This window comes from Leuresthes tenuis, unplaced genomic scaffold, assembly GCF_036924035.1.
Source record: "Leuresthes tenuis unplaced genomic scaffold, fLeuTen1.0.hap1 SCAF_2, whole genome shotgun sequence".
In the NCBI taxonomy this organism is placed as follows: Eukaryota; Metazoa; Chordata; class Actinopteri; order Atheriniformes; family Atherinopsidae; genus Leuresthes; species Leuresthes tenuis.
The window spans coordinates 20,316,005-20,557,039 of NW_027325356.1; the positions used below are offsets into that span (position 1 = coordinate 20,316,005).

At 40.0% G+C, this 241,035-nt stretch overlaps 12 protein-coding genes and 2 non-coding genes across 20 annotated transcripts; 5 read left to right on the forward strand and 9 right to left on the reverse strand.

Annotated features, from left to right (window-relative positions):
• Positions 1–21,934: 21,934 nt before the first annotated feature.
• Positions 21,935–56,566, reverse strand: cpne7 (copine VII). Of its 2 annotated transcripts, XM_072380573.1 has the most exons (17): positions 56,418–56,566; positions 55,386–55,453; positions 54,949–55,269; positions 49,974–50,156; positions 49,270–49,344; positions 44,328–44,402; positions 40,531–40,614; positions 40,347–40,436; positions 40,117–40,215; positions 39,837–39,923; positions 39,423–39,482; positions 38,795–38,928; positions 33,143–33,197; positions 29,789–29,840; positions 29,239–29,372; positions 27,776–28,012; positions 21,935–25,898 (listed from the first exon to the last, which is right to left on the reverse strand). In XM_072380573.1, the coding sequence occupies exons 3-17, from the start codon at positions 55,120–55,122 to the stop codon at positions 25,746–25,748; spliced, it is 1,692 nt and encodes a 563-aa protein (XP_072236674.1). In that variant the 5' UTR covers positions 55,123–55,269; positions 55,386–55,453; positions 56,418–56,566; the 3' UTR covers positions 21,935–25,745. The 2 variants fall into 2 exon arrangements, with proteins under 2 accessions (XP_072236674.1, XP_072236675.1); XM_072380574.1 differs by lacking the exon at positions 55,386–55,453.
• A 4,947-nt stretch (positions 56,567–61,513) lies between these two features.
• Positions 61,514–65,799, reverse strand: rpl13 (ribosomal protein L13). The gene is made up of 6 exons (XM_072380575.1): positions 65,712–65,799; positions 65,147–65,264; positions 63,752–63,893; positions 62,700–62,873; positions 62,183–62,239; positions 61,514–61,720 (listed from the first exon to the last, which is right to left on the reverse strand). The coding sequence occupies exons 2-6, from the start codon at positions 65,248–65,250 to the stop codon at positions 61,562–61,564; spliced, it is 636 nt and encodes a 211-aa protein (XP_072236676.1). The 5' UTR covers positions 65,251–65,264; positions 65,712–65,799; the 3' UTR covers positions 61,514–61,561.
• Positions 61,896–61,975, reverse strand: LOC140302671 (small nucleolar RNA MBII-202). Its single transcript, XR_011915118.1, has one exon. It is a non-coding gene; the product is annotated as a small nucleolar RNA MBII-202 (small nucleolar RNA).
• LOC140302672 (small nucleolar RNA MBII-202) lies at positions 62,974–63,052 on the reverse strand. The gene has a single exon (XR_011915119.1). It is a non-coding gene; the product is annotated as a small nucleolar RNA MBII-202 (small nucleolar RNA).
• A 2,593-nt stretch (positions 65,800–68,392) lies between the features above and the next one.
• gcshb (glycine cleavage system protein H (aminomethyl carrier), b) lies at positions 68,393–71,967 on the reverse strand. Its single transcript, XM_072380576.1, has 5 exons — positions 71,777–71,967; positions 70,608–70,687; positions 69,212–69,275; positions 68,999–69,130; positions 68,393–68,825 (listed from the first exon to the last, which is right to left on the reverse strand). The coding sequence occupies exons 1-5, from the start codon at positions 71,925–71,927 to the stop codon at positions 68,728–68,730; spliced, it is 525 nt and encodes a 174-aa protein (XP_072236677.1). The 5' UTR covers positions 71,928–71,967; the 3' UTR covers positions 68,393–68,727.
• A 1,395-nt stretch (positions 71,968–73,362) lies between these two features.
• kars1 (lysyl-tRNA synthetase 1) lies at positions 73,363–81,263 on the reverse strand. 2 transcript variants are annotated; one of them, XM_072380577.1, is made up of 15 exons: positions 81,160–81,233; positions 80,281–80,448; positions 79,796–79,940; positions 79,523–79,688; positions 79,337–79,430; positions 78,927–79,113; positions 77,889–78,014; positions 77,622–77,741; positions 77,329–77,491; positions 76,287–76,460; positions 76,043–76,128; positions 75,862–75,947; positions 75,651–75,777; positions 75,376–75,519; positions 73,363–74,049 (listed from the first exon to the last, which is right to left on the reverse strand). In XM_072380577.1, exons 2-15 carry the CDS (start codon positions 80,418–80,420, stop codon positions 73,972–73,974), a joined length of 1,836 nt encoding a protein of 611 aa, XP_072236678.1. In that variant the 5' UTR covers positions 80,421–80,448; positions 81,160–81,233; the 3' UTR covers positions 73,363–73,971. The 2 variants fall into 2 exon arrangements, with proteins under 2 accessions (XP_072236678.1, XP_072236679.1); XM_072380578.1 differs by lacking the exon at positions 80,281–80,448 and having other exon boundaries at positions 81,160–81,263.
• Positions 81,264–84,822: 3,559 nt separating this feature from the next.
• nfat5b (nuclear factor of activated T cells 5b) lies at positions 84,823–119,233 on the reverse strand. 4 transcript variants are annotated; one of them, XM_072380580.1, is made up of 13 exons: positions 118,905–119,233; positions 102,050–102,175; positions 99,094–99,724; positions 98,102–98,288; positions 96,812–97,002; positions 96,287–96,459; positions 94,641–94,775; positions 94,486–94,538; positions 93,412–93,544; positions 92,875–92,949; positions 92,552–92,655; positions 90,566–92,339; positions 84,823–90,015 (listed from the first exon to the last, which is right to left on the reverse strand). In XM_072380580.1, exons 1-13 carry the CDS (start codon positions 118,975–118,977, stop codon positions 89,777–89,779), a joined length of 3,894 nt encoding a protein of 1,297 aa, XP_072236681.1. In that variant the 5' UTR covers positions 118,978–119,233; the 3' UTR covers positions 84,823–89,776. The 4 variants fall into 4 exon arrangements, with proteins under 4 accessions (XP_072236681.1, XP_072236680.1, XP_072236683.1 ...); XM_072380579.1 differs by having other exon boundaries at positions 90,566–92,408; XM_072380582.1 differs by lacking the exon at positions 118,905–119,233 and adding an exon at positions 100,218–100,280 and having other exon boundaries at positions 90,566–92,408; positions 102,050–102,074.
• Positions 119,234–120,804: 1,571 nt separating this feature from the next.
• Positions 120,805–137,870, reverse strand: LOC140302491 (polycystin-1-like protein 2). Its single transcript, XM_072381309.1, has 37 exons — positions 137,549–137,870; positions 136,776–136,934; positions 136,470–136,658; positions 136,046–136,156; positions 135,518–135,665; positions 135,201–135,430; positions 134,692–135,102; positions 134,460–134,587; positions 132,769–132,910; positions 132,481–132,678; positions 131,975–132,117; positions 131,703–131,882; positions 131,448–131,585; positions 130,505–130,651; positions 130,290–130,414; positions 130,084–130,204; positions 129,689–129,817; positions 129,380–129,605; positions 128,832–129,022; positions 128,511–128,741; positions 128,254–128,355; positions 127,984–128,162; positions 127,754–127,900; positions 127,429–127,628; positions 126,941–127,173; positions 126,636–126,852; positions 125,742–126,214; positions 124,944–125,271; positions 124,669–124,854; positions 123,764–124,094; positions 123,548–123,681; positions 123,339–123,466; positions 123,076–123,236; positions 121,891–122,101; positions 121,646–121,747; positions 121,428–121,559; positions 120,805–121,251 (listed from the first exon to the last, which is right to left on the reverse strand). The coding sequence occupies exons 1-37, from the start codon at positions 137,868–137,870 to the stop codon at positions 121,087–121,089; spliced, it is 7,098 nt and encodes a 2,365-aa protein (XP_072237410.1). The 3' UTR covers positions 120,805–121,086.
• A 1,709-nt stretch (positions 137,871–139,579) lies between these two features.
• Positions 139,580–141,703, forward strand: bola3 (bolA family member 3). Its single transcript, XM_072381250.1, has 4 exons — positions 139,580–139,727; positions 139,862–139,985; positions 140,371–140,459; positions 140,862–141,703. The coding sequence occupies exons 1-4, from the start codon at positions 139,659–139,661 to the stop codon at positions 140,925–140,927; spliced, it is 348 nt and encodes a 115-aa protein (XP_072237351.1). The 5' UTR covers positions 139,580–139,658; the 3' UTR covers positions 140,928–141,703.
• A 1,105-nt stretch (positions 141,704–142,808) lies between these two features.
• Positions 142,809–156,425, forward strand: vat1l (vesicle amine transport 1-like). The gene is made up of 9 exons (XM_072381251.1): positions 142,809–143,249; positions 143,838–143,967; positions 144,180–144,395; positions 144,633–144,775; positions 147,160–147,263; positions 147,923–147,978; positions 148,096–148,290; positions 153,661–153,744; positions 154,524–156,425. Exons 1-9 carry the CDS (start codon positions 143,035–143,037, stop codon positions 154,620–154,622), a joined length of 1,242 nt encoding a protein of 413 aa, XP_072237352.1. The 5' UTR covers positions 142,809–143,034; the 3' UTR covers positions 154,623–156,425.
• A 1,511-nt stretch (positions 156,426–157,936) lies between these two features.
• Positions 157,937–159,200, forward strand: clec3a (C-type lectin domain family 3, member A). The gene is made up of 3 exons (XM_072381252.1): positions 157,937–158,148; positions 158,235–158,321; positions 158,742–159,200. The coding sequence occupies exons 1-3, from the start codon at positions 158,043–158,045 to the stop codon at positions 159,137–159,139; spliced, it is 591 nt and encodes a 196-aa protein (XP_072237353.1). The 5' UTR covers positions 157,937–158,042; the 3' UTR covers positions 159,140–159,200.
• A 2,036-nt stretch (positions 159,201–161,236) lies between these two features.
• Positions 161,237–181,004, forward strand: usp47 (ubiquitin specific peptidase 47). The gene is made up of 28 exons (XM_072380583.1): positions 161,237–161,531; positions 165,872–166,066; positions 167,778–167,894; positions 168,063–168,216; positions 168,318–168,414; positions 168,507–168,652; positions 168,773–168,852; positions 170,652–170,801; positions 170,896–170,991; positions 171,076–171,228; positions 172,252–172,410; positions 173,811–173,942; positions 174,113–174,189; positions 174,319–174,374; positions 174,797–174,909; positions 175,033–175,134; positions 175,304–175,511; positions 175,622–175,737; positions 175,844–175,963; positions 176,079–176,883; positions 177,088–177,263; positions 177,358–177,438; positions 177,665–177,780; positions 177,873–177,991; positions 178,344–178,474; positions 178,994–179,041; positions 179,131–179,261; positions 179,455–181,004. Exons 1-28 carry the CDS (start codon positions 161,487–161,489, stop codon positions 179,627–179,629), a joined length of 4,098 nt encoding a protein of 1,365 aa, XP_072236684.1. The 5' UTR covers positions 161,237–161,486; the 3' UTR covers positions 179,630–181,004.
• Positions 181,005–181,485: 481 nt separating this feature from the next.
• dkk3a (dickkopf WNT signaling pathway inhibitor 3a) lies at positions 181,486–185,950 on the reverse strand. The gene is made up of 6 exons (XM_072381253.1): positions 185,645–185,950; positions 185,232–185,291; positions 184,636–184,728; positions 182,942–183,086; positions 182,693–182,849; positions 181,486–182,564 (listed from the first exon to the last, which is right to left on the reverse strand). The coding sequence occupies exons 1-6, from the start codon at positions 185,948–185,950 to the stop codon at positions 182,477–182,479; spliced, it is 849 nt and encodes a 282-aa protein (XP_072237354.1). The 3' UTR covers positions 181,486–182,476.
• A 1,516-nt stretch (positions 185,951–187,466) lies between these two features.
• Positions 187,467–219,925, forward strand: mical2a (microtubule associated monooxygenase, calponin and LIM domain containing 2a). 2 transcript variants are annotated; one of them, XM_072380584.1, is made up of 22 exons: positions 187,467–187,674; positions 196,683–197,054; positions 203,298–203,505; positions 203,793–203,909; positions 205,025–205,126; positions 206,479–206,634; positions 207,064–207,164; positions 207,755–208,012; positions 208,943–209,058; positions 209,205–209,331; positions 209,429–209,519; positions 210,122–210,269; positions 212,334–212,533; positions 212,853–212,956; positions 213,090–213,158; positions 213,248–213,382; positions 213,706–213,810; positions 214,564–214,830; positions 216,724–216,831; positions 217,596–217,776; positions 217,879–217,955; positions 218,045–219,925. In XM_072380584.1, the coding sequence occupies exons 2-22, from the start codon at positions 196,794–196,796 to the stop codon at positions 218,441–218,443; spliced, it is 3,330 nt and encodes a 1,109-aa protein (XP_072236685.1). In that variant the 5' UTR covers positions 187,467–187,674; positions 196,683–196,793; the 3' UTR covers positions 218,444–219,925. The 2 variants fall into 2 exon arrangements, with proteins under 2 accessions (XP_072236685.1, XP_072236686.1); XM_072380585.1 differs by lacking the exons at positions 213,706–213,810; positions 214,564–214,830; positions 216,724–216,831 and having other exon boundaries at positions 187,471–187,674.
• The last annotated feature ends 21,110 nt before the right edge of the window (positions 219,926–241,035 follow it).

A 241,035-nucleotide genomic window follows, 5' to 3' on the forward strand; every position in this document is an offset into this window, starting at 1 on the left:
TTTGTCCTTTCTTTGTCTTCCTTTAGTTGAACTGTATGTTTTCCTTTACAACCTTCCCATTCTGTTTGTGCTTGCTGCAAACTTTAGACACAGCTGTGTAGGAAAAACCAACATCTTCTGCCAAACTGAGTTGAATTACTGTGTTGAAGGAGTTTTATAATTCGTTCCATTGTTTCCTCTGACAGCTCTCTTGTTGGGGCCACATTTCCTGTCAATCAGTGGGGTGCAATAGCTCGTAAAGTTCTGCAGGCACTCTAAGGACAGACTTAGACTTGTACAGGCATTTGTTTTAAAAATGGAAAATTGGTCTTTTTTTCCATCATGATTAAGAAATTCCATTTACTAAAAAAGATTTCTAAAGACTACAACAAAGTCATAATGTTCAACTGTTAAATGAACAAAAGGCTGAATGAACCAATTGGTGGCTTCATCATTTTTGCCAGGGGTTTGTACGTAGAATCAAGCAGAATCAGTTACTTTGTTATCCATCCATCTGCTGCAGGACTGCAATTGTTGTTTTTGATTACTCTGGCTGCAGGAAAGGGGTCATTGGCAGGTGGAAAAATGAACTGGGGACTGAGTACATCTTACTGACAGTGTGTGATAGGTAAGAGTCCAAACATTTGTCCATCATTGAACAGTACTGTATATTCAGAGAATAATGCCAATAAACCATTTGAGAGACGTACTAATAGCAAGTCATTGAGTGTGAAAAAGGGGATTTTGGATTCCACAACTGTCACAGGTGTTTTTGTTTTCATTTGGACCAAACATTGTTCAACATATTTAACAAAAAGAAAAAGACAGTCAGCTTTGTGACTTTCCTTTGAGACCCTGAAAAGCCTCCTCATAGTTATAATGAAAAACAAAATGCCTTGTCTCTCAGGCCCGTCTTAAATGACTCTTTCATGTTGGGGTATATTCAATGTCTGCTGGACAACGTTCAAGTGCTCTCACCATCCTTTAGAGGTTTGGCCATCTGTCTATCCTCTTTCCTCCATCGGGCTCCTGAGAGCTTTCTTGTCGAATGTTCCATTTCTTTGCGGAAATTGTTATTCTTGTCTTTCCAGCTCAAACCTTTTCCTCCAGCAGCCTGCATTTTGAAGGTTTACCTTTTCCCCACTCTTTTTTTTTTAACGTGCCACCTTTTTTTCAGCTTTTGAGCTCCCAGGCAACCTGATTGGCACCAAAGGACATCATGCACTCATCCTTGTTTTTTCATGTTACATTAAGTGATTCAGAAGAGCGCATCTTCCCCAACCAAATGCCCTATTTCACAATTTCAAAGACTGATCTGGATTCACACCACAATTCTTCTGTGCCTCACGTTTTCTGCTGTCGTGTATTATTTTGCAGATAAACAGGCAGCTTTTAAAAAAAAAAGATTCAGGGTTTAATGACACTATGGGAGAAATTAGTTCTAAAGCTATTTAAGTTAAGTTATTTCACCTTTTTTCAGCTTTTCATACAGAGAAATTTGTTTTTGCCTCCTGATTACAATTAATAGACTCTAGAAAATGTGAAATCTAGCATGTACGTCAGTAAACAAAACCTGCTTAAAATTTACAGAGAGCCAAACAACATGCTTAAGTCTTGTAATAGTACTGACGTAATCATATAATTTTCATAAAATCCTACAGAGTCCCCTGTTGACATCAGTTTGGAAAATAATAGAACAAAGATGTGTGGCCATAACACCAATAACCTGTGGCTATGAGCTTTAGAGGCATGAAAATGAGATAATTACGTTGTGGCCAGAAGATCTGTTTTATTCAGGCAACTATGATTGAACGCCATTAGGCTTTTACTGCACACAAAGCAAATATCATCTGATTTATTTAGTGTTTAAACTTGGGATGAATTATAATGATATCCTGCAATGCTGTTGAGCCTAAAGAATGGAATCAGTGCAGAAAAGAAAGATGTTCTCAAGACATTTATTATGCATCTGACTGTAACAAGGTCAGCAGGTCCTTTCAGCTCCTGGTTGATGAGGTCAGTGACTTGCCTGATGTCTTCATATTGTTTGCTTCACAGCCTGCCCACAAATATGGCTGCGAGTTTTATGTTGTGGCCATGAATTACTCTTTAATCTTCTCTGTGCTTTTTTCTTCTTCTTCTTGAGAGTGATAACATTAATGCCTGTCATATTGGCAATTTAAATGCGATTTTTAATCTCTTAATTTTGAATATAGAAGAAGTTCTGGGGTCAGATGTTGACCTGATGTGTATACACACAAACCACAAGTATGGCTTTTTTTCCTGTATAAAGAAGAAATGTGCTGTGAGACTGGGTGTACCATATATGTCCTTTAAATTCCTAAAACTATGTAAGCTTTTATTTATATGGTGAAGTAGAAATGGTGAAAAAAAATGTACAACATTTTACATAAAAAATTCCCTGAGATTGCTCCTTCATTTGACAGATTGTGTCTTGTGCATATAGCATTAAAAGATAACTGGTGTACAACACAAAGATATTGCTCAGTTTTTTTAAGCGCAAGATAATATATTGCTGCTGCCATGTTAGGTTCCCAAGAGCTGCATAAGAAGACAGCAAACATACCATCCCCGCTCTTTATATTACTGTGTCCCTCCTCATCATCAGTGATTCCAATCAAAGCTGTAGGAGCAAATATGCAGGCTATGGGTTTGTCCGTTACACATAAACTGTGATTGTCAGTTGTCCTTCAATAGCTTTACAGAGTTGATCAGTTCTGTTACTTTTTCCATTAGGAGGATTTTATTTTCATTAGCCCAAAACTAAGACCACCATATAAAGCAGATTACATTTTCTCCACTACACTATTGTGTTAGTTAAAGTCTCTGCTATAGTCTATCGGGCCTGGCCTGGAATTTTACAATGCAGTCATTCATTTACTATAAAAGTTTTACTTGCAGTGTTCCTTGGTGGCAGGATAGAAATTCTCACTGGAAGTCACTAAATATGAATGGCTTTAAATGTCAAGGTATACCTCTCCTTCTTTAACTCATAGAAATAACATTTTGTTGGATTGAACCATTTCAGCTTTGAAACGTTTGATTGTGTAGATGACTGAGCTGAAGAATGCGATGTAATACAGTGACGTGTGCCTCAACTAAAGGAGTCTGTTAAAAAAAACTTTGGTCTTAAGAAAACTTCACATTGAAGTCTTATTATTCACAGCAGGTTGCTGAATGTGTGTGCTGGTGATCTTTCTGACTTAGGGTCAGCCTCATCACAGATGGCTGCTGTTTTTTTCCTTGTCAGTTCCTTGACCTAAAAAAAAAAAAACTTGACTGTGAAATAACATTAAATAATAAATACATAAATAAAAACAAAGTGAATATATTACATCATGGTCAACTAACTATCTCTATTATGTTAATGACTGAAATAAGAAGATTTAGTCAATTTTTTTTTCTCTCCCTAAAACCATTCTTGCAAATGATATTCACTTCTTTGGTGTTTTGATGAGCCGAAATGATCATGATAAAGATATACAGTTTAATAATTACAGCTATGTTACCCTAACATTTTCTTGTTTGTACTACTGATGTTCCCATTTTTACTGTTGACTCTTTTCATGCGTTTCCAGGTATTACTCAGCTTGCTGGAACTCTGCAAGTAAGATAAATTGCATTTTGAATAGTAACCTTTGTGGTGCATGTGGGTCCTCTTGTTTACCTGGGATTACATTGTGTATGAATCACACCATTTTCAGTCTCATCAAGAATAAAATGCTGAGGGGTTGAGCAGTTGTTGAAATGAGTGCTGCTGCCCCCCCTCTTCTGCCGAACCCTAAGGCATCTTAAAAAGTAATTCATAGCTTTCTCTTTTATTTTAAAATCAATACGATTTAACCGTGTTTTAAAATACCATCAGTTTGTGCTCCAAATACACACAACACATTCAAATAAAAAAAATGTGTTGCAACACAACGGATAAAAGATATTGATGTTTTTTTTTTTTTAAAGGGAGTAGAAGAAATTGAGTGCTTAGATGCCTAAAGACACTTGCTCTGTGAGAGTCCTGACATCATAAAGCTGTTTGAACAGAATATTGACATTCTGAGGAATAACTACACCACCATGCAGCCCTCCAAGCAAACATCCACCCATCCAGTTTATAATCACCAATTAGCACAACATGCATGTTTCTGGACTGTGGGAGGAAGCTGGAGTACCGGTAGAGAACCCAAGCGTGCATGGGGAGAGCATGCAGACTCCTTACAGAAAGGCTTATTGAACTTGCTCCAGACCTGATCCTCCCCACAGAGTGTACTTGTGGAGAATCAATGGCATTGATCATAGCTCTGTTCCCCAGGGCAGGACCTATACACTGCTGGAGTTGCCAAACACACAGCTTAACTTTTAAAGAATTAGCTTTTTTTAAATTTTAGTCAGACTAAATGTGGACAAGGCAGACTGTTATTCAAATGTCAGAGGTGTCAAGATGGAAAATGACTACATCACTCCAGGTTAACTGGCCTATATTGATTCTATAGTCATATTATGTCTCTGGATGCCATATCTATCGAAATCCCTTTCAGGAGCTGCTTCTCGCTGCAAACTTTCAGCTGTGCGCAAATTTTATGGCAAGTATAATTCTAAATATATATTTAGTAACTCATTATTGTTACCAACTATGGTTCAACTCACATGCACATTCAAAATGGCAGATGCTTTAGCCGGAAACTTATCCAGTGGTTTAACATTCGATGTCACCATTTCAACCAATTTCTTAGCTTTTTTTTTTCTTTCAATTTCAACTTCAATTTGATTTAACATATATTCTATATATTCAAGTCTCTTAGTTAATTTCATAAAACAACTGGTTGTGGTTACAGATTTGAATACCTGCCTAAGGTTACAGAAGAGAAAAACCATGTCAAGGTAAGAAAATGCCAGTTAAAGAATAGTACATCGGAAAGCTGGTTAAGGAGAGATACATTGAATTCTAACTGGCCTTAAACTATTCAGTTTAAGGACTAAAAGGGCTAGAGATAGCATAAATTACATAAGTTACCACTAGCCGCATGAAAATTGCAGCACTAGCAGTGGTTCATAATGTGTTATGTATACATTTTTAGATTGATTTAGCAATAGAGTTCCTTGCCAAAGTCCTCCTGTTATCATCAGACCAAACAATCTGACTAAATATCAAGCAAAACACCTTCTAACGTAAAAAGGTCTGATATTGGTTGTTCTCTTTTGCCTGATGGCCAGATCAATTCCAGTTAATGCTTACTATGTGAATTTATGAAAGTGGCTGGTGCAATTAGAATACAGGCAGCATACAATTCAAGAGCAGCTGCTGACTATTATAGAATCTGATATGCCACTACAGCCACAGCATCACACATTTTTGGATCTTGGCATCTACTTGTTGTTTCACAAATTGGAGCACTTGAATTTAATTCCATTTCTGTTTCACCACTGAAAATGTTGTTTAGCATGAGGTGTAGTATTCTACACTCTTTTGTAATTTCACTTTCGTCTTACCTTCAGGCATTATGTGGTGAGAGTACAGTTACTTTAAGGATAAATTTCTTGATGTTGTCTGTGGGATACCGGTTAACTACATTAGAGCCCCACACTATGAAGGGAAAATTATATTAAATCAAAAATCAAATAACAGTGGAGGTTTGGGGGATGTCAGAGCTTGTAAAGAAGTTAACATTCATCCATGCAGTCATTTGAGAGAGAGAGATCAGATTTATTGTCATGTACAGGAAAATACACAAAATTTCTCCTCTGCATGTAACCTATCCAGCATCTGCTGAACACACACATGCACAGGGTCACACACTCATGGAAACAGATGCCATACACTGGAGCGGTGGGCAGCCATTCACAGCACCCAGGGAGCAGGGGGGGGCCTTGCTCAAGGGCACCTCAGCCATGGCAAGGAGGTGGACTGACACCCCTCCAGCTGTCAGTTTCACCAATCTTTTGAGTGGTGAGAGTGGGAATCAAACCACCAACCTCTGGTTTTTGTACGACTGACCCTAACCACTGAGCCACAGCTGCCAAACATGTTCTCTGACCAGGAATCCAACCCGCGCCACGGCAGTGAGAGTGCCGAATTCTAACCACTAGACCACCAGGGATGGTGGTGTGAATACCACACCACACTGCTCAATTTATGAAGCCACCTCACACCATCAGTTATTCAGTTAAGTGACCTATTTCCTGATTCCTAACCATCACTCAGCTTACTGAGATAAGGAGTCCTTCCTAACTAAAGGACATTGATTGTCCAAAGTGAGAAGAAATTTCATCCATTGTCCCTTGGCAACACATTGAAATAAAATCCACTTTTAGTTGCTGGGGGCAGAAAAATTACAGCTAGATTGATTTTCCGTCATGTGCTCCTCAGATGTTGTCTGTCAAATTCATGATCTGTTTTTGCGCTTTTAAGATGCTTTTAATGTGAAAACAAAGAACACGGGTTTTGTTAAAAGCATGCAACATGTTTAGGGCAGAAACGTAAAATGTTGCTTTACTTCCTTTATCCTTAAAGTTACTGGTTGTAAATATCTGCTGGACAGTAACTCATGGTGACAACTTGATCAGAGAAGCTTTGACAACATTGACAACCTATGAATATTTAGAGGTTTGTCTGTCTGTCTGATAGTAGATTTAGCTATTTTCCTATTGCTCTGTGTGTGTTGTTTTTTTTTTAATGCAATGACAGATTTCAGTACTCTCTATGGATTTTCTGTGATTGAGGTCGGGATTAATAGGTCACAACAGTTTTTCAGTCATTCCTCTCAGTCATTAATGTGTATGTTTTAGGTCATTTTCATGCTGAAAGACCCAACACCTTTACCCGAAACCTAGTTTTCTGACACTGGCTAATACTCTCTGTTAAGTGTCTTGGCAGTATCCTTGTTTCATTGATCCTTTGATAAATGCAGTGCCCTGAGTAATGGCGGCTAGAAAAAGAAGTCTCAAAGCATAAACAGAACATCATAGCTTACGAGAGTCAGGATGTTGTTTCTTTTATCATGGGATTCATTTAACCACCTTCATACAAACTGATGCGCTTTGCTTTGGTTTCCTACTTCTACAGAACATTCTCCTAAAAAGATGACAGCTTTTACAGAACATTTTTGTGAACATAAATTTAGCCTTTTTTGTGCCTGTTAGCTGTGTCTGCCTTGGCTTTCATCAGCGTACTTTACTTGGTTGGTTACTATTACTGATAACTGCAAACTATTGGAACAGAATTTCTACCATTGCCTTTGGAGTTGTATTGCTTTATGGTCACTGTATTTCTGATGCTAATCACAAAACTAAGAAAACTCTTTTTGAAAATTCTTGTTCTTTCTTCCCAATTATGAGATAGAATCTGAAAATGAAACAGATCCTTTTTAAGCTGCGAAAAATATATTTGTTCTGTTTGAAAAAGTAATTACGGCTGATATTTGATTTCAAGGGTGACAGAAGTTATGTTTAGTACATATTTTGCGTTTGTCATATTTCAACATCTTCCTAACATGAACGCTTTTTTAAAATGTATAGCTTTGTATTACTTGTATTACTTTTTCATTCTAAAAATTACTTGTTGACTTGTTTGGACAACCGGAGAAAGTCAGTGGAGAATGTGCTGACTGATAGTGGTTCAAACAACCTTTGGTGAAAATGAAGATTGACTAGTACCAGCCAGTGCCAGAATTACAGAACAAAACTACATTTGCATGGATTTTCAGCTGCCACAAACACTGTTAAGCCACATTAATTTGATTCTTTCTCTCAAATCTGAACTAGGATTGTTTGCTTGTATGATTTGTTTTTGCATGGATGCAGCAGAGTCTTGAACTGTCATTAAGATAATGTGTATTATCTCTTTTCAGTATTTGAGCAGTCGGAGTATTAGCATTGACTGCTTATTAACATTTATTGCTTATTAACCAAGACAGAAACCGAGTCTTGTTTGTTGACAGAATATATATATGTGTATGCCTCTGGGTCCTTCTGAGTATCTATAATTAAAATGATGGACTCCTTCACCCCTCTGTGGTTGTAAAACAGAGGCATTTAGAAGACAATTAGGATGAGTGTGAGATGTGGAATATGGGCTGGCCACACTGAATCACAACAGACTTTTAGCCATCATTGAAGCTTTGGCTTAGTCTGCACACGTGTAAACATTTAATTGACCAACAGAACCATTACGAAGGTCTCAAAAGATTTGACACTGTTTCAGTGTATTACCCACCACCTCCCCAGTTATATTATGATTGTTAACATAACGACTGTTTGTGTTCATGCAAGAAGGAAACACAATTTAAAAAGCGGTCTCAAGTCTTCTGTATGGATTTATTAAAACAAATCTTGAGAGCATAACTGCATCTCTATTAAAATTCTTGTTGTATATCATTGTTTACATGATCAAAGTGAGATTATTAAAGAGACTTATATGCACAAAGGTACATTTATCACCTGTTCACTATCACCATACCATATTTTGTTACTATTATTTGTTTTTTGTTAAGGGTGCACATGCAACAGGTAACAGTGAGGACCCATAAATTCTGCCACACACAGGAGAGAAAACAGATTTATTTGCACAGAGGTTTGATGATCAGTGGTGGGTAGAGAGCTTCGGGGTTGCAGAATCCAGGAGCAGCGTCAAAAGCAAGCAATGGTCAAAACACAGGTAGGCAGATGTCAGGTGCTTAACACAAGGGGGCAAGAGAAGTCCGTCGTGGGAAAGGCAAGAAGAACAATCCGGGGATGGGAACCTGGTCGGCAACTGGGATAACCGTAGACAGAATGCTGGATTTCAATTCGGCACATGGCTGATGGTAATCTGGCAGGGAAGCAGAGACTGGAGAGAGCTTAAGTAGAGTTATGAACAGGTGAAAACTGGGAAGCAATTAGGCAATACCCAGGTGGGCTGGATAAGGCTGATTGGTGAGTGCAGATATGGCATAGCAGAGAGGTGAACCATGACAGCACAGGTAAATGATGAGGGAAAATTCATATTTACTCCACTCAATTGCTCTCCTTCAAAACGATCGAAAGGGCATGAGCCACGGTGCATGGTACATGTAGCATGCTGGGAGACATTGCCTCTATAGTTTCAGTCAATGATACCACATGATACCATCTGCCACTGAGCCTCTCAGGTCACCCTACAACTGAAACGCAACCCCATTCACATAAATGCACGGGATGTCAGTGTCTCTATTAATCACAATGCCTCCCTCTGCTGCAGGATATATAGCCAGTGTGTGCTACTATAAAACATGATTAAAGCACATTTGTGAGAAGTGGCCATGATATACCGCTTCTGTCCTATAGTCTAAAATTAAATTTATTTCAATTTGGAGAGATTTTTAAGAATAAAAATCACACTATCGGTGAGGAGCTAAACTGATTTTGTGAGAGATTATGGAGATGTGGTTCTCCATAAGGACTTTTTTTGGACTATCACTGTTCCTCAAACTCTATTGAGACTCATTATGATAGTGATTGCATTATAACAACAAATAAATAATCTCAGAGGTTCATTCATATTATCAAGGACAATTTTGCCTTTAGATTTTTCCCAATTTGGGTGCTTATTGCCTTCTGTGCTACTTATTGAATGTGTGCATAGGACCAGCAGGAAAAAGACTAATACTGAGGCTGAATTTACATGACTTTATTCATTTTTTGTTTTCTCATAACGACTGCTTGTTTTGTGGCCTTCAGCCACTTGTTTATACTTAATTAAATATACAACACATAGTGGAAGTCTTTGGCAAACTCAAAGCTGTATCCTCAGACAAAAACAAAATCATTAGAGGAAAGTGAATACAGAAGTCAATGAGAAGTCAAGTCAGTATAACTGATGAGCCTCTTTGTGAACTTCTGTAGGAGCCACTATTGTTGACTATTGTTACTCTTGGCAGAGTAGGATGCTGACTGGTCAGAACAAATGTGGAGAAAAGCACATAACACTTAAAGCACGACAGAATATCTAATCATGACCTTGTGAATCTTGCTAGAATCCAGCTGCCTCACAAGGTTAATAGTTTTGACTAAGTAAGGTAAATTAAGCTTTAAACTACCACAAGGTTATTTGGAATACTTTTTGGAGTACAAGGAGAACTATACGATTACTGGAACGTGAGATAAAGCTGTCCGATCAGTCTCTGACGTTATGGTCCAATAAACATGGCAACATGATTTTTTTCCCCGTATTTGGTGTAAGTTTAAGGAAGTAGAAGTCCCTATCTAAATGAAAATCGTCTTCAGGCTGTCGTCCCTGCTCTTGCGCCCAACTCTGGCAGCAACTGAGTGAGGTCTTCTTTAGTGGTTGGGTCAGTCAGATTTTATCACAACCTACATCTGTGAGCCAACCATATTGGTTTAGAAAAATGAGAAAAAGAACCCACCTTGATCCTCACCTGCTCTTTATTATCACTGTCATATTGGTGTGACCCAGACTTCACTCATGTGGCCTTTCACTAAGCTAACCAACAGTCCTCTTCCATACCATGAGCAGCACACCCAGGTCTTATGTCATTGCCATCCATCTCTTTTTCTCAACTTTTGGGCATATGCTAGCTCTGCATCCAATCTAATTCTTAAAAAATAAAAAATAAATTCAGTGCTAATCTCTCACAAAATCAGTTAAGCTACACACCTATATTGTGATTTTTTCTTAAAAATCTCTCCAAATTGAAATAAATTTAATTTTAAACTATAGGACAGAAGCGGTATATCATGGCCACTTCTCGCAAATGTGTTTTAATCATGTTTTAGAGTAGCACACACTGGCTATATATCCTGCAGCAGAGGGAGGCATCGTGATTAATAGAGACGCTGACATGAAAAATACTGACAGATGTGTTTATCCACTTTGTCACGGCTGATAGATGGTTCATCTGTCACATGCTTGTAGTTACCATTGATGGTCATTTAAACAAATACATCTTATTTTGAATTTTCCCCACAAACACTCTGCCCAAGGGACGTTAAGTGAACATTGTAAGCAATGCATTATGTCCACAACGAATGAGCTTGGTGAGGACAGACTGCTCCATCTTATGGACAGCACAAAATAAATATCACCGAGCTTCTGTTGAGAACCATTTGTCTCACAAATGGTTCAGTGACATCCTTCTAAAAGTTACTTTTAAAGTTACTGACAATGCATGAACCCCATCTCATCAGATGACAAAGACAAACAAAGGGATCTCATCATAAAATACAAATATGTAAATGTACGATTCACACATCTACCATTTCGAATATCAATGGTCTCACTTCTCGTTCGCTTTGAATCTAGTGACACGTTGTCTTGCCCAATTGAATTCTGTGTATGTTGCTTTGTTAACATACACTGATAGCACACGCTCTGCACACTTCTATGTGAGGGAAAAGAATTGGTCCAGTGTTTTACAGCTGCAAAGAAAACAACACTGCTCCACTTGAATCTGAGGTTCAGGTTGGTTCAGTTGGTTTGCAGACAAGTATGAGGCAGACAGGATGAGAATTAGCACCTCCAAGTCTGAGGCCATGGTCCTCAGACTGCGGTGGGCCGGGATATTTTACTAATAAAGGAAAATATCATAGATAGCAATAAGACATTTCACTTTATTATCAAGGTTATATTTAAAAAAAAAAAAAAAGGAAAGAAAAAGGCACAAAATTGAAAAATACGGTTGTCACAGGCTGCTCCCTCCCATCCTCCTCTGTTCATATTCATCCATACAAATCACATTTAGTGCAGCCATATACACATCAAGCGTCACTTTGAAAGGAACTGTGGGACAGATTTATTTCCTTTTTTTTTCCCCATAAAGGATGGTCCAGTGTTCCCTATCCTTATCCATAAAGGAAGCACTTAAGCTCCTTCCCTTAGTATTTGGAGTATTTGACCAACTCATTTCATGGCTGCTATTTAGATTTGTCTGAGTCATTTCACTCGGTTAGGGACCTTTCTAAGCAAAGAGGACTATTCGACCAAACCTTTTATCAATTGCCTGGCGTGGACACACTCTAGCGTGGAGAATGGATTTATTAAGACCGGCCCACTGTTGGGCATTAATGTATCACGTCCATGTGAATCTTGCGTAACTGCTATGTGAGTAGAATTAGTGACATGTGCTCATCCAACGTTGGACTTCTACTGCAAAATATGACCGATTCATACATTAAACTCTATGTTATATTACTTCCATCACTAATGTATAACTATTAAAAAATATTTTTATTTTACTGCACATTGTACAAATACACTACATTACATAGAGACTATACTCAAAAGGTATATGTACAAGTCCTTTCTACAATCAAGGTAATGTATTTTAATAAATGCATATTATCTCATATGATCCTAAGAGCTTGAATACAAGGTAATCCCAATTCTTTTCTTGCCTCTTAAAATTGTTTTACTCTGATCTAAAAGCCTTCTGCAGTTCAAACTACATGGTGGCGAGTTTCAGGCATATAAGCTGTAAACTGTAATGTAGGACGTTTGGCGAGTCGTTAGGGTCATACTAGAGCTTTTGACTGACCCATATCCATATTGTGCGGGGCATTCAGGTCATTGTATTACAGAGAAAATATACCAACATATGTCCTCTGATATGAGTAAGTCGCTTTCCTTCTTCCATCTTATCTCACAATGCTCTTTTAACAACTCTTTACGTTTTACAAAGCTGCATAGTTGAGCATCAGAACAAAAACTGTCAGGAATGAGAATTGCAGGGCAATTTTAATTAAAAAAAAGGTCAGCGGAACAATGAGGAATCTCTGCTGGAACTCTTACATTATCCAATTATGTCTTTATCATTATGACCAAGCTGTCTTGCACTCTTTTTATGTACTTGAATGGAGCCTAGGCTGAAAGATTTTTATCCACTTCACCACATTATCTTGAATGTAGCTCCACAGTTTAAAATAGATTTTTAACAAATTTCCATTGCAGCTTAATCAGTGATCAAAGTTTGTAAATCACAGTTTACTTCATGTGTCCTATGATTATCTGAATAGTAATTGTGGTCCATCCGCAGATGTATACTGTAACAGACTCCAAAGCTCCCTGTAGACACTTCTCCCCCAGCTCTGAATGAGAAAAGTAACTTTCCTTTTTCATGGGATTTTATCTTCTGTTCATGTCAGTTGTAAAGTCCCTTCAGATCAAGTTAACTTTCTTGGTATTAACTTTCTTGATCAGACTTGCAAATGTCTTAATATGTAGATAAGAGACTTAGAAACTGAATAGTGATGAAGATTTGTGTTGAGGTGAAATAAAGAAACGAAAAAAATCATTGATCTGCAGCAAATAATGATAGGGATTTAAGGATCATTCATGATGCCATTTTTGGTCAGATGTTGGTCATTTTTCTTTTTCTCTCCTGGATTCAATAAATTGCTCTTTCTTGGTCCTCTAGCTGCGAAATTATTTTAAAAAAAAAACATAAAGATACTGGACAGTTGATATTACTGAGTATTGAAAATCCTGCACTTTTATTCAAAGTAAGTAATCAAGTGTACATAGTATATTTTACATACTCATGTCTCATGTTCGTTGTACAGATATAGCAGGGTTGACAGAGTTATTTTAATAGATTTCATGTACATTGATAGTAACCAATTTTGAATGTACTGGCAGTTGGCTTCAGAGTTGTGGAGAAGAAAGCTTTCCGATATCCACGTGTACTGTTTACACATTCATAGAAACAACATTATCAGTGTGCAAGTTTCTTTTGTGCTTTTGTTAGTTGGGAAATAGAGTCATGCAGGCCAAGTACTGGACAAAATTAAGCCCATTTATCTCCTTCAGAGACAGGGATTTATGAGAGGCTCTGAATTAGCCTCCTCTAAAACATACAGAATTGGTGGAAGAAATCGAGTTTTTAACTCTCTCACTGTTTTTGCACCAGTAAAAAGTAAACACTCACTTTCTCTTCTGTGTCATTGTTAGATCTCCAAAGGTAAGCAATACAACTAATTTCACCAATAGATTGACCAGAAGCAAATGTAGGAAAGAAAAAAGAAAAAAAAACTCATTGTATGGTTTAGTCTTAATTCTACTTAAAACTATAGATACACTTAATTATATCATTTCAAACCATCTTGTATCTCAGGCCCTGTCCATACGCACTAATTATTTAACATATTCACTACAAAACAGTTGTTTTGTTAAGAAAAACAAATGTTTTCTAAAACTCTGGACAGGGTGAAATATTTTAATCCAGTTTCAGTGTTGTCAAGGTGATGCGGTTGCTGGGGTTTTTTACTTGCCATGTCAGACTGTGAGCCTTGGTTTGACTTCAGAATATGTCCCCATATCTCTATTGTTGCTCAATAAAAATACCTGTGTTTGTGTGGACGTGGCTAAGATATAAATTCTGCTTGATTACAAGATTGTTTTTTCTTCTTTATTTCCAGGAACACTAAAAAACGTTGTTCCCAATCACAATATCTGTGGAGCAAGAAAACCTGTATTCATCTGTCACAGATTTATATATGAAGTTGTTCCACCATGATGCAGTTCTTGCTGGGGAGAGAGGGATAATTATGGACATTTGTTTCATTATTTAAACTGTCGGCTTGGAACCAGTCTGATAATTCAAATTACTTTAGGTGGGTAAAGTAGAAGAAAACAATCAATTTAAAAGGTGGCTGAAAACTAATAATGTGCGTATATGCATATGATCACAGTGAATTTCAGATCACTAAATATACTTGAGTTGCAACTTTGCAAATTATCGACTACGTATGACAATCCATAGGGAAGCAGGAAGACATTACTGAGATCTGTGATCAATAGAAATGAACAAAAGAGAGGGTATTCTACCACAATAAAACACACTCATATGTTCAAAGAGCTGCCACGGGTTAATACAAACTTGAGACGACAGATTGCAATTAAGATCACATTAAACAGCCCCAAGAGACAGAAGAGAAAGAGGGGTGGTTTTAAAAGACATCACCAATCAAAAGGAAACATAGGGACTGGCAAGCAACTTAATATGTTGACAGAACATTATATAAATGCTCTAAAATGGCATTACAACGATTAAAAACTCTCCAATATGTCAGGATCTGATAAAATCATGGAAACATATGAGAGGTTTTCTTTTTAGCCGAATGACTTCACCAGCCGATCATCACAAACCCTCTATACATACCTTAGTGTTGTTTTGGGATTCATCTCACGAGCTTTCGTTGTTATGAATGCAACTTTTGCATATCTTGATGTGAAATTTAATCTTAGGGTCATTACAGCCCCTCAAAAAAAGAAAGGACAGAAATTACTGCATGAGCAGGGTGTTGTTACATCCAACTGCAGAAAGAGATGGGACAGACTAAATCATGGATGGTGGCATTGATAGGTACACCTGCTGCCCATTGGGTAATTAATCTCTTCATTTCTTATGTGGTAGTATGCTCACACACAGGAGGCAAGTAGTTACAAAGACCAATTTAGCAGGACACCGTCTTGCATACCTATATTATAAGAAAAGCATCCTTTGTAAGTGCCGGAAATTGTGTTCACTCTGCAAGCTGCGTAAATCTAAGGAGCACACAGTGTTGTCTCAACAAAAGCTCCAGTGGAAACAAGCAAAGGAGTTTTGAAGAAAGGCTTTGCTTGAAATGGGAGTAGTAGACAAGTCCCCTAGCACTTAGTGTAGCATCATCCTGCTTGTTTTACAAAAAGGATGTGTCTGAACTGTTCTGTGTGGTCTATCAAATGGTGAATGAAGTGCCAGCAATGCCTATCTTATGCCTTGGGTCAATAAGATCCTGGACTGGATACTGCTTGCTTTCTGAACATAACCATCAGCCATTGGCAGATTCCCTTGTTTCCAGTGTCCTCTCCATACCATTTGTACCTGTTTGTGTCAATTCATCTTTGCATTTTCCATGTCCCATCCACTGTCTTGTATCGCAACAATTGGTTGCTGCATCAGTTGCTGCCTGCTTAGATGGTCCAATCATCAGTATATCCAGGGTGATTGCAGTGCTGGAGTCACTAGGGTAGAGGCTGGAGCCTATCCCCAGCTGCCACTGGGCAAGAGGCAGGGTATACCCTGGACAGGCCGCCAGTCCATCCCAGGGCCACACAGAGACAAATGAGACACACAACCATGCACGCTCACACTCATTTCTTGGGTCAATTTAGAGTCACCAAATAAGCTAACGTGCCGGAGGAAGCCGGAGTACCCGTAGAGAACCCATTCATACACAGGGAGAACATGCAAACTCCACACAGAAAGGCCCGGATTCAAACCAGGAATGCTCTTGTTGTGAGGCGACAGTGCTAACCACCACACCACTGTGCAGCCCTTCAGTAAATCAGCCTTTTATAAATAAGAAGCCACTAAATTTCTTGCATTGTCTCAAGATCAAAGTTGCAAAAATATGAACATAGCCAACTGTTCATAGATAAAAGATCAAATAATCTACATCATACATTTTTCAAAGTTAATTTACTGCTGGTTTAGGTTGGATCATAGATGCACCCTAGCCTTTACTTTCACCTGAGAGTCTCCACATAAGATTTTAGTCTACAGATTGTGTCATTTTCTGGTAAGACACAACACAGGTGTGACCTTGGTATTCTAAAGTTGACATTCAGGATTACTTTCACATGATGCAAACACTTTTCTCTCTTTTAAAATGCCAGCATGTCACCAGGTGTCTCCTAAAGCATATATTGACTGGATTTCAATGTAATTACTGTACATTGAAGATATTGCAGACATTTTTTTTTTACGTATTTATCCTGTTTTTTACATCACCTTTACTTCTTACCACTGCTTTATACAAGTTATTTTCAACTATAAAGTGTTTGTTGCATTTAGTCATCAAGATTCGGGGTGCTATCCATGGTGACATTTATTTTTCTTTCAGAGCAGACATGTGCCTGAATGACTGCTAAATGCCATTGCACGGTAGTAAACACAGAAAAAAAACAAGTATTTCCATGTTTTTCAAGGGACCCAATGCTGGTGGCTGGAGATTCATAAATCTCAACTGTAGCATAAAATGTCAGATGTACTTTACATTCTTTGCATCTTATCAGCAAAGACGAAACATTAACCTAAACAAACCAAATAGTGACACTGAAAAAACAGTATTTTTATCGCAAAATGTCTAGATTTTATGGGTTACAGCACAAATTAATGCATTTAAAGTGTAAATTCATACTACTTTGAACAGGCAGTTGCATTCACATATACATCTGACCAAAAATGGCATCTAATTCAATGCACTCTAATCATGATACCCAAATGTTGAACCACTCAACCAACTCATTATACCATTATCATAATTTCTGCCAAAATGTTTGTATGTGTACAGACAGTCCCATTACTGACTCCCACAATTGGCACGAGAATGTGGACACAAGCCCATTTAACCTGGTTAACACATAATTGCCAGTTATCATCATGGATCAGAAAATCACCAATGACCCTAAAGACTCATTGTTGCCCTCATCTTGCATTAGTAACATCCTTTAGCAACCCCAAAACAGTTGGTACGCATAATTATTGCACATCATTACTGCAGCATGTCTTTCTTTTTCGTCAGTGTATATTCTTGTATCCACGTTAAGCTTAGTTTTCCATCCGTCGATGAAATTCTGAGGGGAAAATTGGCCCCCTATTATTCTTGCATTTGGGCTGTTCTGTTGCACTGAATAATTCAGCGGGTGTCACATCTGAACAGCTGCTGTGTTGCTGCCTTTACGCCGTGTTTCTCCCAACATATTCATTACACACAAAAAAATATTTCTTAAGTTGTTTATTGTAACTAAACTTCATTTTCTATCAATATTTTTATAATAACAAATGCCAATGAGGAAACACAGGGACAATTTGAAAGGGATCACGTCCGTAGATTCTCTCCTCAGGTTGTCAGACTTATATACTGAGCTAATTGTTTGTCTAGAAAACCTACAACCTTGTTGTCATGGCATTGTTTTGTCTTTTAAAGCAAACTATGCATTTCCTTTGTCATAACAAAAGGCAGATAAACTGAGCGACTGGCAAGTGTAAATGATGAACATCATGGAATAAAACTGAATGAATCTGGATAATACCAGGCGACCAGAAATTTGATGTAAAATTGAGATCATTGTAACCTCTGGGTCAGAAAATAAACCACCTTCAACACAGATTTAAAAGTTATGCAACAAGAAAAATAGATACCTTTTGATGGACGCTCTTACATAGATTTGCATCAAACTTTAAGGAGCTCCTTATGCTGACGTAATCCACCTATCTAGCAAGATTAATCAAATTTGTCTCACAAGTTTCATGTGTGATTTCCAAACAGTGAGAGTAACAGTCAAATTACTTGGAAAACCTTGTGCTGTGCTTCTACAATCTATAGTCTGAATTAAGTTCAAGTCAAGGAGGACTTGTTGCTTTGTCCATTTGTGAAAATTCCAGATGTGCAACAGTGGTCAGCAAAGACCGTAGCTCAAGTGGTACAACAATGGAAGAGTGGTAGTCATCCTCCATATTTAAGATTGGTGGTTTAATCCCCTGCCTCTCCACATGTCAATATATCCTTGGACAAGACATTGAACCACATAATTACTCCTGATATGCTCATCAGTGCGTGACTGTGGAGGAGAAAAAGAAGCACTATATATAGAGAAAGACAGTATGTATAATATGATAATATATAATATAAGATATAACATGTAATACAATGTGCTTTATGAGTGTATGTGTGAATGGGTGAATAAGAAACACAACGTAAACTTTGTTGAGCCTGGATAAAGTTAAAGATACTATGTATGTGTGGCTCATTTACAATTTAAAGACAAGGTCAGTGAGAGTAGAGTGAGATGTTTTGTCAGTAGGGGAACGTCACGATTAAGTGGTGCAGTTATGTAAAGAGGTTCATGAGGCAGGGACTGAACAAAGCTGCGTGGAGCCAAATTCAGTGCAGCTGGTCAACCAGGCACTCTGGAGCTTAATTAGATTACAACATGTCTGTGGGTGTCAGAGTTGTAGAAAGAACAGACTGGGGATGGGACCCAGAGACAGTAAGATGTATCTGAATGTGAACAGAGAAAAAAATAAATGTCCTTTGTCCTCATGAGTATTGACTATTACTGTTTGTAATAAAGTTAACTATCCCAAACTTTTATCTTATACAGTCATCCAGTTATTTAAACTTGTTTGTTTGGAGATAAAAAAAAATAACAGTACTAATCTTGTGTGGAGCACAGCTTTATCTGTATTATCTGTTTGGTGCTAAGCATACACAGGATGCTAATGCAAATTAAGTTGGTGAATCTGGCAAATGTCCAACACAGCTGCCAAAATAAAAGGTTTAACCTTCACAGAAACATTCGGAACTATGGACATTTTAAACACTACTTTCGTTTGGTAATTGCATGTAATGTGGGGAAATGTTATGTCGATACCATGGAAAACTAATAAGGGACTTTGTTATGGTGGACAGGACAGGAACATTCTGCTGGGCTACAATTCTTAAGTGTTAGGATTGATGCAGAAAAGTATTTGTTGTGGCCAACCCAATATACACTATGTGGGCATTCCATGAAGTTTATATTGTGGGGAGGCCGTGGATAAGTGAGCAGAGGGGTCGTCCTACAACTAGAAATAATGGCAGTTCAATCCACTTGTAAAAGTGTCCTTTGGCAAATGAATGAACCCCAAACGGACCACAGTATGCTCATCAGTCTGTGGTTGAAGAGAAAAAATGTTGCATATATAAAGTGCAAATATTTATTAAGAATGCTGTTTCTGTGTATCTGTGAATGTGTGTTAGAAACACTTTGCTGTCTAGAACCTTAAAGCAAGGTTAAACAGGTCCTACAAGTGGGTTCGAACTTACCATTTAACCCAGCTTTCCCTCGAAGTGTTTAAAATCAAGAAAATACAATTTAAATGAATTTTTTTCATAAATCTTTGCTTCTAAAACAACCAGGTCATTATAGACAACAAAACTTAATTAGGGATTAGGAAAATATAACAGTTTGGTGCGAAATGGGCCAACAATCTTTCAAAAGACTGCTTGTTTCTCACACAGCATCATGTGACAGATGGGAGCACAGACTGTAAATATATGATGGACATATGGTTTATTTAAGCTTGGAAGTCAGAATTTCCAAAATTCAAAAAGTACAACTGGAATGCCCTAGAAAATTGGATTTACAACTCTAAAAGTAGAAGAAATCTTAACGGCCCAGACAATAATATCCAACAAAGCTGCCCTGTGCATTAAAAATGGTGATAGCTGCAATAATAAAAGGCTTTCTTAGCATTTCTGTCAGTTTGTGCCTCATTTAATTGGTCACACATGGTACAGTTCAAGCTCTATCAGTGAACATATTGTTATAGTGTTTGAATGTGTAAAACACTGGTATTGCTCATTTAGCCTGATCAACAAAAAACAACTAAGATTTTTACATCATTCCTGGCTCCAAGGCAGCAAACATTGCAAAAAAAAAAAAAAAACAATCTGGCAGGTTGACATCAGCATTTATCTTAAGCACACAGCCTCACAAATTGATGAGGTACTGAAATACTTGTGGAAATCTTACATTAATGCTTATAATTGTTCTCTCCCATGCAGACTGTTGAATCACATAATGAATAGAAAAACTGAAAGGAGAAGAGAGACATGTCAGTGAAGTGAAGAAGCTGTAAAGCGAGATAGCAAATGAATCCCAATTCTGAGCAGCATTTTCTCCAGGGTCATTTTAACTTAACAAAAAGCACAACTGTGATGCTGTGTCTAATTTTCTTCCATTATCCAGTGTGGGAATATTGATTTCACATGACTCATCTATTGACAATAGCTTCAGTCAAGCTGCCACATGCATGAGCGACCAAGGAGAAAATTCCAGGTGACCGGGAATGCTAATACAGCATCACGATGAAGTCAGGTTTTTTTTCTTAATCATGTGAAGTACTTTCAACTCTGCGTTATTGTTCATAATGTGTTTGTGCATCTGTGCAATTATTTATGTATGTGAAGCACAATATATGCACACAGTGACTGAGGAATGGAACACATATGAGAAACATCAGAGGAGCTTGCTGGAAGCATTTCAAAGGTGTGCAAAGTTCCCACAGAGGAAAGGAGATATGGATAATTACCACTGAGATATCCCATTCTCCATCTCGTATTAGTCATTTCCTCATTACAGATGGCAACCAGCAACTCAGAATAAAACCACTGAGCCATACCAATGCCAGGGAAGCCCTGCTGAGTTTAAAGGCATTAAACGTGATCTGATAACATGATAGCATGCAGGGTGATTCTGCCAAACAACAGGACTGTGGATGCAATAAGCCTGTAGTTAATGTTATTTGTAGTGGCTGTTAAGAGCTTGTGAGCGTTCTTTAATTGGGGCCATAAATCATATTTCTCTGCAAGAAAAAAAAGTGTTTCAAAAAAAGAAGGATGAACCGTCTGTACTGAACAAAGAGCTCACCTGAGGCTCACAGCCCCTCTGGACATTCAGTGGCCTTGCTAAAGGCAGCAGTCAACACAATCAAAACCCCCTCTCTTTGTAATGATGTGCGGGTGACCTCCTCCTCGAGTCCTCAAACAAAAATGAAGGTCTGTGTCGTCTCACAAGTAGGTGTCACCATGGAAACAACCGTTATTCAGTGCTCTCAACAATAGCCGTTAAATGAAAGGAACTGTCTGATGGAATTAAAGAGTAGGCTCAGTCCTCTTGTCCTCTTTCCATGCAAAGTACATACAGCATCTGCAAAGAGCACAATGCAAATGTGTACATGATAGCATTACCGATATTTCAGTATTGCTCTCTCATGTGTCTCTTTCTGTGTAGCTGTGTGTAGTTACGAGTGCTTTGTAAGCTAATCACGGAAATAAGTGAGAAAATCAAGTTTATTGTACATCTGTTCATCTGTAACAAAATGTGTAAATATGATCAATAAATAATTAAACACACAAACGGTTTCAGTTAAATGATGAGATTTATTTACCCAACGGCAAGACAGAGAGCGTAAACCACAGGAGCAAAGGTTTGTGCAAATGCAGGCTTGCATATTAGCATATCATAAAATCCAAAGGAATGACTGCACAGCACGGCTTAACAATAAAAGTAAGCATGCAATAAATCCCTTTCTTCTGTTTGAAGAAATCAAACGACATATGGGCTTCTTCTTACCCACACAGCCTGCAGTTACACCAGTTGCATAAAAGGGCTGAAAACCTTATTCTGGTTATCAATGAAAGGGACAAAGTGACACACACAGAAAGGTAGTGAGAAAGTGGGTTTGTGTGAATGTATGCGTTTGAGGAACCTCGTATATACCGATGTAGTGAGAAACCTCTGACTTGTTCATTTTTGCCTGACAATGGCGCATGAGCAGATAAGAGATAATAAGCAGCTCAATTCTTCCCAGCATATTTTAATCTGCGGGGAAAGATGTCCACATGAACGGCAGACTTAACTGTCTGCAGTGTTTCAGCTCACTGTTGCTTGCACCGCTACGTCCCAAAAAATAGCATCCCATAACAACACAAATACAGATGTTTTCTTCCAAAAGCTGGTCAGAGCTTAGATAAGACTATGTGCAAAATATAATAGGATGCATCGTTTTGTAATTCAAGGAACCCCGCAGAGGAGCATGACAAATTTTCAAGGTTCACTGTGTTGAATTTATGCTTAAAAAAAAGGAATAATTATTTTTAGTATTTCTATAATCCTTGTTGAATGATGCAAACAACATGTAGAATAGCAACTGGTGTTCTATGTCAACAATCACATCTTTTAGAAATATTAAGAGTACACGTTAATGAAGCATTTGAGCTGTTGCAGCTCATGACCTGAGGCAAAGCAGGAATGTAATATTAGTAATAGTGGATAAAGAGTGCATTGCCATGTAAGGCACGAGTCACAGATGGAGGGCTGAAGCCTTTTAGACATCAATATACAAGCTGGTTTGGCCCCAAGGAACAGAGATAATGGTTGATGTCTCCACTTTGTGTCTCATTTAAACAGAGTGAATATCTATGAAAGCATTGAGTAAAAGCACAAGGGTGGTTTGTCACATAAAAACTTTCAAACTTTTTGCCATGGTGATATTCATCAGAGAAGGGCAAGATTTGCATTGTAATCATTTTATAGGGAGATCATCTATGATGCACAAAAAAAGGGCAAAAAAAAGTTGAATGGATATGAAAACAGATTATTCATCACTCAAAATAAATAAGGTTCTTCAGTCAGTCACCTATATTGTGCTGTTCATTCCAGCAGAATGTTTTCCAATTTCTACATCATTCTTGCTGAGCTTGTAAAACCAATACACTTCAGTAACTGGGTATGGCTCCAAATGTACGCCTGTTGGATCAATTGACCTCTTCCTGTGATCCGCAGTGAGAGGGGAATCCTCAATAGTTGATCTTTAAAGCAGTTCAGACAGTAGAAGTAGCTGTGTTTTAGTGCATTCATGAGGAGTCATTAGGCGGTTTCTTGGGAAAGCTGCAGAGGCTCTTGAGGACAAATCAAAGCTAGATAAAAGTTTCTTGCTTATGCAGGATATTTGTAAGTAAGTGAGCCTATTCCTGCTGTGCTGTTAATGGTAGTGACAGCTTAATTTCTGGCTGATTTAATAAGCTTTCAGCGCCATTAGTAGCCCACAAACAATAAGAGAAAAACAAACAAAGAAATAAAAACCTAACACATATACTATAGATACCATGGAAACTATAGAGCCCACACAGCCAATAGTGGATACCATGCTGTATAGTAAACAGTTGCATTTGAGAAGCATTTCTGTTTGACAACAAATTTAATAAAATGCTGGATTTGTAGAATATAACACTTTATTTAAACCTAGAATCTGATCCTCACCACTGTGGAATATCAGTTTACTATTTGCATATGTAATTTAGAAAAAAATCTAAGCAACATTCTCATCAAATATTTTGCAATAATAATTATTAAAACAAGTAAATAGATACTTTCTGGATGAAATCTGTATTGTAGAAATATTTACTTTGTGGTGCAATGGAAACATTTTGTTTTTGATGAGCCAAGGTTCCTGATGAATGATGTATTAAGTTTAAATGTCAGGAAGATGCCTTTTCTTTTAAAGCTGTGCAGGGAAAATGGTCTGTTAAACTATTTTTCTCTTCCTCAGTTGACTCTTCCCACACTTGAAAATGCAATTACTGCTAACTTGAAGACGCAATCTCTGGTCTACTTAAATGCTGAAATTCACACAAGTATTTACAATGAAAATCAGCCTCTTAAACAACGACTTGTTTTCAAGCTGTTCTGGGGAAAGTGTTAACACTTGTTTTATGGTAATAAAACCGAGGAAAATGGGTAATTATCATTAGCAAGAATTTATAGTGTAATGTAAAAGTGATCTACTGTGTTACAGCATTAACTGAGATCGTCTTTGTGCTTTAATCTAATTTAAACTTCTCATCAATAAAAGTTTCTTTAAAACACCTTGTAGAATTACATTGCATATAAAAAGCAGCAAAGGGGAAATTTCAGTATACTTACAGAATGACATTTACAGCAGAAACATGAAGGGTGCTACCTGAATGATGATCGGCTAGGGGATTTCAACAACACTGGACGAGTCAGAAGGAAATAACCCAACATGAAGCATGATTTTCACAGCTCACACCACAGCCACTTGACAAAAGAACTGGAAACTGAGTGCAATCATTGATCATCTCTTGTAGAAAAAGATCTTTCTAGCTGGGCTGGATGATTTTCTGTCTTGCAACTTCAGCTCCATGTTGTAAATGAAAAAGCTTGCAATAAGCAAAAGCGATAGCAAATACTGCAGAATGCTTAACATATTTAGTCAATTGCCGTTTTTACAAATATTTAAAGTTATACACAAGATGCTGCTGTTTTCCCACCTTAAGCACTTGAGCATTGATTTTATTTGCATTTTATACACATTACACAAATTTGGCTGTCTGTATTTGTTAACTGTCAGTCTTCATCACCATTTTTATTTTCGTTGGGGGGGTAAGTTGAGTTATACTAATTTATTGCCGGGCAGTCTTTTATATGTTGAAAATATCAACTGTACATTGGAGTAATTCTCTAAGTTTTACCTAAATTAGAAAAAATATATATATTTACAGTGTCTTCCAATGCTGACTCATTATTGGTAGATTTGAAATGAGGGTCTATGTGTATGTAGAAAAAAAATTACATTTCAAAATAAGACTAATCCTGCAGCCAGACAGACTCTGACATGCGAGGGAAGGTCAGTGTAATCAGAAGTCTGAACCTCAGACTGCAGCATTCTCTGTGATTTGTTTGTGTTGATTAAATATTTTTTATTCAAAAAATCAATTATTGATTGCACTGCATTTCAAAATAATGTTAACATATAAACACAAGGAAAGAAACATGTTAGACTGACGAGGGGTACTGAATTTCATAGGCAATTGGGATTAATAAGCCTGCATCCAATCAGTGGGTGGGCACCGAGGGTATCGGCCTGCATGCATAAGAATTAGGAGGAGAAAACATGATCCAACAGGTTTCATGGTGCTGAAATAGTTGGATGGTCAGTTTGCACAGCTGCGGAGAAGTGTTCCATCCACACTGAGCACAGAAATATAACCCACAATCTCTGTAAATATGTCCTTGTGTAAACATTTTGCTTAGAGTGAAAAATTAAATAAATAAGCAATAATACACTACAAGGGTTTTCTCCTCAGTTCTTGTCCAAAGTAGAGAGGCATGCATCCTCTTCCTTTCTCAGTCAGCCAGACTGGTGCTGCGTGAAAACAAGGCAGGCGGGTTATTCTGTTGGGGTGGTGGCAACCGGGCTAAGGACGGGGCTCAGTAATTCCCTCATTGGGCTCATAGGAGAGATGGCCTTGTGGCTGAAGTACTCAACCACTTGACCTGGTACTTCTGCCAGGACACACTTAGCCAGCGCTGCAGGGGAAGCCTGCAACAGAGACAGAGGACAACTGGAATTGTCAAAGAAACTGCGAAACACTGTTTAATCTGAGATACAGAACACTTTCCAGCAAATCTCAGGGGAACATGGGGAGTGCTGAGACTACTCTCTCTGTTTCAGACTAATTAAAAGAGGTATGTCAGTGTCAGACAATACTGGAACATAACTGTGCTGTGCTATGCATTACCCTGGAAAAAGTCTCTTCTGCCTTGACACCAAAGAGCTACATTAAAATCAACAATATGCCCTGTAATAGCTGCATTTAGAGTTTATTGTTGATTTCTGTTGTTCAGAGAAAATGCACAAGGTTCAAATCTACAGGGATTTTTTAAATAAATAAAGTTTCTAGTTTGAAAATCATTTTCGGCAGCATAAGACATGTTGGATTAAGGTGTCATTTAGTTCATATATGCCTGCAATATAAATGTGACTGGAATTCTTATTCTAGTCTAAGTAAACTACACAGATACTGCAGATGACAAGTGTGATAATGATAAATGTAATGACCATAGAATATGACAGACACCACTGTCACACAATTTATATTATTTTAGTTGTTTACCAAATGTATTCAAACTGCAGCTATATAATGGCCATGGGTTTAAAGTGCAGCTTTAATTTGAAGAGGGGTTTAGAAATTATATCCATCTAATATGTAGCACTGTATTTTTCTAAATGTACATGTAACTGATGGGACTTTGCTTATTTACAGTTTTAGTTCAGTAAGTCAAAGATCTGGTGGTGATTCAAAGTATGGCATTTGCATTTCGGAGCTGTTGCTATAAACCCACAAATGCAGTCAAAGGAGCTGTCAGTACAAGTAAAACAGACCAAACTTAGGCAGCACAAACACAATAAATCCATCAGACTGGTAACAGGGAGACTTTGAGTGGATAAATAATCCATTTGCTCTATTCTGAGTAAAAAAAAAAGTGTGATCAGCAACATAAATAGGTCTGGACATTCAAGACAACCAATTAGATCCAGCCAAGCCAAGAACTCTATCTAAGAGGAATGTAAGAGGACTTCATGAGTGCAATACGGAGGGTTCACCAGAAGGTGCGAACCATTTGTGAAAGGCCATTTAGAAATGTCAGATTAGACTAAGCCACAAAAAAATCTTGAAAAGGCACAGCAGCACTGGAACTGCCTTCTTTGATTGAACTAAGATAAGCCTGTACCAGAATGATGGTAAGAGAAGAGTATTGAAAAGGCCTGGAACAGCTCGTGAAAAAGGCAGAAAGACCCATAAAAAAAACACAACTGAGAACGGCTGCAGTCGAGACAGAGCATCACGAAGGGTTGCAGACTTTCAGGCTGTTAATTCTACTTTTCTTCATGACCTTGCAATGACACACTTTGTTGTGGTTATGTTTGGTTCTGTTATATTCAGGTCCCTAAAAACTGGGTTCAAATTGTAGTCATGAATCTGCACCTCGAGCCACTCTTCATTGTTTAAGTCATTTGTTGCTTTAAAAAGTTAAAGCAACAAAAATAGTGTCCAATATTTCCGAAACCATCAATACCTTTTTTTCTAATTGGAGAAATGATTCTCTCTACATCTGTTATCCATAACAGATTAAGAGATTATTGTGCATCTGAAATGTTGCTGATTGCAATATTAAGATTTCATTCTTGTTTTAATGATTTTCTGGATGTCCTCCAGTCGATGGTGCCCATCTGTAGAACTGGCAAAAACCACCAAAAACACTTTGTCTGTTTACCCTTTTAAATAACAAGGGCTGTGGATGAAAAAGCAGATTTAGTGTTCATTAGCACATTGGCACAGTGGTCAGATGTAGTGTAGCTGAAAGGACAACTGAAAGTCAACAAGTGATGACTGACAGATGGAGAAAAACACTGACCGTTTTGAAGTCTCGGAAGGGCACAAATTGAACAATGTCCCTGAGGACGGGCTCGCCTTTTGGTGAGCGCAGGACTCCATCATCTCCATCCAAAATCTGCATGTCTGTGAAGTCTGCATTTCCCACACCAACAATGATGATGGAGAGTGGCTGGTAGGAGGCTCGGACAATGGCTTCACGTGTGTCAGCCATGTCTGTCACTACGCCATCTGTGAGTATGAGCAGGATGTGGTATCGCTGTAATAAGACGAGAGTTTTTAGTGTTCATTAAGTCATGTGAACTGAGCCCATTTTAACACTAACGTGATAATAACTAAGCAAGGACACGTCTCAGTATGTGCTATGATCTGAAGGAGGACTTTCCTGTTGCTTTGAATGGTTTCGTAGTCCCCACTGAGCAAATAGGTTGTGCAAAACACACCAATATTGGAGAAAAAAAACACAAAACAAAGAAACATAAAAACATTTCAGATAGCACAAAATAACACAACAACAAAAAGAGAGTACTATGAAGTCCAACACAGACAGGCTTTCTTTCCTTGTGCTGGTTTGACAAAAACTGAAACTTTGTTCACAGATTATCATTATCAGTTTGTTTTCTAACCCAAGATGTCTTTATCGGGCTTTGGACAGACTCCCAAAAAAGTGGGCTTTTGAATCTTCAGCATCCATTGCCTGCCACTTAAAGGTGAGGTGTGAAAAACACAAAAAATTAAAAAGAACACTGATGCTCCAAATGAAGTAAGAGATGAATGCCAGCAGAAAACTGTTAATGGAGTAAATCAGTAAGTTAATAAGCTCTTTGTTTCAGCATTTGTTGTTTATTTAAAATGTGACAGCTGCACAGAAGAGTTCCTTAACTTTAAACCGCTTTTAGTTTGGTTTCAGAGTCAGACATCAACACGTATATACAATACTTCTGCCTGACAAAACCTATGTGTTAATCTAATGTGTTAATCTGATCAAATTATGTGGGACATCAACAGGAAAAGAGCAAAGTGGTGAAGGGTTAGCACTTACAGCTGTTTTGATCTGAAAATAAACACTGTTGTTGTATCTGAAATGATGTGCTTTTTGAAATGTCGCAATGTGAGGAACATTGTTCATTACATTATCAATATGGAGCAGTATACTGAAAGCAATTCACGAGCAGCTCACAGTATATTTGTTGATCTGTGTTTGCGTTACAGATGAAAAGACTGACTGGATCATCTCTGTTGGGTGAACTATGTGCAGTTCGTCAACTAATTACTAACACAGAAAAGTCTGTGATATGGAAATATGTAAAAAATCTAAACAGCCTGTATGACTTCCATCTAAAATTCAAAATAATAATAATTCCCTCTATAATACCATACGGCCTCATTAAACTCTATGGTTTCCTCAAGGAACTCAACTGTAGACACAACAACAAAGCCCACATTACATCCATATATCTCTACGGACTTTAAAAAGGGACTCACAGAAGCGTCTTTAATGTTGCCATCGCCTGCTGCCAGCTTGGCTATCCTGTTAATGATCGGAGAAACGTTTGTTGGGCCATACAATTGGATCTTAGGAAGGCAGTTCTGGTAAGCCTCAACCACTCCTTGGATCCCTGATCAAAGAGAGCAGAGCAGACTAAAGGAAGCAACACTACACTTGTTACTTAACTCGATTCACTCAGTAAATGTTTTCTGAGCAACTCAATTTGAGTAAATCCTTAGATTTCAGTTTATCCATTTGAATGTTATGGGAAAAAAATCAAATCCATAAATATAATTAGACTTAACTGTACCACAACTGAATCTTATCAAACTGGATACACAGGCGCACAGAGATGTTATGGTGGATGAATAACAGATAAGACCTGTTACTTAAGACTTAAAAAGACTTACATAAAACATGATAAGGGAGAGCTGTCAAGTTACATTTCTGCTTTAGCAGTTTGTTTGATTGCAGAGGGTTAAGTCTTGTATCATCTGCATAGAGAGACACTTCTGTGGGAAACAGGTGTACAAAACTCTTCCTTACCTTCGCATTCATCATCCTCTGGGTTGAAATTAATGGCAAAGTCATGTGACACCTGTGAATGGAAACAGAGGAGATTGTACTCCGCTGAAAAAAGAAAAAAAAGCTAAACCTTTTTCACCAAGAAGGCTTTGTGCTCAATAAGACTTTTCCTGTGTGAGTATGTGGTGCAATTTACTGCTGTATTTTTAAATGTTTATATTTATAATATCTTATTTAGTTATTGCTTACTGCATTTCTCTTACTTGAACAATGATAAACCCAACAAAACAAAAATAAAAAATGGCCTGAGCTGAGAGACTAAATGTTTGTCTTCCTACAAGCAAGCGTGACATTGTTTTACTGGGAAATTGAGAGTATGGCTCATGAAATGGAATAGTTTGTTTATACTGATGGGATTGATATCCTGTAATGTATGTGCATCACACTGGGCAACACAAAGTAATTAGGATGTACTGCAAGTCTCTTGACTGGTGCAAAAGAAATTGCATAACTTTTCCATTATCTGGTCTTTTCTTATCATCCAAACACCAGTTAGATTTGATCTCAGAGCCGTTTAATTGACTCTTCCTTTCAGAAAAAAAAAAAAAACTGTACAAGCACCAACTGTCAGTCAGATTAGTGACAATTGACTCCTCTCTAGCTGGCAGCCTTTTAAAAGCAACTAAAAGACATGAGAAACCATGAATACATTAAACACAATGTCAAGCTCTTGGTTTTTGCTCTTGTCCACTCTAAAAGAAGCTTATCTTAATTTAGCTTCATGTTTTACAGCTGACCCTCTGACAAATGATTGAAATGCAGCAGCAGGAGCAGGTGAAACTAATCACATTATCAGTGCTCTGTAAGACATGCCAATCAGCCAGTTTGTACATCAGAACGACTGTTATCTAACTGTGTCACTTATGAGCACATTGGACACACCAGTGTGTTTTCTCATGTCACATCGTGTGCCAAAGTACTCAGAGTAAGGTACAACCACAACACTGCACAGTTTTAACTGCTTGTGTTTGTCCATTTGATCAGGGAAAATAATGTACCTGCTGCATTTGTGTTACCATGGTCACAGACTGATTTGCATAAGTATATAAATCACTCTGAACAGCTTGCAATCAGCGGATGAATCTAACAGAATTAAAGTGATGCTAAAATCACAAATCTACTACAATCTACCAGCAATTAGCACAGCATATGAAAACAAATTGAATGTAGTGGAAGGATTAGTTTTAAACAAACCAAGTTAGTTAGGTAAAAACAATGTTGAAATAAGCCCATGCTCAGATCATTTTTGACACTGAATCCTTTTTTACATTTTAGGCCAGCAACACATTCCAGAAAACAGTTGGTACATGAGCAATTTAGAGGTAGTAAAGTCTAAGCTAGGCCCCTATAATTTCTGAATCCTAAGACAGCACTGTAATAAGACTTGTCATTCATCAACAGCTGATAAAACTACATACACAAGGAATTACTGCGGGAAACCTTTGTCAAGCACCACACAGAGTTACACTTACAAATGCCACTTCAAACTTTACTGTGGAAAAAGGTACCGTCGATATCTCTGGGCTTAGAGGCATCGGGTATGGACGATCTCACAATGGAAACATGAATAATGGGCTGACCAATCAGTATTACAGAGCTTTTCTTTTTAAAGAAATGGACGGTGTGCTATAGAACAAAAAAAAACAAAAGAGATCATACAGACTGTTATCTGCACCACGTCCAAAAGTCAGGCTCTGTGATGGCATGGGGTTGTATTAAGGCTCCTGGCAAACAGAGATAACCCTACAGTGCTGCACACCTTAAGATGTGTTTGCAGGACAAATGGAACAAAAGGCCACCTGAAGTGATGTTCATTGCCAGAACATCCTATAAGTGTTGTGAGAAACATGATAAGTGGTCAAATCTTTACTGTCACAATTGTTTTGGAATGTGTTGCAGTCCTGAAATGTAAAAATGAATGTATATTAACAAATGAAAATAAGGTTGACAATATCTTAGTTTCATTGTGCCTGCAATCAGCCTGCAGTGTTTTTCTTTTTTTTGTTTGCTTGTTTATTTTTTGCCTTTTCCATACTTTCTCAACTTTATTAGATTTGAGCTTGGTGGAAGAAAGACCTGAATAAGAAAAAAAAAATCAGCATTTCAGACAATTCAAGAACAGAGTCTTCTCAAAGAGACAATAACTCCCTTTGGTGCTGACTTTCGGCTCTATATTTTTTGCAGACTTTTGCTTGCACAAGACACTATATTACACACTGAAGAAGAAGAAAAAAACTCTTCAAAAGCAAATGCTTAAACTATTTATGAAAGTAAATGTTCTTCTTTCTAAATTTCACCTTGACTAGTATCATGAATTAAAAGGTTAGGACCAAGAGGGGCTTTAGATTTAAACAAAAATGACACCTTCATTGCAGTCAACCATATGGCTTTCCTGTAATTCCCACCACTCTATGTGCGACCCATCCTTGGCCAAATACATATATTCGTTTATTATTTTTGTCTTTTTCAATAACGTGTAATAGGCATGAAGCATAATCAAGAATGGGAGAGCCAGAGGAGCCCTTATCCATCAAATTTGCACACCTGGTGTAAATGAGCCTGTAGCCTTCAAGTTCATGGAGCATATCATGATTAGTATAATGACTTAATTAACATTCAACCGAATCTCCAGCGACAATGTGTCAACTGCACACAGTTGAATAAATAAATCTGACTCCTACAAGGAAGTCACTCAAGATGAATTCAGAAAAGCATAGTTTGTTTTTACTAGGCAGAAATGTTCGAATGATTGAAATTATAAATACGAGTGTTTCTAAATGACACACGGCTCATTGTAGTATGATTTTAAAAATGGGCTGCTCTTACTTACATCTCATCTATGTCTGTCTATGTGCACGCTCACGCACAGTCAGACCTCACATCTCAGACTTCACCCCAGGTCATTGCTTCATTGCTTCATTGCTTTCAGCTTTCGATTCTCAAAGTCCAATTTGCTTAAACAAATGCTTTCACCCTCATGCATTCTTATGTAAATTAAGCATTGACACACTTTCAGCAGAACATGATATTTCTCAAGACAAGTTGATATTTAAGATTTAAGAGGTTTATGCATAAAAGAGGCTCTGTAATTAGTTTTAAATGTGAAATTTTGACAGGATGACAAATTGTGTCATGAACTAGGTCGTGGAAAACTCCTTGCATAACATCCAGTCCCAGGGAACTGGAAAATGCCAAGCCTCAAATGGAGGCTATGCATACAGAGTATGCAAACAGTTGTTCATGTTTGGAGGCAGCTCAGCATCTTGAATGAATATCAAAAAGAGAGGGTTGAGAGATTTGACCAGATACACTCACCTCATAATTTGGAGGGATTCTGGCACCAAATCCCAAAGCTGAAAATCGTTTGTCACTGAAACGAGAAGCATAATAATCAGTAATAAATCAGACTGACTGCAGTTTGGACAGAAATCTGAAAAACGTTGATGGTGTATCCATCTGTTCATGTTTCCAAGGGCACACCTCTGGCTTGTTTGTATTTCATAACATGTTAAAAGCTTGAATAACAGTCTGAAATCTGTTCCACAGTCCCTGCAGCCAGCATTTGCACCTGTTCAAAGAGCTTTTCTCAGGCTTTCATCTCTGTTTTTTTTATTGTTTCATGTAGATGGGCAGATATGACTGCAAGAGATTCTTATGTTTGGTTGGGTACCCCCAGTCAAAGGCCAGGTTAAACAGTTTTGTATGAATAGCAATACAAATCCTGTGCTTGCAGCCACTCACTTTTTGCAAAATAGTGTGCTATATCTTCTCTATGAATCTTGAACACAAAAATGTACCACTGTTACATTTGTGTAGAGGGAGCACTACGCTACACTACACCTGATCCAGCGCACAGCACTTTACAACCATTGAGAACATGTGTAAATATACTGGGCATCGATGCTCAAAAGTTGCCCACTGGATGGTTTAATCCCTACATCCACAGCATTAAATCAATTTTTGCTGCATTCAAAATTAAGATTAACCCACAGAAGACAACTTTACTTCAAAACAAACCTTTTTAAAGGTGTTTTATGGGAAATAACTGAGAGGTGTTCAGGTCCTGTGGCTGCAAAAGAGGCCCAAGTCATCACTCTTTAACTATTGTGCTTGGCAGTTGGTATGAGCTGTTTTTTCTGGTATGCTGTGTTTGGATTTCACCAAACATAATGCTGCACATTATGACCAGATATCTCCACTTTGGCCTCCTCTGTACAAAGAACATTATCCCAGATGTTCTATGGTTTGTTTATATGAAACTTTGCGTTCCTCGGCAGTGCTGCCATGCTCTGTTTAATGTTCCGTATCTTAGTTCTAATCTGTGTGTACTGTAATATGGTTGGATTTGTGGCATTCAGATAAAGAGCAGAGCTGTCACAACTGGTTTCCACTCACATGTGTGACTGCTTGCCTGCAGAAAGCTTTCTCTAATGGTTGTTTCTGCCATCAGATCGTTTACTGTACTTTATATCAGTGTAACAGACAAAACCTCCCCAATTCCCCAACTCAGTTATCACAAATAACATCTCCAGTTCAGACGAATCATAGTTTGGGGCACAAACATTTGAAATGATATCTTTGATTCAGTTTGTCTGGTTGTGGACTTCAAAAGGTACACAGTGAAAAAAACTGTTTTAAGGACATAGTGAGTTATTGGTTGTGTTGACAAGTGGTGATTAGAGAACTGTTTGTGTGCTTGGAGTGGCTGATATTGCTTTGAGGCAGCTTTTCTGAGCTGTCAAAAGTGTTTGATTAAATCTGATGGGTGTGGACTAAAATAAATAGTGGCAGAGATAAGACTGTGTGGTGATTCTCAGAGAGAGCAGTAAGTCTTAGGTCTCAACAGAAGAAACTTAAAACTGCTAAGTTTTCGTTGTGCTACAAAAGAAATATTAGCTGGGGTAACTGCATCTCGAATGGCAGCATTTTTAGTTCAGTAATAATCAAACAGATATGATTGTGACTGCTTCCTCTTGTAAAGGCTCCAATTGTATATTTACTATAGCTGCAAATTGTACAGCCCTGTAGTTTATGTAGAATTGGAGCTCAGCTAGAAAGACATCACTGGTTGATACATGGGGCATTTTGACCTTGTACTTGGTTATAATCATTATTCTCTGAAAGAACATATTAAGGAGCAATTTTTCTTCTCTTTCATGCAACCTCTCCTCATGCTCTGGCTAGCGTGCTGTTCTGTATCCACATATAAATACACATCGATGTCAATGCCCCACTGCAACTAATAAAAATACTGCTCAGTGTATCCTTTCACATGTTCCCAACTAAAGGTTTTTTTTTTCACCTCCTCCCCCTGAACACACACACACACACACACACACAATCCCCTATTGAATTCAGGCCTTCACTCCCACTATTATGACCTTTCAAGCACACAGAGGCATGATTCAATGCACAATAACAAGCTAAATCTAATAACGTTTTTGTTATTGGTTTTACTATATTTGCAAATATGTAAAGTCTACATACTTTTAATGAAAATGCATTAAGTTGAATGGGGAAAACGTTATTAAAGCCTAGACAATTTTCACTGACAAGTCATATCTTTTTACTGTTGGCAGCAGAAAGCAAATACAGACATGAGTTGTCTATATAGAGAACTTAAAACAAATATTCGGATTCTTATCTCTTAAGAGATCAGTAGCTCAGTAAATAAGTAGGATATGAAATATCCGCACATCCTACTAGAGAGCTAACAAACGACTTTCAGGTTATTTTCATTATGAACCGTGCTGTCAAGAGGACGATGGTCTTTGCCATCTTATTTTGCCAGCAAGAGTGAAGAGCCACAGGGAGATGTGCCCAGTGCAACAGCCCTCTTAGCAAAGGTAAATGAGTCTCTACCCACACAGACAAAAGCTAGTCACTCTAACTTCATAATGCACTCCTCTGCAAGGACTCAAAAATCCCACATCACCTATATTCACTAAAGGCTAAAAAGTTCACTTGCCCACGCTTTACACCTCAATGATAATTCAAAGTAAGAGGGAAGGGTTGCCTACCCTCGCAGTACAGAGCGTAGATGATGCTGTCCTGACTCTAAATCATGTAAACAGGAAAACAAGGAAGTTGTAAGGGCATCCTGCTAATTTTCAGGCATGTTTTTTCGTGTCTTCATTGCTATCTCTTTGATGTTATAATCAGCAAGATAGTGCTCCCCTGATACTCAATAGGAGGATCTGCATATCTCAGAAGTCAGAGTGTTAATCCTCACTGGCTTAGTTCTGACAGATGAGAGGGTCTTTCCACCAATCAGATCATACAACAAATACTTTGTCAGCAATTCACAACTGTAAATCTGCCCATGATAAAAAATATCTTTTATACATTTAAACATTGTTTGATGTTTGCTCCCAGTTACAAAATCCGCTGTGTCAGCCAGTAGTTACATTTACAGTAACATGACCTCTCATATGCAAACACGTCAGGCCTCATCCGGCACCTCCTCTGTCTTCACATCAGATTCAACACCCTGCTGTTTTTCTTCCAGCCATAATATCTCCCACTTCTTTTTGGAGTGCCAGTTACCAAGGTCTCAGTCTCTATCTCTTCATGCACTCATCTGTAGTTCAGGGTAATGATCCTATGCAGACCAAGGAGAAACAGCATGACATACACTCAAAAAAGCACTTGTCATAGAGAGCATTACATTTTATGTCGAGCTATCACCTGCGGTTGAGAACACAACCGTTCAAAGCAGATACTGTTGAAATTATGACATAGTGCAGTTTGCCTGCTGGCTCATCTGTTAGCTCTGGGGATATCTAAACAAACCCTGAGCATTGTTTTTCATTTTTTCTTTAAAAAGGAGAACAAATACAAATAGAAGTGTTACCTGCAGGTGCTGGTGTACTGCTGCCCTTTGTAAAAGTACCATTATTTTAACCAAGATAATGTATTTCTGGCAAGTAACAGAGGTTAAATATGAATTTTGAGAATTTGAACACTGTCATCATACAACTCAGCTCAAAAGGGATGGATGGATATATACAGCTGTGGAAAAGAAAGTACAGCTTCTTGCAGTTCTAAGGTTATTTGTATTGGGAAATATATAAAAATGTATCCGGTCCTTACCAGATCTTAAAATTAAGTAAATAAAACCTCAGATGAAAGAGAACGCATAAAATATCATACCGTTTCATGATTAATTTATTACAAATTAAGCAAAAATGCAGAAGCAGTGTGTATTGAAATGTATTGAATGATTTATTGAATTGTTGAACTACCTTTAGCGGCAGTAACTTCTTCTGTATGATGCTATCACGCTCTCTCGTGTTGTGGTGAGACTTCGTTGAACCTTCTTCACAGCATTTCTCCAGTTCACTGAGGTTTACAGAAATTCATTTGAGCACAGCTCTATTAAGGTCCTGCTACAGCATTCCAAACGGGTTGAGGTCTGGACTTTGACTTGATCTTTGCAACAACTCGATTCTTTGCTTTTTCAGTCATTCTGTTGTAGATTTGCTGCTGTGCATCGTCCTGTTGAATGACCTAGTTTCAGCCAAGCTTGAGTTGTCAAACAGATGGCCTTACATTTGACTCAAGAATACTTTGACTAACTGCACGATGTCCAGGTCCTGTGGCTGCAAAACCAGCCCTCCATCGCCGTGCTTGATGGTTGGTATGATGTGTTTGTGCTCATATGGTGTGTCCATGACCAAACATGATAATGTTCATTATGACCAAACTAGCTTTATAAACTTGAGCCATACTGCTATGTTCTTTTAAGAGAGAAGAGGTTATCGCATGCAATCTTCCAAACAAGCCGTATTGATTCAGTCTTTTTCTACTTGTACTGTCATGAACTTTAACATTTAACACGATAACTGAGGCCTGGAGAGTCTGAGATGTAGCTCTAGGTATTTTTTCAATTTCGGTTAGAATTTTATGGTCTGACTTTGGTATGATTTTGCTGAGATGTCTACTCTGGGAAGCTTGATAACTGTCTTGTATATTTACCACATCTGTGTATAAACAGTGGACTGTTACCAGATTGACAGACAGCAAATTTAAAAATAATTTCTAATGTCTTTCCTCCTTGGCATTGCTTAACCACTCACCTGAATGTCTTAGAATCAAAAGAGGGTGTTCTGTCTTGTGTGTTGACTCTCAAAGGGAAACGTATCGTATTATACACTATACACAATGACAATTATTTCTGTATATTTTGCACTATAATACATGAAGTGATTCTTAACCTGTTTAATTATGATACTTGTTCATATCAAATTTGATTAAAGTAGCTTTTACAAGATTGTTATTTTTACAATTTATTGTCATAGCATTTTTTAGAAATCCATTATGTCTTCTGGAGATTTAAATGCCTGTGGCTGATGAGTTACAAAGGTCAACATTTAATCTATCTGGCAAATAAATAGAAGGTTAGAAATGAATGGAACTTAAGAAATGGAAAGAAATGACAAGTTAAAGGACCACGGAGTAGATCCTGAATACTGGGTAAGTGTTCTCAGCTGTTCCAGTCAGCTACCATCATCATGTTGGTGTCTTGTATACGCAGTTTAATTATTATTATTACCTAATAATAAGTTTATCACACATTACAACTGAGTTATCCACCTACGGGGGAAGATCAGATCTTATTTGAGCTGTAGATAAGGTTTGTAGCTCATCTATAATAAGCTAAATACATTTTTGAGAAGAACAAATGTGAGGAAATGGGAGCTGGTGGTCAGCAGCTCACTTCCATTAGCTGTGCAGCAAACTGCTGAGTAGAAATGCAATAACCTGCAGGATTCTGTATCTGTGCTCTGCAAATTGTCCATTATAGTCCTTGTGCTTTAGTTTAGATGGAGTGGCATGTTTCAGTATGAGAGTCCACGAAAATGGCTCATGAAGAGCACTCTGAGTTCTACTTCAAAACAGGAGACGCTGATATTCCTTGCAAGCTCTAAAAAAAACACTTTTCTGAGAAACGGAAGATTGACAGACCTGTCATAGTCCTGACAAATCTCCCCCACTGCTATCAGAGCCTTTAGGTACTCGTTGGGCTGGTATGGGTTGATGTAATGCAATGAGCAGCTGTTCCTGGGGTCTCCGTTGGAGGCTGTGAAATCAATGGCCACCTGATGGAAAGAAAAGGAAAAGTGTGCAACACGTAAAATGGGACAAAGTCAGGTCTTTATTATGCAACCGAACTTCCTGCAAATACTTGGTTCTTATTAAATCACAAATCGTTATGAGCAGGGGAGCAGGAAATATGATTATATGATCATATGATCAAAGGTAAGAACTTGCATTTTTTTACACCCACATAGACTAAGAAGCTACAGCTCAACTGTATCTATCACAGCAGTTCGTCTTCTTATTATTCATTACTTCTGTAATCCAGCGTGAGACAGAGAATAAACACAACAGAGGGCACATCAAAGGGCACAGGTCAAAGAAAGTTTCTGCAAAAACATAACACATGCAAGACATACATTTATTCAGAGTGTTTCATGATTGCAAAATGTAGATCATTTGTAGAATTATTAGGTAATTCTCGCACCTAACTAATACAGTTACAGGGGTTCGATGATAGTGAAGTGTCACAATAAATACCATATGCTCGGTTTACCGTAAAATGAATTTGACATCCTCCCATGATGTAATCTAAGAAGGAGTACACTCTGTGGAGCTGCAGAAAAAAAAAGAGATATTTCTTTCAGGCAAAACCTCAAAAGTGATGCTTGGATCTGTGAGCAAATGCTCAGCTATGCTGACAGAAGCATCTGGTCATTAAAATGGAATTAAACCAAGAAATCTGTTGACTGTAAAGACTTTGATGTATCTTGCAAAAGCAGAGGAAGCACAGGCAAACAGGCATTTATTACCAAAATCAGTTCATATTGCTGAAAGAGGCTCATGTTTCTGGGTCCAGTTTTACAGTGAAAATTATGGTCGCAGGATGAAAAGAATCATTCACAGATTCAGCTTCTCTCAGTGTTGTATATTGTGTTGAATAAGACATTTTCATGCACTAGATTCCTACCTTGAGGTCAGTGAGAATGACAACTCCAGAGTTTTTATAGTTTCTCTTCTTCACTTTGTATTTGGGATTCACACAGTCCCATGACACCTTGAACAAAACAAGATAAAGACAAAAAGTAGGGGCAACAGCTTACTGCATCCCGATTATATAAAAGCAGGAAGGCATTTGTTTTCATGTCAGATTGATTTCAGCTAAATAAAATGAGAGGCATACTGGAAATTGATGACGCGGTTACACAGCCGCCTCTCCTCTGCTCTGTTCTGCCTTTAAATTCACTGACCTTATTTCCACTGGAAATTTTCTGCATTTCCCTGAAAGTGGCATAGAACTCGCCGATGAAATCGTGTTTCCCCCTCGAGTCATAATCCCACACGAGGCACTGTGGCACACACAGACAGCACTGCTTACTTCTTTGATATAGCTGTGTATCCACTATGAATACATTTAGTGTAAAGGCATTTATCCTCCAATGGTTTGTATAGTTGTGGGCAGCTGTCAAACATCTCTTACCTTGAGCTTCCGCTCTTCGTTACAGCTGCACAGAGAGATGAGTGACACTTTGAAGGGCTCCCACACTGGATTCAGGTTGTTTTTAATCACCTGTTGGATTAGGAGCATATTACATAGGAAGCCAAAAGACTTAAAAAATGTATAAATGGCTGTTGATGAAAGTAGAGAGGAAATGTGACAGCACCTCAGTTCTGTGGACAAGCTGTTCGGTTTCATCATCATTGATTCGAAATATTTCCAAAAATGGGTCTGACTTGCTGAAGAGATCCTGCAGATGCAGAGAAAATAAAACTAGTAACCCAGTCCACCCAATGTTAAACATCCCTGACATAACTGGTTTAAAAGATGAATGAGTGTAATGAATTACTTCAAGTACCTCTTCTATTATTTATCAATTTATTTAATTTTACTCTATTCTTTTTTTTTTTACCAATCAGAGATCAAGATCTATTCAGCATGGTCACCTCTAACACTGATCGACAGCAATAAGGGTTTCGTGTCTGCAACCAGTGGTAGAATATCTTTCCAGAATATTGAATTACATTTTTGTCATTAGAGGTACACTATTTTTCTTTCAAAGATACAGACAAGAAGGAACGAAAGCATGCCAATTTTCAAGGTACAGTTTGTACCGCACCAGGGTACAGTTGAACAATTCCTGCACCTTGATTTGTTGGACTGTATATTCTCAGTTTTCATGAGACTCTAACATTGAACTATGAATATTTCTTTTCTGTGTTCAGGTTACAGACTTTTCTTGTTTGTTTTACATTTTTAAAGATTACCTTCTTAAAATTGCAAGATGACATCTTCCTGAATGCTTTTCTGTTGTCAATATACATCTATCCTGATTATTTGTATGAAAAGAAACAAAAATATATGTAGCAGATTGCGAGGGGAGAGGAAATTGTCTTTTTACTTTCACTCTTCACTCACAGCCATCCTGAGAGATTTTTTTTTTATCATGCTTTCTTTCAACCAATACAACAGATTCACCAGAAAAGATTTTTTGTGTGTTCCTTGACTTCTCATGCAATCAAAATAACTCAGAAGGGATGATGTCCATTTACGTCATCACTGTAAGAAAATAAATACATTGCTTGAACGAAAATATGCTAAACATTTTGCATCCTCTGTGGTTATTTGTGGGGGCCTTAAATAGTCTCAAGTACAGGCGTCTGAGAGCAGAGGGCTACACTGATTACTCAGGACAATTGATTCTTCAGGGAGGAAAACAAATAATTACTGTTGTGTAAGTGTGTGTGTCGGCGCGTGAGTGTGTGGCTGCGATGCTTGGGTGGGTAAGGGGGCTTTTGTGCACAGGGGATGAGACAGTTAAGAATGCATTTCCCGCCACATTAGCCAGATAAGTCTCCTGAGGGGTGGGAGTGAAAAAAATCTAATAAATAATGAGCGATAGCATCCTCTCTTTGTTGCTGTATCAACCACTAGCCAGTGGCATTGGTTCCATAAACTAATGAGGCGCGCATGTCAACATTTAATCTCTGGCTAACAATGACATTCATGTTAATCATTACCAGATAACACAATCTATCATATTTCACAGTGAAAACCTGTGTTCACCAACATCTATTTCTGGTTATCAATTAAAGATAGGTTTATTGAATATTATTGTTATATATTTTTTTATTTGAGGACTTATCCTTTATCATAGGACTTTGGGGTATTTGTCCTGAACAGCGACTGTGTTTTTATTGGTTGTGTCCAGGAAACTTAACAACCTGGGCTGAATTTTTTTCTGATTTGAGTTGTTTTACATGGCTAAGATTCCCTCTCCTTTTGTCCCTGCTCTCAGTAGCTGTTGGCTTGGCTCCCTCGTGAAAATTCTTCCCTTCTTCTCCAAACAGAGAGTCCTCTGACAGCTGCCTACTGCAGGTGAGGTTATAACTACTCATAAGTACTTCACACTACCCCACTTCGAAAAAATCTGCTCTACCCCTTTAAATTCAAAAGCCAACTACATAATTTGACTTTTGCTGAGAAGATTCGTCATTAGATATGTGTCAACAGAAGAGAATACTTTGCCTAAATCAGAGACTGATTACTCTCAAACTCGTCTCTGTTGACTTTTAAATATTTGGAACTGTCTTATGTATCAAAATCACCACCGAAATTATATACTTGTTGCTTTTCTTGAAGTGAATGCACAGCGTGTCCAACTTGTCAAATTGCATCAAAATAAGTCTGTATGTTCATGTTTATATCCGCAGCCACCTATAGCCACCTTATAGAATAGGCCAATTAAACTGTTAAAATCAAAATTAAAACCCTGGATAATAATAGAATTAATTTAGATATTTACAGTACTCTTTCTGACGGTTTTAAGTCGCCTCTGTTAGCTCTTTATTTGGTTAAAAGAAAAACTAGTAAAACTAAGTATGTATTTGTGATTTGTCATCTGATACAAACTCCCCTTGTTTTGCATTAAAGTGTTGTAAAACCTGGGCTGACTTACCAAGCTGATAACCAGCACAGGAGTACTGCTAAGTGAAACCTCTTTTGGGTTAGTTGAACCAGATCACCCAAAGATACCCTGGAAATGTTGAATCTGCTTTGTAGTACTTGCTACTGGTTAGGTTTAGGAGAGCATAATAGTTAGACTTAAAGTAAACCCCTGTCCATGTCATTTTAGATGAAATATGATCATATTTTCACTTTTGGTTTCTCTCACTGTTTGCACATCTCAACTACTCAGTTAAAGGAGTAATATATACGACCTTAAAACTATTGCAGAAGCTCAGACTCAAAACAAACCTATTCTTACATTTTATTCACAATGCTATTCTTACATTTTAGGACATAATTTATTTTGGTTGCATATGTGAACAGCTGTTCACATGACCACCTGAGGTTGTGTATTCTTGAAACATAAACATAGGTTGTAATTTGTGACATAATTTTTTGTTTGATGAAATGGAAGACAATAAAAAAAATGCATTCTCCTGGAGTAAACGTGAAGGACATCTTGCCATTTCTTCCTCTCCATTCCCTTGTTTTCTGTCTACTTCCTCACTGTCCTATCTACTAAAATGAATGCATTGCTTTAACATCAATCCTTCATATCCCATTCCAAACTGACAGAGCACATGAAGCAAAGGAAAAATTAATTCTATCAACTCAATGGTGACAGCAAACACAGCGGCAAACATCCATCACTGTTGTTAACTCATTTGCACAGCTCAGTGATAACGAATATTCCGCAGCAATATAACATAGGATGGGTTATTTTCAGTTATTTTGCTAAGAAAGAGTAAAATCTTGTGTCTCTCTGTCTAAATGGCATATTGTTACACACCACTGCCTCTCAAGACAAAGATTTATTTGAATGGGCAGAAACTTCACCAGCAATCAGTTCAGTTCAAGCTAGCGGGTAGATTGTCCTGGAATTAAACAGAAGCTCGAAATTACCAGCAGCAGCCTGGATATCCTCAGTATAACAACTTTCCAAACAGGCAAAGATGAATTTCACAACAAGGATTTTTATTTATAGATTTCATTTATCATTGCCCTCATGTACGAGTTTGGTTCAATTTCACTGGCAGAGTTGCTGTAAATTTCAAACTGCAGTTTCAAAGCTAAATACAAATTCAGTCGATACCATTAGGAATCAAGGTCAAACCGGGAGTCCGGACTCCTGAGGCTTGTTCCTGAGAACATAGTGTGACTTCAGATCATCAGAATTGTAAGTGGATGTAAGCTCCCGCTGTCTTTTTGATTGAAATAAGCCCTCGGCTAAGTTTGAACATGTGAGCGCAGGAGCAGCTGAGGTCAGTGACATCCTGCCTTAAAGCAGAAGCAGTAACATGCATTTATCTTCTGACATTATGTGCTCTATTGCAAAGTAATTTACATGTAAGATCGTTGCGTTTACAAATGTCTATTTTACATAACATGCATAATGGTGGTGTTAGAATCACATTATCAGTCAGCATGTAGGTGAACAACTAGAGTTTCTCTCACCTTATCATCAAGCTTCTTGGCACAAAAGGAGAGCTCCACATATCCATTATTGCCAGAAATCTCCTCAGCGTGCACCTGTAAGGAAGCAGGATTTGTTAGTAATATTTTGGTGTTATGATTAATATATCAGTGATGTGATGTTTATTTTAGACTGGAGATAAAAGTTTTAAATCTTAGAAAACTCATGCTGTGACGTAAACTCTACTCTAAAAATGTTACTGCTCGATGAAGAACAAAGACTAACATGATATGCGAGCATTTGAAACAAAATGTGTAAATAATTTGTTAGAATTCTTTCATTTCAGAAATTACAACAGTGAAACACAGTTCTATATCCAATATATTTTTCTATAAGTGCACTTGAGCTGTTCTCTTCTATTGCACCTGTTTGCTTTTGGTTCAAAAGTGCAGATGAATGAATGGATTGACTGTGAAGCTTTTTAGGTAAAAGCTCATAAATGCTCTCTAAATGGGCTCCATAATGGCCGGCTTTCGTGAAGATAAAAGAAATCTATACAGAAATTGCATTACAAACTTGAATTTAAAACTTTATTTATACTACAGGAGCTGCATTTCATGGAGATCTAATACAGCTGTATCATACTGTAAAACCCAACTCAAAGAGCCTCTGTATTTCTTTTGTATATCTTTTGAAAAACTATCTCATTATTAATACACCTGTCTACCAGGACTGCATTCTTAAATAAATACTTACACATAATTTGATCTTTCTATAGAAGAAAGGAACTCCTACTTTTGCACAGTTATGGGTATGAGGTATTTTTCATGAAGAGGCGTTTACTTAGCACAGGATTATTGGACACATAAAACCAAAAAGGTGAGAGAGCCATTAGCTGGAAACTGGAGGCCACCTCTAACACGGTTTACTGTGTCATATTGTGGATTTAACTTTTTTTCTACATAGAAAAGTCACAACAGTAAAGTTGTGCAACAGCCCCATGTCTGAATAGTTCCTGTTTTGTTTGTTTAAAAAGAAAAAGTTCAGGTTGAAGCTTTTAAGAGTCACTAAACTGTTTCTGCTGTCTACCATTCACACTCACACAAAACTAGTTGACTCTGCTCGTTTCTGGGAGACTGATGGAAACCTTACATCAAACTGCTGGAACTGTGGCTGTGAAAAGCAAGCATGACCACGGCTAGAAAAAGCTTGACAGTGATGACTGGCAAAGTAGGAAACTTTTCCGTTTTATCAGACAGCTTGCCTTGACAAGCATTAAGAGAAGGTGAAAACCATTGTAAAAGTTGAAGACAAAGGGTGTGTGTGTGTGTGTGTGTGTGTGTGTGTGTGTTTGAATGCTCATAAAAGTGAGGTTATGCCTGTGTTTGTGATAAGGCCTGGGATTAGGTTTCGACTTGTCGTGATTGAGGATATGGTTGTCACTGTGAGGCAGAGATGCAGTGCTAGTTGAAAGGGATATGTGCTTGCTGTTGGACTGAAAGCATCTAAATATGACTTTTTTGTTTGTTTGGGAAGGTCTACTGATTCTTATCAACACGTCTCATCAGCAGGGGATCTGACACATTTCTCCCAGAAGCATAAAGTGCTTAAAGATAGCTGACACAGGCATGAAAATATGTCTTTCCTTTTGAAAACACAATTCACTTAAATCTGAGGACAGGCACCAGTGATTTACAATGTATAAGGACGCAATCAGAAGGCAATATTGTAATTATATAAAGGTGATATGACGATTGTATTGTTTGCTATTTTCCTGTTTTCATGAAATTTTGCTCTGTTTGGTGTCTTGCTCCTCCTCAGTGTCAGCATAGGAAAATGTACTGTATATAACCCGTATTACAGCTTTTCTCAATTTCTTACAGACACCATACCCTAAACTGTAAAACATTCTCCTGTTTTGACAAAATATTCTAACTTGTTGGGCTCTCTGTGCGGATTTACAAAGAACTAGCAGTCAGTATTGTTCACTCAGTTCAGCAAAGCTTGAACCCGGTTAGCACACAATTATCCAAGTGGAAACACCACACACAAATCGGAACCTTCAGAAGACAGATAACTTGGGTCGGTTAACTCGGAACAAGACACACAGAGAAAGAGGTTGAAGGAGGAAGAGGAAAAAGAGGAGAAGGAATGGTGAAAAAGGAAAGGCCAAAGAGGCCAGACCCAGACAAAAAATGGGATGCTATATCAGGATAATATTCATATTATGTTATTTGATTAATATAATTATACATATTTACAGTATACGGAAATTGATGGTGGAATACATTAAAGAATGGAACTGTGAAGCCTTTGTTGCATCTTTTTCTTGTGTTCGTCATTCAAATATTTTTTTAATGCAACCGAACCGTAAACAATATTTGACAATGCCGGTTCGCCAGTTTTTAAAATAGTGTTTCGAAATAATCTCACAAGCATGTAAGACAATGTTATAGTGCAAATTTCTATTATGTCTGAAGGCAAACTTTGTCTTTTTTCAGCAACATTGTGAGTTTTTAAGTGTTTGCAGTTATGGAGTTATGTGTAAAGTTTTGGGAAATGGACACCTCATTTTAAGAAATCCATTTTAGCGATGTAGAAAACTGTAATCTATCATCCCAATGTGTGTCCCGGTTGGTGGTGTGAGAGGAAGGTGCTGCTCCCACTGGTTCCCACTCTCCTATCTAAAGAATTAATAAATCACCTGTCAGACATGATTATCCCAAACATCCATCACAGATGTTTATGAACCCTCCTCAACCTTAGAATGATCACTTTTTTAAGTTCCTCAAGTGAGTCCTTTGCACATTCAGGAGTACATCAAAAACCAAGAAATTTTCTTATTTTTTTACATAATTTGATAATATCAAATTGTAGCTTACAGCACAATTAAAAAAAACATCTAACAACATATCTTTCCTCTTTATATCCTCTACATTGCCTGAGGTGGAATCCAAATTGTCAAATACACCCAGTAATTATCTACTGCCTATTACATGCTGCTTTAATGTGACAGATCCTTTCTACTTTATATAATTTATTAGTCCTGAAGGAAATTTAGGCATCCAGAGGCTCGTAAAATGTGAGACTAGAACACAAAATACCATCAACACAAACATTCGGTGAACCGATGTAAAAGAAGGGTTGTGAGAAAGTGCAAAAGAGAAGCGAAAGTCTAACCATACTCACTAAAGAGAGCTAGACTCTAAAAGGCTGTGTGCATGGTACGCTACATGAAGTGGGTATGGGTAAGTCTAAATGTAGGCAGTGCAAAGTGTGGTTACTGCTGAATTATCCCTATTTGTTTAGATGAAATGAGCAGAAAATCCCCCTTAAATCGTAAATCTGAAGACATTCAAGAGCTCTTTTGTATTGGCTCAGGTTTAAATAAAAGGCTGTCTCTGGCAAAGGATAAGTTGATTGAGATTTAAAGTCGCTGAGCTTGCTCATCAAACTTTTCTCACAAATCAACAAAGTGTGGACAGCAGTTTAGGAGAAGCTTCTCACTCATATGTAAGATTCGAGGCTCTTCACTGAGAACAGATATGCAAGAACATATTTACTGCATGTGATAATTCAATATAATTGGCTGTCAGACAACCAGAGGCCTCCCAGTATCTTATTTACAATAGATACATAAGAAGAGGTTGAGACTCTCCTGTGCAGTTCCAAACAAGGTAGAGTAGAGTGTATGATTAAGCTTGTCATGTTTTTATATGACTGAGAAGGTTAATGAACCAGCAGGGCCTCTCTTCCACATCTGAGACATGATTCCTTAAATATGTATAATTTCTTAAAGATGTTCTTGCTCTATGCTGTATGTAACTAAAAATGAACACAGCCATATACAACTCCAATTCCTTAAAAGGTTGGGCTGCTGTTTCACATGTAAATAAGGACAGGACACAATGATTTCTGAATTTCTGAAAGAAAACATCAAATGTTGAAAATGACATGACATTTTACTATCTAATGGAAAATATTAGCTCATCTTGCACTTGGTGGCAGCAAAAAGTCTAAAAAAAAAAAACATTGAGCAACAAAAGGCTGGAAAATAAACAGATGGAGAAAAAACATTAGAACAAATTATATTATTTGGCAACCAGTCTATAACATTACTGGGTATAGAAATAGTATCTTAAAGAGACAGAGTCTCTCAAAAGTAAAGCTTTAGCGAGCAAAGATCCAAAGACTCTGGAGACATCTCTGCCCGTAAGGGACACTGTCTAAAATCAATAATGGAAGCCCATCTTCAGGCTCCCAGGCAGGACTGCATTAAAAGCAGGCCTGATTCTGAAATCACTACATGGGCTCATTGTATGTGGGCACAGTTTGCTCTGTCATCCACAAATCTAAGTTAAAACCCAATTATGTAAAGACAGAGAACATGATCCAGAAATGCCACGGTTCTCTCTGAGCCACAGATCATTTCAAGAAGATAAAGTGTGGAAACAAAAATTGTTTGTTCTGTGTTTCAGACTGTTTAACTGTATCAAATGAAGGAGGTAAACTATGCAGTGGTTAACATGGCCTTGTCCCAACTTTTTTGAGACGTGTTGCTGCCATCGATTCTAAGGTAAGGTAATAGTATTCATATTGGTTTCATATATTGTTTAATTTATAATATAAGAATTTCATATAGTTTAATATTCATGGTTCATGACATTTATAAGTCATTGCATTTTGTTTTTATTTACAATTTAGACAGAATTCAAATTTATTTGAATTAGGTTTTTAGAAAATAGCCAGAATGTTATTACTTTTATGAAATATTCATACAAAAAAGTCCTCATCTTCATCTGAAAATGTTATAACCAAGAAAAACTGAGAGAGCACAAAGACACACTCTGCACACACTGAGAAACCGCTTAAGTCACTTATGGTGCCTGACTACTAACTGTTGTTGTACTGAACAAAAAAGGAATCTCAGATGCATACAGTATACTAAAGCGATAAGGTCACAAGTACAATGTAAAAACCTACTGTGATGGTGGATTTGCCAGCATATTTGCCATACTTCAGCAACAAAGGCTTCACCATCTTCTTCTGGGCCACAATCTGCAAGATTGAGAAAGATAGATGTTGGCCTTAAGCCTTCTGCAGTAAAGAGGACTATACAGAGATCTGAGTCATCAACAGCAGAGGTAATTATCAATCACTTACTCTGCCAGTCTGAGCAGCAAATATGCAGCATCAGGTAGTTTATTTCCAACACCACAAACAACGATAGGCGCTCCTGAATGGTTTTTTTTAACAACACAATCTTATGGGACAACGTGAACTACATACCTTGATCCACAGTGCAAAATGTTCCTGTTTTACTATAAAGACTAAGAAATTGTACAATCACTGTGTTTCCTACACAGATACAGCTTTAGTTTGTTTCATCAGCCAACTGACATCCTATACCTCCGGATGAGCTCCCACAAGACGACAAACACTGTCCATGTCGTGATAGTGTTTACTTGGCCACAAACGTTAATAAGGAGAGAGGTCGAAGGGAATGCACTCATCCATGGGCCCTTGCGACGCCGTGAATACCTTTGTGCAGTAGATGGCTGATTGTATTTTATTCTGATCATTCCGGTTTTAGAAAACAAAAGTGACAAAACTGAAATAGCCCACCTTAGATATATTTTTGGAAAACTAGCAAAAAATGTTCTAGCAAAAGAGTAACATGTTCCTACCTGGCCAAGTGTGCACTCTATGCCTCCCAGAAAGTCATCATCTCGGGTCCCGATGCTGTGAGTGCCATGGATGTCGTAGACTTCAAAGCGCAGCTTCTGCACCTCCTCAAAGTAGTAATCCACAGAGAAAACCTTCCCAAAGACTGGATGCAAGTTACTCTTGATCACTTCCGTCCTGTCCAGCTGAGAGGGAACACGCTCAATAAGACTCTGAACCTTCACACACTACCAGCAAACACACACATGCTGAGATTCGGTATTATAGTCATTATATTGTCATCAAAGCAGTAGTTGACTGTAAGGAAATTAAACCAATTTTAAACCAATTTCCCAGACTGTAAAGCCGCAAATATAACTTGCAGCATATTTATCTTCCTACTTCTTTTGAGGAATACCAGCATATATAGGAGAGCAAATGTCATTATGTTCTGTCCACGGGATGACATGAGAAATGATTGGAGGGCTCTTGCATTTAATCTGAGTGTGGAGAAACCATCCATGCTCATCTCTGACTGCCTGATGAGGGAAAGCTGAGCTCTCTGAGGACCCATCTGCCCGTGATGTTGGATTTAGCTCTCACACAGCTCCATGAACGTTTCTACACTGCCCAATTTGTCCAAAGGACAAATCTTCATTGCACAGAATATTTAAGTCTGCAGGACTTTTCATCTTAAAATAATGGCAAAAAAAAGGTAAATACATAAAAGATGTTGAGGCGTTTGCTGCGTATTTGCTATGAAAATCTAAAACTGCAACAGAAGGGAAAAGACTCAAAAAGAGACCTTATTAGCAGCTCACCTGCAAATGAGAGGCAGAAAGCATTCTGAGTGGTCATCCAAAATGTTGCTTTATTGTCTGTCAGAAATATCAGAGTCATCTTTTCATTGTCAGTGGTGCAGGCTCCAAACACTGTGTCATCATGACTTTAATATTTGGTTACAGCGCTCTCTTTGCCTCTCTTTTCTTGCTTTTGGTAGAGATAAAGGACTGAGTTTCAGTGTCCATCCTCCTAACAGCAGCCAAGAATTTATCTTAATTATTTTAAACTCCTTTGGAGGAATGAATACCATTTTTTCAAATAGTTTTCCCTCACTTGGATTTTTGAAGATGGAGGTTGAAAAGCACTGCTTAACACATCAATCCAAGGATCTGAGGACAGCTCCAGAGGCAGAGGTACAAATTTAAGGCATCCTCCCTACATCACTTTCCAATAAAACACTTAATATTTCCCCCCAGAAACCACTGAAGACTTTTATCAGTATCATCTTAAATGGGATACTGACATTGTTAACGTAACTGTAGGAGTATTATTCTTGCACTGCAATACTGCTCATTCCTTGAAGACTCACTTAACCTTCCCAGTTCATATCATGGATTTTAAGGAAAGAATTCATGTCAAAACTTGGATTTAGTTTAAAGATAATTTAATTGTTTTATATATTGGAAATAAACAAGATTAAAAAAGGAAAAAAGAAGTTTCAAGGAATTCTAACTAATCCTTGGGAGAATGTAGTATAAACACCTCTAAAAATGGGTTTTTCTAAATCTATATTAAGCAGGATATATATTAGTTTCTTTTTAAGTGCAACATAATTTTCATATTTGATAGAATTATATCAATATTGATACTACATCTAAATATTGGTTATAAGAAAGTGAAACCCATTGGAGACATTTATTCTTGAACTTGAGGATTCTTCATTTGAGCAGGTTCACTGTTCACTGTTAATAATTGAATAATGAAGTATATTCAGCAGCAAATTGTGCCTCATTCTTATGAATATAAGAGCAAAAAATAACCCAGACCAGAAATATTGATGAGGCTTGCAAAGAAATTAAATTAAACAATAGGAGCACAGATTTAGGATTTACCAAGGTCTCTTCAACCTTGTAGGATAATTCAAGTGAGTCTGTCAAAGAAAATGCATGACATAGCTGGGAGTGTGAGGTGAGTTTTCACGTTGGACACAATGAATGATGGGTGCTTTTAGAATGTCAATGTGTACAAAAAACAAATACATAACTATATTTCCTATTAACATCACCTTTGTTAAGACTGATCAATCGCACTTGGATTTAGTAAAAGGTTATTTTTCAAACAAATGCCCTTTCTTTCAACATCAGCATTTTCACTCATTTCTTTTATTTCATTTAATCATGTTTGGTGGTGCAGTGGTTAGCCTCTGTTTGAATATCGGCCGGGGCTTAAGAGAGTGTGGGTGGGCTCATGATGGACAGAAGACCCGTCCAGTGTGTCCTGCCTCTTGCCTAATCAAAACCGACCCTGAGCAGGATGAAACAGGTAATGGATGGATGGATCTATTGCGCACATCTTCCATTGTGGCATTAAAATAACGAGGTTTCATTTTTCACTGTAGGATGATGGTAATGACTCACAATAACTGTATCTACTTGTGCTGAGCCTTCCCTCTAAGGAGACCAAAACAACAAAATGCCTCCCACTTGCATGGAAGCATCTGCACATGCTCTGTTCATGTAACCTCTCGGTAATCATACAGTACAGCTAGAAACACATTCCGCTGTCTTTGTTTATTGTGTTTCAGTGGTTTTTGTGGGGTTTTTTGTTCTCGTTTTACACTGTTGCCAGTTTCCATGCTGAGGAGGGGTGTCGGCTCAAAACATCTGTGCACAAAAAGATCTGATTGAAGCGATGCCCTGCTCCTGATTTTTTCCATTTTGTCTTTTTGAACATCGATTGTTATTCTGCTGATGACTAGAAAACATGTTAAATGGTTACTTATCATTTTCCTCTATCATCTATGTTTCTATTTTCCTTATTGTGTTGTCATTTAGTGCTGGATTAGGAAATTATACTACATTTGTTGCTCAATGTGTGTTATTATGGATTTTGCAACATTGTCTGCTTGAACTAAAAAGTGAATAGTTCATGGATAAGGTTGCCAGACTTTGATCTGTATCACAGTACATGATAAATATCAGACTACACAGGCAAACTCTGCAAAGAAAGAAATGAACAACCACCGTCATTTACCCAGTGTTCTCTTTCTAGTCTTTTCCTGCCATCTATCTCGCTCTTTGTGCCATCTGGATGGACAGATTTGGGATGAGTCTGTTTGTTGATAAAAGCTAATCAGAGCTACATAGCAGAGGTTGTGCTGAAGTCTGTGATGCCTGCTTTATGTGAGTGTGGGGGCAGGATTGTAAAGATATCCCTGACATGGGAGATATGATTTTATAATCAGCTCCTGCAGGTAGGTCCAGCATTATTTGTGTAGCCTTGCCATGAGAAGCACATGTAGCTCATAAAATATCAACAGAAACATCAGGTTTGGATGAACTCATCATCACACAGGCGAGTAGAGAACACTTTTATGTAAGACAGAAGTCTGTGGCAGCAGAAAGATCTCATGTCATCTCCACCTAATTTCTGGATTTTTCTTATCTGTCCTAATGAAATAAAAGTGCACTTGCAAGACACGAGGGCCATACAGCATGAGCTCAGAGAAGAGAAAGAGGCTGATATGATGGTGATATGAGTGGGCTCTGCTTCTTACTCAGTTATTGACGTAAGTAAACAATTTGCACAGCAGTGGTGCCTCCCAGTTGTGAGGGATTTGACAGGAGAGTTGGGCAACTAGAGTACACTGTCAGGACTGTCAAGATTTAGATAGATAGATAGATAGATAGATAGATAGATAGATAGATAGATAGATAGATAGATAGATAGATAGATAGATAGATAGATAGATAGATAGATAGATAGATAGATAGATAGATAGATAGATAGATAGATAGATAGATAGATAGATAGATAGATAGATAGATAGATAGATAGATAGATAGATAGATAGATAGATAGATAGATAGATAGATAGATAGATAGATAGATAGATAGATAGATAGATAGAGCTGTTCTGCGCAAATGTAACACTGACTATTTGAGCTATTTCATATGAATTTGCGTCACTAAGTGAGGCTAAAAATAGCCCCTCGTACACTGATGCTACAGTGAACCCAGGTCAGTCATCTCATGTTACAAATCCTACCATATCAAAAAGAAAGAGAGCTGCCCAGTACCATCAGCCAATCATTTTCATCATCCCTGCCTATAAATAGTACCTCAACATTTCCCCATTCATATTGCACAAACATTGCAGCAAGCATTTCCGAGACATTACTTCCATGCGGAAGATATCTGGGATAGGTGCAGTTAATTGGTATCTCCCATTTCCCTGTGAAAAAATGACATGTTTTTTTGTTGGAAGAAGAACTTCAAGGGGAGACATCTATATAATTAGATATCCTCTGCCATATTTTAACACAACGGCGACTTAGTGGAGATCTGAGCTTTTGGCCTCCCCTCATGAACTAAGTTACTTAATTAACATGGAAATGAGAGACCTGGAGCCCAAACTTCAAATCAGCTTAGGAACAAAATAAGACAGGCAAATGTGAAATATACCTGCTGCAACTCGAAGAGGGCAGAAAACACAATCTGTTTTTATATAATTGAATTGTGGAGACAGTGTTGACTGCTAATACTGGCCTCATTTCACAGCTGTAAGCCATGATATTTATCACAAGAGAAAGAAAAAAAGCAGCTGCAGGATCACCAGACAATTAACAGATTGATTTGCCTGGTTGATCTTGTATGACTTCACAGACTTTGGAATAACTGGAGTGAGATAGAAATATCAACCCATTGTATATTATATCATAACTCAGCAGTGTTGCCTCTTTGAAGCTGAACCTGTTCACATTTACTTTATTTACTGTGCAGTGAGGGAGAGTTCAGCACCTGTTCTTGTATATATGTGTCTAAATTTCTAACTACTGATAAAACATGTTCAGATTCTGATTATTCTTTTATAAAGGAAGCAATGTGATTGAAAAAAAAAGATGCATACTGCTACCTGACTGAGGTACCTCATCTTGACCCAAAAATTTCAGCAGCACATTTATCACATTGAAGGGGCAGTAGAAGCAGCCTCACCTCTGTCCACTGTCCATTGGTCTGTACCATGAGTACAACACAGGGATCCGACTTATTCAGCGTGTCTCGGTCCAGCAGAGCTTTGCAAGACACACGCAGCTCCACTTTGGAGACACATGTAGCCGGACCGCTCAGGCTGGTCGCAGGGGAGGTGGCCTCCTGAATGTCATTCATCCTGGCTCAAGGCGAGAGGAACTACCAACCAGCAAAGCAGAGTGATGTGAGGCTGTCGATATAGCTCCGGCGGATGGGGAAATTAAGTAGCTGGTTGCTGGATCTCAGTAAAGACTTGCCACGCTGACAGGAGACAGGCCCCTTTGACTTGACACAGATGTAACAAAAACAGAGATTCTTGTTGAGTCCCAGGGAAACAAACCAAAGCCAAGCTGTTATTACTGCCTGTCAGAGCTATTTGCTTGTAAGGGATGTCATCTCACCTTGGTAATGATGAGAGACGGGACATGAATGTGGTGGGGTTGAGCTTTTAGGAGTCTAGGCCAGATTCCTGCAAAGATTCATTTGAAAAGGCCAAACTGAATTCTGACTCTTTTTAATTAAAGCTCTTCTAAAAAAAACTTTGAAATAAAACCAGAGTCAGAATAACAATGCTGTCCACAACAAAATATACAGATATCAGACATTTTCTGTACTACAAACATATCTAGAGCAACAAATGGGGTATTTTTCCTCTTATTCAACAATGAAGAGAACAAGTGAAAGTAGCAGATGAACCCTGGATATGAGAAGGCGCCTGTTTTTCTTTACTGTCCAAATGATAACATAAACCCAACAGGGGACTTTGATTTGTTTGAGACCTTATATGGACAGCATCCGCCCGGATGAAGTGTCCTTGAGCAAGGTGGTTTTGCACAACGCTCAACTGCTTTGAAAAGGGAACAAAGTATCAGGGTGTGGGTTGAATTTACCCACCGACATTATTGGCTGTTGGTGTCACGTTCTGAGGAGAGAAATAGAACGAGCGTGCTACACGTTTGTCTCTCAGCACCAGGGACAGCGCCCGTGGTTCTGTGAGCCTGGAAATCAAATGTTACCCGAACGTTAACTTAACTCGAGAAGGCTCGAAATGCAGCCAGCTTTAAACCAAGACCGCGGGGTCTATCTTACGAAGTAAAACTTCAAACGTAAAGCAACACGTAGAGGAGCGACGAGGCTGCATATTCAACCGAACAACTCACTGAAAGAGACGCTCCTGAGCGGCTGGTTAATAATTCATCACAACATATTAACTCCGCTACAAATCTTCAGTCCTGCGAACAAAAAAACTAAACGACCCTGGTTTGTCAAACTGCAACAGATAAAGCCTCGAACAGACTACTTTAACAACATCGTACTTGTCAGTGACTGATATCACTCACTTCCACTAAAGGCAGCGACAGCTGAGAAAAGCACAAGCACCCAATCAGAAAACAATAAGCTGATTTATCCAAAATAAATAAATCATTCCCTACCTGCAGCTGATCTTTACTCCCGAAAACACTTGTTTCACCCGCTCCCATAACACACTGCTTGTTCTTGTTTATCAATTTTTTTTTTTTTTTTTGCTTTCTCAGTCGAAACTCATTGGCTCGACTGGTGAGGAGGGAGTGGGCTCGGCTTGCAGGAGATGGGAAGTGGAGAGAGTGCAGCTGCTGATGTAAGGATGGGCTTATTTCAATTCAAAGCCTTGCCTGTAAAAGGGGCAAACGAGTCTGTGGAAGTGCTACAGAGGCTGCCGTCTGACAGTTCCAACAAAGCACTGAACCTGAGATAGATGCGAGGAATATGTGCAGAGCTTTGGTGTGATTTGCTAACAAAGAACATTTTAATTGTGGCCCATGAATAGAATCATGAAACACTGCTGAACCCCGGGGAGATGCATGCTATGTTCCGACTTGAGTTTACGTTAATCTGTTCTCGAGCAGTAATTGTAAATATAGATTTAGACTGATATGTCAGTGTGATTCCCCCCAGCAGCAGAATACTTTAAACATAAATCACACTCTTGCCAAATATATGCAACCTCTGTGCATTGTTGCATCCTACCTGCTTTATAATGACGTTCTGATGTAAAAACACAAAGAGGAAAGCCACCACATAAACAGGCAGCTGCCAGTGTGAAATGTAAACATAAATTATAATATAGATTGCAAAGAAAGATCTGCATCAGGTATGTGGTAGAGCGGCATCTTCAGCCAGGCATGCATGTTCACACAGTTGTTTGACTTGTCAAACACTCAGAATAAGTACTATTGTCATATACTGCACATTTTATTCAATAATAATGAAAAACAAATAACAAAAAAACAACTGTATGAAAACGTCAACATAAAAAGTGAAGTCAGACACAGTTCATTTGAACACAATTGGCCTTTGTCTAACCTTAGTAATAAAATGAGTAAGAAGGCCAAACAGGATCTCAGAAAGTCAGATTATGCAACAATCAAATCGCCACATGGGAGCTCCAGACAACTGAGAACTCTCATAGCCTTTTTTTTTAATACTCACACCTACACATACTAAGCCAGGTAAAATGTCACTGACACATAATACGATCTACATTCACAGTGTAGATTTTCAATTACTTTACAGCTACTGTAGCTATTTACGTTACGCAATGCATTGTTTTTCAAAACTGCGTTTCTGCTTGAACCCTTTCTCAGTCCACCCACAAATGTTTTATCCTCATGAATGTATTTCCAGACATTGCATAACATTTATAGACTGCACTGACAAAACAGCAGCTCTTCTAGAAAACAGAAGCAAAACAGGAGTGAAGGCCATAAAAGACAAATCGAATAAAAACTTTTTTTTTACAAAAGCACAAAGAAAAGCACAAAATCACTGGGGGAGTTCAAGTTAATTAAAGGACAGTGTTAATCAGAAAAGCACAGTTTAGACTTTTCAATGTCAAAGTGCTTTGTAGGTGTACTTATGTGGCACTTTGTGACATTACAAATGTGAGGGTGTCAGCTCTGTTACATCTCATTCCTCAGGGTTTTTTAATCTAAGGTGTCCTTGAGGATGGAAACTTTGTGGGAATTTTTCAGTATTATATAACTTTGTTTTTAAGAGAACATGGATGACTCTTTCAGAGGCTTTCAAAGCAGCCAGGGAGGTCAATTTAATCCATCAGCACAAGAAATAAAACTTGGCTCTCCGTTTTTTAATTATCTGATCTGGTCACACTGACTTACACAGCGAAACGCATAAAGACCACTTAAACTTCCCACACAGCTTGATAGATTTTGTGAGTTTTCTTTAAAGAAAACAAGCAAATCCCTGCCTGGATCTCCACATACACAGAGTACTTAACGTTCCCTAGAGTCAGCTCTCTCCAGCAGTTTCCCCCCCCTCTGCCTCTTCTTCCATGGGAAATTCAGGGTTTGGTAAGAGGCGTCTGCTGTTGGGCGTACACCTGAGCCCCGTTACACCACAGCTCCAAACAACGGCCATCTGCTGCTGCGGCTGTCGGTTCAGCACCCCACAGGACGTTCAGTGCATTTACACATGGATTATCTATTCATAGTCCCCCCTGCTGCCTCTCCCCAATCATATCCACTGCTTGCCTTGTTGCTGCTGACCACACAGCATGTACAATAACCCAGTCAGGAGGATCTCTTAGTGTGGCCTGACACACTCACTTCTCTCATCCCGCACATTTGAGCAACATCATCGCCAGTTTTCCATCAGGAGTTCGCCTGAATGGAGGTATTTTTGTACATATTGTAAGTTCTTGGGAATCTTTTTTTGCTCTCTCACTTTTGTCTCTAAGGCCCTTTCTACGAGCTTGTTTGTCAGAAGGCTCTACTTTAATGATATCGAGCATTAAATAAGTTTTGCGGTGAAATAAGAGCACAGAGAAAGAGCACAACTAGTCCCACTAAACTGTTCCCCATCAGCTCTCAAACTGAATTACTTTTCAAACCAGTGGAGCAGCTGCTAATAATGTATCATAGAGCAGATTTTGCTTTTAAAGTGAGGTAGCTTGTTTAAAGCAAATCAAGCCAATATTCCTGCAAAGCTCTGGCCAGTCTTTTGCGAGGTATGGAGCGGTGACTTAATCTTCTGAGCCTCAAAACGGTGAATAAAACTTTGTTACTGAAAGTCTTTGAATCTTGACTGATGATTCTGCAACATTCATTTGCTTTAAGCATGCAGGAAACATTTCGGAAAGAAAGTAATGCTCATAAATATTGATAGTGTCCTTCCACTTTTGTCTCTGTAAATTGATATTCTGTTGTAACCCCAGTTTAAGGATAAACTGGACCATCTGAGGTCCTTTTTAAGTCATATCAATCACTACTGGTCCACATCACCAAACTGTCTGCCCGCCTTCTTTAACTGAATTATTTATGGCTGTACAGTCTGTTGGTAATCAGGGACACACTCAAGGACACTCGATTTCACCTCCAGCCTGTATATGTTGACATGCTGAACTCTTGTTTGTTTATTTCAATTTCACGTTTTTTTACATTGCAGTGAGCAATGGCCTCGTGACAGCGATCTCACTCCTATATGAACGAGTTTATCTGCACTTCTACACTTTTGATTTGACGTCATATGAACTCCAAAGTGTGTCCAGTAAGTGCATGTTGTTTAAAAATGTGCAGGTCCCCTGCAGTAATACCTTTTTGGCCCGTGTCTGCCAGCACACAACCTTCTGCATGACTAAAACACTGCTTCCATGCAGGGGCCGTGTTAGATTGCCCCACTGAGATGTTTATTACTGTCCACATCTCCTGACCTCTTCTATTTCAATTTGTATGCACTGAATATGTACATATCTTTAAATAAGATTACAATGCAAATGATCTCCATTGTTTTCTCTTAAAATGACTTTCTTTCTTTTCTTTCCTGGTAAGACTAAAAAGGCCGAACTGTCAGAGTAGATTAGTTACACCTGCTTACCGACAGGTTCAACAAATTGATGCAATACATTATGAACTAATTTACCATTTATGTCAGGTATAAATCACAATTCCGAAAACTTTTGAAAAGAATTGATTTACAGTTCCAGTCTGACTTTATGTCTCCATTAAGGAGAAAAGTCATGTCCCTCTGGCGCCCCCTACTGCTGGAAAGATGGGCAATATAAACAGAGGAAAATGTCTATCCAATTTCACTTCATGTCAACAATTCAAAATTAAACACATTATGGAAATTTCAATTACACTGTATTGTCAAAAGATTTCACTCACCCATCCATATAATTAAATTCAGGAGTTTCAATCACTTTCATGGCCACAGGTGTATAAATTCAAGCATCGACGCATGCAGACTGCTTCTACTAACATCTGTGAAAGAATGGGTCGCTCTCTGGAGCTCAGTGGATTCCAGCGTGGTTCCGTTATAGAATGCCACCTGTCTAACAAGTCCTGTTGTGAAATTTCCTCCCTACTAAATATTCCAGTCAACTGTCAGTGGTATTATAACAAAGTGGAAACAACTGGGAACAACAGTAACTCAGACAGGAAGTGGGAGGCCACGTAAAATGACAGAGCGGGGTCAGTGGATGCTGATGCATAGTGCACAGAGGTCGCTAACTTTCTGCAGAGTCAGTCGCCACAGACCTCCAAACTTCATGTGGCCTTCAGATTAGCTCAAGAACAGTGCGTAGAGAGCTTCATGGAACGGGTTTCTGTGGCTGAGCAGCTGCAACCAAGCCATACATCACCAAGTGCAATGCAAAGCATGTGATGCAGTTCTGTAAAGCACACCACGGCTAGACTCTAGAGCAGTGGAGACACATTCTCTGGAGTGATGAATCACGCTTCTCCATCTGGCAATCTGATGGATGAGTCTGGGTTTGGAGGTTGCCAGGACAACGGTACTTGTCTTATCGTATTGTGCCAAGTGTAAAGTTTGGTGGAGGCGGATTATGGTGTGGGGTTGTTGTTCAGGAGCTGGGCTTTGCCCCTTAGTTCCAGTGAGAGGAACTCTGAATGCTTCAGCACACCAAGAGATTTTGGACAATTTTATGCTCCCAACTTTGTGGAAACAGTTTGAGGATGGTCCCTTCCTGTTCCAGGAACCTCGCAAACGTGCTTCTGAAAGAAGGGTCAAAACTTCCCAGAAACACACTCCTAAACCTTGTGGAAAGTTTACCCAGAAGTTGAAGCTGTTATAGCTGCAAAGGGTGGGCATATTAAGCCCCATTGATTAGGAATGATGTCACTTAGAGGTTTTACTTCTGGCATTATAGTGTAGGTTTCTATGACAGTAAGAAAAGCACAAATGTGACTTTAAGGGTTGGATGTACTTGTGCGATCATGATGGAAACTTTAATAACACCTTTGCTTTTCCTACATGTCAACATTTGTGAGGAATTGAATCTGCATTTTTTCCCCCTGGTAGTAATCAGGTATTGTATGTGCCCACACACACACTAACTTACTTCTGATGTTACCATGGTTGTCCCACAGAAACCATTTTCATTCCACTTGTACTTTATGGTAAATATAAAAGCTTTTTTCTTTTTCATGACAGTCTATAAATCATTCCCTTGCATCTAACACTTTAACTTAAGAAAACCAACACTGTTAATTAAAATCATGACATTCTCACATTTCTCTTTTTAAAGACTTTATTTTGCAAAGTTCCATAGCGACTATTTTCACTTCTTCTTTTCCACATCCTGCTCGGCAGCCTCTTTGGCTCTCTTGGCACGAATGCCGAAAAGACGAGCATTGGCGCGAGCCATACGCAAGCTGGCGAATGCCTTGAAGTTTTTCTCGTCTTCGGAGATAACCCGGGCCTTCTCCTTCTTGTGCACCTGAAGGGATAAACGAGAGCAGCTTCGTGAGACAACTTCAACGCGACGTCTTGGGGAATCCAGCCGAATTTCACGTGAACAGATACTAATTCAAGTCCAGCTACCGAAAGTCAATATTCTGTAACAAGCTGAAGGTTTCTGGATAGCAGCAGCCTATTTGGTTTCCAAGCAGCTTGATTTTAAAAGAGCAGTCATCAGAAAAAAGGTTCAAATATTTCATCAAAGAAATACAGAGATTCCGGAGATTTGTCATCATCTGACTGCTGCGATGGAAAATTATCAAATTCTTAAAATTCAACCTTTTACATTTTTTTCAAGTCAAACATTATGGCTCGAGTGATAATACACAAGTCCTTAAAAATTTCAGCATGAAATCTCCCAACTATATATTTCTATCAGCATCACAGTTTTATGTTCTTATTTATCATAATGATGTGAACTCTAACAGGAGCAGACACTTACAGTTTTGATGGGCATGACTGGACCACCGAGCTGGGTTGCCATCTTGAGTTCCTCCTCCTGAAACAATTACACATAAGTTAAGAACTCCAAAGATAATTCAAGGGCACAAATCAACATCAGTGTAACAAAGCAAGACTGTAAGCGAGATGTGTCTGGTTTAAATAACTGATAAAAGTAATATAAACAAAGCATCGGCTGGCAGAGTGGATGTCAGTCTGCATGACTATCTTACAAAAAAAAAAAAGACTACTTAAATATTTTAAGTCCTAATGAAACTCATCTACTAAACCAATAAAAGGGCCCTCAGAATGGCAAATATATCCATGCATTTAATGTGCATAGCTGTTTAATCTAATTTAAACCAGATCACTCTAAAACCCCTCTATCACGTTATTTTAAGAGTACATGATGAAATTGTACTACTAAAGTATTTCATAAGTTTCCTACATTCATCTTCAACTGCAACCAGCAGGAAAATGAATAAATGAAAACATAAAACCGTGCGAGAGGAACCTACAGAGCTGTCTCCCTTCTTGGGTGCAGAAGCCTTTCTGGGGAACAGGATGAGCTTGGAGCGGTACTCCTTCAGGCGCTGCACGTTGGCCTGAAGAGACTCTGTGGATCTGTTGCGACGACGGGGGTCAACAGCGATGCCAATTGTGCGAGCCGTCTTTTTGTGGATGCCGGCCGCCTGCAGGGAGGAGCGCAACACAATTAGAGTTAAACATTTAAACTACTTAGAGTCGATGCAAGGCTGATTTCCAAATGATGATAATCTACTTAGTTTTTGGATTTAACAAAAAGCAGTCATCAGAAAAGGGTTCAAGTTTTTCATCAAGTAAATACAGAGATTCCGGAGATTTGTCATCATCTGACTGCTGTGATGGGACAGAGCACCACTTGAAACTAACAGCTCAGCATTTATTCATACATTGGCAGCCAATGACTCTTCACATGTACAACCACTGAAACTTAGGCTGAACAGCGAGGTATGGTATTACGACTTATGAGTCGTAGAAATGCACATCGAACGCCACAAAATAACATCAATGAAAAATATTTAGTCGTCTAAGCCCACGACTCATGAATAAAAACAACCAACAAGTCTACTTGATCTGAGTTGAAGCACATCATTCTGCCTTCCTCCCACAGCAGGAAAAGTATAGAGGAGGAAAGATGAAGTACACTTTGGCAAGAGCATCAAGTCTGAGCAGCACTTCATGTTTCTATTCAGCTATTGAGTTTTTTTGGCTGGGTGGGTTGTGTGATTCATCACAGAGAATGAGCCCATTCTGTTTTTCCATCCACAGAAACTGTCAATTGCACTTCTGATGTGGATTGGACAAAACTGATTTCAGGGTCTCAAGTCTTTCCAGCATACAAACCAGTTTCTACCAGAGTAACCCATCAACCAGCAGTCTGTCTCTTTTCTTCACTCTGTGGTATTTTGCAGTTTGATAAATGGTGCATTAATTCTTTCAGATAGTTTTTAAACACTTCTCACTTTCATTTTGGACACAAGGGGCCGCAAATGACTCCTTATGAAATACATTTACAAACCAATATTACCTTGAGTTCCTCCAGGGTGAAGCCACGTCCGGCACGAACCTTGGTATGGTACCTGATGGTGGGACACCTGACCTGTGGCCTCAGTGGTCCGGCGACAGGACGAGGAGCAATGCGGCGGGCCTTGGCCTGACGAGCCTTTCGCCTGAGCAAAAAGACATTTTCAGTCAGAACAAAGTCCGGAGACCAAGAAGCGACAGCAGCTTAACAAAAACTAATTCACACTTGACATGTTTTCTGTGCTGCCGATTCACACAAAAAACTATTTCAGACTAATGGGAAAAGATCGGTTTGGGACGGTGTCATAGCTATAATGAACAGACACTGAAAGTATGTCCTATGTACAATCTTCACTTTCAAATTCACTTATACTGGTGATTTAACGGTCCTTAAGGACAGATGTTTTTCACACAGAAGATGTGCTGTTTAGGTGCTAAATAGAAAGATGTCCTTGTTAAGCTATTTACATTCTCCATTGGTAATTTACACATATCCAACAAGCGCTGCTCTGCATCAGTGTGTGCTTACACACAACAAGCTGGGCGACATCATCAGTTGTGTTCCACTATGCCAACGTATCCCTACAGACATTTTCCCTCTGCGATTACCTGTTGCAGACTGAATAGGCATCATCTGCAGTAAAACATCTTTAACCCTTCATTCTACCAGTCTGCGTCAGTCCAGCCTTGAAACAGGTCAATTTAAAAGGTCTGGAGATTTGCTGCCCAGAGGAATAAACTAAGCAAGTTAAACAAAGGCTTTGATGTTTATTAGCTTGCTCAACAACAACAACAAAAAACTAGAGTAGAGTCATGTGCGTGTCATTTCTAAGGTTTGGTTTTAACTCAAATTCCTGTGAAATTAAAATTAATATCAAACCCACTCTAGCTTGTGCGCTATTAAAATGCAAGACTTGTAGCATAACGAATCTAAAAATGTCCAATAATTAGCTGGGTCACCAACTTATGAGGATCCAGATTTAAGCACATCAATATGTGTTCTACTTCAAAAGCAAAGCAGAGTTCAGCAGGACTATAAAAACCAAACCTTTAGGTGAACATAGGTATATGATCCGTTACCAGAAAGCCTACAGATATACTATAGTGCCTTCAAGAAAACTGTACCAGTCAACTCTGTGTGGGGTAAACACCTCTTATAAATGATTACTTGACAGCATTTAAACATAACATACGTATTGGTACATGGCTACGCACATAATATTGACCCACCAATATTATTGATATATTATATTAACAGCCTGATTCAACGTCCGGCAGCCATTACATAGAAGCAGAAAATGCGTATCAAGTCCTTTATTAAACCAACCCTGCAACATATTCATTCAGTATTTGCAGGCTCAGTTAGCTCGTGTTGCCATCTGTCCCGAGCAGTTCTCACCTGCGGATCTTCCTGGCTGGCTGGTTGAACCAGGTGCGCACTCTTTTCTGCCAGTCTTTGTGGAAGTGGGGGTTCAAAATCATTCCATTCCGGCTGGGGGCCATGGCTGCCTACTTCCCTGCAACACAGAGTGGCACAGAAACATCAACGTAAAGTCATGCCGGCAGTGTGTCCGTACCGTGCTATGTGACACATGCTAACACGCTAAGATGCCTCTCGCTCAGGACGAGCGGGGCCATTATAACCGACTGGTACGCGTAACTAATCTTAATCACCTTTGCATTTACTGTTGAAATTAACGTTAATACTGTGGGTCACTGTCGAAATATTACACTTGAGTATTGAGTTATATTGGCAATGCTAACAGCGACCACTTGATCGGGTATAGTCACTAAAAACATCCGCTAATAGGCTATTTGGCGTGTAAATATACAAAAATAATCACCTTATTTAAAAGTTGACAAATTACACTATTTCACACTGTAAACGAACGTAACAAGCACACTTCAAATATAGAAGATTACGGTAGATTAGCTAAAAAACTTTAGGGAATAATTTCTCATACCTACTAGGGAGGAAAATGGCCGAAAGGAAAAAGGAAGTTGTAATGCGGGGCATTGTGGGATATGTAAGAACCAGCCAATAGTAGAACAGATGTGTTATCAAAGAGTATTTGAAGGCGCAGTCCCCTCGCTCTACAAACGCAAGTTAATTCAAAGTAAAATTGAAATACATTAGATTATTCATTGTTGAACCGTGATTTATTTTGTTTTAACGGAACAGTATAACATTACACAGTAACTTACATTTGTATGCACGTATATATGCACCAAATTACAAAACTAAGTAAACCAAGCACACATACACTCGGGATTTGAGCAAAACCCCTAATAATCAGCCATACTTTCACCTTTGTCATGAAGCAGAGACACTCGTCCACGTTTGTATCATTTCGTGCTTTTAAATGGTTTTATATTATTCTGCATGTTTTATTTTATTGCTTTGAAACTATGAATGAAACAGAAAAGGGGCTTATTAAAGTAGTTACAAAGAAAGGAAAAAAGAAAAAATCAATAGGTGCAATTTTCTAAAAAATATGCAAATGTATACCTCATGTTCTCAGATGCCAGATAGCAACATAGTAATAAAACGAAACAGTTTATAACAAATCGATTGTGTTTAATAAAAGTTAAGTGTTAAAACTGCCGGTGAAGTTTTGGTACCAACCACTAGATGTACCCCTACACCTCTACAGTAGGTGTCAGGTGACAGACAAAAAAACTCAAACAAACTCAAGTATGTGGCTGTTCTCATGACATAAAATACGGTGGAAGCGATGGAATGTTTTTATTACTTGATATGAATGTTAATTTTCATATTTAAATGAACTCTATTTAATCAAATTACTCTAGTCTCTCTGGTTTTCGTCACTTAAATACACCTCCTTGAATATATTATTATATAATATATAATATTATATTGTACCTTGTCACCTATTACTAAATTATGTTTTATTTATCTATCTATCTATTTATTTATTTATTAATATAGCCTCAAGTGTTAACTCGGGACAAATCTATGAGATTCATGAGGTCTCTTGATGATTATATTTTAGAATACATGTAGAATGAGTTAGAGTCTGCGTAAATCGGTTTGTGCTGCTTATACCACAAAAACTGTGGTATAAAGTCGGATTGGTGGTTGATTATATTTTACAACATTCTGTGTCGAAAAATGCATCAAATCATTGTGTTTGATGGCTCAGGTGTTTAGACTGATGAACATCTTCTGAGCAGAATCATCATTAGAGGCCTTGTTCCTTTTAAACATTGTGTTAAACACTATAAAGACCAAGATGGTGGGCCTCGGTTGAAGGGGTTCTGTCCCCAATCCGGACCAAAATATCATTACTTATGATGGGGGATTCCTTGGCAAATTTACCGAATAAAAAGATTTCTTTGGATTGACAACACTCTTTTTCACAGCATATCAGATGGTTATAATTGAAGGTTAAAACTAAAATGGGTCTCTTATACAGAATCAATGTTAGACTATTGAGATGTTGCATATTGGTCAGCCAACAAGGTTGCTGTAGTTTTTTGTCCAGATATTTTTTTGTTAGATATCTCTTTTACCTCTTATCAACTTTCATCTAAAGGTTCGGCCTTCTGTCGTGATTTGCCAATTTGTTCCTAATGACTTGCCTGAATGAAAAGAAAGGTTCAATTAAAACCTTATTGATGACACAATAAAAAGTCAGAGCATGAGACAAGTCTCTCCAAATGAAATGAATAATTTTTAACTCAATATTCTGTAAACACACATGAATACATTTCAGAAACGTTTCTGCCAGTTGGTGTTTCTCAGGCTGAAGACATGATTGCGACTAAATCTTTCTTAAATTATTATGGCTCAAAAAACGCTTGTTAAATATCTTTCGCATGTCTGCAGCAGATGCTGTGGATTATTTACAGAATCAATCAAGCACCTATCATAGCTGTCATTGGGCGAGAGGCAGGGTACACCCTGGGTGGGTTGCCAGTACATCATGGGGCCACACAGAGACAAACGACCACACACACTCACACTCACTCCTCGGGACAATTTTGAAACACTAATTAACCTAACATGCATGTTTTTGGACAGTGGGAGAAAACCGGAGTATATTGTTTTAACATTAAGATAAAAATAACTTTCAAAAATATACTTTCACCTTACCATGTGACGACACACACACACACACAATGAAACACTAATACTAGTCAAAAATGTTGAAATACCCAATTGTTAAAAATGAATTCTTAGGCGTGTCTAAACACTTGACTAGTATTGAATATACAAATTATTCATTAGAAATTATATAAAACAGGATGAAGCAGATTTGATTTTGCCATAAATCCCAAGTACAGCCTTCTTTTAGACACTGATTTTCAAACCAATGCTGGATTAATGATTTATCAGCTAGCTTCAGCAATCTCAGTCTATCTTTAACGGAAGGCAAAGGTCAAGGTGTGCTGAATCACAATAATCACAAAGAAACAGAATGCCCTGCTAGCACATGCACAGCTGTGACATGACATGAGCATATCTGTGTGCAGAACATCAGAGTTGAGCTCGTTGCTCTGTGAATTGGCATTTTCTTTGCAATATGACACATTCCCGTATATTTACTGTAAGAAAGAACTGGCAGGAATGTGTTTCAAGTTATTATAATGGGAATAAACAAATAAGTACAGGGACAGCCACTGATATTTAAAGAATAAAATTTTATTAAATGATTTATTTGACACAGCATTTTCCAGTCTTTCACTACATCTGTGAACATTTAAAAAAATGGAGCACAGCACCACAAACAAGACCCAATAATACTGACAGACATCGAGATTAAGAGCCCTTTAGAACTGCCTGTGGCTTTACAAACCCTACCCTTCTACGTGGAAAATGTTACTGAGAATTTGAGATTTTGATAGCACAATATCCAGTATCAACATAAATACCACAGAAGAAGAGTGTCATGCAAGATGTTGGCAACCCTCCCTACTAATATTGGACTGTAATTACATCAAGCAGCACAGTGAGTTTTACTCTTCCAGTGACTTAACAAACTTGTCATATGCAGCTTGATCCATGAGGCCGTCGAGTTCTTCGGGCTTTTCAATGGTCATCTTGATTAGCCACCCTGAAAGACAAGAGTTTAGAATTCACAGACAACACCGGTACTGGTTTCAGAAAAAAAAAGCTGTGGCGGGATTTTAGTTTGCCAACTTGTAACCTACACTCCCGTTTAATGTAATGGGAGAGGTTTCTGGAAACGACTCCTGCTTTGGGAGGGAACAACACTTAGACGCTCACCCTTGGCGTAGCACTCTTTATTCACAAGTCCAGGATTTTCGGCCAGCTCTGTGTTGATTTCAGTCACCTCTCCTGTCAGTGGTGAGTAGAGCTCACTGGCAGCCTTTACACTCTCCAAGGCACCAAACTCCTCTATCAGAAAGACACGAGAGAAACCTCTCATCACACCGCTAGAACTGATTGGTGATTATGGAGTATATTCGAGGATCTTACCCATTTGTTCAACTTTTTGGCCAACTTCAGGAAGTCCACAGTAGACGACATCACCCAAAGCCTCCTAATGTGACAAAAACGTATAGTTTTACTTGAGTACTACTTAGTTTAGCGTCAAACACAACATCAAATACTTTTACTGATAAATGGTCAGTAAATATATACATCTCATTCAAAAATAAGAGTGTATTAGCCATAATTCAAGGTCTGTTTGCTTCTTTAAAAAGCAAAAAGTGTTCTCGTAGTCGCTGTATCATCTCTGGCCTCTTAAATAACGGTACAATTTTACAGGAATGTAGTAGCCAAAAGGAGTGGATACACAGGCTGGTTCACGCTTGGCGTCTTTGTTTTCCTACAGCTACATTCATGCAAAGAAACTGTGAGAAAGAGTTAAACGGATTCTACATGCTGAATTTGCAGGTTTATAAAATGCCAACGCAACAGCTAACGTGCTAATACTCCACAGCAAGCGCTCACTCCAACACCGCATGCAGACAGGTCGACCCGTGGGTCTACTTTGCTCTGTCTGATATGCTTCTGTGAACTGTTGCAAAAGTGCCCGCGCAGTCTCAACTCGTCTCAGCTCCGAACTGCAGAAACACGTTGGTAGATGTTTGCTAAAGAACGTCTACGGCGAGACACTGCAAGTGAATTAGGGGAAGTTCCAAATAAATCCCAATGGGATAGAAATATTAAGCTTCGAAAGTCGATTGCTTGTACTGTGACAATATCTCACACTTGTTCTGCTTTGCACACTTTCTGAGACGTTACCGTTCAACAAAGTGTTAACTATCAAAAAAATTAACCACGTGAAATTTTTCAGAACACGGTTTTGAACACTCACTAAAGCCATCTCCGAAGTTCTTGTGACATTTTGTGTTGGCAAATGTTTAAAGAATCCTTCAGTATAGTATTCTTTACCATGTGTTTCTTTACACAGGAAGTTATAGCAACCTTTATACACCACTCCTTAAGTTAGAACATACTATCAACAGTGACAGTCACTTGTTTAGAAATAAAATGTTGTACTCATCAGTTGGTGAGAGAGACAGTGTGAAAAAGAAGCTCGAGAAAATGACCTTTCAGCATTTCTTATCGTTTGTGGAAATCATTCAAAATGGCCCATTCAAAGACTTCTGCCTTCATTAATAGCTTTTATCACTTAGAGCTAATCGACTGCCCCGCACTTGAAATGTTCTGCTCACCTCTGCAGTTCGGCAGCAATCGATTGACTCAAACAATAGCCATAAAGCTGTAAATAAGCCCGATACAGTAGAGCTGCTGAGAGCAAAGTGCAGCTCTGAACTGCTTTAAGATTAGCAGGTAAAACGCTGAACAAAGAGCGCCATAAATCAATGATTACTAGAAAGATAGATCCAAAAAAAAAAAAACCTACCTGAGCATAATTGCTGATACCAACGGTGCCGATCCCACCCTCCACCTGCACCCACTCATGTTTCTCTGTGAACTTGAGGGCTACGAAGAGAACAAAGGAATAATCGTGACATAAAAATTTGTGGACAGTGTGAGAACACGATGCTATGATGAATCCTGTGAGCTACGAGCACCACATTCTGGAAGATATGTTAACTGTAAAAACAGAGAAAAAGCCCAAAGCAATGTTTGAGGCCAGACAAGAACTGTACTCTGGACCATGACTGGACAGTAACGCAACCCCACATGTTGAACATATGAAATCACCGTGTGTTATTTTATGTAAGTGCATTTTGCCGTTTGTGGTCCTCACTGCTTTGACATGAAAGGTGCAAACAGGTGCAAAAATGTGCTCACGATCGAGTCAAATGTGCAGTTATATACACGCGCAAATAAAAAAGGCCAAAGGCCAAAGCCCCCCCCCCCCAGCTCTTGCTGTCATCCTTAGAACAGACTGAGAGAAGTGCTGTAAAGCCTCAACAGTTTCCAGTGCTGACATCAGACCATGCAGAAAAATACAGGTTTGAACCAGATTGTGAACTGTGCAAGATGCTGATGCATGACAGGAGTCAGTAAGAGAGCTGAACGCCTGAACAGCCTTTAACAGTTCTTAAACCTTTATCCACATTCTTGATTGCAAAAAAATAAACGAGAGTAAGGAGGACATAAACGAAAACTTGTCATTTCAGACCATATTTACGCATGACAACCATCCCTCCACAGCTATTTTTGGCACATGTCCACCATCATGCTTGACTGTGGCTTAATAAGCCGCTACTTAGGGCACGAGACGTAAGTTTACGCTTAATAGTCCCAATTAGGAGCTCGTGGTTTGACTGGCTCCCACTCACAGGGCGATGCAAACCTTCAGCTAACGTAACCTATCAGTGCGTCAGCTATGATTTGGTACAAAAGTTTCAGCTCTTAACTTTTAGCTTCCCTCCCTGTCGCATTCCTCTGCTCCACTGTGGGAAAGCGACCAAACAGCAGTGTTTTGTCACCCATTACAGTCAGACAGGAATGTGTCCGCATGGAGAGTGGTGTGTATGAGTGTGTGCGTGTGTACCCTCCCAGCTCCTGTGGTCAGCAGTGTTCTTCTTCTTCTTTTTTTTTTTTTTTTTTTTGGGTTACCTGTGGACAGGACCGAGGTCGTGCTCAGTGTCCGCGGAGAGCTGCTCCTCCACAGCAGCCGACGAGCTGAGACCTGCGCCGCTGACGAGAGCTGAGGCAGCCTGGTCGAAAAGTTTGCAGAGAGGCATCGCAGCGTCGCTCTCATCGCCATCTTCACTCACTGTGCACCGACTGTTTAATCCTGTGCACATACGCTTGGCCGCGGGAGCGCGCACCATCCCACTTGTAGCGGGCTCTCTCGTTTGGAGTGTGTTGGAGGAGGGAGGGAGGGAGGGAGGGAGGGAGGGAGGGAGGAATGTGGCCCTGGTAGAACAAAAAAAAAAAAATTCAGACTTCGTGATTTTATCACGAAGTTAGATAAAACTCAGTATGGCACACTCCTCCTTCGGTCTGTTTGCATGTACTGTTTGTTACGTAGACCAAAAGTTCTCAAGAAAAAAAGTTACTGATACGAAGGAAAATTTCAGTATCTGCACCGATTAACTCGATCGTTTGATTTTATAAAATATTTATATCTAGAATTTAATGGCAGCTGCACAAAAAAAGGCACAGACAAACACAATAGTTTACAGAGTATACAGGTGTTTTTGGAAGATTCTACAGTCAACAGCTGGTGAGGGTGTCAGGATTGGATATAAAAGAAGCATCCACCGGAGACTTTACTCGAAATCACTCACAACTGACTTTATCTTGGACTGTCCAAACATATAGTGACATTTTATCTACCTTTTATATAATGTACTATATTCTATCCCTCAATGCAGTGTGAAAAGTGCTTGGTCACTAACCCAGTAAATATACAGAGCCCTCCATAAAGTCTGGGACAAAGCCATTTTTTTCTTAAGAGTTCCCCCTCTGCTCCACAGTGTAAAATTCTAAATCAAACCAATTTTTTAAAGAAAAAACTTGATTAAAGTGCACCATTTTCATATATTTCAGTTCTTGTAAAAATGACCAAATCTTTCATACATATCCCTCCTCATTTTAGGACAACATGTTTGAAACATTTGGCTTTCCATGTGTTTGGGATTACTCAGGCGTGTTAAACCCAGGCCGGCTTCTACATTTTGGGGTCTGTAGTTGCCTTTGTTCAACATAAGGAGAGAAGCTGTGCCAATGGAAGTCAAGAAAGCAATCATGAGGCTGAGAAACAACTAGTTTGGCTGTATGCTAAACTGCACTGTGTCACAGAAAAAGGAACAGTATCAAGCACATACAAATTAAAATCAACTCCAAAAACAGATGTCATTTTCTTTTTACATATGTACTCAAATATTTTGTATAGTTTTCTTAGCAATATGAATTCTAGATAAATATATTGATTATAGTTTATAAGACTGGCTGATACAGGACAGGGGTTGTTTTTGCACATGTGCAGATGTGCTTGTGCTCTCATCGTGTCCTTTCTGTTTGTGGGACATGGAATTCAACGGCTAATGATCGTTTACATAGATGCTACATCAGCTTAACATGTAGTTAATATGGAGCCGTTGTCTGAAATCTGTCCCATGAGCAGCCACACATCTGTTCTGTCCTCAATCATGTTTCAACCAGCAGAGCACAAAAATCACAAGAGAATAAAAGAGTTGATTAATATGCGCTTTATTCAGACATAACAATCTTTAAACTTCTTCGCGGATATTGAATTCTTCGACTCCACCTTGAGGAGTTCAAGAACACCTGGTAAAAATCACATGAATATACAGAGAACACCTAAAATATCAGAGGGGTGTGTATCATGTTGCATATTTGGTAGCCAAAAATCAAGGTATCCCTTATGTAGCTCAAAGTATTCCCAGAAGCATTATTCTCAGATTTGCACAAAGCAGCAGATCAAATAACTTTCTTTTTAATTCAATGGTTGGATGACAAAAAGCATTAAAATGACTTGACAGTCAAATAAGCAGGATGCAGCAAATATGAGCACAGAAGTGTAAGAAATACCAAACAAACAAACAAAAAAAAGCCATTCTTTACTCTTTACTGAGCCACCGTGATACAGAGATTGACATCATTTCCCGTAATGACAGAAAAGCTCCAACCCTTTAACATGGTTAGATCCTTTAACAATCCCACTAACATTGAAAAAAAAAAAAACCCCTGCAGACTCCACTGATGACCTCTGTAAGGTAGAGGCTCACTACTTCATACAGACTCCTGCTGAGATGTGACAGTAGGAGAAGCAGGAGGTTGCCTCACTTTTCAGAAGCGGCCTCGGGGGGGGCAGTCCCCTTGTTGTCATCAGGCTTCATGGCTGGGAACAGCAGCACCTCCTGTTCAAGAAAACGACCATCAGAATGACAGATGAACCCAGAGGAGACCACATCTGCGCCACTGACGTTCACAATTCATATTACATTTTAGTGTTTGCTTCTTTTTAAGCAACAGGAGAGAAAGTGATTCAAACTGTTCAACACAACTTCAGAGAATTCAGTTCCAACCTGATAGGCATTTGATGTCCCAAATATAAAGAGAGAAGATTTTTGAAAGAAAAGACTTTCACACAAATGTGATAATTCAGAGGTGGAGGTATGAATACTTCAACAAATTCATGATCAATAAATAAATGGAAACCCAACTAATTGTGTGGTTTACAAGATGAACATTAGCAGAAGCTATACAAGATGCAATGTTTGTTTTTCTATAACATTAGAGAAAATCATTCTATTTATAGTCTGCTTTCACAATGCAACACGGGTAGTGGTGATGCCTGGAAACCGTTGTAACTATGATCTCTGGGTGCAACAATGATGGTTTTTGGGCATTCCAATTTCAACCTGTATGCGTCCGATGCATCTAACAACTGCAATTTTTCCTTCATTTAACTGTCATTAGGCCCCGTTCTGTTGTCGTCTACCACCTCCTCAGTTTTAAGACCACATTGTTGTGGCATTTTATGTGCTGTGTTTTTGAAATAGACATGTCAAGTGGGTCTACATTGCACTTTATTTGAAAGAAGAAAAAAATACATTTTTTCTTTGTGTTTATTTGATCCTAACTATATTTTTAATATAGGGAGTAAGCGTGAATTAACTAGGAAATTTAAAAAAAAAATAAAATGTAATCGTTTGACGACAGACAGACAGAGTTTTCTATAAATGATCCGATCGCTTCTGCGTTTTCATTAATCACTAACCTATCTTTACGGACTGCTGCAGTAGCAACATGCATGTCAGTAACTGGCTAAGCTGGTTATGAAGCTTTTCACAGATTTCCATGCAGATTTTCCTATGCAAAATATTTGTGAGGAAAAACATTCTATGAGACAAATTTAACTTTGTTTTCTGAGTAGATCATCTCATTTGAGCAAACTACACTGAAAAATAAAGAGGTGGAGAGGGTCTGGAATCATTACTGTAAAAGAAGACACAATTACAATCGAAAACCAAGACGATACTAATTCAACCTAAGGTGAGGAGCGATAATGTCCCAGTAACTCTGCCTTCAACCATCTCGGCACACATGTATAATTTAGTTTTATTCCATACTGGTCAAATCGAAAATATAACTCCCAGTAACACCTTATATAAAGGACGTGTAGCAAAACCAAAGAGAAAAAAATGCACCTGCTTGGCTCATGTTTCAAACGACACCTTTACCTTGATGTTGTTGGAGTCGGTGAGGAACATGGTGAGGCGATCGATGCCCATCCCCCAGCCGGCAGTTGGGGGCAGACCATATTCCAGGGCCGTGCAGAAGGTCTCATCAATGAACATGGCTTCATCATCACCCTCAGCTTTGGCCTAAAAAGATCCCCCTCAGATCATTAACATGTAGTGATATAGGGCTCTAACAGTGCACATTTTTTGATAACGAACAATGTACCAAAGTAGTAAAGAAAAATATATAAAGCAGGCTGAAGCTCCGTGCACACCTTGGCTTGCTGCTCAAAGAGCTCCCTCTGTCTGATTGGATCATTCAACTCAGTGTAAGCGTTGCAGACTTCCTTTTTCATCACAAAGAGCTCAAAACGCTCTGTTAGGCCTTTCTGTGTTCTGTGCCTGTAAAAATAAGAGAAAGTGTCAGGATGAACCCGAGTGCTGCTATCTGAAACAAACATGTAGAAAAAGCAATACATTTCCCACCATTTTGCTAAGGGGCTCATGATCTGAGGGTGATCACAGATGAATGTTGGGTTGATGCACGTGACTTCTAGGAAATCTCCAACCAACTATGGAGGAAAGAATCAAGCCGTAAGCATTTCAAATTAGAGGCACGAGAAAAAGCAATTAAGTTCACAGTAGAAGATGTTTGTAAAAAGAGCACCTTGTCCAGGAGGCGGGCAGTGGTCCTGGGTGGTGAGCACTCAACTCCCTTTTGGGCGCACAACTCGTCAAAGAATTTACGCGTCTCTGAGGACAAAATTTTGACATACAGAACTACTGAAAGCCTCGTCACCGATATGATCAGAGCATGATAGGAAAAGAGACCGAACACAAAGTGCTAACATTTTCCTGAGGCAACCGTCTTCTCACCTGAAGTCAGTAGGTGCACACATGCAGATTCTTACCATCACTGTCGTAGCTGTCAGCAGGAGGGAATTTGACTCCCATAATTTTCTCCAGGTCATGCGTCATGCTCACTCTTTTGAACGGTGGAGTGAAGTCAATCTCATAGGCCTGTCCTTCCGGACCATCGGGGTGATAAGTCACCTTGTAACCCCCAGTGATGTGCTTCACCATCCCTGAAGCAAACAGGAAATCACTCAGTACAGTAACATGCACCGCTGAGTACATGTAAGTATTGCCGAATTCACTGCACAGACTTTGTCTTTAAGATAGTTGAATGGAGATTTTGTCACATGACCCCGCAGTTACAAAATTAGGATTTTATTAGAGCAGAGCGACTGACTGGAAATGCATCGACCATGAGTTCATTATCAGTCCCGATGGCCGGATTTCAGTCAGTTTCTGACACACTAAACCAAACGTCATTTTTTAATGGCCCTCCAAAATATGTCCGTAACGTATTTCATCCCTCCAGCACCAGACTTCAACACCGTCACTCTTATTTCTCCCTGTTCATTCTCTATGGCGACTCCAAACAAGTACATGTGTCGCTCCTTTTTTGGCCACTGGTAGGTTTTGGCGCTGCTGTGCAGCCTTTTTCAGAGACAGACTGGCCTATTTATCGAATGCTGCAAATGTAATAAAGCATAAACGCATTTTTGTCCTCTTATAGCCGCGGTATTTAGAATCCTATGCAGTCATAACATAACGTTCACACTGCTCTCACCTCAATATTGTGTGTCAAGAATAACAATAACTATCACACAGTACTGCACTAATCTCGAGGGAAATAATACTTAGTCTTCATGTGGCTTTTTTTAAATTTTTTTGTTTTTAAAGATTTTATTAGTCAGACTAAAATGTTTAAACATCTGGGTTTGGTCTGACCAACACACACACACACACACACACAAAAAAAAACCCCAGTCATTCACGATCATAAACAGGAAAGCTGAGCAAACACCTTCCTGGTGTTAACATAAAGTACTTTAAATCAACACAGTGCATCTTTGGAAATTTGACTGAAACTGTGTTTTCTCTTACCTGACAGTAGTTTCTCTGTGATATCCATCAAGTCGTGGTAGTCGGCATATGCCATATAGAATTCACAGGTGGTGAACTCTGGATTATGAGTGAGATCAATGCCTTCATTCCTGAACTGACGGCCAACCTCATACACTCTGTCCAATCCACCAACCACAAGCATCTGCGGGAAAGATGAATAGTTAGAGTAAAATACAATACTGGAAGGAAAAATAAGCAAAATTCACAGCCCATACTAAACAATTTTATAATCCATCTGAAAATCGTGGCTGTTCCTATGGAAAGCACGTTACCTTGTGGTAGAGCTCAGGGGCAATCCTCATGTACAGGTTCATATCCAGCTCATTGTGGTAAGTAACAAAAGGCCGGGCCACAGCTCCACCAGGGATAATGTTCATCATTGGTGTCTCTATCTAAAAGGCAGAAAAATACACATGATTCAGCGGTCTTAAATAAAGTTAAAAATTATTTATACAATCTGTAGTATGTATAAATTCTTAAAAAAGCACTTTTACACATAAGCTTATCTGATCAGCTGTGTGATGTGGGGAACTTCTTACCTCTAAAAATCCCATCTGGTCCAGGAAGTTGCGTAGGTATGCGATGATTTTGGTGCGTGTTATGAACTTTTGTCTCACATAGTCGTTGAGTATCAAATCCAAGTACCGCTGGCGGTATCGGGTTTCCTTTGGAAGGAAAAATTCTCAGTGGTTATTTCTGTTCTATCAATGGGGGTTTCTGTCTACTTCCCATCAACAGAGGCTATTGTGACCAAATCCACAGTAACGGTAACATCTCTGACACAAAGAAAAGCTTTGGGATTTCCTGTTTCTGTGGCAATGCAGACAATGCTTATTAACTTCACAAAATCTTAATCATATCTGAGTTTGAACTACAATCAAGGTTGTGCATTTTTGTCTGTAACTTTCTAGTCAGACCAGTTTAACTGGAATCCTCTCTCTATACTGATAACTCTCACTGAAAATAAGATAAATACAGGTCTTGTATAACATGACACCACAGACAGGGTTGCTACAGTTTCACTTTCAAATGTTGCAATATGTTCGTAAAGAAAAACAGATACGGGAAAGAAAAGAAATGTAATATCTGCAATAATTCTACACCAAGAATTTAGCGTCTATACAATACAATTCCAACATTACTGTTAAGTGGCTGTAAAGTACCAGTTAAGTAATAACAACACTACTTAAGATTTCTGCCTGTTAGACCTTAAAGCAAATCCCTGTTAAACCAGCAGTGCAATTTTCACATCAGTGATGATGTTTCATAAATAACTAGTCACTGCCCTAAATGTGCAACAAACGCTGAAAGTGAAGAGCCGATGCTTCTCATCTGAACTGCCAAATCTCACCCTCCAACTGTGAGATCTAAATTTCTAAATGGCTTTGTTTCTTTAAGAAAGAAATTCCTAAAAGTGCTAGACACCCCTAACAAACTCAATGTCTCCTCATGTGTTATGTAATTTAACTATTCTGATTTTATGTTTTTAGTCATATACTTATATGGTGTCTTTGAATTCTTTTGAAAAGCGCAATACAAATTAAATTCATTATTATTATTATTATGATGGGCTTTACCTTGTCTTTGAGTCCAAAGTGGAGGTGGGGCAACATGTGAAGACATGGCGACAGCAGGGTCATCTCAGTGGGAACGATGCTCAGTTCCCCTTTCTTTGTCTTCCCTGGGTTTCCGCGGACACCGATAATGTCACCACGGCGCAGTTTGTTGTTGATGGCCACAAAGGCGTCCTCCGACTTGTAGTTCCTGATGGGGTAAAACACAGAAATCAAGTCACTTCTCTCTGAAGTACTCACATGAGATAAAAATTCTGCATTAACATTCTGCATAACACCAAAATGTGATGATGATACATTCGGAATCTGTGATTGGATGATTATGTGTAATAGAAGTTTTGAGTTTTATTGTGCGATAGCGGAAGGAAAAAAAACAACAAACATGCTCTTTAGTTTTGGTTATGATTTCACACCTTGAGTTCGCCATAACTTGCAACTTGACGCCTTCACCTCGCAAGTCATAGAAAATAAGCTTGGCACCGGAAGCCCTCTTGGCATGGATGCGGCCTGTCAAATATACATCAAGTTAAAACAGAGGATCTGCTTCTGGATTGCTCTGGAATGAGATGATAGAAATAAGATCAAACTATTCCCGGTACCTGAGACATTGATAAGAACATCTGTAAGCTGGTCACCAGGCTGCAAATTATTGTATTTCTCAATGAAATCTGTAAGTGACAAGTCTACATGATACTTGTGTGGGTACGGATCCTCTGCCGTGCCCTTCAGTTCCTGGATGGCATGGGTGCGGATCTTGAAGTATTGCTATTGATAAGGAAACAGTTTATAGTTAAACAAGAAGACAATAAAAAAGGTTTAATGAGTAACAGGTAATGCTCATACAAAAAAATAAAATAAATAAAAAATCTCACGTTAGGGTCAAGAGTCTCGTCATCCAATCCAGAGGCATCTTGTGCTGCTTGATCATTGGAGTCTTTGTTTTGTTCAACCTGCTCTTTCACTTTTGCTTCCTTGTCGGCCGCCTTTTTCTCTGCTTTCATTCGCCTCTTCAGCTCACTAATGAAATAAGATGGGAATCTCAGATGCGTCACGGATCAAACATGAAGCTTTATCCGTTCATGACGAAAGCAAGTCAAATCTCGTGGATGTCCAAACCTTTTCAAAAAGTTTGACAACCGCATGCAAATATGTGCTCTCCCACAGAACCACACCTTACACTAAACTATACTGTGATGTCTGAAACACTGAAAAAATAAAAAAAACTAACAATAAGCAGACCACATGAAAATTATATATATATATATATATATATATAAAAAGGGGGGAGGGGGGGTCACATCTATTTGGATGACAAAAGGTTGGTTGTTTTTCACACAGGAATGAAAAAGCCACCAACCTTTTGTCACCTCTCCAACGAATCCCGTGAAACTGAGATGGGACTTCAGCTGTACATGGGGATGCATATTTTAACCACTGTCCCCTGACCGAAAAGGATTGGCACAGCTGCTGCCTGGCTGCCCTGACCAGACACAGCATGCTGAGCTACCACAGTCAGCAGACAACCCTGAGAAAAATAAGACATATATACAAGACAGTATAGAAAATGAAAGTCTGTCTTTGCCCACCAAAGCAAACTAAATGTAGTACAGGTGGCGTGATTCTTGCGAGTCAAGGTTGCCAAGATAACAGTAAAACAAGTCCGAGACGTAAAAAACAAACAAATAAAAAAAAAGTTGACTAGGTAGCAGAAAATAATATGAAAATAGCTTTACATTCCTTGTTAGCAAGAAGCGTTGCAAAATATAAAGCGAAAGAAACCGCGGTGAGCGCAATTTTATGCATTTTTGCCAACGCCCTTAAATGGATAAAACGTATAAGGCAAGCTGGGCTGGTGAAAAAGAGCTACAATTTGTAAATTATCCATTAAACTGAATAAAGAAGCCCCACGATTACATGTTGACTGCATCAGTCGCAGACATTTCGAAAAATTGCATTTTGGCTCTTGTAGTTTTACATGTTGCCAAAATGCATAGACGCGAACGGTTTCGTATTATATTTTGAACTACAACTTCCAGAGTCATAAACAAGCTTTCTGGGAAGTGTAGGCTTCTGGCAAGCCTCCATATGGGACCTACACATCGCTTTCGTTCCGATGCTATGCGTAGCCAAATTGAATACGTTGTTCTTGTAAAAAGAGCAACAAGTCTGAAGAAAGGTCCACAGCATATGAAACAGATTAAAGTTAATAACCAAAATAGGAAATGAACGTGCTCACTTTTTGCTGAGTTTGTCTCCTTCCACTGCTGTCACGTCTGCCATGTTCTTGATATTGCGCTCAGAAAGGGCGACGTGAGTGTGCGCCGCTATTAAAGAAAGGTTGATGGTGCGTTGGAGGACTGTCGGAAACAAGAGCACGGTCACTGGCCAAGGTTAACGGGGAATTTTAAAAAAACGTTACGACCGATTACATATCAGGTGTAAGCATAGTAGGAAACTCGATTTACACTCTAAGTGTAAGCAATAAAGTATCTTCCCTGTTACAACAGCTTCAAATTTACTCGAGCGAACAGATTTTTTTTTTAATTTAAACTGAAGGCCTCGGTTTTTCTGTGTCAGCCAGCCACTACTTAAAATTATACCAAAACATTTTGTAGATTAACTTTTATTATTTGTTTGATAGATATACCTTAAAATGAACAACTATTTTTTGTGAATTAAGGTAACAACAGTATGAGCACACAATTATGATTACAATTATTAGCCATTACAGAAACCCTTGAGGAAACATCGATTTTCTTTGCCAACCTGCACAGCCAAACTTAGTTAAAAGTGTACTCATCTGGATATAAAATTATCCAGTTTGTCCTCATGGTCAAAAGCCATTATCCCTGAAGAGACAGACTGGCGGGCCAAGGCCAGCAGCGCTTTAAATGTTAAGCTCCGCTTCACAGTTGTTTCCAAACGCATCCTTAACTTTGAAGGAGCAGAGAAACACCCAAGTGACCACAAACTGGCACATAACGCAGGGCTAATTCACAGATATTCACCTGCGTGTAATTTTCAACAGATGACCTGTGGAACTTTTTTGCACATTTTACAATTACTTGAGATATTTATAGTGAAAACGTTCTGAGAGGCAGACATGCTGCCCTGGCTGCACAGTACCAGACTGAGACAAAGACTAGCTGAGCCGAAACAGTATGCGCGCCTTTCTCTTTCGTTCTGACCAGACTGCCTGATAGATATAATCTGATCTGATAGTGTTTCAAGGAGTGTTCATTATCTGGCCACATTCTGCAAACATGACTAAAGAATTTAAAATATGGACACATAATGCATAGTTCTAAATGTCATTTATTCAACACACATTTTAAAAAAATCAACAATTCAAGAAGAGTCTTATAGAGAATCAGACAATGTGCATTCTTGAATACTGTGTTTTCAACAACAACAAAATAAATTTAATTAAAATAAAACAATATAGCTATATATAATATTCTAAGGTCTGAGACACATTTACTGCTCCATGGAATACATTTTGTCTCATTCGTGTCTCTAAAATTTAGCACGTGTTTTGGCTCCCAAGAGGAAACTAGCATGCGTTTTTCAACAATTGGGCCACAAAGGGGGGCGACTGTTCCATAGCTACTTGACCCAATATTCCGCTCAACTCAGCTTTAGAGCTTTTCAAGTATTTAAATTTCTGGTATTTGAATTTCCAGAACAAAAAAAATTATACTTATGAAAGTATAAAATACTTATGAAGAAATAAACCTGAGAATGAAAGAGGACAAGATTAACAACACTAATAAAAACAACATGCAAATAACAGTGAGATATAAACATATAAAAAGACACAATGCAAACATAGGAGATAACAAGTAATAGACTGAAAGTTCAGCGAATTAAAGAATTCAAAGAGATACGTTTAAACATAGTCTTCAAGGCCAAAAGTACATCTGAATCTGAAGAATGTCTGAATCTTGTACTTTTAAGTACAGTTTGACTCGCAACTTAACATTAATGTTGGAATTATATTATATAGACACCAATGTCTAGTAGAATTATTGCAGATATTTTATGACATTTCTTTTCTTTCCCGTATCTGTTTTTCTTATTGCAACATATTGCAACATATTGCAACATTTGAAAGTGAAACTGTAGCAACCCTGTCTGTAGTGTCATGTTATACAAGACCTGTATTTATCTTATTTTCAGTGAGAGTTATCAATATAGAGGGAGGATTCCAGTTAAACTGGTATTACCTGAAAGTTAGGTTATCTTTCACAGATGAAAACACACATTAATTTCCTACCAGACAAAAATAACCCTACAGAAATACTTTTTAGAACTAATTGTAGTTCAAACTCAACACTGCAATTAAGATTTTTGTGATGTTGATAAATTTTGTTTGCATTGCCACAGAAACAGGAAATTCCAAAGCTTTTCAGTGTGTAAGAGAAGTTATTGTGACTGTGGATTTGGTCACAATAGCCTCTGTTGATGGGAAGTAGACAGAATATAGATATAGGTCATATAGATAATATAGAGGGAAGGTTCCAGTTAAACTGTGGTCTGAATTTTGCGTCCTGTGAGCCAGTTCCACAGGAGAAGAACCTTAAAACTAAGTAGCTCTGGCTATTGGTCTTGGATATTTTGTGAATAACAAGCAGACCAGTATGTGTGAGTGTCCACATCAACGTGGGTAGATATGGAACAATTAGATCTTTTAAGTATTACGGAGCGCTTCGTATGTGATAACAGGAATCATAAATTCTATTCTTAATTAGACTAACGTAGAGAGGTTAAAATAGGATAAATGTGATCTTTCTAGGTGGCACCAGTCAGTATTCTGGCTACAGCATTTTGGATTCTTAAGGAATTTCATCGACACACAGTTAAAATGTCATTACAGTAATCCAGCCTAGATTTGATGAAGGCGTGGACCAGCTTTTCAGCATCACTTTGAGAGTGGATGCCTTTGGTTTTCGAGATATTCTGCATATTAAAGATGGCCACTTTAGAGACTTGTGAAAAATGTGACTTTACAGACAAATCCCGGTCAAAAGGGACTACAAAGTTTTATCAAAATAGTATTGTAAGCCAGGCTAAGAACATCCAGGATAACTGTAGGTTCAGAAAGTGAATCTCTATATTTATTTGGCCAAAAATAATTATCTTAACTTTGTCAGAACTCAAAAGTAGAAAAATTGCAGATCACCCTGTCTTGAGACAAGCCTGTAAGCTTAGAGACCGATTGCTTTTCTCAGGTTTAATTGATAAGTAGAGCTGAATGTCATCAGCATAACAACGAATTTGCAGGTAATTTTTCCTGATTTTATTGCCTAAAAGAAGCATGTACAGAGAGAACAGAACTGGTCCTCGTACCAGGACCCTGTGGAACACCTTAACACACTCTGGTAAGTGCAGAGGACACAGTAACTACTTATAAAAACTGAAATCTCTCAGATAAGCTTGCCTTTAACCAGCCTAAAGCAGTACTGTTGATCCCAATGTTATCTTCAAGTCTTTGTTGTAAGGTGTTCTGGTTGAGGGTGTCAAAAGCAGCACTGAGATTAAACAGGACCAACACAGAGGCAATAAGGAGGTCATCTGTGACTATAACTGGTGCTGTTTTAGTGTTATGGTGGACTCTAAATCTGGACTGAAACTCTGCAAATGGAAAATGAAGATTAGATATGCATTCACTTTCAGTAAAGTCAAAGTTAGAGGAAAAGTTTATGAGTGTGATCTTTTAGAAGAAATTCTTCTAAATGGGCAGTAAAATGTTTATCAGTGAAGTAAACATAGCACCTTTCAGGAAGGGAGTGTTGGCACGGCAACAACTTAAACTAATAATGTGACAATGCGCATCTTCCTCTCAAAGCACAGCTTACAAAAGAAAAAAAAAATCATGAAGCAAAACTCAACCAAGACCTAAAATAAATGACTTTAATTATAGATTGCAGCAGGTTTACAGAATTGTAATTGCAAGACAATAAAGTATCCCAACAAAAGGCAAATATACATAGATTTCTTTTCCCCCCTAGAATGATTATCTGACAGGTGTTCAAAAAGAAAAAGGCAAATTTCCCCTCTTTTGAGTGTTTACTTAGAAGAGTGGTTGACCTGGTTAGAAGTGAATCCATTTTTAGTGATTTAGATTTTTTTTGTAGTCTGCGATTCCGAAATGACAAATCTCATGTTCACCAATTTTACTGATTTGACAAGGCTAAAAAACATGATATGCTGTCAACTCTGATGCCCTGAGAGAAATCAGAAGGAAGGGGGAACCGTTGCATCAGTGAACATTCAGCCCGACTACAGTGTCCTCCACATAAACCAAATAAGCCAAATGGGGATCCAGCGAGCAAACGAAAACAAAAAAAACACGTCTTTGATCATTGTTGAAAGGAGAAATTTGCTTTTTAACTAAAAGGAATAACATAGTTTATGCTGCACCCAAAGCACGGGAACATTTATCAACAAGCAACATAAATAATAGAAAGAATCTCTATTTTGGTTTCTCCTTTATGGTGAAAATAAGAGAGGCTATATAGAAAAATATATATTCAAAAAGATCTACTTTTAAAGTATATTAGCTGCATAGCAGTTTCAGAGAAAATTGGTCTGCATCTATGTTGAATATCATAAATGCGATGGATACTTAAGTACAAACAAGTTAGATGCATCACAGAAATTGCACAACACATTTATCCACCACAGCCACATTCACCTGGTTACCAATGTCGAGCACTTGGAGCTCACTTGAAGTGATTATGGCTTAAAACATTCTAGGTGATGAGGGCTGGCGATCGCTGGTGATCGCTGATGGTTTTTTCACAAGCAACAATGGTGATTCATCAATCCAGCTGCTCCTACAGTATCTCCTCAGGGCACATGTACAATCTCTACAAGTGTCTCAAGCAACGTTTTAGGAAAAATGTAACCGTCTGGACACCTGTGACTCAGCTTGTTGGTATTAAATTAACAGTGAAAGTTGAAAGAAAAACCCACATCTTGGTCAATTGCAATGAACAGACAGAGATAAATATCTGAGAACTTCTACAAAATCTCCTTCTTTTCCATACATTTAGTAATGACCGTCATATCACAGTCATACATCTCGGATCTCCAGCTACAGTGTAAATACACAAATGAGGAAACAGTAATTTCAAAAAAGTAATAACCTCCCCAGTATGTGCATCAAAAAAAACAAAAACATTCTGGATCTAAGAAAGACCTTTACATCCACGATGTTGAATCACATTGAGCACTGTATTCGTTGTAAAAAATACTGAAATTTGTTGCTCTGACAGTGTGGCGCCAATTTGTCCTGTTGTTAACCATTTTTGTCAGAAAAGGACTTCAACAAGCCTAGAACATACACATGATATGTACATTAAGGTGGAATGTCTCAAGGACTTTCTGTGCATAATAATTCATGTTATAGTGTCTGAAATATATTACTCTTCTTTAAAAGGGACCTCCACCAACATCTCAGGAGATGGCTAACCCTTTTTTTTCTTTCTCCCCCACCTGAACAAAAATATCCCCAAGCTTAGCATCAGCTGCAAGAACTGTGGAGCCATCTGTGAACATCTTTGGGCTCTTCGGATAAAAGGCACTCAGAAGACTTTTGGGAAATGTACAATCGGTGTCCTTGTCAGTGAGTCAAAGAGCAAAAGACTGACACTTTTATTCACACCAAACAAAGAGTAAATTAACAGCCTTGTAGCAATGAGTCAGTAAACACTGATGTAACTGAACCTGTTCTAAAAGTTCTCAGCCGCAACCAGATTTGATGGAACAAAAATGTAAACGTGATACATTTTTTAATTATTTTTTTTCTTACACAGAGGCTGCCTCCTCACCGAATGTGCGTCTCCATGGCGACCCCAGCGCAGGGGCCTCCCAGGTGGAAGGGGGGGGGGGTTAAAGAATAAGCAGGTAAAAGGAGCCAAATCCCATTGTTCCATCCATCCATTTTCTATACCTGCTTAATCCAACTGTAGGGTCGCGGGGGGGGCTGGAGCCTATCTCAGCCGTCGTTGGGCGAGAGGCGGGGTACACCCTGGACAGCTCACCAATCCATCACAGGGCCACACAGAGACAAACGACCACACACACTCACTCCTCGGGCCAATTTAGAGACACCAATTAACCTAACGTGCATGTTTTTTTTAAATGGTGAGAGGAAGCCGGAGTACCCGGAGAGAACCCACGCATACACGGGGAGAACAAGCAAACTCCACAAAGAAAGGTCCAGCCGGTAATCGAACCTGGAACCCTCTCGCTGTGAGGCGATAGTGCTAACCACCACACCACCGTGTAGCACCAAATCACATTGTTGTCATCAGTAAAATTGGAAACACAAATAGGATTGTGGGAAACAATTTCAACAACAAACAAAAAAATAAATTAGACATGTTTCTTGGAAAGAGGCATAGCTATTACACTGATAAAAATGTTACACACACATATATATATATATATATATATGGAAATAATAGTTCTTCTATTTCACAAGTTGAAGAAAGCCAGTCTCAGTGGGTTATCTCCAAAGTTTAGGTTTCCTTCAGGAGTAGGGTCCCTTTAAATACCACGCAAACTGCTCGCACGCACACAATCCATCATTCCACAAATCATGACGGTCAAATTTACAGAATCTCCATCATAAACGAACAGCTGTTTTTGATTTTAAAGTGAATACAAAATGTAACGGTGTTCAGGTTTTTATAACAAACTGTACACAGAAAACAAGACAACAAAGAGACAAAAAGGAAAAATAAACTGAGCTCATTTCTGTTACCGTCAGAGACCAGCCCCTTGTTCGTGCAGACACTTGCAGTAAAAGTACACGTGAAAAACGCGTTGTTTCGCTTAAAAAAGAAAAAAAAAGAAAGAAAAAAAGAGATGGAAAAGTGTGACAGCGAGACACAACATCAAACAATAAATTTAGCATTTTCAGGAGGAAGAAAACATCTATGCAGCTCCTCGGATCAGTAAAAAGAAAAGAAATGTCCACGAGCCATAAAACTGGCCTGTTTTCCGGATCTATATAAAGCAAGATTCGAGTCAAACTTTGGTCCTGAGGCCGCCGGCCGCCTGCAGACAAGGACATCGAGTCTGTAAAACTTAAAACTTGTAAAAACAGCTCTATCCTGCATGTTAATACCGTAACCTGGACGAGATGTACATTTGTAGTCAACAAACTTTTGCTTCTCCATAACATTCACTAAACCCACCGCCTTTATAAAAACTGGTGAGTTGGGCTCTTTTCCAGCTGGTTTGAGAAAACGATCCCAGTTCATGCGTGCCTGACGCAGAGCCAAGTCACCAAAACGACACTAAAACGCTTAATGATCTAACTCCCCTGGAACGATAATGATGCTCAGGGTTACTCAGGGTTTTTAGAAATTAATAGTGGCAACACAGACAACAATTTCTGAGCCGTCGTAAAAATGTTTTAGTTTCTTCTCTGTAAACAAAGAGGTGGGTGAAAATGGGGTTAAAAAAAAAGAAGAAAAAAAAAAGCACCAATCTAAACACGACTGCGCCGTACCCTCGATCAGAAGTATTGTCAAAAAAGTGCGGCGCGAAACGCTTATTTTACAGCCAGATTATCCTGAAAATGTGTTTGCTGACCTACGTCCTGAAATCTGTTCACTGTGGTGGAGATGGCGAGATATTTGATATTGATGAACATGTTTCTCTGCTGCACTGTTGCACCATTTTTCTAGAGGTAATACTGTACCTTCATGAGACTATTTTTACCCGGCTAGTGCAGAATGCAAAATATAATATATATTAGTTCTGTAAGTTACTAAACAAATATATAATACACCTACTGAGCTTCTACATAAGATCCTTAACGGGGCCAAAGTTGCTTTTTGTGGAGACATCGAGACTGAATTTTACTATTATTACCAGATGCAAAACAGCTGCTTCAGCATCAAAATAATCAACTTAACATATTATTGTGATGTGTTGGTTTACCGTTCTTTTCTACGTCTTTTTTTTCTACTTCTCTTTTCTTCATTTCTACTGTTCCTCTGCTTCTCTTTTCTCTGCTTCCAGCCTACTTTCAACACACTTTCTGCATCATCTCCACGGCTGCAACCTTCCATTTCAACCATACATACCACACTCCATCCAAACCTTCCTGTTTTACTGTACGCTCCGTCTTTCATGCACCAAATGAAAACAGAAAGAAAGAAAAAGAACAAAACAAAACAATAAGATAAATATAGATTTTAAAAAAAAGGGGGAGCACAATTCATGGAAAGCAATAAAACATTTTGGAGGCCAATTTAGAAAACACTACAAGAACTGGAAGATACCACAGACAAAATCACTGGAAACCTACTTACAGTCAAAAAGAAGTTCGACGAGATATAAGACTGATAAGTTCATAGTCTTTCGGGAGAGAAAGCGAAAGAAAAGGGTCGATTTCCACTTCTCCGATCAGACTCGCCTGGAGTCCGTCTCTATTATCATGTGAGTTTAAACAACAGGGAGTTATTCAGTCAATAAGTTACATTGAGATGTTCGATTTTCTTGGCCAGCCTGCACAGCCAATCTTAGTTCAAAGTGTACTTATCTGGATATAAAATGATCCAGTTTGTCCTCATGGTCAAAAGTCATTACGCCTGAAGAGACTGGCGGGCCAAGGCCAGCAGCGCTTTAAATGTTAAGCTCCGCTTCACAGTTCTTTCCAAACGCATCCTTAACTTTGAAGGAATAGAGAAACATCGAGTGACCACAAACAGGCACATAAAGCAGGGCTAATTCACAGATATTCACCTGCGTGTAATTTTCAACAGATGACCTTTGGAAACTTTTTGTCCATTTTACAATGATTTGAGATGTTCAGTGAACCTGTAGGAAGGTCAGTATGAGCGTGTTAAGTTGCTGCCCGACTCCTGCAGGCTGACCAGCAGGTCATCAATCTTCTCCATGTTCTGAGAGGCAGACATGTTGCCCTGCACGGTACCAGACTGAGACATGGACTGGCTGAGCAGGGACTGGATGCACGCCTCACTTTCTCTTGCGTTCTGACCAGACTGGCTGATAGCTATAATCTGATCTGATAGCGTGTTCCCAGGAGCGTTCATCATCTGGCCACATTCTGCAAAAATAGACCAGAAAACAGAAACGTGAGTTTGCAAACAATGTTTGTTGAGTCTTAATTGAAATGTGGTTAAACTAAAGGTCACTGGACAATAAAGGTGGGATTAAAGTAAAAATAAATCATACTAAAATATACATATACTGCTCCAGTTGACTTGTTACATGGTGATTAGATACAAAGCAATGCTAACTGTTTACAGCAGCCGACATTTAGGCCACCGGACTAGAATATTTGCTCATTTCAGTTTGTTTCACTTTCCATTTACTCATGAAGAATAGCTAGCTCTTCAGTTGCTAAAAGCATCTTTTTCCTATATCTGGGAACAACTCTAATAAGGGAAATGAGACAGATATTAAAGCTCTGGGCTGTCAAACCAACACAATAAGCCAAAGGTTCTCTAATGCAGTTGAGCTGAGGGTTGAGTGATAGTTGCAGGTTGTCACCTTTCACTGTTTAACTAAAAATACTGATTGCAGCTCGCGGGCACTTCTTATCCTGTTATTTTAACAGTTTCAACAGGTGTGTATCTGAGGAGCAAATTCCTTACCGTTCTGCATACCAAAGATGAACAGGCCAGGTTGCTGAGGCTGGTTGGGCTGACTGATGTTCCCACTCACAGCGTTCTGAAACAACGTTCCCGACTGTTGGACAGGGGACGAGGTGGTTGTCTGGAGGTTTGACACGCCATTCTGTGAGGCAAACATGGCCGACTGTGCAAGCTCCTGGGCAGCCATTCCCCCCTGCAGAGAGGCCATATTGGACTGGGGCATGAAGAGGCCCACAGGCTGTTCCTGTCGGTTGTTGGTGGTGCCACCTAACTGCATGTGTTGCTGCTCCTGAAACATGACTTGTTGCTGTGGATCAGTGGGATTCCCTATAGCCATAGGCTCAGGCCGATTTTGCTGATTTACTGCAACCACGCTGGCTTGGGAAAAGAGTAGAGAGGGGTTTTGGGGCTCTTGTGAAACTAGACTGCTGCTGGTTAGGGGAGGCATTTGACCTTGGCTGGTGAAAAGCAGGTTGGAAGCCTGGGGTTGTGTGGACAAATTGTTGCTACAAAATAGCAGGCCAGGCTGCTGTTGCTGCTGCTGGCCTGGAGAGAGTGTACTTGGAGATGAATGTGGGGATATGGTCTGAAACAGGGACGCCTGTTGGACTTGCTGTGTGTGGGTCTGAGGCTGGGAGGGCTGTTGCTGCTCCATGGGGCTTCTTTGCTGGATGGGGGACATCTGGGCCTGGGGCTGAAATACTGATTGTTGTTCCGGTTGTGCAGATTGCAGAGCACTAAGGAAGGCCAGCTGCTGTTGCTGCTGCTGCTGCTGTTGTTGAGAACCACTAGTTGAAAGCTGAGTTGGCAGGGAAGGCTGTGGGAGGAAAAGTCCAGGAGTTGAGGGCTGTTGCTCTGGAGATGGTAGCACTGTCATGGTGTTTTGGAAAAGAGCAGCCTGTACCTGCTCCTGGGAGGCTTTTTGAAACAGAGCCCCCTGTGGATCTTGTGTTTCAGCCAAAGGGCTGGGACTGTGGAAAATAGGTGGTGAAGAATGAGTGGGCGTCTGCTGCAGGAAGTTGGTCTGCATAGAACAAAGTTCATTTGCCTGCTGGAACAGAGCTGCTTGTTGCTGCTGCTGATTCTGCTGCTGCTGCTGTTGGTCCTGCTGGAACAGTGTTCCCTGGTTTGTCACCACCCCTTGTGGTGAGCCTTGATGCTCTGCATTCTTACCCTGGGAGGCCTCCTGGAATATGCCACATTGCATCTGAATCTGTGACTGAAAAAGCTGCTGCTGTAAATTCTCCAAAACCTGCTGCTGTTGCTGCTGGATTTGCTGCTGCTGTTGCTGCTGTTGAAGCTGTTGCTGCTGGATTTGCTGCTGTTGCTGCTGCTGTTGTTGTTGTAGCTGTTGCTGCTGGATTTGCTGCTGCTGCTGTTGTTGTTGTTGAATTTGCTGATTTTGGATCTGTTGTTGGTGCTGGATGTGTTGCTGCTGCTGTTTGGCTATGGAGTTGTCAGACTGAAGTGGTAAGTTACAGAATCCTTTCGCTTTGAGTTGTCTCACTGCCTCCTCCAGCTGGGCTACTTCATCTGGAGGGAAAAGCGATAGGTGCGGCTGGTTCTGCTGGGATCCAGCGGAACTGCTGCCTGGCCTCTCCTGCCTGAGACTGTCTCTGGGCTCTAAGAGGAACTGCTGCGTTCCTTGCGGGAGCATGGAGTCTGCAGGCAAAGAGAACGAGCTTCCAACAGAAATGTCCTGCTTCTGGATGGTACTTAAAGGCTCACTGTTGGTAAAAGCAGCAGCCTGGCCTTTGTCAGGATCACCTGCAGCCTGCGACAGGTTATTGCTGAATGCTGCTGTCATATCTGAGTTCTGCTGGGTCGAACACAGGTCACCAGTCTGATGGAGACACATGAAACAAAAGACAAAACGTGACCCTCTCCTCAGAACAATCTAGTAGACAGTGAGTTATATTTGACCAAATTCCAATGTAATTGGCTAAATTCCAACTAAAGTGAGTATCACATAGATCAATATTTTACCTTAAATACGCCAGAGGATTGAAGGTTGCTTGTCACCTCCATCGGAGTAACATCCTCTCTTTTTACCAAAGGCAACATTGAAGGCATCAAGGCACTATCTACAACTGTAAGGGTAAGAGCAAGGGTCATTCAAGTTACTTTTTCATTTGCTCGAATTCTCCAGTGCGTTAACGACATAAGCAAACAAACAGCTATTCAAATAGGAGGCAAAAGGTCTTTACGGTGACTCCTGCACAAAGTCAACTTCTAAAAGTATTTTCCTTCTAAAATACATAAAACATTTATAGATGTCTGTACCAGTTAAAAGAAGAGAGGAAACAAACCTTTAATTTGCTCATCAAAAGAGCAAGTCTTCACTGGAGATGGCATCTCTTTCTTCACAGGGACATCGTTTTTCACTACAAAATTGTGTCCACAAAGCATGAAAATAAATGCAAATCTTCAGCGTAATACCCATTTTATTAAAAGTAGCTACATGTGGTATAAAATACTGTAAATACAACTGTTCCTTGTTTCATTAGTCACACATTTAAATTTTTCACTCAGAAGAAAGCAGCAATGAATGACAGCTCCTTATGAGGATTCTTCTCTTAAGACAGTTTAAGTGCTTCACGATTTAAAGCCATTCACTGCCAACACATGCTCTGATTCAAGTGAGCTGTAGGTGGCAGTGTTGACAAACAGTGACATTAGAGCTAAGAGGAGTTTCTCAGTATAAAGACACAAAACGGTATTCAAGCTCTTATTCCTCTAGTACAAACAAAAAGTGTCAAATGAAAAGCTGAACATTACACGATATCTGAACAAGATTTTTATGGTGATCTTCCCATTAGCTGAGACAGAAAACTACTCAAACCAACCTGGATCTGGAGTGTAGGTAAATGTTTGAACATCGTGGGACCTCCCAGCGTTCGTCACCACATAGATCCCCACACACACAGCAGAGGTGATGGCTTGGTTCTGGTATGGGGGCGCCTTCACGATCAGGTGGTTCTTATAGACAATAGAATAAAATAACACATGAGGAGATAAAATTCAATAAAATCATATATTACAAATGAAGTCAGAGTGCATTCAACACCAAGTCTACCTAAACTAATGGATCTGAGGAAAACTGCAAGTCAGCACAACGAGTTGATGTGAAATGAAAAAGGAAACGGACAAAACTACTTGTGCTCATTTCCGTGACTGCAGACTGGGGCAAAATGAATGTGGAGTTTGTTTATGGTGAACTCTGTTGATGGCTGAAGCTTGAGTATGACACCGGTTACCTTTTTGTCTGTGCAATGTTACCAAAATCTTAATAAATATTTAGTTTTTCAAATATTATCATAAGAAGGATAAAAAGAAAGGAAAAGCCACCCACACGGAGCGTAACCAAGAAATTAGTTGATAAAAGATCACCATCTATAGCCATTTTCAGCACTTTTGGTTGGTTGATTTCCTCTTTCTAAAAAAAAAAAGATATATTGTTTTTTTATATTTGTTTAGCATGAGCAAATGCACTGGATAGGGGCTTAAATATTATCTGAAAATGTAAAGTAATGTAGAACACCTTGTTCAAGATGATTGTTAGGCCTTAAAGGTGTATACCGTAAACTTCAGAAATGAAAAAACTGCATTCTAAGAAGAAAATCCCAGGTTTAAACACAAAGTGAAAACTATTTTAAAGCTACATATTCACACGTTCCCTTATTTCTGGCCATTTCAAGGCTAAAGGTTTAATCTAGACTGTTGAAATACACTCAGCAGAGCCTCTGTGTGTAATTAGGTCAGAACACAATGAAACTACTCAAACCTTTGAACCAGCAGCCATTTAAGATGATTACATCGAATGCCCCATACAAAACTAAAATGGCTTCTCCCATCTACTCTTGTCATTGTCCATGAATCCTTTAGTACAGAGAAGCACAATATGAATAACTGCATTTCACCTGGTGAAAAAGCTCCATGTCGATTTCAGCTTCTGCCTTCCACGATTTCTCATCTGGAATAGAGATCAGATGTCAGAGTTCTGGCCAAAAATCACACTCGATTGAAAATGTGGACCCTGAATTGTTCCAGTATGTTTAAAGGCTTGAAATCTCACCAGAAATGTTCTCATGAAATATGACTTTTGTGTCTTTCAGAAAGTTTTTGCCAATAATGAAGACTTCTTCTCCACCCCTCACTGGGCAACTGTGTAGGGACTTCTTCAGTATTTCAGGCACTCCTGCAGGCTGGGCTGTAACAGATACAAGCTGATTAGCCTAATAACTGATATCTTTGTTAGAAAAGTCACCTTTACTGGATAAAAACACAATAGAAGAAACAGGAGACGATGGACAAGAGGCTGTTTCACATTATCAAATCAATTTACACCTCTTTGAAAAATGTGCAGATTGGTGCAAAATGTTTTTTTTTGCAAGATTTTATGTCTCTATGAAACCAAAAATCTGCTCCTCTTGCTCTGAGTAATAAGAAATATAGCCACAAGCAGCAAGGGTCAGAGTCCAAGCCGATTGTGAGCGCACGTTTGAGCTATTTATTGATAGTTTTTTTTTATATATATATCTAAAATTGTTCGGTCAGTATCGACCAGTGTTTTTTGTGAGCTTTGCTCAAATAGTTGCTCGACACAAAATTTAAAATATCTGTATCGGGGGTTATGTTGGATTGTATTATGAGACAGAAACATTCTGGAAGATCAGTAGAAAATGTTAATGAACAAATAAATCGGTCTCTTTTGCCAGATAAAGAAAACATTTACGCTTCATATGATTTACTTCATATAAAAGGCACTTTACCTTCAGGCGTTAGGTTCAAATTCCAGTTTAACTTGTTCAACAAACATTATAATACCAATTCAGTCATTACATTAAGCCACATCCGGCTCATTTTGATACTTTTTCATATACTGTAACTACGAAATGTATCTTGCAATCTGAAAGTATGTATTAATCCTTTTTTTAAAATCTGATTTAATTACAGAATCACACATTTTTACTTATAGTGCTGTGTTGTTCCTTCTTTTTCTTGTTTTTCTTGTTTTTCTTGGAGGGGCTACAGTAGTTGTTTCTCTCAGGCCCTCAGCAGCATATGCTGAACCACAGGACCATTATCCCTTCCCAACACATCTCACTGTGCATCACATGCACATGTGCGCATGCACAAACACACACACACACACACACACACACACACAAACACACATAAATGCCAAGAGGAATTACTATTTTTTCTCGTTTTGTAGAAAGACATTTCCCTGGATTGCATGCTGGCTCATTATAAACAATAGATGTCCACACACCTCTATTGTTTTGTCCTTTCCGTCTCTTTCTCCCCTGCCATTCTCAAAGTAGTTGTTCCAAATACAAACGCACAGATATATACTCATGGCCCTAAGCGTCTTTCCTGTTTGTGAAACTGACCGCACCCTCATATTGTAGACATTATTAAATAAAAATAACATCTTTCCACTCTGTCTCCCAATGCGGGTATCAGGAGACAACTGTCTCCTAACCTGTGGCTGTATTAAAATGGAGAAACGGCATTTGAAAAAGTTCAGTGGTAATTATTAACTAAGTAGGTTTCAGGTCAACTATCTGTTCTCTCTCATTCAAGCTTTCAAACCCTGGCAACAACTGGTTCAATTAACTGGATTTTATATATTATCTTTATATAATGCAGCAGAATGCAGATCTGCAAATAAATGAAACGACTTTTTTCACAGGAAAAACTGTGAGACTAACTTACTGCAAAGGATAGGAGATGAAGGAGTCTGTAGTGTGAGCACTGATCCGTCTGAACGGGGGATGTTGACCCTAAACACCAGTCGAGCGCGTGTACTCTTCTTCTTGGACCCGGCCACGCCTATACGAGCTTCGACGTCAGCATTACGGAGCTTCAAGATCCCAACGCAGTCGACCCTGAGTGAGGAGAAAATGTTAGCTTGGACTTGTTTCAACTTGCAGTTTCAATAACAAACTTTACAGTATTTACTAAACTAGCAGCTCTTCAAAGGACTAAATCCCTTAGCATGTCAGTACAGTAAGTTATTTCCCCCAAGGGGATGAACAAAGCATTTATGTACCTTACAGTTATGTGAAACTATTACGAAACAGATGCATTAAGCAACTGATCTGAATGATCTGAGAGGTATCAGAGCAACGTTTGCTCCCAAAAATGTGTCTTTCCAGTTCAACATGCAAAAATGAAGGTCTACTGGAATAATATTTATCAGTACAACAACCAAATTCAAATCTTACGAAATGTACGTACGCTAAAGTCATTTTGGTGCTCGGATCAAGGGACACCTCAATGACAGTTGTGCCGTCAATGTCAACCTCTTTGCATGCTGTGGTGTTGCGGCCAGTTACCCTGCAAGCTTGGTAAAATCCATGAGGCTTCACCCGGCCCGCATCGTTGCCAACAAACACCTGCAAAACCACCGGTTCACTCACACCCTCCAGCTGTGTAAGGGGGAAAAAGGATGGGATTAAATACTGGTAGCAGTCATTTTATTTTTTTAAATTTATTTGCAACTAGCATGTGGTACAAAACATCAGATCTATTTATGGCGAGGTAACAAAGAGCCTTTTTTGCCCTCGTCAGTCCTATTACGACCTGTCATGGCTGTTCTGAAATCAAACTTGTGGCTCCTCAATTTTATCCTCTTCTTTTAAAGTTGCTTATCCGTAACATTTATATCCGCCCTCCTGTTCTCATCAAGGAATTGAGCTTTAAAGTAACTAAAGTAAGTAAGTCTTTCTAAACTGGCTCATCCATTTTTCTGTCTTCCCCGAAAGACTCTTAGAGCAACAGGCCAGTAACTAATCCGTCAGATTCAGACTGCTTTATGTCATGATCGACAAGCTGGTGAAAGTGACAATCACAGGCGAAACAATGTTTAAATTCTGCCTCCCTTTGGGCTCTTCGAAGACTACGCTCAACTCCTTTAGAGTTACTACCACTGATGCACTTGCTTTAAAAAGTTATCGATTTTTTTGTTTTCCCTCTGCGGCTCTATATCGAAGATCCATAGCAGTGCAGGCGAAGCAGTCTGGACTGGCAGAGTTCCTTATTTTAAAGGCAGAGCAGAGAAGAACTGCATTGCCACCATACTTTTTTCTGTGCTTATTCATTGCGCGCAGAAGATCAATGTGTTGCAGATTCCCTTGACGTCACACCATAAACCTGACGCAGGTCGTTTGTATCTGCAAATGTCAAGCGCTACATTCGTGCTAGCAATTAAAAGCCACTACATTTTTCTTAATAAAACCACTGTAAACCATGAAAATATAAGCTATCAGAGGATGAGACCTTGCATGAGCAGGCAGTCAGTATTAACCCTCCCTGTTCGGGACATCCACCCTAAGCATGTATGTTACTCCCATAGCATAGTATTGACTTTTTGCCTCACTACTCCTATGGCATTAAAAGCAGCTAATTTTAGACTCTGACAATAAAAATATTAAAATTACATTAGACAAAGATAAAATACTCCGGTGAAGGTCATAGCGTTGACAACAGAGCTATTTACTGAAACACAGTCAAGGTTCTTAAAGTTACCTTTACAGTAGGAAAGCTCTGCTGGGTGCGGTCCTTCACTGACCCTCTGCTACCTTCCGTCAGGTAGCGAGCTCTGTGCTGCGTCTCAGGCTGAACGAGGATCTTTAGCTCCTTCCCTTCACACTTCTGTGGGAATTGCATCATAAGAGTTCCTCCTTTCTGATTGGGTGTATGAGGATCATCGGAGCTGCAGCGAACACAGATTTGACAGAGCACATCACCATCTCTGCGATTGTTTCGCGCAACCTTGCTGACAACATCCTATCAATATGAAATATCTATGTATACGATTGTGTGGGGTTTGCCTCAACAAGCTGATCCAACTGTCGCAACAGCAGAAACGCTCTGGAGTTGCCATGGAGCTCTGCGCAATGCAGAGTTAAGAGGCCCTCCATCAGCCAAGCATATTCTAACCCCAGCTCCTAAAACGTTTGGAGTTATCTGTTTATTTAATCTGCTCTGCTTATCCTAGGTCTTTGAGAGAGGCTCTGTGATTCACTGTGGCTGACCATTGTTTGTACTTCAGTATCCTGCCCCTCCCTCCCTTCTGATCTAACCGCTCTCCTTCAGTCACAGTGTGGTGGGAAATTTGGGACTAGAGTAGTTTGTTAAAGATTTCCATCTGTTGGCGAGTGTCAGTGTCAGTGTCTTCCAGATGATACTAACTCTGACAATCAAGATTAGTGCTGAATGGGATTATTTCGAAGAGCCTTTAAAACAGTAGGATAAAAAAAAGAATAATTTTGTAATGCAATGTAACTATCAACAAGAGAGTTTTGAATAAATTAAAAGTCAATAAGTGAGTAAATAATGTTCTAGATTAGACTGAATCACTGACAAATCATCTAAAAGAATTTAAATAAGTCTAGAACAGTAACTAATGCAGACGCTTTCCTTATATTCTCTTGCCATATATTAATCAACATGAGCTCTTCTGAAAACCTTGTGAAAAAGCATTACTGTTATTCAACAGGTCATTGCCAACTACAAACCTTCCCTTTGGTCCAGTCTTGCTGTCATGGCCAAGCTGTGACAGGACAAAGTGTGGCCCTTTGGCGCTGCCTGCATCAAACACATCCATACTGGCTCCTGCTGCAGGAACGGTCTTAGGTCCAGGCCTCTGGCGAGGGGTGCGTTTGCGGGACTTTCGCGGCACCTCTGTGTTGTCATTGTATGAGGAAGTGCTCATGATGCTAAAGTTGGACTGAGAGTCATCCACCCAGATGCTGCTACTCTGCTCCGAGTCCAGGGGTGTGTCATCCTGGCAGGACATGCGGCTATCATCAAACAGGTCTTGTGGCGGTGGGGAGATGTTCAGAATGGTGCGGCGCTTTGACGGGGTCATCTGATGATGTGTCGGGGCATCCTGGGATGTCGCGGCTCTTCCTCCTACCAGCTCACCGTTGCCCCTGCCATTTGCGGCACTGCTGTTGTTCCCGCTCCCACCCTCTGCACCAACAATCTCTGGTACCACTCTGCTATTCCTGGTGTCCTCTGGATCAACATTTCTGTTGTGAGCTGGGTTCAGGTCACAGGCTGAAGTGCTGGAATGCATGGTGGAGCTAGATAAGGTGGAAAAAGCACTGCGAGGGCCTTCCATGGTCAGAGAAGAGGACATGGCATCTACAGTGTAAATAATTAGACAGTGAATACAGGCATCTCAACCAGAGTTGTCTAGCAGTCCCATACAAGCAGCAAAACATCTTCATTGTTCTTAATCCCCCCTTTTTTTATTTCATCCAAATAAAATTCCCCTCTTCCCAGTGGATCTTAGTTGTGAGTGTTGGTGGAACATATAATATCTGAGAATATGTATATATGGAGCATGTGAAGCGCAGTTGAGATGTGGCTATAAATAACAACTTACTTGTACTTTTATTTAATCTGAATGATTATTGCTAGCGTTTTGTCCTTGCTCTAAATTTCTAGCAATCATGATAAAAAATGGTGAGGGAAGCTAAGAACAGTAATATGTACAACATAAGACATGTCGACTATTGGAGCTCTTTTTGCTTTTTTTTTTTCCTTATTTCCTTTTCTATTTTTTTTTTTGCTACAAAAGTACAATCTTGGGACTGAAAGTGGCCACAGAGACAAAAACAAAGAAAATTCTGACCTATGAAGCAGAGAACTGCAGACCATTTAATATGCAGACACTCACTGCTTCAGAGGGAACTTCCTGGAATATAAAAATGAGACAGCGAATAAACAATAAAAGCTCAGCAGCAAAACTTTTTTTCTTTTTAGAGTAAAGAAAATGAATATGATGTACATAATGCTCGGCCCACACCCCACGGAAAAGAAAAGCTTCAGCATGCGGGTCTATGCTGCAATTTCAAGCATCCAAATACTGGTCTGCACAATGAACTAAACCAGATGAGGAGTGGTGTGGGAGGGGGGGGTGGTTAAGCTGCGGATCGTAAAAACTGAGTTAGGAGTGCTGTTAACATTCTGGATTGTAAGGTGTCTAATTTGTTTACAGAACACGCGGTCAGATAGAAAAAAGCCAGAACGTAGAGTGCTGTTGTCAGTTTGAGAACGCATGAAAACTCAAAGACCTAAATGATCACAAGCCAAAAGCATAATGGAAACCCAAAAATATGAACAAATACTGAACAAGGTCCATATTTACTCTCGTTCTCTCTCTCTCTATCTATATATATATATATATATATATATATATATATAGTATTTTTTGTTTTACATTAGTTTAGTTTAGCTTAGTGTAGTTTTCTGAGTGACTGGGGAAGCAGTAGGCAGTGGCAGTAGACAGTGTAAATAATACAGGCCGAATGTGTTTCAGAAAGCTATTCATTTGTTTGGTCTTCAGGCATTGCAAGCAGACACCTGAAGAATAAGGAGTGGGGAGCTTTAGGCATAAGCAATGGGTTATCATGCCATTTGATTAATTGCTTTAATGGTGCAAGTTGCCAAGCAATTTCTGACACACAAGCCTTAAGTTTCTGAGTGTGGAATCAGTTGTCAGCTTTGTAGTAGTCCTGTCTTGATTGCTTTACCATTTTTTGTTTACAATCTTAAAGAAAATCTTCCAACAAATACCTTAAATCATGTATGTATGGGCCCACAGATAAAATGTCACTTCTCAGAGGAAGTATGTAGACGGCACAATGTTTAAAGAGCACAACCAACAACAACTTAAGACTTTGCTGCATTAAGAGTCTCGACAACTTCTCTGATTTCTATGAATTTCTGATATGGTTTAGACCTGTATGCCCTTTGTTGTGTATGCACAGTACACTGGTCTTGTTTTGTTCTTTTGCCTTGTTTAATATCATCATAAAACCAGGTGGTAAAACTGTTCAGTGAAACGTTTTCCGGTGATCGTTCAAAACCAACATCGCAAACATCATGAGAAAGTCTTTCTAAAAACCGCTCTTTGTTCTGCTGCAGAGCCTTCGACAAGCTAAACTCCAGCTAGGTGATAATGCCTGCACAAAGCCACCTGATTAACCAAAAACAAATAAATAAATGAATAAAATGAAAGTAAGATCAGCTTGCTCTGAGTAAAAGCACATCTCACACCATCATGGCACATAGGCCAACTATTAATCTATGTTAAATGCACCCAAGATGATCCTGAAGAATAAGTCAAGTGGAAAATACTACACATACCGCACATTAGCTTCACTTGCTGCAGCGAGAGACAATAACAAATTTATATAATAGCTGGAGAAAATAAGCAGGTACAAGCAGCAGACATGTTAAACTGACATGACTCCAGTGATATTAACTTCCCTCTCAAGCTCTCTTTTTCTCACACGTGAAAAACACAAAGCAGTGGGCTGGTTGTTTGACAGGCTTTCCTGCTGCATGCAGGTGTTTGGTTGCCCTAAGATATAGACTGTTACGCGGGCTATGGCTTTTGGGGTGGGGCAAGATCAGTCCTGCTCACAGAGAGGAGTAAGGATAAGAGAGGCAGGATCCTACCTGATCCTAAAGGAGCTGAAGGGAGACGCCCTGCCTCTCCGCCGCTCGTTTGACTCATGACTTCTGGGGTCTGCTGAGTGGAGGGAGGCAACTGCAGCTCTCTGGGAAGAAGGTCATACACTGACTCTGTAGTGAGAATAGAGGGAACCAATAAAAGGAACAAGAGGGTGACTCATCAACTGGAATTCATCTTTGATCAGAAATCCAACTTAATATTTAATCAGTAATCGGACACAAATGACATATAATCCCAATTACGCAGCTGTACGAGCATACCCAGGACCTGATTGGCAATTCATCTGATAAAATGACCACACAGAGCTACATCTGTGGGAACAATGCATTCCTTCATACGTTTAGAACCCAAACAGGTTTCCACCTCACTGGCATTCTGCAACAGGCTACAGGTATGTGACATCAACGCAACAACTGCGACTGTCCCCTTCATGGTGGCAGCATTGCGCAACACTTATGAATTCATGTCTCGTGGGGGAAAAAGGAACCAAAAACTAGAGCAGCAGAACCAGAGATATTATCTGTTGTGTTCCACTCATTCTTCGTGCTCGTCAAAGCCTGACATCTACTTTACCTACGCCGTATAACACCACCAACAGCACAGTCAGAGGTTTGGAAGTGTTATGTAAGTGGGGAATGTCCTTGCCTTGAGGTACTCACCTCAAACAGAGATGACAAGAAGTCTACAAATGCCTGGCCATCTCTGTTTCTTGTCACTCCACAGGCACACCCTTGGATTTATTTACTTTGAACCTTAATGTCTTCAAATGATTTGACTTGGGGCAATTTAGTAGATTTCACATAGATTATTCTGCTGCTGCAAACAGCTGTATGCACCTGCTTGCATATACATGGTACACGAGACAAAGCTGACTTAAAGCTGGACTTCTGATGACACTTTTTAAGACAGTGAGGAAATGGCACCGGTCCCCGTTAAAAGATAAACAGTGACACGACAGATCAGAGTATAATGTGTAGATTATTCAAGGCTTAAAATAAGCTTCAGCTGCACCCATTTGACGCTACTGTTTACTTACAACTTTGTCCCTGGCAGAACAAAAGGCACCAAAAACAAGTGGAAGAAGAACCCTACTGTGTAAACTGTCGCATTTTATGGAGTTCTTTAACAGCTCAGAACAAAAATGAATCCGATTCCATCGCAACACCGTTCTTTTCTGTAATCTATAATCGTACCTCGGGGCTCGGAATACACCTAGTGGAGAAACAAACCAAATGGAATGAAACTAAGCTACAAAGAGGCTGAATCAAAAGCTGTGGTATACCAAATAAACGCCAGATCTCGTTACAAACACACAACAGGGTTATACAAAGCCTTTTCTCTCCTCTCTGTGCCTGCCTCGGGGGGCCAACAATACGTGGGGAGGGGAGAAAACCTTGGGTCAACAGCATGACAACACTTTTACTAGCAGCCTGATTCATCATCCAAATATTATGGTATGAACTTAGGGCGGCCATTACAGTCGCCTGACTCTCTTCTCTGCCAACTGCCAGCTTTAATTACTTGCAGCCGAGTCCCAGGGTTTGGTGTGTGTATCAGACATTTAACCCTCCCATTGTTACCACTCACTGTGTACAATAGACAAACCTGGGACATACTGAAACCAGCCCATTCCTCTTCCCTCCTAAAGCCCTTCAGTCTCCCAAAGCTGGCTTTTAGAGGAGCGGGAACCCTGGTTCCCATAAACAGAGCTTAAAACTGGACTCTGCAAACTTTTATAACTCCCTCTGAGGCAGACGCACACAGAGGATTCTGCTGTGTTGGTGCTGGTTATTTGCTATGTTCTAAAAACAAAAAAACAAAAAAAACAGACACACACACACACACCCCCCAAACAGGGCCACAAAAAAACCACTCTCTCCACCCATGCACTTACACTTTAACTCTACAGTCTTCTTGGGGCTCACCGAGTAACAGCACATGCAGCTACATGTGCTCTGGGTGAGCAGTCCTTCCAGTAAACAGATTGCCAACCGCACAGACAGAAAATATGCACTCTCCTCTCAGAGCAGTGGTCTCGAATCACTGGCTGGCCTGTTCAAAGTGTTTCCACAGTCCCAGTGACGTTTTTGGAAACAGGAAAAAAAAATATAAAAAAAATGCGTATTTCGCTGCATGTTTGTTTCCTCTTAAGTAGACAGAGCGCAATTCTTTATTTATATATGTGACAACACAGTCCCTTTCACACCAGAGCAGATAAAAAAAAAGAGAGAGAGACAGTCCTCCTTTTTAGTTGGGAAATAAACCATACGGACTCGCACACGCCCCACGTGATGTTTTGATTTTACTCTAAGACTACAGTCGTGTTGTGCAGACCACAGAGGAAAGCCTTTCAGTTTCTGTCCATTTGTGCTCATCTTAACGTCCGACTAAAAACATTCACACTGACACCGTGTGGACTTTTTTATTAGGTCTGCTCATGTCATTAACACAGTTCAACAAACAGAAATTGAACTGAACTGAATGAGTTTTCTCTCGCTCACAGCTAAGCAGCAAACCACATGCATTTGAAATTCTGCTGCATCGTGCCTCACATTTTTTGCTTTTTACGCCCTCATCATGCCATGTGATATGTTTATATTGTAAGTAATGCAGACTAAAGGTGAAAAAAGAAGGCACTCACCATGTGAATGGCAGGACTTACACTCCCATTCATTTCCCTCACATTCCTGCTGCTTGCTCTTACTAGCCCTGGCACCTGGGGCGTGGCACTGGTTTTTGGCTGAGTGACTGATTTAACTCTCTTCAGTCCCCCTCCTCCACTCCACCTAGCTCACCCTGTCTCATGTTTATTGTGCTTCAGACCCATTTCTGTGCTACATCTTGCTCAACAGGTTAGTGGTATTGTCATGTGGAATCCTGTCGAGCTGAAACAAAGCGGTAGTATAACCTACTTGCTGAAAAAAAAAAGACAAAAAACAAAAAACTCACTGTTACACAAGGTGGACTATTTGAACCTGGCCGAATCTAAGAAGATGTGATTATGTGGACAGGATTAGGCTTCTCATGTCTGTGCATTTGGAGATTATTCCAAGCGCTGAAGAGAAAGCAGTGAACGGGCTGGCGCCTGCAGCCAAACATGTACAACAACCCTGAAATGTTTACAACCAAGCCTACACGAGGGCTGCCTGCGACTCCATAGCAACACGGATCAGGGGACAAGTCTTTTGAGCTTTTGTGTCTCTTGTGAGCCAACATCACATAAATGGAGAGATAAAACAGCACGATCCAAGCTCGACTGAAGAAGACAGCAGCGACGAATGTAACATCAATCAAGCAATCGGGCCACAAAATTAGTTTTACACTAATTGTACTTTCTCAACACTTTCGGAAGAATAAAGTTCTAAATCCATTCGCGTTTAGGTAACAGATCACTTCATGTAGCTGTATTTCACCTTTGCACATGGACATGAAACTGGGCAATAAATTACAGACTTATTTTCTAACTGCAAAGTGTTTAGTTCAATCAGCTAATGATTTATCAGTGATAAATATATTTTAGGTGTGTAATAATTGTCTTTCAATATCATAAGGTTTGGAATAATGTTTTTTATTCACTTTGTGCCGCGCCCCCCCCGCCCCTTTCCTGTGATGATTAAATACCCCCTCATGCATTAGTACTGATAGTATTAGTAACGGGCTGCATCTTTTCGGGTTGTTATCCACATAAAATCTGCTCTGTGCCATATTTGTTTTTATTTGTTCACATGTTCCAAATGTCAGTGCTAACAAACTCCTCCTATTCAAGGTGTATTATCAAGCTGTTACTGGGCTTAGGAAATGATAGTGACCTAAAATAAACCAAAAAATAATTCAAAACAACAAAAATAACTGTAACGCATCAGATTTGACACTTTGGATACGCTGGCAGTATCAGTGAAAACACGTCACACGTTAGAGGCAAATGTCAACGGCAACAGAGACTTCAGCTTCAAAATTGATCAAAAGAGTTGAACGATCAACATTCGAAGCGTTAGGCATGACGTTTGCAAACTTGGCAACGCTCACGGATCGCAGGTGTTGATTGAAAATGCTCCAACGTTTTATAACTTATAAATTTAAGAGGAAACATTTGGTATTATTGGTGTATTAGTTGTTGGAGGTTGTCTTTATCAGTTATGAATTACAAATATATTTAACTTAGATACACCTTGGTCATACGTACATATTCAGCCCCGTAAGTTAGAACTTCATTACAGTCGTGGCCATGTGTTACATTAAAATCCGCTTCTACACGGTGAGCTTCATATCATTTTATTCTAGACAAACTAAGAGGGCATACTAAAAGCAGTAAATTGAGTTTCTTTGTGGAGCATATCGAATTCTTCCTCAGTTGATTTAATAGTCAACTTTCCTTTTGACTGTCCGGTCTAACACTAATATGCTCAGCAATTTCCTCAGACATGATGACTCAAGAATGTTGCGTGAAAAGGCTTACAGTCGTTACTTTGCAGCCTATTAAGCAACAGCAGCCATCTACTAAGTCACATCATTGCATTTAACCAATGAGGAAGGATCCCGACACCGATAATGAAGCATCTGCTGATGAGAAAACAGACAGGGATTGCTGCACTATAAAAGATGCAGGAGGTGAAATCAAAGCTCCTGTGTGTAGCTTTTGATTTTTGTCAACAGCGACAGCATCTAAATTCCAACAAGCACACGTGCGCACATAATGGTTGATGTCAAAAGCAAAAGACCGGGTGTAAGACATTCCAGCAGGGTGCTGGTAACGATCAACTGTAGCAGCTGACATCTTCTTTAAATCTATGCTGCACTGACCACGGTTCGGTGTTCCTATTCAGGCCCGTAATCACCTTGTGCTCATCTTGCTGACCAAACAGCAAAAGCTGCTTAGTGGAGCTGTAATCTTACAAAATACCTTAACGGGGGGGCATACACACTCCATCACTTTGAGCAAAAGTATAAAGACAATCGACTGCCCACAGTAGAAATTTAGATTCCCTGAACTGCATCTTTATTTCATACAGGCTTCTGTCAAGTCACGGGTCGATCAACATGTGTGATCAAGCGACTATAACAAACATTTTTTGTCTAAATTACTGCCTTAAACATTAACATTTTGACACCTCCTGCCAACCGTCGGCCTGTCATAATCATAACACGACAGCCTGACCTCAACTATTTCAGTTGACCACATATTTATTTCTGTGTAATAGCTAGAAATCGTTTCCGATCACTTGTATAAAAACAAATGGATTAAACCAACAGATGTCTCATATTTCTCCCCACAGGTTTCAAGACACACATCCTTCTACTAGTTTCTTAATTTTCATCGATTGAGCCCCCTCATTTTGATGAGCTTCTGTTTACTGAGACAGTATGGATGATATTAGCTGCAAGCCAAAAACTTTAGCACCTCTATGGGCACATTATGGGCACAACAATGCATGAACAAACTGTAAAGACGACTTTCAACTACCTGCGCAAGAAAACATAACTCACCAGTGACGAAGGGGGGAGATGGGAGGCTAGTTATACAATAGCCATTAAAAACGGAAGCATAGCAGTGTGTGTTTTTCTGTCATGTCATACACAGCTGGCCTTTCTTGAATCGTTAGTCTTCGGTTTCCTCACTTCGTATGGCCATGTCAGGGAAATTAGGATGAAAAAGGAGAAGAGATTTTGTGCGATATGTTAAGTTAGCCGTTTGCTCTGTGCTGTCACTGCCACCTACAGTAAGTTCTCTGACCGACAGCGATTCAACATGTTGAACTGGCTGAAAAAATGTCGCCAGAAGTCCGACAATGGCGACTGTGCGTCACAGACGGAGAATAGACAGAGAGTCCAGATGTAACAGAAGGCTGATGGTCAGCACCGTGTTTAAGGGCCCTAAGTATGTGTATTTTTTTTAATATTATAAGGGTTAAAACATTAAAAAAGAAACACAATCACAGTGACGCTGACAGCTTTTTAAAAAGGTCATTTGTACATGTGTAGGTCAGGGAGGCACTCAAGCTCAGAGTTTGTGACATGTAGCTAATGCTGAAGAGACCGTGAACAACCTCCAGGCAGCAACTTCCATGACTTACTTTCTACAAACACCCACTACCGTACTGACTTTTCAAAATAGCCCATTGAGCCTCCTGTGAGAGCCAAACCACACCACTGCGAGGTTGTTTTTATTGTATTTATTATCGCCACAGTGTGCAGCGGAGTCAGTTCTAACTGACTGGGAACAACATGGGGAAATAATCTGGCTGTAAGGTTTTAGAACACGAGCAGCTTTTAGCTCGGTTTTTAGCAGAGGACCCGAAAGATGAAACAGTGCCTGAACTTCACATCAAAGCGAAACTTCAGCAAGCAGTGGAATCCAAACAATTTACAGAGGAGAGCACACAAGCAAGTTCCCATACATGAGTGGTCACCGGATAAAAAAAAGAAGGAAAAAAAAAAAAAAAAAAGAAGCCATGTTTACACAGAAACTTTGGAGCTAACTGAACTTGTTCACATCACATCTAATGAAATCGGATAATGACAAAGTTTCCAAGAAACTACTTAATTTCCTGTGAATCAGAGACACGCATAACAAAAGCATACACAAAAATTGGAACTTGTGAGCAAATACAGGCATTTCTGTTCAGGAAAACCATGCTGAGGCAACAGGAAGAGAGTTTGGCAACGCAGCACGCAGACAGTGTGACATCACACAGCTGCTATGATAACTGCATTTATAGCAGAACTGACTTCAGATGCTGCTATATACAAATGACACACGTTGACATACACCAACATGTTTGTATGAGAAGCTGTGGCGGCACAAAGCTCATCTGGTTGAGCAGGTGGCCCGAGTACAGAGGCCGAAAGCCAGCTCAGGTTAAAGTTTACTGTCTGTCCACTTTCCTATAGCAGCTGTTTGATTAAAGAGCCACTGAAGCCCCGAAAAATCTTTAGAAAACTGAATTGCAGATTTCTACAACCGAGAAACAAGTTACAGAAATAATTAAGCTATTTGGGAACCGAGTCCACTCAATGGTGGTCTTATATCCGTACAATGTGACGCCGCGCCGGAAAGAAACAGCAAGTATGACTCAAAACTTAAATAAATCTGCCTTCCAACACCCTCAATAATTAGCATGTTGTTTCTTGTCTCTTTCATCCGTGTGCACTGCAGTAGCTCAGATGATCTTTTCAGTCTTTTCAGACCATTACCAGATTAAAAACAACTACAGATTGCTGAATAAAAAACGGTTCATTGTTAGATAGTGTCGGGCACACATGAAAGCAAAAACCTCGGCCATGTTACAATGCAAGGAATCCTGGCATCCACGTGAACGTTGCCCCCGAGCACCGCGACACTGCACCCACGGCAGTGACCAGGCCTCCAACTAATAATTAATTAAGATAAAATTAAGATAGAAATCTAACAGACTCCTGTCAACCCTCCTCTTAACAGGGCAGCAGCACACGGTGCACAGTCCATTTACAATCTCAGCGAACAGGATTTAAAAATAGCTTCTGGTCTTGTAAAAGACGACTTATGGAGACCTTGTCGACTAACTTCAGAGTAAGTTGTCGATTCCGTTGATAAGAAAGAGGGAGTAAATTGATAAAGAAAAAAAAAAAACAGAAATCAGCTTGCACAGGATTAATATCTGGCACACACTGGGAAGCTCTGTATTAGTCTTGAGGCACTCAGAAATTCACAATAGAGCAATTGAGAATAAGAATGTAGAAATAGAAACCTAATGCCAAATTTCTGTAAACCAAGAAGTCGTTGCAAAACAGTCGCTGCTTTAAAACAAAAACAACCTGCAGGTCTGCTCAGGCCTTGCAAAACTCGTCTCTTCCATCGATGCCTACCCACACCGGACTCTCTGGGCAAGTTTTATTTCTTGCCGTTTTACACGGTTGGGACAATTTGTTGTTGCAGACTGCGGAGCAAGATTACGCCTACACCTTCAGCTATTAATTACTTAAGAAGATTTGTTGTAAAGTCTAATTAAGGATTTGGAATGTCTGCTGATTAGTCGGGCAAAACCAAGGCAGGGAAAACAGAGGCCGAGAGGCAGCAAACACCATGATCACAAAACAACGGAGCTGTTTAGGGCTTTTTTTTTTTTTTTAGGAACTGAAGTCTTTTAGGAATTCAACTGAGACACAGCTGGTTTTGGGGGTGACTATGCAAAGCTCCGGTTTCAATTACAAGTTCAATTTTTTCAGTTATCTGTCTCTAACACGCTCACATGGATGCAAATAACTGAATACTCACGATTCAACCCCACAAGCTAAAACGAGAAAAAAAAAAAAGAAAAAAAAAGGGAAAAAAAGAACTGTCACACTTCTGCTCATCTTTGCTCTAGTCGGGGCTTGTTAAGATTGTAAGACATGAACGTCATCGCTCCTGCTGATGAAGTCTTATTCGACTCATCAAAAAAAACTTCCCCGTATGCCAAACTCTGAATCACGAAGGAGTGGCAAGAGAGGGAGAGCAACCATGAGGCAATAACGCTATATAGACAAATATTGCCTTGTAAACTGCCCAAGGAGGATGAGTTCAGCGTGCGAGCTCAATCAGTACGACTGCAGTTTCATTTTACCAAATTACAACCACTGAAATGATAATGAAACTATTCTTCTGAGTCCAAGTTTACCTTTTCGAGTCTCGACTTGTCCCGAGGCATGCGCTCCCACTGTGCCTTCAGTCCCCACACACAGGTTTTAAATGAAGCTTTGAGAGGGCAACTTGACACGAGGTTAAAAAGACTCTAATGTAGTCAGGAGCTGGACTGACTTCCATTAGTTAATCATTTAAAAAAACTAAAAGAACATGACATGAAGAGGCTTCGCATCTAAACTTAAAGTCGAAAAAAATAATACAACAAGTTTTAAACACCCATATTACTTACCTTCACAAATGAAGGGTTTCCTTTACTCAGTGTTTAATGTGGAAAATGTACAAATACTTCATCTAAGTTAGAAAGTCCCTCAAACTTTTTGCAAATATTAAACCAACAGAAGCTCAATGAGCCACCTGTAGTCAAAGGTCTCAGGCCATCCTTGCTCTTCATTTGGTGTCAAATTGTACCAATGATCCTCTGAGCAAAGGTAAACTGTAGAAGGTTTGCAGTAAATGTGTTACTTTTGGCCCCTTGCTGTCTGTCTTATTGTGTTGAATTTGTGCTGTTGCGCACGGGTCTTTCAACACAACTGGAGAAAAATACAAACAATGACAGGATACACGGGGGGGAAATTGGATGAACCAATGTTGCAGTTCATTCCAGTCTTGTCAGTCAGCCAAGGAAGCAGCAAATGACTCAGAAAAAGGAGAACACCGGACATTGAGACACCAGAGCTGTTAAGCTGTAATGGATTGCTTTACTACTTTATGCCAAAGGTGTTCACCATTTCAGAGCATTTTCATATACCTTTCTGTCATGTGTATAATGTGGAAACAAAACACTCAAGACAGATCCATCTCCTGTAGGCACCACTAATCTGGATCATGTTCTTAAAACCACACCGAAGACACAATGTGTAGCAAAACTCAAACACCTGAGGGGACATATCCTTTTGTCAAGGAGTTCAAGAAAACTGTACAGTCATGTGGACCTAAATAAGCACTGGAACCTCATTGCTCTGCCATATCAGCATAAACAGAGGCTAAGCTAAGGCTGCAGCCGCGGTCAACTGGTACAACTCATCCACAGCTGAGTGCTGCCTGGGGACCTGCATCTTTAATAAACAGCCTTATACGCATTTACCAACAAACATGTCAACACATATGTAGAAGCGTACCCAAACCATGTGCCGCCATTGCTTAATCTGACCAGCATGACAACAGCTAATTTCCCTTCTCGAGAAATGCATCAAACAGGCCGCAGCCAACCAAACAACCACGATCACTCCTGAGTTGTGCGACACTGAAATAGAACATGTGAGAATGATGGACAAGTGAATTACTTTACCAGTTAATTCACAATACCAACAAGAGTCAGTTGCTGTCAGCTAAGACTGCAGACAGAGCAGCAGCACAGGAAGTGGATGGATATCATGAGAGAGGCAAGAGACAGAGCAGTGGTGGTAAAGGTCACAAGAGTCTGTGTTCAAAAAGACCAAAGCACCTCAGTGGGCTTCTTGAAAAACAATTTGAATCAACAGCTCTCTGGCACAGTCGCAACAAAAACTGAATACGATAAGCTTAGCAAAGGGGGGAGTTTATTGTAAGGCTGGTGTATTGGATTACATGGAGTTGCTGCTCTAGTTTCTATTGTTTCTGGGTAAAACAAACGTTCTTTGCACTTATTGTTGTTTTACTATATTGAAAACATGTCCCATGATTTACCATTTAACATAAGCAGATTAGCTGTGACCTTAAATGTGCATTTAAAACCCAACTCAGTCCTTTAAAGTTCATTAGGCCATTGTTCCTCTCATTTTGAGCCGGGGAAATACCCTGGCAGTGGGTAGCGCTCTCTGTAAGGCCAAGTTATGGGCCTCTGACACCTTAACTGTTGCATCTCATCTGCCAATGGAAAGACAGTAGGCAGCCAAGATTCACCACACTTAATATTTAATGTCTTAGTTCAGAATCATCTTGCTCTGAAGAGAAGCACGAGGGCTGGCTGTTAGATATCACAGGTGCTTTGGGCTTCTCACACAAGAGTGTCAGAAATCTTCCACAAGAGTGCAAGCTAAAGCATTGGGCATGATGACCACTGCCCCGCTCTCTTTAGACAAGGCAGGCACTCTGCAGCTGGATCTGAAAAAGTGTCATCAATTTAATTCATGGAAAAGCTTTGCTCTGTTGTCGTGCTCCACTGCAACATTTAGCCACGAAACAATCTGCATTCAACAGGTGGAGGTGTCTTCCCATGGCACAAACTCGGTCAACCCCAGGTACGGATACAAAGGTCTGCTATTCTTTACACTTAAAGAATGTTGCTGGCAGCATGGAAAAACTGCCACGGCAACATGCTTGTAATACTTCAGAGGTTATCTGAAGTATTACAAGCAACTTCAGAGGTTACTTCAGAGGTTATCTGAGTGCAACACATTCAATGCACATCATTAAATCTATCAAGTGCTCTGTATTGCGGGCAGAACTGAAGACTGAAAAACAAGCTTATTTGCACGCAAATGTTGACGCGAAATCCCCGACGTCCAGCGACAGCGGTGTTCGATGTTAAGATGCTACGCAATGTCAGTTTTCTAATCATTTTGAAAACAAGTTGGAGATATTTTTTTGCCATATTATACCGTTTTACTGACAATAGCATTGGTGCAAAAGTATTGAGTTTGACACATAGTACAAGGACAAAGGGGAGTGTGAGGACCTCTCAAATAATGGCAAAATAAACAAGTAAAACACATGTAAAATGTTCAAGACTTCTACCGTCACACAAAGAGAACCCTTAAGTACCAGTTTCAGGCGCTTCAACAGGTTAAACCACTCACTGACACATTGATATGTCGCGGCCAAAACAAAGTCACAAGTGTGCAGTAAATACCAGAGGAGGTGATATTTTGACCTGACCCTGATTAGACGTCTTACTGAAGTTTGGTTAGAGTTAATGATTAATCGGAGAGATTCAACGGAAGATAAAGGAGTAAACAGCACGCCGCATTTATAGGTTGCAAGGCCTGTGCATCACGACATGACTTACGCCGAATGAGCTCATCAGCGCTGACGGCGATGCAACCGTGCTTCTAACTGCGTATGAAGCACTCATTTTCACTCTCTGGCACAAGCAAATAGAAAGGCTCTTCTTTAACACGTGCGCTCTTATTGCTACAAATCAAAAACAACTTCAGGAGACGTTGACAGAGGAGAGATAATCCTGCAAATATTGCTGAAAGTTATATAGAAATAAACAGTTGCATGACTGTGCAATATTCAAAAAGACACCGGTGAAAGGGATGACCAAATGTCCTGTGAGTCCAGATGCCTGTCTGTCTGCATTCTTTCTCTTTCATCACTCAGCCCTTTTATCAAGGCCTTCCCCAGATTAGTTAAAATGACAGCTCTATGCAGCTTAGAGGAAAGGAAACGTGATTCCCAGCTCATACAATGCACTTAACACAACTTCAGTAGGATATTATCACCCAATAAGGAACTGCTTTGCTTCTTGTTAGCAAACAAAGTTTTGGGGATTTGAAATAACACAATCAATTGAAGGCTAGTTTGGAACATAAAATCTTTGTTCCAAAGAAGGGAACGTGGTAAACTGTTGAAAACACCGAACCAACCTGAATGGAGTAGACAGTAGATGTGGTTGCAATGACTTCTTCTATGGTGTCCAAACTGAACTGGTGCACACCAGAGAATCAAACTAGCTCTCAGCTGGTCAACGTGCAGCAATAGTGATGCTATCGTCCTCAATGAGCCTACAGGGTTGATCCATGTTCCCTGGACAAAGATGGCAGCTTACTTTCAGAGAGGGGAAACACAGTTTTTACATAATCTCAGGCACACTTATATGGTTGCTCCTGCAGAGCAAAACTACACCAAAACAAAGTGGCAGCCTGAAGTATGTAGAACAGGTTTGGACCACAGAAAGCTCTGAATGACAACAAGACATTGTATCTGCCTCATGACGTTTACAATGACCTAAGGTTTTTAAAACCACTCTTTTTTTTTATCAATTGTATCAGAATCCACGACACAAACCCATTTCTGTTCCAAAGCACATCTGGGATCGGCGCCCACCGACGCGATGAGTCATTTAGAGTACAGTTCTTATCCTTCTTTTTCCTCCGTGGTACTTTTTCTTTCATCATCTGATATCAACAAGCTTTCAAGGCAGTCAAGTATTTTCAAGCGCATGCCGCTAAGTTTGCTTAACACAGCAGAGTCAATATTAATACAGTGCTATTTAAGCCCAGGTTTATACACAGAGCAGCCAGAGAGTTAATAATTGACCAAGATTTGGTGGGTGTCAATAAAAAACAAACAAAAAAAAAAGAAGAACTATGTCAAGATCTGTGGTCTTACAATTGTTAAATGGACTCCCTAGATCTTATAACAAAGCCATAACATTCCTCATCTTTACTGGGAAGACATTTACTACATCCACTGACCTAAAATCCCTCACCAACCACAAAAGGTAGCATGACATGCCTTCCTATCCTGAGTGCTATTGTTACAGGGTGTTGTTTTTCCTCTGTATTCCCTGAATTACCCTAACGCTAAATATATAAGCTCCTCGTTGAGATTTAACAGCCAGAAGAGGGAAAAACTGGCAAAACACGACAAAAGTTCTAACACAGTCGCAATTTGCTAAGATTCATTAACCCAACAGGGAATAAGTGGGGGTAAAACTTACCCACAGCAATGAGTTGGGTTTGTCTGGGAAACAAAAGGGTAACTCTACAAATGACCCGAGAGATGGTCTTAAGGGCAAAATGTGAAACTATCTTCTCACACACAGCAAAGTCAACAAGCCTGACTCAAATGGAAAGTGCTGGGATTGGCAATCGAACGAGGCCGGCTCAAGATCACATTAACAAAAGTCGATGACTAAAATTGGTTTAAACGGCCGATTTATCTGCACAAGAACTGACATGAGTTGAAATTATTATTTTTTATTTTTACCTTCCATTTTGCATCATTGGTTGAACACGATAATTAGGAGCAGCATTGTGGAAGCCGTACTCTTAGAATTCATTCATTTGTAATGCATGACCGGAGTCTGGTTATTAGAGACACAGACACCATGAAAAATGTAATTGAATTTTTTGCTTACTTTGTTATCGAACTGCTTATAAAGTAGCAAACCAAACTGCGTGTTTTTCATTTTTGCTAAATGAACCCACTTCAATGTTTTTCTTCTCTGTGCCCTTTTTAGGAGGAAAACTGAAAGAGATGTTCGGCTTAGCGCCTAACGTTAGCAATTTTTCCCCGGGTGTCAGTAAAACGACGGAACAAAGTTCAGGAAGGCTAGTTAGAGTAGTAGCTTTTATAGGCTTATCAAGCGCAACACATCCGCACAGGAATTTGCGAGATTTGTTAAAAATTCTGGACACGGGACAGATATTGCATTTCGATTCTTGCATGGGAACCTTTACAGTGGCAGACGTTTTACAAAAGTATTTAGCAGAATCAATCAATCTCTTCACACTAACTTGAAAAGAAATGCATATTTTCCATTTGTTTTTGTGGTTTTTTTTTCAGGTTGAAGGGTAACTTCACTCCCAGCTCTTAGCCTAAATCCAACCGCTGCATGCATTTGAAAAAAACCCTAAGAAGAAGAGGCCACTGAGAGAGCCGCAGGGAGAGAAGGAGAGGGACGGCTGTGGGAAGGTTGCCCGGCTGCAGAAAGAGTCGCTCAGTGCAACAGAGAAAATTGGGAAGACACGGAGTGGACAACTATGGAGGAAGACTGTAGTGATCCCAAGCAGCATCATCGGTTCGAGACAATTGCCCCACCTTCAATAATGCTCAAAGACACTCAAAGCCAAGGCAATGCATGTGCAACAGAAGCATAGTGCAATCTCTGCATGGTGAGGTAACGTTGATCTAAACAAAAAGGAAGCACTCAGCCCACGTAAGAACTACTGTGCTAAAATTGGATTTGCATGTAGATCGCTGGCTAAAACGAGTATGAACTCCTGTCGATTGTGTCAGTCATCATACATTTTGAAAATGAACACATTCACACCCGAGGTGAGAGGTGGGGTAGGTTTTATAAATAGAAATGCAGCTCATAGCATGAGAACATCTTCGCGGGCAGATTCAATGGAAACGCTGGGTTTGCCAGGTGTAAAAACCTCTGAAACTGAAAACGGAGAGTTGAATCCTTTCCCACCACCTGAAACGTCAAGTTGTGATAAATCTTTTCAGAGTATAAATATGCACACGAGCATCGATGTGTTTCATCACAGTAGCTATATGTTAATAAGGAGAGCAGTTAAACTTAAGAAGAATCCTCTTAAGGTGACTTTACAGATTGGCAGAGTTCGGTCAAATGAATTCAAGTTTCTCCACAATGACCATCAACATATTCTGGGCCAAAAGTGTCAGTGATCTACTTTCAGCAGCATGAAAACAACAGGGATAGTTTAGTCCATAATCAGATACAGTGTTCATTTACCATAACAAGTCTAAGCCAGCAGTCTCACACCATCTCCATCTATTTGAGCTGCTTCGGCCTTCAAAGTAAAACCATTTTCACACTCAAAGACTTAAGACGGCCAACTTTGTCAAACTTTTTCCGCAGTTGCTGCCCACAGAAGCACAGCACAACGGGAGGCTTTCTGCTGGAAATGCGCTCTCCCAGCTGGAAACGCAAAGCAGGGCTATGTAAGGCAAGTGGGAGGCAGCGTACGATGGAGAAATGATGGTGTGCAAGTCACTGTTTCCTTTACAGCACGTTAAGAGCAGCAGATGAGGCTCCTTATTGCGTTGATATGAGTGCTGCATGTATGCATAACACCAGGGATACCAGCAGATATCAGCATACAGATCAGCAGCATGGACAAAACTCAGCAGCACACACGCTCGCTCACACAATGGCAGAAAACACTCCAGAATATTTGCTGACACCTTTGCACATTGTCTCATCCGCTGGCGTTCTGGAGATTTTACAAGGGGGCTGGGAGGGGTCAATTCACATATTCGATGACTGTTTATCATCAGGAGCAAGCACAAAGAGCTGCCAGATGGAGCTAAAGCTAGGCCAGGTTTGCAAGAGTCCCTCACAGTGACAAACTGGGGCTACCAGAGCTTTGATTTGAATTAGTGGTCTGCACACAGCCCACATTGCCATTCCTGAAATCAGAGGACTCCAATGGCCAAATGCCTCTTCGGTTAGTTTGTCTGTCAGTAGCTTTGTACAAAAACGACCAAACCAAAGTAAAAAGGTGAAGCATGGGCAAAGGAAGGACCCATTAAATGTCGGTGTTGATCTGAGGAACTTTTTTTGTAAATTGCAACGTGGGCCACTGGCCTCGGACAAGATCTGCATTCACCAGGTGCCTCCCTAGTTACCGCATATGATCACATAAAAAGCATATGTGATCATTTCTTAATCTCAAATCATGATGTTGACTTTGCAGTACCCACACCAAATTGCATCCATTCAAACATTTAATTTCCAAATAGTTTCTGTTCAGACTACCAAGCTGAACGTGGCAAAAAAAAAAAAAAAAAGATTTTCTACATCTTGGAGAAAAGACACTTTCACCTATCTTACTCATGCTTATTTATTTATTTAATGGATAAACCGTTATGCAATATTGACGTTTTTACGTGGGTGAATCATTTTATGGAGTCCATGGAACAACAGTGCCAGCACAGAATAGAGAAAAGTCGTTTTTTTTAAACTGAGCACCTGGTGTTATGAGTTTAGTAGAGTTTGTCTGTCTACACGTTGCCTGAGGCTCCCTCTCTGATGATTACACAGTTTATGTTAATGAGCCCACTCGCGCCACTGTGGGAGCAGCAAAGTGCATGCATATGAGTGCATGGGCGGCGGCATCGACGGCCTATTCAAACAACCCCCAGAAATAAGATATCACTGTTTTTAAACTGACAAGAAGATAGTGAACTGGTCTGACCGGTGTATATGAAGCAGCTGAGGGCTGCGGTTTGGCAAAACGTAGGGCAGTGCGTACCTATGCAGACTTGTGTAGGAGCGACAAAAAACTTGGCCGCAGATTAATACGAGCAGGCATGTGACACAAGGTAGTTTCATAGATGAAAGTCACTGAAAGGGGCTGACCGCCGCCTCTCACATTCATACCACCAGTTTGAGACCAACCACAGGTTGAGGGGTAAGTTACACATTTACAACCTAAAACAAACAAAACAAAAAGAGAGTGGCAAAAAGAAATTAAGAGAGATTGCAAGTGTCTTCTTACCTTTAGAGTACAAGGATCTGGGAGAATTCAGGTCGAGGTCCCCGTTGAAAAGGGAGATAAAGTCAGAGGGCATCGCAATCCCTCAGACTGAGGAAACCGGACACCCTCAGTTAACGCACAGCGTCACGACGCTGAAATATAATATTTTCCCTCTGACGACAAAATATTATTTGGAAAAAGAAAACTTATGTTCAACCAACTGCAGTTAAATGCCCGAGTTTGTCGTTACAGTTTGGCAAACTGTCTCTGTTGCCACTCGGCTGGTGAGTCCCCCCCCTTGGTCTTGCTCCGAAGACTCGTGTTTGTTGTCAACGTCGGACCGGAGCGGCTCACGCGGGGAGCTACGCCCACTCCTATGACGTAACACGTACCAACTGCGTCCGAATTTTTGTGACGATCAGTAGGAGGAGTTGAGGAGTGAGTTTCCAAACATATGGTATTTATTTTCTTTTTCATACCATGTTAATTATACCAGCATTATGCGACTTCATTCCAGTTCATATTATTCTTGTTTAGAGTACAAGATTAAATTGGAGAACATTTGTAAGAATATTTCTGGCTCCTTTTGAACAAAGAAATCAAAATCATGTTGGAGGTACATCAACTTGTGACCCTTGTTTTACAATCAAGTCAAAATCCAGGCTTGATTATTAGAACTAGTCTTTAAAAAAAGCATGTCAGAGGTGAAAAATAGAATAATTTAAAGTAGAAATTGTCAAGTTGAATTATATAGCAAGCACTAAACACAGACGACACAAGGCCACAGTATAGTATGGGGTAGAAAATAAATGGTTAAACTTGATAGTATAGCATAAGATGATGATAGAACACAGCAATACATACATTTTATAGGTATACTATGAACTAAAAGAGTAATTAACAATAAATATTCAATATAATACAACCGAACAATACATGTTTTAATGTATTTCTTAGCTGCATAATTGCAAATCAGTCCTGGATGATTTTAAGCTTGAAACTTACTCTTCACCCTGCCACTCTCTGATTCTCAAAGATTCTCAAAGTGATCACAGAGTTGCACTGATATCAGCTTTGATGTACAATAACTGAATGTACAAGTAACAAAAAAACACAAATGAAACTTCCTGAGTTATGGTGGGACTTCAACACCAAATCACTAACAAATTCTACTTTTGAGATGTGTTGTCGGGTTTTTCTCTCAACTTATTTATGCTGGAGCAACTGCCCAGTGACACAGAAATATTAGAACCGTTGAAAGCAGTCACTCCATTAGCTACACTCATCAATCACGAGACTGACACACAGTGGCACTTGCAACTTTCACCCAGTTTCATTTGAACGTCCCATAACTGTAGAGATCTTTTTGACAGTGACATGAGTCTTCTTCCATAGTGCAGCAGTGTGTATTAGAGCGACAGGTGAATTAGCATCAGTTCATACTGATGTTTCTGGTTCACTGATCTCCAGATCAGATTACACTCTAGTACATACTACTATGTATTTTGACTATATACATAAAGTAAAATTAGATCTTGACGTCTGTAACCCAGTTCTGTTTAATGTAGCCACCTTGTAAGTGTCTTGGGTTTTGTTGTGACCCTCTCGGGGGGGAGCTTGGCCTTGTTTCCTAAGTAACACATTTCATGTGGACTGTCAGTTAGATGCTATAGAAATAGTTGTTCCTGTGTGTTACTACTCCTTCATATTTATTTGCAACAAACTTAATGTTTACTTCACTTTTTCATGCTTCCGAACGTACGTAGTTATTCACTATTAAAAATGCTGCTAAAAAAATACTCAAAAACACATGTTCTGAATTGTTTTATAGCTGATTCAAAACAGTTTCTTGTGATGCTAAAACAACATTTTGCTAATACCCATAAAAAGCATACTATGCAACAGAAGATCTCATCACAGGAGACACACATTTATTTGTTGGATAATATATTGCATCATGAATACAATGTCTCAGTGGATAACATATGCATTATCTTTAGTTATTACTATTTGCTTGTTGCAATTCCTCATTCAGTAGAGAAGTGCATCTGCACAGATAAATGCTACTGATTAACTTGCAAGGACTAATGCTAAGTCACAAAGCAACAACAGGACAACAATGACGCCAGCTGCAGCAGCAATGACTGAAGCAAAGCATTATGTGGTTCTTATAATGTTAAACAATTGGGTTACATGTCATCCCTCATGGATATTTTCCAGTAGAAATTGTTGAGAGTTTGTGATCTGGAGTCGATGAAACAGCTGGCCTCACAGTTACGCCATCAACTCCTTGTTTCTTACATTTGAGTCCAAACAAACTGCAGAGCTTCATCAACATCAGGTCCACAATCTCCTCCTCTTCTGAAGGCTGTAGGAACAGTGGACATTAGGTATAACTTGAGCCACCTGTTGGTGGTTTCTATAATAATGAGATCTCACTTCTTCCACAACATGTTCAATACATTTTCAGATTGTGGCCAAAGTTGCCTGCTACAATGACTGGATACAGCATTCAGACTTTTAAGGCTTGCATGGATAAGTTACCTTGTGATGTATCTGCTCTTGACTGAATGCCACCAGAATGACAGAGATGAAGAGGTTCAGCACCACAAAGGTCATGAACACAATGCAGGAGCCAATCAGGAACGCTCCAAGAACTGGATTATAATTCAGAACCTGAGGGATCACAAGGAAGAAATGCACTGTAGAAGGATCAGCTGTCAGTGTCTGCTGCGCTACAGTTGTTGTAACCTCATACTAACCTCGTCGTAGTTAAAAATGCCAAGCTGCAAGCTGACTATGGTCTGTGCAGCATCAAGCAGAGTCCGATAAGAGTACAGCTGCCACCCATAGATCAGGTTGGACTGAAATAAAAAGAGAGAGAGAAAGTTCATCTCTGTGTTAATAATCACTTTAGAATAGGATCTGTTTTAGAATGTATAGATATAACAGCAAGATATGCAGGGACTCCATCACATGTTTATGTTAAGTGTGGGAAACTCCTCACAGCAATGGAGTAGGCCAAGAACATGACGGTCATGACCACCAGGAAGCCTGAAATATCAGTCCAAGCTCGCTGCAGTGTGGCTGTGATCATGTGCAGCTTGGGGTTCAGTCTCAGCAGGTGCCACAGTTTGACTGTAGCCAGCAGTACCAGAAAGGCAATCAGATACCCGAGCACTGCATCAGCCTTGGCTGTCTCATGGAAACTGACATATCTGAGTAAGAGAAAACAGTCTTGTCTTAACAAGCAACTGGAAAATGTTATTGGTACTTTACAGTTTTTTTTTTTACATTGTCCATTAAATAAAGCTTCAGTCAAAATTTTCACTGTAGTACATCAAACAAAGAATGATGAGGAGAAAATTAACATGACTAGACATTTATACTTGTAATAAGACACACTACACACTAAGGAAAGAATCATTGACTTTGTTTCACTTTTCATTGAAATTAAATATTTCAATCTTGTCTAACTGTTTGATTTCAGTTTTGTTAAAACACATTAGTCATCAGGTACAAAATTGAAGCAACATTTCTGCACGAACACAAATTCTGTAGAAGTGAAAATGCAAACTGAAAGTGCCCGGCTCATTTAAAAGCCATTATTTTCTTGGGAAATGAAGTATCATGACACCATACTGGTTGGTTCAGCCAGTAGAAATCATCAGAGACATTGGCGTCTGGTTCTGCACCGTTGGAGGACAAACAAGCACCAGTGCTTAAAAAAACTTTGCACTTATGAGCTTGTAACAAAGCCGACATAATTCATTTTTCATAGAAAAAGTAACATGTTTAAACTGTCCAACTTACATTTAGTGATAGATACACATTTGGCTATGAGGAATAACAATGCCTAAGCTAGGCTTCCTTAATATAAGTTCCTTTGGTATAGACTTTGCAACTGTGCTAAGATCACAAATACTAGAAAAGGTGACACAAAATACTGTAGCGACAGGGAAACCCATAAACTATAATTTGACCTCTCTAATTTGTCCATTATATTGAGTTTTATTGATTTTTTTAGAAAAAAAAATGGCAGTTATCATGTGCAGGTGAAACAGAACATCTACAGAAGTAAAGAGCAAGGACATGCAGAAAAAAATCATTGCTTAAATAAGGGGAAGTAGTTTCCCTCATTTATTGTATGAATCCTTGATTATGTTCTTGTTGTGTTTATCTTATCACTTACTGGTCTCTGTTGTCCTGATAATAGCTTATGTCCCTCTTCCCCAATAAAGTCCTCTTGATGAAGACAGACAGTGCGCTCCAGCTGAGAATGATGATCGCCAGCTCGAGCAGATTCCACTTACTCTTGAAATAAGCCCATTTCTGTCTCTTCATTAGCTTCCCCTGCCAACACCAAGGAGGAGAATTTGTCATGTGTTCAAGTGAGCATCTTTATCATGAAATATCATCTGTAATGATATTAAAGTAAGGACCGTGGTTATGCACCTGAGCAAACATGTAATAGATGATAAAGAGAAAGTAGACAGCCTCAGAGACCATGACAAAGATGTGGAGGCCACCGGTCGACTGGTAAAGACGAACACTCTGAAGCTCACTGCGGAACTGGAAAGCTCCTGGAGGAGACACCCCATAACAAACAGCATAGCTCTGATTGTGCTTCTCTCTAACACAGTATCTGTACTTGGACTGCTTACCTATGGCCGTGGTTTCCAGCATGAGTGTTACAATGCAGAAAAGGTTGACATTTGCGTTGTACACAGTGAACTCAACGAAGATGGCCTGGGTGTACACATCGAACCAGGTGTTGTCATAAAGATACTGAAGAATTCTGTTTACACACGGATGAAAATATGTTCATACAAGTTTGGCCATTGAAGTTAGAGAATTTCATTACGAATACGAATATCAACCTGCTGGTATTTTGTAAATCCGGCCCTAGATCCATCACAAACCCCCCTCCTCTGTAGAGCCTCACACTGCCCCAGATGGGATAAGCCCTCAATTTCCTCTGAGACTTGTAGGTCCATGGGCTGTGAGGATTCAGTGAGGCATTATGACCCTCAGTTCGACTCCAGCCTGGGCCGTAGGAGCCCATGTCCTCCAATTCCCATGAGTATGGAGCGTGACATTCTGGCACAGAGTGCTGCATGGAGCGAGCAATGTGGCAGGAGTTTTTCTGCACTCTAACCTGGCGGAGTCGAGCGTTACCCACCAGCTTCGAGTTTCCATCCGTGATGAATCCTGTGGAAGATTTTCAGACGACAATAACGTACAAACATATTCTTACTAGATAAAACAGTTGTATTTTTTCATTTGTTTAAGTTAGACCAAATTAATACAAGTCCCTAACTAACATATTTGGAACCATAATAACTCATTGTGACAGGTAATCTTTAAAGGAAATGGAAATTATCATAGCATTTTATGCTTCTTTAATGTGCCATTATTATGTACAGTAGAAAGGAACATAGGCACAAGTTGAATTTAAGTTAAAACAATTAAATTTTCAGACATCCAATCATCTATTTTTGCAATTCTTAACATATTATTGTGGCTTCCACAATAATAATTTTAAATCAAATTAAATAATCAACTCATTGTCTTAACAAACAGCTTTAAATGATCATAGTTAACAAGCACAGACTGGAGTAAAAGTTAAGATTAGATGATTTATCGCATCTACTTTATTCATTCACAAACTCCACAGTCAAAATGATGAAAGCAGAGAAAATACGCATTTTGCTTTTTGCATAAACAGTCAAAAGTGTAAAACCTGCAAAGCAGTGTAGTGCTAATATCATCACAGAACGCTGACCTGGGTGCTCTCCGAACAGGTTGGTCAACAAAGTTGTGTTAGCCCAGCTGATCACATCCTGAATACTCATGGTGTCTGAGATGCCTTTGCTGAAGCTTTGTCGAATGTGTTGGGTCAGAAAATAAGCATTGGGGTTCCTCTGACCATATGCCACCAGAAGCAACATCCACATAAAGCCAATGTAGGCTGCATTGCAAACAAATTCTTAACACCAGCATTTCAAACTCCATCATGTTGCCTCCTACTGCCACTGTGTCTCATAATGGTTACTTTACCAAGAATCTCCCTGATGAGGGCAAAGACTTTCTGCTCTTTAATCATGTTGCTCCGCAACTTCTCAATGTCAGTCGGAGGTGGTGGTTGATAGAAACTGCATGTGCTGTCTCTTCTTGCTATCCGCACTGCATCAGGATCATCTATGGGGAAGAATTTCATATTGATGTGTTTTTGCCATGTAAAACAATGGGGAAATGAAAATGAATGAATGAATGAATAAACAAACGTGCCCGAGTTTCTGAAATTCTCATCTATCTGAGGCTCTCCAAACTCCTCCTGGTCAACTTTCTTTAGAACAAGAGCAAAGAAGGCAGCGAAACCAAGAACCTGTAACAAAAGGTTTTCAAACTTCACTCGAGTAACCCATGAAAATACTATTAAGTGTAAAATCCAGGGAGTTAAGAACCTAAAAAATGTCTCATCAGCTGTCTTGTATGAAGAATTTTACGACTTAGGTCTTGACTGAGGCCCTGTAAATAAACCTCGTTTTCATTTTACTGTCCCTGTGAGGCCTTCGGGTAAAGACTTCCCGACATGGGGAGTGTCGTAGCAAGAGCTGTTTCCTGTTCGCAAATCTGGCTATGACATTATCAAGCTGCACATAAAGAAAGGCCTTTTAGTGCAAACTTTTTGTGGATACATCGTTAATGTAGCGATGTTATCTATCAGTGGTAAAAATCAAATAAACACTGCAGACTGATATAATGTTAGTCGGAAAAGCTAAAAGTTTAACTGGATATCAGTTGACAAATCACTTCCTAAATATTTGCAATGCAATCTCAGTTGACAACGCTCACCTTAAGAGGTTGGGTGATAAAGAGACTTTCAAAAAAGGAGACCACCATGGAGATAAGCCAACTTATAGAGCGGTCTTTCCCGTAAGTCAGCCCATACATCATAGTGAAGTATCCTGACACAGCACTGGTTGCTATCACCAATATCCACCCAACAAACACAAACCACCATGGGAGCCCTCCTTGGTAGCGCTTTTTGTCAGAGCTGCCATCGATACTTTCTGCTGGACTGGGGCTGTGATTGAGCTGGTCTCTGTCCAGGCTGGACGGCAGCAGGTGGACCTCCAAATGACTCTTCATTCCTTGAACTTGGTACATGGCCTTGTTGTAGCTGTCTGGGTTTGGAAAACGAGACGGTCCCAACAAACCGAGCTCCTTCTCAACGTGATGCAGCTGCCTGTACAGGTATCGGCTGTTGTTGCTCTTCTTCTGAACTTCATCAGATGTCTTTTCCAGGCTCCCCCATACACTGTTTTCTGTCCATGTAAACAGGTGTAAGCAGGATATGTTGCATATATATTTTTAGATATACACAAATAAGAAACAGGTTAAATCATGATGTAAATTATACGGCGCTTTTCTAGTCTACTTGACCATTGAAAGTACTTTTACACTACATTCACCCATCCACACACACACACACACACACACACACACACACACACACACTCATACAGCACTTCTTAATCTACATACACAGCACTACAGGTTAAGCAGTACTTTTTCTATCATACACATTCACACAGCGATGGACTCACTGGAGGCAACATAGGGTTCAGTGTCTAAGGACACATTGGGATGTGGTCTGGGGAAGCCAGGGGTCGAACAACCAATCTTCAGATCAGCAGACGACCTCCCCCTGAGCTACACTGATGTACAGGTTGTGGTGTAGTTTACCTTGTAGATTCAGTCCACCTAAGCTGAGGATCATAGCACGATCCCTCTTGGAGGAGTCAGTGTAGAAGTCTCCAGCTGCTCGGTTCTGCTGTCTGATGATGTCCTCCACCAGTGACAGAAGAGTGTTGATGTCAGCCTGCTGACCAGGATGGAGCTCCAGGTGTGGCAGTGGACTCTTCATGGCCTTTGAGAGTGACTGAGCAATTCTCTTTATGTCCTAATTTGCACACCATATCATGCTGGTCAGACATGAATAACAGAGTAACGACTCGTCCGTGATATAATGAGGATACCTGCAGCTTTACCTTTATCACAGTGTCTGGAGTGATGTCCTTCATCTCTTTCTGAGGGGATGAAGTCTGTGAGGGGGAAACTCTAACAGTGTTCCCCTGTTTCGGCGCTTTCTTTTCTGCTTTGGTGGTTTTCTCTCGAGGACGAGTGTTTCTGAAGATACTCACAATAAGGAGATTGATGGGAAACATGATGATTGAACTTTGAATTCCAATCATAACTTGTTGCCAGGTGAACTCAATGTGACCTGCAGGGTAATGTCTTGTTTTAATATTCAGGTCAATCTCGTGATGAAAGAAAATGTCTCTTTCTATGCTCTTTATGTGAGACTTTGGACACCATTCATTCATTGCTGCAGATCAATGATAAAACCTTTTAGAAATATTCTCTATTCTAGATTAAAGGTTGATCTTGGAAAAATATCATACTTTTACACCTTAATGATCAAATCTAGTTCATAACTTCCTGAAAACTTTAAATTATTAAATTTTTTGTTGCCCACCTAGGTCCATAGTTTGTTCAGAGGGGTCTGTGGGGATGCCCCAAAACATGATGCTGGTCAGCATGGTGCATAGCAGAAGGGAAAAGCAACAGGACACTCGCTGCACACGTGTGAAAGTACTGCAGGGAGGCCGACTAACAACAGAGAACCAGATGTGGCCGTCCCTGAAGTCCTTGGCTGTCTTCATGAAAAACAGATTACTAAAAAGTTTGGAAGAATAACAGTTAAAGCAGATTAAACGTGTGACAATAACTGACAATAACTGACAATAACGAAGAGTTAATAAAGATTCATTAGTTGTGTGTTGTAGTATGGCAGGTCTCACCTAAACCTCTTCAAATCCACCTCTGTTGCTACTGGGAAAACCTTGTCAAGAGTGCACTCTGCCACATCTACGGCCAGCCAGGAGTTGCACAGAAAGTGCCATTTCTGACCCGTTTCTAGGTCCTGCACCATCACTTTATTGACATACCTGTGCATTGAATTAATAACTATCCCCCATACTCATCATAATCATTCAAACTCAAACTTGGCTTCAGTCATTCGTCTTCCTACCATGCAGGGTGTTCTCCTGAATTGTCGTGCCACAGTCTTATGCTCTGCAGATCTCCCAGAGAAAAGTGTGTGGTCAGCAGAAACATGTCCACCCCGCCCCTTTCATACACGGGCTTCTCGGGGTCCGTCAAGTGGTGGGGCTCACTTTCTCCCTCTGTTCCCAGCAGAGTTACGGTCACCTGAAACAGACGTGGCCAGTCAGCATGGACAGAGATCCAAAGAGCATCATAAATAGAGTGAAACTATAACACCAGATGCTTTTTTGATGACCTGAGAGGAAGTAGATGCGCCGTGTCGGTGCCCTGTGCTAATAGTCAGCATATAACGATACTCAGCCAAGGGGTCATTGTCCTCAAGAACTGTTATCTTGACCTGCAAGTGAACAAACAGTAAACTATCAGATATTTATCTATCACTGAAGCAGTATAACAATGGCTGCCAGCTGGATCAGTACAAGGCAGGTTAAGTTGTACAGTTAAATTAGATTTAATCAACGATTTAAACCGGCTGAAATATCTGAGAATGACCTTTGCTGAGTCCTGGATGTCTTTTCTGCGTGCCCACACAACCACCAGCAGATAAGCAGCAAATATGGCCCCCACGAAACAAACCACCACGGGATTGTTGGCGAATGTAGCAAAAAGTTCAGCAGTGCGAGAGACATCCACCATGTTCGGCATGACAAAGAAAGAGCTTCCAAAGAAAGTTAAATGGTTACAGAGGCACTGAGTGACTAAAGGTGTGGTGAGAGGACCGACCTGCAGGAAAGAAAATAACAGACCCTCAAATTTCACTTGTCGAGGATGTGTTCATGCAATGACTGTAGATGTGTGAAAGTCTTCGCCCACCCTGCAGCCATCTTCGCTCCAAGAGGACTCTGTTTCATTCCAGTATTTGCACTGAGCAGCGATGGAAACAACAGTGACAGTGGCATTGATAGATTTGACGCCCGGCTCTACAATTGGCTTCATAACAAGGTAATGCACTCCAACATCTCCAGTTCTGTCTTTGGGACTCAGCACCCAGGTAAATTTTTCATCTGCGTTAGAAGAGCTCACGTTAACATACAAAGCACACGAGGAACTGGATTAAGCAAATCTTTCATCGTGTAACAAATGTAGGCTGCCACGAGTTTTGATTGTGGTCATACACTGGTCACTAAAAGGTTGAGATCTTCAATTATTTAATGTGGTATGTGTTCAGCTCTGGAAAGTGGACTCCACTGTATGTATTGATTGTGAGTGTAGAAAGACCAAAGCAGGAGATAGAATGGAAATTAATTAATGGTTGAAGAGCCAGGAAGTGTTTTTCCCACAAAAAGAAACTCTCCTGAATATCCCGGTATGCATTCTAACGTGTTCGCGACAAAGACAAATCAAGCAGTTTTACTACTGACCCTCATTTGCATTCTCTAGAGGGATCTGAGTCTTGGCAACATAGCTCTCATCATTTGGGTAATCTTTATACCCCAGGTATAGCAAAAGTGAAATTTCTACAGAAGGCTCCATTTTCAGCACCAGTGTTACATCTGGAGACGGTACGTCAATCATCAACGTGCTGAAATTGGCGAGGTCAAGGACCGTGCTGCTCTCTTGTTCAGTGTCAAGCCTGGGGAGGAGAATCTGAAAACCCAGATAAGAGTTTGACTACAAATAATTTTCCAAAGTTAAGTAACTGAGAGTACCACGGAAGATATGAGACGCACCTCTATCTCTTCAGGTAAGTTCTCAATAGGTATGAGGGTGCCGTTCGCTCTGGTGAGGGAAAGGGATCCCACAGCTCCTGTGATGTTTCCCTCCTTCCAAGAGTACGGATTCTTCTCAAAACTCATCATCTGAAGGGCAGGCATACACCAATATGTAGAAACCTCATTAGAAACTGCTAAACAGGTAGAGGACAAACCTTATTTTTTTTTCCTCATCTGGAATTTTTGTCCACTTTTTCAGACTCAACTGGCTTAGTCTGAGTTTGCTGGTTTCAGATGTTTGGAACAGATTTGATTTAACTCGTGTTAATGAAAATTACATATAAGAACCTAAGAAAAACAGCAGTCACAATTACTTCATTATTTCCATCTCACTCCTATGGGCACACACTTACTCTAACATCCACTGTCTCCTCTGGAGAGATGATGCCAGCCGGCAGCGAGGGGAGGGTAAATCTGGAGGAGCTGTTCTTCTGGACATTTATTTCCTGCATTTGCATGTCTTCAGAAGATATTCTACAGAATCAGAGTTGAATTAAAACAAAAAAAAAAAGAAGCTATTTGTGAGTTTGCATTCTGTTCAGTGTCTTTCGTGTCTCACCTGTTAACATACACACTGATCTGGCCAGAATCAATGATAGTAGGCTGTCCATTCAGCTTATCATTACTCAGCAAAACACTCTGAATGTTGTTCATTCCAGTCAGAAGAGAATCTGCAACCTTTTTCTGAGGAGACGATATCAGACATTGCTTGTTAAATACTGCAGTAAAGTGAGGACTGAAATTTAGCGAGACTATTGATAGTTATGTCCGTACATTTGATGAAACATTCAAAATATTACTAGCGGCTTCAACTATTGGCGTAGCTGCTTGCATAACTTCTTCATCGTCCCAGTTGAGCTGATTAATACTGACGGTCTTGAGGGAGGAGCTGAGGTCTACCAACAATGCACCTGCTTCCTCCTGGAGAAAAAATACAGACGCGGAAACAACAGAAAAGACTTTAGTTTATATGTTTTTTAAATTTGAGAGCTGACCAGGATGTAGCATGTGTTAAACATTCGAGCTTAAGCAGGCGCTTGATGTAGTTTTGTCTGGTCTTTATAATGATGCAGATTTTTCCTATTCCAAAGCTCAATTCCACAATTAATTGACCTACATGCTAAACAGGAAGCTCTTAAGAATCCATACTCAAATATCTGAGTGAGGACATTCGCCACATTTGTTATTTTGAGACTCAAAGTCAGACCAGAAGCCCCTTAGAATGGTTCCAAACACTGAAACGATGGCTTTAAGAGCTATTTCTACCTGATGGTGTTAGACTCACACATAGCTACAATTTAAAAAAAAAAAAAAAAAAAAAAAAAAAAAAAAGGTTGGGATGCTGCATAAAACATAAAAATAAAAAATCTGAATCCTATATCAGACATGAATCTGACGCTGTTACGCTCACAGAGGTCCAGCAGCTGGTCTCCTCAGTTCCCAGATGTTAAACAGTGGTAAACATGACGCTTTGAGACGAGTTTCTACCGTCAAACTCAATATGAGCTAATATATACATATTCTTTATTTCTGTTCCATATTGAATTAAATATTAATATGCAACATTTGCAAATCACTGAATTCTGTTTTGTACATGTATATATATATATATATATATATATATATAAATATATATAAGTGCATATGTATATATCCAAGGGAGATTTCGAAGGTGCGTGTATGTAGTAAAAGTTTACAGATATCTAATGTACTGTACTTGAGCAGCAGGACTGAGCTCATCTGAGATCTGCGTTAGTCCTGCCACAGCTCTGGCCGTCACTTGCACTTCCTGGGTGGTGTTGCTGGGGGAGTCCAGCAGAACTGTTGTCATTTTGTTCAGCATTTGCTCTCTGAGCTGAACGAAGAGGAAATAAAGATGAATATGATGCCGTGCACTCACTCATAGGACAAGCTGTAGGCCTCACAAACATCACAGCACTTTATCGGCCTCTGTCAGTTACAGCTCGCTTACCTTCGACTTTGCATCCTTCTGATCTTGGCCAGACTCTGAATTCAGAATCTCAGAAACGGAAGTGAATATTTGTCCGACTGCCTCACCAGAGAGTAGGCCTTTCTGCTCTAACTGACTCACGGTGTCCTTCACTGCAGACTGCAGAGTCACTACGGAGGTATTGACATTACTTTTCCGTACCTTGAGGAAGATTGTTCAGTTAATCAGGAGGATTGATTTCTTTGACATACATAATTACATAACAACTACATAAAAATTGGACGACGGCAAACCTGGGCAGCAACGATTGTAGTTGTTGTTGTAGACTCATTTTTCACTGTTACCAAAACAGATAAAATGTAACCGTTTTTCTCATCTCCGGAAGGCAAGAAGACTGATTTCACCTCATTAGTATTACTGCACCGCAGATGTTTGCCTGAAAGACAAAAGAGACAGTTTACTTAACAAATATTACAAATCTTTAAAAAAAAATAAAAAGAATTGAAAAAGTGTTACATTCTTATTAGAGTCCAAAACCATGCATGATAGGTTAATTGGCAACTCTAAAATTGTCCCTAGGAGTGAGTGTGAGCGTGTGTAGTTGTTTGTCTCGTTTTTCTCTGTGTGTCCCCCCCCCCCCGTGACCGACCGACGGATTAAGCAGAAATAGAAAAGGAATGGATGGATGGATGGATTCTTATTAGAAACCGATAGCCAAACTTCTTCTGTCTCTTCCTTTTTACAACAACAGTATATTTTCATTGTAGCACTTATTTCTTTGACAGTGAATAAAATAAACCTGTGCTGGTCTTTAAGCAATAAAGACAGCCTGTAGAGCAGAAGGATGTGGCCTTGCAGGTAATGTCAAAAGCATCAAGCACAGTTCCTGAGCGTGGGGAGATGCTACATGAAGTGACTGCAGGTGCATCAGTTGTCAGTGCGAGGTCAGGAGTTGGTATCGGAAGACTGTATTTGACAAAACCAGACACCATCTTGCCTGTTTGGAATAAAAAAAAGATGTTTATCCAAAATGATCACATCTTTGAAAGGTACAAACCAAAAGAGAGACTGTAGGATGAAAACACACCATAAGCAATGACGGTGATGTTGTGCAGCATGCGCCTGGCAGCTTTTAGGTATTGGCTGTGAACAGTGAATTCAGTGTTACCATCCTGCTTTTCAATAGCTGGCCTGCTTCCTGCCTTTGAGTAGCATTCAGTTAGGTCACCCTGAGGAATGACAAAACAGTCTGTTCCTGTTAAGAAGAAGAGTATCTGATGCCATGCCTTAAAAATGTAAAAAATGTCTTTATCAGGCTCACTGTCAAAGGTTCGGGATCTTCCATAAGCCAGACCACATCTGGGCAGGTCGTCTCACACCTGAGTCTTAGCTTTGCATGGTCGTTCTCGTTTATTGAAGCACAATTATCACAGCTGCAAGACAAAAAGTAAACATCCATTTCATGTGTTTTGAGCATCTATATAAATATAAAGTGCAGAATTACATGAAAATAAGACTGTCAGGAACAGAATGTTTTGAAAATGTATTCTAAATGCAACCTTTTTACCTGATGGTGACATCTGTAAATTCATTTGAAGGTGCAACAGTGATGCACTTAGAAACTGAAGCAATGTCGACCCATTTCCTAAACCACGTCCTTTTCCTCACAGTTAAAGCATATTTGACAAATTCAAACGGATTTGGAAGGCAATCTTTTTCGATAATGTGAGTTTCGTCCTCTGTTGTGCTTCGGCACCTACAGTCTCCATCTGCATAGCAAGAAAAAAACGAAACAGAGTTAACATAACGCCACAAATCAATGAATAAAAGTAATTTACAGTGCTGTAGGTGTACAAACTAAAAATACATGATTTTTGTGCAACACAATGAAATCCAAGGAAACATCGACTGAGTTTGCAAAATCTGCTCTCTCAAATACTAACATTAAGAGTGATTTCTGAATTATTCAGCTTGATTGTGCTTAAATGGTTTCACATACACCAACACAAAATTAATACCGTTAACAGTTGAACTGGCTAACGTGGTTTTTATTTGTTACAATGCAATAATATGCTGGGAAAACCTGCATCCTGGCTAAACCTTTTTGCTGACCTGCCTTTTCTGGAGTACATCGATAGAAACAGGGATTCGACAGCACGTAAACAACCTTTTCAGCTTTCTGATCACCATCTGTCATGTTGCATAGGCATCCTTGACTTTGATTATAGCGTTGTGAAACATACAAATAATAGATAGATAAAGAAAGTAACAGCGATGTACAGCAAATGCTGGAAATAGCGGGAAACTTTGACACCAGCGACAGTTGGTGCACTCATTTCAGTTTGTCAGTACTCAATTTTCAAGCTGGTTTACCTGTATTCATATAAATGATGCATCCCGAATGAAGGAAACTCAGTTGAATGTTTTTAGTGTGCCTAAATGTACCGACACTCACATAATTAACAATAAAGAAATAACATAAACTGCTGCAAATCAAGACAAAACTGACAGTAGTGAGTAGTGAGTAAATAATTACTTACTACATTTCCATTCAAATGCATTTCCATTGCTGGGAAATGATTCCATACCGGTTAACTTCAGTGTGACATTTTGAGTGTGGTCAACCACATTTTCAGGAGAAGCAGTAATTTTCAAGTCAGTCGCGTCGCTGACACTCATTTTACCCGTCTGCACAGGAAAGCAAAGTTGTGTATTTAGTTTTACATATTAGGTATATACCAAAGTGAACAGATGACGACTGTTTATACTTATACACACTGTATTTCCATCTGGACTTGTTGGGGAGTCTGAGTAATTCTGGCAAGCCTGAAGTATCTTTTCTAAGTCGACAGCCACATCAGAGGTCGATATGTCATTCCTCACTCGTATTTTCAATGTAAAAAATCCTGTTCCAGAAGGGTTAAACAAATTTGAGCACATATGTTCAACACTATCATTACCTGTTTTGTTTTGCTTTGTAACAACACAACTTGAGCTTTAAGTTATGCACCTTCAAGTGGGTTGGAGAAGGTAAAAGTTTGCAGGCTGTCATTCAGCATGCTTCTACTCTCAGTCAGTGTGTCCTCGGCTCCGGTGAGATTAAAGAGCAGCTCCACTGGGGCTCCTTGCTCCAGCGTGACACCGATGATGAGATCGGTGGAGTCTGGACAAATGTCTGCTTCTGCTATCACAGACGCCTGCAAGCCATTAACGGGCTCCAGCAGACAGAGGACAAGATCAGTGGACACCACGCGGGTTGTGACCCTGTTAGATGCAGCTACGGTCAAATTGTGGCAGCCGTGTCCAAGCTTCTGCACCACAGTTACACTCAGTGTGATGTTGTGGGGTGTTATTCCCATTTCCACTGAAGAATTTGCAATCGGACGAGCCTCGTGATTGATTGTGTAGGAAACATTTGTACCTATGTGGAGAAAAAAAGAGTGGAATAAAGTAGTTTGACAATAAATAAGAAACGGTTTATCAGAAGCATCTATCAACAGAAGTGTAAGACTGACTCACCTGCTTCGACGTTCAACTGGAGCTGAATAGGCCAGCCATTTAGCGCATTGCATTTAGCGCCATCCGTTGCCACATTCCCGCTATAGCATTTAATGATGTTAAACTCCCCAACTGGCTCCTGAATGATTATGTCTTTCTGAGCCGTAACATGCCAGTCACTGGTACTACACTCCACCTCAACCACGAAAACACCAGGATGCTGGAATTTGTGTATAATGGTGCTCTCCATCCTGTGACAGAGTTCCAGAAAAAGCACCGACGTGAAAATACAGTTTGGGATGGATATTGCTTCTGATTAAGTACAAAGTTTTGCTCACTCTTCGGGGCTGTATGGATCGATAATGTGACCGTCTCCGGCATTCACTACGCATGTTAAGTTTCCCTGAAATGGATGAAGGAGCCACTTCACAGTGATGGTGACATTATCAAAGACAGATGCCAGTTTAGTCATCAGCAAGTGAAGTCCTGCAAATATCACATAGTTGAATTACACATTGAAATAAAGTTTAAATGTCATAGGAAATATATTCAGGTCATGTGAACTAAAAGCATACTTTAGTTTTGCACTTAATGAGTATAGACTGATACGTAAATGAAAGGTCAGGTAAGAAACTTGGTCAGAAAAAGAGCCACACAAAGAATTCAGCTTGGGACCAAAGGTTAACATCAACTAAAACTATATAGATAAAATCTGATGATAATGATAATGAAACATATAAAGATAACGGAATCTATGATGATCATTTAAAGAGAGAAACTGAACTTTACATTATGCTTTTGATGTTATCTTTTAAAGGAAATTGCCAAAGTTAATGGAAGTACGAAATACATATTTTGCATCTGACCATATTTGCAGTGGTACTCTACAGACAGGTAACTTCCCAGCACATGACACGGTTCACCAAAAGAGCTTGGATCTGCTGAAGCCTGGCACGCCTGCAGTCCATGGCAATGAGCTGTAATTACACATGCAGAAAGTAAAGTGAATAACAAGGAAGTGTCCCTCCCCCCAAATGACTATTCATCCCTTCTGCATTAATAAGGAGAAATGCCAACTATTAGCTTTGCTAAAACCCCCTCAACATGACTAAAACCAAACAGATGAGAATAAAAATGTACCTTTACCCCTGCTAATCTATTCTGCTCCTTAGGGTCACTAGACTAGAAGCCAAGTACATAGTGTTTATTGTCATATATGTGAGGAATAAACAGCTCTTTTTCTATATTTTACACATCACATTAATAAAAACTTAAATAATCCAATAGTACCTATTACAGAATCAACCACATTTATCCAGCTGCACTCCTCCTGGGAGAACGTGGGTGAGGCAGTAAGTTTGGACCTGCAGTAGTGAATAGTCTTTCGGCCATAAAAGGCATCTTCAATCTCGATAACTTGGCCAGAACCACACTGCAATGTGGCGTTTTGGCCTTCACATGCGACAGTTCTTCTAGCATCTGTAAATAAGTAACAAATAAATACATAAACGAACAATTAAATGAATGGAACAAAAAAATCATGAATACACTGATTAAACATTGCACATTTTACAGATTTATTAAAGGGGTGCATACCGAACTGGCAAATGAAGTTGTGTTCCTGGCTACAGTTTTCTGTGGCTTCCCACTGAAAGCCAGCACGTTTTAGGATAAGTCCACAGGTTGCCCGTGCTTCTGGCAGGTTAACCCAGTTACTGTAGCTGACATCTGAGCCATCCAACCATGCAAGAGAACCTGGCAAAAGACAACAAAATGACACCTTTTTTTTTTTTTTACATGAAAATGAAATACTGCTTTTTTTTTTTTTTTTTACAAAGTGTGATATTATCTTCTGTTTAGTTCATTTTCGAGATGCAAAGAGTGAAATATTAAGGTGATGTCATTTTGAGTGGAAAGCAGACACTTAATAAATAAAGGCACATTGATAAATCAGGCCCCCTGACAGCTACCCCATTGAGAAGCTGAATAGATGAAGAATTATCTCTCACTACACCTGTTGCTTGAGATATACAGTCTCCCTACAAATGTCAGTAAACACATCGCGGGTCTTTACAATGCACGAGTAAGCTGCCTGCTGAGATAGCAGGTCAAATGATGTCTTCTATTGTTTTGTTCTATTCTCAAGTGTATTCATTCTCGAGTGTATATGTAACTAAGATTTGTTGCTCACATTTGCAACAACATAAAATGTTACATACTTAAAGGGTATGTTTCAGGGAAATATACAGCACATTGTTTTGGACATATGATGCAATTCTTTTAGATAGTCGTTTACACAACAGTAAAAAATGTATATAATTCACAAAAAGCTCTCCACAGACTTTTGTCGTGCTCTAATGACCTCTCACCCTCAGTGGCAGCGACGTCCAGCGTGAGGTTTGGAGCTGCAGGTGCCAGCCCAAGCCACCAGTCCTTCTCTGGCTCCAGGTAGGTCTGAAGGAACTGCTGTATTTCGTCGTTGAGGATGAAGGCGAGGTGTCCGCCGCCTCTCTCGCACCACGCCTGGGCTCTCAGAAAGGATAGCTGCAGACCCACAAACTCATAGCAAGCACCATCAAATCCTTTCTGATGCTTTGGACAGTCGAGAGCTTCTGCATCCTCCACAGCATGACAACTCAAGCTGAAGGAGAGAACCATCAAAGTAAGTTTGGTTAGAGTGATTCTGTCCATCTCTGTGCTCTGGTCAGACTCACTGGTAGCGCCTTGTCTTTAAGGGGTACTGACGTCAGCCGCACTGACAGAAAAGGCTACCCAGCTTTGTGATCTACCCATAAATTCTGAGCACAAACAAAGCTAGGATGTTTTGAGAAGTGTTAACAGCACACTGTCAACAGCCACCGATAGCTTCTCTGCCTCTTTTACTGCAGGGTCCCACAATCTGCAGACTGAGATAAGCTTCTCATTCAGACTGAACATATCAATGTGGGGATTAAAAAGCAGAATTTTCAGTATTCTATCTCCAGTCTCCAATACATTTAAATAGGGTCAACTTCAGCCTTCACCAATTTGATTATTTACACTTGCTGTGGCCTATTGAAAACATAAATGTGTGAAACAGCCTCATGATCTCACCAGCAAAGGCTGTAAGATACCTCTGTGTCATGATGGCTATCCTTCTCTGATCATGTTGCATCTGTCTCTCGATCATGTCATTTTGCACTCCTCAACAGATGAATAGTTAGGCTGTATCTGACTCAAAATGGCCCAGAGTTTTTGGTACAAACCATAGTTATCTCCCACCTCAACTACGCAGGAGCAATGCTTCTCTAGCAGGTCTTATAGAAGCCCTATAAATGGTTAAAGAATGTTGCAGCTTGTTCAGTTTTTAAAAAAAAGTACAATTAGTCTCCTCATCACCTGGCAAGAGCAAAGTCTTATAAAGTCATTCAACAATAAACAGGAATAAAGTCAAAAACTCATTCTGACATCCCTCATGCAGTTAATAACAGCACGCACAAATAAGTAAATCCTAAAACTTAACCTAAAAAAAACACTACAATTTGATGCAACAAAATGGATGCACTGCTATACTAAACTCAGCTCAGTCATAGCAGTACAGGTGACCTCCTCCTCACATTTTAAGAGCTCTAGTGCACTTCCAGGATGGAAAAGATTTACTAAACAAAGATATAACTAGCAATATTGGTAACACATGTGATGATGTCACTTGATAAATGAAAAATACAGATGGAAAATATTATGTGTTGCAGTGTGTGTTCACACTTAGCACCTTTACATTTGAATGCTGGTACTGCAGTCACTATAAGGTTTCATAGTGATTTACTAATGGTCTGGTATTGTTTTCATCTTGTCTGACTGTGACAGTGTGTGGGTCATCGAGGCAAAACATTGTCTTGGTGATACCTTCAGCTGGATGTTTGTGGACATATATGGTCGACCCATTAGCACCACGATGCAAGATCCTTTCCTGAAACTTCACAGCTATATCGCAGGAATTCCAACTGTAGGCCAAGTTCAAAGTTAGTGATCCAAATTTGTGGTACTATGGTGCGATCTCTTTGCGAGATGTTTAGTTTGCTGAATAAAACAATCAATTCTGAAATTTCCATGTTTATGAAAATGGACACTGATCATTATAATACTCATGGTGTGCAAAATCATGAGATTAAAACCACGATTAAATTTTTTTTTCTAATAGACGGCCTTCTTAGTGACATAATCTATGAACATATAATTTACTTTGTCATATATATGTTATTGAGGGCCATTATTGGACCATGACAGTTAAGTGTATTTGTTATTATCTTTTTTTTATGCTGTAGTTGGACTTTTACACTCCGGCTCCATACAGAATTACAGACATAACTTTTTTTTTCTTTCTTATACAAGTACCCGGATGTATGACGTCATAACACAGGGACGAAGCTGTGAGAGGACATGTCATGTTAGGTGACCGGTGTGAGTTTTGTAACTGTAAACGAACCCTTCTTCTTCACAATGTTGGCTTGTAAACGCATTTGTTCCGGCACCATGATCTCTGCTCTACGTGCTCTCCGTGGTAGTCAAGTACGTGACATTTTTAACGGACTTACGCTGCAGTTCTGAGTCTGTCTTTAGCTTCATGCTAACAGCATTTTCGCTAAAACTCCAAACCAAACAGTCATTCCTTGTATGTGCCTCCTCCTCCTCCTCTTTTTCAGGTAGTTGTTTCTGGCCAGGTGCAGAGATGTCTGTCCACGGAAACGGATGGAGAGGTCCGCATCACAAAGACATTGAGGGAGAAGTTCCCGTTAGCTTCATCGCTCAAAGTCGTGGATATTTCAGGTAAATTAAGCTCTTACTGCACACTGACAGTCCACAATCGCAACAACAACAACAAAATCTCTTTGGATAGAATAAACAAACAAAAAATACACTTTGTAAGGTTTTCTGATGAGTAATGGCTTATGGATATTTCTATTTGGTCAGGTCTTGTTTGACTTCACCCCGATTGAGTCTATGGGTGATCTGTCTTAACTTGTTAGTCATTTGTGAAACCCTTTTGATGTTGCTTACTTGGACAAAAAAAGTGTGACAACCTATCTTATCACACTTTTTTGAATAGAATAGAATTTTGGCAGCCATGTAATTGAGCTGTGTGGAACGAGAAGGTTGCAGTACAATCTTTGGAAGTGACAGTGATGCTTTTGTGATCCTGTGCTGTGTATAGGTGGCTGCGGGGCCATGTATGAGATCCATATAGAGTCCAGCGAGTTCAAAGGAAAAAGGACTATTCAGCAACACCAGTTAGTAAATCAGGTAAACCCCCTGCCCAGTATGTCAACTGTGCCAGCATCAAGATATTGGCAAATCCCAACATGTTTTTGTTGCTCTGTGTGATTTTCCAGCCTCGCCTTCAAAATTGGATGAAAAGCTGTTGGCGGCCTAAATACAAACAGAATGTTGTGCAACTAATGTTAACCCTTTTATTTTTGTGAAAAGTGCACACAGATGACATATTAGTTGTTATGAGAAAGTACAACATTGTAAAAGGATCAGAATAGGCATAAGTAGAATGACTGAGCAGAAACATGCACTTGTGTTGTTCACATCTGTCAGTGAACCATGCCTAGTTTTTGCTAGATGAACTAATTTAACATAATTTTGTTTTGGTCCAGCTAGAATTCCATTCACTTGCTTTGTATGTTTTGTCCTCCACAGGCACTCAAGGATGAGATTCAAGGAATGCATGGCCTGCGAATATTTACTGATGTCCCAAAACAGTAGACAGAGTCCCTCTAGTCTTCATCCTGAATCTTTTCCTTTGTTCACAGACAAAAAAAAAAGTATGAATGTACAGAAATGCAGCTGAGTGTTATCAGACAGACGGTGTGAAATGTGAAATACTTGTAAGATTACGCTAAGTTATATATTTTTGTAAGTCACAAGAAATCTTCCACTCAGAGATAATACATACAACTAGTGAAGGCTGTTATACGCACAAAAAGACTTGCTAGAATTCTAACTCAACATTGAGCCACGCAGGATTTTTCTCAGGGTTGATGGTGATGGAAAGCAAGTGGTCCAGGAAGCAATGGATACAGTCATCATGTATAAGCAAGATCATCAGAAGGCCCTTACTTTAAACCTGGAAACAATAGTTTGCAATGTTTGCTGACAATATGACCACAGTGTATGCATTACTGTTCCATGAAACTTTAAGCTGGGTCCCATTAAGAGACTGAACACAAATCTTGTATTTATATTATTCTTGATAGGTGTTGCAATGCAAAGCGGCTGATTGAGTTGATTAACTGCAAAGCTTTGTTGTTTTTCTTTTAAACTCGTTTTGAGGATGTCGAAAAAATGCTAAAACGTCTTTCAAAAAGCTTTCGCGTGTTTTGCTGGATGAACAGGCCAAAACACAAATATGGTCAAGTTACAAGTCTGTAAAAAAAACAGGAAAGTAAAAAAATTCCAATATTCAAAATGTCATACAATGTTTCCAGTTGTACTTGAAAAATGTAAATGGTTTTAAGATAATTAAACAGTTCCAGAAATGATTGTCTGCTTTGCCTTATTTTCAGTATATGGCGACACTACACTGACCATTTGTGACTCATAACTTGTAAATTTAATTGGTTAAACTTCACCTCACTGGTTGCCTGGACTAAGAAAACTTGTCTGACTGTCAAGTTAACTGGGATCTGGTGTTGTTGAAAGAAATGACACTCTGTTAAACCTGCATGTCAGTGGCTGCTCCAAGGCGAACTCGCCAATCATGTGTTAACCCAGCAGGGACAATAAGAGGAGGAAGAAATTAAGATGAAGAACGTGGAAGGTTAGACATGTCCACTAAAACCGGTCATGGTTTGCTTCCTGGTGAGGGCTTCCTGCTGTAAACCATTACAGCAGATTCAGAGTAATACTGACTACACTGGAGTTCATTCTCTGCGCTGTCTGGCCACATTTACAGACATTTAAATGGTAACTGGTGGAAAACAAATACTGTAAAGTGCTGCATTCACACACAAAAATGTTTAAGAAATGTAATATTAGCCTCTAATTTCAAAGGAGCAATCTAATCTCACGTCTAAAATTTAAAGTGATATGAATGGTGCTTGAGGTTAAACGCTTCAGAACCAGAGAATCATCAGGTTTTTAAAGATTTCTTTTGTTACCTATCAAAGTTTTTATCTTTGAGTCCTCAGTGCATCAAATGGTTATATATATATATATATATATATATATATATATATATATATATATATATATGGGTATGGGGTGCATATTTAGCTTATAGATGGTTTAATTGGCGAAAATGTACAAAAATAATTTTAAAAAAAATTTTCAAAAGAGTTCAGCCCAGACTGCACACCCCACCGTATCCATAGCAACATGCACTTCCTGCTTCTCCGTTTATTTTTGCTTAGTATATGTAGCTCCGCAGCTTCAAACTGGTGTCATTTAAAGTCATGTTCAGATTTTAACAGAAAAACAGGCTTTCCACCTTGGTTTTAGACGCGTTGTGGATTTGCGGACTGGAGGAGTTTTACCGTGAGACCGCAAAGTTTTGCATGTTTTCTACCAGCAGATGGCGCCCTTTCCACTTTGGAAAGGATCATGCAAAACGATTGAAATGTTTTGTACATCCCTAAAATAGAAAACTCTTGTTTTCGGAGCAGCATTTCTCTTACGCGCTCGTAAGACTTATATTTCAGACTTTAAGACTGAGTATTTTTTTTATTCATTTCTTTTTGCCATCATGACTGAACAAACCGGCGGACAGTGAGATCCTCGATCGGCTCCTTTGTGGATAACGGCGCCTCGTCTGCGTGCGAGCTCCACGCCACATCACTCCCGACAAGGAGCGGAGAGCTGCTTGGTTTCTGACATGGCTAAAGAAGGTGCAGATATGACGGAGGAGACCGAGTACATGATTGACAAAAATGCGAAGAAAGAACCTGTAAACGTGGACTCCGCTGGGAGTGCGAAAGAAATGCGAGCGGTGATGCTGGCGGCTTTTGGAGGTCTGAACAAACTCCGGGTAGCCAAGAAGGCAATGCCCGAGCCTCTGGATGGTGAAGTGAAGATCCGCGTCAAAGCATGGTAAGTATGAGAGCACCTCGTGTCTTTTATATGCACTTGTAGACTGCGTTGTGCTCCGGTGGTTTACCGAGAGTCAACGCTGAGCAGCACCTTCATGGGAAATTCGCAGTCATGAAGCCACAGGTCCTTTTCTTTTTTTTTTTTTTTCTAGTGGAAGAGGTTGTCTGGCTGCAGCCCGTTCATAACAAACCAAACTGATGTCAGCATCTTTCAGCCACAGAAATAACAGAAATCTGTTGAATGGCTCATCAGGTCTCAAGATTTGATCAAGTCCCTTTGAGATTGCAGCTGGGAAACTGCCAGTGTTGGCAAACCCATTATTAAGATGAAAGTGCACTCCGTTTTATACAGTGCAGAATATTTGTGGGATCTGGCCTTGTATTCACAGAGGACTAACTAGCCTATGACTCGCTGCAGATAATTATGAAAAGAACAGCCACTGGGTAATCCCTAAATCTTTTAACAGCTCCAATTAAATGCGTGTTATTAGATAGCTGCCAGTGGCCAGGCACTTCAGGGCAAGGTTTTCATTCAGACCGAATCAGATGGTCGACAAAAAACAAGTTTAATATTCTCATGTGTTCCCAGTGGCTTGAATTTCCTGGATTTGATGGTTCGTCAGGGGACCATTGAAAATCCTCCAAAACCCCCCCTCGTCCCTGGATTCGAGTGCTGTGGAATAGTGGAGTCAGTGGGTGAGAACACAAAGGGATTTGAAGTAAGTGGAAGTTAAAGGTTGTCTACGTGGTAGGTCTGTGAATACAGGCTGCCTGAAACACAGGAAGGCTGTCATTTCATCTAGAGATATGACAGATACATGTGAGAATCACTATGGAGCTAAGCTATATTATCATCCATCTACTGCCACCTGTGATAGCTGCTCATCACCATCGACTTTGCTGTGCTGCTAACCAGATATGTTCCTTTCAGATAGGTGACAGAGTTATGGCTTTTGTGAATTATAATGCCTGGGCAGAGGTGGTTTGCACACCAGTGGATTTTGTCTACAAGATGCCAGATGAAATGACTTTTGCAGAGGCAGCAGCATTCTCCCTGAACTTTGTGGCTGCCTATATGATGCTCTTTGAAGTTGCCAATCTGCGAGAGGGGATGTCGGTGTTGGTCCACTCGGCAGGAGGTGGTGTCGTAAGTGCATTTCTTCTTCGACCACTGCAAAGCACAACAGCAGTTCAGCCAATTAAACAAACTTGCAGCATAAGTCTTAAACCGCAGCATTCAGCTGTAGATTTAGATGCATAGTTATGATATATACATATATATATATATAAAAAATGTAAGAGCGCTGCTTTGTGTGACACACTCAGTTATCTTTTGTGTTTTCAGACATTGATGAATATTTGTAACTGTTTTTTTCATTTTCAGGGTCAAGCTGTGGCTCAGCTCTGCTCCACCGTACCTAATATAACTGTGTTTGGAATCGCCTCCTGCTTTAAACATGCTGCTATTAAAGACTCTGTGACTCATCTCTTCGACCGAAACGTCGACTACATACAAGAAGTCAAAAAGTAAGCGTGCCTCGTGTGTCTTTCTCGACTACGACAGGGTCTGTATTCAGTTTCTTTGGGTGTATTTTGGAGGCATCCGTTTGTGAAGCGGGACTAAAGCTGAAGGCATCATCAGGTCGCTGTGGCTCGCTTCACATGCTTACCGATGTGATAACGTGGACGCTGCTCAGGGCGGAGGGCTGGGCGAGGATGCAGATGTTACTAGTTGCCTTATTTGGGCTTGTGTGGCAGTTGTCCCCATGGCAACCCACGACTTGTATCAGAGAGCAGCAGCATTGTGTAGGGTGGTGGTCTGCTTGTGGAACAACGGAGCCAATTAGGTGCTGAGCAGTGATACCCTAAATATTCTAATGTCTACATGCATACATACAGCTGTCAGTTGTATCGCAGTGCAAAGAAGGGTTTGTTAGAATTATGCTCTGAACTTTAAACTTATATCATCACACAACCTCTTGTGCTTCAAAAAGCTCTCACAGTAATTTACTATAATTTGTAACACAGGTATATTTGCGTACATATATATATATATATATATATATATATATATATATTTATAAAAGTCATAAGTAAGCTCCTAGTTGTCACTTTATAAGCCTCATTAGCATTTGATGTTCGGTGCTTTCTGCCTACATATCAGCAGTGGTTGTGGATTACGCGTTTCATCTCTCTGGCCCACACATTCTTCCCGGGATCAAGTGCAAAGTTCAGTTAAATTAGCCTTTTTTTTTTTTTACAAAAGGCAAAAACCATGGGAATCACAAGACCACCAAGCAGTCCAGCCAAGCAGGTGCCGAGAGCCGCAAGGCAGAAAGTAAGGAGTTGCGGTCACGGCGTGCCTAACATTCTTTCATGTCTGTTTCCTGTAACGAGTCTCATAATGACAAAAGTTATCTGGTTTATGCTGCTCGCGACAAGCCAAGACCAAAAGTTTTTTGTATCGCAGTGTAAAATGATGTGGGCACTGTGAAATATCCTTGTTTTATTTGTGTAAGGAACCTGTGGGAAGAAGACTGTGGGCTGAACACAACAAGTTTTACTGACAGAAATACCCCAGAGAGTGAATGCTCATAACTTATGAATCCATGATTAGAAAGAGCACGACGCTGCTCCACGGGATGAATCACAGATTGAATGTATGGACCCAGAGTATGTTTTGACCTTCAGCATTCAGTGCCCACAGTTATAATGCAGTTATATCACTTTATAAGATCGTGTCCTCTACTCATACTTGATCTCAATGATTGATGATTTTTCACAACACGGTCAGTGGACCTGTACCAGTTAGACAAATAACTTATTAGGGTTTAGCTAGAAAGATAAGTGGCTGCTATTGGAGCTGAAACTGAATTGAATCTAATTTAGTTGATTAATTCACTCAGTCTTGTTGCTATTTTCAAGATAAATGTTTAAAGCCATAAAAATTGTCAGAAATGAGTGAAAAATACCCGTAACACTTTCCTTCTATGCTCAAAGGGAGGTCTTATTCAAAACTAATTCGGAAGGAGGGATTTTTCTTCACCTTAAAATTGTCAATTATCCCAATTAATTCGAATGAATTCTCTGCCGGTGACAAATCGATTAAGTGATTTGTTGTTTTAGCCGAAATGGTTTTCATAATCAGTTAATTTAATCAAGGAAAAACTCATTTCCGAAACATTCTCTGGTTGGATTTCAGTGTAAGAGGTCAGCTTCATTTCAGTTTGAATTCAACCTGTTCTGAGGGGGTTTGGCTTTGCAAAGCAATACGTCTGAATACAATCACTTTGGACTCTGGGAAATGGCAGATTTTGCATTTCGTAAAAATATCTGTGGATTAGCTCATGATGCAAATAGCTGTTAGTTAACCCTCTAATGATTGGACAGTGTTTTTCCATGTTGATTTTGATCATTTGGGGCCAAGCAGCACAGTTTGCACAGGTACTCCTGATGACATTTTTACACTTTAAGCTATCTTTCTGCACTTTTAACACTTTGGCACAGTCACAGCGGGCTTTTTGGCAAAGCTTTTGAACCAAGCTTTAAGTTAATTAAAGGCAACCTTTTAATTTATCTATACCAATCTCGATATAAGGACTCAAAATCAAATGTTGAAGTAGCCTTAAGAATTTGTCATCATTTTTGAGCACACGGGGTTGCTATGATAAGCAAAAATGTTTGATGTGTTTGCCCGTTGAGCCCATCTGCATTCGCCAAATTAGGAGCTTGTCATTTAACCATCCTGAGGGGCACTGCCATTAGCTAAAAACATGTTTTCCTATCAGTCTCACAGCCACACCTTTAATATGATCAGATTAAGTCGTGGCGGAGACCTCCTGAACAGATTGATGGTCTCATTACTGCTTGCTGCTGTCTTACTGTGGACGTCATTTGTCTCTGCTCAACAGGATCTCTCCAGATGGAGTTGATATTGTGCTGGACTGCCTGTGTGGAGAGAACACAGGGAAAGGCCTGAATCTGCTGAAGCCACTGGGGACTTACATCCTCTACGGTAGGGGCGACACTTATGTCTTTGGGTTGTGTTACAGTAAAGTTTACCTTTCTCTGTTGGCGCTCTCAGAGTGAGAAAAACAAAAACAAATGTACAGTGCATTGAGATATTCTACTCAATTTGCTTAAACTTTCATGGTAATATTGACTAAGGAAAGCATTTTAGACAAGGGAAAATACACTAAGATTGCAATAAATGAAGTTACTGTCTCCCTGGTACAGCTTGATTTCTAAGATGAAAGCATAAATCTAATTCAGTCTCCCATAGTGTTTTATATGTAGTATAGTGTCCCAATCTCCCACGGTGTCTTGTGTGTGTATATATATATACTCTGTTTAAGAAGCTGGACAGTTTGCAAAGTAATGAGGTTAATAGGAATAAGACATTGTATTGTCCTTCACAGCTACCACTTTTATCTGGTGTCTATTAATTGCTTGAGTTCCCGTCAAGCCTTTTGCATTAAGCAACGGCATCAGCAGGAGGTTAATTCATTAGTTGTAGTTTTACTAAATACGTGCAAAAGCATGCTTGCACAGATCTAAGGGTCTGAGGTGCCAACCGATCCTCCCCCGCCTCACCGTTCCTGCGTCATCGCTGCCTGTTATCAACCAGCCACTTCTGTCCAGCATGCGGCAATCCTTTTATTTTTGTTTTTTCAGGCGCGTCAAACATGGTAACTGGGGAAACAAAGAGTTTCTTCAGCTTTGCAAAATCTGTGAGTCAGACATGCAGTCTGTTATCATCATTTAAAAGAAACAGTATCCTGTAACTGCTCAGTTAATCGCATTGAAGCACTCTGTGTTCACGTGTCTCTACGGTTTGTTTTCTCCAGTGGTGGCAGGTGGAGAAGGTGAATCCCATTAAACTTTACGAAGAGAACAAGGTCATTGCTGGTTTCTCGCTCCTCAATCTCCTTTTCAAACAAGGGAGGTCTAGTCTCGTGAGATCGGTGATGGACAAACTTTTGTGCCTCTACGAACAGAAGAAGATCAAGCCTGTAGTCGACTCCCTGTGGGCGCTGGAAGAGGTAAGAACTTGTAGTGACCAGAGAGCGAACGATGATTGAATAATCAACTTTGAAGTTCCTGGCACATTTTCACATGCTTCCGAGGTGCTTGGAGAGGCAAAAAGCTTTAGCAACACTTGTGGTATGTGTATAAACGTCACTGTTTGACGCACTTCAGCTCGTAGCCTTCGTCAGAGTCGTCATAAAAACATCCAAAATCAAGCATTTAAATAGGTTTTTTACATTTTTTCTTTACATTTTGAACTCAGAGGACTTAAGGCTCTATTATGTAATGTCAAAAGGGCGTGTCTTAGGGCAGAGTTATTCACATACAAACTTGGGTGGGAGAACAATTGGTTTGAAACAATCAAACCTACTCCTCTCAGTGCCCATTCTTTAATACATCTGTGTGGCTGTATATTTGACCGGTTGGTTTGTTCTTTATAAATGCTGACTCATGGTTGTTTTATGGTGACCACGATGAAGTCCACGAGCCGAAAAGCGGTCAAACGGTAAAGTTGCTCTCTATACATCTATAGATTTAATTCAAATGTATCCTGAGCAGCAAAGCAGCCTGTTGTCGATGCGGCCGCTTTCTGTGAGATACTGTCAGCTGGTTTTGGACCCACAGATGGTGGGTAGGTTGCATTTTCATGTGTACTAATTATTACACAGCAACTAGAAGCCCAACAGTTAATCACTTTGGTCTTTATTTCTACGGATTGCTCAGGTCTTCCTCAAAGGTCTCAGAGGGTCTACTCCAAACCACATAAACTTGAATGCATGAACACTACAAATAAAGCTGAAATTTGACCACCACCGAACAAGATCACGAATTTAAGTATCAAAAAAAGAAAATAGATAAATTTCACCCGAAAAAAAAGCAAAAAAAAAATCTTCCCAGATACCAATCTGATGGTATCAGATGAGTAGTTGGTCCAGTCCACTAAGACCACAGATGTCCTTTGTCTTCACCCTGACCCCGTCACAAATGTAATGCTTTCCACTGTTAAGATACCTGGAAATAATTGTAAGTAGGTAGGAGGGCAGATATGAGTTCCAGCCCCATTCGACCCAACAAGTCTTTTTGCTTTTTAACTTTTCTTTGCTTTGATTAGCCATCGTGTCACCTGAGCACCATTGTTCTCCTGGAGTAAGGTGGTCCCAAGAATTGTGTTTTCTTTGAGTCCCTAAAACATTGAGCCAGTCAGGGAAAGACTGGCTCTTCTTTCTAACAATGTCCAACTTTTCCTCTCAATTTCATATTTTTATCGTTCATACCCTCATGAGGACCTTTTGTACGCACTGAGCTCTAAACATTCACAGTGCTTCCTTTACTAAATAGATAGCTCCAACACTACTTTCAGACAAGGAACACCATGCGGTACTCATTCATTACACAGCTTCAGTTCAACCTCTTTGTCTGGTCATATCCACACTCCCCCTTCTCTGCACTGTCCATGTTTCTCTGCAGGGCCAGGACCTCTCCCACTAATTTTCTACATCTTGTTGCCTACATGGATAACATTTAGAACATGCCTCTTGGTCAAACAGCACTAGTTTATTGCACTTGTACAAAAAGGGGCTGCATCATCCCTATTTTTATTGCTTCATGAAATTTGGAGACCTTGTGTAATTCTGACAAAGTTCTGCCCATGTTCAACTCAAACAAAGGCCTTGTTGGTCAGGAAAACACGGTGTGGGTGTAAATCAACTATACTGTGCCGCTTTGACACAAAACTAATTCCAGCTACTGTACATGCAGTTAAAGGTTTATTCTTGGCCTGTAAGAATTTAGATTAAAGCAAAGACAGTTCATCCATTAGATCACAAGAAGCTCCTTTTAAGTGATTCTGAACTTTGTATCAAATATCAGCGAGAGTGAGAGTTGTTGATTAAATAACTGCTGTCCTCAGATTTTCATTTCTCATGGGAAAATTCCCATGTTCTGTTATCATTAAACTCTGGCAGGTCGCTCAGGCCATTCACTGCAAGCATTGCCCATGAAGAATCTCATTAGAGGGGAGGATGGCGTGGGATGTGGTGCTCGGGGCGCAGCCTGCCTCACTTGTTATTATGCCTGAAAGAATTATTCGTTGGGCGTTAGTTTACGTGTTGACCATAGCAACCTTTCTTTCTGGACTGAAACATTGGTGAATATGTGTTTGACAGGAACAGAAAAGTGTGAGGCTTTCTGACCGCCAGTAGTTTTACTAATGAAAATATCCATTTTTCTTCTCTGTTGCTGTTAGTTCTAAGGTGAACGCTGTTTATGATACTGAGAGATAGAAGTCAACCAGCATAGAATATCTCACACTGATACGTTATCATTGTACACAAACATCTCAGTCCTCAAATATTTGTGCAGCTTATCCCGTCTTCTCTGAAAAGTTGCTACCTGGCAGCCAAGTGCCGGACGAGTTTCTGACCTATTTTTTTTCTCCCGGCTTGTTTTCTGCCGTTTCCTTTAACAACCGAATGCTTGTGACACATTGGTTTCAGACAAAGGGGCAAGCATCCATTTATGCCTGTGTAGACTAATGAGAAAAAAAGAGATATGACCTCTTTTGTGCTTTTTGAATTTTTCCTTTAAAGAGACACTGACGTTAAAGCTTGTATATGCCAGACATGTTGTTGGATGCAAAGGTTGTTCTTGGGCATGTTAAAATAAAACCAGAGCCCCCATTACATTCTTACCATGACAAGCATTTATTTTGTTATCTCCTGCAGAACCAAAAAAAAACATTAGACAATAGTCTAATAACAGTGGGTCATTTTTGGGAAGGTTAACTCCTAAGTAATCTGAAAACTGTTAAAGAATACAGTGATTTGAGTTTAAGTATGAACCTTTGTCACGTAATATTCTATGGAATATGGAATGGAATATGCAAGTATTCTGTGTGCCATTTCACAGACAGGCAAATGACATATGTAAAAGTCAAAGAAATATCTCTGTGTGTAAGAACCAAGAACAGGAGCAGTAGTTATACATGCTTTTAAATCTTCAGGCCAGCGTGCAGCACTCTGTTGCTCCCACCATTGCCCCATGATTAGATATTCATTATTTTCATGCAAATGCAAACCTTTTTCAACCCTGCCTTATGATCACTGAGGTGTTGGAGTACCATTCACAGCAGACTGATGGTTGAATGCAGTGGTGTGTAGAGAAAATTGCGATTACAGCCAACCTGCTTCCACCACCCTGTTCTTAGAAAATCAGACTGCAGCTGACTGGCGATATGGACCAATTCTCAGGCTTTCTTAAGCTGACAGGTCGTTGGCCTGATCGCAGAGGCTGAAAGGATTCTGACAGTGTTGTGGTAATGTTGAACTGTCAGTAGCACTGGACTGAAGTTTAATTGATTTGAGAACATGTCAAATTCCAGAAACACGCGCTGTGGAAAGTAATTAACAGAAACATGCTGATAGCAGAAGTGTGGAATTCCTTTTGACTGTAAACTGATAAATGTTCTCATCTAGATGTTGGCCATGTTCTTTCTTTTGTGAAATGATCATTTCCCTTTTCTGTTCTTGACGTGATGACTCACCAAGTTTTACTTTCATTTGTTTTTTTTTTGTTTTTTTTATATTGCATAATTAGCTTTTCCTATGTGATATTACACTTTGGTTCATCTTGAAAAAGATTAAAAGGTGTTTTCCCTTTTATACAACATTTCCTCTTTTGACTGAAACACTTCAAGGAGGCATAGTATACCCTTTCTTCCAAAGCTGACACAATTTACTGAAGTCTTAATATGACATGCTTTGACCAAAATGAACCCAAGAGAGACACTGTAGCAACTCCTTTTTCATTCCAGTTATTTACACCTCTATTCAAGCGAATCATTTTAGGGAGTGGAGTGACCTGCTCCAACTCAAGTCCTTCCTCAGAGTCTGCCTCCTTTGAGATGTGGAGTTCTCCCTAACCCTTGGAGAACATTATTACGGTGTGATAAAGTAGACAGTATTTAGCCTAAGAGCTCAGACCAGACAACAAACTGAGAGAAAAATATATGATTGGAATTTCTCTTCTCAAATACTTACATTTTTCTTCTCTGCAGTTCGACCACGGACAGCTGGTAAGCTACTGATCCCTCTTTTAGGCACAATCTTGTCATGACCCTTGTGTTGAACTTGCCCAAGTTGTTGAAACACGCATCGCATAATGTTACGGCTGCTGGTTGGTTAATAAGACCATTTAGGACTCCCGTTGGGATTTCTAAGTCACATACTGGCTCCATAAACCCTGGATTTCACTGTTCCTCATTTCCTCTGTTTTGTTTGAGTTTTTAGTGGCTAACATTGAGAACTTTTGCTTATTTGGCCAATATTTCACCAATTTCTTTACAACGACTGTTACCTGTCCGGTACTGATGGTGCATTCGATAACAAATGGAAAATCTGAATTTCTGACTACAGACTGGCAAAAAAATTAGCACTGCAATGAAAACAGGCATGATATTGTCATGGAAATCACTTTTTGGGCTCAGGAACACTTCCAGAAATCATTGTCTGTGAACACAATTCACAGTGCCTTCCAAAAATGTAGGTTAAAGTTCTGTCATGCCAGGAAGCAATTGCTGCCACCTTCTGGGCCAAAGCTCATTGAATTTGTGATAATTTGTGATCAGACAAATTGACATGTAAGGATCTTTCTAAAAATGATGGAAGCTGTATCCTCCAGACTAAAGAGGAGAGGGACCATCCGGCTTGTTATCAGCATTCAGTAAAAAAGCATCTCTGATGGTTGGTGGGTTTGCATTAATGTCATGAACCCTTGAACATCTGGTAAGGCATCATCAATGCTGAAAGGTATTTACAGGTTTCAGAGCAACATATGCTCATTCATTTTCGTAGAAATTAGAAATGGAGAATTTGGAGGATACTTAAAATTTGTTGCTGTAAGGTTTTTTTCCTAGATTATTAGAGTTGCAAGACCTGACTCCAAGACGACTGCAAGACAACTATCCCATATAAAGCTGTGTCAAATAGAATAGTCGAGTGAGTCGGACGTAATGATAAGCTGTTCTCTGAAAGTGGTCTAAAGACTTAAATAACAGGGAAACTATCGGACCGCTGTGTGGATTTGATTGACTGAGACATTTTCTTCAGCAGGTGTTTTGCTTTTTGAGTGTCACAACAGAAAAGTTCTGTGCCATAAGAGACATTAAAACCCCTGAAGACATTATTGTTATCCTGTTTACATGCATTTTGGCACATTTAATCAGATGTTTTTTAACACCACTGAAACAATGTAGGCTAAACATATACGTAAAAGTCCCAAAGAAGCTTGAAAACCAAAGTTTTTAGAGTTTCTTGCTCTTGGTTGGTTTGAATTAACCATACTTAAAAAAAAAAAAAAAAGGAGCTCATGTTATATTTTACTTTCAGGTAAAAGAAGCCATGCAGAGAATTCACGACAGAGGCAATGTAGGAAAACTCATTCTGGATGTCGAGAAGTCTCCCACCCCTCTGGTAAAAACAACATTTTCAAGTGTTTTTTGGTGCTGTTTTCCAAAGCTAAAAGATATCTCATCACAGCGATTCACAGACAGAGCTTTCCTGTAGTTTAATTCATTGATATGGATTGGTTTTAAGCGTTTAACTTATTTCATTAACCTTATGTCAATGTGTTAAATTAGTTGGCTGTATGCCATCTTGTGAATATTTTCATTTGCTTTATTTCTCAACCACTTGTATAAAAGAGATAAGTAAATCACTGTGGATGGCAGGTTGTATAAATACTGAGGAGGACAGTACAAAACCAGTTTAGGAAACTGCTAATTAAGCAAAATACTTAGCTCTTGTGGTGTCCCAGTTCCTTTTCACCCAATCTGTAGGCAGATTTAAGAGAATTTGTATACTGAATTCATTCTAACAGTCTTGACGCAGGAGATCACCACAATGAATTTGAAACAATCCCAATGTCATAGAAGTGTGGGCTTTCATCTTTAATTCAAGTTTTTTTTATCTGTGATATGTTCAGCAAATGTTCAGGCTAAGTCAAGGCTGTAAGTGAGAGATAATAGAACTTCCCTCATATTTCTCAGCAGTGTTTTGCATGTTGATCTCGACATCTAACTCAGGAAACAGATGCTTAAGTGTATGTCTGGCACACAGCTGCCCATCATTTGAGAGCACATTTACACATTCACTGTACCGCCTGATGCACGCTCACGTTTGTTTACTCCTCCTCTCTGTATGGCTAGCTCAATAAATGGTAAATAATTTGCTGAAAATCATTTCACCACTAGATGGCCAACGACAGCACAGAGACCAGCGAAGCAGGAGAGGAAGAAGAGGAGCCTGAGGGAGATAATGACAGCAAGGAGCGAATGCCTTTCATCCATTAGAGTCCACAAACGCCACTTCAGTATACCTAGAGACTGCACAGATTCACCACAGAGGAACGCAACCACACACGAGTGTGTATGTCTGCATGTGCTGTATATGTGTATGCATGAATGTGTGTGTGTGTACAGTAAGTGTTTGTCTGTAATCTATTGCCTGTCAGTTGATCGATCAAAGAAAGGGGAAATGGAGAATTACAACCTGATTACAGCCAGGAAACAAGTGCACGAGCCACTCTGAAGCCATTGTTGAAGTCTCCTCTGATCTGCGATGTAATATGAATTGGCTTGTGTGCATATTATAGTTAATGGCATCTACCAACAGCTTACTGAATTAGAGACAGGCTAAATAAGCGTCTAAACCTGCTTACCTGCTATTATCACCTCATGATAAGCACTCAAATAGATGCAGTAAAAACACGAGTCTAATACTGTGACCGTAAAGTGAAACTAAATTCTCTCTTGTCTTCTGTGATGACAATGATAAGAAGAGAGCAAACTACTGAATAAGTTTGACAACATTATCCTGGGGTCTAATGCTTCCCACCACGGGAGTAAATCACTTTTGCATATTACAATAATTTACCAACCTGAAGAGATGGAGACGTCTGCGTGTCGATATTTGCATGAAACTGTGTTCTTGCCTGCCAACCTTGACAAGTTATGGGATCACCGGTGCCTTTGAGCCACCAATGAGTGTTTGATCATTCAAATACAGGCAGTATGTAAAGCTCAAATTGAACAAACAAAAAAGTAATATTGAGTGAAATATTAATGTCGGCGTGCAAACTATTACATCGGTTCTTCCTCTCGTCATATAACTTGGGGTTGGGGCTCTGTTTATGTAGTGCCGATTGGATTCCTCAGTTCAGTCACTGAAGTGCGAAACACTGTAAAGTCTTAACTCTACGTCATTTACAGTGTTATACATTTTGCTCTTGAGAGTCAAATTTGACAGAATATGAAGAAATGCAAGGTAAAGTGTGACGGCAAAATCTGGATTGTCAGAGGTCTACGAAGGCTCTGGCTGCTTGTCTGAACTAACTTGTTGGTGCCTCCCAACAAAAGTGCCATAAATCTTTGAGATAAAATATCCGTGCAGTGAGTTGATCTATAGAGGCAGAAGGGAGGTTTGTTTGAGCATCATTGTGTTTTAATTTCTGCCAATTGTTAATGAAACACAAATACATACGCCTCTCCAAAAACCTGAGCACACATTTCATTTTCACTGTCTGCTCGAGCTTGTGTTATAAATGTGTTATTGACAGATGATCCGGATTATTCAGAATTATTCAGAACGCGGACATCAAACAGCATTTTCCCTATTCTATTAAAGAATATGTAGAAAAAGGCCAGTCTTTCACAGCAGGGCCATTTGAAGACATTTCAACTGTATGAATTTCCCAACAACATGGCGAACAGAGTGAACTCTTCAGGCTTTGACGGTGAGAGATGAAATGTGGAGACAGCGTTTATGGTCAAAGTGATGATATCGATTTCCAGACTTTGAGATCAGGATGAAGATTCGTTGACGCTCCAGGAAATGCGTCTCAGTTTAGACGCCTTTAATGACGGGTCTTGATTTCATGTGTGTGTGTGTGTCTGTGTGGGAGTGTGTGGGTTTTTCAGTGTGCGTATAATTCATGTCGTAAAAGAAAAAGCTCAACGTGTGTTAAGAGGTTCAGCAGTGTAGTGTATTCACAAAACTCCTTTGAAACTGGTTTACCTGTGATTGCATTTCTTCGTCACAGTTTTTGTTGTGTACTTTCTTTGAGCACAGCTCAGTTTACTTGAATAAATTTATCTGCAAAGTATACGTGCATCGTTTTGTTTTAGAAATCTTATTTCGGATGACAACTGCAGAGCTTTTATACCCTCTCTAAAGAGTGCTGTACACACATACACACACACACATATATATATATATAAAAATATATATAAAAATATATAAATGCACATTTATACAGAATAAAGACTGAATAATATGCTTATTGTACACATTAGATTCTGAAATTTGGGCCCTGAAGCTATTAAACCTCACACTTTGTGTCACCAAAGTGAGGAATAATCAATCACACAATTAAGGGTTTAAATACTTTTTCTTTTGTGACTGAAACAAAAATTGTATGCGTGTCAGAGCAGGAAAATGAGATCTTGTTGACCTGTCAACCTCCACTGTGATGTTCCCAGGCTGCCTGTCTGGTCAGAACCGGTCCATGCACTGTCAGGTCTTCATTAATTATTTATGACTGCAGAACCAACCCACTGTAAAGCGGTGCGAGTTCTGCATCACACATTGGCCTTAAAATAGAAAGAGCAGCGCTCACAGAGTTTGCATTGAGACTGCACACAAGAATGTGCTACAACAGCTATTAGCAGGCCAGAACTTGGACTGGACACAATGCACTGAGTGTGATGCAGCCAGGTACAGTGTAAACTGGGAAAGAAATGATAAGACTGTTTTTTTTTTTCCGTATTCACCTTGCTGAAAAAAAGCACATGCTCAGATCATCATCCGTGTTGCAACTTCTTTCCATGACAAATCTATCCTGAATTCAGCTCATTGCCTCATTTTGGTGCAGTGTCCATTGTTGGGACATTCATAACCTTGAGTCGAGGTATACTTTTTCATCTTGTGGGGATAAAGGTATGTGAAATGAAGCTGGAAAAACATACTCAAACTGATTTCAGGAGGTGTGTGGCTATATTGAGTCCATATGGCCGTGGGTTTTGTTTCTTTTGCCCCACACCCCCTCCGTATGTATACATCTTACTCTATAAATAACCTTGCCTGTAGCAATGCTAGAAGCTTGAACCCCATGGGTCTAATAGAAGCTTTATTTTCAAAGATTATACAACTGTGTGACAAAAATATTAAGAATACTTATAAATTTACCCTGTATGGATATGGCAGCAATAATTGTTTCTTTTCATACACTGAAGTGGTGAATTAAACTTTTATATGTTTACTGCTTTAAACCAGTGTACTTGGCAGCTAGAAGCTGTTGATGTAGGTACTTTTTCTCCGTAGACACAAAGTGGAGCTGAGACTTAGGATGCCCAAAACTGACAAGACAGGGATAAGATGAAGCTCACTGTTAAAGTAAAGCAGTCAATAAATTTCCATCCACTTTGGAGAAATGAAAGGGAACACTACTCAGTGCACCTTGTTCCAGGTAAATATTTATCTAAAGATAAACTAGACACAAGGAAATCTTTATTTTCCTCCACCCTTTTGCCACCCTCACCTCCTCCTGATGTTTGGACAAAAACAAACAGAGTTGGAGCCAATGCAGCGAGAGAGCCCAGACAGGCATACAGAGGGCCAGTATATATGAGCAGCCTGCAGTTTTTTTGGTTAGTTTCACAGCAGTACGAGGTGTGCCACAGGGTCCTGGACTTTAGCATCCGCTGGCCTCAGACATGGTTCGTCCGGCCCTTTCTGCCTTCCTCTTTCTCAGCTTCACCCTGCTCTGCTGCGGCCGATCATCTCGCACCAGGAGAGCCGTGTCGCCTCGGCAGTCTGGAGGTAGCTTTAAAAATCAGTCCACGAATCATGTGCTCTGTATCGGTGTTTATCTTACCTGTTTTTCTTGCCTCCTCGTCGAGGTGCAGCTGCAGAGGATGATGATGTGAGGGCCCAGCTTGAGAGGTTGTGGCAGGAGGTGAACTCACTGAAAGAGATGCAGGCGCTGCAGACAGGTAATACCTCACTAAACTGATTAATAGGAATGGAGATCACAGCAAATTCATGCATTTGATCCATAAGCACAACTGCACTCTTCAGTATGTCATTTAACATAACTGAGTAGATACATTACCTGACAATGGCCTGTTAATAATGTTACTTTCACTGCTATCCCATGCAATAGTGTAGTCATTTCAAAGAGATAACCCGTCCCCGATGGTCAGTAGAAACACCAGTAGAGGGCAGCAGCACCCATAGAAACCATGAAATTGTAAAGGTTGAACTGCAAGTTGGATGATTGTAACACAATTAGTTGGAGGATGTTTCCGTTGATGTTTCTGAGCAAACAATGCAACGGTTTAAACGATTAAAGGCACATTTCTAGTAATTTATATAAGTAATTTCACTCCTGAAAAAGCTCTCTGTGATTTCAGTGTGTCTCCGGGGCATTAAAGCTCACAGGAAGTGTTATCTTACAATTGAGGAACCCAAACATTACCATCAGGCAAATGAAGACTGCATTGCTCAGGGAGGAACTCTTGCAACACCACGGGACGTGATGGAAAACAATGAACTGAGAGACTACGCAAAGAGGAGTGCTCCAGGATCCAGGGACTTCTGGATCGGTGTGGCAGACATAGTGAAAGAAGGCCAGTATGTCGATGTCAACAGCCTGCCAGTCACCTACTTCAACTGGGATCGCTCCAAGAAGCAGCCCACAGGAACGAAGAGGGAGAGCTGTGTTGCTCTTTCAGTGGCTGCACAAGGAAAGTGGTACGATGAGGTGTGCCGCAGCCTCAAGAAGTACATCTGTGAATATGTCATCCCCTGAAGGGGCTGCGGAGAACCCGAGAGCGGGTTTAACTGATTGAAATTCTACAAAAATGTCTTATCAGCTCATGATGAATAAAAAAAATATATTGTGCTAATTAGGTATTGAGCCTTAATGAACACAGCAGTAACTTATCATTGGATTTACTGGTGATTAGAAATATTAGAGAGCTTCATGTTAAAGCAAGTTCCAAAGCCGAAGATGATGATTGAACACTGAGAAAAATGATCAATTCTGCTCAAAGTAAAAGAAATAAACAAAAATGACAACTTGTTTTGTGATGTTTTTAACATTTTTTGACCATCTGTCACCATATATGACATTTATTTTCCATTGTCGGTGAACTTGACATTGATTCCCACTGAACAGCTGAATTTGAGGAAGTGTGGGTGTAGACCTTTTGATTAGACGTTTTTGTTTCTACCTTCTGGGTCTTAACTAGGAAACTAATCTCAAAACTAAGCCTGATTAACTCACAAAATAAAAAAATAAAAAACGGCGAAGAAACGCATCATCTTTAATGGACCATTGTAACACATTCTACTGACATAATGAAACTAAAGACCCATATGCTTCTTTTATTTATTCATTTTTTAACTATTTTTTTGTACAAAAAAAAAGTTTAAGAAATTATGCAAAAATCGTAAGCTTCTAGAAACATTTCTCTCTTGGCAGCAATAGACAAATTATACCAGTGTCACAGTTAAAATTAACTCTTGTACATCCTTTGTTTTGTTCTAGTTCACAAGACACTACTTTCTACTTTCTGCTGGGAAATCACTCACAATGTTCTTGCATTTCTTTCTTTTCTGCATGGATCAATTTATTTTAAAGGCTTTATCTTGAAGTGTGGGATCGTGGATGTGTTTAATATAGCTATTATTCTTTAGTCTCCATCTGACCTTTCCTTGGAATGTGTGAAGAAATCCAGATTGCTGAAAATAAACTCCGGCAAACACAGACAGAACAAGCAAACATGGACAAACTGACTGTTATCAGAACCTGAGGGGACAATGTGAAATATGCTTGCTCTGATTTGCTGTTGCTGCTGTAAACTATACTATAGAAAGGAATGCATAAAATAGTTGTGCCTTTTACCGTGTAGCCTACGTGTTAATGTTAATTAAACGATCCACAGTAAGGGTTTGTCTACCTCGGCATCTGTGTGTAACACACAACATCTTATTTCTCCGAAGTGATCCTTTCAACTGATTTAGAAACAGCACAAATTTACATGTCAGCTGGGATACTGCTTTGGCTAGTGTGTTGAAAAAGTGACCATGAACTTATTCAAGACTAAGAAGCATCTTTTTTTTGTTGTTGTTTAAATTTACATAAACCAGATGCTGTGGGTACTTTAATCCAATAATGGACACTTGGCTGTCACAATATTCCATAACTGCATGGCTTTATGCAATAATTCACAGTTGTTGTGTCATAATTATATAATAATGATAATATAAGTCCAATTCATCTCCAACTTTATGTATGGAGTATTTTAGTCTCTTTACGGCAAATGAATTACACTCAGATATAAGAGTGAGGGTGTAGAGTCTATAATCATAACTATAATCATAACTGTAAAACGCAACAAGATGGATGTCTACAAGGCCTAACCACTGCCTTCAATACAATGTGAGCTGAAACGAATCACTATCATAACCATCATGTATCTAATTTATGGAATACAATGGTTATAATCAATAACAGCTTATTGCGACACCCCTCATTGCACATGGAAGGATAATTTCAGGTCAATATATTAAACTCCCCCTTCTACCAATACAGAAACTAAACGTCATTTAATCACGCCATGCAGACAAAATCTCTACTTCTTGCGCGCTACAATCGAAAAAGATACAATCGAAAGCATTCAGAAGTCCCTGCTGCGTTGTTGAAATTGAAGACGTCACTCTAATTCCCCCATTCTTGATTAATAAAGTATATTTTCAATTCAATTCAACTTGTTATCTTCGAGCGTTTGTGTCATTTATTGCATGTTTTAAACAATACTCCAAAAAGTGCACACTCTACGTCATCATGTCCGCACACATCACGCAAGCTAGTCTGGATGGAATGTGACGCCAAAGCTCCTCGAGTGAAGTCTCGCGGAGTAAAACACCGGCCATTTTTCTCCATTTATAGCAGGACACTTTGTGCTTGGGTAGTGTAACCGAGTGTGTTGCGATCACTTTGATAAGCCTACAACTTTTGGCAAGTTTAATTTTGGTGTCCAAGCATCCAAACTTAGGACAAACCTAACACGAACCATGTTTGTGTTTACCGCTGCAAAGTTTTTTCGCTGACATCCTTGTCCGGATAGATGCTTGTCTAAACTGTCGTACAAATGGAAATGGTGCCTAGCGAGGAGAACCAGTTCGTACCCAAAGAGGTGAGGTTATCAAAGGACCCATTCCCGTACCGAGAGTCAGCCTGAGGAGATTAGTTGTCACTTGTGCAGGTCATGCACATAAATAATGGCAAAACTTTGGCACCACTTTGGGAGTTTGCGATCTTAGTGTGTCGGGTAGTAGCTAACTCTCTGCTGCTAACAGTTAGCTTAACTGACTTGATCGGCCTATGATGACACGGCTAACTGCTGCTAGCATCAGTTAGCGGCTAGTCGCCTCATCTCAGACGAAGTAAATTTGTTTAGATACCAAAAGATAAAGGAGAAAGAGTATTAAGTAATATCGTCTTCTGAATTGAGTGTCTCACAGTAAAAAACTTGCATCGTTTTATAATGCTGCGATTGACATTATGTTATCCCTTCATTCAAATACGACATTTCAAATTTGTCAACATTAGTTAGCTAACTTGCATAACATTAGCAGGAAGGATTTGGCTAGCTAACGTCGTTAGCCTTTTAAATCTGGTCAATGGCAACAACTGGAGCTAATCTTGGTGGTTTGGAAGTTGCTATATCAAATATAGATAGCTGCACGAACTAACGTGACAGACGCTGTGAAAGCAATACTTACGAGTAATCATATGTCCTCAGTGCATACCCTTATTCTGTTTGGCTGTAATTTGTCGCCTGTTTTGAGTAAAACTTGAAGTATACTGCAAACGTTAATGTTAGCAATGGAAATTCACAAGGCTCTGCTAATTTGAGCAGAATTGACGAGCTACTTTATTGGTAAGGGTACAGGTAGGTGAAACGTATCGTTACTGTTAGTGAAATGAAAGTACAAGTTAAATGTGTGCTCTTCTCAGTTTGTAATCGACGATGAACTTGCGTGTCGAGAGGATTAGCTATGCGCTATGTTTGGCTTTATGACTGGCTGCCATTGATCTGCAAGATGTTATCTTCTAAAACAATGGTATTTGCTTCTTGTTCGATCGCACTACTCTACGTACAGTCCCACATTTTCATTACGGAGAAATTTAATCGTTTCCGGTTTGGTCGACGTCGTTGACGGTCAGATGGTAGTTTGGTGGCTGACATGTTGAACCTGGTTAACGGGGCGATTTTTAATGTAAACTTCTTCAGAGGGCGACTTTTACAGTCGTGTTAATGTGTTACTGTATTACTTACCGATATGTGCACTGTTATTAGGACGTTTTATACCAATTTATACTGATTTTAATTTGTTTGGGTGATTTGTTTTGACGCTACATGGGCTTCAGGGTCATGAGTCGGATGTCAACCATTTACATAAAAAGCAACAATGAAAATTGGATTAGATGACGCAGCACCGCAAAACATGAAATCCTCTGTATTAGTAAATAAATGTCATAATAGGAATTTCTTGTTTTTGTCTACAGGTGTCCATCATTATTTATTAATCGCAATTTAACTGTTTTTGTGGGCTTTTTAAAAAAAATAAAAAATTAATCGTAAAACAGAAACGTGAATAGACAACAACAAGATGAATTATGCAATTTGTCATGTATTTATTTGAAGAAAAAAAAGGCTTGCTTTAAGTTGAACTAAAGTAATATATCTTTATGCTCTGCCTTAACAGAAGCCCACATGGATTCTGAAAGCTATTAATAATTGATATTAGCGGGTCAGAAAAGCACGCTCTGAATCACACTCTAGTGTCACTCACTCTAGTTCATATACTGCTGATGCATTATTCATGGCAGTTATAGAAGATCAGTACTTCAGAAGTTTTATATTGATCTGTTTTGCCTACTTGATCAAATGTTAACGTGTCAGATAATGAGGTGGCCGCAAAACGCATATCCACTTTTAGTTTGGATGCGAAGTAGAAAATCTGTAGTTGTTCATTTTCGTGGGCGACTCGGGCGGGTTTTTCATTGGCTGATGTCAGCTTTTTTAGAAAGCTGACATCAGCCAAAGTGAGCGATGGCCGATCTATAATTTAAACATGTTTGGCATCTCATTGAGTTCAACATTTTAATGATAGCCTACAACACAGTTGCTGGATTTAAGTTGCTTTTCCTACGTTGTTCCTGCATTGTCTGTTTGCCTTAGTAGATCTGCTCTACGCCGTGTATGCTGGGCATCTAATAAAAAATGTGTTAAATGAATAATCATTCACAGGTAATCAAGAAACCTGTCCTTAGTTCAGTAAACAACAGTATTTATAAGCAAATTCTATCGTCTTGTTGCAGCCACATTAAGACGGCTGCCTGCGCTGCTTTATGGAATAATTGGTGGAGAACGGCATGAAAAAATGTCATTCAATCAGCCCCAATAATGGTTCTGTCACAAGTTGATTTTAGTAAGTCTGTATTGTTTTGTTGGCTCTAGTGTATGTGGTTTGCAGCTGCAGTAACCCATTATATTGTGGTTGTGGTTGTATGTGTTCATAGATGCTGAGATTTCACAGCTTTTTGGTCTGTAATTATGTTTGTGCCATGAATAATTACATGGATCCGTAAATGCTGCCTGTCTTTTGTGCTACCTGTGGCCCCATGTCAGCACCTTGTGATTATATCCATGGTAAAAATAACCTTTAATCTCATAATACACTTGTGTGTTGTCAGCTGCGGCTTCTTTATGGGAGCCGTCGGTCACATTTTGCCAAGATCGCAAACCTCACAAAGAGGTGATGAAAACTGGAGAGGCTTGAATCTGTTCCCAAAATTGTGACCTTTTCACCTTCCAAGCTGCTGATTTACCAACTAAACATTTGTAATTGTTGGTCTACAGCTTCATTTACCCTCAATTTGTTGTTGTTGTTGTTTTAAATAATTAGAAAGATGTGTTTTTCAGTTTATAGTTTTTTTATTTTTTATGTTTTCAATTGTTCTTCATCCGAACTGTTTCCACCTGTCAATAGGGTGTGTTTTGGAGTTGCAGACAGAGTATTTTTGATGAAATGAAGAGGATTTCTCAGGTGTGTGTGTGTGTGTGATGAGTCACAAAGCATGGTGTTGAACAGATGCACGAAGCAGCACTATCGTACTCGAGCAATGATAAAGACATCTTCAATTAGGAGTTAACTCAAACAAGTGCCACTTTATCACTCATTAGAGTCCGGGACGAGCATGTGAACCGTGCGCTATGAAATACTAATTTATGGGGGCCATAATAGCACGTAAGGCTGAGTCTTAGCCAGAAGCCGGAATCTACAACTCCTGTGATTTGGTACTGATTCTCGTTGAGTACAAATCAGTCCATAAGTGTTACATCTGGTCTTGCCAGAAGTTTGATCAATATCTTGTCATTTAGTAATCTGAGTAGAATTGTTAATTTTTTTTTTTTTTAGTGTGGTGAGGTTTTCTTTTTTGAAATCTTACCTGCTGAAGCTTGAAAGGATCAGATTTAAAATAAAAAAAATAGATAAATAAATAATTTAACACCGCTCACCTGGGTGAAATGTTTGATATGTTGTATTTTCTCTCCAGCTGATTTTAATTAAGGAAACATTTCTTTGCATGGTCATAGAAGGGATTTACTCTTGGGTTTCAGTCCTCAAAACCTGCGACTCTTACGAGGCACAAAACGCGACAAAACTAAGAAAATGTGTAGATGACGGCAAAACTCGCTGTCCACTGTTCCGCTTGAAAAACAAACGACACATTTTGTTTTGCAATACGACCGAGCGTCGAGCATGACTCAGCCGGCGCATTTCCTGTTTTTGATTGATGTGTAAAATCTGTGACTTACCAGCATGTGTGCATGTCCAGATCCATAGACCGATTTCTGGGTTATGCATCAGTGAGTGGAATGACTGACATTTATGTATTGCACAGCCCATTTGAGAAGTGGTCAGTACAAGGTTCATGTTAGCCTCTCTTTTAGAAGAACAACAGAAGAAGAAAATGATACTTAAGAAGCTTAATATTCAAACCTGTTGTTCTTAGAGCTAAGCTCCTATGTGAAATTGACCACATGAGTTTTACTGTTAAGAAATTGTTAGTTTTTATTGGCAATAAACATGTTTGTCATGATAAATGTGGTCATAAGTATTTCACAGGTGCATAGCTATAACATTGTATGTTTTTATATTATTTTATTCTGATAAACTTCTTATTACGGTTTGACCCATTCTGAGTTACTGCACGCTCCATTCTAAGTGTTTCCAGAAAAGAAACTCCAAATATTTGGTTAATTTCTAACCAGATTAAGCTTGTAACCGGTCTGTTTTAGCGGGCATGACTTGAAGTGGCGCTTTCTTTTATGCTGTGGCATTTTATCTGACGATAAGCTTTTGTAACACAGCTTCATTCTTTGCCTTGTTGTGTTTAGCTTTTCATAAAGAAGTAGATCCAGTAAATTGCACGAATGTCTCTCCCACTCTTCCGGATCCTCAGATACAGAATGCGGCCGAGGAGCCCAGAGTGCTGTGTATAATTCAGGACACCACCAGCGCGAAGACGGTCAACGAGAGGCTGACCCTCAACCTGCCTGCTTCCACTACTCTGTCCAAACTGCACGAGGATGTTGCCCACAAAGCTGGATATGCGAATGGCACATTTGGCCTTGCCTGGGGAAATTCTCTGGACATGGTGAGAAAAACTCGCTACTAATAGTCAGTTTTGTTCTTCCAGCATTAGCTGAGGATCTTAACTTAGCTATGTGCTGAAGTTTAGTGGTTAAAGAGGAGAAAAACAACTAGTGTAATCCACATCAAAGTGCTTTGCTTTGTCTGCTGTAGGCGTCTTCTCTTCAAAAACTCTGAGACAGATCCAAAAACATCCAGAGTTTAGTGTTTTTTTTTTTGTTGTTGTGACAACTAAGTTGGACCTCTTCTTGTTTTATTTGAAAAGCTGGGTGCAGCCTCTGAACACCACCCTGACCTGAGGCTAGCCGGAAATCACAAAGACTCGGATGGCAAAGCTTTTTTCTTAAAAAAACAAAACAAAATTAAACTTATCTAATGCAACAGTGGTTTCCTCCTCTGTGTCTCATATGATACGCTGCTCTCGCCAGTCGAGCTGTCATGGACGGCTAACAAACGCGACTGATTTAGAGTCGTCTGCATAGTTGTATGTAGACCGATCGAGATAGCTGACTGTTTGCATTTAAATATAACCTCTTCATAGCTGCTTCTGTTGTCTGGGAGCGCTCCCTCACACGAGTCACTTGATACAGCGTCATGACCACAGATTCACTCTGTGGTTTGGTTGAGTTTTCGGTTTCACTTCACTGTCGGAGTACGAGCAGGAAGCAGAATTAGACGCTGCCATTGTAGTCACTGGTACTTATCAAACTCACACAAGTTTTAGACGCGACACAAAGACCTGAAGCGTTAGCGTGAGATCTTTTATTTGGATGTGAAAAGTGAAGCTGAAACTGTTCATGGCGTGAGCCATTTAAAAACCTTTTAGTCTGCTGCTGGTTTCTGCAATCAGCCTGCCAGGTTTATTCAGAAACAATGCGGACAGAAGCGTTTTTATCTCTTTGTAGCACATCGAGCCGTGTCTTCGGCATGCGATGTCTGCCATGATTTAGCAGCCACTATTCGGTGATTAGAAATCATAAACAACCGTGCAGGAAACGCAGCCAAATAGTTACTCAGACCGTGTGTTTGTACTTGCCATTTTGTCGTGCTTCCCTTATGACAACCACGGTCGTCCCTGCAGGCCCAGCATATTATAACCCCAGTAAAGCTAATAATGGAAGTGCTGGGCGACAGTGCCAACTGCTCTATTTATTTAAGCTATCAGCAGACAAAAATTGATTTAGACCCATGACTGCTCCTACGTGTAAAAATAAAGCGTTGCTAACCTCGTCCCTTAAGCTCAAACAAACCGTAGAATCAGTGCGTAGTTAATGTTCTTATTCAGTGTTGAGTTTGGTCCCTTGTCTCGTTTGTATACATATTATTCCCTTTTCTTAAATGAGCCCAGGCTAATCCTGCTGCTGACCCATGCCAAAGCCCAGGTGCTGTGTCTGTTGTTATCTCACTGAGTAGGTCAGTGGATTAAGCTACAGCATGTTTCCACTGCAGCACTTACATGCTCGCTCTGAGCCCAGTCAAAGAAGGCTCGGTAGCGGCTCTCCCATGTTGGCTTCAAACTGCTTTTCTCGTGCACTTCAAAGCAGGGAATATGCTGAGAATGAGCTCAGTAGGAGTCTAAACTTTCTTGTGAGTTTCATCAAAGTTGTAGTTTGTAAAATGCTTGTTTGACTTTTCTTTTCTTAGGTTTTCATTGACAAGCTTCCATGTAAAACCCGTAACCTGTCACTTTTGTTTTCACGCCGTTTTCCCTCAAGGCGCCGCTGGAGCATAATAGTGAGATGTCCCTCTCAGACTCTGGGTTTGAGCCAGGCGGTAAGAGGAATTTTCTCCAGCTTACGGACAAAGATGGAGAGCAGCCCCAGGTTGTGTCGGTGAGTGAAACAAACACAAAATGAGCTAAACGAAGTGCTGATTTCTTGGCATAATAATGAAAAAAAAAGTGTCTTTTTAAAGTTCATTAAAGTAAAAAAACAAAACAAAAAAAACAATCTACATGTGAGCTAATGTAACTTTATTACAAGGTATGTTTTTGTGCACAGGATGAATCGGGAACAGCAGATAGCAGCGGACTGGACGACAGCTCGCAGGAGCGATTTATTGGGCCCTTACCAAGGGATGGCAGTGCAGGCGGTAGTGGTGACTACAGCAGTCCATCGTACTCATACTCGTCCATCCTCAGCAAATCTGAGACAGGTGAGGTTTGGTCACCTCTTTAAATGTGGGACTACACTCCCTTTTTGTTTGTTTACAACCTCAAAAGGCCTTTTCCAACTCGTCTCCCTCTGCCCCTGCAGGTTATGTCGGCTTGGTGAACCAAGCAATGACCTGTTATTTAAACAGTCTTCTGCAAACGCTGTTCATGACCCCAGAGTTCAGAAATGCGCTCTACAAGTAAGGAACCAAGGCCACTTGTGTGTATTTGTGAAGCTTGTATTATAAGAAAATCTATACGATACAATCCGCTCATAACTGTACAATTTCAGCTGGGAGTTTGAGGAGTCGGAGGAGGATCCGGTCACCAGTATTCCCTTCCAGCTGCAAAGGCTGTTTGTTCTGCTGCAGACTAGTAAGAAACGGGCGATTGAGACCACTGATGTGACGCGGAGCTTTGGCTGGGATAGCAGTGAGGGTGAGTTTTTGTTCTCCCCTGTGACTGAACTCACATGGCTCGCCTGTGTGTTTGGGAGAGGAGAGCATGTGCCCCTGTGTCTGTTGACTTAATGATCCTTTCTGTGGGTTTGGGTTTTAGCGTGGCAGCAGCATGACGTCCAGGAGCTGTGCAGGGTTATGTTTGATGCCCTGGAGCAGAAGTGGAAGCAGACAGAGCAGGTAGGAGAAAACAAGTAGTTTCCTTAGTCTTCCAACAACACAAATTCAGCAGGCAGACTGAACCACCCCACCCCTCCCCCTTAGGAAGCAAATAAAAGGCCTATTTTGAACAAGTTTAATGGGCCACTAAGCCCTTGGGCTAAGGTTCTTCTTATCTCTAGAATGACGTATATACTGCCAACCCTTAGTACAGTGTGTTTATATACAGCCCTGTGGTTTGGACATGGAAGCTCCAATAAAACAACCATACATGACATACTGCTACGTTTGTTTTCTTCAGCTTACACTTAAAAAGGTGAATTAAGAGATTAATCCTTCAACAAATGAATTCCATTACTTTTCTATCCAAAATTGGCTCACTTATGGATATTTCTGAAGTTCCAATGTGAAAGTTTTGGTGGTCGTACATTTTCATGTCTGTTTTATTTATGTGAGAAAACATTTTTCTTCTTTTGAGCTGCTCGGGACATCAGATGAGGCTGTTGGATTGATATAAAACCCACACCACTGCCTATAATGTAGCCTGAAAGCTGTTGCTGTTTTGGGTAGAGTTATGAGCAAACTAAGGTACAATCAGAAGCAAATTTACATTTTTGTTTCACACCTGCTTTGCTCAGCTGAATGCTGCCTCTCAAAGACCGACACAACGGTGTTGTTCACTTAGGAAGGCTTTAGGTTGATCTGACAAGGAACTATAAACAAAGCTTGAGTGTAGCGCTCCACTCAGCGAGCAAAGCCTCTGTCCCTTTTCACACAGTCCGTTCCGAAAGGGGCGCTCATACGACTCCGAACCAGCAACCGAGGTTGTAACGGATGCAAAATGGTCCGTGTGAGTAAAGTTCTAAGTTACAGCTGTAATGCAGACTCTTCTCTTATCTTCTCATTATTGTAACGATACACTTTAGGTTGTTAATTTGGCTGAAAACGTGAGAGGTGGATGTTTTCCCCCCATTGTTTAATTTAATTAGTCCTAATTTGATTTATCCAAATTCTCTTCAGTTTTTCAGAGCCCACTATGGTTTCTTCCATGCGCATTGCTCATTTTTGATGTTTTCCTTTCGGGGTTTCGCCCTGACCATGTCTTTTGGCTCACCTTTACTTGAGCTCCTTGCGTACGGCTCACTCAGCACTTTTTCTCCTTCGACTCCCTCAAACTATCAAACGTGTAATACATTGATTAGTGGATTGGAACATTTCTGTTGGCCTCACAAATAGCATCTTTGGCAGCGATCAGACATAGCAACCACTGACCACAGATCAAACTACCAGTTTTCCTCGAATCTGCACCATTTAAGTCTTGTATTGTGAACTGGGATTTTTATTGGTCGAGGAGGCATCTTGGAACACGCCCAGCGGCGCTGCTGTCCAGCAGCTGATTCTGCAGTCACAGCTTGCACACGTCTTTGTCTGGTCTGCGAATTACCAAAGGGATGCGTCTTTTCTTTCTCTGCTCCCCCGATAAGCCCTTATCACGCTGTGTGAAAACGGTTCATGTGTTAAAATCCGTGTAAGCATATGAAGTGTGGAAAAGGAAAACAGCGTCATTTAATCCATTTCTAAATGGGCACACTCATGGCGGGCAAAACTCAGCAAAAAGTGAGAAGGGATTTTGTAAATGAGGATAATGATTTATTAATGTTTTCTGTCCCTAAGAAAGTGTTTTTCGGTCTATTTAATTGATCCAATTTTAACCAGTTAACTGTGATTTGACACATCTGTGATGGCACATTTAGCATTGAGAGAAAACTTTAAGGGACAATAAGACTGAAGAGTTGATTGCTATAACTCCTTCTCCTCAGGCTGATTTGATCAACCAGTTGTACCAGGGGAAGCTTAAGGATTATGTCCGTTGTCTGGAGTGTGGCTATGAGAGCTGGAGAATCGATACTTACCTGGACATCCCTCTTGTGATCCGACCCTTTGGAGCCAGCCAAGCCTACGGAAGTGTGGTGCGTTTCTAAAGTTCTCCATTAACACTTCATGACCGTTTAATATGTAAACTGTCACCCAAATGGAGCTGAAACTATCATTTTGCCGATACAGGAGGAGGCCTTGCAGGCGTTCATTCAGCCAGAAACTCTGGATGGACCCAACCAGTACTTCTGTGAACGCTGCAAAAAGAAATGCGATGCCCGGAAGGTGAGCGCACACAAAATGGGACTCATGTTCAGAGACTGCGGTGTTTAGCTACTGAGCTCATCTCATTCTTTCTTCTTCACCCAGGGTCTGCGATTTCTGCACTTTCCCTACCTGCTGACATTACAGCTGAAAAGATTTGATTTTGACTACACCACTATGCATCGCATCAAGCTTAACGACCGCATGACTTTCCCTGAGGAGCTTGACATGAGTCCATTCATTGATGTGGAAGATGAGGTGAGAACAGACATGACTCTGTCTGATTTAGATTAGATTAGTGGGCCGTCAGTGTGGTGAGCATTTTTCTTGGGTTTTTCTCCCCCCCTAAATCACCTTTTAACAATCGAAATCTGGTGACCGGCGCGATGTGACTTTACCCTGTGGTTAGAAGAGGGTTGTGTGAAACACCTACAGACTCCTCAGTGTGTGAATACACAGCGGATGAAACGTATAACTCATCCCAGTGTGAGTCACAACTATCATTGTGGTCTTAGTTGAACTTAACATTCATATCTCCTGTGGAAATAAATTGAAGAGAACCTTTGGATTTCCAACCCTTGTTCCGAGCTGATCGCAGCCACCCAAAATGACCCTCTGCTCAGCTTGAGATGGGCTCCTTTTATTAATTAATGAATTAATTTTTTAACCTAAGCCACATTAAAGAGTCGTACATGAAGTGTAAAGAAAAATTAGGCGTTGTGCTGAATTGCGTCGATATTCACTTTACTACAGCAACATGACTGATGCCACCGGGCCAGATTAGAGGGTCATAAATGAGAGAATTTGTACCACAGGTCTGTTGCATCAGGCCAACACAGTAAAGGGAGTGGATGTAATAATTGGATACCACAGAAATACTCTGTTGCCTGGGTGAATGCAACTTGCTTGTTGACAAAGTATTTGAGACCTGAGCCTTTCTTCTTGGGTTGTGTGTGTGTGTTTTGTTTTATTTATTTAGTCCTCTGTGTGGTACCCTGTCATGGATGTCATGCTCTGGTCAACCTTGCTGAACCGATGTGTGTGTGTGTGTGTGTGTGTGTATAGTGCACTTAAGAGCACAAATGGCAGCCAGCCTTGCCTTGATCATTCGTTTTGAGCCTTAAAATGTTTCTCTGTGGCTGTGCCTTATCTCACGGAGCATTCTGTTGGATTTATCTCATCAAAGTGGACATAAACTATGATTAATAATTGTCTCTTGGCTTTTTTTTTTTTTTTTTTTTAAACCTCTGCCATTGGCTTTGTAATTGCCCCTCTCTATAGAAGTCACCTCAGACAGAGAGCTGCACTGATAGTGGAGCAGAGAATGAAGGCAGTTGCCACAGCGACCAAATGAGCAATGATTTTTCCACTGACGACTGCGTGGACGAGGGCATCTGCTTGGACAGCACCAGCAGCACAGAGAGGGCGTTGAAGCCAAAGGTAGTCATCTCTCTCTGCTCTGAACTGTGAATATATTGCTGGTAATTTACCCTGTTTGTCTGAAAAAGCACCGGATGATCAAAGCTTTGGACTGACGACACATGAGCCAAAGTGTGAACTTGGAAACAGACCTGATGAAGATCATACTCTTTGTCAGTGGTCATTTAATGTTTGAGCTTGGAAAAAACAACAACAATAAATGTAGTGCTGAGCAGTCTAAATGATCCATTTATTTCTCTGAGAGCAGTCGTTCATATTGTCATTAAATGAGTGGGTAACAGTTCTGTGCCAAGTCTTTTACAAACCTTAACGGACTCGTTCTCTCCCTGTGTGCTTTTACCTTTCAGAGGCTGAGAAATAAAAGGTTTTAGTGAACAGTTCAAGTCCTGAAAGAAGTTTTAGGAGGACATTTTAAACGGGTCTAAATGGGTTAAACAGTAGTGTAACCAGTTGTGACGCGAGAAGGACAGAAGATCATTGCACAGATACATAATGCAACTTGGAATGTAGATTATCTTGTGAACCAGCACACAGTAAGAAACATTGTTGTCATCAGGAACCGTGCTGAGCGTGGATATACACGGTTCATGTTTAAGTCGTAAACTCTCATTTGACAGTGGAAGTTATGCTTTCCATAAATGCTGGAACCTTAACAAGAGACGCATCACATGTTTCCTTTTTTCAATATTTCAGAAGCCACTTTGTACTTTTGCATTTAACAACAACTTGGAATCATGTTTAAGTTTCCTTTTTCATCAGTAAGGAAGGCAAACATCTGGCAACTCTCTGCTCTCACATGAAGCTTCTGTATTGGTCAGGGTTGGTTACCAAGCTCTGATATTTCTGATTTAAGTCCTTCTGTTTCAGTAATTCTGATCATGATATTTGTAATATGTTGTTGCAGATGGATAATAACATTTAAATGAAAAAATAGAAATCGGTTGACGAACTTTTTGGGTAATCTTCAGCGATCACTATGAATAGATTGGGGTTGTTGCTTTGCAACAACTTGGCTGGTGATGCTGCTCTGAGCGTCAGCAGGTAAACTCCTGGTAAACTCCAGATAAATATCTGGTAAACTCCTGATAAACTCCTGGTAAACAACATTGACAGAAACTCCCAGCCAGTGGTTCAACATCTGGGTATTAATGTTGCCTTCCCGATATTCCCGCTGCGACTTCATCGGGGCTACAAGCACGTCCGTTTTATCCTCCGGTGATCTTAAATTTCCAGTTGCCATGGTTATACATAATAAGATAAATATTCCAGAGGAGGATTGTGATTCTGTTTTTGAAAAAGCCAGTCATGAACCGATGTTGTCCTTATCATACACTTTTCCATGTCGCAACACAGCGTGATCGTTGCTTTAATCTGAATAATGTTCCTCTATTTATTCTCAGAACTTGCTGACCTTTGAGCTGTTCTCTGTCATGGTGCATTCGGGGAGTGCCGCCGGAGGGCATTACTACGCCTGCATCAAGTCCTTCAGCGATGGCCAGTGGTACAGTTTCAACGATCAACACGTCAGCAAGGTCGGCCTCAGCCTTTGGGTGGCCTGTTTACTCCTTTTACAGCGAGTCAGTCAGGCAGACTCACTTAGCTAATGACTCTGCTGACCTCATGTCTTCTTTCTATGAGCAAACACAACTTTTGCTGCTGTCATTTAGCTATTTTTACATTTTGGGATGTTTCTGTGTGACAGATCACCCAGGATGACATCAGGAAGACATATGGAGGGTCCTCGGGGAGCAGAGGCTATTATTCCAGTGCCTTCGCAAGGTCAGTTTTTAATAGCTATCCCATCACTTGTACACGAGTGTGTGTCTGTAGTTTTTACACATGTTTACAGAGGAAGTCGGCTCTACTCTTAACAATATTCTCTCTTTTGCTTATTTTTTTCCCTAACAGCTCTACAAATGCATATATGTTGATTTATAGACTGAAAGACCCCTCAAGGAATGCAAGTAAGGGCTTATTTTCTTTCTATCTGACATAGAAAATGGCAGCACAAATATGTGTCATGGTATAATCAGATTAGAGAAGTCGTTTTTTTTTTCTTCTGTTTACATAGTTTTATCAATATGGATCAAGTTTATACTGTCAAAGTTTCAACCAGACACTCCTCAGTTCATCTGGGCTAAACTGGCCTGGTCTTTAACCTTTATGGGAGGCATGTTTGTTGCCTCTCAGAGGCATTACATTGGGCCAGTGTCAAAAGAAACAGATTTTGGATTTAGTGCCTCGTGACACATCCTTCGGTGCATTGTTGTCTGTCATTCTCCCATTCCTCCCACATTATAATCCAATCAAATGTCCCGTCTGGTTTTGTCCTGGGGTTTGCCCTAAAGCAGTACAGTTAATGCGTCCCCTTGTGTTCTATGTGCAGAGTTTTCAGTTGTGGAGGACTTTCCAGAGCACATAAAGAGCTTGGTTCAGAAGGAGAAAGAGTCCGAGGAGCAGGAAAAGCGCCAGAGGGAGATTGAGCGCAACACTTGCAAAGTACGTGCCATTGACTTGGTTGAGATGAATCAGTCCTCCTTCTGCGTACACACCGCTCAATAGATTTCCTGTTTTTATTCAAAGAAAGAAGATTTTTGGTAAACTTGTGGTCTTTATCTTTAGATCAAGCTTTTCTGCATGCATCCTGTGAAGATGATGCTGGAGAGTAAGTTGGAAGTGCACAAAGACAAGACTCTTAGAGAAGCAACAGAAATGGCCTACAAGGTTTGTTTTAACTACTGTCTGCACTTATTACTACACAACCTGTCGTGTTTCACTTAACTGTGTTCCTGAAGCTGAGAGAATAGAAAAACATGCTTTAAAGTGGTCATATGACAGAAATGACATGTTACTTCTTTAGTTTCTTACTGACTTTGTGTGCTCTGTGCTGCAGCTGATGGAGCTCGAAGGAGTTGCTCCTCTGGACTGCTGCCGTCTGGTAAAGTATGACGAGTTCCACGAGTACCTGGAGCGATCGTACGAAGGTGAGGAAGACACTCCGATGGGCCTCCTCCTCGGAGGTGTCAAATCCTCATACATGTTCGACTTGCTGCTGGAGACCCGCAGGCCAGAACAAGTGTTCCAGCCTTACAAACCTGGAGGTCTGTGTGCAGATTCTGCCTGACAACGGAGACACAGCTACTGTATATAAACTGTAGAAGCCAAATGGTTGCTTTTTGTTGATGTGGGTTTGTTTTTGATGCGTCGACAGAGGTCATGGTGAAAGTTCATGTTGTTGATCTGAAGAGTGAGACCATCGCCTCTCCCATAAGCGTTCGAGCGTACTTGAACCAGACGATCACTGAATTCAAACAGCTTATTGCACAGGTTCTTTAACCTCTTCAGATTTTATGTTTTATTTGAACTGCTAGAAGAAAGAACTGCGTATAATAACTGCAGTTTGTCTATAAAACCCTTTGTGTGTGTTCCTTAGGCTACAGGGCTATCTGCAGAAACCATGCGAGTGGTCTTGGAGCGCTGCTATAATGACCTCAGGCTTCTCTTTGTTCCAAACAAGACACTCAAAGCTGAGGGTTTCTTCAGAAGTAACAAGGTCTTCTATTTGTTTTCACTTCTGACCGTCATTTTTTTTCCTATTTCACACTGTTTTGTAACAGACTGACAGTCGGAATCCTCTAAAATGAGTACAAAAATGTGTTTTTCATCAGGTTTTTGTCGAGAGCTCTGAACTGACGGATCATCAGGTTGCTTTCACCGAGTCACTCTTGTGGAAACTGTTGGATCGTCACGGGAATACGATCCGACTTTTAGTCTTACTGCCAGAGCAGTCTCCCGGTACCCTGGCCAACAGAACTCTTTGCCAAAAAGTAGGAGAGGACTCAGATGGGCCCTTTGACGGGTCAAAGGGCAACAGGAAATCCGTCGAAGCTATCCTCGAAGAGAGCACGGAGAAGTTGAAGAACCTGTCTCTGCAGCAGCAGCAGCAGCACTCCAGCACGAGTGACAGCCAGAAAAGCTCTGACGCCAGCGACTTTGAACATATCGAATCTCCAACCCAAGAGGCTGCCTCAAACTCTTCCCTCTGCGTGGCTGCAGACAACAGAGAGTTAGAGAATCGGATCAGGGCTGCTCCCGGGGTCAGTTGCGGCGCCTCCGCTGATATTGAGAACCAGTTTGTCTGCGAGGAGCGGTCGGACTCTGAGGTGAACAATGACCGCAGCACGAGCTCGGTGGACAGTGACATTCTGAGCTCCAGTCACAGCAGTGACACGCTGTGCAATGCGGACAGCGGCCCCATCCAGCTCGCCAACGGCCTGGATTCTCACAGCATCACGAGTAGCCGACGCTCCAAAGCCCACGAGGGCAAAAAAGAGACCTGGGACACCGCAGAGGAAGACTCTGGAACAGACAGCGAATATGACGACAATGGAAAGAGCAAGGCAGAGGCTCAGTACCTGTACTTCAGAGCAGAACCTTATTCTCAGGATGACGCTTCGTGGGACACACAAAAATGTACTACTAACCTTTTATTCATTTATTCATTTGAAGGGTTTATTGTGCTTAACTTGTTGAAATAGCTTTGATTACATTTTAGATGAACTTAACCTGTAATTATGTCTACATTATAAGAGAAAACAAGAGAGAGTTTGACCGTTGCTGCAGCTGTTTGTCTTCTTTCTTTTTTTTTTTTAAACAAAAATGCGTGATCTGCTTCAGGTTTGGTGGTTCACGTGGACAAGAGAATAACGCTAGCAGCGTTTAAACAGAACCTGGAACCCTATGTCGGAGTCAGCTCGACCCAGTTCAAAGTGTTCCGGGTGTACGCCAACAACCAGGAGTTTGAGAGCGTACGGCTCAACGAAACCCTCTCCTCGTTCTCCGACGATAACAAGGTCAGGACACATTGTTCGGGATGTATTCATTTGTGTGAGAATGTCCTCAGACTTGAAGCATGAGTTAATTTTGACATTTTATTACTTTTCGTAGATAACCATTCGACTAGGAAGAGCACTGAAAAAGGGTGAATACAGAGTTAAAGTCTATCAACTACTCGTAAATGAACCCGAGGTGAGATCTGGATACATTTTCTCTCATTTTATAGGGTCTGATCACGAATGTGTTACTTGTAAATTATGCTACAGCGATCCAGTTGTGGAGTACTGACTGTAACCACCCAGCTGGATGTGTTGACTTTGTGTGTAAACAGCAAATGGAGAGATTAATCCGTTTGTGTGGAAAAACCTCCTGCCGAATAAAGTGTTCTTCTTCTCATGATGTCCGATTGCTTTCGCAGCCCTGCAAGTTCCTCGTGGACACGGTGTTCGCCAAGGGCATGACTGTCAGACAGTCCAAAGAGGAGCTGCTTCCTCAGTTGAAAGAGCAGTGCAAGCTTGACCTCGGCATCGACAGGTAAGACGAGTCAAAGACTGAATAAAAGCATTTATCCTGAGAGAAAAAGTAGGTGTGTGCAAAATGGTTTATTTATTTGTGTGTGTGGTTAGGGTTCGTCTCAGGAAAAAGACCTGGAAGAATCCAGGCACAGTGTTTCTGGATTACCACGTCTATGAGGAGGACATCAGCATTTCCTCCAACTGGGAGGTTTTCCTGGAAGTCCTCGACGGTAACGCATACTCTGCAGTTTCTGCCAATAAGTCTGAAAGTTTGTGTGTTTTTTGGCACCTTAAGCCGTACAAATGAACGGTTTAATTTAGAACACGACGTTGTTATAACTACAAGTGGCACTATTTTTTTAAAGCCACTTTGAAAGACTGAAAATGAAAGGTTCAATTATGGGTCGGTTTCTAAGATTTGACTCAATGTCACATTTTTTTAAATGATTTAATGTTGGGGCAATTACAACTGGCCTATATGAAAATACTCACCAGACACCGGCAGAATACATGCCATTGCTTTAATTGTTAAGGTTCTGAGGTACAGTACAGTCGATTGAGCCACTGTTTCCCACATCCCAGAACCAGAGAAGATGAAGTCCATGTCACAGCTGGCTGTTCTGACCCGGAGGTGGAACCCAGCGACAATGAAGCTGGGGCCTTTCGAGGAGGTGATCCTGGAGAGCAGCAGTGTAGACGAACTCAAGGAGAAGGTAATTGTGTCACCTGTTTTATTCAGAAACTGTAGAAGGAAATGTGTGGACGTATCTACCACAATGTAGTTTTTCAAGTTTGGAGTAAAGCATCGAGACCGTCGTCTTATTACATTTAATATTTTTATCACTTCTTTATCTGAGCCAGACTCTGCTGAGTAAGAGCTTGTGCCCTCAGGATAAGGGACACTGCTATAGCGTCTGTTTTGCTTTCAAAGGAGACTATAATATAATTTAAAGCTTGAAGAAGGCTTGAAGCCAGGGAGTGAGAACTCTGAAGGAAAATGTTTGCTGAAGCAGCAAATACAGTGAGTCTGCTTTAAGGGCAACTACAGAATTAAGATACTAGATTTAAGACACTTCTGCCCACTTTTACTGCAGACGGTGGGTTGGCTTTGAAGTGATTAAATCACGTTGACTCCTCAAAGCATTATCACATTGTCTCATTTTATAGAAGTAGTGTTTGAGCTGGAATAAAATGAGTTATTCTTCTTGCTAACGCTTTTATTCTGCTTGCAGCTGAGTGAAATCAGTGGTATTCCTCTTGAGAACCTTGAGTTTGCGAAGGTAAGTGGGTTTGGTTATCGCACATGGGACCTCATTTTCCAGAACTTGCTGCTTTACTGCTTTACGAGCTGCCTGTCGTCTGTGTGCAGGGTCGGGGAACGTTTCCCTGTGATATATCCGTCTTGGAGATCCATCAGGATTTAGACTGGAACCCTAAGGTGTCAACCCTCAACGTGTGGCCTCTTTACATCTGCGACGATGGAGCTGTGGTCTTTTACAGGTAATAGAAAAGCCAAAAGGAGTACATTCTGACGATTCTGGCATGTTTTTACATGTGATCTTTACTGAGCCAATGAAGACAGTTTAAAGAATTTGAATCCAGTTTACATTTGCAAAATGAAGACCACAGAATAATCATCGTGTCTTAGTACATGTGTTATTTCTGAGGTTATTGTGGTCTTTGCTTGCTGCAGGGACAGCACGGAAGAGCCTCTGGAGCTGTCGGAGGACCAGCGGAACGAGCTAATGAAGAAGGAGAGCAGCCGTCTGCTCAAGACCGGACACCGTGTCAGCTACTCCCCGCGCAAGGAGAAGGCTCTCAAAATCTACTTGGACGGTGGCCCTGCGAAAGACCCGGGGCAGGACTGAGTCGCAGAGAGGCCACTTTTTTTGTTGTTAAGATCGCCTGGCTCCTGCAGGAGAGCGGCCAGGCATCGGGACTCTGAATGTCGGGCCCGATGGTGACTTGAAATCGAGCAGCATTGTGAGGCAGACGCGTTCTTACCCTCCACTCTGAGCCCCAGGGCTGGCTCAAAACCCCTGTTGTGCACTATAGTGTATTGTACTGTAAAGTTTAAAGGGAAGTACAAAAGCTATTCATACAGAAAAGAAAAAAAAAAAGAAATCAAAAATCAAAAACTGTATTGAGAAATCAGTTGAAAGAAAAAAGCTTCAGATGTGGATGCAGACATGTAAGGACTGTGAAACTGGTCTGGAAGGCATCCATCCTGTCCATTTAAGGCTCCATTCACCTTTGAAATCAGGCTCCTTCACAGCCCTCCCCGTCACTGTGTGTTCATCTTCCTGTTTCGGACAAAGTGTTGCTACTGGTTCATCTGTGGCTGTCTTGTAAGTCTAATGTCGTCACACCTTTGGAGCACTGCTCTGTTGGTGAGATCACTCGTCTTTTATCGCTCACCATCCTAAAGACGCTGCAAAACCAACAGTACAAGCAACCGAGAACTCAGTGACTTTGAAGCGAAAACACGGTTCATTCACAAGATTTGATTAATTAAGGATTAAGCGATTAAGAATTTCTGATCTGGAAGTTGTTCCTCGGCTCCTCTGGTGCCCAGAATAATGAGTTATGGGCTGTCCTTAAAGCTGCTCTTTATGCTTTCTAGGAGCTCTGTCGCATCACTTCCACATGACCTAGTGACGCATAAGCTGTTGTTCTTTTTCATTTAAACTACAATGAAACATAACCAAGTAGACCATGTTAAGAATTTTTTCGTTGTTTGTTGTAAATTATTTTTATTATTTCTTTTTGCTCCAGACTTAATCGTTCAGTTGGGTCTTGAGAGGCACCAGACACACACCTGCTGTCTGCATCGATCTTTCATTTAGAAAGCGTCTCTCTTTGTTTTTTGTTTGGTCTTTTTCGCACCCTGTGAACTGGGTGTACATGTCGAGCGTCATCCATATATATATATATATATATATATATATATATTCATATATATATATATGAATGTATATATGTGTGTGTGTGTGTGTGTGTGTGTGTGGTGCTGTACTGAGGGGAGGGAGCTCTCTCTGGGTTATTGAGAGCGTGAGGTTGTTTTTTGGCGCTTCTACCTGCTGCTGCTTGATAGACTGACACCGGAGGGTGTAGAAAGCCTGCTGGACCCTGGAGTCGGCTCTGGCAAACGGTCCGAGGACTGAAGCTCAGCATCGGGGGCCGCCCCGGGCTTCTGATGCTGCCACCAGCTATTCACTGTAGAAATGCCAATATCTGATTTAATGGGAAAAAAAAAAAAGAACTTTTTTTTTTTTTTTTTTTTTTTTTTGAAAATAGTTAAAGATGATTTTAGAAATGGATTAAAGTGCTTTTTTTTTTTCATAACTTGGGTTTCTGCCATTGTAAATCAGAATAGTTTGATTAACTCGCAAACACCCAAAAAAGATGTTCTGATTTAAAATAAAAAAATTAAAAGAAAGAAAAAAAACAAACATATTTTTCATTGTTGGGTTCAAGGACGGCACACATTGGACCGCGGTAGCCGTAATGAGCAGATCGCTGCTTTTCACCTACACCCACTGTTGTGGATGTGGATGTTATCAGACTATAAAGAGACAAATTTCAACATTTTAGGGACCAGTGGCGTTTTTATTCCATTCTGCCCAACACAGGTGTTCTTGCTGCTGCCTGATCTGACTTGCGTCCTCTGAGAAGGACAATTTACTTAATGAGAAGAGCCCAGAGTGTGTTTTTATTTAAATTTTATTCATTTATAGTAAAACACATTCCATTAGTACTTTTTTTTCTTGTCTTGGACCCTGTGTGAGCAAGTTCCTAAAGGATTATTTCATCATTTATTTATTTGGTTACAGCATTCTGGGAACAGGTGTGGATATACAGCGGTACCATCCTGTACGAGAACACCTCCACAAAGCAAAGCCACAAAGAGATGATCGACAGAACTGAGGAGAGCTGATGGCGTGCCGGCTGAACAGGTTTCTTCCTCCTGAGTTTTCAGCAGACGACGAACACATACAGCGGCGCCACGTTTTTTATTGCACATGTAACATTCTCCCCTGTGAATTCATCGAAACACGTGGGTTAATGCGAGTTCGGGTTGACTACAGGGTATTTTATTGATATACTGCCTGAAGGACTTAATAGAATAGGGTATTATATAGTAAAGAACACGCATATAATAAAGCATGCCATCATTTGGAATCGATTTAAGCAGAATAACACACCGTAGCGTGAGTTCCAACTAAACTGTCCGTCACCCCTGTGGAGAAGATAACTCACCGGAATTAGAAGAACCACATAGGATGTACATATACACACAAAGTGACATGCCTGCAGAGAAACAACAGGTGTAACAACATGCTTACTGTTGTAATATCTCTGCTCTTCAGCACCGTGACTCATAAATGCAGTAACTCATAATATGTCACATATCATGTGATGTTTAAGACTCTTTGGATCTCACTTAGACAATGATGCTGTGTGTGAAATGTTCGTTTCACAGGCGACATGGCAACAAACTTGACCTATGAGGGGAGCAGTTACACGGATATTCAATCCCTTTGGCTGCACTGATTAATCTGCAGTTATAGAGGGATCGTAAAGCTCCAATAAAGCAAATAAAATGCATATTTCCATCGAGTTCCAAGTGCAGCGACTCTTCAAAGAAGCTGAGGAGTCGGTGGAGATGCCTGCCATGCTGTTTACAAGGTATTGTAAATTAAATGAGAAAGTGTCTAAAGTATGTAGTCTATCACTGAGTAGAGTGAGTCGCTCAAGTCCTCTTCACTGGAGTCCTCTCCTTTCAGGCACATGGACCCTCGCCTGTCAAACAGGGGAGAACCACAACATCAATTTGGTGACGTGCTTCTTAAGCTTTAGAGGCGTGTGATATATTTGGGCGGAACACGTGAGAAATTGACCGTCAGCTCTATTAAACGTGCTGGACTCACCCCAGGTGCTGGCAGTGGAGGTCTCCTGCACAGGGGCAGTGTTTCCTGGGTCCCTCGTCGCGTGTGTCCCAGGACAACAGCTCCATCAGGTGGTTGGAATCACCGAAGCATTGCTCGCGCTCAATGGGCTTGGCAGAACAAACGGCGAAGAGCAGGGCTGAGCACAGAAAGGAAACGTGCACGTGCATGTTCTGAGAGACGGTAGACGATGGCTGATGTGTACATAATGCGCTGTGCGCCGCACCGTACTTTTATGGAGAGCACAGCAGAGGTCTGGGCTGCAGTCGGTCTGGTACTGACAAGTACTGCCAGCCTCGCCTTTTGTTGCGTTTTGGCTGCACTGACCCCACACGCACAGCTGGTGACCACAGCACTCCACATCCTTAGTACAGGACTGAAAAAAGAAGAAGAAGAAGACGTGCTTTTCTTTTTCAGACCATCTATTGAGGGGTAAACGCTCACAGTGTGGGCCGACAGTTCTGCTACTCTGGAAGTCAGAGAGGCGAGAGCAGCACCTGCGCTTAAAGTTTAAAGTCCGAGCGGCTTTAATGACATGAATGATTCTCTCAGCGTGAGGTCTGCTGACTTTCTTTGATTAAACATAAATGAGATCAGCGGGTCAGCCGGTGTCTGATGGCTGTGTTCTGATTACATCCACGCACATTTCTTCAGTGCAGTGATTTGTGACAGGACACAGATACCGTCCTCTGCGCATATATAACGTCCTTGTCCACTGCACCCTTGCTTGGCAGACTGCCACCGTCTGTATCCCTTTGCTTTGCTTTTTTTTTACTCTACAGCACCACCAGCACTTCATCCAGCTAAGACGCTATAAATTCAGCAGATCAGTAACAACAGGCTACAACTAAAGCATTAAGATTAGAAGAAGAAGATATTTTCCAGCGGTTCTTTGAGAGTGCAGATAGAAGGGAGGAGCTGTTGTTTAACCTTGACTCCTGCTGGTCTTCCATGTGATGCTCACAAACAACACACTCCAATTACACTTGTGGACACACTGCAATGCAGTCCATGTGAAACCCCAGGAGCCTGAAAGTGTGTCTGTTGTCCTGACAACTTGTTTGGATAGCATTATGTCCAAAAAAAAAAAGTTAGGTCATATTTCCCCTAATTATGACTCAGGTCAAGGCCATTCAAGCCAGTCTGACAAAATAGGATGGAGTTTACAGTTTTGTCTCAAAATTTTACACAAAGAAGAAAAAAATCTGGAATGTTTTCCAGGTAACTTGAGGAAATTGTCTCAAGTTTGCCATGGGAATTGGTACGTTTCGCAATAAGAATGGACACAACTCATGAACTCTACAACAGGAGAGTGTGGATGCTCTCTGCAGCTGAGTGGAGGGAATACGTTCATGAATTGGTATCAAAGTCAACCAAAATAAACTGGAAAAAATCAGCAGAGCAGCGGAAAAAAACTTTCAGATTCTTCAAATTTCCCCAATAAACACTGGATATAATGGACTCTCAGGCTCTGTTAACAATAACTTCATCAAAAATATATCAGAAACATTAACCACAGTGGTATAGAGTCTGTCATTTGTTCATATCAATATATATATATATATGTGTGTGTGTGTGTGTGTGTGTGTGTGTAGAGAGAGACAGAACCAGCAATGACAGCTAAACATGTTGCAGCATTTTCCTCCTGTTCATTTCCTCCCATCTTGTGATGATGATAACCCCCGCAGAATATTATGTCCTAGGTTCAGCGTCGTCATGATTGATAAACAAACACCTGTTTAAAAACAGAAACCACATCCAAGGTATGTCGTGGTCTATGAATAAACATTTCTGTGATGACTTGCAGTTATTCACCATCCCTCCTATGTGTGGAGGCTGTTTGAAATCTGCAGATCAGGCAAACAGAGCATTTAAGACCAAAGCACTTAAGCTGAATTGTAAAAAAAAAACCTGGATTCTCTTACCACGTCGGTTTCCTTACATGGTTGACACTTGGAATTACGTGTGCCGGAAGGGCAGAACCTCCCCTTCCCACAGTCACCGTCAGTGATGCATCCCTATAAAGACCAGAAAGAGAGAAAGATTACATCTTTGCCTTACATGAAGTTCACTCTAGTCGTGACAGTTATTAATCACCTTTTTTCTATTTCTTTAGATGTTTTTTTTTTACTTAAAAATCATTTAAATAGTTACAGAATTTGCTTTCACTCATTGTCTCATCGTTTCAGAATCATGTTTCAATTATTCACACCAGTTTCCTACAACGAATCATAGTTGCAGGGAAAAGCTCAAAGCAATTCATCACTTATTTATCATCACGTTTTGTACTGTCACCATTTTGCTAGGTGCTCTTAGCAAATGGGCTGCACATTTTCACTGTTCTCCACTTTGATTTGACAGACACGAGTACACCGCACACGGCTCAGCTCATCTGCAGGCAGATTGCTGAGTCAGGAGCCGCCAGACATTATGCAATCTTCACAGTGTTGGGAAATTCAAACCGGGCTGTTTTTTTTTAAAGCGTATGATTTAAGACTGCACATAAAAAGAATGGACTTACATGATTAATATTGTTCCCCAGGTCATCGGCCTGATCAGCTGTGGTGATGTTGTTTGTCTCCTGTGTAAAAGCCAGTGCTGTTAAGTTTCATTCACAAGGCTGAACAAACAATCCCACTTTTGTTTGCTGTTTACCAGCCTACCTGCTCTGCTGAGGAGTGAACACATTCATTATCAATGACCTTATCAGATGCTATTTCTCTGTGGTGACTGGCTATTGTGATGCCTACTGACACTCTGGTTTGTTTAGAGGGATTATGATAGAAGATGCATTAAGAAAACTCAGATTCTTGCTCCTTCCACAGATTCAAAATATGTATTTCCACTGTGTATACGAAGATTATCAGCACTTGCAGTGAGATAGCTTAATGCCATGTCATGTAAACAGCAACATGCTGGCTGAGAGGTGCCTACTTGAGGGGAAGCATCCTCGGGCTTTTGCTGCGGATCCTCTGGCAGCTGTTCTACTTCCACAAACGTGCGGTCCAGCTCTGGTCTTTCCTCCAGGATGTGACTGATCCCCGAGTCCACTATCTCAGGGAGGATGCCATTGCAGACTGCTGTTAAAGCCAAAACTAGCAGGGCGGATCGCATCATGCTGCTGTTGCTGGACCTGCTGCTGTTGCTGCTGCTGCTGCACACCGTGGAAGAAGAGGACGGGGGTGTGGCGAAGATGCTGAGAACCACAAGCAGCGTCAGCCCAGCTGATGTTTGCGTCATCGCATCCTACTTTAATATGCGGTCCGTCCCCTTATACAGGTAAACACTCGCTTTGAGCCGGCTTTTTCATAACTGCAGTGTGTTTAAACGGCTCGGATGTATTCGATAAAGTTTATTTGCAACATCTAAAACGTAGTCCCGGTTACGGTCAATCACAGTTCGAAATTGATCCGCAACGACAACGGCAGGTTTCCATAACAACAGCGATTTAATTTAGCTTCATGCTAGTTAAGTTCATGCTAATTGTTTGCTGCCATCCCGAATCAACTAAACAATGATAATAAAAAAAAAGAAGCCAGAAAATATACAAATAGACTCAAAAGGCCTTCAGACAGGATAAATAAATGATTCATGCAGCTTAGAAACTGCATAAATTGATTCACAGCTAAAGACTCAAAACAGCTACACGATGACTCGGAGATTAAAAAATCCCCCAAAATAGTTACACAGGCATTCAAAACATCCACAAAGAGGCTGAAAATGAATCGGGCATCATGTTTATGTTTATGCGGACGGTTTTATCCAAAGCGACTTAGACTGCAGGTGGAGGCTGTATTTTACAGGGTGCTGTTATGGTTGACATTTGAGGGTATGGATGGACAGGTGATTTATATGATCGTTTTGATTGGAGGACTAACGGCCACAACGACATAAAAAAATGTATCCATGTTATTCGCGCGGCCCCAGAGGGGCCTGACACCTACAAGTCTGATCAGGGGCCCCGTGGTTTAGGCTATAATCCCTTCGTGCCTGTGCTCGGTTTTCTTTAAACAAGCTCAGACAACCTTTCAGGCAAAGTCTGAGAATCGTATCACCAGACTGGAACACTGATATCTCTCATCATCTTCACCTCAATGTTTACACCTCCGTCTAAATGCCAACTTTACAAAGTTAAAAAACATAAAGGTTTTTCTAAATGTTTGTAAACCAATTCAAATTAAACTGGAGTCTGGGAAGTTTAGGCCACTATCTTTCACGCACACATGGAGAGAAACGTGGCCCTGCCGTAGAAAGACCGTCTTGGGTGAAGCGATCCTTTAGAGCCTTGCTGTAGTTTCACCAACTGGCCGCAAGATGGCAGGATTCACTCTTCAAGTAAACATGTCCGCAGACATTTACGCATCTTTGCAGAATTTGTTCAGAGGGTCTGTTCATGTGCAGCTAGATTACAGTTTCTGCTGACGCACAGCGAAACGTGGGCTTCAGTGTTTTTGACTATATCTGGGGTCCGGAGACGTGCGGCGGCGCCTGGTTGTCTCAGACAAAACAGGTAGGCTGCACTTTGTATCCGGATGAAAGCTGGATATTTTGTAATTGGTGACTTTCTGAGGTATGCAGTGAATTTGACTTAATCCTCATGGTTGTGGCTGTAAGTACCTTTTTCATTTAGAAATTAAACATTAAACTATGTCTGATGATCATATCCAAGCTCATTAACAAAGAGTGCTTTGAAGTTAGTAATTTTTTTTTCTCCAGCTTTCAATTGAGAGGGTGGGGGGGCTTGATTAAATGCTCATTGTTGACCTGAGAAAGCCAGGCTCCTCGGGATTAATGAGCAGCCGTGGACGGTAGCAGTTCTGGGATGTGTCCCACATTGTGGCACCGCCCTCCAACAGTGGACTCAGCTGCACAGAGAAACTGCTGCCTGTCAGACTGACTGACGCATTTCTCACAGCAAACTTCGTTTCGGTTGAAGGGACGGACAGTTTAGGTTTAGATATGAGGTAAGCTCTTTTTCTTTTCTTTTGCACTCTTTGCGGTTTCTCGTCTTGCCTAACCCTTATCGCGGCTCGTGAGACCCTCAGGCACCTGACAGAGGTTTTGACCTGTTGCTGAAAACATGTGTTCAAGTTGCCTGTTTGACCAGATTGAAAAGTATTGTGGTACAACCTCTGACTTTATGAATGATACGTATCCTCTAATCAAGTAGCACAGGATAAAGTCACTGTAAATCCGCCATAACGTTTGACGCTTTTTGGACATTTTTCCAGCTGACGCACGGCGTGTTTGCGGTGTCCTGAACTCGTACCAAAAATCAAATTGTTATCACACAGTCCTGACTGAACGCCTTTTGAGTGGAGCCAGACATCTGGGCTTGTCTCTGCACTTTGATAACTCAACTGTTATCTCCACTTGCGCAACCAGCATTTCTCTCTTGTCGTGCTGCTGATTAACTTTGAGCTCCTGCTTGTCAAACATGCCTCAAGTCAGATCCATTCACGACTGAGATAATTTCCTCTGGCCGCAGGCGAGTTAAAAGACCATAGAGCAGAAACAGGCGCAGATAACGTGAGGAAAGAGGCTTTAAAAAATAAATAATAAAAAATCCTACAATTGGAGTTCTTTTCAGGCTTTCTCACTGACTCCACCTGCTCAGCAGCCCAAAGACTGTAAATAGCTCCAAGCCCTGATTTATAGATTGTTGTGACACAAACTGCAAGAAAGGTGTGGCGTGGACAAGCAGCACTGGCAGGTTACTGAGTGAAGCTGAGGGACAGGAACTTCTGTTTTTTGGTGACACCGCTGGGTTAATATGCAGCTGCTGATCAAACAAACAGCTGGACCTCAAATAAACAGGGGCTTCCTGATTAAGTGGGGAAAAAGAGCAGAGAGGCTGGACTGAACAGTTGCTTTGCCTCTGGTGTTTCAACATTCTGCATGAGCACGCAGACTGGTTATGATTCATGTGGCTTCCAGGCTGATGCATCATGATTCCTACAGCACATGTTTATTGTTGGCCTTAAGAGTCCGGCAGCGGCTGTTCTCTTCCCCCATCCTCAGTGCGCAATCATTTCCTGTGAGTTTTAAAAGCGTTGAGGATGCAGCGCACCTCTTTTCATAATGCTGTAAGAATCCGCTTTCATAAACAATTGGCTTTGCCTGTGGATTTTCTGACATCTAAACAGTGTTCGTTCACATGCTCCCTGGTCCAGACAGTGATGGAACACCAAATTCATGCTGAAGGAGATTAATGGGCCCTTCCTGCACCAACATTCAACCACATAACACTCATCGTGCTGGAATTTCCCGCTCAGCAAGTCTTTTTTTCATTTTTTTTAGCCGTTTTCAGCCACGTGCTACGTTGGATAACGTTTAAATACAATCAGATTGCAGGGATGTTCAAGTGAAAATGGATAGACGGCATGTAAAATGATTAAACTGAGGCGTCTGGGAAGAGTTTGAGAATCGAAGAGACTAGTTATTGTAGATTTGAAATGGAAATGTTTTCCCCATCTTGCTTGATGAAGGCTTTCAGCTGCTCAACAGTTCAGAGCCTCCTTTACCTCATATTTAGTTTATGTTTATATTTAATGTTTAAGCGAGTGGCATGAAGCATTGCTCCTTCAAAAGATTTACTCCCAGGACTTCAGTAGGTCATTCACGGTTGATGGCACTTTCACAGATGTGCAAGTTAGCCGTGTCATGTGTGTTCACGCTCCCCCACACTGCCACAGATGCTGACTTTGAATTGTGTGCAGATAAGAGTGGATTATCTCTCCCTTCTCAAGTCCAGAGGATGCAGCATCCATGACTCAGCGCACCCTCTGGATCTTGTTTATGTGTTTTCTTTTCCCATTGACTCTAACTTGCATGAGTGGATGCAGTGATCGTCGGGTCAAATAGTCTTTTGTTTTTGCTTGTGAAGGGTTCCTAACTGAGTAGAAATGCCCCTGAAATATCTTATAGGATTTATTATAATTTATTATAGGAGATATTAGATGATTATTTATGAAAGGAAAGGAGGTATTTCCCTCCCTAGATTCTACTACTTTCATACAGTGGGGCTAACTGGAACTGAGGACAGAAGGGTGAGTGAGAGCAGCCTTTTTCCTACATGTTTTATTGTAGTACCGTGATTTATATATATTTTTAAATAGCCTCTAAGAAACAATGTGATACGAAACACATGAGCTAAAGTACTCCAGAGTACATCATATTTGCTTTTATCTTTTTTGAAATTTATTTTTGATGTGTCAGTGGCATGAAAACAAAGATATGCTGATTATATTTAAAAATGAGTTACATTTCACAGAGGAACCCAAATTTATTTTTTTATTATTTTAGGACAATTGGAAACAAATATAACAATGTGAATAATTTTAAGTGGCATCTGCTTAAGTTTTTACACCAAAAGGTCTGAATAAACTGAGCTGAAGGTTTCAGCACAGCTTCAGTGGGTTACTTGTGCAAATTGCTTTGCCAGCCTTTCATTTTTAGCGTATTATTACCAGCTTTACTAGAGTTTAACTGAACAGGCTCCTAAGTTCATGCAGCCAAATGAAGGCCAACATATGATGATCTTCATGGAGAGAATGAATGTGATACCAATTCCCCTTGTCTTGTTGATATCTCCACTACAGATATCAAACTCTTTCAGAGTCTTACTACTGAAAATCAGAATTGCATTTGATGCCAAAACCACGAAAAACAAGATGTTTACAGCTCAGGATGACGCATGGATGAGTCACCTGGAGGATCTCAGCTCTGTAATGATTGCTTCAGCCTTTAAGCTCTCTTTCTGTGACAATGTTAGACAGTGGGTCATATGAGTGCATCTGTGCCAAAGCTAGGAAAGGCCCCTCCTGTGTTTTAATACTAGTTAAAGGCAATATTTGAATAACATTTTAGTTTCAGTTACAAAACTCAAATACCTAAAAGCATAAGTGCATAAACCAAGTAATTAAATGGACCAATCAATGAATTCATAATAGGAATTAGTTTGTCGCAGGACATGCGAGGAGGTCATGCTGTGAATGAGAAAAATGTCAATGACTGAGAGCTGAAGCCTGGCCTCGCTATTGCCAGGGAAGTGTTGTAAACTTTCTCCTTCCTCTCTGCAATATGCTTCCTTCCTTGTTCCACAGCATAAGACCGAGCACATGCGTCCAGGCATCAGCAACACAAAAGAGATAGGAACTCGGAGAGATGGGTGGGGCACGTTGTTCCCTTCGGCTTGGTTTGCTGCTGAGTGGTCAAAACAAGCAAAAAGGCACTGTAACAGCAAGACGCAGCGAGTCACTGGTACAGTTAAAGTTCAGTTTTAGTCGGTCACACTCAATTTATGGCAGGATTTTGTCCGATTAGAATAGGATTTTTTGTTTTATGCTGTGCTGTTGGCACAAAAAGTCATCTAAAAAGACAGGTACAAAGGTGGTGTTGCTGTACTAAATTTGCCCCAGGATGTATTCAACAGGTTCCTTCTGGCAGAGACGGGCGCATATAGGAGAAGGCCTGAAATATTTCTCAGTTGTGCTTAAAAATCACAGTTGGTGAAAGTTTACAGAGGTTGCCCTCCTCTGAGCTTTGATCTGAACAGGAAACCAGACACACTCTGCAGGAAGAGTCTGGAGATGAGGAGTCCCGGGGAGCTCGCACAGCGTGTTGCAGCGTTACATCATCCCAGTATAATTTTATTCCCAAAAGAGGCCCAATGCTACAGAAAATTTCAAAGTAACATAATGATCTTTTTTTTTTTTTTTTAAGATTTGGCTCTCTGAAAAGCCAAACAGGTCGACTGTGGGGCTTTTAAATGACTTGAAGGCAGGTAAACGGGAACACTTGTCTGCTGATTGCAGAGTTGTTTACAGATTCCTGCCATGCTCGTATATTTTCAGGTCATGTGTTGTTTTCTTCGGCAACATGACACTTGTCTATTCCGAGCCTGGCTTTACTGATTGTTGGCTTACACATCATACTATTCCTGCCTGGCAGTAATACCACCAAACCTTTGCTGTTCCTCTCACTGGTGTGGATGAATGACAGATACTCACTGATCTTTAACTCTCTCTGTCTGTCATTTTTCTATTTGCTCCAGGTTCATTAACTGAGCATGTTTAGATGATTATGTGAAGCCGGTTTGGCTAAATTTTGCCCAATATTCAGTGCAGTGATAAAATCCCAGCTGATCCCCTTCATTTGACACATGGAAATGTGGGGTTACTTACTGTACAGCTCCTGTGTATTGTTGGTCTCAGTGGCTGCACAGGTGTAACTGTGTTCTACATTTAGCATTTTCCAGGGAAGCATGTGGTGACCACACCTCGTGTTGTCAGATGGGTCCGCAGACAATGAGGTCCGCATGCCAGCTCCCGCTTCTGTAAAATAGCAGTTTTCTCTCCTTACTTAACGTTCACTGTTACCTGTAAGTGAACTGCACTGTGCATAGCACCTCTTCTTTTGTTTTGGCACTGCTGTCCGGACATGCAGCCAGATTTCAGAGAGCTGAGATAATACTGTGAAGCTCTGGGGCCTGGCGAAGGGCAGAGCCCACAGGCTAGAAACTAAATGAGCACCATGTTTTCTGAGGCACTCTGCCTGCTTATCAGGCCTACAGAGGGTTCCTTCCTGGTTTTCTTCAGTCCAGTCTGTAATTACGGTTGCCGGCTGGCTACATTACAGAATGTGAAATTCCCAGCACTCCCAATGTTTTCCTTGTGTTGTCAGGTTTCTATTGTATTCGTATGGCCTGAAGCTATGCGCCCTGTAGAAACAAATGAAAAAAACTGGATCACTTGTTAGATATTCGTCTCTGTGTCTGCAGTTGTCAGTGCCAGACCTGACTAGATGATTTTGATAAAGTTTCTTCTCGTTGCTCCTACACAGGGCTGTCATGATGATGAAATTGTACACAATTAAACTCACCTGGATTTCTCTGTTCTCTGTTCATGCCGTAAATTTGCAAACTGATGGTTGCAATTATCATACCTTATTTAAATGATAGCAGTCATTTATTGGGAAAATTGATACAGGAATATAACTATATCTATAAGCTCTATCCGTCACTCAACTCGATAAATTGCAGGAAAACAATGTACAAACATGACCTGAATGTTAGTTTCACCCAGCTGTTTTTGTACAGATGACTGGGGAGGATTATGATGGTTTTGCAGACATGATCCTGATTATCTATAGTCATAATAATCATGTTTATAGACAGTCAAGCACAGCGGCACCACCCACCTTGACCTCACTTATAAGAGTTGGGTAGAATTATCATCTTCTCCAATCTAAAAGCTCTTTAAATGTGTCATTTATATCAGAGCTGTTGGCATTGGATTGCTTTGCATTTCTCCTGTGGTTAGGAAGAAAAAGGTCTGCAAAAATCACTCATTACTAATATTGTGTAGATTCAAAGAAGATGCAAAGGAAGACACAATATAACCAGAGATGATACTACAGGCTGCGAATTGTTCAGCGACATTGCAAAGCAGCATTCTCATGACTATAAAATGAGAGGATCACATTGGCAGTATTGTATTTACTTCTTATCAGCAAGTCAAATGGGGAAAAAAAAAAACACACCCGGCAACAGCTTGTGTAGCTCATTCTTTGACCTCCGCTCAAACATGTGCTAAAAGACATGTTTTATTATTAGAATAAACACGGTCTGTATTTATTACCAGTATGTATTTTAATCCATTTCAGAGTTTTTATTTCTACTTTATTTGTAACAACTGGGTTGACGCTGACAGATTAACTCCCATTCACCTAAATGAAGTTAGGATAGATAGGATAAAAACAGTTGTATCTTTTCCAATAATATAAGAAAATATATGCTATTAAAAGCATGCATGTTTATTTTTTATTTTTTAACCTAGGTGTACTGAAACGGGTACATTTTTCACCTTCCTAACACTCCTCCTTTATCAATCTAGAAACGGATGGCTTGCTATGTCTCTCACAACCACCCTCACTTGAATATCTGAACTGGACAGTATGCAAATGCTCTTTAGGTTATGTGTCACGGTAGAGTTAAAAAAAAAAACATAAATACAGTTAAAATCATGGATAAAGTATCAGTGGTCACTGGTTGTTGAAATATATAACACAATGACAAAAGCCCAGATAATTCATCCCCTCTGAATTCCTCATTCTGCCGAGAAACGAATGACTGCCCATTACTTCCTCAGTTGGCTCCAGCTGTTTTCACTTCATCAGATCATTTTCTAAACAGACAGGAAACGTAAACCTGCGCACTGTTAAACTCTCTGGTCCTCTTAACGCTTATATGCTCCAGTTGTGATGTATGATCTGTGTGTGTGTGTGTATTTTTTCCGCTCAGTCTGTCATTAGTTATATTTTTACAGCCGCTCTGTGGGTTCATTCTGTCTGCCCACGAGTGACTTTCCATTCTGTCAGACTGAGATGGTGAAGTCATGGGACTGTGTCAGAGACAGCGTAGTTACAGCGGTGAGCGTTGACTTGGCTATGAAGACACTAAGTGGTACCTTTTTTCATTAGTCCTCATAGACTCGCACAGCAGATGGTTCCAATAGTTGTGGCTATTTAACCATTTTACTTGGACTGAAACGCAAAAGCATAAGTGCGGTCAACATGTCTTTATTTGAACTTTCCACTAAAAGCACGAGAGGTTATTGAAGGGTGGCCAAAGTTTGGAATGAAATGATATCATTGTAGAATGAATTACCATTGGCTGTTCTTGGGAGAGCTCGGCCACAAAGACGGTAATGAAAATGGGAATCTGCTTTTTTAAATTGATTTAGTTTTTGGCAGGAATATACAGCACATCTTATTACATTAAAGAATCATATAACTGCTCACATAGAACCATTATGAAAGATAGTGTTTTATGCAAACGCTCTGGAAAATACTGCAGTACTGCATCATTCTTTGATGTTCTTTCGTGAGGAAAGACTAAAGCTCCTGTATCATATATCATGTCAGTCTCTCGTAGTCGCTCATCACTCGGTGATGACCTGTTAATTTTCCAAGAATGTGTGGAGGTGGTCCTGTGACTGAGGGCTGGCAGAGTGTGTTGAACTCATGCTGATGGAGCAGTTCAGAGCTCCTCCAGCCACGTGGCGCAGGAATGTGAGCTCACTGGATGTACGCTGCGAAGGCCTCCGCAGGACCTGCTGACAGCACAGTTCAAAGGTGTAGAAAGTTTCACCTGAGTAGACGAGCTTGTTGTGCGCTGGGTGGTGTTCCCTTCTTGGCTTTAGGCCTTCTCTGAAATGTACAACTACACCAAAACAGGATGCAAACACATGGCCAAACAGGATTTTGTGCAAATTGATGTGCTAATTTTAGCATAGAGACTGATGTTGTTGCTGTTGGACCATGATACAAAACCCTCACGGTGCTGAAAATACAATAAAATGTGTGGGACTAATGACTGAATGGATACTTAATGGAGCGTTTATTTTTTTCCTTTCTAAAGCTTTATATGGACCATTTCGTGCCACACACATGTATCCTTCTGTGGGTGTGACAGTTCGAGTGGATTACTTTTGGTGGGTGTTCAACTCCTGCACAGTTACTCTGACCTCTCCTCTAACTATGCCCATCCCACTCCGTGAGACTTTGAAATATCAAAGCCAGGCTTCTCCCAAAACTCACGGAAGCTGTGGTCTCTCCACCCAAGTGAGCACGCACATGCTTGATGCAGAAAATTTCCACATTTTGCTTTGATGTTGAGTTCTGGCACAGATTTAGTAAGCGCTTGATGGTTGGTTGGACTAAAGAGAGAACTAAAGTGTATTTTATTATGTCAGTTCAGCTCTATTCTGACAGGAGTGTAGGTTTTAATAGACTTTCTCATGCAGGCGTATATGTTGGCTTACTGTGTGCACATAGCTCAGTACAATGCGTGCCATCAAACATTCATACGTAATCATCGACTTCAGTCTATGTTGGTCTGAGTTCGGTTTCCAGTCTGGTATTTCAGGTGAATTAGAAATACCACAAGAAAATACTTTTACTTGCTGTGTAGAGTCGCAGAAGAAGAACTTTGATGAGCACATTATACGTAATGTTGATCCTGCAGAATTGAAGTGTGTATCATTGTCAGCAAGGAAATACAATTCTTCAAATAAAGACTCGGCTAGTATTTATGAGTGTGTACCGGTGGCTTTCAATGTTTGAGACTGTGAGCCTCCCCTCTGACCAAGCTTGGAGAAAAAAAACAAAAGCTCCTGAATGCCTATAAAATAATTTATAATCATTTTTGATCCCATATAAACTCTAATACATAAACAAGTTCTGTCTTACAGAAAAGCGATCCATCTCCGAACTCTTCTTCACCAACCCGCCACGCACCCTCAGGCTGTTCTGTAATCAGTTCTCCCTCCATGTTGAGGTTTGATATGACACCCAAAATGCCAGTTTTAGACAAGATTGCATTCCTTGTAAGAGTACATTACGACTGTCATGATTGGCTCTCTTTGGAAATGTTGTGTAAAATTGAAGTTGTTTTGTTTCTTGTGGAGCTGCAGCTGAACCCTGAAGCTGTTTAACAGCATAGTCCTTTTTTGGGCCAGTAAGTACGATGTAGAACCACAAACGTCTCAATTTATAGGATCCCGTGACCGTGCCTCTATAAAGCACAAGTTGTAACTATGCTCAGCAGCTGCCTGATGTTGAAAGACAGGATCACTGTGCTTTGGTCCCTGTTTTCCTCTCTTATATCTCTCTTGTATCTCTTTTCCACTAAAAGCACGAAAAGTTATATTGTTGATGTGGGCTTGTCTTACTGTTTCTCAAAATATCCTGTAACTTAGATACTGGGTTGAGGTCTATCCTGATGTAATGTAGATGAATTACCTCATCGTCCTAATCTATAATCCATTTAAATGCATTTGAATAACGTAATGAATCCTGCTGAGTTTTATCAGGTTAAAAGTAGAATATGGAAAAAACATGAGTTACTTAAAGCCATCTGTTGGACTCTGTGCCATGAGATGACATCAGACTCTTATGTGTCTTGCCTCAGCAGACCGGGCATGACGGTGCGGGCCAAGCTGAGGGTGTAGCCACATCTGGCAGAGAGCGCTGAAGTGAGCAGAAGCCTCGGTACGCCAGACCATCTACTGCTGTGGGGAGGATGGGAGAGACGGAGGAGGAGAGGGACAATGTGGGGAAGCTTTTCGAGAACTTCATGCAGGCTTTGACCTGTAAAGGAGCACTTCAGGCCTTCAGTGTCCTCTGCAGACGCCTGGACCTTGACCCCGCAGACCACAACAGTTTCTATAGCAGTCTGAAGGCAAAGGTCACGTCCTGGAAGGCCAAAGCATTATGGAGCAAGCTAGACAAAAGGATATCTCACAAGGAGTACAGGAAAGGCCAAGCGTGTATTGGCACCAAGGTAAGTTAATTTATATCTTTGTACCACTGTTTAACAGAGAATGGATTGACAAGGTGAAGAACCTTGTGGAAACCAGGATAGAAATCTAGGCGCATTTAAGTAATTTAACATGATTTGCCCAATAAATGCACATCTTTTCTGTAAAACCCTGCTTCTACAAAAAAAGTAGAGGTGTTTTATGAAAGGTAAAAAAAAAAAACAATATGCAACATCGATTAATTTAAAACATTCTTTATTTGACTGAAAACTCTTAAAAACACTTTGAATGGTCAGCTCAACTTGAAGAGCGCTTTTACACAATTCATTTTTCCACTCCATTTTACAAAGACAATATATCACATTTTTGAACTGGGATTGTTTTTTGAAATACATATTTTGGATACAATGCCTGGCATGCCAACTCTTGTTGCAATTGTCTTGTTTCAAACGGATATCACTGCAAAACATTCAGTAGCTATGTTGATCCACGGCGCCAAAGGTTTCAACTCCACAATGAAGGCTGAAAAAAATTGTACTGTCACTATGATTTCCGCTCTCATCTTCCTTTGTCTGTACAGCAGTAGAGCTCACTTGATGAGAAGATTAAAAATATCTAAGGTGTGATGCTAAAAGATGATCACATAGCAACACCCTGTTGCCCACCGTTGATTTGGTCATCTACCAGGAGTGAGGGCTGGTGGATGGCGTTACAACGCTGCGTCTCACACCCATCTGTCAAAGGTTGTAAGGTTATATAAATATGCATAAGATAATTACACTACCCGAACTGTGACTGTTCTACATTTTCTACATTCGATCAAACATGCTTTCACAGATGTGTAAGATATCCACAACACGTGACTTGGCATGGATGAGGAATTACTCATGCTATCACTTGCAAAGTGTGAGGTAATAACAAGCCGGGTGGTCTGTTTCATCTTCAGCAAAGATGATGCAACTCTCCAAAATGAATTTCAAACTTCATGAGGCAGTTTCCAGTTGGCCTCATCGTAAAGAATCTCTGGTCCAGAGAGGGTCTGAGTCTTTTGATTACACTATGCACTTTGAGCTATGAAATCCTCAAACTCCCTGCAAGTTTACTTTCAGAAATTCTGTTCTGAAATTGTTGAACTATTTGCCCACACAGTCTTCCACAGAGTGGTAAGCTCTCCATCTGCACTTCTGACAGACTCAGACTCTCTTTGACGCTCTTTTTAAACCCAATCACATTCCATCAGGTGTTCAAAAACGATTGACTCTCCTAGTTTTATCATCTGATATGTTAATGAATCTTTTGACTGTTTTCAGTTACATATAGGGTTTAAATAACTGCCAAGTTATTGCATTCTGTTTTTTTTTTTAAATTTACATTGTACTCATTGTATGAACTCTTTCTGATTTTCATTTTCCATAATATGTCAAAAGTATTCCATAAATTCTTATGTTTTAGATCTCACTGCTGATGGCTCAGTGTTTAAGGCACATACCACATAGGTAGAAAAATGAGTGGGCAAACTAAAGCCTTTCATTTGCCTGCTGTCCCCACATTTCCTGTCCACGTCTCTGCTCCACCTGTGCAATAAAGAGGAACATTCAGAGGAGAATATTCCACAAATGATAGATTTATTTCCTGGTTTCCAGGCAGGCATTGTTTTCTTTTAGGTTTGGTATTAAAGTATATTGTTTTAGCATGGGTTTAGACAGACAATGCGTCTCACTTCACATGAGCTTTTATGTTATTTTTATGTGGTCATGTAGCTGTTTTAGAAAGTCTCTTTGTAGAGAGCACACTGTTCTTATTTGTTTGACAAAATGCTTCAGCTGGTGATATAAACGCAGTCACCAGCCAACTCTCTGGACAATTGGATTATCTTTTAAAGGGAGAGTTTTTCTAAACGATTAAAAAGAAGGCGGCAAAGCTGACTAAAAGTTTGCTGTGAGAACAGATGGCACACCCTGAACGTGGTCTTCAAAGCCTACAGCCAGGGGTATGAGCGTTTATATGTAAATGTTTGCTTCACACATCATTAAAGCTTTCTGACATTGGAAAAGTGTTTTTACAACTTCATCTCACATGGTTCCTTTTTTTTTTTTTTTGTTTCTAACAAGTGACACCCAGCTGAAGTGAACTGTGTGGGGGCCCAACTGATTTATGTACATTAATTTAACCTCTGTGTGCCCAAACAGTACCTCTCACTCTCACTGTCATGTCAGAACAGGAGATACTTTGTTGCTCTTAAACAGGAGATTTGTGACAAGACAGAACAAAAACCAAACATCCTGAATGTAACTTGTGGACAAATGTCATCAAAATATATCAATAAAGATTTTAATAACATCCGAGTATATGAGCCTTTTGCACATCCACAAAGAGAGCTTTTCTTTAAGTGAATTGTGAAGATGTTCTTGAAGAGGCAACAAAGCAGCCAAACTGAGTTTGGGATAAGGGTCCTGTGTGTGCATGGGTGGGGGCAGGAAAGGTGATTCGGAAAATTAGGACTAACGTGATTACCTTTCATGCGTCAGCTGCGCCCAGCTTGAGAGCGTGTTTTTATTGCACAGAGAAAGAGACAGCGTCACTCAGCAGCTATGATTATTTGGCTCCAGTTGTACCGAGCCTTCGCTTCATTCTTTATAGAATTCTCCTGAAAGGTTGGAGTCGGGCCCGGATTATTATTAAAAACATGTTTTTGAATGCTTCAGTGTGCGCTTCGGCTTTGTAGGTTGTGTCTGATTTCAGCCGAAACTTTTTAACGGGTAATAAGTAGAGATGAAGAAGAAAAACGTGACTCGCTCGCAAATCTGAGCTGAGACTTTTCAGTTAGATTCTGTAATTCTGAAAATGAACTGAACTGGATTTACAAACAATGGATTGTTACTCCTATTTGACAAGCCTGAGATTTTCATTACTCACAGGGCAGGCAATCTACTTTTATGGCTTGTCTCTTGGGGAATAATTTGGTTACAACTTACTTTTTCTTTTTTTAAAACTCTGCTCTCCACCACCGACAGATGTGATATCACTCAGTGCCTCTTCCTCAAATTGCTGCTTTAACAACAACTTTTCAAAGGATGTGATGTCATCTGTGTGTTTTATGGCCTGACAGAGCTGGCAGCAGTCACACGTTGCCATGGCATGTATCGTAAACTTTTACTGTGTACAACAAAACTTGTTTCTTAATATAAACCATATTGCAAGACTTTGTCAGATCCCATGCTGTGTGCTTTATTTACCATCAAAATGCAATGCCAATCAATTTAGTTTTATATAAATTGTATTTGAGATAGAAAAGTTTGACTTAAGTGTCCAGTGGAGTCTTTCTTAAATGGGATCTCTGCTTTTCCTTCACGTAAAATGCATTGGCATTGTCCTGCCTTTTCTCGATCTTCACTGCGTTTCTTGGTCTCTAACCATTACCTGTTGATAGGAGGAATCTTGTGAAATAATTTTCAGGTCTGCGTCTCGCATCGTTGCAAGATGGCCCCCACATAAAATGCTGCCAAAGGTTATAAACTCTGCGGGGTTACTTTTGATACCTATACAAGCTGACTTCCATTACATCATCTTCTTCCTGAAACCAGTGAATCTGACTGCTTTATCTCCCCTTTTGAGTATACCGGCTTCATACATGTGCTTACATTCTGGGACATTGTCGTACAGTTGGCTTTAATTTAGCCTAAAGACAGTGACTTGGCTCCACCATAACCCACAGAATGTTGCTTAATGATAAGGATGACTTTGGCTTCTCCCTAACTCTAAACCTGAACCATAAAATAGAAGAAGACTCCCCAGAATAAGACCATTACCTATCTGGAGCATCCTCAAACTCGACTCTGCACCTGCTGTCTTCCACAGCCAACAAAACACTTCTCAAAATGCTTTTTACATGATACTAGTTTATAGGTGAAGAGCAGATATAAAAATGGAGACTGATTACTTTAGCTCTTACTTTATTAGTGATATACAAGGACAGTATGGACATTGTCTCTTATGTTGATAATAGTCTGATTATCTAGAATATATAGTTTGTGACACAGGACATCTGTAAGAAGCTAATTAAATTGATTCTTTTTTTGTTTTGTCAACTTATATTTTATCCCCTACAAGCTCATGCAGCAGTTAGTGTTACGTCTATCAGTTCTGTTTCTTGCCCTGTGTTAACGTTATCGATATCTGCCTGCCAAAGAAAAATTTAGCCACTGATTAATTCTTGAAATCCTATTTTCAGACTAGACTTTTTCTTTTTTTGCCACTTTACTTTGTCAAGTGTGACTTTAAACCAACCAGGTAACAAGAAGGCTTCTGTGTGGTTGTCGTTGATATTTTTCACCATTTGTTGACCACAAACTGATTAATTTACAGTGTAATCTGCATGATTATTGACGCATGATTATTTCCTCAATGTAAGTGAAAGAGATAGTCAGTCAGGGCTTGTTATTAGGATGGGAGACAAATGCCAGGCTGAGGTCGGACCGGGAGGAGAAAGAGGACGCAGGTGGGAAGCTGAAAGGAAATGTGTGTCCTGACTCGGCTAAAGCCCTCAGGAAAGCCTCACATCTGCAACAATATGTCAGTGAATGGAAAGTGCTAAAACAAACAGAAGAACAAGCGTCTCTGCTGGGGACCGATAATGACGTTGAAACTGTGACATGAGTTTAAAAGAAATTTAAACTCAAGAGTTTAGTTAGTTTATTTCTGAGTTAGTTTATTTTGTTTAAGCATGAATCATGTTGCCTTCCACTTCTGTCTCTTTTTGTGTGATGATCCAGCACAACAAAGCACTGCTTTGTTATAGAAAAGAACAAATAGGAGCAGGCAGGCGTGTCTGGGCAGCACATCCACCACCTGTGTGTGTGTGTGTGTGTGTGCGCTTCACCCCTGATCGTAGTTAAGTCATCTTGATAACCTCAGCCTGCTCATGATTATGAACTAATGTGTTTCTCTACTCACTAAAAGGCAGCGACTAAGAGCCAATCGCTCAGTTCTGAACAAGTGTGTAGATCCATTTAGTAGGGTGGTACAAAACAAAACAACACATCATTGTTAAGAGAAAAACCCAAAAGACACAACAGAAATGAAACATTTTGACATACAAAAAGTTTAAAAATAAAAAACAAAACACATTTTAAATGTGCAAAACCGTAATCGGTCCTGTATTTTGAAATGAAAGACGACCCATCTGCATCTTGAAATGCTCAAGATTTCCCAAAACACTTTATAACTTACAACAACAACTCGGAAAACACCACATTTGAAGTTCTGTTTTCCATTTTGGTTCAGCTGCGTTTTTGGGTTGTTGCGTTGACATCTTGGGCATTTTTATGTCGTCTTTTTGTTGCTGTGATAAATTTCTCTTGTGACGAGTCGTTAATCTGATTGATTTATAGAACATGATGCGTGTGGAACCTGCTTGTCCTTCCTTGTTATCCAGTTGGTCAACACACGGGACATGAGTCCTCCCGTAAAAAGCCCGTCCGTCCCCTCTTTTGTGTTCAAAAGCTGAGCCCCAAGTCTCTCTAACCCAGGAAAAATATATTTACTGCTCTTTTTTGGTGAGGTTATTAAGACCGGAGACCTTTTTGAGCACAGTAGGGTTTGGTTTAGGGCTGAATGTCAAGAGAGACAAGGCACACAAGTACATATGATTTAGTTTCTGTGTACTGTGATGTGTTGAAAGACAAAAAAAAAGACGGAGTCTGCCAGCACACATGCGTCAGCTCTTTCTTCTATCATTCAAGGCGATGACATCATGTTGAACCACACATGCTCAGACAGACGCTCTAACCTCACTGAACTGACTTCATGCATTTTTTTTGGCGAGGCCGGTGCATGAATAACGCCTGAAATATGTAAAGGTTCTTCACACACATCTCTTGGGGCTGTTTTGCAATAAATGCATCACTTCAGGGATTTTCATCATGTGTAATGTTTTCTCTAACTATCCACACATCAGGTGGTCTGAGGAAGTCATCCTCAGACTGGCCTGAGGGCTAAAGAGCCCTTGAGTTAGACACTGTGAAGCCTCTTAATGTTCCAGAGGAGCAGTAAAGTACTGCTTCCCTCTCATAATCTATGAAGATGTTATTCAGCTCGGGGGCATGTTATAAACAAAGGAGATGTGAACCATTTTTCATCTCACACTCTTCTGCTGGAAAAGTCACAGCCTTGTGTTGGTAATATGACAGAAGTGTTACCAAGACGTTGCTCGTTTCTCAGCACCGTGCGTTGGTAATGAGGTCGATTTGTCATTCTCGTTTACTCAGTGCCTCATCATCGGAGGAGGTCCCTGCGGCCTGCGGACTGCCATTGAGCTCGCATTGATGGGCGCCAAAGTGGTGGTGATAGAGAAGAGGGACTCGTTTTCGAGGAACAACGTGCTCCATCTTTGGCCCTATACCATCCATGACCTGCGGGGCCTTGGCGCCAAAAAGTTTCATGGAAAATTCTGTGCCGGGGCCATAGACCACATCAGTGAGTATCCACACTTTAAACAAACAAAGCAGACTGCAGAGAACCATCATTTCAACGGCTTGTACTCCCGTCTTGTTCTTTCTCCGATTACCCAAGTTCATGGTCATAGGTGACCCCGAGATGGTTTAACCCCCCCCCCCAATGGCCTCAGATGTGGAAGTCTTGATTCTATCCTACATTAGCAGGATTTGATGTTGATAATGTCAAGATGACATCACACCAAAACCCGAAGTTTGGCAGGATTTTGCATCTGCATGTGAACACGACTGTGTCTCTGTATCTAACAGGCATTCAGCAGCTGCAGCTGATCCTCCTGAAAATCGCCCTGATCGTTGCGGTGGAGTTTCACATCAACGTGGAGTTCATCAGTCTTCTGGAACCTCCTGAGGATCAGGAAAATGAAAGTATGCTTTTTTCCGCACATTCAAACAAGAGTTGAACAATGCGTTTATCCTCACCCACTGACTGGATTATGACCTGAGAGATGTGGGGGAGTGAAACAGCTGGAAACTACACAGCTGTGACGTTTTGTAGGATCAGGATGAGAAGTTTAATGTGTTTTTAGTCACGTACTGTGTAGCTTCCTGGAGCATCTGTGTTTAACCTCCCACTCGGCTGCTTTTGGCTCTGCTTTAAGCCCGGTTAGGCAGCAGTGACCTTATCCTGCAGTATTTAATTTCCTTGACAGCAACCAATAAACACGAGACAAACACTGGCACACACTTGAAAAACACTAGTTTTTATTATAGATAGACGATACTCTGCCCTGTAAGTGGTCTTGCTCAAATGTATACCCGCTTTGTGCGGCACCTACTTAATCATAATATAATTAGATTAAACACTTGTGTCCTCTGTTTTAAAACAAAATGACTTTTACTGCCTCGGTTCAGCTTTGAGGAGACTGCAGTGTAGATGAACTACTTGAGCGTCTTCGTATAACGCTGGCCTGAAGTGCACAGGAAGAAAATGCCAGCACGCTTTTGTGTGTCCCTTCAGCTCTAATATCAATACACTGATAACAACAAGAGCCTCTCCTAAATTTAGACGCAGATTTATCCCTCCTGTTCTGCTGTGACAGACTTAGCTGCGCCCTTGACTTCATGGAATGTATTTTCCACATGGTGATATTACACTCGAACTGGCCTCATGTGTCTGCAGCACCACAGTCCCTACTTAAAATGGTGAATATTAATAATGAAAAAAAGACAGTAAGTATACTGTGTTAGCTGTAAAAGCCATGCTGCACAGTTCATTTGCCTGAATTCCAAAGCCTCAGTTGGAAGCGGCAGTGCTACAGCGTACCTATTCATTCTTCTCTGCACGGAAAAATTTGAAATTGCACGAGTGTGGCAGAGTGGTCCATGAATTGTCTGAGGGGAAAAAAATCCTTATGCTGCGATGTTTTTCATGCTTTGTTGCTGGTTTTTCTGTGGAGGAGTGCAGCCTGTTCCTTTCATTTGTATACACTAGGTGTGTTTTTTTTTTCCCCTGACATTCTCAGCTTCTCTCTGTCTTTCAGGGATCGGATGGAGGGCTGCAATCCGACCTGCTGATCACCCGGTGGCTAACTTTGAGTTCGATGTCGTGGTGGGGGCTGACGGACGCAGGAATACTCTAGAAGGTGAGAAGACGGCGAACAATAGAGCAGTGTGGGATTTCTCGATGATGTTCTGTACTTTTACATCTGACTACAGTGTGATGACAAAGGGGTAGAACCTGCTGCAACGCCCGGATTGATTGGCATGTCAGTTAGTATTCAGAAACTAAAAAGCAAGAGCAGGTAGCATCCAGTTGAGATCATCGAAGAGACTCGCCAAATGAACAAACCTTTATCAATCCCACTGGGAAATTCATTCGTAGCTTCCCAATGCATACACTCATTAAACACCCACCAAACAGTTAAAATGTCAAAAGAACCATGTTTAAAAAGTTCCAATTCATAGAAGTATTAGATAAAAGCTATAAATAAAATTGATGAATGACTCACACGACATTTGAACCCTGTTTATTTGTTTTACTTGTCTGGCATTAAAGTTATAATGAAAAACTCACTTTCTGGCAACTTGTATGAAGTCATCGATCTGTCCCAAAGGGAAAAGCTTATGAAACTGCAGAATGCTGGACATAAATAGCGCAGCACTGGGGCTCGGTTCAGCTGCTGATGCATTCACGATGGACCGGCTCCAGCTCTGTAACTGTTTTCAGTGTTTCTCTTAGAAATTCTGTGATCTAACAACCAATTGAGATCAAATGCTTATTCCTTAAAAGGGCATTTTGGGGCAGAACAAGACGTTTAGCTCATTCCCCAATTATGAAGGAGCCCGAGGGAAATGATTTCCCCCTTACACTCCGCCTGCTTGTGTGCTGCTTAGCTTTGGTAACACAGTTCAATGCAGAGCTGTTAATTGTTGCTACGTTTTGGGAAGAGCGATGATGTAAAAGATCATTTTTAAAAGTGACAGAATGGAGATGTTGAGATTTTAGAATCGGCCCTGTTTCTCTGTAAGTCATTTGTTTTAGATTAGAAAATATACCATTTGGTGTCCATCTGGGGCTTTTGGATTTTCATTGGGGCATTGAAAGTGAACATTCAAAGAAGCTTCAAACAATGAATCCAACTTCTTGAACACCCTATAAAACTCACTTTAACCATTTTTTTCTGTTACAGTTAAAAAATAAAGAAGCTGTCAAATGGTATTACAGTTTTACACATGGTTCTTTACTGCTTTTTATCCAGAAAGTTAATTCAGCACAATATAATCCATTTTGATGATAGATTTGATGACTTAAGTCCTTGTGCTTCTGACAGTACATGGATTTTTTCTTCCCCTGGTTAAGCTGCCTTTTATTCTAAAATATCTGCCTTGTAATTATGGTATAAAGCTAGATTTCCTTTTGGTTTGAACAGACAAGCCGATAGGACTGCTTTGCTTGGGAAGATACACATTCCCGCTGCTTCTTTCTTTGTCCCAGGTTTCAAAAGGAAGGAGTTCAGAGGTAAACTGGCAATCGCCATCACAGCCAACTTTATCAACAGTAACACCACTGCAGAGGCCAAAGTGGAGGAGATAAGTGGAGTGGCCTTCATCTTCAACCAGAAGTTCTTTCTTGACCTCAAAGAGGTGACAGGTAGGGAAACATGGATGATCAAACTTCCTAATTAAAGAACAGGAATATTCTACACAGTACAGTGTGATCAATGCAGAGGAAATACCTCATCAGAACTTATTTACACCGACTGTGGTTGTTTAACTGTAAGTTTGTGTTTCTGTGGAATGACCGACTCCAAAAGGGAAAGGTGAAAAGCCGTCTTATTCACAACGGTTAAAAGACATCTAATCTATAAGATACTCTATCCCATATAAACACAAAAACAATGCCGCTTTTTTAAATGAATGAAAGGCTTTTGTAAACCTGCCACACCCTATAAAAAGCACTGTAAACCGGTAAAGAATTATAGTATAGTGGGGTATATACAGTTAGCTCTCACTACTGACTGATTTTTCTGTGGTTCGTCTCATGAATTGTAGCAAAAAGAATTTTTCTCATTTCTTGCAGGTATCGATCTGGAGAACATTGTGTATTACAAGGACAACACACATTACTTTGTCATGACTGCTAAGAAACAAAGCCTGCTGGACAAAGGGGTTGTCATCAATGTAAGAAAAATATGTTAAGTGCAGGGAGTCTTTTTTTATTTTTTATTGCTGTCTCACTTTTTTGTCCCCTTTATTTGTTTGAATTTATGATATTTCAGTATAATAAAAAATAAACAGAATTTCTTATTTTTGCTAAAACTGTGTCATACGTGTACTGAATTGTAACTATCTGTCGAAACTGTAGTTTAAACTGAAGACTACCTTTATAATCAGATGGGGTTTCCCCCCCCTTTTTGTTTAAAACTTAATTTGATGTCGTTTTAACGTCAGAGACGAGGGCAGATCTTCAGGGGTTTAGATTTTGACATTTTTCTGTATAATATATAAACTTTAGTCATTCATTCATTCTTTTTATTTCTATTTTTGTATAGTTGCCTATTTAACCTGATAAGTCATTGAATAGTTATTGTAACAAATAAAGCCTCATGAAGAGACTGGGTTAATGGTAAAAGAAACACACAGTGAGGCTTTTTCACTTTCGTGTGCTACATTTCTACAAAATAGATCATGCAGAAATAAATCTCTGTCGTTTGAAGAAGCTAAATGCCTACACTGTGTTTTTTGTCTCCCGGCGGGCCCTGTTCAAACAGGATTACATTGACACTCAGATGCTGCTGAGCAGTGAAAATGTCAACCAGGAAGCTCTTCTGAGCTACGCCCGAGAGGCCGCTGACTTTGGCACCAACTACCAACTTCCCAAGCTTGACTTTGCCATCAACCACTACGGGCAGCCAGATGTCGCGATGTTTGATTTCACAAGCATGTACGCCTCTGAGAACGCTGCTCTGGTCAGGGAGAGATTTGGACACCAGCTGCTGGTGGCGTTGGTTGGCGACAGTCTGCTAGAGGTAAGGAAAGGCCTGACCTATTGAGTAAAGTAAACGAGTTCAGCTCAGTGTCTGGGTGCCCGGGACAATTTGGATACTGAAATTCCTGTGGCCAGATGCGGCAGGGTGAAGGTCAGCGAGAAAGAAAAGGGGGGGGTGTTCATATACAATACTGGCTGCTGTAGTCGATGTTCTTGCCCCAGTCTGAGTTGATCCACCTCCTCCCTGTACGAGCACTCATCCTGATGGTTTTGAAGCACACAAAAAGGACATGTACATCTTTCTATGTGCTTCATGTGCATATAGGGAAACATTAAATGTGGCTGTATGGACATGCGCAGGTTGATTTGTATGCTTACAGAGACAAGCATTAATAGGTATGTGTGTAAATGATCTAATGTCTGAAGTCAGACTTCTGGTATATGACAAGTAAAACATAACAAATAACAGAGCGCTAAAGCATGTTTTACATTCCAGGCAAGTCTGGGAAACTGAAAAAACAAGTGACATGATTCATGTTATTTTTCTCTTTTTAAGCACTGACTGCACTTACTCCCTGCATTTTTTTTATTGTATATGCTCCCTTTGTGTGCAAAGAAGCCAACACTCATGAAATATGATTTGCACTCCAAGTTACTTAGAAGGGGGCACACTTGCACAGGATTTTTTCTCCTTTATCAACCGCATCATGCACCTCTGCTCTGTCCACAGGTGTTTTATTGCAATACTTGCCTCATTGGGTGCATATCATGTCATGTCTATCTGTATTATATCACCTTTTGTTTTAATTGGCCAACACGCTCATAAAAATGCCACCTTACGACTAACAATGAGAAATGAAAAATAAATGGATTTCAACCTCTTTTGATGTCTGCATACAAAGAGTTGTTTTGTCTCCTTGTGTATGAAACACTAACACACAGTTATGCTGCTACGTTTGCTTCTTTGTAGCCCTTCTGGCCAATGGGAACAGGATGTGCCAGAGGCTTCCTGGCTGCCTTTGATACAGCCTGGATGGTAAAGAGCTGGGCTGAGGGGCGGACAGTCCTAGAAGTGCTCGCAGAGAGGTAAGCACACGTTATGTTTGAAAACTATACAGCTGTTTTTATGCATTTTGTGCAGAATGCTGCTCCTCGACATTATGTGCTTGGACTTTTCGGCATCGTTCAAATTACAGCGATGTGAATAGCCATGCTGTTTTTGTGTCTTTCAGAGAGAGTATTTACCGACTACTACCACAGACAACGCCTGAAAACATTGCTAAAAACTTTGAACAGTACACTATAGACCCTGGAACTCGATACCCCAACCTCATCTCCTCCTGTGTCAGGCCTCATCAGGTGAGCAGATCTTCTTCTGTGTTTTTTTTCTAAAAACAAATAAAACTTTACAAATGCCTTCAGGACAGACATTTTTCCCTTCCCCTTCTTATTTCAGGTGCGTCATCTGTACATCAGTGGAGAGCTGAACTCCTGCCCTCTGGAGCGTGCTGCTACCATACGTCGGCCCGTTAACCTCTGCAGGCGAGGTAAGTGTTGCAGGAATTGACGGACTCAAAGTATGGCTGCTGCTGTAAACATTGTGGCCAAAATCGTTCCTCTTGTTTTCTCTCCGTTTCATCTAACATAAGTATTAAGTAGCCGTAATTAACTTTAGTTTAAAAGATTGTAAGACACGAGCTGAAATTTTGCTTTTACAAGTGGCTTCAAGCTTTGAAAGAGGATCTTCATGCAATAGTCAAACTAATATCACAATCTTGAAGTTCAACGTTACTCTATACTAAATGACACAGTATAATGTTTAAATGTATGAGGCAGAAACTAAATATTTGACTCAGTGTGGAAAAAGTTGATTAAAGTGTGAAGTCTGATTGTATCCATGCTTGTAGCAGACAGAAGCTCTTCGTGCTGTGTTGAGCTGTTTTTTTTTACTAAAGTAACATTAGTCATTCCACAAGGGCAGCGAGCGAGTCCAGACAGAGACGTATACATACCTCAGTACCCACTCCCACCTGGTTTAATATTACATAGTTTGTTAAGCACGGATATGATATCATCCTCTTTGAAACTTCCTGAGGGTCTACATGACTGACTTATTTATTTTTTTGCTTTTCCCTTTTTCCTTATTTAGAGTCTGAGATCAGACCTTCAAGGCTTCTTACCTGGTGCCAGAAACAGACAGATGGCTACAGAAATGTGTCAGTCACAGACTTTACATCTTCTTGGAGAAGCGGCATGGCCCTCTGTGCCCTCATCCACAGGTTCAAACCACAGCTGATGTACGTAACATGTATTTGATACTATCTGAGCCAGTCTGCACAGCAGCCTCTGCCTTTCTGAGGCTTTCTTTCTGTCATTAGCATAAATCCATCTCTTACAGTACTTAATGCAGGCATGCATTCACATGACCATACGGGTCCTTTTGCTTTTAAAATGAACTCTCCACTGTCTTCTGTGGAGATTAATCTCTTATGGGCGTGTTGAATAACATGCTCAGCATAACAACGGTTTTTTGGTCTGTTTTTCCTGCTGAGCTCTCAAACTCCTGATAGATGGAAGAGGAGACTTAATATACATATGTCTTGTTTTATAAAGTGCAAACAAAGGAGTTTTATGTGGGAAAATATTGTGTTAGACGCAAAAGCTTGTAGGACTGTACACAAATGCTACCGCTAAAACCCCCTGTGGTGGACCGGACTCCAAGTCGAGCTCGAAGGCCTCTGATTGCCAGCGCTGGCACAGAAGAGACATTATTTAATTCACATTGAATGTTAGATCAAAAGCCAACCTGGAACCTACTTCACTGTGTTTTATAACCCACAAAAAAAAGATACTCGATAGCTTGTTTCTTATATGCTAACATTTGTCAGCGTGCATTCACTCTCGTGATGAAGCTATACCTTTTAAGGAACCAGAGACCTCTTTAATAACCGCTCTTACCTGCTAAAATAACCTTTAACGCAGAAACATACCTTGGTTCAGTGTTGACGTACCACAGAGGAAAGCCACACCAACTACATACTCGATCTATCCCCCATTTTCACATACAAGCACGACAGCAAAATAAGACAAAAAACTTTTAATGAAAACTAATGAAACGGAAAATACTAAATTTCACATGTCGCGTTGTAGAAAACGCAACATTTAAAAGCACTGAAACGGAAAACTTTTATTATAACTTTTATTATTTTTATTAAAAACTAAATAAACAACACAATAAAAGAGCAAAACAGGAAAAAAACAACAATTTCATTCAACAATATAACATCACAACCACATTTCACAAGATAACATTATCCTAAAAGTACATTGTGTTTTATGTTGGCCTTTCTTAAAAGTTTGATTTGTTCTAACAAGTTGTTTTTATCTAATGTTGTGTTCTGTGACGTGCCCAATCTCTGTATTGATCTGGAGCTTAGGAGAAAAACAACTTCCCAGAGGCCATAGAACAAAAAATCTTTCTGTATTTTCCACTTTTAGCAGCAGCCTGGATTGAGTCAATGCGCCTGTAGATTACTACATGTACAAAAATAATTATATCCCCTCACTCTTTAATTATTGCCTTTATACTTAGGCACATGCCAGCACAATTTCATGTGGTCCTGTAAGTTTCCAGGAACGGCTGGCATTTCCCCCCTCGCTCCTTCATATGCAGGCCTGTCAGCGGAGCTGAGAGGGGAGCAGGTTCACAGGGAAAAAAGAAAGCGTGAGCCTCCCACTGAATGACAGTGTTTGTGTGTGCTGCCGCTGCTAGGTTACTGCTCTTCTCTTTACATTACCTCTCACGGTGTCTGCGCTCCGTCAGTGTACAAAGAGACATCAGAGCCTTTTTTTTTTTTGCAGCTGTTAGAAGTAGTTTGTTGCCATGTTGTGCTGCAGTCTACAAAACAAGTTATTTTGCAGTGTCGGGAGTTGGATGTGTAAGATAAGTTTCTGTTAACTCATTCCACCGTGATTCCGTGGACTTTTTCATCATATCGGTGCGTAGATTAGTCTCTCACCGCCCAGTCACCTGACATGTTGAAATGAAAGTATGAAAGGCTCCGTCAGAAAATAATTCCTTCAAAGACTTTCAGTTTCTAACTGCCACATTCCTGTCTTACCATTTGTTCTCAGTAGATATGTAGGTCATAGGTAAATGGGTTATAGTGGATTTGCATGTGTGAACTGTTGAGGCGGTTGGGGAGATTTTCCAGAAAACGGATAGAAGCGAACTGTCTAAAATGTTGACAACTCAGAGTGTATTACAGTTTAAACATGAAAAAAATCATACAGCAACTATAGATTTGTCCCCACTGCTCCATTGCCATGTTCTAACTCAGCTCATTTATTGCCTACATCAGAGATTTTGACTCATTAAACGAGGAGGATCATGCCGCCAACCTCCAGCTGGCTTTAGACATCAGCGAGCGGGAATTTGGGATTCGACCGTTCACATCTGTGAATGAACTAAGCGCCGATGCGGAGCTGGACAAGACGAAGATGACCGCCTACTTATCCAGGTTCTACGAACTCTTCAGAGGAACACCTCTACCTGCATCAGGTGCACTTCTCTCTTCTGTACTGAAGCCTGCTGTGATGGTACTGTCTCTATGCTCTTATTTGGTTGTAGTTCTTATTTATTTTATCTTTCGTGGAGGGTTAAAAATTTCCCCTGATGGATCCTTTCAATCAAGTCTAGTTGTATGACAGGATTGTGTTTGTGTACCAGAGCTATGGACTGTAGTTCAATGAGATTCTTGATAAAGCTTCTGGTTTCTCGCCATAGTACTCAGATATATGAAAAGTTAACATAAAAGGGAGAACACGTCTGACGTTACGCGACGTTGTTTAAACTCTCTCCATTATTTGTTCTACTTTAGATTCCAGAAGAGTGGATGAAAACAATGAAGATTATCCCTCCAAGGAAGTCAGGAATAAAAATAATGTGCTCAATCTTTCGCTGCCCAGGAAACGGGTGCCAAAGGTAACTCCGCCTTCAGGTGTTTAAATCTGATCTACTGAGCATGGCAGATTTCTCCCGACTGTTATCTGCATGTCCACCTGATTTATTTATCTATTAATCACTGTAAAAATATTGATGGGTAACTGTGTTTCAGGATGAGAAGAAGTCAGACGGCACAGACCCCTTTTACAAAAGAAGGCGAAAGTTCTGCTATTTGGAAGAGGTTTGTTCATATATCGTTCATTAATGCAGCTGTTAGAGCAGCTTTTGATATATCATTGAATTGCTGTGTTTTTGTGTGCTTCTTTTCAGGCCACTAATCTGTCCAGCAATGGCTCTGTAGTGCAAGCTGATCGGGATCCCAAAGAAAATAAAGTGCGCTCAATGGCTACCCAGCTGCAGGCCAAGTTTGAAAATAAGAACAACTTCATCGTCCGCAAAACACAGGTAGAAACACATGAATGAGTCTCTTTTTTTTTTGTGCTGAGAATCCAAGAACAAATTCATTTCTAAACGATGTTGTAGCAACCCATCTATTTATCTCCTTACAAGCAAATATTTGTTGCATCTTTTCTGTGTTAAAACAGCCACTTGAGCTCTTTTCTGTTGTCGTCTGCAGTGTTTTATGCTTTCAGTCCGAGTAAAACTTTATGTTCCTTTTGCTAAGTCAACAAAGTTCTCTTTGTTGTTCCTGTCTCTTAGTCGTTTCAGCTTGTTCTGTTTCTGTGCCCTTTCATTAACATTTCTTCCAATCTTTTGCAAAACCTCAGTCAGACTGTGAGAGGTCCTTACTGCTCCCTGATCTTTACCTGACGGAGAGTCTGCCCATTGAACTCAGGCCTCCGGTCCCACCTAAACCTCCTCCTGTGACACAGGTAGTCTGGAGCTGCACAAATAGCACAAAGGGGTCAGAAAAAGTCTTAAGAAACCAGTGAGGGTCTGTAAAATTTAACATGAAAGGAGGGATGTTTTGAAGCACTCTTATGATGCAGAGTAGATACAGTTCCAGGTGGAAGTTTACGTTCACTCTCATGTCACTCACACAGATGTCATGGAAATATTGGGCTAAGAATTTGAAGCTCAAGTTAGAATTTTTGTGGGTTTTCTGAACTAAACACAGTAAAGGTTACATATACTGGCTTACAAAAAGAGAAGAGAACACACCTTTTTGTTTCCTTTTCATTGTGCTCTTGAGCAGTTGGTAGTTTGAAAATAAAACTCATACGCCAAATAAAAAGCAAGCACAAGTTAAACAAAAGTCACTGTAACGGATCCTTTCGTTCGTATTTAGCTGTTCGCTGTTGACTTGTCAGTTTCAGACATCAGACTGCCTCTCTTATTGTTGATCTCCTGAAGAAAAACCAGTGACATGATTGCATAACCTAAACATCAAGGGGACAGACCCCTGTAATGGATTACCTTTGTGGTATTATTTTTGCAACCCTTGCACGACTAATGTCCGCCATGAGGATACTAAATCAATCTGAAAAAATGTACCATACCTTGGAATTTTTGGTAGTTATCGTGAGGTATGTGTGGCTGGCAGTAAGTGGTCTGAAACCTACAAAACCACCTGTATGATTCTAGATGTGCGGTTAAGGAGCTGTCATGTGTATTATCCCTTTCAGTTTGAAGTCAATATCAGAAAAGCAGCTGAACAATTAGTCCGCCTTCCTCCAAAGACGCTGCCCAAACCCCAGCTCCGGTCTCAGCCCCAGCATCCATTTTCAGTAGTGAAGCTCAGGCATGTTGATCAAACGTTTGCTGAGACGAAGCCCCAGCCTCAGCCTGAGAGTCCAGAACCCCCTGCTTCTCCTCCCTCCCACAAATCAGCTATCCATTTCATGACAAGAGTCCTCCATCGCCTCAAGGAGGTGGATGAACACATCTCTGAGGTGAACGGTATCTCTTGCTTTTCTGTCTGTTTTTTTTCTTCTGTCCTTTTTTATATCATTGAGACTGCTGCATGTTCTGATCCCCCCAAAAGCCCCTGAGCAAATGTTGATTATATATTATGTCCTGATTATACATTTTTGCTTGTGTAAAGTGTAGTCAGATGAAGTCAGCCCCCAATTATCCAAAAAATGGCTAGAGCAGGACTTCAGACCTGGCCCGAGCTGAGACAGACACACACACAGGCGGATTACTGGGCAGTTTGGGTCCTTGTGGGACAAGTTGGCTGGACTGCAGATGGATATAAGCTGTTCTTACCCGCTATTAGCAGCCTTAATCACCATTCTGAATGATTTATTATAGGACTTTTCCAAGCTTTTATTGAGACAAGAGTGGGTGTAATAGGAGTAAACCATTCTAGTTTCTTTTGACAACTTCATAAATGAAAATTCTGCCACATCAATGGAATATTTTACTGTTATTTTAACAAAAATAACATCTATCCTATATTATGGCACATTTGTTAGCTTTAAACCACTAAAACCAACCAATATGCACTCTGTCAGTGCAACATGCTCATAGTGGCCTTTAATATATCAACTTGTGCGAATGTTCCTTTGGAACAGTTCATTTTCAAAATGGTTGAAGTGTTTTTTTCTCAACCCCTCTGAAGTGTTTATCACCATTTCTATTTTATAGCTCACACCCCGGCAAACATTTGTAATCAAACAAGATTTTGTCAAAGATTATTGCAAGAGAAAAACAAACAAACTCGCAGACATCAGAGCACGACCCACTGAAACGTTTGGTTACTCAGCTATTTTGCCAATGCGCTGAGCCATGTCATAGTTTAAGAATGGATAATACATGTTTCTTTGTTTTTGTTTTTATAAATGGAGAAATAAGAAACTTGTTGCCTCGAACTAATGGAGTTTACCAATCATCTTCTCTTCAAACATCCCAGTAGTGTGGTTTTATATCACACCGTACATTTATGCACTGGCCAAAAAACCTGCTGACACACACAAACATCTGGCTTTTGAGTGCAATGGGAAGGAATTTAATCTGCATTCAGAGCCCCCTCAAATGACTCTTCAGTGCTCTTGGGTATCTTATCGGCTCTAGCTCCAATCGGTATTGTTTAAAACTCAACACTAAGGTGCACACGCTAATTTCCAGTGAGGGTACAATGTGCAAACTACAGGTGTAATGACAGGCTCGTGTTCTGTCCGATAACATGGAGTGGACTGGGTTGATGACTTGTATTGCAGCCAGTCAGCAGAGGGAAATTGAGATGTATCAGCCTCATATTTATCTCAATCTTAGGTCATCCATCTTTTTTTACAGTTGATGGTAAAGACCTGTCGGCTCTCTTAACTCTCTTAAATGTCAAATAACGACAGCAGGTAATACGGGAATAATTCAGGTTTGCAACTTTTTGATTTTGCAAACCAAAAAAGTACAGCTTGTGAAGCATTAATGGAAACGGACATAAAAATGAGTGATTAAACAGTAAGTTATTATTATGAATGTGCTTTGAATTATGACTTTGGCTCTCTCCGTTGTTCTAGGCTTTGATTTCTCTTCCAGGAGTGTGTGTCTGTCTCAGTTTTGTGTTCCAGCGCAGTATGAGTAACCACATCAAGTGGGGTGTGAAATTAATGTAATAAGGCAGCCGACGTTCCACACAGCGCAGCTATTGTCTCTGTCTCGGCAATACACTCTTAGATGCCTTTTACTGACAAAGTAGAACAGGAAGGCCTTTGATCACGAAGCGGCTATTGGTCTGCTTAATTTTGGCTAAATGCAGAGGGTTCCACATGTGTTGGTGAGTGAATGTGTCTCGCTGTACTGAGAAGGCGAGACTGATGACTTTTCCTTTTGTCATCCTGCAGAGAAAAGCTCAGACACAACAGGTTAGAGAGTTTCATGCAAAGAGCATTAAGGAAAAAGCTGTTCACCTTAGGGGATTGTTCTCAGGAGACAGCTCTGATGTCCTGAAGGTGATTATCTCTAGCTGGCTCTGTAAACCCACTCTTGTGTTGCGCACTAACTGCCCCTCACAGTGTTTATTTGCATGTTGAAGCATGTCACGTTTTTTCCCCCCCCAGTATAGTTCAAACTTCAGAACAGATTACAGTTTCACAATGTTTGCTCCCGTGGTAAACGCCTCAAAGAGACAGACAATACACATAAAAAGGAATGTTTCTTCTTGTCAGGATTCTTCTTCATCATAAGAGAAAGAAATCTACCAAAGCACTGTGCTTTGCATGAGATTCTTTGCTTCAACTACTGTTTCTGCTTTTAATTACCAGCAGCCCTCACAGACGAAAAGTGTGTTTTTTTTTTTTGTGGTGGCACTTTGTGGGTTTCTCTGCTCCACCCAACCAGCCCGCTCCAGCTAAACAGCCAGATGTTTAGAGCCGCACCTACAGCAGTTCAGTATAGAGCAACATCTCCTGCTTCACAGTTGTAATTCACCCTGAGTGTTTGAACAGAAGCCAAACTGACTTCTTTTCTAAGTTCTTGAAGATGTTTCACCACTGATGTGTTCTGACTGACTGATGGGAGTTGAAGCTGCATGTGTGGGCTGAGTCATTGGCCCAATGTACTTGCACATGAGCACAATGTTGTTTGTTTGTTTGAGACATGATGGGACACGATCATTGAAAAAGAAGCTTGAAATCATAAACAAGGTTTTTTTTTTATGTTAGTGCTCATCTTTTATTTTCTGTCAGTGATTTAATTGTTTTCCTCTTTTTCCCAGGGCGGTTCAGTACGAAGAGTGTTTCCCCAGTCGGGTGACAAGTGTCACTCATGCCAGAAGCGTGTTTACATGGTGGAGAGGGTCTGTGCCGAGGGGCTGTACTTCCACAGAGAGTGCTTTCGCTGTTCGACCTGCAGCTCTGCTCTGCGACAGGGAGCGCAAGCCTTCCACTCAGAAGAGGGTGTGTGACATCAAATGATGAAGCCACACGATATGTATTTAGATCAGCATTCATTTGGTTTTGCTTCCATACTCAGTCCTGACATGTCCTGCAATCTTACAGGGAAACTGTACTGCAAGCTTCACTTTGATCAACGCAACAATAGAACAAACGTGCGGAGGACTCCCTCTCTACGCTCGGTGAGTACCTCTCACGTTTATCCCTTCCACTCTTAACAATGCTATCTGTAAAACGTCTTAACTTCTCCGTTTGGCTCATCCTCTGTTAGAATCATTACGGGGTTCAGGAGCGATGTGCCGCTGATGAAGAAAGCTCACAGTCCAGCGATACAGCAGCCCTGCAGAGTCAACCTGCAGCAGGTACCTGCAGTTCATTCCTCAGCAAACAGCTGAGCTGGCCCCTGAGTGTGACTCGTGCTGTGTGTAACGCTCCCTGGTATCTGTCTCGCCGCGCGCGCAGCGCTGCACAGGCCGTCGTCGGCCACCTGAGAGACAACGCCCAGGACTATACGTTGCTGTATGAGCTATTGAGCATGAGTTTGCCCCTGCTGTTTGTTTTACAAGAGGTACTGCTGCAGATGCACTCGGAGGCTGTGCCTGATGAGCCGAGCTCTTTACAGCCTGCGCTGCTTTGGCTGCAGGAGCAAATCGGGCACAGACTCATCTAGTTCCTCAGCAGGACCCCTGCTGTTAATATTTAACACTGAACATTACTCCACGATGCCATTAAATATGTGGATGTGATGCACATTAGCTGGAGTATGCTCACCTTATTGCCATTTGTAAATGTGTACTAGCACCTTCATGATGTTTACTTATCTTTTATGGTGACACTGTAAGTAGATTTGCCAGTGTTTTCGATGTTCTCACGCACCAGCCAAAGAAGAGACACTGGCAGCTGCTTTTGCAACTTTGTGCAGTTTATTTGGGGCGGTTAGTCGTGTAATGAACGTTTAAGTGAATCATTTTGCTGTCGATTGGATTTGGAAACTGCTCGGCTAGTGTTGAAATGAGGTGAACAAACTGTTTAAAATTGAGTTTCAATACAGATTAATTATACAGACCATTATCAATGTGTTTAAGGCCTTAAAGACTGCTGAGACCTCTAAACATTACTGTAGAGTTGAGACATTTTCAAATTTTTGGGAAATTCCGCCTCACATCAGCTTTTTTTTTTTTTTTAAGGGACAATGACTGAAAAAGTCTATGCTCTTTATCTGTCTTGTCAGCGTAGCAGTAAACTGTTACAGAAGCCCAGGCTCATGTTAACAGTCCTCACCGCACAGGTTTTCTTTTGACTCTACACACGTGCCTGTGCCGTATGTATTTCTTTTTTTAAAGACATGTTGGTTTGCCTGTGTTTAACAGGCATGTTAGCATTTATTTGGTCATTATCTGTTTATGCGTTATGAACTGCTTTCATAAATTTTTGTTTCAATACGTTTTTCATAAATGACACCAAAGAGTCTCTGATACTGTGGACTATACGGAATACTGTGGAGTATTTAGCTTTTGTTTTGCTGCCATCTACTGTTAACTCTGAAAATAGCATGAAGAGAAAATGAGTCACCCCAACCCTTCACTTTTACTTCTCATGTTTACCATTACAAACAATTGCATTTGTATTTGTCGGATTTGCTGTGGACTGTGGAGGCGGTGTGCATGCTGTAATGTTTTTGAATGTGTTTGCCATAATTCCAAAGCTTGTCGTTTTGTTTTTGTTTTTTTTTTTGTTTTTTTTTACAACAAACCTCTGACTGGAAGCCACACGGTGGCTTCCTATTTAGATAAACAATCTAATGATGCTCGTGAAGCACTTTAGATTTAGATTAACTTTAAAGACAATTTGACAGTGATGACTGCAAAGAACACAAGGCCTTATTTAAAGTGTTTACAGTATGACAGCACTTTTTGTTTTGCTCTCACATTTGAGATATTTAGTGCTGGATGACAGAATCTGCAGCATGTGGCATGATCTGAATGTCCTGAATGAACGTGTTTTGACATACCAAAGAATTCTTTTCACTGACACCAACTTGGACTTGTATAGCGTGTACATCTGTGCAGCACGTACAATGATGTCGGCATCAGAGAAGCAACTTTGCTATGAATGTCTGTTTTTGTTTTTCTGCTCTCATAAACATTTTCTTCTCTTGAGCATTCATCTGTTCCAATATCTGTCTTTGTTGTGAGTGTTTGAGTTCCTGTTTTCTCTTTTCACCCAGCTGATGCCTTTTATGAAGCGTGTGAGACAGACGGATGGTTAGGAGAAATGGCATTTTGAAGGTGATCCCCTGCATGGTCACATGGTTGTGTGCCATAAAATGATTACTGACACAAAAGTCAACATTTTCAGGGCTTGAGGTGATTTAAGGTTTGTCTTAACCAAGCTCGTGACTAATGTGTAGCTTCAGTATTTGTCACTGATCCTCGATCTGTCCTGAGAATGAACTCATGCTAACGTTGGATGGTGTGAGACCGCTGCACTCGTAAGGTATGAATGAAGTGGAACTAAATGGTCTGGTCTAATTATTGGACTAACAAATGGTAAAAAGAACAAAACCAAGAATTCAAAACGGGCTTTATTCCAGCTTTTTTCCTTTTGCACTCGGCTGAATGCATTTCTCTCTCTGAGTTTTGCAGTTATAAATCACATTAACCAATAGTTAACAAAAGAATTTCAGCTTTCAAGGTCCAATTCTGGAGCTTTTTAAATCATATCAGAAGCTTTTCTGTGGCAGATAGGCATCTTAATTTCTTTTGGATTCATTGGACCCCCCCTTTCAACAAAAAAGAAACCCAGACGTTTTGAAGGTTAAGAAGGAAGTTTGCAGGAACTTTTTTTGAAACTCCACACCTGCTACTGTACTTGAAGGACCTTGAGGCTAAATGAACTGTTTCTTAGGTTAAGATTTAACAGTTTAGTCATATATACTCTTCAAACTGGTGCTCAATGAGTACTTACAACTGTTGGCCTTGTGAAAAGGGTCAGCTTTTGTTCCTCCAAAGCTACTAATAATCTCAAGTTGTCACTTAAATCAGTTTCTGCCCTGGGCTCTCCCATTTCTTTTGAGTTGTGTCTGAAGATGAGTGAAGAAAAAGAAAGACCAATCAACGATCTATTAATTTATAGAATTATTGTAAGATAAGTTAGAAGTTCTTCATTCATTTGCTGTCACACTATATCTAAACCTTTGTCATTTGGAGCCCGAAGCTGAATGAGAGAAGCAAATAGGTTGATCCAGTAAAGGAGCAGAGATCGCTCCTCTCTTCATCAGAGGGAGCCTTTAATACCATCCTGCAGCTCCAGTGAGGCTGGACTGTGATAAGACTGGGAAGCTTTCTGATATGAATTAAACTTTGGGAACCTACCTTCTCCAGTTTTTAACAGAACCATTAAGTTACTGAGATGCATGATAGTCTTTCAGTAAACCATGCTCTCACAAGACATTTTGTACCACAGAACTTCATCGGAGATCGGTGACTTCAAAACCCTTTTGGGGGTGAGGCAGCTGTAGTCGGGACAGGGCAGGCTCCGTGGCCACTGTCCTCTGGCTGCACCAGCTGGGAACCAACAGCACACCTCCACCCTGACCAGCTTAAGGCCTCGCTGACATGATATGTGATACTATTTTACTCTCAGGACTTGAGATCTACTATTCAATTTGGTGATCTGTCTTAAAGGGGATGTCATTTATGTAATCCCTAACTACAGGCAACTTACACAGAAGTTTTCTTTTCCAGCAGGAAAGCTGGGAACACTGGGTTATTTCAAGAATCGCTCCTCTGTTTTTATCGTAGATGTAATGCCCTTGAGAGTAATAGTTTTCATTCTTTCGAATTCTTTTCACCCTCTTGGGATTCTCAAGTATATGGTTCACCAACAGCGTAGCAGGCAGCCAGAGTTGCAATACTGTGCACCTATCATAATCAAGGACACATAACCAGCGGAGGCCATTTTACATGCTCTCTTTCCAGCCTGTAAAAGATGACACATCTTAGGTTTCCTGCTGAAAACATTGCTGTTTTTCAGTTTTGAGCCAACTCCTCATCCTTCGAACTAATAATTTGAATTAATGAATAAAGAGTTCAAAATGGAGGATGGAAACATATTTGGTGGTGGTGGGGGGGTGGCATCATTTGCAAGTTTTGATATGTTTGGCTACGTTACCACAGTGACCTGACAAAAGCAGCAAATAACCATTTAATATTTCCACACAAATATTCCAGTTTGAAACCACTTAGCATTCTGTGTGCACATGGACTTCAGTTGCTTTTTTGTCTCTTTTGCGAGACAACGCTGCTTATTAAAACAAACTGATTGCATATCTCAGCTTCCTCAAAAGTAAATCGAGATTTAAGAAAGGAAAACAAAACAAAACTAACATCAGTTAGAAACTCTTCAGGAATGCACACTGAGCTCAGGTGACTGGACCTCCAGTGACGCAAAATATCTGATGCGTTTCATGATTTTACACACACAGTTTTGACTGTTTGAGAGGGTTAATCGGACTAAAACAATGACTTTCTATTGTCAAGATGTTAAATTAATAATTATTATAACATACTAATCCAGTACAAAGATGAGCCAGTGTCCTTCCCTTTCATACACTGCTGTCTAGCATGAGGTCTAAATGTGTTCCACAGTGACTTTGGTTTGTGAAGTTTTGTTGAGAAATGTCCCTGAAAATACTAAAATATAAGTTCTTGTCAGCAACTAAAAGCTGTTTTCTGATGAATAGTGTATCAGAGGCATTCTCGTAGAATGTATGTGTTCATTTAACTCAGAAATATACAATATGTTGTTGTCAGTTAACTCTAAAAGTTGAATTTTATGTCTGTCTTTAGATACAACACAATAGTCGAGGTGAACTGAGACAAAAAGCAGCCAAGAGTATGCACATCATCCCTGATGAGTCCTCTTTTCATTTAGAAGCTGCCACAGAAAGGCGGTGTCACTTCTTCTGCTCAGACCTAAACTTTAAGTCGACATTGTTAATGGTGTTGTTTTTATAAAAATAAAATGTCTATGCTGTCTTTGATGAATAGCTTTATTGTCCTCTAAAGCAATTTCTACATTGTTTTTTGTGCTATATTGTTTCTTTTAACTAGTAAATGTAAATGTTGGTTGTGGCCTCTCCTTCACTCTGACTGAAACACACTGACACGGCTTTATATTTTTTTACACTCTTGATGAACCTGACAACATGACCTTGATCAAGTCACAAAAAGTACAGGAAAACTAATTAAACCGCGGTACACCTAAAAAAGTGGCTTATTGTTACATTTCCACAAAGATCAGAAAGCAGCAGTGAAAAAACGTACAAAACGTTTCTATCCAGAGGTTTATGATCACACCATTCATTCAATGTCATGCATATTCTCGGAATAATCAACTTTTAGTGTGGGGATACTGTCCCCTTTATCCTTGTGTGAAACTTTGTGTTAGAAAACCAGGTTTACAAAGTGCATAATAATGTGGAATGTCTGTGCTCGCTTTTTGCTGAACACAGTTGAAGAATGCAAAAAGAGCTCAAACGGCTCAGCTTTCATTGGCTGATAATATTCAACAAGTTTACATGTGAAACACAAAAAGCCCTTGATTCTAAAAAGACTACTTATTGACTGTGTGAATATCTTTGAATCACCTTGTTAATGACAGCTTTCATACAAGAAGAAAATGAAAAGCCAAGCACAAAAAAAGGGTGCATTTATCTCAGGATTTCGTTTACTCTGTGAATGTTGAATAATGTAATTAAAGGATGTAAGCAAATTCCTCAGCACCTAATTATCCAGCAGACTAGATCAACATTAGCAAAAGCACTGGTCATTCGGAACAGCTTGGATGCAGCTTTTGGGTTCATTTTAGGACAGAAGGGGGTGCTGTGTTTTCAGCTCTGATGCTGCATCACTGAGAGCCGCATACAAGAACATTTTAAATTTGGAACAAAATATGTCATCTCGATCGGGTCATGTTTCTGGATGAATCCCTAACTAGGATGGACTAGGAGTGACTGTTTCACATTGTCATTGAAACATTAGATATGATAGCAGCTTTTCAGTTTGAACCTAAAATATTCCTTTCTGACACGATTTAAACGTTCATGGAAAGATTTTCCTGGGACTGATTATTTCTAGATCTGATCGTCTTTCAACAAAAGGGTTTATTTGTATGAATTATATGTTCTTCTCCATCACTGGGAAGTCAAGATTTGGAAAAACGTGAATGCCAAAGGGTTTCAAACAAGTTAAATCTCGCCTGCCTGAACCAGAACATATGTTGAAGTTAGAATTAAGATGAACATGGAAAGTTTGAGCATGTCATTTTGTCAGCGTTGTTTTTTTCCCCCTACAGTTCACTGACTGTTTGAAATGTAAAAATAACACCATCTTCCTGTACCTCAAGCCACATTTAAAAGGAAATGTTGGTGAATCACTGAACTCTCCACAATGAAATTCCCAGGGGTGCTCAGTTTGGCCTCTTCCACTTAGACATTTAAATCAGTGCAGACGCTGTCAGTGGCAGTTGCATGAAACTGGGAATCTAGTGCAGATGAAGCAACTCTTGTTACACATATTACACATAGGGCATTTACATGTAAGAATCACTGAAATATTAGCAGCCAAAGATATTTCTAGATATTTCTCATTTCTAATATTTCTAATGGGAACATATACTGTATAGTGTGCATTGAGATATCAAAGTTTTAAGTCAAACATTCGATTTATATCCATGACGCTCCAAAGGATAGTACTGCTCTGTAACTATTGAAAGTTTGAAAGAAAATTTGAGAAATTAAATTGAATGTTGAGTCATCTGACTCCAAATAAGATTGAGTTCTATTTCCCTCACAATTTCTTAAGAGCTTTTCATGTAACTGGGTTGAGTACGGCAGCTGTACACGAAACATAACCACCATTTGTCTGTCTGTATAGAGGAAATGAGTACTGAACATTTTAAAATCTTCAGATAAAAAACTGAAATTTGAAAGACTTTGCTTGTGTTGAAGGCTGTCCTCACAAAACCTATTTTCTTACATACAGTTCCTGTTGGAGTTTTATTCATATCTAACACATCCTTGCAAATGTTCCAACAAATCTGGTCCACATCGAAGAACGCGCGCCAATTACATGAAAATGAAAATACTTCAGAACGGGGCAATAACGTGTGCTAAGAGGTGAGAATATAAGCCTCCAGGATGACTGTCTTCACCACAAACATTTCTCTAATTATGTGGTGAAGCTCAGAGAGTGTTATTGCGAAAGAGCTCAGTGGGTACGCAGTGTTTAAATAACCCCTATTGAATCAAATAATTCCTTACATTTTTTTGAAAGACATTGAATAAACTATTCTTTAAAAAAACAAGTAGAAATTAGCTTTAGTTTTGAAACAATACGTGAAGTGTTGCTCTCTCACACTCAGTCCTTTCATTTAGTCCTCTCTGCAGAACACAATATGTTTACTGGCTCCTCGTAACTTTTCCATTCCTTTTTTTTTAATTAAATGACTTTTGCTTTAATGCATAAAGAGATGAACAGAAAACAAGTCATACAGTAGCAATGATTAGCTTTCAAGCAACAGAGCAATCAGAGCCTGAAATTGCACTGAAATTACGGAAGCTTTGAAAGTTGATGAAAAAAAGCAGAAAAGCTGGGAAGAGATTAATCTAAAAATACAATGCCATTATTTTTGCACTTTCAAACAAATCATCCTTTTAAACAGTCAAACACAATTCTCCAGACAGAGGAAACACAGCCGACTGAAAGAGTAAATAAACTATTTGAATATTTACTTTTACTTTGAGTAGAAAAACCCTCATCCTTATGACAGAATAAACACCTGGCATTTGAGTGTATTTTCCCCGTAAGTGTTAATACTTCTCAATATACCCATCAAAATACAATCAACCCATAAGCCAGAGCTGCTATCAAACATAAGAGGAATGAGCACATAGCAGAGCATCAGAGAAGATCTGATAAACAACCTCTCACCTCTATATTGACATATGTAACAAAATGACTAATGGCAGCTACTTTAATTCCCCTGACTATCTCTGATACATCTAAGGTCCTGCTGGACACACACGTGGAACAGTACTTGTTGTCTTAAGCTCCTGTTTCAGATGCAGGGAATGTCTAAAAATGAGTTGTTGTTTTTCTTATTGCTCACAAGCATTTGGACAATGTTGAGATTCCAAATCTCTTAAACGAGAAGGTTGGGTAATGTGGCAGCTTTTAAAATCTGGCAACATCAAATCCAACACATACAACATCTTAAACAATGGACAGTTAGTACATATATGTGTTAAATATCGAGCCCACTTATTTAAAACTCCTCATGCAGCCTCACGTTTGTCTCCAAATAAGCCGGTTTGACTCTCTCAGAAAGCACATATTGTCTCTAATAACACACCTTAAAAAAAACACCCGAACAACAGGGAGTCCAAGACAATTGATTTGCTTAATCTAAAGTTTAAATGATCTGAGGAATCGGTCATTTGAAAATGATACCTTTAAACATAGAATCTGTGCTTAAGTATATGTAACACGAATATATATTTCTTTTGATTTGCTTCTTTTAGTTTTACTTTAAAACAACAGTGAATCAAGCTGTCTTTGTGTATAGTTAGTGGCAAAGCCTGAATGATAGAGGGTTTTATTGATTATTATATACATATACATATATATATATATGTGCTGATTGGAAGCATCACCTGCTTTCTTCAAGATCCATCCAAGCCAACATTAATGTGTATAATCAGTTATTTTATGACTTACCTTGTACCACATCCTAACCCACATGTATATATATTTCCCATTTCTTTACTGTATAATTACAAAGATTGCACTTACATAGTTAATAGGTTAAGTCAGCCATGATTATTTTATCAACAGAATGTTTAGGGGAAAAAATTCTAATGAATATCCTTGGCCATCTCTTCTGGGTTTAACTTGAGTGTCACACAAACAGCCGTAATTGCATTTTCAAAATCTAATCAGGAGGCACAAACACGGCAGCCTTCAATACAACCAAAATCCTTCACATTTCAGTGTTATATCTGAGCCAAAAAAATGTCACCAACCTGCTTTAATTTATCCCCTGCTGCCTGTCTGTTAATGTCAACTATGCTGCTGAGTTGAGGGTAATATTTTGACATTGCTTTGGTTTTTGTCGGTTGCAGGTTTGACTAAATTTCCAATTATGATTGCTTACGTGAGCAAGGATTTTAAGATGTTCAGTACTCATTTCCTCTGTATAGACAGACAAATTGTGGTTATGTTTTGTGTCCAGCTGCCGTACTCAACCCAATTGGATGAAAAGCTTGTGACTGTAGTATGTGAACTTGAAAGAGGGGAACAGAAATCAATTTCGATAAAAATGTCATAACACACATTATTACTTTAATTACATTCCACATACATGCAGTTTGCTGGTTTAGAAAGTAAAAGGCAATATAGTTTTGTCAACATAAAACTAGGAGTTTTTTTGTATACTGAATTAAGAAATATAATAGAATAAATCCCACAACATTCTGCAGATGCTTTCATTAACTAATTTCAACATGCTTTAGATCTAGCTGAGAATGTAAGTTTTTCCTGTTTTTGACCTGGCTTTTTCTTTTCTTTTCAGTTACATGTTTGGTGTACAGACACACACTGTAACTACTTACATACGGTGTTTCATATTTTTCTGAGCCTATAAAAAATCTACATAAAACATTTGTTTTCTTCAACTTGAATTAGAATAAGAAGCGACTGTGCTGAACCTTATTGGTTTTTTCTTTTTTACATGCCATGGAGATTTTCATACCTGTGAGATATGAGCAAATCAGATAAGCTGATAAGAGTCAAGAGGTTCAGGGGTGTTCGGCTTCAAAAAGGGTTTGCAGCAGCTTCCTCTTCCTCTGCTGGAGAAGATGAGGTGAGTACATAGACATCAATCATGGCACAAACCTGGAAATCTCTCCCTCATTACCCTTTTGTTTACGTCTGGCCTTGCTCCTCAAAAATCTTGTTTTATCTCTCCTCTCAGAGTTCTCACAATACACTTGAAATCCAACATATAAGTAAAGACACACAAGAGCTGATACGGTGAAAAGTGGGAGGTGAGTGAAACAGGAATGGTTTTAGCTCACAAATTCACAAGAGTAATAGATGCTTTCCACAAGGACGGATGAGCCAGTCAGGAAAAAAACGAGAGAATGCACTTGTGAATGAAAACAATGGATGAGAGGGTGGCGCACCCACCCTCCCCCCGGAGAATTATTATTATTCAAGAATATTAATTCAAGAGGGTGAATAGATGTTACGGTGATACACCAAAAAAAAAAGATATTTCAGGGGACACATTTCAAATCTTTTGATAAGATTACACGTGTGCTTACACAAGACGTTTTGGTTCATTTTGTGGATTTGCTCCGATGAAAAGCTCAGTGTGAAAGCAGCTAATGACGATATTTCAAAGAGCGAAACGGCAGTGACTACAGCACAAGTCTGTGAATAGCTGTTGGAATATATTTTGGCAAGATTAGAAGTATAAGGAGAAAACTGTGATTAACTGCACTGGTACATCTGACTGTAAGGTGTGAGTGTTGAAAGATGTGATGTAACTAACAGCACCACCTGTTTTGCATATTCCTGATTACTCCCTAGTTACTCCTCATGGCTCAGTGGCTATTCTTAAGCAATATCTCACTCATTTTCTTTGTTTGGCAAGTTTCCTGGCTGTCGACCAAATTTCCCCGCCGTGATTTTCCGTCAGTTAATCCTGCGTCTTAATAGCGATGCGCCAGTATCTTGTCTCAGCCTGACACTCATCAGCCAGTCCTCTCCCGTCGCCCTCCACTGCCCAGAGATTAATTTTGGCCTCCGTTTTTTGCCAACAGTTTAGTGTGGATCCCATTATCTTTGATACTGCGTGTCTGACAAGGTCTGAAGTTAGAAAATGCTTTAAGTGTTCAGAAATCAGCCTTCTGCACCTTGAACTGTTCGCATCTTTAAAATTTAGAAAGCTGCCAGATCATACCGAAAACTGAACTTCCAGTTCAGGACTGAGATGCGGATCAGTCTTTATGTGAATAGGCAGGTGAAAACAAACCCCTTCTTCAGAGAAGTTGATACATTTTCTGAAAAGAAGAAAAAAGAAAACTTGCATCCAGTAAATTGTTGATTTATCCTATCTAGCAAAAGAAAAGGACATTATTTTCAGTGTCTTCACTGACGAAAACAAAAAAGTTTATGGAAGTAACAGTATTTTGGAAGATTATCTAATCAGCAGATACATTCGTGATAAGTGTGGGGGTCATAATTGGGAACGATAGGAGAATCTACCAAAGACTCAAAGACTTTTTTTTTTACAGGAGTCGTCATAATAAGAGCTGTTTCAATTCTTGGCGTACTAAGGAAATAAGGTTCGGTGCTTTCTTTAGAATCTCCTATAGCACAAAGGTGATAATATCATAATATATCTCTGATAGCTCTGTCCAGTCATTCCTTGGAGCTGCAGCTTTCAAAGCGATGCTCAATTATTTTAATTTAGTCGAACTAACTGTGATTTGTGTAGGACGGGATGGTAAGGGCAATATGTCACAGCTATATAGGTTTTTACTTTTGTACCTTTCTCTTTCTTTTTCATGTCATGAACTATGATTAATAAAGTAACATTTTATATCGTATCTTATTATATTGATATGTCATGGCCTCTGTGTAACATTAACATTAGGACTGTATTAGATTATGTATCTAAAGCACTTTTTGTGGAATATTTATTGAACAGCTTTAATTTCAGTGCTGCAGACCTACATCACAGCTTAGTGTCAGTGTGGTTGGATTCTCATTCCAGTGAGGTTTTTCAGTATTTCTCCAAACATCTTACCTTAACCCAATCCAATTTCCAGTGAAGTTCACTCTTAGACTTTCTAAGCAAGGGTGGGTCATGGCTCTCCACTTTGCACCAAACTTGATCAGAAAATCAATCAAGTTCCTAAAAAAATATTTTTTCAATTAAAAAGTTATTTGATCTGAGAGCATAATTGAATATAATGTTATCAAATGATTAAGGAAGTCTGGAGCTGTGTAATGGCCAAGGATGGAAACCAGAGTGTTGCCTGAGAAACCATCATGGCGTCACCATCGATATTGTTACGTGGGCACAACAGTACCTTGGAAAACCATTTTCATCCAACAAGGTCCGCTGCTGCATCTTGTTATGAAACCTGGAACTGCATCAACTCCGCTTAGAAACACTGCAGAGTTCTCTGGACGCGCACTCATCTCAGATTAACAGAAAGACAGTAGACGTGTACGTGTTCTGCGGTCTGACGCATCCATGTTTCAGCTGCTTTTGGTCAAAACAGATGCCTGGATATGTGTGATAAAGATGCGAAAGACCGTCCAGTCTGTTATCAGCAAAAGATGCAGCGTTTCCAGTGGTATGGGGGTGCATGATGTATTTTGCACAGACATATTCTACCATCACAAGACGCCTTTTAAGAAAATGTCAGGTAGAAAAGGTGGTCATTACAGCGGGACATTGTCAGACCTCACTCTGCACTAGTTACGGCAGTGTGGCTTCATAAATAGAGAGAGTGTGCGCTTGACTGGTCTCCTTGCAGTCCAGATTAGTCTGCTATGGGAAATGAATGGAGCATCATGAAGAGGAGAGTCAGAAAACAATGGCAGATTGAAGAGCAAGCAAGAATTGACTTAGATTTCTCTGAAATACTCAAGCAATTTTCCTCAGTTCCCAAATGTTTATGAAGTGTTGTTATGAAGGGTGATGTAACTGCAGACCTTAACAGCAACAGGAAATAAGCGACATACATAGCAGGTGTGGGGAGATCCGCGATCAGCAGTTCAGTAGCCTGAATCTGCTGGTGCGGGTCTGGATCCTACTGCACTGCCTGCCCGACAGCTGCAACGTGAAGAGTGTGCGGTTGCAGGAATCAGAGAGGGTCCTGGCCCAGCAGCATACATGGCCATAAGCAAGAAAGAATACTCTTGGTGAATTATAGAAAGTTGGTGAGTGTCTGGAGTCTGCGTCGTGCTTCTTCAGCCATCATAGAAAGAGGTGCCACTGTCTTCCTGCTTTTGTGGTCAATCCTTTGTGTTGTGACCAGATCAGATCCTCATTGTATTGCTTTTTTCCTTAACTAATCAGAATACAGAAGCATGCAAAGTGGGCTTTCCTGATTAAAATCTCTGTTGCTGTGAATAGGTACATGAGTAAAAGATGATTAGATTCGCCGATTTACATATTTCTCCAATGACAAGAGCAGGATTACTTTTACAATGTAGGTTAGAGGTCTTTGGAGGTTTTGCTCTGTCTGTTGCTGAGACCATTCTGTTTTCATCTTCAGCTTTATACAAACAATATGATCAATTCTTCTACACTCTTCATATCCATCCCTATTGATTCTTTCCTATACCAATGAAGCGTTACCAAAAGCAGATATGCAACTTATGAGATCCACCCCCGTGCTTGACAACAGGTGAGTTTTTGGCTCGACACTCTCGCATTTTTTCCTTCAAAAGCACCTTTGCTGATGGGAGAAAATATGTTATATCAGGACTTTTTTTTCCAAATTTAATAACAGCAATTTCTAATAAAACAGGATTTAAAAAAATTAATTAAAAAACTTTCCTCCTCTTAAAGCTTCTTCCTGTTTTGTGGTCAAATAATACTTTTACAGAGTTTTTCTTGGAGGCAGCTTCTGTAGCTGTGGATACAAAGTTTGAGGGGTCTTTGACAGTTTCATTACCCGGCATGTCCTTAAGTTGACTGTGAACAAAGTATACCTTTGACTGACCAGTGAGGGTTCAAAAGCTTGGTAAAAGTCATCTGAGCGTTCACATCTTCATGTGAAAAAGTTTCAGTCCCTTAACTCATCTAAATGATTTACAATGTAAAGCCTCTGTCGTGTCTGCATTTGAGTCAGTTTCAATCAGTTTTAATTTATCTGTGTGACACAGGAACCCCTTTAGTTGAACACTGACTAACTGGCAATTTACCAGAGGGTATTACACTTAAAAAACAAACTTTAAAGTTGAAAGTGACTTTGGGAGATTCAGAAAATCTCCAAACCAAAATCCTTTTAATTTGAACATTCGTTGACTGTTGAGCAGGATTGCACATTCATGAATGTGTACAACAAGATCCATTTATCAGTCTGTGGTGGAGCAATTTCTAAGGATGTCTACTATCACTGGTGTAAGATATGCATAGATTTTTTGAATATTTCCATTTCAAGCTCCTATTCTCCTCTGACTCCAATATTTACAAAGAAAAGTTAGCTGTCTCTGTTGATGCTTCATTCCTTATATTTTTTAACTGGATGTTCATCCTCTGGGAGCTTCTCCTTGTGTCTCTCTTCCTCCTGCTTGAGTGCAAGCATCCCCCATCAGTTCTTAGTGTTTGGTCATGCTATACTTCATCACTTCTGTTTTCATACATTGTCAGACTTACCTCATTCTTAATTCTGTCATCATGACTCAGGTCCACAGGTTTTCCTTCCAGCCTCTTTTCGAGGCAATCAGTCCGATCCTCATTATTATTATAAAACCTTCTCCTTGTCACAGCAGACTAACCTTTTTTTGTACAACCTGCCTCAACCCAATCTCCTCATCTTCATGATTTCATAGGAGCCTCATCAGAAATCTCCACCACCTCCTGATTCTGGTCGAGCCTTTCAGGGTCAAATCACCTCTCCGCTGAGATTATACGTCTAATGTAGTCCAATCGCCAAACAAATATGTTTTAAATTAATCTCTTGCACAATAATAACCTTTGTTCCCTCTCTGAAGCTAATCTCTCTATATTGAAGTGTTAAAAGTGGAAATCTTTAACGTTGGGCCACAGCATATGAATGCATTTGACTTTGAATTTAACTGTATTAAATGAAGAAATACGACACTAAATAGGGAAATCGTAATGGAATTGAATCATGACATTGCATTTAAAAGCTTGATAATCTTCCATGTTGGTTGATATTGCGCATTGTACAAACTAAACACTGTAATATAACCACTTTTCTTTAAGCTCCTGTTCAATAATTAACGGCAGTAGATTTCTGTTAATGCCTCACAATGATTATACAATAATATGATATAAGGACTCAAAGTGGTATCTGCTCTGTCTTTTTCAATACATTTTTGCTGATAGTACTTGAGGTGCCATAAACTCATCACCAGTGTCAGTCAGGTTATGTAGTCTGTTGTGTCCTGCATTACACTTACACTGTGCATTTGTCACACTCTCTCTAAATGAAAGCATGTGCTTCTGCTATTTGGGTTTAAAACTGTTTGCTTTTTGTTTTACCCACAGCAGGGACCATTGTTTTGTGTTACAGTTTTACTTTGAAATACGAACAGGATTTAAAGTCATAATTAGAAGATTTTTGACGAGAAGAAATAATCATTTTGCCTGTGAAACTCACATTTGGAGACACAGTGTGTACCTATTTCATGGATGAATTGACGGGGTTCTCAGAGTTGGTTCCAGTTCACCAGCTGCTCTCAGTTTTGGTTGAGGATACTACCAGAAATTGAGCCTTGGGTGTCTTGCCAGCCTTATCCTCTGACATTTAAGCTGAGATAGTGACAATGCATTTCAATAGCCTATTGTTCTGACTCGCTATCATCAGTCAAGCCCAGGACCTGGATGCTGTGCTTTCTTACTAAAAAGCAGAAAATGATCACCCATAATCAGACATCAGACACCAAGATGTCGTGAACAGGAGCATTTCCAGCCATTAGATATAATTACACTCCTGTATCTGCCTTTATATACCACTGTATTCATATCAAATAAGTCTCTCTGCACTTACTAAGACCATAGTCCTGTCTGGCCTTTTTTTAGGACAACAACAGTTCGCAGAGCAGTTAAGAAAAACACCCTCAGAAAGGTACGCTTGGCACGGCTGAAACTGGGGAAGAGTAGTTTGTCTCTATTAGAGCTCTGGGAACTTGTATGCATTTGCTATTGATTTGTGCTAAGGCCTCAGAACAGAAAAATCTGACAAAAATTATCGATGTTCTCCACTACCATCACAGCTCCCATTGCACCTTAAAAAGCGCACATCTGTTGACTGTGAAAATAGATTCTAAATCTCCTGAGAAAAATTAGACTCTTTTTACATAAACACAAGCGCTAACACCAGAGTTTCTACACGGGTAATTTTTCCTTGTATCAAAATTTAGGTCCAGCAATTTTTTTGTTTTTTGTTTTGCCAGCTGGCAAATATTGAACAACAATGGTGGTGTTTTTCAGAGGCAGGACATAAAGCTGTGCTAGACCAACATGCATTCGTGTGATATCACAAATCCTCTGAACCTCAGATACAATCTGAGTACACATCTGTTCATAATCACATTTTGAACGTTGGTTATGCAACAATCTGTCTTTAATGTCTGTGTCCCACTGGCAGGACCTTTGAAATGAGATAAAAAAGATTTGCAGGTAACTCATGCATGCTGACTGTGATAAAAAGGCCTGCAGCATTAGTGATGTTTTTGTGTGAACATGATTCCATCAAGTAACACAATTCTCAGTCACTCTCCTCTACAGTTCACACCTTTGTGAGTGTATTTAAACAGACGTGTGGTATGCATTTTTTGTTACAGTATTCTAAATTAGCGTTTTTTTTGACAAATACTTTTTAAATTGCACTCGAACAGCACATTTCAGAAAAGTTGGGAAAGGGCCATATTTGCTGTCGTGTTGCATCGGTTCTTCTTTTAACATCCGATCCTAAGTCTTTGCTGAGATGATAAGTTTATGTGGTTTTGAAAGAGATGTTTTCTCATTTTTGCCTGACAATAATTTAACAGCAGGTCCTTTAATGTAAACAGTCCTATGGGTTGTGTGTTCCTTTTAAGCAACACAAATGAAGTTTGTAAACTTTAAAACTATGTCCCTCTGACTCATTTTAAAGTGCATTGACATCTATTATGCACATTCCCAGGCGTGAAACTGCCCTAGAGTCCCTGAGGGGTGGGTGGGTGTGAGATACAACAGTTCACAACTTTGGTTTCCTACCTCGCACCGCTTTTAAGCTTTAGGGATGCTTTACATTTTTCAGGGCTTTTGATAACCTATTTGCGGTCTAGTCAACGTGACAAAAAAATTCCTGTGTATGTCCAAATGTGCAGGCCTCACACAGAGATTTAATTTTATGACAGTAGTGTTACATCCCTTAACTGTAGGGGGAGCCAAAGAGCAAACTAATTTGCCAAATTCTCCAGTGCTGTGTGAAACAGGACTCATATAAGCGTCACCTTGGGGTGGGTGGTGCTGTAAGTGCTGTGCTTTCAACCATGGGCCTTTGTGTAACACAAGACCATCATACTTTCTGTAAATGACACAATATACTAAACTAAAACTCTTCCTTTTTATTTCTTTAATTAGTTTTATTGGGTTAGAAAACTTTTACGATAGTCCCGCCCCCCAACACAACTGTCACCCTCATGAATTCTATTTCGTTGTGTGCCTTGGTTATGTAGAAACATGACACAGTATGACAAAAGAAAGTCATTTTCTGGTAGGATTTTAGAAAAAATCCTCACTTGGTTCGAGTTATGAATCAAAACTACTTGGCTAAAGTTAGAAAATGAAATTAAATTAGAAAATAGTCACAGTTAAATCATTATTTTGGTAACACGACTGTCACTATCATGGATGCCATTTTTTTATCCTTCCCACAGATGCTCTATACTTATTATCTGAACGTGACTATTGGCCATATCTGTCTGCATAAACCAACGCTATATGGGCACATTTTGAGGAATGCAATGCAGGTCTATTTTTTCAGTCCTTCATTGTCCTGCTCCCACAAATATATTTTTCTCCATTTCAAAATTGGATGAGTTGACCTTGCACTATTTTCTGATAAATGAAGGGTTTAAATGATCTGTAAAATCCTATTTGTAATCAAATATTTATTAATATCTAAGCCCAACAAACTGAATAGAAAAATAATAGAAAAGGCAAAAGTCATTGAAAAATATCGGCTCAGATGGGTTCAAACTTGATTCTTTTTATTCACAGTATGCAAAGTAATACCACAGTCATACCTCTTTTTGTGTTTTAGAACATGTAATATTACATTTGGGAGAGTTCGGCATAACACAAAACTTGGGCCTGTTAGGATCTTTAAAGGCAGATTTAAACGAGTGACCATTGTGAAGCCCACAAAGTGAAGCTGTTTACAGTTATTTTGAAACTGCCGTGTTCATAGGACTAACGTTACTTTTGCACACTTTGCTGTGAGGTAATGATCAGTTTCTCCTGTAGATTTCTGCATTGTACTCACAAGTGGTAGTACTTTTCTCTCACATGTAGCATAGATGGCTAACTACAGACTCACTGTTTGACAGAGTTCTGTGTAAGGGATGGGCACCTGGGTGTGTTACAGACAGCACGGCATGCTGCTGCCAACCAGTTTACGCCCATTAAGGTAGATTTGGTTCCATTCAGCCAAGTTTGATTTGATGTAAGCGATTTTGTTCATATCTGACAGTGAAAAGTTGGCCAGCTGATTTGGAAGAAGCAGGCCATTTTATGATAATTTAATGATATCCACTCAAGTTGGTCCATGTACATCGAAGGTTACCATGGTGACCCAAGTCACGCAGCTTCAACGGACCAGGTAAAGTTTGTACACTTGATGAAAAGTCCAATTAGTGATTTAGCAGTGTTTTAACTTTCAGTGGCTGTCTCTTTTTGACCACTGTGGATCACCATGGTAACCTGAGCAGTGTGGCCATCAAACCGGGGAATGATTCAGCGAGTGAGGAATTTTAATTCAGAAAGAAATGTAATTAAATTCAATGGCGTTTTGAGGAGAAATAACTCCGTAGAAGTTTAGATTGTATAAATGTGTGTATGTGGATTTTACAAAGTAATTCTCAGCACAGCAGCCCACAGCTTTTAATCGTGTTCTGATTGTTTTGTTCATTATTTATCATGATGGCATCGTCATCCCGAGAAAAGAAGACATCGTTGGCCTGCTCATCCTTTTTCTGCTTTAACACTTACTGACTTTTACACTTTTCACACGCTTGTTAAGACAACATATTTGTTGCAACTTGCCTGCTGGATGATGCCTCACAGTGCAGTTCCTTTGACATCAAAGATGCCGAAGAAAAACAAGCAGATTGCGAGTAACGTGTGCATTTCAAGATTAGTGCTCACTCTGCCACTTGTGGGGCAATGAAAAAGGACACTAACATGAAAAAAGTAGAGAAAAAAAATTGGGTTGTTGTGTCACCATGGAAACTCTCCTCCCCACTGCATTTTACTGCGAATGGCCAACCATGTTTACTGTGCTTCCACATCTTTCATTTTCATTCTGAAATCATGCAGATCCACAAGGAGCTTTTAAATTGAGACCATCTTTTATCAGTCAGCTTATGTTCAAAAAGATGGGCCAGTCACAATTTAGATCACATGATGTAGATCACAACATTTTGAAATGTTTTTTAAATTGTATGATGCAATGAATATGTATCCATCTACTTTTATATTTATACTTATTTGAGCCACATGATTATAATGTAAAAATATTCCATTTAAGTTCACTATTGAGCAAAAAAGCCCTATTTTCCTTGTGGTGTTGTCCGAGTATATCGGATTTTTCTGTTTAAATGCTTGCTTGTTCAAGTATTGGGGGGAGAAAATAACAACTATATATAGAATATTTGTAACATGATAAAAACACAAGCACTGAAACATAAATGTATGAAATGATCAGAAGCAATATTGGGTGAAATATGGGTTCCCCCGCTCCTTTTCATTTAACCAGTAAGTGGTCCTCACTAGTCTCCCTCTTATCTCTGAATAAAGTTAATCAGTCTGGCTGGCTGAGCAGTCAAAGCAGAGAGCCAGGAGAGCACCTGGCCTTACATGGCTATCTGATTAGAAGAGGTTGCAGGCCAGGCTGAGCCAGACCAGGCCAACCAGTGGCAGCAGCAGGGCAGATCTGGAGTAAAATGAACAAACCAGACTAATTCTATTGCACCATTACCTCCCTCTTATACTGAGCAGGGTCAAATCAAAGCAATGCCATAGCACAGACCAGCCTTATCAAGCCAAGTAACATGAACAAGGACCACAACGGGGAAACTATGCCTTCACCGGTTCAGAACAGTTGATTAGTGTTCTCTGAAGCGTGCTTTTAATGATTAAGCTGTTATTATCTACAGTGTCCCTAAGCTCCCAAATTGACTTATGAATGAAACTCTGCCTTTATACTTTTTCTCAGCTGGAAATAAGGAGGAATGTAGAGAGACACCTCGTGAAAGTTCTACACACACACAGACATATGAAATTAGGATCTGGAGTGTGTTTATCTTTTATCTGTTTTGATTTTTCTATGAAAGGATGATTGTGAAAAAAAGAATTGAAAAAGTATGAAAAAATAATACACTTTGTGTGTGCGTGTATTATGTGTGAATGAGAGCAGTGCAACCCACAGCATGCAGCTGATGTTTAAGCATCAATAGCTACGCACTAAGTAAATCTGGCTTTCATGAGGCAGTGCACAACACATTTAGATGAACATCTTCTTTAGAGTGCAGGGAGTCTTTGCTCAAGTTGAAACAATTCTGGTAACAACGAGAACAGAAACAGCAGCTAAAAATGCACAGAAATCACTGATTTACTTGTTTTTGGAACGTAACACAGTGCACTGACTTCAGTGTTCAACCAGGTCTCACAGCAAAATGTGAAATGGTCAGGGAAAACGTGATCTATTGATTCATGTCCCCAGACACCACTTTTGCTGTTTTTTAAATGGACACAAAAACTATGCAGAGAGACAGCAGGAAACAGCTGTTACATCGCATTTAGGTCCACATTTTCGAGAGCAGAGGGGTTGGGATTGTTGGGAAAAACACATATGCGTGTCAAGCTGTGATAGGACTTGAGTTCAAGCCTCGAGTTGAAGTCCTAAAAAACACAGATTTTAAACTTTATTTTTAAATGTCATTGTGGAATTCAGTCGATTTTACACATTGCAAACTTAATAGCTTAAGTTGGGTAAACATCACAAATTGAGGTAAAACAAACACTGTCATAACTTATTGCATCAAAATGGATTATTTTCCTGGATTTATTGGCTGCAGAGCATGTCTTTTTCACGACTATTTAAGATTTTTCAATGAGATGGAGCTGAATAGATATTTAAGCTTATGATAATATGTGCTACCAGCTCATTCTAAGATACGGTCAATAACATAAAAAGGAAAACAGGTTCATCCTCTCGTTGTCTGGTGCGGTCAGTGTTATCAACCTCTTTCGTATACAGTATATCTGCAGTTATCTGAAATATCAGGTGTACTCGTGCTTAAGAGATTCTCTGTAAACATGGCTGCGTCATCTTAAAATGATAAAAAAAAAGGTATTGAAACACCAGTCTCTAACACACAGTGCACATAATGTTTAATACTTCCTCACGCATTCAGTCTTGCCTCATTTGCCACCTGTACAACATGCTTGTGTGGCCACACCCTGTTACACAACAGCAGAGTGGCAGCGCACAGAGGGCCAATTGTTTTGGAGTAAACAAAAGGTGTCTTTCCTCCTTCCGCGCATGCCAGAATGATATGCAATAGCTGTATAATGAATACAGAGATTGGACTCCCAGGAATGGGAGTGAATGAATTACATTCATGTTTCAGCTGTTATCATTTGTCTCAGTAACCTCCCAAATGCGGCCCCCACATGTTGTAATGGCACCCAAGCTCTCTCGTATGATCTCATATAACACCTTTTCTGAATTCTGAGGCATGATCTGATAAAACTTCAAGAATATATGGTAGCTTCTAAACACTTTTAGCTTCTAAACGACCAGTGTCACATACTGCTTAACTGGAATAATGGATAAGAATCTCACTATTCTACATACAGCTCAGTTTCAATGCTGAACAATTTGCAGGTGATCGCTGCTTTCGATGATGGAACAGCAACTGCTTTGAAATTTTCTACCACTTAACCACGTGAGAAGAGAAAAGAAAAAAAACAGCATGGTGAAAAAAATGCACAGGAAGACGATGCCCTTTTCTAATCTTGCACCTCCTCATGTTTCCTTCTCCCAGCTAAACATGCACAGGCAGATGTTAAAAGCTGTTGATGGATGTCCTCAGAAGAGCAGTCGTCCGTCTTCATACAGCCCTTTCTTTTGAGAGATTGGTGTCAAAACACTGGCTACTAATGGATGACTTGTTCAGACAGGACTGCAGTCTTGCCTTTGACTGTGTTTTCTGTATATCAGTGTTTGAAGTCACACTTGAATATGTGACCAACTTGACCTTTATAAAACGGTTATGAATGTGTTTCTATACTGAGCACACAACAGGAATGGAAATAGTCTAGAAATGCAAACAGCATCAAGAAGTCTTATTGGTTCAAATCTTCCATTAACTGTACAGATTTATTAAGACAAAAACACGTAACACTCAATACTTGACTGTCCATATCTGTATGCTATATGACAAGGAGCTGTAGGCAACAATTTGTTCAACTTCCCAAGTTTCTCCACCCCCAGTGTGCATGAAGGACTGCTTTCAACACCCCCTTCCCTTCCTCCTCCCATTTGAAATGGACCAGTCTTGTGGAGTCAGCAGCTGCCTTTATGTCCTGTAGGAAATCCTACAGCCCTAAGTGGTGAGGACTGAACAAAAGATGTGATTAAAAAGGGAGTGTGTGTCTCAAGGGGAAGTATCAGATGACACAGAAACTAACAAATCACACTTTTTCTGAATTTACATCGTTTGCTCTGTAAAAAAAAAAAGTACAGCTACCAGTTTTATGCTCAAATACTTCTCTTGTTTAATGCCAAGTGAAAACTGTGACTGGTTGTTAAAGTAATCTTGCTTGTTTACGTTAAGTTTGAGTTGGCATTAATAATAATATAAAAAAGTGTTTGTGATGGAAATGGGAACCATACCAGTCCACCTTTCAGGGTGTTTAAAGTTTAATAAACACTTTTTTGCCGTTGTATTGATGCTTGTCATTATTGAAATTTCTTCAAATATCTGCTCTCTTGCCCTTAATGGAAATCAGTCTGTTGTAATATATAGTTTAAAACAACATTCACCGTGTGAATTAATGTATTATCCACCCACCCATTCATTTTCTATGTCCACTTTTTTTGCAGTTCAGGGTTGGCAGGAGGTTGTCCTAACTGCCACTGTGATGATGGGTTACCCATCCATCACAGGGCCAACACTGAGCCATCAACAGCCATGCATCCATGTTTTTGGA

What these genes read in the sequence shown, in the direction of transcription:
- cpne7 (XM_072380574.1), bottom strand. Translation starts at nt 55,122, where the DNA reads ATGAATGACATTCAGGAGGCCACCTCCCCTGCGACCAGCCTGAGCGGT. An exon ending in AGCTTGTCCACAGAACTGAG is followed by an intron (nt 40,437 to 40,530) that starts GTGCTGTCACAT and finishes CTAATCCAACAG; the next exon opens with GTGATTAAAAACAACCTGAA. An exon ending in GATGTCAAATTCATTTTACG is followed by an intron (nt 38,929 to 39,422) that starts GTAAACCGAGCA and finishes TCTTTCCATCAG; the next exon opens with GTGGCCATTGATTTCACAGC.
- rpl13 (XM_072380575.1), bottom strand. Translation starts at nt 65,250, where the DNA reads ATGGCCCCCAGCCGGAATGGAATGATTTTGAACCCCCACTTCCACAAA. An exon ending in CCAAGAAGGGAGACAGCTCT is followed by an intron (nt 62,240 to 62,699) that starts GTAGGTTCCTCT and finishes TAATTGTTTCAG; the next exon opens with GAGGAGGAACTCAAGATGGC. An exon ending in CAGTCATGCCCATCAAAACT is followed by an intron (nt 61,721 to 62,182) that starts GTAAGTGTCTGC and finishes TTATCCCTTCAG; the next exon opens with GTGCACAAGAAGGAGAAGGC.
- gcshb (XM_072380576.1), bottom strand. Translation starts at nt 71,927, where the DNA reads ATGGCGATGAGAGCGACGCTGCGATGCCTCTCTGCAAACTTTTCGACC. An exon ending in CCAAAAAGTTGAACAAATGG is followed by an intron (nt 69,131 to 69,211) that starts GTAAGATCCTCG and finishes TCTTTCTGATAG; the next exon opens with AGGAGTTTGGTGCCTTGGAG. An exon ending in TAAAGAGTGCTACGCCAAGG is followed by an intron (nt 68,826 to 68,998) that starts GTGAGCGTCTAA and finishes CTTGTCTTTCAG; the next exon opens with GGTGGCTAATCAAGATGACC.
- kars1 (XM_072380577.1), bottom strand. Translation starts at nt 80,420, where the DNA reads ATGCTGTGTCTGGTCAGGGCAGCCAGGCAGCAGCTGTGCCAATCCTTT. An exon ending in CACAGAGAAACTACTGTCAG is followed by an intron (nt 76,461 to 77,328) that starts GTAAGAGAAAAC and finishes TGTTTGCTTCAG; the next exon opens with GGATGGTGAAGCACATCACT. An exon ending in CCGACTCCAACAACATCAAG is followed by an intron (nt 74,050 to 75,375) that starts GTAAAGGTGTCG and finishes TTTCTTGAACAG; the next exon opens with GAGGTGCTGCTGTTCCCAGC.
- nfat5b (XM_072380579.1), bottom strand. Translation starts at nt 118,977, where the DNA reads ATGCCCTCTGACTTTATCTCCCTTTTCAACGGGGACCTCGACCTGAAT. An exon ending in TTCATCTCCTATCCTTTGCA is followed by an intron (nt 94,776 to 96,286) that starts GTAAGTTAGTCT and finishes TATCTGTTACAG; the next exon opens with CCCAGCCTGCAGGAGTGCCT. An exon ending in AATCCTCTGGCGTATTTAAG is followed by an intron (nt 92,409 to 92,551) that starts GTAAAATATTGA and finishes TGTCTCCATCAG; the next exon opens with ACTGGTGACCTGTGTTCGAC.
- LOC140302491 (XM_072381309.1), bottom strand. Translation starts at nt 137,870, where the DNA reads ATGGACAGAATCACTCTAACCAAACTTACTTTGATGGTTCTCTCCTTC. An exon ending in TCTAGAGAATGCAAATGAGG is followed by an intron (nt 129,023 to 129,379) that starts GTCAGTAGTAAA and finishes CTTCTAACGCAG; the next exon opens with ATGAAAAATTTACCTGGGTG. An exon ending in TCTATTACATGTTTGCTCAG is followed by an intron (nt 123,237 to 123,338) that starts GTGCATAACCAC and finishes TGGTGTTGGCAG; the next exon opens with GGGAAGCTAATGAAGAGACA.
- bola3 (XM_072381250.1), top strand. Translation starts at nt 139,659, where the DNA reads ATGTTGGCTTGTAAACGCATTTGTTCCGGCACCATGATCTCTGCTCTA. An exon ending in CAAAGTCGTGGATATTTCAG is followed by an intron (nt 139,986 to 140,370) that starts GTAAATTAAGCT and finishes TGCTGTGTATAG; the next exon opens with GTGGCTGCGGGGCCATGTAT. An exon ending in AACACCAGTTAGTAAATCAG is followed by an intron (nt 140,460 to 140,861) that starts GTAAACCCCCTG and finishes TGTCCTCCACAG; the next exon opens with GCACTCAAGGATGAGATTCA.
- vat1l (XM_072381251.1), top strand. Translation starts at nt 143,035, where the DNA reads ATGGCTAAAGAAGGTGCAGATATGACGGAGGAGACCGAGTACATGATT. An exon ending in ACTCGGCAGGAGGTGGTGTC is followed by an intron (nt 144,396 to 144,632) that starts GTAAGTGCATTT and finishes TTTCATTTTCAG; the next exon opens with GGTCAAGCTGTGGCTCAGCT. An exon ending in TACATACAAGAAGTCAAAAA is followed by an intron (nt 144,776 to 147,159) that starts GTAAGCGTGCCT and finishes TCTGCTCAACAG; the next exon opens with GATCTCTCCAGATGGAGTTG.
- clec3a (XM_072381252.1), top strand. Translation starts at nt 158,043, where the DNA reads ATGGTTCGTCCGGCCCTTTCTGCCTTCCTCTTTCTCAGCTTCACCCTG. An exon ending in GTCGCCTCGGCAGTCTGGAG is followed by an intron (nt 158,149 to 158,234) that starts GTAGCTTTAAAA and finishes GTCGAGGTGCAG; the next exon opens with CTGCAGAGGATGATGATGTG. An exon ending in GATGCAGGCGCTGCAGACAG is followed by an intron (nt 158,322 to 158,741) that starts GTAATACCTCAC and finishes CTGTGATTTCAG; the next exon opens with TGTGTCTCCGGGGCATTAAA.
- usp47 (XM_072380583.1), top strand. Translation starts at nt 161,487, where the DNA reads ATGGAAATGGTGCCTAGCGAGGAGAACCAGTTCGTACCCAAAGAG. An exon ending in ACGATCAACACGTCAGCAAG is followed by an intron (nt 173,943 to 174,112) that starts GTCGGCCTCAGC and finishes TCTGTGTGACAG; the next exon opens with ATCACCCAGGATGACATCAG. An exon ending in TACTCGTAAATGAACCCGAG is followed by an intron (nt 177,439 to 177,664) that starts GTGAGATCTGGA and finishes TTGCTTTCGCAG; the next exon opens with CCCTGCAAGTTCCTCGTGGA.
- dkk3a (XM_072381253.1), bottom strand. Translation starts at nt 185,950, where the DNA reads ATGACGCAAACATCAGCTGGGCTGACGCTGCTTGTGGTTCTCAGCATC. An exon ending in TGGGGAACAATATTAATCAT is followed by an intron (nt 184,729 to 185,231) that starts GTAAGTCCATTC and finishes TGGTCTTTATAG; the next exon opens with GGATGCATCACTGACGGTGA. An exon ending in CATGTAAGGAAACCGACGTG is followed by an intron (nt 183,087 to 184,635) that starts GTAAGAGAATCC and finishes TTCTTTTTTCAG; the next exon opens with TCCTGTACTAAGGATGTGGA.
- mical2a (XM_072380584.1), top strand. Translation starts at nt 196,794, where the DNA reads ATGGGAGAGACGGAGGAGGAGAGGGACAATGTGGGGAAGCTTTTCGAG. An exon ending in CCTGTGTCAGGCCTCATCAG is followed by an intron (nt 209,332 to 209,428) that starts GTGAGCAGATCT and finishes TTCTTATTTCAG; the next exon opens with GTGCGTCATCTGTACATCAG. An exon ending in GGACTCCCTCTCTACGCTCG is followed by an intron (nt 217,956 to 218,044) that starts GTGAGTACCTCT and finishes ATCCTCTGTTAG; the next exon opens with AATCATTACGGGGTTCAGGA.